We start from the raw sequence: 288,358 nt of genomic DNA, 5'->3' as shown, positions 1-288,358 counted from the left end.
TAACAAAACAGCTATCCAGCTATCAGGACACCAGACTTGCTCTGTTCTGCTTGTAAATTCTAAAGACGTAATTAACATTTTAAGCAGAGGCAACTTGCTGAAAAGGCCAGTCCTTTGCATGTTTACTCATGAACGCCAAGAGTCACCTCCTCCTTCCTGTTGCTGACTTGTGTGCCACCCTGTCATGAAGCAGTCACATGCTCCAATGCCCACCTGGCCCCAGTCTTCCATCGCTCTCTGCATCCACCATCTATCAAACTTATTTCCCTCCCACTTTCCGCAACCTGTCATGATTAATGCCTGCCGTTCTCCCTACCCCAAATGACAGATAGGGAAAGCAGAGGGACCTCATGCCAGTTTCCCCATAGTGGGCCAGTCATAGAAACAAAACACATGCATTTTAGTAACAGCGCTGGGGAGATATTTTAGCCCCAATGTAGACTCTCACGGTATCAACAATACAGTGAGTAGTGTCAGTCCATATAGCTTGTGGACTGAGCAAGCAGAAGGACTTTCCCCAAGGTCAAATCACCCAGGCGCAAGTTAGTCCATCCCTCCCTACTAGTGGTGTGGCAAGGGATATTCAGCAAGCGTTGGAATGGGGGATTGGGTAAATCAGTGCCGGATTTACGTGTAAGCTAAACAAGCCATAGCTTAGGGCCCCACTCTCTTGGGGCCTCCAAATTTTTTTAAAGGAAAACAACGATGTACATTTCCAAAATAAGATAAAAAAACAAATAAAACAAAACCTACATATAGCAACAATGTTTTGTGTTGCGTAGGCTCCTATGATGTAAGTCATGGGGCCCGCCTGCTAGCCTGCTCCCTAAACTATCACTGGTTTGCTCATTTCTATATATAGGGTGCCTACATTCTGCATGGCCATTCTGCACGGCAACATGTGCAAATGGCTTTTGATCCCTATTAGGTCCATAAATTACCATATAGCATATATTCAACACAAGAAACAGCGACAATGTGTTGTTGACCAAGGACAACTGGACATATAAAGCGCCCCATTACCTCCAGTAGCCTTAGGGCCTCATCAAACCTAAATCCGGGCCTGGGGTAAACCCATCCCAATGGATCACCTAATAAAAGACCAAGCCCCTGCAGGCATTCAACCGCTTCAGATTGTCATAGTCCTGTGCTACCAGCCATGGCAGAGCTCAGGGGAGGGAGAAGCCAGCCAACTGGCCGAGTCTCAGGCAGGTACTTACCTGGAGACAGAGTCTGTATACAAGATTCAGTCCAGTCCTATGGTCAGGAATATCTCAATTCACAAAGCCAGACGATCTGGGTGTGTGTGAAGGGCGGTTCCTCCGGTGGGGAAGAGATGGAGGCTAGACGCGGCGCCTCCCAGCTCAGCTGGCCGTTTCGTGCCGCAGTGGCCATGGCAGACGGAGGCTCCGGCCACGGCGCTGCTTCAGTGCGGCATGGCAGAGGCGGGTGAGGGCTGCAAGCTGATGCCAGGAGGCGCCGCGTCCAGCCTTCACCTCTTCCCTGGCGCCCTCCATAACCTGGCACCCCAGCGCCCCACACCACTAGCCTCTATGGGTAAGACGCCCCTTTGTGTGGGTGTCAAGAAAGCTGAGGGTCCAAGGTCCCAAGAAGCAACAAGGTCTGGCCAGGAATGTTGTTTCCAGCAACTGACTGAGGCTGGGAACCCTGCTTAAGAAAGCTGGAGCCAGCTGGTTCTCATCAGGAGCAAGAAGGCTGATCAGCAGCAGGTGGAGTCCCTTCACCTTCTGCTCTTTCAGGCTGCTGCTCAGCAGGTGAAGCCGACTCTTGGCCTATGACACAGATAATGGTCAGGAGTGGTGTTTCAGCTTCCCCTATCCTAAAGGGTCTGGCTCTTAGCCCAGGACTCTCTTTCCCCCTTGCTCTCCCCCTATCACTCTGTTTTTTAAACCTGCCTTTCATCTGTTGCCATACTTCCTCAGAGTCGCTCCTCATACTCTATAATCACTGCAGTAACTAGTTCAAAAAATAATAATAAGGGGTGGGAGGAGACCAGCAGTAGTCTTCTCCTATATGCACCAAGAGATATGTAGATATGGCATGGCGTGGGGTGGGGGCTTGCAAGGGAGGTGGAAGATCTGGCTTCCAAGGAGCTGCCTGCAGATCCTGCTGCCATCACAGCAGAAGGGGATGCATTCCTCAGAGGCTGGATCTGTTGCCTCTGTGGGTGCTGCTGATGCCCGAGGCAGTCACATCCCTTTGCCTAAAGAGTGGGCCACCGCTGGGTTGCCATATGCCCTCTTTTTCCAGGACGCACCCTCCTTTTCATGGGTATGTAAAATGAGAGTCGTCCTACCGATCCATCGTTAAAAGTAGACGTCATCCCACACACCCTCTTTTTTTTTTTTGCTCTTCAAAATATGGCAAAATATGGTTATCACTCACACCCCTGTGCCAAAATTCTGAAGCAAAATTGGCCACGCTTTTAGACAGGGTGTACAATATGTGGGGAAAGTTCCTAACATCAGAGAGCTTTGCCCCCCAGGCAGAGGAGCACAGCACAGGAAATATTCAACGACAGGACGTTGAATACCCAGGAGGTGCAAGAAAGAACCATGATAATAGAAAGCGCCATATTTTATAAAGGCCCTAACCCGGCCTGAACTCAAGAGTGAATTTATTTGTGGAAGAATTGTTAATTTCAAAATAGTTTCAGACCTGTATAAAGCAGAAACTGTTTTACACAGCCCAGACGGTACCCTCCACTGTCTCGGATGCTTTGACATACATGGAAGTGACACAGAGAAGCGGCTTGTGCTCATTGTGTATATGATATGAGGTCATAACCTGAAGTCTCATCATTTAGGGGAGTAGCTGTCAGAATGGGAAGACAGAAAACAGCAGGATGAATGGAAGATGTGTTTGAAGACACAGGATGTTGTTTTAAGACCTGATGCCACGCCATATCATGTACAAACAGACCATACAGTTCCCATTGGGTTGCTCTGGAGCTGTAAAGAGTGGAGGGATGTGGTATAATTTAAGTCAATTGCCAATCCTGCCTTGTGTTCACCAATGGTCACTAGGAAACAAAATGGGAGAATAGGCATCTGTGCAGATTTTTTTTAAAAAAAGCTTAATGAAGCTGTAGTCAGAAATATTTATTTCCGGAATTAGACGACCTTTTCCCAAAAGAGACAAGTGCTAAAGTATTTTCCAAATTAGATGCCTCAAGAAGCTTTTGACAAATGCCCTTGACAAATAGGAGTGCTAAATTGATTGCACTTATCACAACCTTTGGGAGATTTTGTTTTTATGGTTTGCCATGCAGAATCACAAGCGCTCGCAAGTTTTTTCAAAGGGAGGTGACAGAACCCCTTTGAGACAAAAAAGGAGCCATTGGTTCCATGGACAATATGTGGTGCATCAATGGAAGACCATGACAAAACCCTCATATTAATTGGCTCTGTGGATCTGGACTGTGAGCTAAACAATAAGTGTATGTTTTTGCTAGGGAGAAATAGAATCTTTGGGATAGGAAATCACACGACATGGGACAAAACCATTGCCAAATAAGCTAAATGCCACAAGAGAGCTGAAAGCACTGTACCATTATGGAACAGACATGCAATGTTGAACTACCTACATCAGCCATGAGGAACCTCCCATCCACTAACCAAAGGTCCCAATTTGGTACCTGGGGGCTTTTATCATCTGTTGTACCCACCTGTTCTACACCTGACATCATATGATGTTAGATATGGAGTATGTAAAATGCAGCTGCAAAGGAACAATCAAGAGCATGGGTAGGCAAAATAAGGCCCGGGGGCTGGATCTGGCCCAATCATCTTCTAAATCTGGCCCAATCGCCTTCTAAATCCAGCTCGCAGATGGTCTGGGAATCAGCGTGTTTTTACATGAGTAGAATGTGCTCTTTTATTTAAACTGCATCTCTGGGTTACAGTGGAACCTCGAGTTGCGGACGTGATCCATCCCGGAGGCACGCCCGCAACTCGAAGCGATCGCATCCAGAAGTGCTGCGTCTGCGCGCAGCGCGATTTAGCACTTCTGCGCATGCGCGAGCGGCAAAATCCTGACAATGTCAGGAGCAGGCCAGCAATAACTCACACGGTGTCAGTGACATTACCTCTCCTTATTCAAAGAATCAAAGCAGCTCAGGAGGCCAGGTCTAGTGAGCACAGGAACTCTCCCCAGTAGGTCTTGCCCTAGTGAGGCAGTTGCAAGCACTGAATGCCCCCGTCTTCCCACAGCTCCCTACATCGTCTCCTCTCCCGGGTCCTTCCCAAGCAACTTGATATGCATTTGCCTTGTCTGCCTTTGCTCTGCCCTCTTCATACATACCTCTTATGGTTCTGGGAAATCCAGGGGAAGGGAATCTGGTCTCCGCAAGAGGGGGAGACTGCTTGGCTTCTTCAGCAGCCTGCCTCATCTGAGCCTCTGATTCTGGACTGCTCTCTGCCACAGACTCTTTCTGCTCGCTAAACCCTGTTCCCTCTTCAGCTTCTGACACCTCCTCCTCCCAGTCTGCTTCCTCTTCTCCCTCTGACCACTCATCCCACCACCAATCCCCTGGCTCTGAGCCTTCTTCCCTTGGGGGTTCTCCAGCTGGTACCTCGCACCACTCCTCTGCATGCGACCAGCCCACACAATCATTAAACAGATTACTGAAATTTAACACATCCTTGTTTTGGAGGATTACGTATATGGTTCCCTATGCACCATTTTAAAGATTCCAACAAGCCTACAATACGGGAAGATGGTGCCCCCCACCCCTTGGAAGTTATGTGCATGGAAACTGCCCCTTGATTTTCGCTTCAGCACTGGTGACAGGAGAGCATCCTCTATTGCAGGCAGACTTTGGGTTGGGGGTGCAGGGCCCCACAGCTCTGTCCTACAACATTTTTGGGGGGCTCCCCATTGCCCAGCATTTCCTGCCTCCTCAAGAGAGGTGCTGCAATCCCAAGCCAGACAGGGCCTTATAGCTTGAAACATACACTTTGCATTGGGTTTGGAAATGAACCAGAAGAGCTGGTGAAAGCAGAAAGGACCAGGGTTCAAATTATTATTATTATTATTATTATTATTATTATTATTATTATTATTATTGCATAACACTTTGCAGTAACCTTTCCCAACCTGAGACCCTCCAGATTGTGCCGTCTGGAACTGGAAGGTTGGAAGGTTGTGGACTCTCCTTCCTTGGAGGTTTTTAAGCAAAGGTTGGATGGCGATCTGTCATGGATGCTTTAGCTGAGATTCCTGCATTGCAGGGGGTTGGACTAGATGACCCTCGGGGTCCCTTCCAACTCTACAATTCTACGATTCTATGAACGGTTAGTGGTGACGCAAGTAGCTCCAGATCAGATCATGCACTTCTACACCTTTTGTTGTCATCTGGAAGCACGTGGAAGCAACAGAAACAACCATCTACAAGGCTACTTCTCCCTCTTCTCCTTATAACAGGCCGCTTCATGGCATTAAGCCATTGAAAGTTGAAAACAGAATAAAACACACACACACAAAAATTCAAGCTCTGGGGAAAAAAACAAAACGCCATCCATACAAACTCCAAAAAAAGGAGGCGAAATAATTGGAGCTAATCGGCATTTCAGTGAAAGGGGTGGGGGGAGGATTCAGATTGAGAAAATGTCATGGGAAGAAAGAGTTCAACGTCTTCTCCCAAAGCACCACTTTGCTGATCTTCAAAGTAGCCTTGTGTGGAGCTGTTAATTGGTTAAACAAAAACTGTGGGAGAGCCTAATCACATTATCGTCCACATCATATCTAATGGGCAAAGCAAAGAGGGTGGACAGGGAAGGGCATGGCAAGGAGGCGGGAGGGCAACTAATGCTGCAAAATGCAGGAGCCACAGGTGTTGTGCCAGTTCACACCTGAAATATATTGGAAGCATGGGGCACAGGAATGGAGAACAACAGGGAAAACACTGGAAGGCTACCATTTTTTGAGGAACGGTGCCTGGATCCCAATGAATAAATTGATGAACACATTGTGTCAATACCAGAGGAGAAGGCAAGTGTGGCTATCTTTGATCAGTGGCTCTCTCCAAACCCCATTTGCTTAGCTGAACATTGATACTGCCTTTTAATATGCACAGCAGAAGCTTGCCCCATCAGTTGTGGTGAATCTCACCTACACATCCATCCTAAGGATACCAGGACTGGATCTAGACACATCAAAAAAAACGCTTCAGGAAAACGCATTGTAAAGCTCATAATGGGAAATCACGTTGCCAAAGCATCAAACTCTACAGCGCCATCTGGTGTCAGTGTTATAACACATTTTATTTTATTTTTATTTTTTTCAATTTAGCTGAGTCCCAGGTAAACATGGGTTTGCAAATGTGTAGTTCCATCCCTCCCCTCATTTCACCTCCAGAACAACCCTGTGAGGTAGGTTAGACTGAGAGTAAGCGATTAGCCCAAGGTCACCCAATGAGATTCAGGGCTGAGTGGGGAATTGAAGCCTGGTCTTCCAGGTCCTTGTTCAGCACTCTTAACCACTATGCCACACTGTCTTCTGCAAATGTGCTGCTCCTTCTGCATTTTCTGCTGCATCCCAGCACTGCAGAAGTGCATCCTATGCTGTGAAAATGGATCTGGGCCAGAGGCAGGGCACACATGCAGAAGATCCAGGATCCAGGAAAGTCATCGGACAGGACCCAAAAAATGGGGCGATGGCACAGGAACCTTCTGAATTTCAGCAAAAAATGTGAGGAAGAGAAGAAAAAAAACCCGCCAATCAAGATATGCAAACTCCATACCCTCCGACATTTCTCCGATGAAAATAGGGACATCCCATTCCATGATGATAATTTTACAATTTATACCCCACACATCTTACTGGGTTGCCCCAGCCACTCTGGGCAGCTTCCAACATATATAATGACATTAAAAACATTAAACATTTTTATTTATTAAAAAAAAACACTTCCATATACAGGATTGCCTTCAGACAGCTCAGGGGTTGGATAATTCCATACCCTCCAGCATTTCTCCAATGAAAATAGGGACATCCTAAGGAAAAGTGGGGCATTCCGGGATCAAATCAGAAACTGGGATGACTTCTCTATATCAGGGACGTCCCTGGAAAATAGGGGCACTTGGAAGGTCTGAAAGTCCCTGCCAAAGTGCGACGGAGGTTACATAGCCTCAGAATTCCATCATCTCTTGCGTTTATGTGTGCGGTTATAGTTTTGATTTGTACCTCTCAGTGGATTCATGACATCAGCAACCTTGCCATTACCATCAAAGACCAGGGTAGGTGTGGATAGGTTGGGGGGGGGGCGGGGCGGTTAGGCCCGAGGCTTGCAAGCGGAAAGCCTCATGACCACAGCATTGATAAGGCTAAAAGATGAAACAGAGCTTCATTGGCAGAAGAGAGGCCAGGAAATGCCACGGCAAATTAGCCCTCAGCTTCGCTGCTTTCTCCTTCATTATCCAAGCCCCCTCTGGAGAAGAATGGAGGAGGTTATGACCCTCTCCCGGCACATGCACTGCTCTGCTTTTCCGTGTGTTCCTCTCGACAGCGCTGGATGGAAGGGGCGCAGGGCCCTCTGATGCTTTGCGGTCAGGGGTGGAAGCTACACACACGTTAAAAAAGTAAAAATGCTTAATAATAATAATCGTTTTGAAAAATGTGTTGAATTTGCTATAACTCACAGTTGCCACCAAGTGTCAGAATTGCATACTGCACTTCACAACACATTCAAAAGACAATTCTCCCCCATGGGCAATATACAAACAATATTTAGAATCCTTCCTTGATGGATTCTCTGTCCTGTGACCCATGATCCAAGCATTCCACCACACAGTTAAAACTATGGGTTTGTCCATACACCTGCCTTTCCCACACCTAAAAAAGCATGGATCTGAGTGGTTTTCTGCTGCTCCAGGTTGCTTTCTCAGCATTTTGCCTTTGCACCACTGCTTACCCCAAGAAAGCTCTCTCTTTAGCACTAAATCGGAACCAACGGCAATCATGGAAAACCACACTGCCCTTTGTTCCAGTTCAGTGCTAAAGCACAAATTTGCACAGGTGGGAAGCAGCGGGGCAAACAGAATTGTGGGTGAGCCCTGTGGAATTTGCCCCCGCAGGAGGTGGTGGTGGTGGAATTTAACCAAATTTATGGAGGGTGAGGCCAGCGACAATGGCTGTGTTCTGCCTCCATTGGTGGAAACAATACACCTCTGAAGACCAGTTGCTGGAAATCCCCAAGTGGGGATTGCTGCTGTTGCTTGCGGGCTTCACATTGGTACCTGGTTGAGTCCAGTCAGGGGGAAAGGTGGGGGTGCAAATAAAAATATGAAAAGAATAAGAATCTGGTTGGAAACTGCAAGAACTCAGTTCTGACTTAGGTGGGTCTTCGGCTTCATCCAGCATGACTCTTCTGATCTCTTTACCTTGGCTATTATCCATGGATAGTTTTCTTGAATCTAATTTCCCCTTTATATCCATGAAATCCACTGTGTGAAATATTTCCTTTTGTCTGTCCTGAACAGACCAACATTCAACTTGATCGGATGAGCCACAAGGCCTAGTATTATGAGAGAGGGAGAGAAACTCAACAGTGTGCATAATTTTATATACCTGGTTTGCGTCTCCCCTTACTCTTTACTCCCTCCACTAAACTAAATACCATATTTTCCCATGTATAAGAGCATGCTTTTTGCTCAAAGAAATCATGCAAAAATTGGGTGTTGTCATATACACGGATAGTGAATGCAAGGGGGGGCGGACGGATGTATGATTAATGGCAGCAACAAGCAGGGGATTGGCAGCGGCGATTGGGCAGGTGATTGGTGGTTGCGGCAAGGCCTGCTGGCGATTGGCTGCGGCTGCGGCAATTGGGCAGATGATTGGCAGCTGTGGCAAGTGGGGTGGGCTGTTGGTGGCGGTGAGCGGGCAGACAACTGGCGGCTGCGACAAGGTGTGTGATCGGCAGTGGCTGTGGCAAGCGATCAGCAGTGGCGGGCAGGCGGGTGAGAGATTGGCAGAAGTGACCTCCCCGACCCCCCCCCAAAAGCTAAGCAACTTAATTTCTTAATTTTGGGTTAAAAAAAATAGGGGTCATCTTATACATGGGGGAGTCTTATACACGGGAAAAATACGGTAGCTTTTCTTCACAGGGAATCTTCCCAGTTCTTACATCTCACACTAGATCCCAGCCATCATTTAGGATTAAGTCTGGGGTCATTTCCTCTCTGGTTGGTTCCGTGACCAACTGTTCTAATAATAATTTATTTGTACCCCGCCCATCCGGCTGGGTTTCCCCAGCCACTCTGGATGGCTTCCAACAAAGATTCAAATGTCACACATTAAAAACTTCCCTAAACAGGGCTGCCTTCAGATGTTCTAAGGCACAGGAATTAAGGCAACTAGAAGTTTTGCATCTTTGTGCTTACCAGAACATGTGGAGGGGCAACCAATATTGTAATCTAGCGTATGTAAAGGTAATGGAAGCCAACCATTAATACCACACCTGCTGTTTGGGTAGGGTTGCCAAAAGCTGTTGAGCTTTTTGGCAAAATCTCCAAAGAGAGAGAGAGGGGGGGGAGTTTTAAAGGTTTTTTTTTTTTAAAAAAAAAATCGCAAATAAATCAACAACACTTTTGATATGGGCTGTCATACGCCCAGGTTTCCCTTGACATTTTTATGGATGCCATTTTTGATGGGCAAATCCTGGACGCATCTCAGCCCTGCCATTGGTACTCTCAGCATTTAGTTGGTGGGGGTGTAGCAGGAATTGTGTCTGAAGTACTTTTGAATACGTAATAATAATAATAATAATAATAATAATAATAAATTCTTCATATGCCACCCATCTGACTGGGTTGCCCCAGCCACTCTGGACAGCTTCCAACAAATTGAAACACAGTAAGACGTCAACACCATTAAGAACTTCCCTATATAGGCCTGCCTTCAGATGTAGTGATGGGAGGGCGTTTCACAGGGCAGGCGCCACTACCGAGAAGGCCCTCTGCCTGGTTCCCTGTAGCCTCACTTCTTGCAGGGAGAGAACCGCCAGAAGGCCCTTGGAGCTGGACCGCAGTGTCTGGGCTGAACAATGGGGGTGGAGATTCTCTTTCAGGTATGCAGAAGTCTGGTATTGCCACCCACGCAGGTTCTTGGAGGAGTGTGCTCCTCACACGTTTTCTAGTTTAGGTGTTCCTGGGCCAGAGCATCATCAGAAGCGTGTTGATCACTGAAGCGTGTATGTACATCTGTATATACCTGTATAGATATCTCGTGAATACAGAGAGAGGAAAGATTTCTGTCCCCCTTTTAAGAAAGTGGTGCCGAAAGGCCAAGAAGCAGGAGCAACAGACCCTCCGAGGGTCCCTATTTTCCAGGGACAGCCCCAAATTTACAGACGCTGTCCCGGTTTCTGATTCAATCCTGGAATGTCCTGCTTTTCCTTAGGACGTCCCTATTTTCATCGGGGAAATGTTGGAGGTTATGGAGCAACAGCAGTAGGTGTGTGTCGCGTGGAACACAAATGAGACCCAGGCCAATGAAGGCAAGTTTCAACCCCCTCACAACGATATCTCGATTCCCTCACTCCTCCGACTGATTGCTGAGCACATTCGAATCCTGCAATGCCGTTATTTGTTTTGGAAGCTGTTTCCATCGGGTTTTGGGGGATGCAGCAGTCGAACCGTGCTGGCTAGGCTCCACCACAAGAATCTTCTTCTTCTTCTTCTTCTTCTTCTTCTTCTTCTTCTTCTTCTTCTTCTTCTTCTTCTTCTTCTTCTTCTTCTTCTTCTTCTTCTTCTTCTTCTTCTTCCTCCTCCTCCTCCCCTCCTCCTCCTCCCCCCCCTCCTCCTCCTCCTCCTCCTCCTCCTCCTCCTCCTCCTCCTCCTTCTTCTTCTTCTTCTTCTTCTTCTTCTTCTTCTTCTTCTTCTTCTTCTTCTTCTTCTTCTTCTTCTTCTTCTTCTTCTTCTTCTTCTTCTTCTTCTTCTTCTTCTTCTTCCTGTCCCCCAGCCCCACTCCAAAGTGAGTAATTGAATGAAAGAGGCAGTCGGTGCTGGTGCGGGGAGCTGACTTCCAGCCCAACATCATTAGGAGTGCTGCACACAATGGGGGATGACAGGGAGATTCAAGTGTCCAATTTCTCTCTTGAACTCTCTAAACAGGAGGCTCCAGTCAGGGAAGTCCCCTGCCCCCCGCCCCCCCTCCCTTCCCTTCCCTGACAGTTTCTTTATTAATTAACAGAGTTGGCCAGAGGACGGAAACAGAGGACAATAATCAACACAGATGGGGCCACAGACCTATTTTTAATAATGTGCATTGCATCCATCCTAATTGGGAAAGAAACACTGACCTGATTGGAATGGCTGGGCGGGAGCCCCTTGGGCTCTCTTCTTTCTTTCTTTCTTTCTTTCTTTCTTTCTTTCTTTCTTTCTTTCTTTCTTTCTTTCTTTCTTTCTTTCTTTCTTTCTTTCTTTCCTGTACTCCAATTTTTGTTTGGTGTAAAGAAAATCTGACTTGGTGGGGGACAGAGGGGCCAATGCGTACGAAAGACAAAACCCGAGCCTTTAAGGGGCAAACGTTGAGAGCGGAAGGGTGGGCAAACCAGGCAGAGGAGCTCGGGATGGAGTTGAGGTTTTTTTGGGGGGGAGAAATCACCTCATTTAGTGGCAGTATCACAAAAGGAGAGGCGGAAGAGCCCAGCTGCTACCTAGGGAGATGTGTACACGGCCTAGCAGGGAGCCCGGAGGGAGGAGAGGGGGAAAGGCAGAGAGGGGTGTACGTGTTTGAGTGTGTGCAAGAGAGCAGGGAATCTCATCGCAAGGGCCAAGCTGCCCGCTGAGCAATTATTACAACCCATACTACTATAGCACTTGGCAGCCTTCATAGAAAGGCAAGCACTAGGATCTATGTGAGTTAATTTTTTCTTTTTCTTTTTTTAAAAAAGGCATATTAATGGCAGGTCTGGCAGTGCCCAAAATAGCAGAGGTGTGTGTGTCACAGAATGAGAATCAACAGCATACAGTAGCTATGGGGATGGTGGTAGGATATGGTAGGCTTGACTTATCTCGGAGTTCTGTTGTCATCCAGTCTGCCCAAGATTTTCGCCTGTTTTCATCCCCTGCCCATTGGCTCAGTAGAAGCCATGCAGGAGAAATGTTGGAGGGTATGGTAGGACTTGCCGATCAGAAGGTCGGCGGTTCGAATCCCCACGATGGGGTGAACTCCCGTTGCTCGGTCCCAGCTCCTCCCAACCTAGCAGTTTGAAAGCACGTCAAAATGCAAGTAGATAAATAGGTACCGCTCCAGCAGGAAGGTACACGGCGTTTACGTGTGCTGCTTTGGTTCGCCAGAAGCGGCCTTGTCATGCTGGCCACATGACCCGCAAGCTGTACGCCGGCTCCCTCGGCCAATAATGCAAGATGAGCGCTGCAACCCCAGAGTCGGTCACCCCTATTTTCATTGGAGAAATGTTGGAGGGTATGGAGTTATGCGACCCCCGAGTCAAGGAGATAAGTAACTCTACAACCTTCAGAAGACATCTGAAGGCAGTCCTGCATAGGGAAGTGTTTTTAATGCATAATGTTTTATTGTGCTTTTATATATGTTGGAAGCCGCCCCGTCAGATAGGTGTGGTATAAATAATAAAATTATTATTATTATGGAATAGGACGTCCCTATTTTCATCGGAGAAATGTCCTTTTCAACGTGTTTGTGGGAGGTGGGCTATTGGTTTCATTTGTTTTTCTTCTTGTTTTTATTATGTATTTTTTTGTGTGTGTTTTGCATTTTTATGCTGAGATCTTCAGATGAAGGGCAGTATACAAATTTAACAAACAAACAAACAAACATTATTAGAAGTTCTTTGCACAAGTCCCATTCTGAGGCAAGGAAGTTCTCTACTCACTCTGGCTTTGCCATTTCCCATTCTGGGAGGCAAGAGCAAGTGTCTGCGGCCTCAGTTATAACCTCCACCCACAGACGACAAGGATGACAGCAGAATCAGAGGGAATGACGATGGAGCCACGTCATGTCACCTTTACCTCAAGGAACTACTTGCCAGTGCACCATATAAATCAAGGGCAACACGAACTAATTTCCTGGGTCGTTCACGATGAAAACACCACATTTCATGGCTTGTTGCCTATTCATAGAAAGCTCCCATTAAAACTTGGCAGATTATTGATACAATTTAAACAAACGACGATAAAAATTGTGCGATATTCGGCGGCCAACAAAACGAAGCACTGGATATTGAATATGCCGCTGGTATATGTGGTAACGGAAAGAAGGCGAGCCTCTGTGGTTTCCCCCTGCCTTTCCCTCTCCACCCAGGAGTATGCCAGGCGGCCTATAAGCTCTTGCCGGGCTGTGTGTGTGTGTGTGTGCGCACACGACCCTTCAACTGAAATAATTCTAATTCACTTTAATGGAATATCAGCAGAGCACAGTGCTCCTTGCCTTCTTCCCAGAGGCAAACATACTTGGTACACTCTGACCATTAAAACATTGCTGATGAAGAATTGTCGAAACAGGGCCCTGTCCTGGGATTTTTCCACTGGAATTCATCTTTATTTGCCTCAGTATCATGCGGGAATTGATTCCTATTTGAATTCATCTTATCATTACATAAATAAAACCTTTTGAAGACTTACTTGAAATTCATCTTCCTCCTGGCCTGAGTTCTTGCAATTTACTGTTTTTTTCTTCCCAGAACAGCCACCCATGTTTCCATACCCTCCAGCATTTCTCTGATGAAAATAGGGGTGTCCTACCCACACCTTCCATCATTTCTCTAATGAAAATAGGGGATGTCCTAAGGAAAAGCAGGACTTCCCGGGATCATATCAGAGACCGTGACAGCTTCTGTAATTCTGCCCCTGGAAAATAGAGACCTTTGGAGGGCCTGCCGCCTGCCTGCCTCATGTACTGTCTTTGCCTCCCTTGCTCTATCTTGCTTCTCCCTTGTAGAGAACTTGCTTTATACGCAGAGAGTTCCTAGCATTTCCAGGTATGACTGGGAATGTGCCCTGTCTGAACCCCCTGCAGACAATACTGAACTCGATGGACCAATGGCCTGGTACAAAATCAGCCAGCTTCCTATTCCCCAATGTCAATCTTCACCAGTCCCACACAACTGGCATCACCATCCTGTCCCTTCTGCCACGGTCACCCAGCTGAAGTCCTTTTCCTTTGGTCCTTTGGTACCCTGCAACTGGCAAATGGCAGGGACACTTTCGATGTTAAACCAGTGTGGAAGAACTAGTTTTAGCATGCCCTAACGTGGACAACGAGGGACAGTGCTTTTCAGGCAAAGCCTGGACTTTCCGGAGAGGAAGTTTTGGTTGCCAGATAACTTACTGGAAACTCTCCTGCCCTGCTTTTGTCATCAGTTTGATGCGCAGAACATCAGGCGGAGAAGCTGTTTGCAACAGGGGGGTATGCAATATCACCCAATGATGCCTGCACATCAAGCTGCTGTTGGAAGTCAGTCACAAGGATGAGCTGAAAGGCTGGCAAACTTTGCTGAAACATCTCTAACAGGAAACCGGAGCATGGAATAGGAGGGAAATGGAAAGGATGATAGTTCAGATGAACCACTGGATAGTTCAGTTGGTTAGAACGTGGTGCTGATAATACCAAGGTCAAGGCCACAGGTTCGATTCCCCATATGGGACAGTGGCATATTCCTTCATTGCATGGGTTTGGACTAGATCAGGTTTTCCCCTACTTGCATCCTTAGCTGTTCTTGGACTACAACTCCCACCATCCCTAGCTAGCAGGACCAGTGTTCATGGATGATGGAAGTTGTCGTCCCAAAACAACGGGAGCTCTGAGTTTGGGAGACCCTGGACTAGATGATCCTCAGGGTCCCTTCCAACTCCACGATGCTATGACACTACTTCACTTGAACCAGCAAAGATTCAAAATAGGAGCAAAATTGGCGATGCTTTGGAACATCAAGGACTTTAGGCCTGCTTTGTCCTTTTGAAGGACAGCGGTTCACCCTGCTTGCCACCTGCAACATTCAAACAAAGGCTTTTAAGAAGGTGAGGAGGCCAGAAAGCTGGATTGACCACCTGGGTTTGAAAAAGGTAATTGGCCAGCAGGGAGCACCATAACCTTTGTTTTTGCTCAGTGCTTCTCACTTGACTGGGTAAAGGCAAATACGCAGCAGTGTTGTGTGTGCAAACACCCACAGAGTGTGTGCCTGCAAAATAAGTCCAGCTCCTCTCTGCAACCACCGAGCTCTCAAGCACCCAAACGTGTGACCAAAGGAAGACATGAAGCACATTCACTCTCAGAGGAGCTAAAACAGCTCCTTTCAAGAGGAACTCTTGCCTAGCGCAGGATGGGGAAAATACATATGGCACATCTAGGTGACAAGGTCTGCTCTGTTGTCCACTCTAGTTATATCTCACGGCATCAAACAGGTAGCTTTTTTATTATTTCTAAGGTTTCAATAATTGCTGGACAGATATAAGCTGAGCCAGGTCCCTCACTCAATAATGAGCCACAATATAGCGAAGGAAGGCATTCTCATCTGCATAGTAATGATATTTCCTAGGGGGACAGGACTCCCTGGTCCTGAATGGGGTAACAGTGCCCCTGAAACACCAGGTGTGCAGCCTGGGAGTCATTTTGGACTCTCAGCTGTCCGTGGAGACGCAGGTCAATTCTGCGTTCAGGGCAGCTCTCTACCAGCTCCATCTGCTATGCAGGCTGAGACCCTACCTGCCCGTGGACTGTCTTGCCAGAGTGGTGCATGCTTAGTCCCACTTGGACTACTGCAATGCACTCTACATGGGGCTACCTTTGAAGGTACAACTAATCCAAACTACAACTAATCCAGAATGTGGCAGCTAGACTGTTGACTGGGAGTGGCTGCCGGGACCACATAACACTGGTCCTAAAAGATCTACATGGGCTCCCACCCAGTACGTTTCCGAGCACAATTCAAAGTGTTGGTGCTGACCTTTAAAGCCCTAAACAGCCCTGGCCCAGTATACCTGGAGAAGCATCTCCACCTCCATCGTTCTGCCTGGACACTGAAATCCAGCTCCGAGGGTCTTCTGGTGGTTCCCTCAGTGCGAGAAGTAAAATTACAGGGAACCAGGCCTTCTCCGTAGTGGCACCCACCCTGTGAAACGACCCTCCCATCAGATGTCAAGGAGATGAGTAACTATACAACCTTAATAATAATAATAATAATAATAATAATAATAATAATAGGTAATAATAATAATTTTTTATTTATACCCCGTCCTCCCCAGCCAAAGCTGGGTTCAGAGCAGCTAACATCAAATATAAAACAACTGATTAAAATGCAACTCAACAACAAGACTACATACATCAAAATAAAATTAAAAATTAAAAATTAAAAGTTAAAAGTTAAAGGTTAAAAATTAAAATAAAAAAATAAAAAATGCAGCCTCATATAAAAGGGAAAAAGAAAGGGAAAATGGGGGAGGGAATCAGGTTGGCTCCAGGCCAAATGCCAGGTGGAACAACTCTGAAGGTAGGGAAGTTTTTAATGTTTGATGTCCCTACCCCCTCTTTGCTACTTTTACCATGAAAAGCTAAATGAATGAAGCTGTGAACATATAATATTCCTGTAAAGCACATCTGAAACACATTTCCCCCCCTCAAAGAATTCTGGGCACTGCAGTTAAGCCGTCACAGAGTTACTATTTCTAGAATACCTTGACAAACTACAGTACCCAGAATTCATTGATGTGGGAAATGCGTTTTGAATATGCTTTGGAGGTATAGTACATAGAGATCCAAAAATTAATTGAAGCGCTGGTATTCCCCACCTTTGAGCACAGATGCCAGTCTTTCCCCTGTTTTGGCATGTACTTTAATCATAAAGAGATGCTGATCTACTTACACAGAGTAAAATTATAGATAGCAGTCCAATATGACAAGTATTAATTACAAACACCAAGAGGGAATCTCAGTAGTAAAAAGCTTGAAACTGCGTGTTTCTGCAAAAGCTCCAACGGCAGTAGAACTTACATTACCCAAACAACCCCCCCCCCACTTGCGGTAAGTACTTTTTCTGCAAAAGTGCAGGAGGAAACGAAGCCTGTTCAAAACAAAATGTTGTGTGACTACATGACATGTTCAAATTGATCTATATCTCTTGAAGAAGTTATAAAAAGGCATGAGGTGGGGGAAAGCAGGTCTTAAATCAAGGAGGTTGAATCACAAAGTTTCGGAGCAAAGACAAAAATAGCTCAAGAACTCCAAGCCTTAATCATATAATAATAAATTGTACAGTACAAGACATCCAGATATTAAACTCTATATCTAAAGCATTATTTAAAGGTGCCCTCCCAGCCAAAAGGATTTTTTTAAAGTCAAATCTATTTTGGATCACAAATGGAACAATGTAAGAACTATTGACCATAAGCAATTCACACCTAAAAATATTGGTATACGGCTATAGCTCACAATGATGATATAAAATATGGTTATGTTTAATGCTATGCTTAAAACAGGGGTGTCCATGGAAGACAAGATTTGGTTCAGACCTTGCTTCGGTGGTTTGCATAGTGGGGTGATTTAGTGCCAACTGCTTTGGAGACCCACTTTCCATTGAGTCAGAACTTTGCTGAACCTTCATGTCTCCACAGTTCAGATCATGGGGAAAGACAGACCCTCCAAGCACCCCTATTTTTTAGGGACAGTCTTAGATTTACAGAAGCCATCCCGGTTTCTGATTTGATCCTGGAATGTCCGTATTTCCATCCCTAATTTTCTTGGAGAAAAGTTGGAGGGTGTGGAGTTATGCTACCCCCAAGCCAAGGAGATAAGTAACTATGCAACCTTTTAGAAGACATCTGAAGGCAGCTAGCGTAAGGAAGTTGTTTTTTTTTTAAAAAAAGTTTATTGTTTTACTATGTTTTTATTTATGCTGGAAACTGCCCAGAGTGGCTGGGGCAACCCAGTCAGATGGGCGGGGTATAATTATTAAAATCATCATCTTTCTTTATCGTCACCATCATGATGGAATAAGGCATCCTTATTTGCATCAGAGAAATGTTGGAGGGTATGAAAGGGGAGGGGAAGCAGGAATGCAGATCAGCCCTGAGTGTGCGTTTTCCATTTGCACTCTAACGGTGGGTTGGGGCCTGAATTGGGGAAAGTTACATGGCTGTAGCCACAACCATTGCATGCCCTTTTGCTCCTCCAGCCTGTCAATGCCAGATTTAGGAACATATGCACATTTCACAACTTTTACTTGCATCTATCTAATGCCTACTATTCTAGAATTCGGATCTCGTGGGAATTTCAGAGATTAGAAGAGGAACTACATGCCTGCCTGAACTATGGCGAACTTCGTTACTGCGCTGAAAGTTCGTCTGCCATGGGCAGCACTTGGACTTGGCACCATCCATATCACTGCATCTTCTCTTGTCAGCTGAATCGAGTCTGTCTATAATTTTAGTGCCCATGGCCATGAGGTGTACGGGGCCACCCTTACTGCCTCCAAAAGGGCTTGTCCTTTTCTTTTCTAGTTTTGTTTATTAGTTAGTTAAAGTTTAAACAGAATAATATCTAAATACTAAAGGCAATATCCTAGCTTCAGAGTAGATTCACTGAAATCAACAGACTTCGTCTGCTCTGAGCATGTTGCTGTTCTTTTTTCTTTTTTAATGTTGAGGTGGACTCTCATTTTGACTCAAGAAAACCACAACTTTGTAGTTCAAATCACGGGAAATGAATACAGTAAGTGGATAAAAGTACAAAGATTCACAAAATGTTTAGGGGTATGCATACCCCTGCATACCCCCCCCAAGAAAAAAAGCACTGGATATCACTCCCCAAAACTAATCTTGTGTACGACAATCACAAAAGCTATGCAGCTTGCCATTATTGGGGTGGGGAAGTGATAATATATTTTTCAGTATTCATCCTGTTTTGACAATCAAAAAAGAGTACCAAAACTCATTAAAATGTGCTTGCATTAGCTTTGCCTACCCCCAGTTTCCTTCTTTATTTAATTTTATTTATTTTTTGAAATAATAATTTTGGCCATAGCCAGAAATTTTCCTATCAGTTCCTTACATTTTCATTGTTTATAGGCATGAAAGCATCTTAGCAGCACAAACAGAAAAATACCTCCGATTCAACAGTCAATAATGTTTTCAGAAAGTTGTTATTACTACGATCCAATATGGTCTATTTATAGCCATATAAGCTCAAAACTGCTTCTTTAAAGTTTAAAAAAAATTAAAGATTTTGGACTGAGAGATCATAAACAACATTTTTGTTTAAAGGGACTCAATTTCCTCAGATATTATTATTATTATTATTATTATTATTATTATTATTATTAGTAAACTGTTGTATACCCATAGGTCTCAGGGCTGTTCACAACAGAAAGTTACCATATAAAAGCACAAGATACATAAAAATTATAAAAACAACAAACAATACTAATGTATATAAACTAATAAAAAATACCCTCCCCAGCAAAAGCCCGCCAACAAATACAAAAACCCAAATTAACATATAACAAATACAAATACAAGAATCCAAATTAACATATAACATTTAAAAACAATTTAGAGCAACCCCACCTTCAGATAAAACAACACCCGCCTGAGTTAAAACCCCATCTCCCATTAAAACAATATAGCAAAAACAATATATAAAACTTGCCACCTCTTCTTGCTGTAAATGCAATGAATAAATGAGCCCCTGCCCTGTGCATTGACAGGCATCTATTTCAGTCTATAATAATATTATTTTAAAAGGTGTAGGCAATGGGTTCCTAGATGGCATCATCTGTAGGGCTGCCATAAATCCAAACATTAATTGGATTTCCAAGACGGAATTGACGCCCGTTTTGGATCTTAGGCAAAAAAAGAGGGGTTGTCCTAGTTTTTACTTTTTAAAATATGGCAGCCTTAATCATCTGTTGGTTTTGGGAGGCGTCCCAGTGAGATGTAATTGCTTTCTGTCTCAAACCTTTGCAGTGATTGGGAATAAAAAACTCAACTACCGTGTTTCCCTGAAAATAAGACACTGTCTTATATTTATTTTCCCTCAAGAAAACACACCATGGCTTATTTTCAGGGGAGGTCTTAATTTTTTATTACACGCCCAGCCTCGCCTCTTCCTTGGTGCCCTCCAGAACTCGCCTATCACTAGGTCTTATTTTCAGGGTATGGCTTATATTGCGCAAATGCTTAGAAATCCTGCTATGGCGTATTTTATGGGTATGTCTTATTTTCGGGGAAACAGGGTATTACCAGAGCTTCTAATTCCTGGTGTACATTACATTACAGGTGGGGAGTGCAGAGGTGCTTTGTCCTGTTTCCATTGCTTTTGAAAGCAACTGGGAGCGGCCGCCGACACCACATAACACCGGTCTTGAAAGATCTACATTGGCTCCCAGTACGTTTCCGAGCACAATTCAAAGTGTTGGTGCTGACCTTTAAAGCCCTAAATGGCCTCGGTCCAGTATACCTGAAGGAGCGTCTCCACCTCCATCGTTCTGCCCGGACACTGAGGTCCAGCGCCGAGGGCCTTCTGGCGGCTCTCTCGTTGCGAGAAGCCAAGTTGCAGGGAACTAGGCAGAGGGCCTTCTTGGTGGTGGCGCCTACCCTGTGGAAACCCTCCCAACAGATGTCAAAAAGGAAAACAACTACCAGACTTTTAGAAGACATCTGAAGGCAGCCCTGTTCAGGGAGGCTTTTAATGTTTAATAGATTATTGTGTTTTATTCTTTTGTTGGAAGCCGCCCAGAGTGGCTGGGGAGACCCGGCCAGATGGGCGGGGTATAAATAATAAATTATTATTATTATTATTATTATTATTAACAATAGTTTAAGATACAGGAGCAACAACTGAGCGTGACATTCTAGTGTCCATTTTTCCTACCTTACAAAGAACAGTTCTCTGTTTGATGGTCTCTCAGAGGATCATCTTTTATTTGAAGGTGCCATCACTATGAAAGGCTGACTAATCTGTGTCTGGGGAAAAGATAAAAACCCCTAAGAACATACCCTCTAACATTTCTCTGATGAAAATAGGGGTGTTCTCTTCCATGATGATGACCCATTAGCAATGGCAATTAGAGCCTGGGGTCCTTAACACCAATCACAGCAGAGACAGGTTGTGTGTGTGTGTGTGTGTGTGTGTGAAGTAGTTTAGTATTTGGTCCAAACAGTAGAGCAGGGGCTCAGCAGGGCCAGCTTAGGAAACATAGTCCAAATAATGGATTGTGAGGAATTCTTCCCCCAAATTCTATACAGCGGTACCTCGGTTTAAGAACAGTCCTGTTTACAAACGATTCGCTTTACAAACTCCGAAAGTAGTGTCCCGGTTTGCGAACTTTATCTTGGTCTAAGAATGGAAGCCAAACGGTGGAAGGGCAATGATGGCGGGAGGCCTCATTAGGGAAAGCACGCCTCGGTTTAAGTACGGTTTTGGTTTAAGAATAGACTTCCGGAACGGATTAAGTTCGTAAACCGAGGTACCACTGTATACGACTTTGCATTCCAATTCTTGATGGTCTTGCTTTACACAAGCCTGTGTCCTTTGGGTTGAATCGTGGTCCCCAAAAGCCCCTGCCATCCAAACGCAGCATATTCCCTGCATTAAGGAGACCGTTCCTTCTCACTAAATGGCCTTCCTTCCCCTGTGTGCACACCAGCTCCTTTGGCCTTGCTTGCTGGATTTATGCAATGCATCCCCGGGGCTTGCGGGAGTTAGCCCTTCCTCCCCCGAGTGTGCTTCTGTGCTCGTGTGAGAGAGCTGATAATTGTGAGCGCTCCCTAGGAGAATCTGTGGGGCCATGGGACACAATAGGCAAGGTTTGAGGGTCTGAAACTGTAGACTTTAATAAAGCCACTGACAGCAAATAAAGAGTCTGACATGTGACTCAGATTACGGACAACAAGGGCTGCTTTGTAGCTCCATCTGCACCCTGATCGGGTCCCATACAGTAGCTGAAAGAACAGAACAAACTGCTGCTGCCTCCAGTAAATACAAGAGTGACACAAAGGCGGCCAAACAGACCAACTTTGTGCAGCTCTGCTACAGCTGAGCTGCCCTCACCCCCATCCCTAGGCTCAGCCTTCCCTGGATCCTTCCTTCCTATTGGGAATAATCAGGTGCTAACTAAATATAACACACAGGCATATGAATTAAAAGCCTGGTTGCTTGGTCCTTTGGCTGAGAAGCAGCGGCGGGAGAGAGATCTCGGAACAGAGACCTCACAAACAACGCATCTGGAACCCTGCAAGATTGGGAGAAGGGCGGCCACTTTCCGTGGAGGCAGGGGAAGTCTCAGGAGTAGCCATTCCCCTGCCAAGGTGTCTCCTCCCCACACTGATTTGCAGGAAATAATGTTTAGTTGCAGTCATTGATACTTCTCTGGATCAGAGCTGATTTAATAACCTATGTGCGCATGTTGAAAGAGAGAGCATATTGCATGTTGAAGGAGACCGCATATTGCTTAAAAAACCCCCAGTATACTACCTGTTTGCACAGCAAAACAGGACTAGCTCTGAAACTGCCCGCGCCAGTCCATCCTCCACTCAAGCGGCTTTCGATTCTTTCGGAGAGGCACGCAATGCAAACAAGAAATCTTCTCAGTTGGCACTCACCACCCTTGGGGACTGGATGGTTACTTAATCAGTGAAGTACAGGGGGGGACTGGCCCAATGGAGTGAATGGGGACACCCCCCCCCCAACTTCAGTCTGCCCTCAGCCAACCCCCATCTGTTTGCCTTCTTACTTACAACCAGCCCAGGGCGTAGCATTGGCTCTCAGATTCCTCCTCCATAGTCACTACATATATAACTCAATAGGAAGGAGGATGGCGGTTGGGATACAATTAGTCATTTGCACCTATCATAGGCTGTGTCTCCACCTTCTGTTGGCTTCCTTGACTTCTGCCTTATCTTTCCTAATGGGATTCCAGTGCACCTCCAAAGAGGATTCCTCCAGGAGCCAGTGGTGTAGCAAGGGGTGTGTGTGATGGGGCGGGTCGCCCTGGGTGACACCCTGGAGGGGGGTGACACTCGGCGCCCCCCACTGGGGAACTTTTTATTTTTATTTTCTGTTGCATGAGATTTTTCAACTGTTCTTATATGTTCTTTCAATGCTGATTTCATATCTGAAGTCGGTTTTGTTCTGTAAGCTCTAGTTTTTTTTGCAATTCATGTTTTTCACTTTTCACCAGAGCCAGAACCAGAGCTGTGGGGGGTGACAAAAAAAATATCCACACTGGGTACCACCTGGGCTTGCTACGCCTCTGCCAGGAGCAGGAAGCTGTTCCCATGGAAAACAGTGCTAAAAATGGAGGGGTTTTTTGCTCCACTGTAGCTGTGGTTTCAATGGAAATCGCTTCCTGCTCCCATCAGCGGATGAATGGTGAAATTGTGCTGTGCTCCAGCAAACTGGGAGCAACCAGGAGCTCACTTTAAGCTTCCGACTATTCCTTTGAAGCCATACCTGTAGGAAAAATCTGCACCCAAAATGCCAATTTACAGTATGTTTACCGTAAAAGTTTATGAAGAGAGCTGAATGCCTAGAGAGAACACCTCTGTGATATCATTTCCCTTTAATTCTGTGGTGGGAAACTTAGACAAAAGATTTAAATCCTTAGTATTTCCTCCTTGCCTCAGATCATTCTCTTTTTCATTTGCCTGCCGGTGGAGATGGATGTGTAGTTTGCTCTTAGCAGATTTTAAAATGTAGAAAGTAAGAATAAAGTATCACTGCCTGCCTTGTATTCTTCACTGTACCTTGCTGAATCCTGGCAAGACTTAAATGTGAGTAAACATAGCACTTTCTTATACTTACTACAGAGTTTGTTGCCTGATTAATTTTGTAAGAGAGAAAGAGGGGAAACTCAGACTACTAGGGCAGTCTTGACAAACATATTTAAGGCTAAGCAGCCTAGTCTCAAGTTTCCATTTTACTCTGCAAAGGGATGGCAATATTTTAAATCAGTAGAGTTCTAAAACCCACACAACTGAGACTGGGGAGATAAATTAAGTTTTATATATCCTCTCCTGCTTATTGAAATCCATCCAACAACTTTGGTACCTGCTCTATACCTGACATCAAATATGATATCAGGTAGGTAGAAGTTTGGTTCGTCAGGAAAAAACCCCATGGTGGGTCAATTTGGGACCCCTCCTGGGCCAAATTAGGCCTGTAGGTTGGAGGTTCTCCAACGATCCAGGATTGGAGTATCTGAGTAATTGTCTCCTTACATATGAAATTGGCCAAGCTTTAAGATCTCCTAATGGGCTGCTCAGTATCTCTTACCCATCAGTGAAGGTATAGTGAACAGACACCAAGGAGAGAGTCTTTACAGTGGCTGTGCCAGGAAAATGGACTGCCAGATCCAAATATGTTTGTCTGGCCCTGCTCATCTTTTGGCAGGCAGCTAAGATTTCTTCCAGGGATAGCTCTTTTTAGGCACAGTCTTCTGAAATGGGTTTTGCTTTGTATCTCTGTGTTTTTAAAAATTCCAATCTGTTTCTGAGTCACTCTGTGCTCTCTCTGTTTCTATCTGTATTTTGGGTCCTGAGCTGCTTTGTACAAAACAAAGCTCTGTGATCTCTGTTCATTCTAACAAGGAATCTACAAACCCTAACTCTCCCCCCTTGGGGCCAAAGTGGATGAAATTTACAGGCAGAGCCCATGAACCTAGAGAAATATAGAGACATATGAAAACATAAAGCTGTACGATACAGGGACAGCATAGTAGCATCAGGCTTTGTGGGGACCCAACTGGGTTGGGTATGTTACTAACATCACACTTCAACTTGGGGGGGGGATACCCATGAATCACCCAGATCTGTCTCATTATTTGGTTCCCCCAAAGACCTGATGTGCACCCCTAGCTTTTACTGCTGCTTTTATTCCATTGTAAACTGCCTTATACTTTAGTTTTATTGTAGTTTTGCATTATTATTATAACTATCATTATTTAAAATGCTATCATAGGTGGTCACCTTGATTTTATTGTTTTATATAGGAAAAAAACTGGTTTTAAATGTTATAAATAAATAAGTAAGTAAGTAAGTAAGTAAGTAAATGCCCAGCTTGTTTGGGGAAGAGAGCGATCAGGTAAACAATTTTCTGACTCCTGACTACTTTAGATGCCAAAACATACCTCATGGTGTCTCTACACTATGGAAGTGCTCACATGCACTTTTAAAGCAGGAAGATTTTCCCCTACCATGCGGTAATGCCCTGCTCGTTCATAATCTGTGTCTCCCCCCGCCAAACCCCACAATTTTTCCTTCTTTTTATTCAGTTCTTTGCCATATGCTCCCATTTCCTAACATTGTTGTTGTTTAGTCGTTTAGTCGTGTCCTACTCTTCGTGACCCCATGGACCAGAGCACGCCAGGCACTCCTGTCTTCCACTGCCTCCCGCAGTTTGGTCAGAACTCACGTTGGTAGCTTCGAGGACACTGGCCAACCATCTCGTCCTCTGTCATCCTCTTCTCCTTATGCCCTCCATCTTTCCCAACATCAGGGTCTTTTCCAGGAAGTCTTCTCTTCTTATGAGGTGGCCAAAGTATTGGAGCCTCAGCTTCAGGATCTGTCCTTCCAGTGAGCACTCAGAGCTGATTTCCCTAAGAATGGATAGGTTTGATCTTCTTGCAGTCCATGGGACTCTCAAGAGTTTCCTCCAGAACCATAATTCAAAAGCATCAATTCTTCGGCGATCAGCCTTCTTTATGGTCCAGCTCTCACTTCCATACATCACTACTGGAAAAACCATAGCATATACGGACCTTTGTCGCCAAGGTGATGTCTCTGCTTTTTAAGATGCTGTCTAGGTTTGTCATCACTTTTCTCCCAAGAAGCAGGCACCTTTTAATTTCGTGACTGCTGTCACCATCTGCAGTGATCATGGAGCCCAAGAAAGTAAAATCTCTCACTGCCTCCATTTCTTCCCCTTCTATTTGCCAGGAGGTGATGGGACCAGTGGCCATGATCTCAAGAATCTCTAAAAAGCAATTCTATGATTCTGTGATTCTTCCTGGGTGATGGAACATTGCACTATGAGCACCAGCACAGAAACATGACATTCTCTGTAATTTGTGACAAAGCTACAACTGCCTGTTCACATCATTGTTTGTTGGAAGAGTCAATCCCCATTCAACACACTGACAAAAGTGGTGGTCTTGCTACTTACTTTCTCCTCCAGCACCTTATAATTCTCACCTGCTCTAGAGCTGGCAGATAGGACAATAGAAGACCTCTGGAGGTGGACGTTAAAGGGCAGGAGAAGACAGAAACCCTTTGAACTCCTGTTTTCCACAAAACTGCAAGCCTGTCCAGTTATGGACCCAGTAATCTTATGTTGTTATTATTATATACCGGTATTTATTTAACAGAATTTATATATCGCTTGATGGTAAAAACAACAACAAAAAACAAGCCCCACCTCTAAGAGATTTACAAAGATATAAAATAAAACATTAAAAATATCATTACGACATTAAAGAAAAAAGAATGGACAAGTAAAATAATGGGCTATTCTGAACCAACCAAGTTAACAGCTAAAATAAAAGGAATCAATGATGATTGCTTTATGGAAAAAATGGAAGCCTTTTTCAGACTATTTAAAGAAATATTACAGTATGATGAATTTGCTATCAGGATTTGAACTATGAGCAACAGAAGGACTGAGAGATTATTGTATTATTGTTATGATACAAGAGAGGGAAGATCGGGTGCAGCAAGGGAGAGAAATCCAAAAACACTGTGGAAAATGGGATGGGAAGTTGACAAAACAAAACAAATTATTATTTATTGAAATGTTTATGCAAAATTTCTGGAAATTTAATAAAACATATCTTTAAAAATGGGACCCAGGTGGCGCTGTGGTTAAACCACTGAGCCTAGGGCTTGCTGATCAGAAGGTCGGCGGTTCAAATCCCTGTGACGGGGTGAGCTCCCGTTGCTTGGTCCCAGCTCCTGCCAACCTAGCAGTTCGAAAGCACGTCAAAATGCAAGTAGATAAATAGGAACCGCTACAGCGGAAGGTAAACGGCGTTTCCATGTGCTGCTCTGGTTTGCCAGAAGCGGCTTTGTCATGCTGGCCACATGACCTGGAAGCTATACGCCGGCTCCATTGGCCAATAATGTGAGATGAGCGCGCAACCCCAGAGTCGGTCACGACTGGACCTAATGGTCAGGGGTCCCTTTACCTTTACCTTTATCTTTAAAAAACATCAAAAGTTAAATGCAAGTATTTAAATATATTCAGATGATTAAAATCAACAGAAGCTAAAAAGATAAAGCACATGTAACTGATACGTGTCTGGAAAGGTTTGCCTGATTAAAAAGGTTCTTAGAAGGTGTTACCAAAAAAAAAGTACAGCAAAGATGCCTGCTTGATATCAATAGGCAGGGAGTTCCAAAGCTGTAGGTGTTGCCACACTAAAGACTGAACGAGCATTAATTGGCACCTGCATAGCTGCCAAGTTTTCCCTTTTCTCGCGAGGAAGCCTATTCAGCATAAGGGGAAATCCCTGTAAAAAAGGGATAACTTGGCAGCTATGCACCTGCTACAGTGGCATTTCCACAGTTTGAAACGGGATGAGGTGATGGGAGTGGCTGCCGAGACCATATAACACTAGTTCTGAAAGACCTACATTGGCTCCCAGTACATTTCCGAGCACAATTAAAAGTGTTGGTGCTGCCCTTTAAAGCCCTCGATGGGTCTGGGAAAGGGTGGGAATAGGATGATAAATATTTTTAATAGTGATAAATATTTTTAATGGATTGATATGTATGGCATGATCTGGGTATGATAAATGGAATTCATTGAAATGTCTAAGGGATTCGGTTACAGTAGTAGGGGGGATGTGATAAATTGATTAGTGAGAAGGAAAGAGGTCAGATTTTTATAATCTGGAAAATATATTCTTGGTAAAAAATAATAAGTTAAGGGAAGAGTTAAAAGTTTGAAGAATTGAAATAGAGTTGAAATAAGTTTCGAAATTGGGAATATAAAATTGAAAGTATAGATTTATAAATATGAGTACTATGGGTAAAGTAGCAAAGTTAATTTTGATTATTATGAAGGGATGAATTATTATTGTGAAAACTGTCCAATTGATAATTAATAAGGAACTCAGAGTGGGGGTAGTCGGGGAAGTCTAGATGCTTATGAAATGATTTGAATTAAGAAGTTTAATTTTTATTTTTGTGTTTTGTTTTGCTTTCCTTTCTTTTTCGCCCTTTTTCTTATTTTTCTTATCTTTTTTGGCCTTCTTTTTCTTAGGCCTTCTTTTGTCTTTTTTGTTTTTGGTTTTGTCTTTTGGTTCCACGAAGGAAATTGGAATTAGGATGTATTTACAGTGATGTTGTTAATGGAAAATAATAAAAATTATTTGAAAAAAAAGGGATAACTTGGCAGCTATGCACCTGTAACAGTGGCATTTCCACAGTTTGAAACGGGATGAGGTGATGGGAGTGGCTGCCGAGACCATATAACACTAGTTCTGAAAGACCTACATTGGCTCCCAGTACATTTCCGAGCACAATTAAAAGTGTTGGTGCTGCCCTTTAAAGCCCTCGATGGCCTCGACCCAGTATACCTGAAGGAGCGTCTCTGCCCCCACCATTCAGCCCGGACACTGAGGTCCAGTGCTGAGGGCCTTCTGGCAGTTCCCTCCCTGCAAGAAGCGAAGTTACAGGGAACCAAGCAGAGGGCCTTCTTGGTGGTGGCACCCACCCTGTGGAATGCCCTCGCATCAGATGTTGAGGAAGTAAACAACTACCTGACTTTTAGAAGACATCAGAAGGCAGCCCTGTTTAGGGAAGTTTTTCATGTTTGATGGCGTTTTTAATATTCTCTTGGGAGCTGCCCAGAGTGGCTGGGGAGGCCCGGCCAGATGGGTGGGGTATAAGTAATAAATCATCATCATCATCATTATTACTATGATCCTGCAAGTGAATCTTGGACCCCTGAGTGGCCTTGGGATTTTGGACAGCATTTGAAAACGAGTGCGAACGATTTACAGTGAGGGGAGTGGCCTCCCCGCCCTGTGGCCTTGGGGAAGGAGATCGGTGCCCGCAGGAGAGGAAAGGTCCCCCACGAGAAGCTGTTAGCATCTTTCAGGCCTCGAGTGCAGGAAAAGAGAAGCTGCCCTCGATAACACCAATCAAGAGCAATTTCCCCGCTGAAAGGTCGCCTTGCTGGAGGAGGAGTAGCCAGAAGCAGCTGCATGCCACTGCTGTCAGAGTTGGCCAGGTCTGTCAATTAAGAGAACACAGAGCAATCTGTGATCGCTGAAAGAGATCCCTTCAGCCTGCTTGGCGGCTGAGAGACAGGCCTTTTGTCCGCCTGCATGTCTCAAATAGTTTCAGGGTCCTGATAAGAAGGCATCCCATAAAAAAAACCCGGCTTTATGTGGCAGCTCCGGCATACCTCAGCTGGGGCGCAGGAGGTGGGTGGGAGAGGAGGGAACAGTGCACCTTGGTTCACCAGGAGGCAAGTTAGTGACAGATGCCTGGTTTGGTGGTCGCTGCGTAAAAACCTGCTGTCACAAACTCTTGTTGATGGATAGCGTAATTTACCTCTCCCATCTCAATGGAGTTTCATAATGGACGAAAGGGTTATGACAGCGCAGAACGGAGGGGCAGATCATCAACTTTCAACATGTAGCAATGCGGGCGCTGAAAGCCTCTTTGAGTGGGGAGCAGGGAGAGGACCACCAGCGCTCTTTGAACAGTGTATAGGATTTGAACCCAGCGCAGTTGTGGTAGACGAGAGAGAGAGGTCTCAGAATCAAGGGACCCACGGGAACTCTGCTTGTTTGAGATGCTTCCGTTGTCTGCCTTGGACAAAGATGGCGTTACAGCAATCATGGACAATTTTTTTTTTTAAGTGTGCCAGAGGCAAAAATCATACAACTGCTTCTAACTGTTTGACATTTGCAGCCACTATCCGGTGGATGTGTCCAGTTCATAGGGATGCCAGTGTTTTTGGAAATTATATGTGTTAATGGCAACAACCAGGAGAAATGTTGGTCTTTCCCTGTTTTCTAGTCATCTGCGACAGGATGTCTGGCTCAAACTGTTTCCAAACCATAAGGTACCATACAGGAGCATGCAACTACCAGCCTTTGTAAAGTATGAACAATTGTAGAAAACAAAACTTTAGGAGATCCCTAAATTTAGACGTTTGACCTTGAAATCTGAAATGCATGCTTGGTTTGTATGCAGTCTCTTGGTTCTGGTGAGGTGTTTAGGGGATATTTTAAATTTTGTTAATGTGGTTTCCCGTGCCTTGAAAATTCCTAGCTGGATCAGAAATTGTGTGAACAAATGAGGGCTGCTCCAGACTGAAGGGTTTTCCCCCACCTATTGGCCATTTGAGACAGGTTTGATGGAATCTCCCCTGCATCTCTTTCCCCATCAGACAGTTGACTGGTAGAGTCCAACTAAGTTTGCCCTATTTTGCACAGGTGTCTTGCAAATAAAAGCATAGAGGCACTGCTGTTGTTGGTAGCTGTCCATCAGTGCCTCTTCCATTGTTTTTTTTCCCCTCCCTGTTTAACACCTTCCCCTCCCAATGCTTGGTATGTGTGATTTTCATCAGAACTGCCACAGAAGGAAGGGTTAATTTCTCTCTCCCTGATTACTCACCCCCACCTGCTATTTCCAGATTTCCAGTAAAAGAAAACACTGTTTAAAAAAGAAAAAAAGAAGAGACTTGACCTCTGCTAAATGTCTCTTGTGTGATTCTTATAAAGAACTTGCTGAGAGACCACTTCTCATGGGCCTGTTTCATGTTTGAGTGCTTTGCAGAAAAATTGTGTCATTTTATTTAACTGTTGCTTCTACTTAACACCCGCAGTTTCATGCTAATAGATATCCATGTGTCTACCTGGCCCAATCCTTGGAACACTTAACAGATATCTGCAGGATAATTTGATGTTGTTGCTGCAACACTGGGGACAGGATAGCATCCCACCACACCTGAGACAGCGGGCCAGATGAGAAAGCACAGAAGAGGTCATGTGGCAACAAAGGAGAATAGTAGGGGGTCCAGAAGGAGCACTGAGGGGCTGCCGCCGCCCTGTGAGCATTTGCCACCTGTGGTGGCTGTTTCTCTCTGCCTAATGGTAGGGCTGGCCCTAGCTTTAATTCTTTTCTCTTTATTGCACAAGTCTGTGATTGATCTGGCCTGTTCGCTGTTATTTCATTAACTAACCTCCTTTTGCCTTGAAATCTTTTGATTTATGTACATGTGAACAAAGCTGTAGCATCGCTCCTGTGCTGGTCAGTGTCCGGTGCAACAGCATTTTGTGCATCCCTCCCCCCCCCCCCGCTATTGATTTATTGCTTTGGGTGTTTCCAATAATCTACATCATGTCCACTTTCTGGAACAGTGTAATATATGTCACACCTCTGCAGCTGTTTATGGCTGATGTGTGAACACATTGATGCTGAGTCATAGAGTTTGCAAACAGGAGGAGAACATCATTTTCACCAGCCTCTGAAGACGCAGGGGATGCCTGCTTTCTGAACTAACACAGACCAGGTCAGCTCTGTTTTGGGACTCCTAGAACAGAGCACTATTTCAGAGCTCTCCTGAACTTTGATTTCTGATTTGCTGCCACTTTCCCCAGATTTTCCAGGGACAGTCCTGGATTTACAGAAGCTGTCCCGATTTCCAATTTGATCCCAGCTATTCCTTAGGACATCCCTATTTTCATCAGATAAGTGTTGGAGGGTGTGGCAGGACATCCCTATTTTCAATGGAGAAATGCTGGAGGGTATGGAAGCATGGATGTCTGTTTCTGTGAAGAAAGTATGGAGCACTGTACCAGCTGCAGATCCAGGATTCCCATTCTGTTCTCCTCTCCTTTCTGCAACTCATGCGGTTTTTTAAAACCACAATGGTCATAGCGAGGGCTCCAGCCAAAATCCTGTCCCCCCCCCCCCCGCTCTCAGTATGCATACTTTACTTTAAAACATCAAAGGGGGTGCAGGGCTGGGGGGGGGGAATGGCTTCTCCTGCTCCTGCCACCCTCATAGATGACCATGGGGTTTTGTGTGTGTGTGCTTTAAATCTTATTAAGAAAAACCGAAGCTCAGGTTTCCACACACTGGTAGGTCCCAAACTTGAACTGAATGAACCAGTTCAGCTTCCCTCTCCACTTATCGTCCACTCCAGGTGGTAAGGAGTTCGCAGAGAAAATGCCAGTACTGCTCTTGCAGTGGTATAGACTGACTCTCTCTCTCTCTCTCTCTCTCTCTCTCTCTCTCTCTCTCTCTCTCTCTCTCACACACACACACACACACACACACACACACACAGGGGGAGAGCAGGAAGACATCAGTGCCTTTGCTGCTCCATTAAGAAGGAGGAGGAGGCAGGGGTGCAGCAAGTGGAAATAATAATAATAATAATAATAATAATAATAATAATAATAATAATGTGCTTTTTTTCTAGAAAAAGAGGTGCCAGAACTCACTATGAACATCCTTATAATGGCAATGGCACCCACCTGAGAGGTGCCAGAACTGAGTTCTGGCTGGAAAAAAGCCCTGATGATGATGATGATGATGATAATAATAATAATAATAATAATAATAATAATAATAATATACCGCCTTCATGCAAGGATACATATCACAATGCCTGAAATAAGGATGGAGCTATATAGAGGCATTGGCTGGCTTCACAGTGTTTCCCACATTGTGATTTTTGCAGTGGTTTCCCCCCCAAAAAAAAAATGTTTAGGGGGTACTCTCATTTTCCTTACTCATATTGAAATGCTGCCCATCAAGTTTGAGGCCAAACTTAGGTTCACAAAATCTTTAGGGGTATGTGTACCCCTGCGTCCCCCCCAGGAAGAAAGCACTGGATTTTTGCATAGTGCACCCCCCCCCCACACCCACGCACACACCACACACCCATCCACCCCATGACTCACAGTATATTGCCAGGTCAAAAATTATGAAACCAATATCACGATATGGACTTCAAACCGGATTTGGACGATATATCGATACAGTGGAACCTCGGTTTATGAACACCTGGGTTTACGAATTTTCAGTTTACGAACGCCGCGGAGCCATCTGGAACGGATTAATTCACTTTCCATTACTTTCAATGGGAAAGTTTGCTTCACTTTATGAACGCTTCAGTTTATGAACAGACTTCCGGAACCAATTACACCCATGCTTCGGGTTAAGTACGCTTCAGGTTGAGTACTCCGCGGACCCGCCTGGAACAGATTAATCCACTTTCCATTACTTTCAATGGGAAAGTTCGCTTCAGTTTATGAATGTTTCAGTTTATGAACAGACTTCTGGAACCAATTGTGTCCATAAATCGAGGTACCACTGTACATTGCCCGGCTCTAGTGCACACTGGAGTGGATATCATCCACTTGCAGTGGGTTAAAGTGTACTCATTTGAGAGAGGCACTGGTGTAATTATTTCAAGACTTGGTGTCAATCCTGCAAAGAACGGTTCTCTGGGGGTAACTGAGACTGCTCAAAGAGACTGCACCCAGCGACAACAACATGAGATATAATATCATCAACCTACAGATTGGTAGCTCATGGGGGAAAGGTAGTTCAAGTGCATCTAGGATAGGACAGCCATTCTTGGTTAATCTCTTTCTCTCCACCTTTAAGAGATGAACGGCTGAAGAAGGAATTGGGCCTCTTTGGGGCTCTTAATGTCTTCACTGCCGCTAGTTTAGCACCTTTTATCTCTTAATGCCCTTACGCCAGCCAACCAGCCAGCCCAGTGAGGTAACTGAAATCACCACCCAGCCATTTGCGTTTCCTTTATTTTCCCTGGTTGCCTCCCTGTGTGCGAAGAGCCTGATTTCAAGAGAGAGAGAGAGAGAAAAGCGACAGGGAGAAAAAGAGAAAAGAAGGGAGAGAGAGGGAGAGGCGCTAAAAGCTCATTTTCTTGGTAATTTACTCTTCTCTTCAGCTGGGTCCTGCTGCTCAGAAGCCTATTCCTGTTACAATATTAGATATAAACAAGTAAACTGTGTAATGGATCACATTAAGCAGACCCTGCATCTTGAGGCAGGATTTAATTTGCATGGCAGATTATCTTGTCTGCAGTAGGAGAGACGCCCTGGGGCACCAACTGCATTAATAGGATCTACTCTCTTAAAATCCATTAAGTCAATTGAGTGGACCAGTCTATAATCTCATTTCAAATACAGCGTGAAAATGCTTAAACACTGGCCCCTATGACATTGACAGCAGCTGAGAAGGGGCTAAAGGGAAGCTGGAGACCTCACTGTACCATATTGCTCGCCTGCCTGCGGCAAGGGGGAGGGCGAGGGGAGGCGATGCTCTCTTTCAGCAAACTCTGTTCGGAAAGAGCTTGACAGCAGGAAGGAATGGGGACCAGAACAGGAGGCAGGAGGTAGGGGCTGCACAGGGAATGAGCCTGGGATGCGTTCCAAGTCACAGAGAGCTGCTGGAACCAAAGTGCGCTGTTTTCCTACGAGGGTCTTAGGCCTAGGAAAAGACAGAGTAAGGGCAACTTGGCTTTTATGCACTTCCTCACATTCCTCTATTTATCTACACACCTGTGCCGATCCCTGCTTGGGACGTATGTCGTAGTTACTCGCAAAACAGGGCTCCTAAGTTGCCACAGGTTCTCCCCACCAGCCAGAACTGAGAAGATGCTGCGTTCGAGGAGGATGTGCCAAGCATTTAAAAATACAGTGGAGCCCCGGTTCTCGAACGTCTCCATTGACAAACAATTCACAACCCGAATGCCGAAACCCTGGAAGTAATTGCTTCCATTTTCAAACATGCCTTGGAAGTCAAACTCAACAACTTCAATCCTAAGAAAAGGTCAACAACTTTGGTCGGCCCTCACGCATGTTCACTTCATCAAATCTGGCCCCCTTTGAAAAATGTTTGGACACCCCTGCCCTTCTTGACAGATGGCAGCAGAGGTTCCCTTCTGCTTGAAATGATTGGAGTGAAGGATATCGAAATATTATTTCAAACAAATAAGTTGCAGTGAGTTTCCCAAGAACTGATAGTCCTTATTTAAAACAACAACAACTCTGGAAGCACATGGTATGTGTGTTTTAAAGGAGATCTAAGAAAAGCTGCGTCATCCATCATTAAAAAAAGAGCTGACAAAGTGAGGGCTGGAGGTGAGCCTGCAAAACTCACGGCTTTTTACAAAAGGTGTTAAGGGCAATCATGGGAATTACAGGTCTCAATGAGCCTCACATCTGGAGCAGGAAGAATTGCTGAGGAAATCATTAAAGGCAGAGTTATAAATGTTGAGATGTGTAAGGATAATCTAGTCAAGGGAGGCCGCTCAGTTTCTGATTGGTGGCTCTTAATCTTGGCTCTGAGATAATTCATGAAAAACAAAAATAGAAAAGAAGGATATGGACTAGAAGACTACAGAATTGAAAACGGGGCCTTGTCTTGGTATCCTTCACCAACCACCATGGGCGTAGGCAAGATTTTTTTGGGGGGGGAGAACCTAAAAATTGCTGAACCTTTTGGGGGAGATCACAGACATTTTCTTTAAAATGTAACAAATCTGCCCCCCCAAAGACATTACGGGAACAGACTTTTGTTTGGGGGGGGGGAGATTTCTGCGGGGGGGGGGGTGGAGGCAAAATCTCAGTTTCTTAAGTATTTTTTAATGCTTTTTAATACTTTTGGAGGATTTACACCCATGCCAACCAACCAGGAATATCTTGCTCTGATCCTGAACAGTAGTGCTTTGGAAAAGTAGTAAATTGCAGCTATAAAGTTTTGCAGTGCAAAGGAGACACCTTTGCACTGCAAAACACCTTCCACATGCATATTTGGATTATTGGACCTGGTGGCCCAAGTGACAAAGGATAGCTTGGAAGCAGGCCTGTTGTAAGTAGTCATTAACTGGTTAGGTTAATTTCAAAAGAGCCTTCATAGAAGGTAGCCATCTTTTATGGAATCATTCCTCCTGTGACATCTGGTTGCATCATCTAAAACGCATACTTCCCACCCTCCAGAACTTCCATTTTAATTATATGCAAACCGTCCAATTAATAGAACAAAACTTACATGATTAATCTAAACTCCTTGAACATTGCAAGCCTTCTTACACTAGCCCCTGCAAATAGCTCAAGCCCTCCTGAAATCAAGGGAATGATGGTTGAAAAGCTACCCCAAAGAACAATTTCCTGCTGTTGAGCAAAGCCAAAGCAGAACCTTCATCTGTACGAGCTTCTCCTTCAGAGGAGCAGATCATACTCACAGGCCAACAACTGGCATTGTAGCAACCAAACTCTACTCAACGAATCTAATCTACGTTAGCCAGATCCATTCATTTCACAGGTCTCTTCTGAGTAGGACCCACACTGGATACAGTTGTGGGCTCCTGAATAAAACAATTTCCATGGAGTACAACTCCAATCTCTGCAGCAGTTTCAAAAGCAGTGGACATGTTTATCTGGGAGAGGACTCATTTTAACCATGCAGGAAACACTGTGCTTTGCACAGCTTGGGACATGCAACATCTCCCTCACCTATCCCAGTAGGGCAGGAGCGGTAGAGACCGGAGACGAACAGTATAAGCATTTGGAAATCCAGTCTTACATACAATATCTCAGTATCCAACATTTTGGTTCCTGAATCTCACACATTACAATTCAGAATCCAAATATAATTTGAAGAATACATTTATTTATTTTGCCGGGAAGCGGGGGGAGGGGGATATGGTAAATCAGTACCAAATCAGACCTAGCCTACAAGCAGTGAGATCTCATGACATACAAAACAACTTCCTCTTGAGATAAGTTGGCCTTCAACTTCACCAAGGAGTGCACTTCAACATTCCGTTTTCAAAGTCTCAAAACATCCGATTTTCACTGTGAATGCAGTTCGGTTTCATATTTTTCTTAGGCTAATTTGAGGGTTTTGCTGTGTTATAGATTTGGGCGGATTGTCCAATGCACTTCTACAAAGCCCGGAGATTCTCTTAAACAAAGAAATGTTTGGAGTTCAGTACCCAGGATAGCAAGGATGCAGGTGGCGCTGTGGGTTAAACCACAGAGCCTAGGGCTTGCCGATCAGAAGGTCGGCGTTTCGAATCCCCGCGACAGGGTGAGCTCCCGTTGCTTGGTCCCAGCTCCTGCCAACCTAGCAGTTCGAAAGCACGTCAAAGTGCAAGTAGATAAATAGGTACCGCTACAGCGGGAAGGTAAACAGCGTTTCCGTGTGCTGCTCTGGTTCGCCAGAAGCGGCTTTGTCATGCTGGCCACATGACCTGGAAGCCAATAACACAAGATGAGCGCCGCAACCCCAGAGTCGGTTATGACTGGACCTAATGGTCAGGGGTCCCTTTACCTTTACCCCGGATAGCACATTATGTTTTAACTAATTTTAATGTATTTTTACATGACTGTAACTGGCACCTCCCCCCCCCCAATAATGTTTAACATGTGGCATTTATAGTAAGTTTACCACTTCATGGTGAGTACTGGCTCATTTTATTTCATTTTAAAAAGTCCTGGAATCTTAATCTGAGAGTCAGATAACTATTATTATTATTATTATTATTATTATTATTATTACTACTACTACCGGTATTGGTCTGACTTTTAGCTGGTATATAAATACGTCGCCCCGCTGCCCCAATCCACCACAATAAAATTGCATGTGGTGCTGCTTCTCTGCCCCTTGTCCCTGGGAGTCAAGCAGAAGGGAAAAAGCAGAAAGAAGGGCAAAAGGAGAAGCAGAATAGCGAGAGAGATTCAAGAGCTGGCTGGCTGCTGTGCGGCGAGCCTTGTGTGTGGCAGAGATTTGTGTGTGTTTGTGTGGAACAGGCACTGTTTAGATAAACAGATGGCAACAAATGGCATAAAATTATATACCCATAATGTCAGTTCATAACATTTTGTTCGACATACTTGATTTAATCGCCTAGCTGACGATTTTGCTTTTGGGCCCATATGGTGGCAAATGGCAAATGAACACTTTTACACAGTAACTCCAATCTGGTACTTTTTTTTTATCACGGAGACTTGGGGAGGAATCCAGGAAAGGAGATGCAGATGGAGGCTAGATGAGCAAAAGCAGTGTGTTGTGTGTGTGTGTGTGTGTGTGTGTGTGTGTCTCGGGGTGGTGGCACTCCAGTCTGAACTCTGGAGGCGAAGAGAGAGAGAGAGAAGGAAGGAAGGAAGACCAGGACCCCCTTCTGATTAACAAGCGCCAATTAAATGGATGACCTCTAAAGATGGATCTGGCAAGGTTTCCTTGAAAAGGGGGGAGAGCGAGGAGACAGGCAAAGTCAATTGGCAGGGGGAAAATGAAGGAATTTCAGGAGCAAAGAGAGGGCAGAGCATAACTCAGTGAACAAACTGGACAAAGCAAACTCCCAGATGGGAAGGGATGGACGACTGCTAAGGCTCTTTGACAAAAAGAGGAGATAATGTGCAAACTCAGTGCCGGATTTACGTATAAGCTAAACAAACCATAGCTTAGGGCCCCCCAAAAAATGTAAAGGGGGAAAAACTGGATGTACATTTCCAAAATATAAGACAAAAAACAAATAAAATGAAACCTACATGCACAACAGTGTTGTGTGTTGTGTAGGCTCCTATGATGCAAGTAATGGGCCCTGCCTGCTAGCCTGCTCCCTAAAATATCACTGGTTTGCTCATTTCTATATATAGGGTGCCTACATTCTGCATGTGCAAATGGCTTTAGATACCTATTGGGTCCATAAATTGCCATATAGCATATATTCAATACAAAAAAAAAATTGTTGTTGGAAAAGGACAGCTGGATATATAAAGGGCCCCATTACCTCCAGTAGCTTAGGGCCTCATCAAACCTAAATCCAGCCCTGTGCAAACTGGATTCTTCACAGGAGACAGAGGCTGGAGATGGGGCATGGGGACTATCTTCTAATGTCAACCAAGATCAGGCCTGCTATTGGAAATGATGGGCACAGCACCTGCCTGTGCCAGGCGTGATGTTCAGGGGAGGCACCAAGCAAAGGCATACCTAGGCTCCCTTGTGCCCTTCACAAGGAGCTGATAGCACTGCCTGCTGACTGGGGAGGGGCCCCCACAAGGCTGCTGTGACAGAGCCAGAATGGATAGGCACTACTCTTGTGCGTGCACACACACACCAGGGTTGTGCCCTTGGCGGGTGCCAACCTACTAACCCCTAGGTACGGCCCTGGGACCAAGTGCTCTGAACTGACCTCACTCTTAAGGCAGCAAGGTGGACTATGCAGATGAGAAGACCCCCGCCGACCCCATGCCACCTTGCTTAGCAATTAAGGAGGAGGAAGGACTTATGGATTGTCACATTGCCATGGTCTCCTTCCTTTTTAATACGCAACCAGGTTGTCCCCTCTCCAGTACAAATGGCCATTTAAGGTAAAAATGCAGTGAGGATAACTGATTGAGCTAGACTTTAAATCTTAAAATCCCATTCAATAAAAGACTGGGTGACCGGGCGGCATGGGAAACATCAGCCGGGCTTGAATAATTTGTACAGGCCAGCAGGTAATGCAGGCAGTTAAAGGTAAAGGTAAAGGGACCCTGGACTGTTAGGTCCAGTCGTGACTGACTCTGGGGTTGTGGCGCTCATCTCGCGTTATTGGCCAAGTTAGCCAGCATACAGCTTCCAGGTCATGTGGCCAGCATGACAAAGCCGCTTCTGGCGAACCAGAGCAGCACACGGAAACGTCGTTTACCTTCCCGCCGGAGCGGTACCTATTTATCTACTTGCACTTTGACGTGCTTTCGAACTGCTAGGTTGACAGGAGCTGGGACCAAGCAACGGGAGCTCACCCCGTCACGGAGATTCGAACCGCCGACCTTCTGATCGGCAAGCTCAGTGGTTTAACCCACAGCGCCACCCGCGTCCATGAATGCAGGCAGTTACAGACCCTCCAAGTCTCCTTGTTTTCCAAGAACAGTCCCGGATTTACAGAAGCCATCCCAGTTTCTGATTTGATCCAGGAATGTCCCGCTTTTCCTTAGGATGTCCCTATTTTTACTGGAGAAATGTTGGAGGGTATGGAGTTATCCAAGCCCTGAGCCATCTGAAGGCAGCTCTGTATAGGGATTTTTTAAATTTTTAATGTTAATGTTTTATTATGTTTCTATATATGTTGGAAGCCGCCCAGAGTGGCTGGGGCAATCCAGTCAGATGGGCAGGGTATGAATTGTAAAACTGTTGTCACTGTTATTGAATAGGACATCTCTATTTTCATAGAAGAAATGTTGGAGGGTAGGCAGTTTTAGCAACTGCCAACAGGTCCTTCTAATTACTGCAACGCCTCTCAGAAATATTTGCGGGGGGTGGGGGGGTGGATTCTGGCTACTGGTTCAGGTAGCCTCTTCATCCCATGAAGCACTTTCTGGGCACTGACTTCTTGCAATTTAGGTACACACTGGGACTGAAAGGAGGGGGTCACACACAACGTGGTGGCCTAGAAAGAAAGTAGGGGTGTTTGATGCTGTGGATTTTTTGGACCCAGAAAGGAAGCGTGAGGTGTATCCTCTTCAAAACAATGCTAGTCAAGCACTGTGGCTACAGCTGCCACTAAAATCTACCACCAGAGATCACTATATATGAAGCTCTGCTTGTTGGTCTTGCATCTGTTATCCTGAACTCAGGTACAACAGGGATACTGCACAGATCACCGGTACTGAGGAAACGGCAAGCTCCCCCTTCTTTGCAACACAACAGTTTATCCTTCCCTTGCATTTGGGAGAATCTGGTAATGCAAGTACTCAAATAACTCATGTCTGCAGTCGTTTACCCCCTGCCAGCACAAAGCGGCTGTGCATCTCTTTCTCACAGCCACAAATGCCAACAGAACTGCAACAACTCTACTTTCCCCACTAGTGCCAGAAAGGGCCAATGCCATTTTACGGGCTGGCTGCCTTTACCAAATATCCAGACTGGATGTTGGTTTTCAGGCAGAGTTCACCTTGATTACACACAGGAGTCAAACAGGAAGAATCAAGCTTCCTTAAAACACCCTCAGTACTTTGTCATACATCTTCCTTCGCTCTTGCAAAACACCCTGAAGGTATTCCGTCACACCACTGTGCCAAAATGCACATGCCAAACACAAGCCAAGATGGAAGCGTGACATATAGAGAGACATGACACCATGTGGAATCATATAAAGCTAATGTGGTGGCTCTCATCTGTATGTCTGAATCTTGACTATGGAATTCAGGCTACATACAGGTGTCAGTAACTTAACAAGGGAATATATAGCTGGGAGGAATTCCCCTGCATGCGAAGACAGGCTCTGGTGGTCTGGGCAGATGAGACCAAAGGTGGTTTCTGTTACGATATCAAAATGATGAACTTTTCACACAAGAAAGGAGGCCATTCGTGGACCATTAAAAAAAAAAATACTGTGGTCAAATGAAATTGCGGGCAGGATTCGAGATAAACTCAGCGGAAGAAAAATGATAAAATAATTGTAATAGAGAAACTTTGTTAAAGCTATAATGCAATAGAATAGGTTTGGGTAAAAACACCCATCTAGGAAAAAGGAAATGTCTTCAGGAGCAGAACATTTGTTCCCTTCTCTTGTGGCATAATGCAGTTCACTTCGACTGCGGATTCCTGCTTGGTACCCACCCTATTTTCTGTGACTGTATTTTTTTATTGTAAGTTTTAAAAAACTGCCCTTAATGCTGCATTTTAAATTGCTGTAAGTAACCCACCCTGAGATCTTAGGCTGAAGAGTGGATAAAAAATTAATACAATAGGAGCATAGGTTGGTACTTGGAAGATGCTGTCCCTAAGTGAGATGGTTCTGGATCAGGGTTCGCCAACGTGGTACCCTCTAAGATGCTGTTAGTCTGCAACCATTGCCCATGCTGGCTGGGGTTGATGGGATTTGTAGTCCAGCAACACTGGGATGGCACCGAATTGGCTATCCCTGATCTCGATTGTGTCCAATCTCCGTCCCACTCCTGGGCTGGGCTGGGCTATGAAAAAGAACAACCTGCCTCTGGCAGCAGCATTTGATGCGCAGCCAGCCCTAATCTCTGGAACGAATTTCTTCGAGATCCCTCTTTTGTCCGAGCCCCTGCCAGCCAGTTGCAGCCGCCGCCCAGATCCTGCTGAATCAGCTGTCCACTCGGGTGGCAAGCGTGCCTCTCTGCATCGTATCTGATTGCAAATGAAGGACACCCAAACTGGGTCTCTCTGCAGCGAACAGTCTCCGGGAATGCGATCACTCTTTGGCACACACACCTACCTCCTCCAAGATCCCGCCTAGCACCATCCCTACTGTGTAGGGAAGGAAAAGGGCTCGGTTACAAGGCAATGAAGGGGATCTTGCAACAGAGACTTCATCATCTTCCCCTACACCTCCAGCCTCTGGCCCCGGAACTATCCCCCCTTTCCTTCTTTTCTCATTTCGTACCATTCCTGGCAGTTGGCAACAGCGACTGCTGGAGACAAGAGAAGCTCCCTGGTGCCTCCTTTAATTGCCATTTAGTTAAATGAGAACAGAGACCTACAAATAAACGTCCCCCCTCCCTTCCCTACTCCCCACTGCCAGAAGCTCCGCATTTCAGTCAAGTGCTCACTGGAGAATTTGCCCATTTACACTTGTTATTTGCATGATAAAGGCGGCTGTGCCAGCCCTGGCTCTGCCTCTGCTGCACTCAGCTCGAAAACCCACCAAAGTTGTCCCGAGCAGGCAAGGATAAGGGAAGGGAGGGTTTGCGGAGCGCAGCGGAAAGTCCTTTTTAGTTTCGTTTTCAGTCTTGTCAAAAAGCAGCTCCGCTTGTCAGGGTGGAAGGAACTTTTAGAGATCATGATGTGTTCTATAAAATGGATCAGAAGCTCCTCTAAAAGGCTCCCCTTTAAAGGGAATACAGTATCTGGAGCCCATTGCAGTGCTCTCGGCCATAGGAAAAATGGAGACAAGTTTCAATTACTGTATGCTAAAGTTTTGTTAAGCTAAAACTGCAGCAAAACTACAAAAGACAAAGCAACACATGCAAGCTGATTGGTTCCTACACATAATGATCTGTTACAGGCGTGGGGAAGCTCAGGCCTGGGAGCCAAATGTGGCTCTCAAGGCCTCTCTCTGGCCCTCAAAAGTCTCCCCATTTTTTTAGCAGGGGATTCCATGGAAGCCCCTACTAAACTGAAGAAGGGGGAAATCCTTCCTTTTAGCAGCAACTTGCAAGGTGCTTTGAAGTCCCAGCTTTGGGACTTCCACGATACGATTGTGACCTGATGTGATTGGCAGGTGGGTAGCCCTGACCACTCATCTAATTTGGCCTGTGAGCCTGATAAAGATGTGTCCCACGGAGCAAAAAATGTCCCCCACCCCTAGCCGAAGAGACACGAGGGAAGGAGTTGGTGAGGTCTTTGGTGAATGGGAGGGTTGGCAGGGTCTGGGGGAATTGTGAGGTCTAGGGGGAAGAATACTTTCCAACATTTTGGTCCCTCAAATCGGGACGTTAGGAAGGGCGCAGCTTTCAGTCTGGCATTCTGACAACCATCAGCAAGGTCGCGTCAGACTCGCTGACCCTGCTGACTCGCTCCAGAATGAGCGTCTTTTGGTCCAGTGTTTGGGTATGAGGACCCATGCCTCAGCGCCAGACCAAAACACAGGACATTCAAGGATCCAAACAGGAGCCAGGATTGGATTCTGTGATCCAGGATGTCCCACTTAAAATGGGACACTTTGTAGGGCATGGGGGGAGTGGAGAAATGGGTGGGGTTTGTTGAGGGGTATGGGTAGGTGTGGTTGGTGTTCCAAGTGCACCCTCAAAATTTCATCTTGGTTTTTTTCCTGGGATGTGAGAAGGAAGCATGCTACAACTCCCCAAAGCTGGCTTCTAAGAGCTTGTTTGGTGAATCCCTAATGTTGCATTTAGAGGTGCCCTTATCCCCCTCAGTAGTTATATTTCACATGTTCCAAGCAGGGCCGGCCCTACCATGAGGTGGATTGAGGCAGCTGCCTCAGGTGGCGGAATTCTGCGGGGCAAGGAGAAGTGGTGGTGGCAGCTTCCAGCAAGTCCATGAGATCTCACCAGAAGTCATTAGACAACCCCGGTAAGTGAGGCATTGGGTTGGCAGTGGGAGAGGTGGCACCTTCCCATTTCACCTCAGGTGGCAAAATGTGATGGGCTTCCCCAGTTATTGTTCTTGCCTGCTCAGCCTCCAAGCGTTTGTGCATGGCAGGGGGAAGAGAGATATGAGGGAGGGGGAAGCTCTGCACATTGGGCTCCTTCATGTGATCAGCTATAGGGGCTCCAGTTATGTAGAGTAGCTTACATGCTTTCAACTGGGTATGTATAGGTTGTCCCTGCATGTCGTCTTCCACCCAACAGCCAAAGGTCTGGGGGTGGCGCCACTGGGGGCAGGGAAGGTTGAGAGTGGGGCCAGCACCCACAGACCCCCTTCTGCCTGCCTGTGTTCCCGGAATCTCTGAAAGACGCTGTCGTGTCTCTTTGCTGCAATGCCTTAGATCCAACAAATCATTCCCTGCGATTTCCCCCAAACTATCAGATTGGGAAATCCTAACCTGCCCTTTTCTACAGCTTGGCATATTGTATTAAATCACTCCCATACCACCTTACTGTCTTAGCAGCATATAAACATTTATTGATTTCTTTTATAACTGAGGATTTTAACAAGGACCCAGATAGAATTCTAATGATCAGATGAGGAGGCAGAGAGTTGGGTGGGGAAATGAGAAGAGGGGTCGTCTCTAGAAAAAGAACACAGTCCCATTATGCTAGGCCAGTCCAACTGGTCTGAGATCTGGACATCAATTGGTCTTGAGCACAGAAGGAATGACTTCACATCACAAACTTGGGGCTTTTGTGTGTGGCGGTGGTTCTACCGCCCGTCCCCAAGAAGTGCCCCAAGACGTTTTGGTGGCTGAAGCAATACACGGTTATGACACTATTTGGGCAATGTCATTAATGGTGCAATCCTATGTGTTCAGAGCAAGAGAGAGTCAAATGGAAACAGGGTGATCATAACTGGGCTTTCAGATTTCATAACCTCAGTAGGCAGAATTTTACTGGTATGCTGGGCTCCATAACTAATCAAACTCCTGGCTATTTTTCAACATCATTCAGGGCATTTGCTGGTCTGGCTTGACTTTACTCTGACAAGAACTTCCAAATACACACAGTACTCAATCTAGCTCTGACTTGGGGATATGCCCTCACTGTATTGAGGAGGCAATCTTTGATCCATGCTGCGCACTAGGTGACCAGGCTGACAGTTATATCACCTTGAGCTCAGTCACAGGTGGGTAGTTGAAAAATGTTGTGAAGGTTAAATTACATTAGAATCCAGACGCATGGTCAGCCTTTCTCCATTGAACATTGGAAGGAAGGAAGGAAGGAAGGAAGGAAGGAAGGAAGGAAGGAAGGAAGGAAGGAAGGGAGTGCTTTTATCTAATTCATCAAGTGTCTTACTGCAGTTGTGAATCAATTCATGATGCTATCCAAGTACATTTGTGCCCTGCCAAAATTTCTCTGTTCTTTCAAAGGAACTTGGTGTTTCCCTACCAATAGATGGTGGAAATTCCTCCGGTTTACCTGTTTTGCATTTTGGGGAAACAGATTTATCATTTATCAGTGTTGTACGCTGCCTAGGGATAAGCTATGCAATCTGAGGACCTGGTTAGGAGTGTTTCCTTATGTCTGAGTCTAAAGGGGCTAGAGAAGCTGGCTTGTTAACTTCTCCTGTAGATTGGTGGTTCCAGGACGAGCATTTGTGCGATACGATGAGCGGTGCATGGGCCCAGCATCACCATCTCTAGGTCACTGTGGGCCTGAAAGCTGATTTTCAGGTCTGGGTGGAATTTTTGGAGAACTACAATGGGGTATTATTCCGAAGGGATGAGATACTGTTTGAAGTTGAGCTGTAGCCTCCTTCTGATTTAGCTGGCAGGTGGTGTCCTGAGGCCTGCCCTCCAGAATAGGGAAGGGAAGGGCTGATTAGAGACCTGACTCTCCTAGGATCCCCCCCCCGTTTTAGTCACAGTTCACCTGTGTGCTGAGGAATTTTCTAATTGCGCAATGCATTTCTTGTGGAGTAATTAAGTCCCTGCCCTTGTTAATTCCCTTACTTCTAAGTCCTCCAGGGTTGTGCGATTCGTTAGGAATGTATTTTGCAGTGCTTGCAATTCAATATTCTGTTTGTACCATAGTATGTTTCCAGCGTGGATGGTGGCATAGCCAGGGCCCCCTCACATCGCTAGGTGGAGCACTTTCAAACTTTGGCTCTATCAACGGGTTACAGCGAGAGGGACAGGCTAGAGTTGCTTTTGGAGCCTAAGAAGGTGCATTGCTCTGCATCTGTAGCAGCATCTAGCCATATGGCAAGGCTTCTCCAGTGCCCTGTGTCATTTCTGATACTTTCGATTCTGTGAGCAGCTTTGGGGCCTATTCCCATTTATCACTTGTTAGGGTACTTGTAGGTCTTTGTGCTCAAGGACGGGCAGTGCGATTTACATTGGCATTTTATGTCAAGGTGCTAGGGTGAGGTGGCCCTAGTGGTGTTTTTAGGGCCCCTGAGATGTTAGATGGCTGGATTCAGAGAGCTTCGGCTTGCCACCTTTGGTCGGGCAAAATAAAGGACAGGTAGGAGGGAGGGATGGGGGTGGGTAAAAATGACTTAACCTGGTGCAGAAATGACTTCAAAGGCATCCACTGCAGGTTACAGGGGTTTATTCAATGGGGGGGAAACACAAAGCGCTATGATTTGCAACTATAAGGGGAAAAAACCCCTCTCTCTCGCTCTCTGACTCTGGGTCTCTGTCTCCAACCCAACCACTCGTCTTTTCCCCTGCTCTCCACCAGGATTGCTCAAACTCCCTCTCTCGCTCTCGGAGTCTGACACACCCTGACCCTTCTGGGCCATGCAAAACACACACACACACCCCACTGGACCAGACCCCTGCAAATCCCCTCTCTCGCTCTTCAACCCACCTGCTGCCTCCCTGCCGGAGCAAAACCCTCTCTCCCACAATAACCCTCACTCTTGACTCTCCTATTCAGGCTCTTGCTCTCTTCCTCCCACTGGACCCACCCTCTGCCCATGTCATGAGGAGGAGGAGGAGGAGGAGAAGCTTAAATATGTGAAAAAAACATCCCATTTGGACTTCAAACAGGACAAGGGGACACTCCCCCCAAAAAAGCACAATCACATTTTTCTAGGGATGGGTAACAACCCTAGAAGAGCTCTTAGGAGAGCTCGTGCTGTGTCACATTTATCCTGATCTGTTCATGACTAGGCTAAGTGTTTCAAGCAGGTATTGTCTTATTCAGCATTTTGGCGCTTAAAGCAGCTCTACTGATGGCTACCTTTGGGTTCTTCTGGCTCAGTGAGTTGCTAGTCAAATCAAGTTTGAACATAACAGATAGAGAAGGCATAGGCAAACTCAGCCCTCCAGATGTTTTGGGACTACAACTCCCATGATCCCTATCTAACAGGACCAGTGGTCAGGGATGATGGGAATTGTAGTCCCAAAAAATCTGGAGCGCCGAAGGTTGGAGATGCCTGAGATAGAGCCTATATACAGCAGAGAAGATGATAAAACTATTGATTTAAAAGATTCGTCCTAAATGTCCCTATGCATATTACTGTACATGCAAACTGGCACCCTCTTTTTTTGGCAGTGCATAAATGGCAAGGCCAGTGCAGGTTATGGGGTACGATTAAGCTATAGATGTTGGCTAGTACCCCCAGGCATCACTCAGAGGTTTCTCCATAATGGCCTTTAGGGTTACTTGACTCAGGGCACTTGGAACAAGAGTACTCTACCTCATTCACTTGGTGTTGGGGGACTCTAACAGGCCTTCTTTGGCCCATATTAGATGTGGGGCTCCCCATAGGAGTGTGAGGAGGGCAGTGGTTTCTCACTCTGTTTGGTTTAGGTACCTGCCCTGGAGTGTTGATTATTTAAATAGAATTAAAAGTGTTTTTTTTAAGCACTGCACATCCTTAAGTTAACCAATCAGGCTATAGCCTTTTGTTTCCCGTTGTCTTGAACCCTGCCTCTTCACTCCTTGCCTGTGTGTATTGTATTTCTTCCTGAAGTCCTGCAACTTTGGGCATTGTCTCTTTCCCTGTTGCAGCTCTCTGGAAAGTGAGGAAAGAAAAACAGAAAGGGTGGGGTGGGGTGGGGGGGAAGGAGAAGCAGCTGTTTCTCACCGTCTCCTCCACCCACTTGCTTGATGGGGTCAGAGGTCAGGCCGGGCAGCTTGCACCCAGCAGACTCCATGCTGTCCCTTCCAAGAGGAGTTGTGTTTTTATGACTGCCTTGAATTAAGATTGATTTTCCCAGGGATTCGCAGCCGCTTCCCCTGGGTCTACACTCCAAATACCAAGTGACATAGAATGGACTAATTAAAAGCACCATTTATCAGCCTTTCAAAATAGCACTTAGGAGTTTATTTAGGATTTGCTCCCCCCCCTTTACTGCTAAGGAAAACTCTTCTCTTGTGCATAAAGTACTTGTATGTCCATCCGTCCCCAAACAGGGGACATTTCAACTGCCATGGGAAAATAGTTAAATCACCCTCTACCCTGCGCAGCCATTTCAATCTGAATTCAACTCCTCTTCCATTTAATAAAAAATGTGGCAATCCCTCCATCTTGTCTCTATGCTTTAAAACACACAGCTCCTTCTGTGGGGGGCTTTTACAGGCAATGGGGTCACCAAGCAAGAAACATGAGGGAATAATATTGTAGAAGGATCTCTGGAGGCTTTGACCGAGCACCTTTCCTACCTGCTGTTAGTAGAGATGCTCCCAAATTTCATATCCATCATATTCCTCTACAGCCCTCTTCCTAAACCTGGCACCATCCAGATGTTTTGGACCTCAGCTCCACCATTCCTGATAGCTTACGATCAGTGCTGGTGGACACACTGACCAGAGATGGAGTCCCAAACAGCTGAAAGGAACCAGGTCGGGCAAGGGCTGCTGTAGAGAAACTGCTGTTCCAACCCATTTTCCCCTAGCATGGCGAATGGGAACCACATGCACGTAAAAAAGCAGATATCGGGTCAAACATTAAGTTTTATTTGAAGGGAAATGATAGGCAGTTAGCTGGCTACAGGAAGGAGGCGGGTTCCGGGAGAATTTAATCCAATTTAATCCAAATGGTAAGGTAAAGGTAAAGGGACCCCTGACCATTAGGACTGGGATTGCGCGCTCATCTCGCATTATTGGCCGAGGGAGCCGGCGTATAGCTTCCAGGTCATGTGGCCAGCATGACAAAGCCGCTTCTGGCAAACCAGAGCAACACACGGAAACGCTGTTTACCTTCCCGCTGTAGCGGTTCCTATTTATCTACTTGCATTTTGACGTGCTTTCGAACTGCTAGTTTGGCAGGAGCTGGGACCAAGCAACGGGAGCTCACCCCGTCACAGTGATTTGAACCGCCGACCTTCTGATCAGCAAGCCCTAGGCTCAGTGGTTTAACCACAGTGCCACCTGGGTCCCTTCTAATCCAAATGGTAAAGCTGTGCAAAAATTCCCCGGAAAGGAAAATTGGAAAAGGATGGGGAATCTTCTAAATTTGAAATTATATTACTAAATAGGAAAGGAATAAATAGCCGTAATAAGAACAAATGTTTTTTTTAAAAAAACAAAACAAAACAGGGAACAATATGAAAGGATGGTACAGTATATTCCTGCGTATAAGACCACTTTTTAACCCAGGAAAATCTTCTCAAAAGTCAGGGGTCGTTTTATACGCCGGGTCATATTTCTTATACTGCGAGTATATCCCAAACTCTATATTTTAACTGGAAAAGTTGGGAGTCGTCTTATACGCCGGAATATACATAAGTATTTTCTAATAAGTTTAAGTATGCAGTCCTAAACTCACTAACCTGAGAGTTTTTTTCCCCATGGAACTTTATTGAAAAGGATTTACTTCTGAGTAGACATGTATAGGATTGCGCAGTAAAGCTGTAATCCTATGTACACGTACTTGGGGGTAAGCATCACTGAGTTCACAGGCGTACAAGTGGGTTGCTTACTTGGGAAAAGTCTGTGCAATATCCACGAAGCTCATGAAAAGAGAAACAGCTATGATAGCAAAAGTGCCTTATCTGTTTAATGTAGAAAAGGTCCTGGTAGATGATAATAGTGTATAGCTACTGAGAAAAAAAACCACATTTGGGGCTTTCTGTTTTAGAACCACAAAGGGGAGGCCCGATTACAGGTGTCTGAAATTATACACAATGTGATGGAAATTAATAGAACTTTTTCTCCCTCAAACACAGGGTCATCAAATGAAGCTTAGTGGTGGGAAATTTCAAGATACATTAAATAAATTTCTTTATTTAACAGTTAAACTATGGAATCTGCTACCACAAGCTTCAATGATTCCTGCCAACTGTGTCACTGTGCTCTCAATTGAATTACTGTAGATAGATTCATGGAGGATAATAATAATAATAATAATAATAATAATAATAATAATAAATTTTGTACCTTGCCCATCTGGCTCTAATGGTCAAGATTCCAGATACCATCCACCGGGCAGCACAAGCAGGATAATGCTGTTGCCTTTGTCTAAACCACTGAGCCTCTTGGGTTTGCCGATTGGAAGGTCGGTGGTTCGAATCCCCGCGACGGAGTGAGCTCCTGTTGCTCTGTCCCAGCTCCTGCCAACCTAGCAGTTTGAAAGCACCCCAGTGCAAGTAGATAGATAGGTACCGCTGTGGCAGGAAGGTAAATGGCGTTTCCATGCACTCTGGTTTCTGTCACGGTGTTCCGTTGCACCAGAAGAGGTTTAGTCCTGCTGGCCACACTTGACCCGGAAAGCTGTCTGTGGACAAACATTGGCTCCCTTGGCCTGTAAGCAAGATGAGCACCACAACCCCCTTTGACTGGACTTAACTGTCCAGGGGTCCCTTACCTTTACCTACTTCGGGGTTTTCCAGACACATCTGGTAGGGGCACTGTAGGAAGTGGGGCGCTGGATGTGAAAGGCCTTTGGCCTGATCCAGTTGTAATAGTCATGGCACAATATATGGAACAAGAGTTTTCATTGAAAGGACAGCAAGAAAGGGCCCTATTTTTGTAGCGTTCTAAAGGAAGAAGCAACAGACTGGAATTGGGGGTCAAAGAAGAGAAGAAGGAAGCAAGGCCACATGCCTGATGAACTATGCTTGTGGTGGTGCTCATGGAGAAGACGAGGGCTTGGGAGGAATGGTGGGAAAGTTGAGAAAGTTGGTCTCAGACTTGACAAACTATACCGGCCTGCGATACACACGAGGAACCAGTCCCATTGAGCTGGAGAAATGAATAGATCCGGTGTCTTCTAGACCCCAGTGCTTGCAAGACACTTGATCGGATGTTGACTTTGTGGGCTGGTGTTCCCTATGGGCCCCCTGCGGACTGAGCATCGCTTTCAAGGCACGGGTAGGGCATGCTTGTAAGGTGGCCAGGTGCTTCTCAGCTGAATGCATTTGTTCCACAGTATTACAGCCGGCTGTTTCTTTCCCCCTGCTTTCCAAAGCTGCTGCAACAGACGGTTGAGGCAGGCACTTGGGTCGGGTCCAAGATCTCGTGCAGCTCGGTCTCTTCTCTTCTCGGATTCTCACTGTGCACGGAGCTGGCCCCCCTGCCGCTCCGTTTCCAGCTTTTACAGCCACCCTGCCTGTCAGAACAAATGGCACAACTCAGAAAATAAACTTATCTCATTTGTATGAAAACACAACCCCTCCGGTTAGAGTGCTGTGCTGCTGCTTTTAACAAGGCTTTAAGTTCTCTGATTCAGAACATATAACCAGTCTCCAAAAACTGGTCCTGTCCAAAAACTCTCCCCCACTTCCATATTTGCATGCTCACTAATATACCTAGAACATAATTATTGTGCTTAGAACACTGTGCAGCAGTGTTAGAAACTGAGATAGGAAAGCCAGGAGCTAAATGGCATCTTAAACTTAGGTTATGGGCGCCACAATGGTGTGCTTTTTTATAACAAGAATACAAAGCTGAAAATGAATGAAGGCTAAAACATTGTGTTCATTTTTCACATGGCCTAGTCCTTCCCCTGCCTACCCCCCTAATATTCTTCAGAGAGTAGCTGGAAGTTGGGAGGCAGAAAAAGGTCCTCCTTTCCTTCCACTCTGCAGCATTAATCTGAAATCTTAGGCACAGTACGGTGCCCAGACAGGGCCGGCTCATCGTAGACCCCCGGTGGCGCAAGGCACCATGGCGCCGGCCCGCCAGGAGGGCGCCGCGAGCTGCACCCGCCCGCTGGCCGTCCACCGGTCCGCTGCGCAGCTGCGCGCGGCGCCCACCTGCCCACCGCGCTGGGAAACGGGGCAGGAGGGCGCCGGAGAGATCGCGCTGTGTCTGCCCGCCCGCCCGCCGCGCAGCAGCGCTGCGCCCACTGCATTGGGAAACGGGGCGGAAGGGCGCCGGAGAGATCCGGCGCACCATGGCGACAGGGGCGCTTAAGACGGCGCTGCGCCCAGAGCCCAGAAACTGCTCGCACTAATGAAATTCCCTGTCGCAAAAGGCACCTAGAACAATGGGAGTTTCGAACCATGCTCTGCGGCCTGTAGAAAGGCAATCTATAACCTCCAGTTACATTTTACAAACATGGCTGTTTGTATAAAAGCCTGTTTTTTTTAAATCTCAGATTACTATTTTTTATTTATTAAATTTGTATACTGCCCTTCATCTGTAGATGTCGGGGTGGTTCACAACATTAAAAAAAGAGGAGAAACTGGCTCCGTGACGAGATTATGCGTGGCCAGATGTGTGTGCGGCCTTCAGCAGTAGAATTCAGTCCATGCAACAATCTCTTTCTTTCAACACCATCTTCAAGAGCCTATTTCTGTTCTCGCGCATCACTTTGAACCATAGTTAAAAAACAAACAATGGCTTATTGTGAATGTGCAGTGGGTGCTGAAAACTTATCAACCTGCTTCTCCCCCCATGCCTACTGGCACAATGCTGGGAAACATGCCAGAGTCATTCGGTGGGCACTCTGCATATGCTAGGAAATGATGTTGGGGAGAGCTAGAGCAGGGGTGGATGGTATACAGAGCCAGTGCAGGAGTTGGGGAGGGGGAGAACCAAGGGAAGGATAGAATAACTGTATGCTCAGGGTGGTGAGCAGCGATTGCTACTGGTGCCAGAGAGCTGGCTTTGTAGACAGAACTTGGACCAGGGATGCTTGTGTCCAACTGATCACTCAGACATGAAGCTTATGTCACGAGCAGCCTGGGACTAGTCACTGTCTTCCAGTGTGACCTGGGAGGATAACACTCCTTGGAGCAGGGGCGGGATATCGGGATATAAATATCATAAAATAATTAATAATACGGCAATAACAAATAATGCACACTGGTAAATAATACTGCCTTGGAAAAAGAAGCCCAAATCTCCAACTTCAGCTCATGTTAGCTTTTCGACATTTCCTCATTTGCTCCCATGGAATTTGTCTAAGCTCAGAAGTGGTGTTGATGGTGGCAGTGCCGAAAATGTGAATTTGAGCTCTAACATCATAATATTTTCACATTTTTATCTGCTTTTTACTTAATGCAAATGGGATTTTTTGTTCTGTTTACTTTAGTACACCCATCTCTCTGCACAGAAAAATATTAATGCTAGCTAGATCTTCCCAAGAATTGGTAGGATTGTCACTTGCTGGCTTCTGCAATGGGTCCAATTGAAACTATATCAGCTGAGATTTGTCGCTATTTCCCCTGTAAAAGTGTCTGCATTGAATCTGGAATAATGGAACAACATGATGTGGAAAAACATATCTTTCCATAATGGTTAACTGATGGTCTCTGATTTAATTTTTTATGTGTTTCTATTAAATATAGATATCACTTTAAACCACTTTGATATCTTGTTATGATACAGCAGTATATAAATAATTTTATTTTAAAAATACAACGCAAGATCTCTTGACATCTTTTCATTTACATAAAAGTAGACATGGGGCGGGGGGCTGATCTGGAACAAGGCTGTGGCACTCTGATCAGGGCAAGGGGAGCTAACTATTTCCTCCATGCAAGTCCCCTCCCCGCACTTATGGTAGCTGTGAAGGAAGAAACACAGAGATACCGTACAAGAAGAACTTCTGTGATTTCCTGTTTGTAGCTAATAGCCGCTCCACAGAGAGGGAAGAGCGATCCACTAGAGGATCAGCATGTCCTTAAGGTCGGATCCCTCTCTCTTTCAATACTGGGCCTGCAAACCAAGCTGCCCCTCCATAGTAGCTGCTTTTAGGGAAATAGCAGATTGTGCAGAACTGAACTGAAGACTGGCAAACGAGAATCAGAAACTGACATGTTTGCCCCTACATAGTCTGGTAACAGACTAAATCCATTGTTAGCCTTTTGCGCAGGGCTGGATTTAGGTTTGATGAGGCCCTAAGCTACTGAAGGTAACAGGGCTTTTATATGTTCAGCTGTCCTTTGTCAACAACAAATTGTCACTGTTTTTTGTGTTGAATATATGCTATACGGTAATTTATGGACCTAATAGCTATCTAAAGCCATTTGCACATGCAGAAATTGGCACCCTCTATATACAAATATATAGACTCTATAGACTCTATATACAAATATATAGACTCCATGGACTGCAAGAAGATCAAACCTATCCATTCTTAAGGAAATCATTCTTAAGGAAATCAGCCCTGAGTGCTCACTGGAAGGACAGATCGTGAAGCTGAGGCTCCAATACTTTGGCCACCTCATGAGAAGAGAAGAATCCTTGGAAAAGACCCTGATGTTGGGAAAGATTGAGGGCACCAGGAGAAGGGGACGACAGAGGACGAGATGGTTGGACAGTGTTCTTGAAGCTATGAACATGAGTTTGACCAAACTGCGGGAGGCAGTGCAAGACAGGAGTGCCTGGCGTGCTATGGTCCATGGGGTCACGAAGAGTCGGACACGACTAAACGACTAAACAACAACAACAATATACAAATGAGCAAACCAGTGATATTTTAGGGAGCAGGCTATCAGGCGGGGCCCATGACTTGCATCACAACATGCATACACAACACAAAACACTGTTGCTGTATGCTGTATGTAGGTTTTGTTTCATTTGTTTTTTATCTTATATTTAGGAAATCTGCATCCAGTTTTTTTTTCCTTTAATTTTTTTTTGGGGCCCCCAAGAGAGTTGGGCCCTAAGCTATGACTTGCTTAGCTTATACATAAATCCGGCCCTGCTTTTTGTGCCATGTCAGACTGTGAATGATCTTTGCCTGAAGAATTGGGGGGGGGGGGGCAACCTTCACAGATGTCCTTCCAGAAGCAATTCTTGTGAAGAGCAGGCCTACTGGAAGTTGGTTTATTCCTCATTTATTCCTAGACGATAGAGAGCTGAAGACCTTGGATCATCACTTTGGCCTGCCTGGACCATAGCCCAGAAAAGGGTGAAGTGAGGCCTGAGCTGAGTCAGCGTTCGTTCCTCTCCACCTTGCCCATCTCCTTCAGCTGTGGCCTCAGCTGTGCCTCTCAGAGGGCAGAGCGGCTGCCTCAGAGGGAAGGAGGCCAAGCTAAAGCGATTGTTGCTGCCCACAACTCTCATATTTCATGTCATGCGGAGGAAGCCTGACTGCAGTGGCCGAGGCCTAACCTGGCTCAGAGAGTCTGCCTCATCTTCTTTCCCTTTGTAGCTGGTTTTCCCTGGAACCAGGGCCGCATTTACATATAATATATATGCCATATAGCATATATTCAACACACAAAAACAGTGACAATTTGTTGTTGACAAAGGACAGCTGGACATATAAAGGGCCCCATTACCTTCAGTAGCTTAGGGCCTCATAAAACCTAAATCCGGCCTTGCTTGGAACTGCCGATTAAATCTCTCTCCTCTCCTTGACATCAGCTGGAGGTTACCTCATGAGGGTTACCAAATCCAGACACGCACTTGTAACAGCTGCATACAAGCAAGAGCAGGCATGCCCAAACTGCGGCCCTCCAGATGTTTTGGCCTACAACTCCCATGATCCCTAGCTAACAGGACCAGTGGTCAGGTATGATGGGAATTGTAGTCCAAAACATCTGGAGGGCCGAAGTTTGGGGATGCCTGGGCAAGAGATTCATTGGGTGCAGCTTTTCTCACCAGTGGCATAGCACTGGGGGGACGGGGACCCACAGGGGCAGTTGCCCCGGGCGCAAAATTCTTAGGGCCACAACATTTCAACGCCCAGTGCTGCCTCAATACAGTGGTACCTTGGTTCTCAGACTTAAGCCGTTCCAGAAGTCTGTTCCAAAACCAAGACACGCTTTCCCATAGAAAGCAATGCAAAACAGATTAATCCGTTCCAGGCTTTTTAAAACAACCCCTAAAACAGCAATTTAACATGAATTGTACTATCTAATGAGACCATCGATCCATAAAAGGAAAGCAATAATCAATGTGCTGTACTATAAAATAAATGAGACAGTATTGTAGATGATAAAAATTAAAAAATAACATTTTTTTTCTCTTACCTGCCCTGATGATAGTCATTGTTTGGTATACCTGAAGGAGCGTCTCCACCCCCATCGTTCAGCCTTCAGGGCTGCCTTCAGATGTCTTTTAAAAATAGGATAGCTACTTATTTCCTTGACATCTGATGGAAGGGCGTTCCACAGGGCAGGTGCCACTACCAAGAAGGCCTTCTGGCGGTTCCCTCATTGCGAGAAGTGAGGTTACAGGGAACCAGACAGAGGGCCTTCTTGGTAGTGGCACCTGCCCTGTGGAACGCCCTTCCATCAGATGTCAAGGAAATAAGTAGCTATCCTATTTTTAAAAGACATCTGAAGGCAGCCCTGTTTAGGTAAGTTTTTAATATTTAATACTATATTGTTTTTAACACTTGATTGGGAGCCGCCCAGAGTGGCTGGGGAAACTCAGCCAGATAGGCGGGGTATAAATAATAAATTATTTATTATTATTATTATTATTATTATTATTATTATTATTATTATTATTATATTGGATGGGGGGCTTTGATCCAGTTCTACAGTCACACAATTAATCAATCAATCAATCAGTCAGTCAGTAGCTGAACTGGGTTCCACACAGTCACAAAAACAAATTAACCGAAAAAGCCTCAAAAACAGAAACACAAAATAAAAAGCAAAAACAAAAGGGCCAAACCTAATCCGTTGCGGAAGTCCGTTTGACTTCTGAAATGTTCGAAAACCAAGGTGCAGCTTCTGATTGGCCGACAACCACATCAGACGTTCGGCTTCCGAAAAACGTTCGAAAACCAAAACACTTCTGGGTTTTCAGCATTTGAGAACCAAGGTACCATTGTACAGCTGTGTGCTTCCGTTGCTGGGCTCTGTTGAAAATGTGAACCAGGAAGTGACCTCTTCAGACAACAGTAGTAACTCTGCTGCTGTGATCTGCTGGGTGATATGGATGGTGTTAGACAGTTTAATGCACATGCATACTGTGCCCATTTCCATCCCCACTCCCTCCGCAGGGGCTCGGGGCTCGGGCACTGGCAACCCATGGCACACCACTGTTTCTCACCCCAGGAGAGACTGCATCTGTCAGAACTTTCCCCATGAGTTTTTTTCAGCTTTGCACTTCACTTGGTCACCTTGCCCACCCATCTTTCTGGATCCTGTATCTCCCTGCCTAAACAAGATTGCCACCTTTTCGTTTTCCAGCCTGCTTCTGTGCCTTTAACATTGGTGAGGCGCAAAGCAGGTGAGATTTTTACCATTGGTTTGCTTAAAAAGAAAAATGCTTGGCTCCCTGTAAGGAGGCACAGAAAAAATTAACATCACCATTTCCCCCATCTCTCCCTTTCCTCAGCACCATTCTTCCTTGTGTAATTCATCTTTAAGGTTATGGCATACACACAAACATAACATACACACACACACACACACTCCTCTTCAGCTAGGTATTGGGCTGATTACCAGTAATATTCTACAGCCTCTTAAATGTGTCTGTGGGAATGGGGGGGGGAGGGTTATTGTTTTGCTGTTTCGTTTTACATATTTACTTGTTTTTATCCCGTATTTTATTCTGTGAACAACCCTGAGATCTTACGATGAAGGGAGGCATACACACCCTGCAACATTTCTCCGATGAAAATAGAGACGCCCCATTCCATAATTCCACTATTCATACCCCACACATCTTACTGGGTTGCCCCAGCCACTCTGGGCAGCTGCCAACATACATAACAACATAATAAAAACATTAAACGTTAAAAAAAATCCCTATACAGGATTGCCTTCAGATGGCTCAGGGGTTAGATAACTCCACACCCTCCAACATTTCTCCAACGAAAATAAGGACATCCTAAGGAAAACTGGGACATTCCGGGATCAAATCAGAAACTGGGATGGCTTCTGTAAATCCGGGACCATCCCTGGAAAACAAGGACACTTGGAGGGTCAGCGGTATATAAATCTAATAAATAAATAAAATAAACTGGACAATCTAGTCCTGCTCCCTGACCCTAAACCAGGCATTCCCAAACCTCGGCCCTCCAGATGTTTTGGACTACAATTCCCATCATCCTTGACCACTGGTCCTCTTAGCTAGGGATCATGGGAGTTGTAGGCCAAAACATCTGGAGGGCCGCAGTTTGGGGATGCCTGCCCTAAACCATCCCTATCCTTTCCCTCACAAACAGTGAACCACTTTTAGGGAGTTGTCTGCAGTGAAACCTGACAATACTTTCTTGTACTTTACAAACTCCACTGTTCTTGTCTTCAGTGGATGGCTCGCTCTTTACAGATGCTACATTCTTGCATGGTCTGTGCCATTTCTGGGCATGCCAAGGCTATGGACCTGTGGTGGGCAGTAAGGGGAGCAAGCGAGTGGAAGAACAGGATGAGCGACCGGAGGCCACAAGGCCAAGATGGCTACTTTTTAGCTTTGGGCCATGCATGTTCCTTGGCAAACCATGGCACGGGATACGGAATGCCACAAGTAGTCATCTAAGTTGGTGCGTTCCGGCTCTCGCTATATGAGTCACCCCCAACAGCCCACCACCTTCCCCAGGCAATGCAAAGATGCCACCAAAAACGAGGAGAAAAGAAAGCCTAAAAGGGTGAAGAAGGATTTTCATTATGAAGTTAATTAGCTTCTCCGAGTCAAGCTGCACCTTTTCAAGAGGAGGAATTAGAGGGATTTAATTGCTTTATCAGCCTTCTCTTTGATTTTCAGCAATCAGGCCGATTCCATTTAATTTAACTGCCACAGATGAGAAGAAAATTGATGCACTCACCTGCCTTGGAGCAGAAAAGAGAAAGAGAGATGGGGGGGGAGGGGGGAGAGGAAGGAAAGGAAAGTCAAGAAATTGGCAGATTAATGAAAACCAACAGCATTTGCTCCCAATTGGAAACGATGTGCCTTGCCCCGAGGTGTTGGGATCTTTGTGTGTGTGTGTGCTTCTGCAGTGAGGTGCACAGCGATGCGAGACTCATCTTAATGGTAGCAATGGGGAGAAACAGGGGGCTGCTCTGCCTTCGGGAAGCAAGGGAGTGCATTCTCAAGGAGGTCGGGGACCAATTAATGCATATATACATGGATGATGTCGAGGAACGGCATATTATGGCTCAGGAGCTGGTAGCCTACAAAGTCCTGGCTCAGTCTTGGTAAGTCCTTCCTTTGGGTGATCACCCAACACCAACGGACGCCAGTTCCATGCTATGGAAACTGTAGGCCTTGCCTAGCTGAAGAACATTTACCATAGGCTTTCTCCCCATAAAATCTACTTCTTTTTATACCTACTTGGCTGCATAAGCTCACACATTTCCATTCGCAGCATCATTGAGGGACTTTGTTCTTTGCCGTTTCCCAGCATTCTTTGTTTTGAATATTCATAGCATGGGACTGGCGTCCATTGGCATGAGTTGGAGATGAATAGGGGTTCTTATCATCACATGTTTATTAATTCATTGAAATATTTGTATACTATTACTTCATAAAATATATCAAAGCAGTTTAAAACAAAAGTACATAAAGCCATACGGTAAAAAACCACGTCAAAAAGATTAAAAGCCAGCCAGCAATTAACTATTGTGGAAAGATACCTTTTTAATTGCCTGCACGGGCCTGGCAGAATAGAAAAGTTTTCAGTAGGCATTTAAAAGTGGAAACAGAAGACACCTGCTGAAATTCTAATTTACAGAGTCACTCATAATACTGGACCAGTGACACTAAAAGCTCTATTTCTTGTTTTCAAACGAGTCTCACCAACTTGAGGAATGACCAACAGCACTCATACGAAAACCCTATTAGAAGAAGATTACGTCAATTGTTTCTCCCGGTCCAACATACTTTCCCTTGAATTCAAATCGTGATTAATTTTCCAGATTTTGAAAAGTGCCCAAGTATTAAATATAAAAGAAAAACACAGGAACCGAGTGTGTTGTGGCTTGGAAACAATTCTGTCCGTGGTACCTTTGACTGGATTTGTTGTTAGTTGTGTATAAATTGAATCACTTATGATTTGAATCATAGGGCTGGAAGGTCATGTGATCCAGCTCCCCACCTTGTTTGTTTAATTTCTCATCTTTTATTTATTTAATATCCCAACTTTTCCTTCCCCTGCTATCCATCCGGGTTTTCCTTCCACCCCTTTTGTAGCAGTATATTGGGTTGGATTTTGCTTGTATTATGTCTTTATTTTAAAGTTTTTTTAAAAAACAACAACACACGGCTCACTATATAAAAAGCATCAGGGATTTCAGGATCTCCTGAAATGTTTTAGGGTTGTTGTTTTTAAGGTGCCAGGCAAAGTTCATCTTGTTCTCGCAGTGGTTTTTAGGATCTTTTTATTGGCCTTAGGTGCTGTCCTTATCAGGCTGCTTCTTTTGCCGTTTTATCTTCTGTAGTTTTTATGAGTCTTTTTTATGAGATATGTTGTTTATTATGTTTTAATATGGGGTTGTTCTGCAAGTCACTTTGCAGGCACTTGTCAAAAGGCAGGATATAAATCCTATAAGCAAGCAAAGAAGCAAATGAATGGGCAAACAAACAAACAAACTATGGCCTCCAAACCGGAATAGCAAATCCCAGATTCTCGGTTTACACTGTTGGCACTAAACTCCAAAGCCTGAGACTTATCTCAGTTCTTATGGCTGTATAATGTCCGCATTTGATATGCATGTCTGAAATCAAAACTGAAAAAGTGTCCAAGATAGATCAATATTTAGCTAAAGGAACTAGAATTTAGGCGCACAGAGAACCAAAAAGGTAGCTCTTCTCCACGTTCCCCCACGTTGAAAGGGTTAATTGGGAATTATTTCCCCACAGGACTTCCAATTATAAGTCTCCTCCTTGCCAGCCTGCCACCCTCTACTGAGCTCAGGGAATCAAAGGCTGGTTATCGTGAATATTGAGCTGCTATAACCTCTGTCCCCTTTTATTAAAGTGGCACTGCCATGAATTTCTCAGTTAATCACACGTTGGCTTGCAGAGGTCAAGGAACTAAAGCAGAGCAGAGGAAGGTAAAATGGTATTATGCAAATGGACTTGGATGGGAGTCCACCCAGGAAGAAGGGGATAAGGAAGAGGGAGAGGCGTGATTCTCTGGCACAGGTTTGCTCAACTTCTTCCCATTGGGAAGAGCAAAATCAGGGGCGAAACCAGGGCTCTGGGGACTTAGGGGAAGGCAAGAGAAGACATCCAATGGCATCCTGCGTTTTTTGATGGTCAGGCTCTGCTCATCTGCGAGAACAGAATGGCAGGCAGAGAGCTTTGTGGGCTGATCAGCTTCCTGGAGGGTGCAGGATAAAATTCCTGTGCTGTTCAGCTGCTTGCACTCTGCACAGAGGGACTTGAAGGCTATGTCTTCATCAGCTTGAAAACAGTATCCCGTTACACATACCCACTGGAATTGTGGGATGTGTGTATGTCAAGGTTCCAGTTTTCAGCCTCTTGCCTCCCCACCCCTTCATAGTTATGGGTCAGCAAGCCGGCCAGTTTTTGGTTTTTTTTTCAAAAAGCCAGCTCAACGCCATGTACACGAACAGCAAAGTGTGTGAAGAGTAAAGTCCGAGACGTGGGTTTTTGTGACAAATAAATAAAATAAACCACAATAATGAATACATTTCTATAATGCCTCCCCCTCAGATGTCTCCCCCCCCTAAACCTAACTTCAGCTGTTGTAGCCTTTCAACTGCTCTAGCCCCCTGGTCACTTGACTTGTGCCATTTCTGTCATTCTGAAATGCTCCCCCCCCCCCAAGATTGGATGGGCAGAACTCTGCACAATATTCCAAGTGTAGCAACACCATGGATAAAGACATGATGATGGTGTTGGCAGTTTTATTCCATGCCAGCTTATCAGCAGGAATGGAATACTTGTATTGAATCTCATTTGGTTGTACATTCACCCAAGTTTGGAAAGATTCCTTTTCAAGTTCTTCAGTGTCTGCTTGGGCTATCACCATCCGGAATTATTGGGTGCCATCTGCATATTTGACCATTTCACTGCACACCAAACATCGCCAGATCATTGGTCCCAAAGCATTGGTCCCAAAAGATGCTCTGGGGAACACAGCACTTTTGACTTCCCTTCCTTGTGATAAATTCCTTTTTTTACAATGTTCTCTGCTTCTTGTTCTTTAAGGTTTTTATTTATTTAAGCTGTTAGTTGCTTTTATCTGCCAAAGGCAACCCAAAGTGACTTAGAACCAACCCCGGTAAAGGTAAAGGTACCCCTGACCATTAGGTCCAGTCGCGGACAACTCTGGGGTTGCGGCGCTCATCTTGCTCTATAGGCCGAGGGAGCCGGCGTTTGTCCGCAGACAGCTTCCGGGTCATATGGCCAGCATGACTAAGCCACTTCTGGTGAACCAGAGCAGTGCACGGAAACACCGTTTACCTTCCCACTGGAGCGGTACCTATTTATCTATTTGCACTTGACGTGCTTTTGAACTACTAGGTGGGCAGGAGCTAGGACCGAACAACGGGAACTCACCCTGTTGTGGGGATTCAAACCGCTGACCTTCTGATCGGCAAGCCCTAGGCTCTGTGGTTTAGACCACAGCGCCACCAGCGTCCCACAACCAACCCAACCAGTTTCTAAATCCAAAAGAGGACTCACCATGACCTTTGGCCATAGACTTCTTTGGAAGTCCAAATATTTTCCTGCTTCCTCACACTTCCATGACCCAAAGGAGAAATAGTAAATGACATCTTCTTCTATTCCCTGAAGCTCCTGGCATGTGTCCTGCACAGTCTTCTTAGCAGCTTCATAATAATTATTTTTATTCTTTTATAATTTATTGAACATTTTACTGCCCTTCATCTGAAGATCACAGGTGGTATACAATATAAAAACACAAAAATGCATACAAAAAAAATGAAGACAATACCCCCCCCCCCCCCGCCCATAGTTTAAAAGGCAATAGATTGTTTAATTATCCAAAGGCCTGGAAGAAGAGGAACGTTTTTGCTTGCGATACATACCCTCCAACATTTTTCTGATGAAAATAGGGGTGCCCTATTTAATAATAACAATAACAATAACAACAATAATAATAATACCCCTCCCATCTGCATTAAACATTAAGAAACCTTTCTATAACTGCCTTCAGATGTCTTCTAAAGGTTGTATTGTGATAAAGAAAAAACCTGGGGTATGGATTTACTCCGCTGCCCAGCTCATTGGAGTGCCCCCCCCCCACTGGTCTTGCAGGTCAACAAAAGAAGGAGTCTCCAGCCAAGTTAAAGGAGCAAACAGCAGTCAGTAGACCTGATCTTTATTTGTTCAAACACACAAAGAGTAGGAACCCTGAGCATGGGGTTGCGTGAACTTTTAAGACCTCTCCCCATTTCCCATAAAACAGTGGTACCTCGCAAGACGAATGCTTTGCGCAACGAAAAACTCGCTAGACGAAAGCGTCTAGCGATTCTTTGTTGCCTCGCAAGACGAAGCTTTCTATAGCCGCGTCTTGCAAGACCATTTTTTTTTGCCGTCTGCCGTTTGTTTCCGCAAGACGAAAATTTTTGTAAGGCGGCACGACCCGCGGAACGAATTATTTTCGTCTTGCGAAGTACCACTGTACATTCTTCAACAGCATCATCAATGCATCACAAATATGTCACAGAGTAGGAGTGGTTGGCATGCAGAAACATGAGCTCATCACGCATCCCTGTCAATAACCCCAATTCCCAACACCTTTTAACTACTCTCTTCCCCAAAGAACAACAAAAGTATTTACACGTCCCCCTAGCTACTAGGCTTTCCTGCACTTCTGCTTTGAAAGTATCAGGATTCAATCCACCAACCCCATGGATTTCTGCCTGGGGTATATGCTGCCCTTGATTGCCTCCTGCCTCCTATTATGAGGCTAACTTCACACCTTATGGAGGGGCAAGGAGTACATGATTTTATGCTTATGGAGGCCGTGGGAGCCCTGGATTCTGTAAATCTGGGACTTTCCCTGGAAAATAGGAACACCTGGAGGGTCTGGCAAAGCCATAACCTCCTTACCCCAATTCCACCTCCCCATGGTGTCCCCATCTTTCAAAACTAGATACATGTGGTACTGGGAGTGGGAAGTATTGCAATGCCATCACTGGCTCTCCCTAGATCACGCCCCCCCTTCTTGGGTCACACTTCTCACTGGCTCTGTACCCTCCTTAGTGCTTTTGCCTGGCTGGAATTGGTGATAATGCCTCTTGCTTCCTTGAACACAGAGAGGTACATATGGAAAGATTTTGTGCAGCTGGAAAAAGCATGCTGTCCAAAGGTGAGAGTCGTCTCCATTGTGCCACACACATTTGCCTCTGGGCCCACCCACCACTTCTGTGTGGCCCCCGGGAGACTCCCCGTGAGGAAATGTGGCCCTCGGGCTGACAGAGTTTCTCCAGCCCTGCCCTAGACAACTGCTTACCTTTGGTGGCTAATAAGAGATATCGGGGCTATTTAGCATTTATATAGCACTTCTGACTTCCTAGTGCTTTGCCAGCACATCAGGAAAAAGAGTCAAGACAACCAAACATGGATAAATAGGTTATATAGATTACATAGAGAGCAACTTGAGGATCTGCAAAATAAATTGACTAGTCAGCTTCAACCAATGTAACCAAATCAAATTAAGTCTGGGCAGGTGTTTTGAGATGGGGGTAATTTCTATCCCCATCACCTGGGCAAGTTATCAGCTGTGTGCATGCAGCAAAGTTTATTGTGATTCCTCCCTCACCACTGTGTGGACCTTGGGTGTAAGAGGGAAAAGCCAGCCCCCCCCCAGGCCATGCCTGACAACAGGGGTGCCCACCACCCAACACTGCCTCAGGTAAGTGTTCCATTCTTTCTGAAATCTTTTCAAATGCCCAGACTGCATGCCAACTAGCCAAACTGAAAGAACACCACTCAACAGCGTGGAGCAGGCAAAAAAGAGAGAAGGCCTGGAGTCAATTAGGGTCTCCCCCCCACCCCCCAAAAAATCCTACTCAGCCCCTGGAAAACAAACAACTAGCCTGTAGGCCCACATTGCAAAAGTGAGGGGCGGGGGTGCCGAATAAAGAAGAGGGAGCAAAGCAGGCTTAAATAGCCTGTCCCCACCTCTCCCCATTGGGCGAAATTGCCCTCAGGCCATAATGTCACCCCTTAGGGAAATATTATTTTATTATTTATTAAATTTGAATACCACCCTTCACCCAAAGATCACAGGGTGGTTTGCAGCATAAAAATACAAAATGAAAACAGGGCAGGGAAGAGAGCCTGTGCTTTTTGCTTGTGTTAAAACATGATATAGAGATCGCTCTTCTGCATTAGGAAGCCACTGGCAGAACTTCTGGTTAGAAGTGTGGCCTTGCAGGCATATCAAGTTCACTTTTGGTGGTTAATGCATGCTCTTAGGTGGAAAAACTTTTTGTGCAAGCTATGTGAGCAGTGGTCCAGGGCTCTGCAAACTCCACTTTAGGCAGAAAGTTAGCACTAGATACCCATTCATCCAGCTAGGAAAGCCCACCAGAACAAATATCTTCAAGCATTTCTGGTTCTGCATTTCCATTCCGGAGCAATGCAATAAAGCTTCTTACTAAATCAGCAAGTTATTACAGTTGCATGGAGTATAAAACAATTGCTTGGATTTATTTACAATGTTCTTCCAGGAGAGGAAGGGTGTGGCAAATTTGTTCATGGGGTAAATGGCTCCATCAGGTATGCAGGGTGAGACCCTACCTGCACGCAGACTGTCTCGCCAGAGTGGTGCATGCTCTAGTTATTTCCCGCTTGGACTACTGCAATGCGCTCTACGTGGGGCTACCTTTGAAGGTGACTCGGAAACTACAACTAACCCAGAATGCGGCAGCTAGACTGGTGACTGGGAGTGACTGCCAAAACCATATAACACCGGTCCTGAAAGACCTACGTTGGCTCCCAGTACATTTCCGAGCACAATTTGAAGTGTTGGTGCTGACCTTTAAAGCCCTAAATGGCCTCGGCCCAGTATACGTGAAAGAGCGTCTCCACCCCCATTGTTCAGCCCGGACACTGAGGTCCAGCGCCGAGGGCCTTCTTGTGGTTCCCTCACTGCGAGAAGCCAAGTTACAGGGAACCAGGCAGAGGGCCTTCTCAGTAGTGGCGCCCACCCTCAGTAGTGGAACACCCTCCCACCAGAAATAAACAACTAGCTGACTTTTATAAGATATCTGAAGGCAACCCTGTTTAGGGAAGTTTTTAATGTTTGATGTTTTCTCATGTTTTTAATATTCTGTTGGGAGCCGCCCAGAGTGGCTGGGGAAACCCAGCCAGATGGGTGAGGTATAAATAATAAATTATTGGTATTTTTGAGTCTGCCCCTCACAACGGTCTCAATCACTGTTGCTCCTAAGCTTTGGTAGGAAAAGTAAGGTAGAAGGCTTTGCAAAGAGTCTAAAAGTGAAACGAGAAGCCGAATGGGACTCTGCCAGGTGGTATAGTGGTGAGATGTTGAGGAGAGAATAAGCACAGCGGGGCCCTCCAGAACAGGCCATCTAATTAACTGCTTGCTCTCATTTTATTTCCTTCAATCTTTCCACTCCTGCACCATTTGTTCCCTTGTTTAAGTGAAACAGCAAGATACTTCTCAAAATTTTAATTCTGAAGTGCTGCAGTTGAGTCCTGTTGGGCGGGATGTCCTGGGGCTTTGTTCTTGATGGTGTTGAGAGAGCTGGCGTTCTTGGGGTTATCGAAACTCAACAGGTTTCGGGGAAATGGAAGAACTAGGATATCTGCAAGGGACCCGAAAGGGCATTTGCGCCGCTCACAACCATGACGTTATTTGCCCCCACCCCTGGCCCTGTCAGACTTTGAATGATGTTGCCTTTCCATAGCTATGTTGCTGCGATGGTGGTTGCCATTTTTCTTCACTACCGAGGCCTTGTATCGAGGGCAGAAATCCAGCTTTTTCTGATGGGAAGCTGAAATTGTAGGAAAACGAAATCTCTTGGATTTCTGCCTATGCTCACATCTACGCCAAAGACTAAAAGCCCATTGTTCTCTGGCTAGATAGCTCAGCTGGTTAGAGCGTGGAGCTAATAATGCCAAGATTGCAGGTTCGATCTCCGTATGGGACAGCTACATATTCCTGCATTGCAGGGGGCTCGGCTTAGATGATCCTCAGGGTCCCTTCCACCTCTACAATTCTGATTCAAAGAATCCTGGGAGCTGTAGTTTGTTAAAAGTGCTGGGAATCAAAGCTCTGCAAGGGGTACACTATAGTTCCCTGGGTTCTTTAGGGGAAGTTGTGTGTTTTAATGTAGCTCAGGCTTCCTCAAACTCGACCCTCCAGATGTTTTTGGCCTACAACTCCCATGATCCCTAGCTAGCAGGACCAGTGGTCAGGGACGATGGGAATTGTAGCCTCAAAACATCTGGAAGGCTGAGGTTGAGGAAGCCTGATGTAGCGCTTGCATGCGAACTGTCATGCAGCTGTAGAATTTCTGCATGTAAGAAAAATAGTTAACCTTATTGTCAAGGGTATACTTGAGATGACAATAGAGACACGTGTGCATAGAGAGCTACGCAGACAGCTTCCCTCTCTAAAAAGATCTGGTAGCCTATCTTGTCATATTTTGCCAGCTGTCTGACTTGGTTGTCTGAAGTGCTCAGAACTGCTGTTGGATCGGCACTGGACATAACAGTGAGCTGCCTTTACTCCTTTGTCATGACTCCTCATTGGCTCTGCTCTGCTCCTCTTTTGCTTCTCACAATTCGGGGTTGCGAGGTGTCAACCTGGGGATCTCCCAGATGATAGCTTTAAAGAGAGGAAATTGGGAGGAAAAGTATGCGGCTGCTTCATCTCCCACCATGGGACCGTAAGCTCAAGATTTCTCAGAAATCTGATGTAGACGTTTTGTTCGGACCCAGAGTGGCCTAAGCAAATTTCCACACTCACAATGGAGATTTCCTGCACCATCAAGAGAATTAAGGAGGGGTCTGCTGGAACAGTGTTGGATATAGCATAAGGTTTGCATGGGGGTGATATAATGGGAGGGAGTAATTGCTTCTGTTCATTAAAATTGCCAATGTGTGCTCTAAAAATATGGGTAGAAGCCTGTAGCTTAGTGGTAGAACCAGACCCTCTAAGTGCCCCTATTTTCCAGGGACGCCCCTGATTTAGAGAAGCTGTCCCGGTTTCTGATTTGATCCCAGAATGTCCTGCTTTTCCTTAGGACGTCCCTATTTTCATCGGAGAAATGTTGGAGGGTATGGAGTTATCCGACCCTGATCTGTCTGAAGGCAATCCAACATAGGGAAGGTTTTTTTTAATGTTTAATGTTTTATTATGTTTTTGTAGATGTTGGAAGCTGCCCAGAGTGGCTGAGGCAGCCCAGTCAGATGGGCGGGGTATAATTAATAAAATTAATATTATCATAATTATGCAGTAGAATGTCCGTATTTTCATCGGAGAAATATTGGAGGGTATGCACAACTGGTGTGCCCCATACAATTTGAGTGCCATGCGTTTGAGAGAAACCTGTTCCAGGGAAGCCATGTGATATTGTAAATGTCCCTTCAGTATGTTCTATGGGATTGGTACCCAGGTGAAGCTGCTTTTTACAGGTTGTACCTGAAGTGTTGATCAAAAACAGGTGGGAAGCCTATTTTTCTGGGGGGGTTTTCTGGGCTCGGTCATGTGCGAAATTGCCCAGAGTGACTGGGGCAACCTAGTACGGTGTGTGGGGTATAAATAGTAAAATTATCATTATAGAATGGGACGTCCCTATTTTCATCTGAGAAATGTTGGAGGGTATGTAGACCATTTGCCTTGTATGCAGAAGGCAGGAAGAGACTTCCTACTTGAAAACAGAAAATTAACCTAAGGCACTAATAATTTGAGGTGGGGCGATTTTGCTAGGCCAAGATAACCTTTCTCGCATCCTTTACCATAGTGAAATGTTCACTCTGGTTGAAACAGAAACATACATGGGCCACTCCAATGCTGGTTTGGTAGCCGTTTCAAGCCCCCTTTATTTGCAGCTCCTGAAGAGTCTTGAACCCACTGCCCAGCATTCAAAGAACATTCAAAGGGCTCCCCCACATTTCTGTTTGGTCCATGAGCCTGGATAACTGAGTTGGTTAGAGCATGGTGCTGATAGTGCCAAGGTTGCAGGTTTGATCCCTGTTTGGGACAGCTGTGTATTTCTGCATTGTATGAGGTTGGATTAGATCAGGGTAGGCAGCCTAAGGCCTGGGGGCCGGGTGTGGCCCAATCGCCTTCTCAATCCGGCCTGTGGATGGTCTAGGAATCAATGTGTTATTACATGAGTAGAATGTGTCCTTTTATTTAAAATGCATCTCTGGGTTATTTGTGGGGCCTGCCTGGTGTTTTTACATGAGTAGAATGTGTGCTTTTATTTAAAATGCACCTCTGAGTTATTTGTGGGGCATAGGAATTCGTTCATTTTTTTCTTCTTCAAAATATAGTCCGGCCCACCACATGGTCTGAGGCACGGTGGACCGGCCCACGGCTGAAAAAGTTTGCTGACCCCTGGATTAGATGGTCCTCAGGATCCCTTCCAACTCTGCAATTCTATGACTTCTAGTTACAAGTCCAAGAGGTTTCTGTTTGCCCCACTGCAGAAAACTTGATTGACATTCCGATTCATTTTTTAAAAATAAAATTTTATTTTTATTTTTTCAAATTAACAACAACAATAAAATACAACTACATACATAGTTGTTTGAACTCCCCTCCTCTCCTCCCTTGATTCCCTATACACGCATTTGCAAAAGTGCATCTCTTCCTTAACTCCTTTATTACACTTTATACTTCTTCCAAAGTCACTTTTTAACTACTAGCTTTTAAATTAGCCCTGCTAATGTATTTAATTGTTTTCAATAATTTTTAAGAATAAGCCACATATCTCCCCCATTCTTTGCTGAAAGTTTGTTCTTCTTGATTTCTTAATCTTCCCGTGAGATTTGCCATTTCTGCATAGTCCATTAACTTTACTTGCCATTCTGCCTTTGTTGGGACAGTATCTTCTTCCCACCTCTGGGCAAAAAGCATTCTGGAGGCTGTGGCTGCTTACATAAACAATTTTCCCTGGTCTTTCAGTATATCCATTCTGATTCAGCAGCAAACTGCGGGTTTTCCTGCGTTGGTTGAAAGACCCTCTTGAACCCGTGACTAGAACTCACAGGACAAGCGACAGTGTGCATGAGCCTTCAGTGAAGGCAATTCTGAGCTAGTGGCCCAATATTCTGACTTGGTACGATACAGCTTCCTTTGTATGTATTTTCTGTCATGCTTGGTGAATGGTGCATGTCTTAAGCAAACTTTAACAGCTGTTGCATGGCGATGCATCGAGATAGTGAAGATGTAAGGAACGAACTTATGGAACAGGAATGACTTTGTGCATCATGGATATTTTGAAATACCAGATTCAAGATGGAGCATGAATTGGTGGCAGTAGTTTAATTGCAGCGGGGGGGGGGGGCAGGCTGACATTTTTTATTTACTTTTGCTGTTCTCAGGACTTCCAATATTGTGCTACTTCAATGGAACTTTCTCCCTTTCCTCGCCTCCTCTCTTCTCCTCTGCCTTCTACTCTTCTGTCTTGAGTTTGCTGCTTCTTGATTAAAATGTTGACTTTAACTTGGAATTAACCTGATTAATGTAATTGAAAGTAAAAGTCCGCTGCTCAGCACTTTGGGTGATGAGTGGAGATGGATTGAGAAAGAAAGCTTTCAGATTGAATATACTTCTCTCCCCTGGCTGTTAATTGCTCCGTTTACTGGTACCTGCCTCACTGACCGTCACTGTTTAGTCCAGTTAATGATGATACACAGTCCATACTTTCCAGAGATAATTAAAAAACATTTCAGCACATAACGGTACTGCAGGGAGTTTTCCTCTCAGTCACAGGGAAAAAAGACCTCAGAGGGGAGCGGTGCGCTGGGAGGGGAACATGTGCTGTTGCAATCTCTGTAGAGTTTCACCCTCTTGGGGGGGAAAAGAAGCATCAACTTTGAGTGCTATTGCTAATACAGTGATGGGCAACCTTTTGAGCTTGGTGTGTCAAGATTTGCCAAGAAACCGAGCATAACTCGGGTGGTGTGTCACTTCGAGAAAAAAACCATAATTTCACGATATTTATAGTTTAAATAACAAATATGTATAATTGTTTCTCTTTTAAAAAAGGGGAGGGGGAGGAAAAAAATTCTTAGTTTTTTTAAAAAAATTAAAAGGGAAAAAAATAAGGCAAAACCCAGAGGTCTTTCCCAGTGGGACTCTGGGCTCAGGCCTTCCTCCAACGGGTCTGCCACTGGGGAGGTGGGCTTGGGTTGGGCCTGTGCCTCCTCGTGGCCCTCTTCAGCCCACCTCTCCTTTCACTCAGGTATGCTTGCGTGGTGGCAGAGCAACAGGGAAGGGGTTCCAGCTTACTTGGGTGTCTCTTCTCTCTTCCCGGGATAGTGGAGAGATGGCAGCAGTGGCAGCAACGAGGTTGGGGTCGGGGTTATTCTCCCTCCTCCAAGTGTCCCCTCCTCTCCCTTGAGGTCGGGGCGACGGGGATGGCAATAGAGCGAGCGGACCCCTGTTCTCCTTTGCCTTGTTTCCCCTGCTTTTCTCCCTTGTTTTTGCGGCGGCAGCAGGACTGGGGCTTCCTTTGTCGTCCTCCAGCCTCCAGAGTGCCTCGAGGCTGTCCGTCAGGTTCGTGGGGTGGGGGTGGGGTCCGGCAGCTCCCTGGTTGCTGCACTGGTGGCCCCCAGTGTCCAGGTGGCGGTGGTGGTGGTTTCAGTGGCTCAGGAGCCCATCTGGCAGCTCCTGCAGCGCTGGTCACTTTCAGGAGCTCCATGACTCCGTGCCGACTGCCATCTTGCCTCGCCAGAAGTCCACAAGGCCCCCAGAGATGCGTTGCCTGCGGCATTCTGCTGCCGGCTGGAAGTGAGGTCTCAGCATGCAGCCGCGTGTCACCAAAAATGGCTATGCATGTCAGTGCTGACACGCGTGTCATAGGTTCGCCATCACTGTGCTAATATCTGTGCAGGTGTCTGCCTTAGGGAAGAGACAGGTAAGGAATCCGCTCTGGGGAGAAATGAGAGAGAAGTAAAAACAAATTAATGCAAGATGGAGAGCCCCTCTTCATAGCATTGATCCCCTTCCCTGCTTTTTGGGTTAGGGGTGAGAATCTTGCTATAGGGCAGGAGTGGAGAAGCTCCTGTTGGGCTGCAACTCCCATCAGCTCCTTCCAGCATGGGTGAGAGTTGATGTTCAGCAGTATCTGGAGGGCTACAGCCTCCCTACTTCAGCTGTAGGATGTGAGAGTCCTTGGTTAAACTCTTGGAAAGCCCAAATGGGGCAGGGATTGGATGGCTTCTTCCAGTTTCCTAAGAAGAAAGCTTTCCCTCTTCCTCCTTAGCCACCCCAACACAGCACTGCAATGAGGAAGAAACCCGCTCCACCCTTCTGCTGATTGACAAAATGTTTGTGAGACATGTGAGTGCAAGCGATGTGTGTTGCATGCACATGGAGGGAACCCTCAGTGCTAGAAAATATTAGCTTCTTCTGTGCTCTCTCCATCTCATCCCCTATCTGATCACCATTGGGCTATTTGCATGAAATGCCATTTGCGTGAATCTGCACCATTTAAGGAGATGCGGGCATTTAAAACAGGGTCTCCAGCTGTTTTTGGACTACAGTTCCCATCATCCCCGATCACTTGTTCTGCTAGCTATGGATGATGGGACTTGTAGTCCAACAACAGCTGGAGACCTAAGTTTGGGAAACCCTGATCTAAAAAGATTGATACATTAAAGAGCCACAAGTGTTTTCCATAACTGCAGAATGAGGTTCACGGCTAGGAAAAAGTATATAATTGCATCCCTGAGTCCACCTACTTTGTGATCCTGCAAAATAGGCTTCTGTAGGACCCCTTTCACCATATCTTTCTTTTTCTCAGTAGGCCATGCAAACTTTATTGAAAGGTGAGCATGGCTTTTGAATATGAGGCATATGTAACAAGCATAAAAAACTGAATTTAAATTAAAGGCAAGCACCTTTTTGATATGGACACAGCGGCAGAGCTGCAACTTTTAATGGCATCTTTGTGATCTGGTTTGTTCACAGGAACCTGAAAATGAGCAGACGCCAGATAATCTAAAATAGCTCTGCTTCGCGCAGACTAAAGATGGCTGCTTGCAGTATACATCACATCAGCCACAGACAGGAAAACTTGTTGGGAGCAAAATGAGAGTCTTAGAATTGCTTAGGAAAGCACTCCCAGGCAAGGAGAACAAGCCCAGGGTTCGAGTTGGCAAAGTTAGCTCAGTGGGCCGCAGAGGCTGTCGCACTGAGCAAACAGTCTCAGCTGCTGTCACATAAAACTACATCAAGCTGAGGGGCTGGCCCATTGACTTTTAATGGATCCACAGTACAGAATTGCAAGCTGAATTTTGGTTCTGCCTCATACATTCTTAGCAAATGCATGAGTTAAGTTCCAGCAGTAAAGCCTTCATTGCTGATGATAATGGACAAAGTGTAAAGAAGCCAGCTGGAGCTACTCGTTTCAGGTGCACTGTTTTGTGACACTGCAACCCTGTGGGAGGCAAGGAGGGAATTATCTTTTTGGCTGGTGACAGGGTAGCACCACTGGAAGATTTCCTGAATGTCCCGGAAGGAAATCGAGCCCGAACCTGTCTTTTACCATCCCTGGGGCTCACAGGGACCAACCATATTGGCACCTGCAGGAAATTGGTCTCTTCATGGTGTCCCACAACTCTTGAAAACATAAAAGGACCCTAGTGGCCACCAAGAATGGCAAGGTTGGCCAATGAAACTATACTCAATAATGATTATAGTTTCAGCTAGAGGTGTACATTGACCCTGAGTGGGGGCTGAATAAGGTAAATTGAGATCCCAAATCAAAGTACAATGTCAACAACCCCCTCCCTGAGTCGAAGCAGGGACAAAGTTGCTCTGTTTCTGTACTTTTCTGTGTTGAACAGCTCTATATTTTCCTGTATCTCTATATTTCTCTAGGTTTATGGGCTTTGCAAAATTCAGCTTTGCAAGAAGTGGAGCATTGAAAATGTCTATTATAATTTTTTTAATTAAAGCACAGCCGCGGGTGTTTTTTTTTTTTAAAGTAGAAGCTTAATTTAAGTTTATTTAAAAATTCTAGGATACTCTGCTTTAACAACAACAACAAAATCAAACACAAAACACAAAGAAGTAGTGGAGAGGGAAGACTGGTGTAAAGCTGCAAACTTTAAAATAAATACGGGGAAGAATCAATTATCTCTTCATTATTGTAAAGCAGGGAAGGGCAAAGGACAGCACCCCCATACACAAAACATTAGGAAAGTGAACCTCTTTTACTTTACTTTCCCCACAAAAATCAGCTGGACCTATTTGTCTGCAATTTGGCAGGCTTAATCCACTCTGACGGCAGCTCCTATGCCTGTAAATTTCATCCACTTTGGCCACAATGGGGAAAATTATAGCCAACGTTAGCTTCCCTATTGTAGTAAATGGGGACCAGAGAGAATTGTTTTCCACAGAGTAGCTTGGAACTCAAATTACAGATCAAAGCAAAGTGAGCATAAAGTGATCTGGGAACAGACTGGAATGTTTAAAAATGCACAGATACAAGGTGAATATTGGGACCTGTACACCACCCTAGTTTCATCTCTCACATCTGCTGTCCATTTGTCAAGTAGTGACAAGTTTTCCAAGTCGTGAATTTACTGGAAATAGGATCACAATCAGCTCCACCAGGGGCGGAGAGCAGGCGTGCTGCCCCTAGGGACGTGGCACGCGTTCTGGGAGTGGGGCGCATGTTTTGGGGGTGGGACGCGCCATGCGTAGGGGTGGGATGTGCGTTTTGGGGGCGGGACGCACCATGCGCAGGGGCGGGGCATGTGTTTTGGGGCGGGCAGATGCAATGGCGCCCCTAGGATCACGCCGCTCGGGGCGCCCCACCGCCCCTATCTTCCTACACCCCTGTACACAACTTTTTGCTACTATCAGCTCTACTAACAGTGTGCAAAGTAGTGAAAGCTGAAGTGGAGGCTTTTATAGAAGGTGGTTGACCTCCAATTTTTTAATATTTTCTAGTTCATTGACACTAAATTACTTATTAGATAAGCATGGACAACAAGAAAAATGTTGAAATATGAACAACAAACCACAATATACAAAATCTGATTAGGATAAAGCATACTTTTTACAACATAGGCAACTGGAACTAAAGCCAACCTGTTTCAAGAACAAAAAATTGGAAAAAAAGTTCTAAATTTACAAACTTAGGAGCAAGAAGGGCCATGGATATTCAGTAATTTACCATCTAGTTTAATGTATATAAACCTAAAGGAGAGATTCAATTAAATGAAACATATCAGAACATTCCAGACTCTAAAGGCTAACTCAAAATCAACTTTACTCTGTTATGTAAAATAATAAATACAAGAAGTGGACCCTCAGCTTATCATAAATCTTCCAGTTGCAGCAAGGATGTGTACTGCTCACAGAGGTGTAGCAAGCCCAGGTGGTACCCGGTGCGATTTTTTTTTGTCACACCCCCCCCCCCCCCGGATCTGGCTCTGGTGAAAAGTGAAAAACATGAATTGCAAAAAAAACCTAGAGCTTACAGAACAAAAACCGACTTCAGATATGAAATCAGCATCGAAAGAACATATAAGAACAGTAGAAAAATCTCAAGCAACAGAAAATAAAATAAAAAAGTTCCCCAGTGGGGGGGGCGCCAAGTGTTGCCCCCCGCCCCCTTGCTACGCCACTGACTGCTCATTGTTCAAAACCAACAGAAATACTTTGTAGATCATGGGTAGACAAACTAAGGCCTGGGGGTCGGATCCGGCCCAGTCGCCTTCTCAATTTGGCCCGCGGACGGTCCGGGAATCAGCGTGTCCTTTTATTTAAAATGCATCTCTGGGTTATTTGTGGGGCCTGCCTGGTGTTTTTACATGAGTAGAATGTGTGCTTTTATTTAAATGCATCTCTGGGTTATTTGTGGGGCATAGGAATTCGTTCATTCCCCCCCCCCCCCCAAATATAGCCTGGCTCCCCACAAGGTCTGAGGGACAGTGGACTGGCCCCCTGCTTAAAAAGTTTGCCGACTCCTGGTATAGATGGTATACGGTTACATTTTATTGCAATAGGTTTTTTTATTGGTTTGAGCTGGTAAGATAGCTTTGATTCTTAGCAAATGCAGTTTTCCAAGCCATGCAGTCATGCTTATCCATTGACAACCTGTAAGTCGCATAACATCTTGCAGGCCTGATAGGGTCATGAAATCCATTTCCTCAGAAAGTCCAGACTTAGTAGATCTGAATTTCATCTTTGTCATTTTTTTAAAGTTGAGATCTGAGATATGAGTCTGGAAATTCGGAACTTGCCACTGCAGTATGAATATTGCTGCTTTCATCGCTGCTCCACTATTAAATACTGAAATCTCAGTGATTCCCCCCCTCCTCAGATTCAAAATGTGATAATTGAAAAGGAAATGTTGCATTTGAAGTGAACAGAGGGAAAAATGAACACGTGAGAGTGCTGGCTGCCATTTCTTCTGGGAGAGCCTAAAGGTTGCTGGTTCACCCACTTACTAGACCAACTAGGGCTTTGATATTTGTAAGTGTCTTTCCTGGGATCTCATACCAGCTGTTTCTGGCAGTGTTTGTTACCTGCCTGGGCTCCTAATTCTGCTTCAGCTACAATTGCCAGACAGAAAGGAGATTCAGGCATCAATTGTATTCCAGAAATACAGCAGACTCGGAAGCAATTGTTATTACAATTGGGGTGGTAGTGTTGGCATTGTTGTTGTTTGTTACTATGGTACGTGTTTTTGTGTTTTTGTGTTGCAAACTGCCCTGTGATCCTTAGATGAAGAGCAGTATTGAAATTTAAATAATTAGTAATACAAATAATTGCAACAACATTTGTGAATGAATGGCGAACAACCATTGTTTTCTCAGGTTGCATGACTCCACCACTGCCACCAGTTCAAGACCATAAAGAATTAATATTACTATTACTCCTGCCCCACCCTTCCTCCCAAAGGAGTCCAGAGTGGCAAACAACAAAGCAGGAAAACAATACAATAAAATGTGAAATAGATTTTTTTAAAAAAAAACTTTGAAAATTTATGCAGCGTATCTTGGACTCCAGTAGGATTCCAGGCTGCACAACCTAATTAACAAGGAGGGCTCTGTGTCTGAGCACTGCTGCTTGGGATGAGCATGTTTATGCACCTGTGAAATAGTGCGGCTGATAGCTGGGAATTACCTGGGGTGGGTTGAAAAGTTGGCTTGGACCAGCCTTCTGCAACATGAGCTTTAGACTACAACTCCCATCATCCCCAACCATTGGCCATGTTGGCTGGGGCTGATGGAACTTGTAGTCCAGCAACATTTTGGAAGGCACCAGGTTGGGGGAAGCTGGTTTAGAAGACACTCTTCGCCTACTCCTGCCTATCTGTAAGTAACCCACAATGGCAGGGGAGGGCAGGGAGAACTTCTGTAGATCAGCCCCGGTCTCAACGCTCAACCCTTCAGCTTCCATTTAATTCTGCAGACTTCCGCCTGCATTCCCTTTGCCTGCATGCTGTGGGACAATGAGCAGTAAAGGTGATGAGTCCACACTGAGACAGTGACGTGTCCCCCTTGCTGTTACATATAATTAATAAATAAAGCACAGGGGGAGTTCTTACCATGTTGGCTGCTATGACAGGGGCTGTCTACAGTGCACTTAAGCATTAAATGACCAATTTCTGTCAGACTAACTTCCCAAGCCTTCTCTCTCTCTCTCTCTCTCTTTTCCTCCTCCTCCTCTCCCTGCTTGCTTTCTCACTCGCTCTCTGCACTTGGAGTTTTTCAGCAACTGATGGTTCCTGGTTCATTTCTGTGGAATTAATTGGTCCCTGAATGAATTGTTTTGACAGGGCAATTTATCATGTGTTTGGGTTGACAGTGCTGTATACCGGAGGGGTTGCTGGAGGGGAGGAGGGGAGATGGGCAGGGCAGTGGATGCATGTTCCAGGAGTTTGCAAAGAAAGGAAGGCATGGGAGGAGGAAGAGGAGGAGAAGAGAAAGGAGAAAAGGCGACGACCGGGAGGCAGTTAAAAATATAAAGAGCCACATTCCGTTCACCATCTCTTCCCCCCACCCCATTCCATCATGTTGAACAGAGGAGAGTGTCCTGGTTATTCTCTCACCCTCTTGGCAAATGCAGACACTTCTCTTTGCCAAGTTCCAGATTCAAACATGGACAGGACCCACAAGAGCCGGCAAAAGTTTTCATGGCTGCCCGGGGTATATGTAGTTCTTTCTGGGCCCAATGTTCGAGTGGGCTCTTAGCATTCAAGTCACCCAAAGCAATCATGAAGCCCTAAACCCTACAGAGGCAGCCTTGGATTAGCATGGCACTGAGTTACTTTTCATTTTAGAAGAATGTGACAAATTTGACAGCTGTTATTTGAGTTTGTTTGGCATGATAATCAGGGGCTTAGCAATGCCAAGAGCATAAACAGTCAGATGTACAATTTTTAGCATGCAAAACTTGTGATTTGCCCAGATTTGGCTTTTTCTATTACCTAATGTTTGGATTCTCAATATTCTAAAATCTGTGGACATACTGATCATCCAGCCTTATTGCCAATTGACAGACAGACATACTGACGCAAGGAATACTTGTCATTGACTGCAACTTCCCCCCATCTGGATGAGTGCATGTTTTGCTGACTAATGTACAGAGTTTATTTTATCTTCCTTCGTTTGTCTGCATTGATATTCAGTAGCAAGCATTGCATGATGCTGTCAGATTTCATCCTCGTTCCCGTGGTGGAAAACAAGACTAAGAATAAAGCAGTATGACTAATGATACTGATTACAGGATAACAATCAAGAGCCCATTGCAATGTACTTTGCATCTTTCTTCCTCCTCTTTTGGAAAAACAAAATATAGGTACAGGGGATTGAGAAAATTATCAAATCTCAAACCTTTACCTTTTTAGGATGTACGTTTAGCCCTATGAGGTTGCTTTTGTTTTCACTGTGATCAGATGGAATCACAGTGGATCTCGCTTGCTGGATTTCATTGTATTGTTGTGAGGTGGGGTTTTTGGGGGGTGGTGGTGGTTTTGTATGTCTGAGTCCCTTCTAATTCCTGGATCCAGCAAGGGTTAAAATCTAATGGAAGACTCGACTGTTGGAATAGCCAGACCAGCTTCTTGGAAATGGCCCCCAAGTACGGGTCATAAATATAAGAAAGAAAGCTGCCCTGTGCCAGAGGGGAAAGCCAAAGTTGAGTGTTTGAGAGCTGGGCTAGAAGCAGGAAGAAACCTGAGGGCGAGAGCCACGCCTGATTTCTGCTTGAATCCAAGGCTGTGGCTTTGGGAGAAGCAAGGCCTTCTGGGATGTTAATGCTGTGAGTCCCTCCATCGTAGGCTCAGGTTCTGATTTGTGTAAATAAACACATCGTAAAGACATCAATGTCTCTGCTGTGCTGTCCCTCTTTCCAAGGAAACGGGATAAGTGCTTGTAACCCCTGGAATCGTTCATCTCTCGGAGATTGGGGTGGCGTGCAACAGTATTTTATGATATTTCAAGTTTCCTGTTTTTAACACAGACACACACACCCTTGCCCAAATAATATCTGTTTTAGGGTGACTCATAAATATACCGTAGTTAAGAAATCCCACGATTCTGGTCAGGACTGATGGTTTTGAACATGTTATGTCTGAGGAGCAAATCTCAAGGGCTGTCACGTGGAAGAGGGAACAAGCTTGTTTTCTCCTGCTCTGGGGGGTGGGACTCGAACCAATGGCTTCAAGTTGCAAGAAAAGAGATTCCGACGAAGAACTTTCTGACAGTAAGAGCTGTTCGACAGTAGAACGGTCTCCCTCAGAAGGTAGTGGAATCTCTCCTTCGCTGAAGGTTTTTAAGGAGAGGTTGGGTGGCCATTTGTCATGCATAATTTGAGTTGAGATTCCTGCATTGCAGGGGGTTGGACTAGATGACCCTCTGGGTCCCTTCCAACTCTACTAATCCATGATTCTACGATGTGTTCAAAAATGGAGGCAGCTTCCAAATGATGACAAAAGCTCTGCTTCCCCCTCTGGTGACTTTGTCTCCTGCCGTGAGAGGGGAAGGGCAGCTCCACTGCCCCTCCAAGGGTGGCAGAGCTTTTTAAGGTAAGGTAAGGTAACTGGAATGGGACCCAGGTGGCGCTGTGGGCTAAACCACAGAGCCTAGGGCTTGCTGATCAGAAGGTCGGCGGTTCGAATCCCTGCAACGGGGTGAGCTCCCGTTGTTCGGTCCCAGCTCCTGCCCACCTAGCAGTTCGAAAGCACGTCAAAGTGCAAGTAGATAAATAGGTACCACTACAGCGGGAAGGTAAATGGCATTTCCGTGTGCTGCTCTGGTTCGCCAGAAGCAGCTTTGTCATGCTGGCCACATGACCTGGAAGCTATACGCCGGCTCCCTCGGCCAATAAAGCGAGATGAGCGCTGCAACCCCAGAGTCGGTCACGACTGGACCTAATGGTCAGGGGTCCCTTTACCTTAAGGTAACTGGAACCTCTGCCACTTCATAGGAAAGGAGGAATCTGTCAGTTTCAGTATCTTAAGTTTCTCATTTTTTGCCATGTTAAGTTCAGTTAACATTAAATAATCATGTACCTATAAAGCAGCTTGGTCGGTATAATACTGACTGCACAAGTGAAGAACCTCACTTTATATTCTTGGTCAGAGAAGAGCTTTAGGGGGAAATGGCACTCGTTTAATATTCTATCTGAGCATTGTGAGCTTGTCAAATTCACCTCCTGAGCTTTGGCAGCCTCTCCAGGTAGAAGCAAGAGGAGTTTCCCCGAGTGCAGGGTGCATATTATAGCTTTGGGATTTCTGCACAAATTCTCCCCGTACCCAAAAGCAGGAGAGGTTTCCTTATTAGATGGAAGGATGGACTCATTTGCCTAAGAGGGAAATTCAAGAGTGGCTGTGGGATCAGTCAAACAGGGAGTATTCTCTCTCCCCCCCCCCCCGCGCTGCAAATCTGAGGTGACCCGCTGGACTGATACCTTCAGGTTGCTTTGCGCTTGATGTGTTCCCAACACGGAGAGAGAAAATTATAGTTGTGAAGCATCACTGTGAAGAACGGTTGCACTTGGTCTTCACAGGAACATACTGCTAAAGCACAGTGATGGCCACCTTTAAGTCCTTAAGTGCCCCTGGGTCTATGCTCCTCTGGCTTTGGCTGCTACCCACTTTTTCTGGAGCTGTGTTGTCTCGTGGCACCAGGGGGAGGTGTTCAGGGTGAGTCCCAGCACTACTTTTTCTATAAAAATAGCACTGTCTTATATAAAGCATTTTCCACATTATTTTCTGTAAATAGGTGTGTGCATGTGCACTATTTGGCTGAAGAACTGCACTGCACAATTTGGAGAAGGACGAATTTCGCAGGGTAGCTGCGTTTTGGTTTGTGTATTGATTTGGGCAGTGCAGATGAGCCAGGTTCATGTTAAACTGTGGAGTGTACTTTTTTTTTTTTAACCCGTCCATGTGGTAACATCATTGCTGCTCTCCAGTACAGTGGTACCTCGGTTTACAAACACAATTAGTTCCGGAAGTCTGTACTTAACCTGAAGCGAACTTTCCCATTGAAAGTAATGGAAAGTGGATTAATCCATTCCAGACGGTCCGTGGAGTACTTAAACTGAAGCATACTTAACCTGAAGCGAACTTTCCCCTTGAAAGTAATGGAAAGTGGATTAATCTGTTCCAGACGGGTCCGCGGAGTAGTCAACCTGAAGCGTACTTAACCCGAGGTATGAGTGTAATTGGTTCCGGAAGTCCGGACTTAACCTGAAGCGTACTTAACCTGAAGCGAACTTTCCCATTGAAAGTAATGGAAAGTGGATTAATCCATTCCAGACAGGTCCGCGGAGTACTTAAACTGAAAATACTCAAACCGAGGCGTACTTAAACCGTGGTATGACTGTACTGTGAAAAGTACTGTGCTCCTCTTCCTCAGCTGTGTTGTGGCCAATGAGTTGGCGTTGAAAGGGATGCTGTGATGCAGAAGGTTCTGTTTCCTTGTTGCTCAGAAATGCCCAGCAGAAGAGGATCAGGCTACCTACTGCATACAAACTGCACTGCGATCTCCTGCAACACCTCTATCCTCCCACCCTTCCTTGCACGAGGAGGACAGATTCTGTTAAGGGAGTCCCCGGGACTAGAGGGCTGCACTGCGTGACTGGCAAGCATCTTCTGATATGCCTAAACGAGGCCAGCCAATGGGAGGAGCCCATTCCGCTGCTCTTGTCATCTGGCTTTGCTTGCAAAATATGCATTTGATTGGCAGGTGCATCAAAGTTCACAGTTTACTGGGTTTTGCGGAAGAGCCGGATCTGCCAATTTAGACAGGGGAGTGACACAAAACTTTCCATCTAAACGGACTAATTTCACCATAGGGAATTTCCCAGCAGAGCGTGCCAAGGCGGGTGCAACCCAGCCTTATTTTTTAACAAGGAGTGAATGACAAATGCAAACGACAGTCTGGGCCTGATGGAACATCAGCATTTGACACTTTACACAGGGAGCGTGAAATAAACAATAGGCAGAGAAATTGAATTAGAATCGGCTGAGCATCCGTGGTACTGGGGGAGAGGTTGGTGGGGGTAGGGGGGAAAGAAGGAAGACATTAAGGGGAGAGCAGGAATGGGCAATGGTGGGAGAAGCTGCCACTATTTTGATCTCTACTGCTGGGACTTTGTGATTCCACCTTGAATTTCCGCTCTAACACAGGTTTGGACTGCCCAATCATCCTTTGTTTTATTAACCGGGAAAAAGGGGTGAAGTAAAGAAAGGATACTTCTGGCCCTTAAAGTTGTAAGGGTGCTTGAAAAAGGAAGACAATTTGTCCCTTTCCCCTTTGTTTGTCCTGTTGTTACATCTAAACTTGAATGCACACATACCACACTCTGATAGGCCCTCAGGAAGGCTTGTAACACTATACAGACCCTCCAAGTGTCCCTATTTTCCAGGAACAGTCCCAGATTTACAAAAGCCGTCCCTGTTTCTGGTTTGATTCCAAAATGTCCCGCTTTTCCTCAGGACATCCCTATTTACATCAGAGAAGTGTTAGAGGGTATGCACCCCCCCACCCCCAGTCAAGGAGATAAGTAACTATACAATCCTTAGAAGACATCCAAAGGCATCTGTGTATAGGGAAGTTTTGTAATTGTTTATAGGGAAGTTTTGTTTTGTTTTATATGGCTTCAGCCCAGTATACCTGAAGGAGCGTCTCCACCTGCATCGTTCAGCCCGGACACTGAGGTCCAGCTCTGAGGGTCTTCCGTTTTTAGTGTTCTGTTGGGAGCCACCTAGAGTGGCTGGGGAAACCCAGTCAGATGGGCAGGGAATAATAATAATAATAATAATAATAATAATAATAATAATAATAATAATAAATTTACTAGGAAGTTCCTATTTTCATCAGAGAAATGTTCGAGGGTATGAAGTCATAGAACTATACTCTGTGATCCACTTCTCAGGCAAAAGGTGAATTGGGCCTCCCTGGATGGACTAAGCACAGTGACAGAAAATGTATTCCCTGGTGCAAGGATGGGGAACTTGTGGCCTTTTGGACGACACTGAACTACAACTCCCATCATCCTTAAACATTGGCTGTGCTGGCAGGTGCTGATGGGAGCTGGAGTCCAACAACGTCGGGAAGGTCACAGGCTCCCCATCCTTGCTCCGCTGCATATCACATCTCTGCCCCATGCCGCCTACAACTAGGCCAAGAGGTCTAGGTGACAATTCCACATGTCTCTCAGGCCAACACTGAAAAGACAAGCAGCGGTAAGTGGGAAGGTTTTCTGCCTCTGTGCATTCCCAATAGCAGCACCACTTCTTTGGAGTACTGTGCTAAGGCTGGCTTTTACTTAGCACCCTGAAAACATTATAATGGCTTAACTACCTGGAGCGAGATGAAAGCCAGCATGGGCTGCCAAGTATACTGATGTCATTGGGAGATAACTGAGTTAAAGTCAACAAACAAACGCACCCATCAAATCAGCCCAACAAACAGCTGCTCCTCATACTGAGCCATGGCTGAAGCGCTGGAATTTTACGCCTATTAAGCTGCTCATACCAAGCAAATTTGGGTTGGCTGAGTACAACCAAAGCCCTGATTAGCCAATCTATTAATTTAGGGGTTAACCGTACAACAAGCCACCAGCTGCTTTTACTGTGTTGATTTTTCATGCACTCCCAAACTTTGATTTCTGATTTGCTGCCACGTTTCCCGGATTCAAGCAGCCACCCTTCTTCCTTCCTTCCAGGTAAGGACCCTGGCATTCCTTCCTATTGCCATGAAACTTCCATGATTGCCTTGGGTCTGTTGGCTTAGCTTCCAGTCCTGCCTGGATCCTCAGTTATAGTTCTGGACCCTCCAAATGTCCCTATTTTCCAGGGACAGTCCCAGTTTTACAGAAGCTGTCCCGGTTTCTGATTTGATCCCAGAATGTCCCGCTTTTCCTTAGGGCATCCCTATTTTCATCAGAGAAATGTTGGACGGTACGGTAGGACACCCCAATTTTTACAGGAGAAATGCTAGAGGGTATGGAGTTATGCAACCCACAAGCCACGGAGACCTTTAGAAGACATCTGAAGGCAGCCCTATATAGGGAAGTTTTTTACTGTTTAATGTTTTGTTAAGTTTTTATATATGTAGGAAGCTGCCCAGAGTGGTTGAGGCAACCTAGACAGATGGGCAGGGTATAAATTATTATTATTATTTATTAATTTATTATTTATTTATACCCCACCCATCTGGCTGGGTTTCTCCGCCACTCTGGGTGGCTTCCAACAAATACAAAAATACATTAAAATATCGCAGATTAAAAACTTCCCTAAACAGGGCTGCCTTTAGGTGTTTTCTAAATGTCAGGTAGTTGTTCATTTCCCTGACCTCCGATTGAAGGGCGTTCCACAGGGCGGGCGCCACTACCGAGAAGGCCCTCTGCCTGGTTCCCTGTAGCTTTGCTTCTCATAGCGAGGGAACCACCAGAAGGCCCTCGGCGCTGGACCTCAGTGTCCGGGCTGAACGGTGGGAGTGGAGACGCTCCTTCAGGTATACAAGACCGAGGCCATTTAGGGTCAACACCAACACTTTGAATTGTGCTTGGAAACGTACTGGGAGCCAGTGTAGATCTCTCAGGACCGGTGTTATGTGGTCTCGGCAGGTGCTCCCAGTCACCAGTCCAGCTGCCGCATTCTGGATTAATTGCAGTTTCCGGGTCACCTTCAAAGGTAGTCCCATGTAGAGCGCATTGCAGTAGTCCAAGTACATTTAAATAATAAAATGATGATGGTGATTATTGTTGTTATGGAATAGGACATCCCTATTTTCATTGGAGAAATGTTGGAGAGTCTGCAGTTCTGTTTATGTCCTGATGCCTTACTGACTTGCGATCTTGAGTGATGGGCATTCATTCTCATCCAGCATCAATTCAAGGAAGGCCTTAGGATATGCAGCTACTCTTTTTTTTTTTGCTGTATTTTTGTCCTCCCACGTGACACTCGGGAAGCATGCAGTGTGAGGACATGGTCTTTTGTACCCATGCCTCTGTGTGAGATTTTAGTGTTTGGCTAGGGATATACATCCTCTGGACCGCTGACAGGCGGCCCTGAAAATGCCCTGTAAGTATACAAGACAATCTAGAGAATTCAGGACTTTCTCCCCAGCCGGTTTGGAACATCAGGCTAACAACTTGTGCCAAAAGGTGGCTGATGGAAGCCAATATTTAACAATGTTGCCACAGTTTTAGTTAATCAGAGAAGGGATGGAAATCCTCATAAAGGAGAATGGAAATTAGAGCTGAATGCTTTAATCAATGCATCCATGTAATTACTGGCAAAATTCATCTGGAACTTATCTTGTGATTCAGCAAATGGGGGTTATGCCAACTTTTGCAAAGTAGATTCCTGGTAGCTCTTCATGCCCAGTGCATTTTAAACTATTTAATTTCCCAAATAAGAGAGGATTTGTTGATACTGTATAGTGAAGCGAAAGCATTGCCTTAACTAAATTGGTTAATAAGGAAGGTTGAACTTCAGTACTTATATATATTTATTTTCCTTGGTTCATGAATTCATTAGTAAGGTGGTTAATCAACGAAAAAGAAAACAAAGCCCTTGACAGCTCTTGTTTCAATATTTACTGCTTGTGTGAACACTTTCCCCCCTCTAAGTGTTAAAGGTTAAGATCAGGTTCTCGTCAAGATTGAATTTTAATGAATGCAGAATCTTGCTTCCAATCTACTGTTCAGTGGAACAATTGGATTCTCGACAACTGCAATTCGTACTACTTTAAAATAATGGTTGCAACATCATGCTGTTAGTTCGTGAGGGAAGGAAAGCAAAAAATAATTTTATCTGCATCTAGTACTTCACATGGAGAGCTTTAGATGTGGTGGTAACATCTTTGATAGCTATGGTGGAGTGCCATTACTGTCTAAATTTCTTAATTACCTTTTTGCACCACAATTTCTGAAATGAATGCAGAGTAGCATGCTCTCTTGCCTCTGTTTTTCCTCACTACACTCTAATTGCATTAGACAGTCATTCGCCAGGTGAATTTAGTGGCTACCAAGGGATCAGGGTTTTTTTTGCCTCCAGAGGGGCGCATTGAGGCTCCCTGCCTGTGTGTATGCAAATGTGTGTAGGGTGTGTGCGCGAAACTGGGTCTTTGACCCGGGTGAAATAAAGCCTAGTTTTCTCCCCTGCCAGGGATTTGCATCTGGGTGTCCCTATATCACACTGGTTCTTTACAGATGTGGCTCGTTGTAGCTTATAGCCTCCATGGGGGCTGGGAGGCTAATGTGATCGTGAAGAATCTTAGACCCAACAATTTTCAAGACTTGGCCATTGGTATGGTGGCTTTGGAGAGTTTCCTGGTGGCTTTGGAGAGTTTGAAGCCAATGTGGACCCTCTAGACGTTGTTGGGCTACAATGCCCATCCCTTGCCCCCTGGCCATGGTGGTGGAGGCTGCTGGCCATTGCACACCAACAACATTTGCAGAGCACCACATTGCAGAGCATCCCCCCCCCCCAGCCTAGGTGATCTCTAGAATGAGATACTGATTAGCAAGTTTGCCTCTATAGATGAACTTTCCCACTTCCTTTTAGAGGCTTTCTTCCTGGTTAAGGGTGGCTAGGGTTTTGTGCCAAGAAGAGTGCAAAGCAAGAGGCAGAAACTCTGGGCTTACAGTAATTTTCCTAAACACAGCATGGAGCTCATTTCCAGGTCTGTACTGTGGCAGGAATAGTGGCAACAAAGGCCTTTTTGTTGCATTTGCACAACAGAGCTGTAGACCCTCCTAGTGTCCCTATTTTCCAGGGACAGTCCAAGATTTACAGAAGCCACCCCAGTTTGTGATTTGATCCTGGAATGTCCCGCTTTTTCTTAGGATGTCCCTATTTTCACCAGATACCTGTTGGAGGGTGTGGAGTTGTGCGACCTCCAAGCCAAGGAGATAAGTAACTATACAAACTTTAGACTCCCTCCTTTCCTTCCCAGCCCTACTATTGGTCCACCAATATTCCAGTCCTCTTGCCTTTGAAACTTTCATGAAGCATCTAAAATAGCACAAATAGCACTGCCTTACATATATATATATATTACCTCTTAGACCAGGCACCCCCAAACTTCGGTCCTCCAGATGATTTGGACTACAATTCCCATCTTCCCTGACCACTGGTCCTGTTAGCTAGGGATCATGGGAGTTGGAGGCCAAAACATCTGGAGGGCCGCAGTTTGGGGATGCCTGCCTTAGACCTTCTAGAGTTGGCCTGCCCATCCACTTAAATTTGTGGTTAAAACTATGGTTTGTTTTCAACTCAGAATAGACTCTTTAAAATTAATAAACCCAAGCTACTCATGTCCATTAACTTCAGTGGGTCTACTCAGAGTAAGGGCTTCCCCCCCCCCGCTGTAACTCAGTTCCGGCACCTCTCAGGTATGCGCCATTGCCAGAACAAGAGAGGCGTTCGTGGTGAGTTCCAGCACCTCCTTTTCTGGAAAAATAGCGCTGCTCAGAAAAGACTAGCATTGATTATGGTAATTTACAGTTCAGGTAGGGCTCAAATCAGCCTACCCTGACCAAGTGCTGGCTGGTCCTTGTGGTTATTGTAGAGTCCAAAACATACAGAGGACACCAAGTTGGGGATATCCCTTAACATGGATATTTCAGAGGTGACTCAATTTAAAAATAAAGGGCCAGGTTGGGGGGGGGATGGGAAGTGAGCAAACAGAGATAAGCAAGCGGTGAGTCTCTTTATGTCACAGGTTGACATAAAAAAGAAATTGTTTTTATTTCTTATCTGCCAAAAACCAACCAAAGAAATGAAGAATGGCCAGGTGGAGATGCAACAGCTTGGAGGGTTATATGGACAGAAGGTCCTTGGAGTCGTGGCTCCTTCTTCCTTAGTTTCATCACCCTGCGCCCTAAAGTGTGTGGAAACAAAATGGGCAGAAACTTGTGTGGGTAGGATCCAAGTTAGGTTAGTTCCAAGCAGGCCTTTTTCCCCCAGCAGGAGCTCACTGGAGCTCCGGCATCTTTCAGGTGGACACCATTGCCATTCTGAGATAACAACGGAGGGTTCACGGTGAGCTCTGGCACCTTTTTTTTCTAGAAATATAGCACTGGTTCCAAGCTGCTATGTAACTCACATTTGTCTTTCCTTCTTGCTCCCCAGGGACACGGGTGGCGCTGGGGGTTAAACCCCAGAGCCTGGGGCTTGCCGATCAGAAGGTCGGCGGTTCAAATCCCCGCGACGGGGTGAGCTCCCGTTGCTCTGTTCCTGCTCTTGCCAATCTAGCAGTTCGAAAGCACGTCAAAGTGCAAGTAGATAAATAGGGGGAAGGCAAACTATGTTTCCATGTGCTGCTCTGGTTCGCCAGAAGTGGCTTTGTCATGCTGGCCACATAACCTGGAAGCTGTACGCCGGCTCCCTCGACCAATAATGTGAGATGAGCGCCGCAACCCCAGAGGAGGTCATGACTGGACCAAGTGGTCAGGGGTCCCTTTACCTTTATGTATGATTATATATATTAAAGAAGTGAGATGAGCGCTGCAACCCCAGAGTCATCCACGACTGGACCTAACGGTCAGGGGTCCCTTTACCTTTACCTTGTTCCCCAAGATAAACCAAGCCACCACATGTGAGTGCTCTTACCACGAAGGTTATTATTGATTTTAGACAGTTCAGTGAGAGAAAATACTTCCAATTTTCTTTAAAGGAAGACTCCAGAAGAGATAAGAGTGTCATTTGTTTTTTGTTCGTTTGACAGTTTAATAGCTTCACATTGGTCTATGATTAGTTCAGAATCTTTTCCTCTGTATTTTATTTGTCACTATCCATGGGTGAGAAAACATGCAACAGCCCTGTCTCTGGATGAGGGCTCATCACCACTAAAGACACTATTCTTTTAAACAGGCATCCCCAAACTTCGCCCTCCAGATGTTTTGGACTACAATTCCCATCTTCCCCGACCACTGGTCCTGTTAGTTAGGGATCATGGGAGTTGTAGCAAAAACATCTGGAGGGCCAAAGTTTGGGGATGCCTGCCGTTTTAAAGAACACTTACAGATCACAAAAAGTGTCTGTTGCAAGAGAAATTGTCTTGCTCCTCTCATCTCTACCATTCTATAAACTCCCCCGCCCCACCCACCCGCTTTTCCCTTTCTGTGGCTGAGCCATTCCTGGCTGACGTAAAGACGACTGTGGTTCACATTCCCTGTGGACTATTGTCAGTGGCAAGAGCTTGTGGTGTCCTTTCCCCCAACACAGAAAAGTGCATACAGCCAAGGTTGTTCTTTTTTCCCCTGGGATGAATTTAGGGAGGAGATGCAGCCAGTAGATGAGAGGAAGGAACAACATGACAAGACGGACGAGAGGAAGATAACAAGAGAGCAATATTGGTTGCCACCCCGAAACATCCCCCGAGATTTCTCTCCAAAGGTGTCCAAATACTCAGGCGATACTAGCAAGCAAAGAATCACAACACCCCACCAGGTAAGGGTGTTTTCTTTTTATTCCTATTGTACAGCTGGGGAAACAGAAATCACGAGGTGGCACAGCATGCCCAAATAAGGTCCCAAGTGTGTGTGTGGGGAAACCCTCCAAAGTCTTCAGTTCGCCTATTTGTGTTGGCCATCAGGCAGCCCTCTGTGGAAGGTGAGCAAAACCATAGGGAGAGCAATGGAGAAATATATCATGGCAGCAAAAGTAGAGGAATCAGGACACATGGGCAGAAATGCAAAAGATGCTTACATTTTTTCATTTTTTTCCTTTTGCATAGAGGTTTTTTTCCCCCATTCGATTTTTTTTGTGTGTGTGTGTTTTTCTTTCCCTGCCTTTTCAATTTTTTTGTTTAGGTTTTTTTATATATATAAAAAAGGAGTAGTGGTAAAGTAAACCACTTTTTTTGGGGGGGGGGCTGCTGGAGGTTGCCAGGGAAAAGGCCTTGTCAGGCTTATTTGTTCCCACAGATTCCAAGTTTGTGCTGTGCTTTATTGAACACAGAGCTTTGTTTTCAGTGAGCACAATGCGATTCAAACAGTACAGATGGCGCGTTCTTTTATCTACACGATGAGGTGAGCCTGTTTCAATCATTAGCATGATGAAGATGGAGAATGGGCTTATATACAAGAGGAATTGCCTTCACATTACAAACATCATCTTCCTACAAAGCAGCAAATCCCCCCTCCCCCGCAAATAACAAAATATTAAATAATTTTTGCATTTCCCGCATAGTCCGGTCCACTCGGATCTATATGAATATTGATGGTTGTCTTCCGTATAATATCGTCACGTAAATCCCCCCCTTGTCAGTTACTAAACTTAGCTCTAATACTGCTTTACAATGCAATCCACCAACTGTAACTCAAAACAGCAGGGGCCAACACAAGAAATTCTTTGGCAAATGTAATACACATTTGCAGGTGGCTCTTAGAAGGCAAGGTGGAAAGACTAAGACTGAGCCTAGGTAGTCCTTTGCATAGGATGTTCCAAATAGAATTGCTTGCTCTCTTTATGATCATGCCAGGCCAAATCGAAAATCAATGTAACATTATGTCAGCAGGCCCCAAATCAAACCAGTGGTTATGGACAGACACATATTCCCCTTCTTTTCTACCAGTGTAAGTAAAAGACCATGAATGAAAGGTCAGACTATTCTCAGTTGCATCTTCCTTTATTTGTGTTTTCCTGAACCAGAAAATTTTAAGTAGGTGAGATGTGTCAAGTGTTCTTACACTCTCTCTTTTCTGGGATAGCCAAAGTTGGGGCTTCAAGGACCTAACAAGTTTTCCGTTGACCCAGTTAGCTATTTTCCTTCCCAGACATTCTGGGGGGTACATTTAACATTAGTCAAATGGGCACTCTTACACGTGCCATTCCCCAAACAGGCATGAGCAATTGGTGTGCGTATATGTTTAAACTGTTGAGTGATGTAGCTGGATTTGGGATGAGGTTTGAGGAAGCACTGAAACTGTCTGTTTGCCCAATGTTTCTTTGTGTGCACGGGATGAGATAAAAGAGCAGGTATATTTACAGAATGATTTCCTGCTACAGCCTTATAATTTGGGGGTGTTAATGGCATACAGTATACAGCACAGATGTGTATATAGGTAACTTCCATAGGCCTAGAACATAAAAAAGCTTGTTCTTGTGAGCATCTGTGACAAGCAAACAATTGTTTGAATCGTCTCAGACAAATATTGGTGAATTACGGTAAAATAGACTTGGTCAATTCACCTGGGGCAAGCCATACCTGCCAAGTCTCCCGTTTTTCGTGGGAAACCCCTGTTTTTAAAAGCCGTTTCCCACTGTTATCCCTTATGGCAAAATATCCCATAATTCCCCCAGATTTTCAAAAATTGGGCAGAGCGGCACTGGATGTCACTGCTATGCATGTCCAGAAGTGACTTCTGGTGCCGCTCTGCCCATGTGTGGGCACCGGGAATCGGGCAGCGCCCGCACCAGAAGTCGCTTCTATGCATGTCTGGACATGCGTAGAAGCGACTTCTGGTGCCGCGTCGCTGCTGATCCCGGATTTTTCAGTCCGGGAGTTGACGGGTATGGGGGGCAAGCAGGTTACAGAGAAAAATGGAAAGTTCCTGGCAATCAACATGCTTTGTTGACCCCTATAGAAGGGGTTTATAAAGCAAAAGTATTGCCCCAAATACAGAGTTCTCTTATTTCCCCTTGGATATGGCAATTTGTAAAAAGAAAAAGGGAAAGAAAAGAACAAGGCTAAAAACCTTCTGCTTTACACTAGTTTGAAATTTGGTCCGCACTCTGCCTTCTGGGTGAGACAAGATGAAAACTGGAGGAGGATGTTGTGTTTGCCCCATGAATGCTTTCCCTTTCCCCTGTTGATAACTGCTCACCACACACCAGATTTATGAAATATAAAATGTGAGCAAATTTTGTTCTGCCATCTTCTGCTTAAATGTCACCCTTCAATGCAACATCCAACATCCTGCTGCAAATTCCACATGCAAAAACAATGTCTGTAAACCATCAGTTAATGCAGATGTGCCTTTCTGCATGTTCATTTTGATCCTGGCATTTTGAGAGTTTGCATAATTTGGGATTTTTTTAACCATAGGATATTTCATGGTGTGGTCGCAAGAGGAGACGAGCGCTGCTTACGGAACTTAAAGCGGATGCCAAGATAAGAGGATGGAGAGTGATGCCGGATCCCACCTCTCTGCTGCAACAACCTTTTATAGAACGGTAACTGTGTTTTCTCATCTATGGGTCCACAAAGACAGGAAATGAGCCTTTTTTTTAAAAAAAAGGTGAACTTCTTAGAAATCCAAATTCTGCTCAGTTTTTAGGCATGCAGAAACAAGGAAATGAACAGCCCCAAGAACAGGGAAGTTTGCTGTGCTGACTGATGTAAGTCTCAGCTAAAACAAGCTTGAGGTTCAAGGATAAGACACCTGCTTTTTACTGTGTGCCACTATTTCAGAGTACCACAGCTCCACGGAGAGAAGAAACACACCCCTCCACCTAGTCCATATTGGTACAGCAGAAATAGAAGGACAGAGAACCAGAAAACATTCCCAGTTAGTCTGGAATTGTTTTTGTTCAGTGTCACATGCCCAAAATGTTTCTACCCCTTCAGCAGTGATTAATGAAAAGTGGCACACCAGTCGCTGGGGGATTTAAGCTTTTTTCCTTCATAAATCTTGCTGGAGTTGTGTATTAGGTGAACAAGTTCCCCATGGAATACACTTGCACTCCTCTCCGCCATGCATGTAACAACTCCGGCGCGTAACAGAAAAAGAATGAAACCTAGGAATGAAAGGGGAGAACTATTCTTCATGTCTGCCATTCAGGTTGGGGAGATATTTCAGCTTGTTTTTGCCAGGACTTTTTTGATTTTTAGAAAACGGGGAATTTGTTCATTTCCCTCCCCTCCTTTTTTTTTTTTACAGACCTTCAGGACAAAGCATTAAAAACAGTTATATATCTATTTATATAGTTCTTCATTTTGCCAGTGGGTTGACATCGCTCCATCTTCCTGTCTGACTTGACTCTGTAGGTGTGTGTGCATGTGTGAGAGAGACTTGCCGTCCCAACTCCAGCCCGTAAGGTTATGACATCGGACGCAGTCGTTCTTTGGATGGAACGGTAAGGAAAGCAAGCCCTTATTCAACCAACCTATGGAGGAAATGGGAGGGAAATGGGTCACACAAAACAACCCTTGCCGGACACACAGAGAGGATGACACAGGTCTTTCCCCCCTTTGCAAGACCGAGCCAGTTGGTTCCCTCTGGCTTCCGGAAACCGTCGCTTATCATGCGGAGGTGTTTTTCACAGATGATCTCTTGAGGGAGAACAATGAATTGTACGCAGCATTCTCTCCTTTGTTACCTTCTGTCCATACCACTCCCAAAAGACGACAGTGCAGGCTATATATTGCTCAGATTCCCCTCACGCTTAAGAGGAAGCCTCGCATGGAAGGCTAGAGAACCGAGGAACAATTTGTGTGGGGTGGTCTGTGAAGTCCTGCAGTGGCATTAGCAACAGGAGCAGGAGCGCTGGCCGCAGGCCTGCTTTTGCCATCAATCCAGTGAAGTTGCTTGGTTGGGTTACAAAGGGGCATGAGCTTCTCAAATGTGTGGTATTCCAGTACGTTCTGCAGTCTGAAAGAGGGCGGAGGGGGGCAGAAGGGGCAGGCGAGGGACACGGAGAAAGTTTTCTTCATCCTTTTCCGAGTGGCGCAGAATGTTCATCAGACAGGTACAATATGGAGGCCTAGGCTGTCGCCCTGCAGTTTCATGTGGTTTCCATGGTAACTAGTGGCGGTCATAGGCAGCGGCAGCAGTGGGAGGTGCGGAGCCCCGGGATGTGGCACTATAATAATAAGGGGAACCTGAAAGTTAACACAGGAGAAGAATGGACTGATTGAAAGGACATACAGTAAAATAAAATAAGAAAAGAAAGGAAGGAAGAGAGAGAGAGAGAGAGAGGCATATTAAAAGGAACTAGAGACAGAAACCTGAGGATGGGGACTCATTAGTGGCCAATATAAAGAACAGGGAACCTGCATTTGCTAAATTACATAGTGCTAGTCACACAGAATGAGTTCTGGTGCGGCAGCTGCATTCCAGTTAGATCCTGTTCAGGAGGATAACCTAGATTCACAGGAGCCAACGCCTAGAGGCCAAGGTCCCTTTGGCCTCCCAGTAAAATATTTGAGGGGGTCGGGGGCTCCCCAAAGTTGATGGACATTGCCATTCAAATGGTATGTGTCTTGTGATCGATTAGGCGGGGCTTACCTGCGCCCCACAATATTTTATTTAAGTTGGCACCCCTGCCAAGATTCCTCGTGTAGCAATTGTCCCTTGCCTGCATTCATAGGAATATTTCCCAAAAAGCACCTCATGGATGCTAAATGTCAGATTTGGAAGCCTCTCTGCTGATCCACCACAATTACAATTCAATTTTTTATATATATAAGGAATGGTATGGTGCTGAATACTCTGCTCACGTTGGGAGCCTATTGATGATACATAAGAGCTTCATGCTTCCAAAATACCTGGGTTGCCTGGTCCAGGGAGGGGAAGTCCTGATCTGGTTTTATTTAATTAAAAAAGTGGTACATAGCCTTCTTTGTAACGGGTTAAATATTCAGCCCTGCTAAATATTCAAGGGTGTTGAAAATCAGCGGAGGAAAAGGAGTGAGGCTTTAAATCAAAGCTGCAAAGCAGACAGTGATTAAACTGATGGGCAAGGGGGAGTTTGTAAAAAAAAAGTGTGACATGTTTTACAAAAGGGCTGTTGCCGCCGCTAAGGGCAAGGCCGATTTTTGCAACAACAAAACCAGAAGAGCACAGACTTGAAGCATGTGGCGCAATGGATCAGTGTGTCTGGCTGTTAGACAGACTGATAGTTTGAGCCCACCCAGGGATGGCTGTGGGGAGAAGTCCTACATTGCAGGGGGCTGGGCTAGATGACCCCCTGGGGTCCCACCCAACTCTAGAATTCTATGCTTCTGTGTATAGGACATGTCTGCACCTGACAGTTTTGTATTACAAGTACTGAGAAGTGGAGCGCAGCACATGAGAGTCTTTGCTTAAGCAATCAATTTTAGGGGTAGGAAGCTGGACTAGATATGTCTTTGCTCTAATACAGCAGAACTGTTCTTATGCTGTGTGCAGAGGAACTGGTCAGATTCTTAGGGTGGCGAGTGTATGACCAGAGAAAGGAAAGGGTGCTCAGTAACAGCCACATCAACTAGGTAAGACACCCGTGGCTTTTTGGAGAAAATACCCTTGCAGGTGGAAGATACCCTTCTCTTTGAGTTTCTTCACACAGTCAGTAAACAACTGCTTTTAACGTACTTCAATTTCTGATGTGTTTACATGATCAAAGGGCTAATCAGATGCAGAAAAGAGATGGGAGCTAATGAAAAGAGCCCCGTGAGAATTAAAGACCCTTGTCTCAAATCTGTTTCATATTAGGATAAATGGCTCTGTAAATAGCTGTGAGGCCTTCATCCCAGGCATGCAGAGATGGGGATACTTTGGAATTTGCTGCGAGTACACAGGGGAGCTCATGTGGGAAAGTGGGTGGGATAAAACCCTCTGGGGTTCTGTGCTTACACAGGAGGGGCTCAATAATATTTATTTTGCCTGTGCATGAATGCTCCCCTAAAATGCCCAGAGTGCATGATGTAGTGAGAGGGAATGCTGCAGGTCGTCTTGGGTCTAGGGCTAACTAATCATCTGGTCGTCATGACTCCTGAGCCTTCCAGTAGCAGTCTGTGGGAGGGCTAGACTGGGGCCCATGGAGCCACCACCCTGATCCGCCTAAGTAAATTGCAGCGATGCTGGAGTCTGGAGCTACTCATCCTATATTCTATTATAACAGACCCTCCAAGTGCCCCTATTTTCCAGGGACAGCCCCAGATTTACAGAAGCCATCCCAGTTTCTGATTTGATCCCGGAATGTCCCGCTTTTCCTTAGGATGTCCCTATTTTCATCCGAGAAATGTTGGAGGGTATGGAATAGGATGTCCCTATTTTCAATGAAGAAGTGTTTCTGATTTGATCTCAGATTGTCCCATTTTCCCTTAGGATGCCCCTATTTTCATCGGAGACACGTTGGAGGGGATGGAGTTATGCAACCCCCAAGCCAAGAAAACAAGTAAGTGTACAGCCTTGGACATTTTAAAATGTTTAATGTTTTAGTCTGTTTTAATACAGTGGTGCCTCGCTAGACGAATGCCCTGTAAGACAAATTTTCTGCTATACGAATAGGTTTTGTGATTGGAGGTTGCCTCGCAAGACGATGAGGTTTTTTATGGCTGCTGCTTCGTCTTGCAAAGCGTGGCCATAAAAAGCTCACATCGCAAAACCTAGCGAAAGGGGCATTCGTCTAGCAAAAGGGGAACCAGCTGTAGCAAGGAAAGAAGGCAAAGGAAGATCAACTGAGAGGCACCTCTCAGCTGATCTTCCTTTGCCTTCTTCCTGCACTGCAGCTGGTTCCCCTTTGTGTTCCGCTGGTCTCTGCTGGTGAGAGGCAACCGGCAGAGACCAGCGGAACACAAAGGGCTGTAGCGCGGGAAGAAGGGGGGGAGAAGTGGAGGAACGGATCCGTTCCCCCACTTCTCCCCCCACCACCACGCCATGGACACCTGGGAGCACAGGACGGGGCTTTGGAGAAGCGCTGCGCCTTTCTGAAGCCCCGTCCGATGTCGGCTTTGTGCTGGGCGGCGGTGGGAGAAGCAGAGGAACCGCTTCTCCCGCCGCCGCCCGGCACAAAGCGGCGGCTGCTGCCGAGGGAAGCCGGCTTTGGCTTGGCGGGGGCGGGAAGAAGGGGAGGAATTCCTCCCCTTCTTCCCACCACCGCCAAGCCAGTCCCTAGCGGGGGCTTTTCGCCATTTGTGTTCCCCCAAGGGGGAGGCAAACGGTGAAAAGCCCCCTCCCGCACTGCACTTCGGCTTAGGGACAGGCGGGATGTGGGGAAAACGCAGGAAAGATCCTGCGCTTCCCGCCCGACACAGCGGGGGATCGTAGGGGGCTTCTCAAGCCCCCTACGATCCCCACTGTGTGACAGGCGGGATGTGGGGGAAGTGCAGGATCTTTCCTGCGTTTTCCCCCCATCCCGCCTGACACAGCAGGGGGTCGTCCCGCCTGTCCCTCCCCCCCCCCGCCTGACAGATCCGGCATTTAGCTCTGTTGGGCGGGGGAAGGGAGAAGCGGAGCATCGGACCGGTCCTCCGCTTGTGCCTCCCCCCGCCCGACAGATCCGACAACCCCAGGATCTGTGCTTTCTGTCGGGCGGTGGGGGGGAGAGGAACGAACGGGGAGAAAGGGCTGCTTTCTCCTTCATTCCTCTCCCCCTGCCACCGACAGCAAGGAGAGCTGCGGGGCTGTTGCCGCCTGCCTTCCAGGGAGCCAAGCGCCGCCACTGCCGCCAGTCCCCCGGAGCCCATAGGAACGCATTAATTAACTTTTAATGCGTTCCTATGGGAAACGGTGCCTCGCAAGACGAATTTTTCGTTGGACGAATTGACCGTCGGAACGAATTAAATTCGTCTAGCGAGGCACCACTGTAGATGTTTGAAGCTGCCCAGTGTGGCTGGGGAAATCCAGTCAGATGGGTGATGTATTATTATTTGAGCAGGACATCCCTATTTTCATTGGAGAAATGTTGGACACGACTAAACAACAAATGTTATAATGGTGGTCCAGAAGGCCACACCCTGTCCTGTCAAATTGGCCAACTTTTGCAACAGGAGTTTCCATAGCCTCTTTTTTCACATGCCTTTCATAAAACGTGCACATGGGGGGGGGAAACAGCTGGAGACATAGCTGTTAGGAAAACTGAAAGTTGCATGAGTCCTGCACACATTCTTTTCTGTTGTTTTCTCTGTTGTTTTCTGGTCAGGAAGGTTTTGCAGGTTTTCGAAATGCTACAAAACCCTACAGAACCAGTTTACCAGAAACAGTTCTGGTACAGAATTTGTACACTTTACGGGACTACAATCTGTTTCTAGCCAGTTTGGCATAGCTGTCAAATTCTCCCTTTTTTAAAGGGAAATTCCCTTATGCTGAATAGGTTTCCTCACGAGAAAAGGGAAAACTTGACAGCTATGCAGTTTGGTCCTGTAAAATCTGAACACCACTACCTGCCATTTTCAAGTTTTGAAAAGCTTTAGTAACTTAGTAATAGTGAGATATTAATGATCCTGGAATAAACTATGACTATTACAGTGGTGCTTCGCTAGACGAAATTAATCCGTTCCACGGGTCAATTCGTGTAACGAATTTTTCGTCTAGCGAGTCCAGGTTTCCCATAGGAATGCATTGAAACTTAATCAATGCATTCCAATGGGCTCCGGGGGACTGGCGGCGGGGAAGGCAGGCAGGCAGGCACTTGCTCTCTTGCCTGCCTGCCTTCCCCACCGCCTGTCACACGAAGATTGGAGGGCGCTGCTTGCCGGGGCTTGTCAACCCCGGCAAACAGCGCCCACCGATCTTCGGATCTGTGCTGTGTGACAGGTGGGCGTGGGGGGAAAGCCGGAGGATCGTTCCTCTGCCTTTCCCCCACCCTGCCTGTCACACAAAGATAAGCCCCGCAAGCAGCGCCCGCTGGTCAACCCCCGCAAACAGCACCCGCCAATCTTCGGCTCTGTCCCCCGATGCGCTACGGCTTCCCCGAGCCAAAGCGCCCGAGGGACGGAGCTGAATTGCGGTGCTGTGAGGGGGAGGCAAACGGCGAAAAGCCCCCGCCACGCTGCAATTTGGCTCGGGGACTGGCTTGGCGGGAAAAAGGGGAGGAATTCCTTCTTCCCGCTGCCGCCAAGCCAGTCCCTGAGCCGAAGTGCGGCGCGGGAGGGGGCTTTTCGCCTCCCCTTAGCTCAGGGAAGGTAAACGGCAAAAGCCCCCCCCCCCCGCACCGCAATCCGTCTCCGTCCCCCGGGCGCTTCAGCACGGGAAAGCAGGCAGGGAGATGGCAACAGCCCCGGAGCTTCCACGGGCTGTTGCCACCTGCCCGCCTGCCTTCCCCAAGCAGCGCCCGCCGATCCTCCGCTTCCCCCCCATCCTGCCTGTCACACAGCGGGGATCGTAGGGAGCTTCTCAAGCCCCCTACGATCCCCGCTGTGTGACAGGCGGAAGAAAGATCCTTCGGCGGATGGGGGAGAGGAACGAAGGAGGAGAAAGGACTGCTTTCTCCTCCTTCGTTCCTGTCCCCCTGCCACCGACAGCAAGGACAGGTCCCGGGGTTTGGAGAAGTGCTGGGCAAGCACTTCTCCGAACCCCGGGATGTCTCCTTTCTGTCTGCGGTGAGGGGAGAGGAACAAACAGAGAGAAAGCAGTCCTCTCCCCCCCACCACCGACAGAAAGCACAGGGTTGCCGGCTCTGTCGGGCAGGGGGAGTGAGAACCAATCCGATCCTCTGCTTCTCCATCCCCCCCCCGCCTGACGGAGCCAAAGTGCGGCGATGCAGCAGCGTTTCGCCGCCTGCCTTCCCCAAGCCAAGGGGAAGGCAGGCGGCAAAAAGCCCGCGGCTGTGCGGGGGCTTTCGCACTGCCGCGCTTCGGTTCCGTCCCCTGGAGCCGAAGCCTGGCGGTGTGAAAGCGAAAAGCCCCCGCACCGCTACACTTCGGCTGTGGGGGACGGAGCCTAAGTGCAGCAGTGCGGGGGCTGTTTTCCCCCCCGCCTGGCACACAGCTGCTTGCCTTCGCAGCACTTGGGCTCCGTCCCCTGGAGCCGAAGTGCGGCGGTGTGGGGGTGTTTTGCCGCCTGCCTTCCCCAAGCTTGGGGAAGGCAGGTGGCAAAAAGCCCTGGCAATTTTTCGCTGCACGCTGGACTTTGCAGTCGGAGGACTGCAAGACGAAGCCGCGGCCATAGAAAACCTCGTCGTCTTACGAGGCAACCTCCGATCGCAAAATCCATTCGTCTAGCGAAAAATTCGTCTTACAGGGCATTCGTTAAGTGAGGCACCAGTGTACTAAGTTACTAAAGCTTTCTAAGCCATTGTGTCCCATTTCTTTTCCATACCATCAAACAATGCCCATTGTCATAGGGTTTTCTGTTTATTGATTTTGCCGTATGTTCTTTATACCAGTATACCTAAAGGAGCATCTCCACCCCCATCGTTCTGCCCGGACACTGAGGTCCAGCTCCGAGGGCCTTCTTGCGGTTCCCTCATTGTGAGAAGCCAAGTTGCAGGGAACCAGGCAGGGGGCCTTCTTGGTGGTGGCGCCTGCCCTGTGGAACGCCCTCCCATCAGATGTCAAAAAGGAAAACAGCTACCAGATTTTTAGAAGACATCTGAAGGCAGCCCTGCTTAGGGAGGCTTTTAATGTTTAAGAAATTAGTGTATTTTAATATTTCTGTTGTAAGCCGCCCAGAGTGGCTGGGGAAACTCAGCCAGATGGGTGGGGTATAAATAATAAATTATTATTATTATTATTTATAACCTTACCCTTCGTTGCTTAGAAACTCTGGTGTTAAGCAATGTATACCTTGTTCAAATAAATAAATAAATAGCCTTGCAAAATAGAAAATGGGCAGGGGTGTGGAAGTGGGCGAAAATAACTAAAGGTACCTCATTTGTATAAACGATCAAGTCATCCTCAAATTATTAACTGCCAGGAACAATGAACTGAGCTGATGGCTAAATGATGAAGTCATTTGGAGGTGGGAATGTTCTCCCCCCCCCCCCGCCCCCTGGTGAAATAGAAACAAATAAGGAAAAGAAAACAAGGAGACAAACAGGAGAGAGCAAGAGATGGAAGGGGATGCAGGAAAGATACTCACTTAGTAACGCAGGGTTGCTGAACCTCCAGGCCTCGTTGTAGGTTGTGTACTGAGGGTGGCTGTAAGGATTTCCTGAGAATTCACTCCCTAGAAAAGAGCAAAGGAGGGGTGAGTCATTCACTAAGTATGTTGCACACTGAAGGTGGGGGAGCAGAATTGTGACAATGCCTAACAAGGGAGAGGGGGAGCATGAAGCCACACTCGTGAATTTTCTCCTTGTTACCCTTGTTTCCTTGTGGCTTTCTCCATCTCCCCACTTTCACCATGATTTCAGCTTTGCCTGTGTGGACTAACGCAATGCAGGCGTTAAACGTCTTCTATTTCTGACGTGCTGTTTTCTAGGATTTGGTCAGTCTGTCCTACGGACTGTCCTCTTCCCCTCCAGCCACCGGCACACCCTCAAAATCTGCCTCAAGCGGTTGGGAGAACCCTCTGGAGCAAAATTTGGGGGGGTGCGTGGAGAGAGAAGAAGGGGCAGCCCTTCTGTGCAAGTGGAATGCTGCCCACGCAGTGTTAGATACTGTACAATCTCAATGTATTCTTAATATATAAAGTATGTTGTATTTTTCTAGGAAAGCTCAATCTCACCTAGGGATGGATGAATTTGTTAGTTTTGATTTCTCTCATTTTTCCAATCCTAAGTGCTGTTCACCACATTTCTGAATTAGTTTGTGGAGTGTTGTCATTTCAAAACCAGCATTTCAGACACATTTATGCAAACTGTTCCCCCTAAAATTATCCATTTTGTATATTGTGTTCACTAATACAGTGGCACCTTGGGTTACAAACGCTTCAGGCTACAGACTCTGCTAACCCAGAAGTAGTACCTCGGGTTAAGAACTTTACTTCAGGATGAGAACAGAAATTGTGAGGAGGAGGCACAGCAGCAGCAGGAGGCCCCATTAGATAAAGTGGTACCTCAGGCGTACGTGCATTTTTTCCTCCGGGGGTTGGATTACATGACCCTCAGGGTCCAGTCCAACTTTATGTTTCTGTGATTCTTATATACACTTTTTCCTGTTGGATAATTGCATCACAAAATTCGTAGAAGTGCGAATTTTGAAGGCTAGCTGTGTTTCGGCTTAGGCATTGTTTCAGGAAGCGCAAATTGGGTGGCTTTGCAAAAGAATGAAAATTGTGCTGAATTTCTTCCCCCACCCCTGTAAGGAGAGCACGTGCAGGGACTTGGAGAAGCCAGAGAGGAGTTTCTTCACAAAGCCCTATCTGTGTCTGTAAAAAGAAGTCTCAGCTGCTCTCCCTCTCCCATCTGTATTGTCACCCTAAACTGTTTACAGTGAATCTGAAGTGCAGGTTAAGTAGAGGAGAAAGAGCCTCTCTCTCTCTCTCTTTCTCTCTCTCCAGAGCAGTCAAGGGGATCCAGGGAGGGAGACGCAGAGAGTGTGAAAGGTGTTTATTGACGAGGAGTGAAAGGAAACGTGCTGCAGGATAATGAGCTTTTGAGCTCAACTGTGACCAAGAGGAACTGAGCTATCTCCTTCCCCGATCACTAATGAAACACATGTAATTTCCTCATCAGCACTGGATTCTGTTTAACTGCTCCCTTTACAGCAGACCCTGGCTGTGACCTGCTCTCTCTGCTGGTCCCAAAGCTTTTTCTGCCAAAGCCTAGGATGTTCTGTAAACGTTGCCCAGGAGTCAAAAGGCAAGCGGAGGCCAGGCTTTTGAGGAATAACAAAGTCCATGGAGGAAAAGGGTCCCTGGACATTACAGGCCTGCCCTGAGGAACCCCCCCCCCAGCTTGCCAGAAAGGGCTGTAATTCAAGTGGCAGAGAGCATCTGTTTTGCATGCCAAAGATCACTGCTTAAAAACTCAGCATCTCCAGCTAAGCAGGGGAGGGAACTGTGTCTGAAATCCTGGAGAGCTGCTGCCAAACAGTGTAAAAAATGATGAGCTAGATCAGGCATCCCCAAACTGCAGCCCTCCAGATGTTTTGGCCTACAACTCCCATGATCCCTAGCTAACAGGACCAGTGATCAGGGAAGATGGGAATTGTAGTCCAAAACATCTGGAGGGCCGAAGTTTGGGGATGCCTGAGCTAGATTGTTCAATGGTTTGATTAGATCAGGCATGTCCAACAGGTAGATCATGATCTACTGGTAGATCACTGGACGTCTGTGGTAGATCACTGGCTCCCCCCAAAGCAGCTCAACATTTTTGCCCTGCACCCCCCAAAAATGTGGCTTTCCTCCTCCCTAAAAGAAGGTCAACAACTTTGACCTAACCCCCCCAAAAAACAGGGCTTTCCTCCTCCCTAAAAAGCTCAACAACTTCAACCTGAACCCAAAAAAACAGGGCTTTCCTTCATAGAAAAAGTTCAACAACCTTGACCTGAACCCCCCAAAAGGGGGTAGATCACTGCCAGTTTTTAACTCTGTGAGTAGATCGCAGTCTCTTGGGAGTTGGCCACCCCTGTATTAGATGATCCTCGGGGTCCCTTCCAACTGTACAATATCATGAGTCTATGAGACTCAGTCTAAAGCAGGCATCCCCAAACTGCAGCCCTCCAGATGTTTTGGCCTACAACTCCCATGATCCCTAGCTAACAGGACCAGTGGTCGGGAAAATGGGAATTGTAGTCCGAAACATCTGGAGGGGCGAAGTTTGGGGATGCCTGGTCTAAAGCATCTTCCTATGTTCCTACTCCATTTTCAAGCAGCAGGGGATTTCCCTTCCAGACTCTAGCCTCATAGAACTTTGCTGGTCAATGTGGTTCACCAGTGGTGTCCCCGTTCCTCAGGGTTGAACTGGGGAGCCAGGCTTCTCCCAGCTCCAGAAACTGAGGCTTAAATAATATCTCTAGGACAGCGATAGCAACTGAGGGTAAATGTCAGAAATAGACATTTATCTTCGGAGACGGGGAGTGCCATCCACATTCCAATCATTCAGAAGGAAGGACTTTCCCTCTGTATCTCCTCAAAATTTAATACCCCTAATGTCTTGCCAGAATGGTGCATGCTCTAGTTATCTCCCGCTTGACTACTGCAATGCGCTCTATGTGGGGCTACCTTTGAAGGTGACTTGGAAACTACAACTAACCCAGAATGCGGCAGCTGGACTGGTGACTGGGAGTGGCCGCCGAGACCACATAACACCGGTCCTGAAAGGCCTACATTGGCTCCCAGTACGTTTCCGAGCACAATTCAAAGTGTTGGTGCTGACCTTTAAAGCCCTAAATGACCTCAGTCCTGTATACCTGAAGGAGCATCTACACCCCCACCATCCAGCCCAGACACTGAGGTCCAGCGCTGAGTGTCTTCTGGCAGTTCCCTCCCTGTGAGAAGTGATGTTACAGGGAACCAGGCAGAGGGCCTTCTCGGTAGGGCGCCCACCCATCAGATGTCATGGAAATAAACAACTATCTGACTTTTGGAAGCCACCTGAAGGCAGCCCTGTTTAGGGAAGTTTTTAATGTTTGATGTTTTCTCGTGTTTTTAATATTCTGTTGGGAGCCGCCCAGAGTGGCTGGGGAAACCCAGCCAGATGGGTGGGGTATAAATAATAAATTGTTGTTATTTATTATTATTTAAAAGGCTTCTTTTCTTCACATGTATCTTAAGAATGTCTTTCCATAATGAGCATCAGCATCTAGACAGTGGCTGATAATTAGTTCCTGGCCCAATTCAAGTGCTGGTTTTGACCTATAAGGCTGATGCAGCCCAGGACCCCAATACTTCAAGGACCACCACTCCTGAAAACAAAATAGTCAAAAATCACTAAGAGACAGATCTAACTTGGCTGCCCACCAGAATATAATTGATAGGGCCAAGCAGACCTCTCTTGGAAGGCTGTTCCAAATTTTGGGTACCATCACTGAAAAGGCCCAAACTCTTGTGCCCATCTGTTATACATCCAAGAGCAGAGAGAGAAGTATCTTAGTGTAGCAGACTCATTCAGGGCAGGATGTGGTTCCTGAGATATGGTATTCTGGTCTCAGGCCATTTAGAGGCCAAAAATGCTGAATGGAGCCTTGAAAGATACCTGCCAAGTCTCCCGCTGAAAAATGCGGGATCAGCAGCGGCGCGGCACTGGAAGTTGCATAGAAGCAATTTCCGGGGCCGCTCTGCCCATGTGTGGGCACTGGAAATAGGGCAGAGCGGCACCGGAAGTTGCTTCTATGCATGCCCGCCGGCCATCTTGGTGCTGGCCGCATGGCGGCTACTATTTTGGTGACGGTCGCCGCCAGGCGGCCACCACCAAGATGGCCTCCGGGCATGCGTAGAAGCAACTTCCGGTGCCGCTCTGCCCGATTTCCGGTGCCCACACATGGGCAGAGCAGCACCCAAAATGGAGGCTCCCTGGCAGGTAGGAAATCCGGGGGATTTCCGGGATTTTTCTCCATTTGGGAGAACAGCGGGAAACAGATTAAAATCTGGGGGTTTCCCGCGAAAAATGGGATACTTGGCAGCTAAGCCTTGAAAAGGTTGGAGAAATAATGATTTGACTTGCTAGCTCCACTCAGAACATTTCCAGCAGCTGCCATATCTTCTACCAATCGAATTTCCCCAACTGTTTTCAGAATCATCCAAGAAAACGACCACACCCTCAAGCACCTTGCCCAAATATGACAAATTTGACAATAAAAGCAGACTGTTCTTCTGTCTAATCAAAACTGAAACCGTCACAAATGTGTCAAGGAAGAAGAACTTACCAGGCACCATTCCTGCAAGAGTTGAGGTTGGGTAGCTGCCCTGTCCGGTTGGTGGAACATGGGGTGGGTAGCCAGGCAAGGTTGTGCTTGCCATGTCACGACCTAGCGAGGAGAAAAAGGAGGGAGAGCCGATTTCAGTACAGTAGCTCAGGGTGTGAACTGTAAGGAAGGAAGCTCCTAGTTCACAGATTGCACCTCGGCTGCAAGCTCACTAGGTGGCATTTGGGTGTAGCAAGTTGTTTAGCAGATAAACATTCTTCTTACATCTACAAAGGCATCTCTACCTCCCTTAACATAAGTTACAACGGCGCCTGTTGTGTTCATAACAGACAAACAAAACCCTATGCACTTTATTCAGTGATACAGCTAGAATTGTATGCATGCTAACCCAGAGGTAAATCTGATCCAGTTCAATAGGGACAGGAGCAGAATTGGGCAACCATGCAGCCCTATCCTACGCAAGTAAGTTGCACTGAATTCAAAGGGATTTTGTGCCAGGTAAACATACCTAGTATTAACAAAATAAAAGAATTCCTTCTATCAGCACCTTAAAGACCAACTAAGTTTTTATTTTGGTATGAGCTTTCGTGTGCATGCACACTTCTTCAGATACACTGAAGCAGAAGTCCTCAGGCGCTTATGTAGGGAAAGGGTGGGGGGGTATCACTCAGAAGGGTGGTGGAAATGGTCTCTAAGGTGCTGCTGGAAGGAATTTTTTTTATTTTGTTTCGACTACGTCAGACCAACACGGCTACCTACCTGTAACTATACCTAGTATTGCAACCTTAGTCACAATTCCACAGCTTTACAAAAGGATTAATGGGTATGGATTGTACAAGTCTTTAATTATATAGGTCAGCTCAGTTGGTCGAGTATGAGACTCTTAATCTCAGGGTCATGGGTTTGAGCCCCATGTTGTGCTAAAGATTCCTGCATTGTGGGGGGTTGGACTAGATGACCGCTGTGCTCCCTTTCCAACCCTACAGTTCTATGATTCTATGATATGCAGCCCAATCATGGGAATTCAGCCCCGTATAATCCAGCTTCCTTTATTTGCAGGTTTGCTTTCGTACGATTGCACCCATAACAACACAAACACTAATAGCCATACCTCTGGTTACGTTCGCTGCGGGCTGTGTACATCAAGGGATACAAATGCACCGAACCCGGAAGTACCAGAACAGGTTACTTCTGGGTTTGGCGATTTGCGCATGTGCAGAAGCGCCGAATGACGTCGTGCGCATGTGCAGAAGTGCCAAATTGTGCGGTGAGCATGCGCATGATTTGGCGCTTCAGGTTGTGCACTGCTCAGGTTGCAAACGGGGCTCCGGAACGGATCCCGTTTGCATCCAGAGGTACCACTGTAATGAAATACACAACAAACAACAATAACAGCAAGTGTTCGTGACAGAGCTGGGTGAGGTTTCAAAAGATTAATTTGGAAACTATCAGGAATAGGACTCTCTGAGGATTGAAGCCTTTTTATCTGCCCCTGTACAAACTAAAATAAATAATAAATAAGTTTAAAATATGTTGGGTGAGACTTCTCTCCTAAAGATGAAATATCCATTCATTTGTTTTTCTCACTGACACACAAGGCCCATCTTCAGAAACAGCTGCAGGCAAGCTTTTGTTTATTTCCAGAAGGAATTGTCCCATTAGAAGCGGAATTAAGTCCAGAATTAAAGTACAGTATTGGTGCTGCTTCTCCTTGCTGGCTTTACTGCAATACCACCAGACCACATGTTGTGTCTACTCTGGGCAGGAGGAAGCCTTTCCAGCTGCATGTTTTCAGAGCATACAGCTGGGATTCTGGGTGAAAGAAATAGCAATAGGCCGCCTGAACTTTTTTATGGGAAACATCCAGTAGAGACCAGCTCTTTCCTCCAACCAAAGCTTGGACATGACTTTCTTTCAGTGGTACATCTTCAAGGATAAGAGAACCCACAAATCACAGCCTTCATTTAAAAAGATCATCTCAAAGATAAGAGATGCTAAAAGGACACAAAACAAAGAACTGAGTTAAAACTACTGTGACTTAATCATAGGGTACAGAGGGCCTTTAAAAAGCTCTGATAAACATCTGCTCTTTTTCTTAGCAAAAGGGACCCTTGGTGAGGGTGGTTTTTCTTTTTTTGAAAACCATTATTCCCACCCTAATCTTTTAGCACACAGTCTTCAGCCTTTCTTTGTCGCATGCTTCCCAAACACTTTTGTTATCTTGTTCACTTCAGTATCCAGTTTGTGCCTTGCTTTATTAAACAAACAACTAACTGAAGGGATGTCTCTAGCAACACACCCCAGACCCTCCAAATCTCCCTATTTTCCAAGGACAGTCCAGAATTTACAGAAGCAATCCCAGTTTCTGATTTGATCCCAGAATGTCCCACCTTCCCTTAGGCTGTCCCAACATTGGATAAATGTTGGAGGGCATGGAGTTATGTGACCCCTGAACCAATGAGATAAGCAACTGTACATCTTTTAGAAGATATCTAAAGGCAGCCCTGGTTAGAGAAGGTGTTTTTTTTAGTATTTAATGTTTTGTTATGTTTTTATATATGCTGGAAGCTGCCCAGAGTGGCTGGGGCAACCCAGACACATGGGCGGGGTATTATTATTATTATTATTATTGAGGAATAAAAGGTAAAGGGACCCCTGACCATTGGGTCCAGTCGTGACCGACTCTGGGGTTGTGGCGCTCATCTCGCATTACTGGCCGAGGGAGCCGGCATACAGCTTCCAGGTCATGTGGCCAGCATGACAAAGCCACTTCTGGTGAACCAGAGCAGCGCAGGAAACGCCGTTTACCTTCCCACCAGAGCAGTACCTATTTATCTACTTGCACTGTGTGCTTTCGAACTCCTAGGTTGGCAGGAGCTGGGACCAAGCAACAGGAGCTCATGCCGTCGCGGGGATCCGAACCGCCCACCTTCTGATCGGCAAGCCCTAGGCTCTGTGGTTTAACCCACAGCGCCACCCGCGTCCTTATGGAGGAATAAGACATCCCTATTTTTATCAGAGAAATGCTGGAAGGTATGGCACCCCAGTCCACTGGGATTCAACCAGTTGCATTGGGCAGAGCTTTGAGTTCAGGTGGGAAAGAGTAAGGAGCAATCAAGAGCAGGAAGCAACTTGCGTTGAACTTAAAAAAACAACACATGCTTAGGTTTGGGCTCCCCAATGCACCTTTGCTCAGTTTTAGACAGGGCTGCATTTGGACCATACCATGCTGGCTGAAAGGCAAGAAGACGACTTTGGGGAGGGGGACCACTGGGATATGGCAGCAACATGAGTGTGAAAGAGGAATGCCTTGTGCTGTGTACAAAGGCTCACCTTGTTTGCACAGCCCTCGGGCACACCAGTTTCCACAGCTCCTTCCTTCCTTGCTTTATTTCTTTTTTAAAAAGCATTGAATCCCCCCCCCCCTCTGCTCTAATCCCTTCTAAACCACAGCATTTTTCAGGTGCTCTGTGTAAGTGAAACTATAATCTCTGGTAAAACAGACTGCTTAAACTGCTGTAGCATTAGGCCAATCGAGTCCAGAGGCCCTGGATTTCCCATCTGCCCAGCCATCAGCGAGAGGATTTCAGTCTGAAAGGCTGGCTAAAGCCCCAGCAATGGGAAAGAACGGGACCAAGTCTTACCTTGCAAAGCTGTGGAGGGTTAAGAGACCAAAAGCTATTTGTCCTAGCATTTTGAAGCTATTCAAGACTGATCTTCCTTGTCAGGTTTCCAGGAAAAGATCAACCCATCCCATCCTTCCCCCCCTTCTAGTATTTATCAAGGTTTGCAAGGGAAGATATTTCACACCTCTCAAAGGCTTAAAGAGTGAAGGAACTTGGAAGAGGAGTAGAGAGCAATAACAAACTGGGGGGGGGGGGGAGAGAAGAGTATCGCTGGCTCTTGGAATCAGCACATTCCTGTTTATCAGGCAAATGTTGGAGCATTTGCCCTTTCTTGGCACTCGACTAGCACTCGACCACTGAAAATGCCAGGTGGGCAATTAACATGCCAAAAGTTTGCAGGAATACCGATCGGTCATCCCAGGGAAATCTTGGGTTTCTCTGAAATTTCCAAAAAGAAATTTCTAGCCTAGAGAAATCTAGAAATTTCTAGATTTAAATGTTAAGAAGATGATGGAGGAAGAAGAAGGAAATCTGCTCCCATTTCCTAGTACATTAGCCATCGAGATTTCTGCCAGTACCATCATGGTGTCACAGCAGACTTGGAATTCTGTGTACGATTCTGGTTACCTCGCCTCAAAAAGGACATTGTGGTGCTGGAAAAGTTCAAGAAAAGGGCAGCCAGAACGAACAAGGAGATGGAGCAACTCTTCTGTGAAGGAAAGTTTAAGGTAAAGGTAAAGGGACCCCTGACCATTAGGTCCAGTCGTGTCTGACTCTGGGGTTGCGGCACTCATCTCGCGTTATTGGACGAGGGAGCCGGCGTTTGTCCGCAAACAGCTTCCGGGTCATGTGGCCAGCATGACAAAGCTGCTTTCTGGCGAACCAGAGCAGCGCACGGAAACGCCGTTTACCTTCCCGCCGGAGCAGTCCCTATTTATCTACTTGCACTTTGATGTGCTTTCGAACTGCTAGGTTGGCAGGAGCTAGGACCAAGCAACGGGAGCTCACCCCATTGCAGGGATTCGAACCGCCGACCTTCTGATCAGCAAGCCCTAGACTCTGTAGTTTAACCCACAGTGCCACCTGGAAGGAAAGTTTCATTTCCCTCAAAAAGCCCTTCAGTGTTTCGCCCAAACATAAAAAATGGCCTCGAATGTTCCTCGATGCCGAGGAACAATGAATGAGCACTATTTGAGTTTGCTCAGTCAACTAACAACAAATCCACCTAACAGTTACCTTATCCAGCCTACAATTTACCAGCTTTTACACAAGAATAACATGGGGGACTTTGTCAAAAGCCTTACTGAAATCAAGATGCACTATATCCACAGCATTCCCCTGATCCACCAAGCTTGTAACTCCATCAAAAAAAACAAATGAGATTCACCAATGGCAAATATAATAAAGTTTTGGTTCATGGTGGCAGAGCTGCTTGAGGAATTTGTTCTATGCCAATTCCAGTATGAACTAACATGATCCACACACCCCAGAGTAACAGATAGCTTGGGGTGCTGTTCTGCCTCGAAAAATGTAGCGAAATGCCCATAAAAATTCATATTTATATTCATATTGGTTTCACCTTTTCTTCCCTCCCTTTTGTTCTTGATATTCATTCTACTGCCATTGTGTCGGTTCGCTTTGTGCAGCATGGCAGACGTCCCTCCCTCCCTCCCTCTAAATCCCCCTTGACCAAAACTATTCTCCATGTTGTGGTCGTCTACCACCTTTGAAACCACAATCTTCTCCTCTTTGCGTTGCCATCATCACAGCTCAATCCCAGCACCCCTTTGCAAAACTCTGCTGTCAAAACCATTCACTGCCCTTGTCATTCAAACCATATATTCAAACCCTGTGCCAGATTCTGGTTCCTTTCCACACACAGCACAAACTTTTACCCTTTTAAAATAAGGGTAGCCCAGTGGTGTCCAAACCTTTTTCAAAGAAGGCCAGATTTGATGAAGTGGAGGGCCATGGGGGGGGGAGTTGTTGAGGTTTCTTTTTAGGATTTTGCCCCAGGAAATAAACTGCCACAGGAGTTGGATTAAACCAACCGGTGGGCCAGATTAGACCCCCAAAACAGACTTTGGACATGCCTGGGGGTAGCCAATGTGCTGCTTTCCCCCTTTAAAATGCATGCAAGCTTCAACCAGTAAAGGATTAGGCCCATTTTGGTGACAAGTGGCCGCTTTTAAATTTTTTTACAGTTGTTTGTCCTTTCCATCAAATGGTGTACAAGCACACTAGCCTGTATTTTTGTGCTGTACTCAAGCACAAAACCCAACAGATTGGTGGATCTCTCAAATCCACATAAGGGATGCACACATTTTTCTTATGTGCACAAGGAATTCAACATAGGGTGGATCACATAGTACGGAAGATAAAGAAGTTGAGCCATGCTTGTTTACTGAGCTGCCAGGAGGCTGGCAGAATCTTCCCTAATGCCCACCCCTTCAAGAAACCTTGAATGATTCCGCTTCATTTTTTTAAAGCTCTTGGCCTTGGTAGGTCTGGATATCACACTGTCTCTTGCCTTGTCACCCCCCTCCCCCCGAAAACTTTGCCTATCTCTATCATAAACACACCATGAATCATTCATCTTTAACAGATTATGCAAATTGGGGGGACATAAAATCAATAATAATCAATAACTGCAGCCACTTAATTGCCAGCAAAGACATTTTTAAGAATGAGCATTATCTGCAGCCTTTTCTTGGGTAATGGCACCATTAATCCAAATGTTGGATCCTGGCCTAAATGTAGCAACATCTCCCTCCTCCATCGTTCCCCTCCCTGTCCTTCCCCACACCTCTGAGTGTGCGTTCTTAATTTCCAGGCTTTGCATTTCCTCTCATTACTGCTGGCAAGCAACTCCGAATGTTAATGGTTCTTGCTTTTTTTTGTGACTCTGTGCCTGATTGAAAAGTCGCATACAGATTGAGATGTTAGTGTTAAACTGCCACCTGGGAACATCAAGCTGGGTCTGAAATGAACTTTTCTCCCTCGTAGAACCAGATGGATCAGCCAGGAGTGTTCCCGAGTGGGTCTGAGACTGTTCCAGGGCAGTGGAGTGGGGGGAGGAAGAGGAACACTTCTACTCCGGCTTAGGGGATTCTTTGGCAAGAAACGACATCCTCTGCTTTTCTCAATCCCAAACCATGGCTGCTCCTCAATATCCTTGAAAGTGCTCCGTCTATCATTCTATCAATGAATCAACACCGCTTCCATGACACATATTAATAAAAAGGGATGGGAAGAGGGCCTGCAAGTACCGTATTTTTCCGTGTATAACACGCCCCCATGTATAAGACGACCCCTATTTTTGGGACCCCCAAATTAAGCAAATGGGGATTGCCCAGAGTTGTTGAGCTTTTGGGGGGGGGGTGCCCACAATCGCTCACCCGCCTGATCGCCACTGCCAATTGCACGCCTCTCCGAAGCCACCAATCACCTGCCCGCTCACCACCAGCAGCTGCCAATTGCCCGCCCAATTGCTGCAGCAGAAGCCAATCGCCAGCAGGCCTTGCCGCAGCCACCAATCACCTGCCCAGTTGCCACAGCCACCAATCACCCGCCCAATTGCCACAGCAGCAGCCAATCACCAGCAGCTTCACTTCCCACACCGAGGGAACCACCAGAAGGCCTTTGGTGCTGGATCTCAGTGTCTGGGCTGAACGATGGGGGTGGAGATGCTCCTTCAGGTGAACTGGGCCAAAACTCTTCTAGATATACAGAAATCTAGAACTCTGTCATGACCGTGGAGTCAGGCTCCTCTTCTCTGGGGACTTAGGCTAGAGATTCAGAGTGGGAGAAGGAATCGCCTTAAGTCCTGATACACATACAGCAACAGAAGCAAATGGAAGTCCATTGAACCAGAACCTCTCTAGCCCTAGGAGGTTCGGTTGCCCACCTCTGACTTAAGGATTCCAGCTCAGGTGCTCTACCAAAATCATAGCTTCCCCTTCTCTGTCAGAATCAATGGCTGCCAAAGCAGGCTGGGGTGTTAAAATGAAGAGGCTTCCATTACAGAAGGCAGAGCTAAATACTGGGAAAGAGTTGTAATTCCCATTTAAGCCTCTCTCTCAGGGCAACTACTGCTGAAACAATATCTGAGCTCTGCTCTGAGCCCTGGAAAAGCGCTGTCCAGGGTACCATTAAAGCCTTGCCTCCCTACTGCTGAGGCTATTGCTATCTCATCTAGATTAGGAATATATTCTCCATTTATCCTGCTTTTGGGGCTGCTGGGAGGCCTCTTGAGGGAGAAGCCAGATGGATGCCTCTTTTCTGAAGCAGCCAGGGAGACATCTGATGACACAGCATTGGAGTCATCTGGCCTAATCAATGTTGCTGAGAGGTCCCCTTCCTTCCAGTCAACTTCTTTAGCATTTCCAAAGGCAAAGAGTGGATGTGCTTTTCTAGCAGCTTCAATGCACAAAATATGGAATACTCAGGAGCGCAATACCTCAAATCTCTCATTGCATGCGGGAATGTAAAGGTATGGCATCAATCTCTGGACTGCAGCCTGGCCACCCTGATCTTTATCACTAGAGTCTTCTCCCTCTCCCTGGTACTTTTAATGCCATGCTCGTCTAGGGTCTCTATAAAACCAGAGGCTTCTTGGGAGAACATTGGAAATCCTTCTGAATCAGGACACATTTTGATTTTGATTTTTTTTTTTTACATTTGTCCTGATAACCACAAGGCCTAAAAGCACTGCTCTTCCGGGGGGGGGGGGGGGGGGAGAGAAGCCAAACTAAGCTTCTTGCGGTTCTGGATAAATTGTTGCTATGAGAATAGCCATGTTCTGAGTTCTGCGGCCAAATCAAACATTGGGATTTTGACCATAAAATGCTCGTGATGCGCACAGGCTGATTTTCATTTTTGAAATATTGCAGTCCTTCTTTACTGAATCTTTCAGTAAATTTCATTTTCTAGATGCTTAAGAAGCAAGACCTTAACACAAAACAACAGGTGTCAAACCGCTTTTTTTTGTGTGTGTGGAAAAAACCAAACAAATTAATCTTTCAAATAAAAAGTTATTTCATAACAACTGTGCATGAGGGTAAAGGGGAAGCTGCTGGAACAAAAAATAATCCAAACCTGCATAGTACGTGACCATATCGGCGCAACCCCTCAAGGTCTATAATGGTTGTTTTCAGTGACCTATCCATTTGTTCTGAGGTCTCAGCAGCCATTTCTCAGAAGTCAAATGGTTTGTTATCTCACTTTATCAGTCCTTGACGGTCCCTCCTCTCCCACATCACGTGCCTTAGTTTACAAGAACATCAACATCTTCCCCTACCCAGCTACTTCACAGATTCCGGTGAAATCCGAGGGTGAAATGGCATTACCGGATCTGACCATTTCCCCCATCAATGAGACAAATGTTGCCATGAGTGTTCATATGCAGCTTGCAAAGGGGTTCAACTATAGGCTAGCTTCTGAGTAAAACAAAAGCAACAATCTTTAATCCTTGGAGTCTTTTCAAGCGCTAGGCCAGCTCCTTGCAAGCGTTTCCACACAGGACAATCCTCAACTACGTGTGTGTGTGTGGGGGGGGGGGACCAGCCCAATCAGCCCCATATAACAGTGGTACCTTGGTTTATGAACTTAATCCATTCCAGAAGTCCGTTCTTAAACCAAAGTGTTCTTAAACCAAGGCGTGCTTTCCCATAGCAACAGGGGACTCAATTTACAAATGAAACACACTCGACAGGAAGTGAAACATGTTCTGCTTCCAAGGCAAAATTCACAAGCCAGAACACCTACTTCCGGGTTTGCAGCGTTCTTAATCCAATTTGTTCATAAACTAAGCTGTTCTTAAACCAAGGTACCACTGTATACACTTATTAACACTTGCAGAAGCTTACCATAGATATAAATGCCAGAGCTACCCCAAGCCTGCCCAATGATGGACTCCCAGGGAGTGGGTGACGCTGTGGTCTAAACCACTGAACCACTTGGGCTTGCTTATCAGAAGGTTGGCAGTTCGAATGGGAGGTGAGCTCCCATTGCTCTGTCCCAGTTCCTGCCAACCTAGCAGTTTGAAAGCACGCCAGTGCAAGCAGATAAATAGGTACTGCTGTGGCGGGAAGGTAAACGGCATTTCCGTGTGCTCTGGTTTCTGTCGCGGTGTTCCGTTGCGCCAGAAGCGGTTTAGTTATGCTGGCCACATGACCCGGAAAAGCTGTCTGTGGACAAACACCGGCTCCCTCAGCCAGAAAGCGAGATGAGCGCTGCAACGCCATAGTCACCTTTGACTGGACTTAACCTTCCAGGGGTCCTTTACCTTTATACCTCTACTTCCATATTACAGCCAATTTAGTTACTGTGGAGATTCTCGTAAGAGCTCTAAACAAAGCAGCTGAGGAAAACCTGGGATAGTTACAAGCAGGTTACGAGATAAAGAGTTAAATCTTTCCATATCGGAACGCCTCCCCTCATTTTAAAGTAACTTTAACAGAATATTGCACAACTCTAGATCTATTCACTCATTCGGTTATGTGCAAATGAAGAGATGGGGCAAGTTAGAGGAATTGTGTTCTTTGACCCCTGCCCTATACACATTCACCTGAATGTGTGAACAGAGTCTGTGCACCAACAAACTATGTACCTAGGCTCAGGCTGTGGATTGTGGAGCCAGCAAAACACAAAGAGAAATGGCGCCGCATCTATTCTACGCACACATATGGTTTCCATTTGTTGTGTACAAACAGTCCACACATCCATCCATGTACAAATGAATGAGTAGACAACACTATCTCTGTGTTACATAATAATCAATGTTATATTTTCATTCTGCTTTTCAAACAAGTACTCTCTCCCAAGGTGGCTCGCAAGGGTTAAAAATTCCCATCCTGCTTCCCAGAGGCACCTGGTGGGTCACTGTGGAAAACAGGATGCTGAACTCAAAAGGCCTTTTATCCAGCAGGATTCTTCTTGCATTTAGCCCAGTGCTGGTGGCAGGCACTGAACATAATATTAAAACAGGCCCTGCTTCCAGACTTACAAACTATAAATATAAGGCACGCAAGGGAAAGCGAGGGTAAAGAAAAGAAAAGAAGGGAAAGGAGGAAGATCAGTTTGGCAATGCCGGGATGAAGTGTTGAGTTGTAAAGAGACAGAATGAAGACAATATGTGAGTGAATCCAGCACAACGTGACACCACTCTCTACCTAAGCATCTCCAAAATGTAAAGCAGGGGAGTTTTGTGGAAGTGAGGACCATCCGTGGTAGAGCATCTGCTCTGCATACAGAATATATTAATATAACAACAAACAACAACAAAAACAACAACAACTTATTTATACACCCCCCCCCCCATCTGGTTGGGTTTTCCCAGCCACCCTGGACGGCTTCCAACAGAATATTAAAAAAACGAGAAACATCAAACATAAAAACTTCCCTAAACAGGGCTGCCTTCAGATGTCTTCTAAAAGTCAGGTAGTTGTTTATTTCCTTGACATCTGGTGGGAGGGCATTCCACAGGGCAGGCACCACCACCAAGAAGGCCCTCTGCCTGGTTCCTGTCACCTCACTCCTCTCAGTGAAGGAACCGCCAAAAGGCCCTCGGCGCTGGACCTCAGTGTCTGGGCTGAATGATGGGGGTGGAGATGCTCCTTCAGGGATACTGGACCAAGGCCGTTTAAGGCTTTCAAGGTCAGCACCAACACTATTAATTGTGCTCGGAGACGTACTGGACGCCAATGTAGTCCTTTCAGGACTGGTGTTATGTGGTCTCGGCGGCCACTCCCAGTCACCAGCCTAGTTGCCACATTCTGGATTAATTGTACTTTCTGGGTCACCTTCAAAGGTGTAGAGCACATTGCAGTGGTCCAAGAGGGAGATAACTAGAGCATGCACCAGTCTGACAAGATAGTCTTCGGGCAGGTAGGGTCTCAGCCTGTGGACCAGATGGAGCTGGTAGATAGTTGCCCAGGATACAGAGTTGACCTGCACCTCCATGGACAGTTGTGAGTCTATGGGCACACACTGGATTCAAAACCTGGTATCTCCAGTTAGGGGTGGGAATTGTGCCCTGCCTAAAATCTTGGCCAGGGTAGACAATGCTAAGCTAGATGAACCAATGGTCTGACTTGGTTCAAGTTTAGGAAGCAAACTTAAAACAAGGATCCAATGAGATTATAGAAATCAATCAAGTATCTTTAAAAGCCCGAAAAGGCAGGCATAAGCCAGCCCCTAAAAGAGAGTAATGACGGTGCCAGGTAAACTTTTCAATTTCATGGCAATATGAACTACTGCTGGTGGTTTGTTTGTTTGATTTTAAGTGAGGGACATCCCTAGTTCACTTTACACATTAAAAAATAATCAAGATTAACCATAGACACACACACACACACACACACACAGCACCCTCATTGCAAGGCACGACAGCTAACATGTCTTTGGAGAAACAAGAGTACAGGTTGTTGGTAAAGAAAAATCCCCGCCCCCAAACCCACTGAAACACACTTAAAATGTAAGTGGATTGAGGGGGGGGGACCATAAATGACAAGTATTTAACTCATTCAACGTATAAAAACACTTGGTATTGTGAAATCTAAAAAAATACGAAGGGAAAACAGGAACGGCGGGCCATTTCTTAAACGACTCTAGTCGTTAAATTCTGTCCCTCCTCCACCCAAGATCACGTGGGGGTGCTCTTTGCTAACATCACTAACCTCTACTACACCATTAGAATGCAGGGCAGCCCATCAAACAAAATCAAACAATGTTTGCAGGAATACATATGTTCAGCCCATCACATGGTAGAAAATACGATCATGTTGCAATTAAGCTGGTCATCTATACAGTATTCACCCTTTCTCAGACAACGACAAGTTCATGAGAGTCTGCCCTTTACACTGCAACATGGGAAACGATCTTCATAAACCAAAACAGGCCCTCTTTTTTCCAAGTTTACAAAACAAGCGGTGTTGCTCGTTTACTCATTAGGACCTGCTAGAAATAGGGATATTAGAGTTAGGAGGTTACCTGAGGTTCGGGGTCCGCTATAGGTGAAATATTGTTTCTGCCTCCCACAGTGATTATCTCCCCCCCCCCCCCCGGATTTATAACAGGAGGTATCAAGCCATGCAATTATTTGCCTAAAAGAGCAGGATTTCGGCTGTAAGTGATAAGTGGTTTGAGACGATGCGAGTCAAGTTCAGCTCAGCATCCACAAGGTTAAAGGTCTGGGCTGTCATGCATTACGTAAACTTTTGGTTCTTTCCTCCCCACACAAGGTGCAAAAGTCCACTCCTATGTACAGCTAGTCAACATGAAAGGAGAAATTGTGGGTGGGATTGTAATGAGCCGCTCTCGGCTTCCTGATGACACCTGACTACAATGCAGGTGATGGGGTAGCTTCTTTGAATTGCAATCTGGATCAGCAAGTCCACTCACCCTCCCTGGTGAGGCAGAATTATGGGTCAGCAGTGGCATCACACAGGCCTCACAAGGGAGCTCAGCTCGCTGGGATCCTGCCCGAACAGGTGAGGGGGCGGAAAGCGCCCCCGCACCTATCAGGAGCTGGATTCAAGCCTGTCTGCACGATTGGCCAATGGTAGGCAGGCTTGGACGCAGGGCTGGCCTCGGGGGCAGATCTGATGAAGCAGCCACTTGGTTTTCCTTGTCAGATTGACCCAGCAGGCGGACCGGAACTTAACGGTCACCCAGTGCCTATGCCAAACCTCTTTCATTTGTATTCAATAAAGCTGTGGCCTTATTTGATCCAAAGTCAAGTGTGTGCTGTCCTTATTCTATATGCAGTTGGTTGGGGTGATGGGAGGCACAAAGCCTTGGGCACGCAATTGTCTAGGTCAGGGTTGGCCAACTCCCAAGAGACTGCGATCTGCTTACAGAATTAAAAACTGGCAATGATCTACCCCCATTCTTTTGGGTTCAGGTCCAAGTTGTTGAGAGTTTTTTAAGGAGGAGGGAAGCCCCATTTTATAGGGGTGCAGGGCAAAGTTGTTAAGCTTTTTTAGGAAGGAGGAGAGCCCAATTTTAAAGGGTTTTGGGGGAGAGAGAAGAGCACCCTCTCACCAACAAATCACCGGAGAAACAAACAGCCTCACTGAGTAAACTCTGTCTTCCGTTCTGCGGATCGTGCAACAATGGAGGGCGGGGCGAGGGGGGTAGGACCAAATCCGATTTTACCAAAGATTTGGGAAAAGACCCAGCGATTAACTGCGATCTAAACGACACCAATGTGCCCTGTGTAGGGCTACTCTGGAAAACCACGCAGAACATGTATCCAGCCCAGATCATTAACTGCCAGTAGGCATCAACAGCACCCAACGCCCAGGTGTGTGATTTGAGGGATTTTTGTCCCCAAGTGGCCTGGATCGTTGTGTCAAAATTTCAGGACGATCGGTCAAGTGGTTACGGAGAAAAGTGGAAAACGCAGTTTCACGATTTTTACGTTTTTATATATATAGATTCTGTGTGTCTGGGAAATCACTGCTGCCCCCCATCAGAGCCCTGCCTTCCTTCTTCCCATCTCTTTCAAGGTCCCTTTCCTTGGCTCTCTGTTTTGGGAACACATTGCGCGGTTTCGGGAGAAAGCCGAAGCGGGGTAATGACAATAGGAGAGGAAAAGCTTTTGACTCCGGCCTCTGAGCTCGTAACTTACCAGTCACTACAGGGTATGTCTGGGGTCCTGACACGTTGTTGCCCAGGTCTGGGTTAGCAGAGCTGGATAGACTTGACTTGACTTCATCAAGACCAGGGGTCAGAGCTGGGAGGGAGTACTCATTACCCTAGGGAAGAGAGAAAAGAAAGCTCTCTATTGATGGGCTGGAAGGAAGGGAGCAGTGGGCAGATGGGAGGAGAGGGTGACAGTTAGGAAGAGGTGCAATGCGGTCCCTGCACAGATGGAAGCAAAAAAAAGAGGGGCACAAAGCAGAGGAAGGGCAAGCTCTGGCCAGCACACACACACACACCCCAGTCCGCCTCCTCTTGCCTATGAATTTCCTTTTCCCTTATTGGCCGGATTCTATTGGGTTTCCCCAGCAGATGCTACAAGATGGAGGTTTGGCTGGGAGAGCCCCCTTCTTCATTCTTTGAAAGGCAGATTCAGAAAAGTTAACTGCTCTCTCCGCAGAGTGTGGAAAGGCGACTGCAGAGTGTGGGGAAAGGTTCTGCTAGGGGCAGAAAATGCCCTCTGGGGTGTTTGCATTGTGAGAAGGGTGGGATTTGCTTGCTGATCAGCTTGTCCCCACAGCCGTTCTTGGGCTCTCTCTCTCTCTCTCTTATTTTTTATTTTTTTATTTATTTTAAAAGAGCTTCCTTTCTTGCTTCCCCCAACCCTTGTGCATTGGGGTATGAAATTGGGGTGGGGGCAGGCCACATGGCTAACAGAAGGGTGGGAGGGGGAAAACTCATTGCATTTGAAAAGGGTGTCCTGTCCAAAAGGCATTGGTAATTGCCTTTTTATTGTGGCAGCCTCCAAACCAGACACGGGAACCGGAGAGACTACAGAAAAAAAAGCAGGAAAAGTTGTTCTGATTAATATTACGTTAAATTAAAACTGATTTTCTGCTCTTTTTGCTTTGTTTTTTTCCCCTGTCCCCGCTTTCCATGCCAGCTCCCAGCGAGCTGCCCTCCTCCTGCCGCCCTCCCTGGCCAGCCGCGATTGCCTAGTCATTTCCAATTCCTTCTTGTATTGATCTTCCTGTAGAAATCAGTTTTGTAATTAGCTGCAAATTAGGCTTTCTGCTGGGGGTGAGGCTGCCCCCTGATTTATCACTGGAGTAATTCGCTGTGATCGGAGAGAAATTAAAATGAACTCAATTAGGCTTTGGATTTGCTTTATGGGCCCCATTCAGAGTTTCTGGGGGAAGAATGACTGTGCTGGTGTTTAATAGTCTAATGAAAGTAAATAAAGGTTATTCATTGTAATAAACTCAGGGACTCGGGGATAGCGGGAGCCTAAAGCCAACCTCTCCTTCACTTTCTATTGTTGGTTTACCGCTTGGGGTGATTTAAAAAAGACTTTTGATCTTTGTGTTAAAGACAAACCGCTTGGGGGATAAAAGGCAACCCTGCGGGAGGCAGGTAAGGATGAAGGAGGGACATAGCTTTCCAAAGCAGAGCTTGGGCTTGGCGTCAAGCAAAGGGGAAAATGCTTCATTCATTCTGGATAAGTCCTTAGCTTCTGCTGGCTGGGCTGAACTGAAAGAGGAGGAGTTCCAGCTGAACAGTATCAGATCTGCCTCCTCCCAGGTTGTGTCCTGTCTCCGACAAGAGCACAACCACCACTATCATCAGTTGGAAGATGTCACAAGCAAACTCAAAAGAAGAAATCTCTGTAAACTGAAGGGTCTGTTAAACCAAAGGTGAGCATTTTAGTCAGTGACTCCCTTCTCGCCTAAAGTCTGACATTTTTTAAATAACAACAACAACACACCCCTCGTTTTTGCAGCCTAACAGTCCTGTGTTACTATGCACAAGAACAGAATGAGAATTTACAGGTCCTCCAATAACTGTTCTATACTGTAATATTAAAATAGAATCAGGGAGCCCATTTTTTTTCTTTTCTCAGAGGATAAACATAAAATAAATAATGCTACAAATTGTGTCATGATTTTACAATAAATGTTTCCTCTAATCATTTATTTATTTATTTATTTATTTGTGTGTGTGTGTGTGTGTGTGTGAGAGAGAGAGAGAGAGAGAGAGAGAGGGAGAGAGAGAGAGAACTACCCAGGGAAAACTTATTGAAGGGTAGTATATAAATCAATTAAATATTTTTTTTAAAAAAACAACCCATTCGAAGGACTAGCCTTTAGACAATATCTATCTAAAGCTCTGTGCAAGTGATACTGTTTTTACACTCAACTGTGACATCTCCTATTGTAGTTCCTACTTGGGGAAGGGAATTAACTGTCTGTGACCTTAATGAGAACAAAAATTACACTGATGTCTTATAGGTAATGTGCGCAGAATCTGGTCAACTGAATCTTCCAATATAGCCTTCATTTGTGTATCCCAGGTGGAAAAAATACGGACTACTGCCGTCTTAAGGACACAACTGTTGAGCACAAACAAGAGTGCATGTGTACATATTTTAGGTGGGTGTGTCCTTACACCATCAAATAACCAAAGGGAAGGCGTGTGTGTTCACACAAATGCCTAAATGGTGTGTTTGAGTGGCTGTGATCGTCTGAAGACTGTTGCAAGAAGTGTGTAGTTCCCAAAGTGATGCAAGCGTGGATGTGAGTTATAGACTGCCTTGAACTTTATCTTCCAAGGTGCCTCAAGGTGTACAAACAATACTATCGGAAAGCAGCATGTTTCCAAAAGGAGGCATGAAAAGAGCCGATCTATTTTTTTGGGGGGGGGGGAGCTACAGAAGACACAAGACTTCTCTAGAAAATGTGCCTCCATGCCATAGCTGCCAAGTTATCCCTTTTTTAAAGGGATTTTCCCTTATGCTGAATAGGCTTCCTCGCGAGAAAAGGGAAAACTTGGCAGCTATGCTCCATGCTAATATTTCTTCATCACATTTCTGTGCACCTTAAAGCACAAAGTGGGCATACCAGCACCTTTCAGAAGTAAGTTGGAGATGTGCTTTCTGTGCGCTTGGGTGTGTGAGCATGCAGGCAGATTTTGTACAAGTGTGCGGTGACAACTGGGGAAGCAAATGATGCGTGCATGCCATGGACTCAAATGAGTTTTTTGTCTGCCCGTTGTGCTTTCGAGACAGATGCAGATATGACACACTTCAAAAGAGTGTGGGGACTCACAAAGAAAAGTATGCCAAATGGGAGGGTGGGCATGTGAAAATGGGCACATCATTTGCACATGCCTTACACCACAAATTCATATTGGTTTCACGCCAATTTAACTGCCATGGCTTCCCCCACAGAATTCTGGGAATTGTAGTGTGGGGAGGGCATGAGAGTTGTTGAAAGGCTGTCCTCCCTCACGCAACTACGGTTCCCTGGGGGGGGGAGGGGTGATTAGGAAACCAATTTGAAGTCTTTAAATGCAGAGTAAGGCAAGTACAAGATGGAAGGAGGAGTGAAACAGCTTCTGCAGCTGCATGTACCCCAAATGCTTCTCCTCCCCACCCCCACCCCAAGCTGGGTCCACACCTGCTCAGATTTGATGTGCTCTGATGCCTGAAAGACATCAGGGTAAGAAGGACGCTCGAAGACTCGATCTAAAGCTTCCAGCTGCTGCTGCGTGAAAGTGTCGGCGCGAAGGTGCTTCCGCAAACTATCCACACTGCTCTGGGAATCGCCGTTGGGGACCGAGCCCTCGGATACTTCTGCGAGACACAGGAAGAGATAACAGGGCATTAGTGAGGGTCGTCTCTCTTGCTAAAAGCACCCAATGTCTCCTTCTCAATTCTCTGGGCAAGAGGGTCTGGGAACCTGGCGACGTGCGCTCCAGATCCCAGGCCCATCTCCCAAGTGTCTTTGTGCGAGCTGTTCACCCCTTTTAAAGGACAACATCATCAAGGCTTCAGAACCAAGCCCAGCCTGCACAAACTTTGTACTCTGTGCTAGAGATGGCATTTCACTTGGTGTTTGGGGCTGTTTGCATCAGCCTGATGCAAGCTGGGTTGTGGAGAATTAGGGCTTGGTTTCTTAATCTGATTATTCCTACTCTTTAATATATATAATCATACATAAAGGTAAAGGGACCCCTGACCACTTGGTCCAGTCATGACCTCCTCTGGGGTTGCGGCGCTCATCTCGCATTATTGGTCGAGGGAGCCGGCGTACAGCTTCCAGGTTATGTGGCCAGCATGACAAAGCCACTTCTGGCGAACCAGAGCAGCACATGGAAACACAGTTTACCTTCCCCCTATTTATCTACTTGCACTTTGACGTGCTTTCGAACTGCTAGATTGGCAAGAGCAGGAACAGAGCAACGGGAGCTCAAACTGTCGCGGGGATTTGAACTGCCGACCTTCTGATTGGGAAGCCCTAGGCTCTGTGGTTTAACCCACAGCGCCACCTGCACCCTCCCAATCTACATACTATGTAGCAAAAAGGAAAAGGAAAAAGGAAAAAAAGAAGGGGGGGAGATGAGGGGAGAGTATAGGACACCTGCTCATACAGTATACAATTTGTACCTCTTTACAGAAAGGGGTGGCCTTTCAGAGCAATCCTCTCGAGTGTTCTGCATAAGGGCAGCTTTTGTACAATACTGTAGTTCCAAATGCACATAATCACTTAATGAGCCACATTCTGAAAGCAACAAAAAGCCATGCACTCAAGGCTGCTGGTGCGATTCCCCCACCTCAACCCACATCCGCAGTCCTGTTAGTCTGCACATCTTTCTCTCTCTGTCTGTGACACAAATAGAGACACACACATACACTTTGCGTCAGATCAAATTCTCTGGGCAGTGCACACCAAGCTGAGACACCCCCCACTACCTCCTGAACACAAAAGCTCCACCGTACTATGCCCCGGGGCAGAAATTCTCTGTTTCTTAATCCTACTTGTATGTGCACTCTGTCAGGCTAAGGTCTCGAGTTGTTCATATACCACCTTCGACCTACTCTAGACAAATTTGATAGAAAGCAGCTTCGTACTACGTCTATATATATATGCAACCTTTTTTTTTAGTAGATTTGCATTGTCCATTGCATAACGAGATCTTAACTGTCACGAGGTAAACAGACCACTAAATAATTACATTTGATTCGTTATTGAGGACTCGCCCATCCTCTTCCCACGGCAGGCTCTGTCTATTGCAATCTTCACCAACTTCTGCATTCGGTTATCAGGCATGGAAGGGTGCAATTTTGTGCGTGCCTCCCTAGGCAGGGAATACAGTAATCTGGAACCTCAGACACCATCCCCCCTCCATTCCAAGCTGGCTTGCGCTTGCAGAGATACATCAAAAGCCTAGCGATGAATCACCATTCAGATTTCAAGTTGTTGTTAACGACAGCTTTGTTGGATAGATATGGCGGGTCTGTGAGGGTCTTGTGGACTTTGCACTGTTCTCTAGAGAGACTATAGTTTTGTCTCTTGGCTTCCTACCTCAAGGATCCTGCAGTCCAAAGCTTGCATCTCCATTGTGGCCTACGGTAGTGCCACTTCCCTCCTGACTGTTATACATGTCAGTTTATATGTGATTATACAATATGATATAATCAATACTGCATTATATACAGTAACCTAATACAATATCACTTGTAAGACCATGGACAATATTACATATTGATTAGTGCAAGCTTGCAGCCTCTTGCTTCCCCCCCCCCCGACATTCTCATTCAGGGTGGGGGCGGGGAAGAAGCTGGAGCTAAACTACCTTTCCTCATCTCATTTCCATAGAGCGGGCTTTGGGGGTCATTGACCCCCCTTCAAAAAAAAAACCCTGCTCAAAATCCATGGGTTCCACTCATGCCTGTATTCAGATGTAGACTTCACCGCAGGAGGGTCGGCGGAAGGAATAATAGGCACAAACCAGTCAAAAGCAAGCACTTCTAAGCCCCAGCGATTGAAATGGGAGACATGCAAGCACATGTTTAATGCTGCCATCCTTAACCTTTTTCTAGAATTGCGCCTAAGATCAGAGTTCGTACCTTGGGATGGCTCAGCAACACCATCAAGAAGCTAGGGAAACCTAGGTCCTCAGAAAAGTTTCAAAGGAAGGTGGGTTGTTGTTGTTTTTTACCTTTTATGCAGCTCAGTGGGCAATGAAACAGTATATGAAAAAGTCTGAAATGTATCTGTAGGTAGGGACAGGTAGGTGAGGATGTTGGGATGGGACCCTGGTCCACAAGGGCTGTTCTTATGTTAATGCTTTAAAAAACCTAGACTGGCACATGGTGACTACTAGACAACTACAGGCATAAATCCCTTAGTCATTTCTGGGTAAATGTAATAAACCTTTTTTTTTGTCTAGCTTAAGGAAAATGGCTGATTCTAGGCTGTTGCATGACTTCTGGTGAAAGGTGCAGCGGTGGACAAGTGAAAGGAGAAAGGAGCATGAAAACAAAGAGTCTCTGGGATACAGATACACAGGGCTTTCCACACTTCCTCTTCTCCTGCTGACACCCACCCCCCAACCAGCGGGGGAAGCTGCTCTTTAGTGCTCAGTCGGAGCAAAGGGCAATTCAGGTTTTCCCTGGACTGCCAGTTGTTCCGATCTATCACTAAAGAGTGGGTTTTCCCTTGCAAGCGCAGAGGCACCATCTTGTGTCTAGGATTGGGGGTGGGGGCAGCACATGCCGTGCATGTGTGACGTCATACGTGTGGCACCAAATTGTCAGGAGGAGGCCAAGCACTGAGCGCAGAAAGAGCCAACCATTGAACCGTGCTGCCCGTGGCCTCCTCCTCCGCCACCCTCTCAATACCACAGGGGCCTTTCCAGAAAACACCGAGGGGCCTGAAGACCCCTCTGCCCCTAGGAGTTGGTGCACTTAGGCAAGCAGAAAACCGACCAGACCTGTGCTTTCAAGGCATGCCACAAGGAGAAATGTAGACAACCCCCACAGTGTCAGAGGCAACTGGGAGCCAGCCGGGTCCCCGTCCGGGGTGCCTCAATGTCCAAGCCGCTTCTAACCCAAAGGAAAAGCAAGGGGAGGAATGCGGATGATGCTCTAAAAATGAATTAGGCGGGAGCTGAGGAGGAGGAGTGGGAGGGTGGCAATGACAGTTATTGGACAAGCATGAATTTCGCTCCACCTAATCTATACGACGGGTAGAAATAATCTATATAACATTTCAGGTTCAAAAGTCTGCTTGACATTCTGCCTTCTCTCCCCATACATCACACTGCTTTGCCAGAACGAACTGTCTGAAAGCCGTGTTTGGGGGGTTTCCCCTCCCCCCCCCACATGCAGGCCTGAAAAAGCCCGAATGACTGCCATGTGAAAGTCACCAGCTTTGGTCCAAATCTTCAAGCCCCCTTCCTCTCTCTCCAGAGGACTAAATACAAACGGACAAATCAATGGATTCAAATGAGTACCTCACCGCCACCCTGTGAGCCCGGAATAGCTTACATTTATTGAACGACCTCCACTGTGCGATTGTGGGAGACAGGAGGAGATAAAAAGGCAGGAGGGTTATCAGGGCCCGGGGAGCCGAGAGATGGGCACATCCAAGCACCTCTTCAGGCAAGAGCAACATGGGTAGCTACGGAGGACAGCAGGCGTGAAAGAGCAAAGGCTACCTTGGGATAGGGAGGAAGCAGTGCCGGATTTACATATAAGCTTAGGGCCCCGCTCTCTTGGGCCCCCAAAAAAATGTAAAGGAAAAAAACCACCTGGATATACATTTCCAAAATATAAGATTAAAAAAACAAATAAAATTAAACCTTTATACACCAACAGTATTTTGTGTTGTGTAGGCTCCTATGATGTAAGTCATGGGCCCCACCTGTGATCCTGCTCCCGGAAATATCACTGGTTTGCTCATTTCTATATATAGGGTGCCTACATTCTGCACGTGCAAATGGCTTTAGATACCTATTAGGTCCATAAATTACCATATAGCATATATTCAACACAAAAAAACAGCGACAGTTTGTTGTTGGCAAAGGACAGCTGGACATATAAAGGGCCCACACCATTACCTTCAGTAGCTTAGGGCCTCATCAAACCTAAATCCGGCCCTGGGAGGAAGCCGGCAACTTGAGCATTGTTGTCCAAAGGCATCAGGTAGCAATAAACTAGGGGTGGGAATCAAGCCATCCTCTGCATGCAGGGATTCTCTCCACCCGGGAGATATGGTCAATCCATGTTCCAATTACCGGTAAGTAGGAGACATTAGTGCTGGTACCATTAGACATCATGTGCAATACAGTTATTTACATGTGCGCAAGCGAGTCCCCATCCGACTGGCTACAAAGCTATTGCACCATAAATGAACAAACGCTTGTCTCTCTCTGGAGGCTTCAGAATAATGCCAGTGCAAAATGGAAAATGCCTAAGAAGCCTAATTCTAGGGCCCCCTACACTCCTATAGAGCCAGGTATTTCAGGTAGCACTAATCACATCATTCACATCACCCCTAGTCTTGGGGTTTGATTTGTGCCTGTATTTTTAAATGCTCCATCAATCTGTACCCCATGATCCTCCCCCTAAGCCAGGGGTCAGCAACCTTTTTCAGCCGTGGGCCGGTCCACCGTCCCTCAGACCATGTGGTGGGCCAGACTATATTTTTTGGGGGGGGGAAATGAACAAATCCCTATGCCCCACAAATAACCCAGCGATGCATTTTAAATAAAAGCACACATTCTACTCATGTAAAAACACGCTGATTCCCGGACCATCTGCGGGCCGGATTGAGAAGGCGATTGGGCCGCATCCGGCCTACAGGCCTTAGGTTGCCTACCCCTGCCCTAGGCTATGGATTTGAACGTAGCAGATTTGGATGAGTCTCACCCACCCATTTAGCTGCAGGCCCAGCTGATTACGATGACTTTGCGCTGAAAGGGGGTGAATTTGCCACCCAGACAGCACCCACACATGGGTGACAATCACACATGCTCCAGGAATGCGCAGTCGCAGTCACCATACATGAAGGTCTACAAATCGTTTACATGCTTTCCCCTAAACAACCCATATATGAAATTCAAAACATGAAGTGGGCATTTATCAGTGACTTGGGGCAAGGCTAACAGCAATGATAAAATGGTTTTCTTTCTGTGGAATCTATTTTGGTTGTCGTCTCATTCCTTCCTGTCTACTAAAGGTTCCGGGTAACTCAAATGGCACCAGGGATAGAGAAATAATGAACACACAAATACCTACCTGTTGTTGTTGTTGTTGTTGTTGTTGTTGTTGTTGTTGTTGTTGTTGTATTGCTCCTAAAAGCTCTGAAACCTGAGTGCTAAATCATCTCCATTCTGGGCAGCACAAACTGCGCTGTAATCTAATTAATGCAATCTGCTGCAGCCACCTTTGTATCTACAATTCCACATACCGTAGTGCATTCATGCCTGTGTATGGAATGTGCATGTGTACACTGTGACTTTGTTTGCTGGAGCTGAAACCTGAGCTTTCTCAAGCCACTGTAAGCTTCTCTTTCCCTTCATTTATTCAGGGCCCTTCAGATCTTGACAAATCTGTCACTCTAAATTTGCGAGAGATTATGGTGCTCTCCCTCGTATGGGGAGAGGTGATATATGATATCTGCTGCCCCTATTGATTGCCTGATCTGGTGGCAGAGGGCCGGCAAAATGAACTTGAAATGAACATCATGCCTCAACTCATTGTGCGTATAATACACTACTTAATCCCACATTTTTCAGCCGCTATGGAATTCAATTGATCAATCATGTCCCACTGATAGTTCTGTTCTGGGGGTTATTCCCGCTCTGCACACAAACTTAGGGCATCATATGCGACAGGCCCCGTACAAAGAGAGGAGGAGGAGAGAGGAGGCAAGAGAGATGGAGGGAGAGGCAGCCCTACAGACAATTATTTGGCTGGAAGCAAGTCTGGGAATCCAGTAGGGGGGCTGCTGCTGAGTACAGGATTGCAGCCCCAAAGATCCAACAGACACGGGTGAGGGGTCTCATCCACTGATGCGGTTCATATTCCACGAGAAAGGAAATTCAGGTTCTACACCCAATAAATTTCCCTGCATCAGAATACTAAAATTTATATTCTGCACTGAAAATAAATGATGCTGACCGAGGGAAGCCAGTGCAACACCCTGCGACTCCCACCCTCTGTTAATGGTTAAAGTGCTGGAGGCAGATCTATGAGGCATGGATTCAAATGCTTGGTTGGCCATGGTTTGAAGGCAAGCTTCCTATCTGTTCATTGGAGCTGGGAGCATGGGAAAGCGAAGCTGAAAATTATGAATATGGCGAACCGTCAGATTCTGAATATGAATAAGCAGCCTTCTGTGGGACAAATCCATCTAGTTTATATCCCGCCTGACAACTGTGACAATTGAGATTCTGTAGTGTCTCAGCTGAAGGGGATCCATCTGATCTCACAGAATAAGAGATCTCCCCAATTACTTGTTTTAAAGTTGCCAGATTTCAAACCTTACACATTTTCCCCTTTCTTCAGTGTTTAGAGCTTCTCTAAGGGCTTGAGGCCCAGTTTTGCATTTCCAGCTGGCTTGGCTCGCTGTCTGAAACAGCAGAAAAGACCCCTGGCATATCAACGTTCTACAACTGGCCCCAGTTCTGTTCCAGGCCTACCAGATGGTAACCAGACATATTCTGTGGCCGAAATCTTCACTATGTTGCACTTCTCGGAACGTGTGAAGGTAAAGCAGCAGCGATCCTGGCAAGTGGCAAACCAGCATGGCACTACTCAATTCCGAACTTAAAAATGGAAAGCGTAATGCTGGTGGTCAACAAAAGAGCTTTAAAGACACTCTCAAGGCAAATCTAAAAGAATGTAGTATAAACACTGACAACTGGGAAACACTGGCCTGCTAGCGCTCCAGTTGGAGAGCAGTCTTTACTAAAGGTGTCATAGGTTTTGAAGATGCTCAAACTCGGAACGAAAGAGAGAAACATGCTAAGAGGAAGGCACGCTTGGCAAACCCTCACCATGACCAATTACCACCCAGAAACCTATGTCCCCACTGTGGAAGGACGTGCGGATCCAGAACTGGCCTCCACAGTCACTTATGGACTTGTGTTTATGGAAGACAATCTTACTTGGCTATGAGTGATCGCCAAAGAAGAAGAAGAAGACCCGCCAACATTTCTCCAGTGAAAATAGGAACGTCCTAGGGAAAAGCGGGACATTCTGGGATCAAATCAGAAACTGGGATGGCTTCTGTAAATCCAGAACTGTCCCTGGAAAATAGGGACACTTGGAGGGTCTGCAATCAGCATGGTTCTACATTTAAAGACTCTCCCCTGGGACTAGAGCAGCGCTTCAAAGGGAGAGATTTGTGAGTGGAAGTGGCCTGAGGGAGATATTCAACCAAGACAAGCAGATATCACTGCTCCAAAGCACTCCTCATTTTTTGAAATTATCTGGCTAATATAAGCCCCCGCTGTCCCAAACTTTCCCTCTCCCTCTAGCCCATTCTCTGTTGCTTCCCACCCCCACCGCCAAAGCTCTTTCCCCCTCAGCTGTGCTCCTGTGTCCCAAAGCAGCCTAGGCCAGTCAGCGTCTTTCCGAGATATCCCCCTTGGGGGGGCTTTCACATCACTGCCAGTTGTTGCCGTTTCAAACTCAATTGTTCTCCTTGGTACTGAGGCAAATGGAGTCATTAATTACCTTCTATCGGCTGGGACGAGTTTAGAAAACGATCAATACACAGCGCTTGTCATTCACAGCAGCTAGCCCCAGTCTGCGCAGAAAGGCCCGGTCCCCCCGCCCCCCACAGCACGCTTTGGGCCCAACAAGAGGCTGAACAACACCAGCGATTCAAATTCTAGGGACCCTTCCTCAAGTAAACTGTCCAAGGAGCAAGGGGCGAAAGGGATCCTCGTCCCAAATTCCTACGTGACTGGCCCCAGAAAACCCCCAGAAAAATAGGCTTCCCACCTATTTTTGATCAACACACAAGAAGAAGCTTCACCTGGGTACCAACCCCACAGAATGTGCTGAAGGGGCATTTACAATTGCACACAGTTCCCCTGTCACAGGTTCCTCTCAAATGCATGGCTCTCAAAGTGAGCGGTCCTGCGCCAAGCGAGCGAGGGCGCATGCACCGCTCCCGCCAAGCGCCGGCTCAGTTTTTTTCCCTTTTAGCTTTCTGGTGCCCCACAGAACTTGGCGCCTGAAGGCTAAAAGGGAAAAAACCGAGACGACGCTTGGCGGAAGCGGCGCACGCACCCGCACTCATTTGGTGTTCCCCGGACTCTCGCCTGGCACCCTCCAGAACATGGCCCCCTGGCACCCCGCACCACTAACCTCTATGAGTAAGACGGGCCTGGATCCTGTGTTGGAATTATCCAACTTTTCACAAGCTTTTAAAAATTGTTTTTGAAGGCACGAGTCACAATGTAGACTAGACATATGTACAGCTCCACGCCCAGGATCGAGGGTGTCATTCGCGAAGAATATAAACGTCAAATATTCCGCAAATTGGAACGCATGCCCTGCACCCCCTGATAAGGATTTGACCAGCAGCTGGCAGTGCAAACCTAGGCATGTCTACTCAAAAGTAAGCCCCATGGTCTTCAATGAGGCTTTTATTCCCTAGTAAGTGTTTTTAGGCTTTCTTTTGGGGCACTGGCGCATTTTCCATGGTCCGTGGATAAATAAATGCGTACTTAATGAAGCACATGAAATAATGCAAATATGAGCTTGACAAAAGGAGAGCAGCGCCATGTAATGAAGTGTATAAGCATCTCAATGAAGATCGTTTGTAAATAATACGCAGACTGCCTTATATGTTAAAGACTGCAGAATGAATCTGCAAACTCAGTGCAAGGAGTATTATTTTTAAAAATGCCTGAGGTATGGCTGGCTGGCACAAGGCAATAAGTTGCTCAGGGGAACCGGGCCAGAGAAGGAAGTTACAGAATACTAAATGGGAGCCTACTGGCTCCCAAGATCACCTTGTCCTGATCTCAGCTGAGCTGAAACGCTTCACTTTTTGGCCTGCCATAGCACTACAGAAATCTGACCAGCAGTTCTCTCTGGAGAGGGAAAGGTGATATCACCCCACTGCAGTCGAATAAGAGATAAATTTGAATTGAGTTCAACTTTTATTTCATTTTTAATCGGATTGCAACTTTTTGAATTCGGAATGCCAAGTTTCGACCCAAAACCCATTAAGGCAGGTGAATTCCAATTTAGACGGAGAGGTTTATGAATCTGCTGCTCGAGCCTTGCTCGGAGTCACCACAGCAGGGCCCAATTCTGCCATTGCCCTACAGCTGTGGAATGATCTCCCTGACAATTCACTGCCCTGGAAGAGTTCAGTCAGCAATGTAAAATATTCTTTAAAAGGGTTTAGGGACTAAGATGAAGCGTTCTTATTGAAATGGATGCTTGGTTTTGTTTTTAACTTGCTAGAGGATGGCTGTTTTGTTCTGTTTATGAATTTTGTAAGCCCCTTCTGCTGGTAGAATCACAGAATCATAGAATGGTAGAGACCCTGAGCATCATCTCGTCCAACCCTCTGCAATGCTGAAATATGCAGCTGCCCCGTGCAGGGATTGAACTTGCAAACTTTAGCCGAGATTGGGGACCCTTACGATTCTAAGATACTATGAAACTTGGCATCATCAGCACCACACTTGAAACAACTGAGCTATCCTGATTCCTGACTGAAACTAATGAAACAAACAAACGAATGAATAATAAATTCAAAACTATGTTTAGCTTGTAACATATTGGGCCATGCGAAAGACCGATAACTCTGGCTTGGTGCGTATGGGGAGGTGGAGGGGGGGGTATATTCAGTAAAGTAAGATACTGAGCAGAATACTAAGCTGTCAAGCCCCTCCACCCCAAAAGTGAGCCAACTTATTTCAGGGTTGCTCCTCTGCACGTATGCATGCATTTTGTCCCGAAGTAGTAGAACAGGCCTTGTTGCCTTTCATGAATTCGGGGCACAATTCCACCTGAGAGTTCTCCCACACCAGCCTTTTTTTGTGTAATACAGTCAAACCTTGGTTGTCAAACGCAATCCATTCCGGAAGCCCGTTCAGCTTCCAAAATGTTTGACAACCGAGGCGCAGCTTCCAACTGGTTGCAGGAGCTTCCTACACTCAAGTGGAAACCCCATCAAACGTTCCACTTCCAAAAAACATTTGGAAACCGGCAGCATTTACTTCCGCGTTTTCGGCGTTCGGGACCCGGAACATTCCAAAATGGAGGTGTTCGGGAGCCAAGGTTTGACTGTAATGATAATAGTTTCATTTTTTTGTACCCCGCCCATCTGACTGGGTTGCCCCAGCCACTCTGAGCAGCTTCCAACCTCTATAAAAACATAATTAAAACATTAAGAGCTGGTGTGCTTCCTTTCATTCCCATAAGATACACAGTGGTATATTGCCGGCCCACGAACGAGGTAAGAGAAATACTCCTTTGGCCAACTCCCCATAAAGCTTTCTTTCCCAGTAAATAGCAGCAGCAGCAGTAGGAGGAGGAGGAGGAGAATCAGCAAAGCTGTTTGTCTTTGCCACCTGCAGTAAAATAGGCTCACCCCCTAGGCGTCCATCAAGGTGGAGCTCTGTTGAGAGGAACAGGCATCCCCTGGGGTCAATACCCCCGCAGGCTTTAGGGTGGAATCCTGTCTGGCTTCCCGGCCCCATTTGTGGCGGTAGGGCCAGCCTCCTGCAGCATCCATCCTCTACCAAAACAGAAGATTTTGTTAGCTTAAAGGACACAAGCGTGGCAAAAGAGAGAAAAAAAGAAGGGTGGGTGGGGAAAGGGAAAAAAAGAGATTACCTTGCATGCAGTTCCTAACTATGCTTGTTTAGAGAAACTGCTTGCATTTATGAAGGCTTTGGTGCGGAAAGCTGGGTTGCAAATGACTGCATCGGAACGACAGTAAAAGCCATTAATTTCCTGTTATGTTATCCGGTGTTGGGGGCTTTATTAATTTAATTTTACACTGTCGAACAACAGCGAGAGCTGACACCACCACACTCAGAGGGCTCCCCCCCCCTTTCATAGCTGCGCTGGCCTGACATGCAAATCAACGCTATTATGGGAACCAATGAAGTCTAAGGGGGCTGGCAAAACTCAGCCGTCCCTCCTCCCATGAAACTCACCACTTGTTTACACACACAGCCAGAAGCAGCCATAACGCAAACAGGCAGCCTTGCTATTGTCACACCCTCACTGCCTCCTTTCCGGGTTTACTGGCTTGGCCTCCTCTTATCCCAAATTTGCTCTGTTCTGCACAACGTCAATTTTTGAAAAGCTCTCTTCTCTCCCACCTAACCTTCCGCTCCAAATCTCTCCACCACCACCTCGCCACATCTTTCAATTTACTGCACAACTTCATCTCTTCCGGACTACCGATTCATTTCAAAATGCTTTTCTGAATCATCCACATCCCAGCAGCAAGATGTGACACATGCTTACCTTACAGAGTCACCACCTGTGAGATGTATGCAAAATAATTTGAACACCTATGGCAGGCATCCCCGAACTGCGGCCCTCCAGATGTTTTGGCCTACAACTCCCATGATACCTAGGTAACAGGACCAGTGGTCAGGGAAGATGGGAATTGTTGTCCAAAACATCTAGATGGCTGAAGTTTGGGGATGCCTGACCTATGGGAATTGCTAAAAATGTGCTCTTCGTTTTTTGGCACTATCAATGTTACGTGGCGCTTTGCAGAAAGGCCGATTCATTTGTGCACTGGTGTTTAGGAGATGTCCTCTTAGTGTAAATATTGCTTAAGGTCGACGAGGCAGGAAGGCAAACCCAGCATAGGACAAAATGCAGTCGTATCATTTGCTGTCATTATGCAACCTAGGATGTTTCTTGGGAAATTTCCATGATTGGCCCATATATGCAACTGTTTGAAGTCAGCCATTCAAGTTTCCCCGAGTATCCCATGAACTGGAATTTCACTAGCTCAGATAACAACAATACTTTGCATAGGATGTGTAACCTGTTCCAAAAAGGGCAAATATGTGTGTTCACATGAACTAGGGAGCAATCCTCTTTCTGGAAAGCATTTTGGCAGAACAAGCACTTGAGAAAGCACTCTGCTCATTCATTGGGAGTTTGGTCATTAAATGACATGGTTGCATTCTGTCCTGCGTTTGTTGCCTTCTTCCTGGCCTCTGAGTCCCCCCTCTCTGCCCTTGGAACTTGGACTGCATTTTATATTGGGGACTTCTCTTCTACAACATATTGTACACAAGTTCACATCCCTATTCTTCCCATTATAGAACCAAAACTGCTACCAGCCCCAAGCTCCAAGTTTTGCACATCAATATTGCAGGTCAGAACGCCTCTTTGCATATAGCGTACGCTCAAGTCCATTGATAGTGGCTTCCCCCACAGTTGCAACCCATTGACCTCACTCTTTCATTCTCTGTCATCAAACCCCTTCTCCTTGTGTTAATTTCCATTGCATTGGGAGGCATCTTTTTGAGATGCTCAGGGCTTCAGCATATATATGGTCAGTGGCAATCTCCCCCCCTCAACACACACAACACCTGGGACTCAGCTACATTAGTTTAAAAAAATAGCATTTTGTATGCGTTATAAACATGCAACACCAGATGGTGCTGGGGGGAAATTATTATTTTTTTGCAATTTTCAATAGCGTTTGTTTTTTTTGTTATAACGATTTACCGTAAATTCTAATTTATTTACAGCATGTTTGTTCCTGGGTGTAGATCCACCCCTGGACTATTCATCCCTCCTCCCCCAGAAGAGAATCCTGCACATCTGAACTTAGACAGAACAAGAGTGTTGTGGAAGGCAAGTATTCTCTGGGCTTATACTTTCCCAAACCCATTGATGTGGGACCTACATCAATACACGCACATATTACTCTCTCTCTCTCTTTCATACATACATACACCTATGCATGAGTGTTATCTGGTTCTCCTACACCCAGTACATATTTCATCTGCACATTTCATCCAGTCATTAAACAGATATATTTTAAAACAAAATGCCTGTTGAATACACTTTGTTGGGAGTTTGGGTGTGGGGGTGCACAGAACCACAGACCCACTAGCTGCACCAGTAGAAATTCCTTCTTACAGGTACCAGCTGAGATATCCCACCAAATTATTAATTATTGTTGTTGTTGTTGATACCCTGCCCATCTGGCTGGGTTTCCCCAGCCACTCTGGGAGGCTCCCAACAGAATATTAAAAATATGATAGAACATCAAACATTAAAAACTTCCCTAAACAGGATTGCCTTCATATGTCTTCTAAAAGTCAGATAGTTGTTTGTTTCCTTGACATTTGCTGGGAGGGCGTTCCACAGGGCTGGCGCCACTACCAAGAAGGCCGTCTGCCTGCTTCCCTGCAACCTCACTTCTCACAATGAGGGAACTACCAGAAGACCCTCAGAGCTGGATCTCAGTGTCCAGGCTGAATGATGGGGATGGAGACACTCCTTCAGGTATACTGGGCCGAGGCCGTTTAGGGCAGGCATCCCCAAACTTCGGCCCTCCAGATGTTTTGGACTACAATTCCCATATTCCCCGATCACTGGTCCTGTTAGCTAGGGATCACGGGAGTTGTAAGCCAAAATATCTGGAGGGCCACAGTTTGGGGATGCCTGGTTTAGGGCTTTAAAGGTCAGCGCCAACACTTTGAATTGTGCTTGGAAACATACTGGGATGCTGTACATTTGCAGGAGGACGATGGAAGAAGCACCTCGAGTAGGGATGCTACTGCAACCCACTTATCTGGGGCTCATGTATGAAATTGCAGTCTCAGAATGCTCACCTCAAGGAAACAGTGAGCATTATAATCTCCCAATCTTCTATGGCTTGAACTAAAAACTGACCCAGATAGAACCCACACTTTTATCTGTATTTACCCAGTCAACCCCCCAACGCCCCTCTTCCTTTCCAACTTCAGCCTCACCTGTCCGATGGACTGGTGTCAGCAGCAGCAATGGGATTGCTTAAGCCCCTGGCAGTAGCAACATCCCATAGACCAGAAGGGGCTCTCACTTTCTCCTTTTGCATGGGCTGAGCAGTATCACTATAGTGGTACCTCTGGTTAAGAACTTAATTCGTTCCGGAGATCCGTTCTTAACCTGAAACTGTTCTTAACCTGAAGCACCACTTTAGCTAATGGGGCCTCCTGCTGCTGCCGTGCCACCGGATCACGATTTCTGTTCTCATCCTGAAGCAAAGTTCTTAACCTGAGGTACTATTTTGGGGTTAGTGGAGTTTGTAACCTGAAGCGTTTGTAACCTGAGGTACCACTGTACTGTCACAGGCAGGCTAACAAGTCAATGTGATTTAAAGAGAAGGCTGTAAGAGTTTAGGGGATCAGAAGGCTCAATGGGTTGGGGGAAAGAGGATATTATTACAGTGGTATGAGCCTAGAGCCTGCCGATCAGAAGGTCGGTGATTCGAATCCCTGTGACGAGGTGAGCTCCCGTTACTTGGTCCCTTCTCCTGCCAACCTAGCAGTTTGAAAGCACGTCAAAGTGCAAGTAGATAAATAGGGACTGCTCCGGCAGGAAGGTAAACAGCGTTTCCGTGTGCTGCTCTGGTTCGCCAGAAGCGGCTTAGTCATGCTGGCCACATGACCCAGAAGCTGTACGCTGGCTCCCTTGGCCAGTAAAGCGAGATGAGCGCCGCAACCCCAGAACCGGTCACAACTGGACCTAATGGTCAGGGATCCCTTTACCTTTACCTTGGTTCTCAAACGCCTTGGTACTCAAACACCTTGGTTCCCAAATGCCAAAAAACCCAGAAGTAAAGGTTCTGGTTTTCAAACTTTTGGAAGCCGAATGTCCGGTGCAGCTGTTGGTTATTGTTTCCGGAGCACCTGCACCAATCAGAAGCTGCGCCTTGGTTTTGGAACAAGTCAGAAGTCAAACGGACTTCCCGAATGGATAAAGTTTGGTGCTGGGAAAGTCTATGGGAAAGTGTGTCTTGGTTTTGGGACACATTGGTTTTGGAATGGACTTCCGGAATGGATTAAGTTTGAGAACCAAGGTACCCACTGTATTATTATTATTATTATTAATAATAATAATCATTATTATTTAATTTATTGCCCACCCTTCACCCTAAGGTCCCAGGGTGGGTTACAACATTAAAACACAACATTACTTTCAGCTGCTTCAAACAACTTAGAAATCCAGAATTTCTATATATGGGGCTTCATAGGGTGTGAGAGTGGAAATAAGGCAGGCTACTTTTCAGTTTCTACATCTCTAATCTCAGGCAAAAGCTTCTCTATGGCCAGGTTTATTTTAGAAATCAGAAGGGAGGCTTGTTGGCTTTTATTTACGACTGAGGAATGTTTGCCACAGCCTCCAGAATAGGAGGAAAGCCTTTGAATGCAGCGCAAATAGTTTCGCACTGGAACTCAAATCCCACACCCTCAATCTTCGCCAAAGGGCCGAATCAGGGCCAGTTTTACATAACCCCTTTTTGAGTTTATTTTCCCTAAAAGAAAAGTCGTCTTTTGTCTGCTTGGACAGAACATGGCTGTATTTTGGATCACTTGCATGCATAGGTCCTTGACCATTCGTCATAAAAGAAGCTTCTAGCAGTCACACCACGAGCAACGAGTTTTCACACATTCTACCTAGGCAAGTAAAATGTTTGGCCAACTGGAACAAGTGCAGCCAAAATGGATTTGCACCCCAAAAAGCATCCTCCAAGTCCCCGTGCGCACATTGGGGGTGCTGTGCATTCTGCCCTACGAAAGCTCACGCGCGCTGGCTATCTTAATGTGGCAAATGCTAAAAATTTATTTCGGTAATTTATAGCGCACAGCTGGTGTTTTGAAGTGTTTGATCAGCGGCGAACAGCTGTATTTAATAATGGCAACCAGCCCGCAATGGGCATATCACAGCGGTTTTGACATTTCAACCTTTAGGCAGCGTTTTCAGACATTTGCTAAAGAACCTCTTCATGCCTGCCAGAGGATTTGCAAGCATGCTCGAGGTGGGTGCACAGCCAGTTCGCACAAGCCAATGTTAGGCTTCATCATCTCCCATTATTCCCTACGTGCATGTCCTAAAACAAATCCATCCCTCCTCTGAAGCTGCTCATTGCAGATGGAGATCTTAAGCAGTAGGCAAGCTGCCTTTCAACTCTTCTCACCAAGAAACCCTGACAAATCTCCAAAGGACTCACGGGTAAATTATGCACGATTGTTATTTGATGGTTCATTTGCAACACTATTTGACATTAGGTAGTGTCACGCAGGACCAAAACTGACATGCCTGCCGTGGAAAAACCTCCTAGGCTAAGATCTCCATTCTAGGCTTGCCTAGTGACATGTCCCCGGCCCCCATAATACCCTAGTCGTGTTTTAAAACATTTTATGGTATTTGATAGGTAACATTCAGTGGCAATTAGTATTTTACAGCTGGCATCTTGTGAGATTTCACATTTGGAGCTTTCCGGGGGGGGGGGAAGAGAGCCAATTTAACCCTTAATTTTTTTTAAAAAATAGTTAAGCACTCTGAATAAGCGAGCTGATCCTCTAGAAATCATTGTTCAGGTGGGATAAAGGATGCAAACCTGTATCAATTGTCCTGATCCCCCAATCCTATCCTTGTTCATCAGGGATGGGATGCGCAGGGGGTTTAAATAACAGCAGGAGTTCAAACAGCCCATGGCAGGAAGTAACTGGACAGGAAGTATACGGAGAAATACGGGGAAGCACCCTCACCTGCTTTTGAAGAAAATGACTAATACTTCAACACAGAATGTAAACTTAAGCTTAATATTGTGATAAGTTTCCCTTGACATGTTAGGGTGTCTGATTTGTTTAGCATTTATGATTATTGAATTCAGCATCTGTGCCTCTTTTACAGCTCTAAGTACAGTTTTCCAAATATTTCCTTTGGTTTGTTTAATTTGCTTTATTCAAAGATTTTTTTCTTATCATACGTTTGTTTTTAATACAGTTATTGCTTGCTTGTTAATATACTGTAACTCTATATTTTCGTATATTTGTAACTCTGCAATGGGCAAACTGCAGCGCTCAAAATGTTATTCATAGCAGCTGCATCAAGAGTTCACTAAACGAAACACTTTTTTTTTTTGCTACTTTATAACTTCTATTTAGAGTTCAGCCTAGTTAAATGAAACAAAAAGCTGTGTGCGCGCATGTGTATGAGTGCATGCATGCTTCAAGGGTTGTGTGGAAGGAGTAAGGGGATTTCTTTATCAAAAGTTAGTTCCCACTAAAGCTGAAACTAACTGGGCATCACATAAGAACCTCTGTGAATTTTGAAGCTGAATATTCCCCCGATATTTTCTGAACACTTAAATATTTGCTGAACAGTAATTGAATATTTGATATCTATATTTGACACCCAGCCCTCTCTTATTTCATTACAGTGGTACCTCGGGTTACGAACGTGATCCGTTCCGGGTCGCAGTTCGTAACCCGAAAAGTTCGTAACCCGAAAAAGGCCCGAACCGCCGTTTTGCGCATGCGCAAAGCGCTATTTTCGCTATTTTCACGCTTTGCGCATGCACAAAGCATGCACACCGCTTCTGCGCACGCGGCGAAAACACTTCCGGGTTTGCACAGTTTGTAACCCGAGTTGTTCGCAACCCGAGGTACGACTGTATTTGACAGTATTTGAGGGCTGGCACAGAATAGTGTTTCATGTCTGACAGTATTTAAAAATTGGGACATGGTTGTATATTTGACAGCTCACAGCTTAGGAGATTGTCCTGCCAAAAACCACAACGATCACGCGATGACAAGAAGATTAAAGCACTCCCATTTTCAATTTTGGAGGCGTACCTCTGCGCTCACGACCCAAACCCGAGTTTGGAATTTTAAACCCCGCATTCCAAAACCGAAGAAGGCTGAAAGCATCACTTGTGCATTTGTGAATATTCAGCCCAGCTCCACTTCCTCATCTTTCTAGTCGCTGTGAGCAAGTCGTTCTTCCTCTCCATCACCACGTGCCCCCCCATGTTCTCTCCAACTCAATGCTGGGTGATGTCACCTTGTCTTCTCGGTGAGTTGGAGGAGAATCAAACGCTATGGAAACCTGGTGGAGGAGCTTTGATGCCTGCCTGCCGCAGAGCTGGTTTGCTCTTCAGTCACCAAGTTAGATTAAAATGCCACCTCGGTTTGTTTTTTTTGTGGTGGGCTGGAGGAGCAGAGCGCCAGTTCTCAGGGTATATACACGGGGAGATTATCTCTGGACCTGAGACAACCGCTGAGCAGCTCCGGCAAAGGAAGCCCACACGGAAGCCCCTGCTGCTGCTGCCTTTTGCAAAGGTTGGGATTTCTGAGCCTGCCGTTGTGGAGTGCTGTCAAGGTCAGCAGGTTTGGGTTCACTGAACGGTCAGGATGGTTTGAATTACTGGTGCTGTCTGCCGATTCCGCCACTGATTGCTCCCTGCTCTGGAGCACCGGCGGTGACAAGATGCCGCCCATGTCGTGCGCCGAGACGGCAGCATGACCCTTGGGGACACAGGCTTTCCGCGGGAGGGAGGCTGGGTGCTATGAAAAACGAGGGCGGGGGCAAGGGTGGAAAATGGCACCCTGTGCTTTGACTTGGCCTGGGGGAGGGTGGCTTTGAACTGGGACCTGAAACGACACTTGGCTGCTTCCAAATCTCTGCCCCACACCCTTAAAAGAGCCCCTTATTTCATCTTGATCTTATGAGGACAGGAACAACATCTCGGGCTAGAAAGGACGGAGATTACCCATCATTCCTGGAGATAACCAAATCCGAAAGCTACTTTGATGGCTCAGGCTACCTCGCACTCTGCCAACTTATCTGTCTATCCCTGGATCCTGTCCTGGTCACAGCCCCAAACTATGTGCAACATTGCAGTGACTAGCAATTCACCCTGAAGCAAGATGACGAGCACATCTAAGAAGAGAGTCATTGTGGCCAAGACAGATACACTTTCTACGACTGTGGATTTCAACCTTTCCAGACCAGGGATGTACTTCTAACTCCAGCCTTCCTTTTAAATTATTTTTTTTACCATTAATTCTTTAATTCTTACTCACCCACTCATACGTACATACTTACACCCTCCCTCCCAACACCCTTCAGACATTCTGCTTTTTGGTATGGCTTCTTGCCCTCTGGATGAGGCCTGGGTGGCAGGTACAAGGACTTCCGACTATGGTATGGGACTAGTCAACATGAGAAGCCTTGTGATGACTCGAGAGGGCAGCTCACCAGCTCACGAGGGCATCAACGCCTAAGTCCACCCCATTGAGCATCTTCCCTTGAGGTTTTTCCCTCACTTTGCCACACCGTGGCTGCTAGGCTGCTCCTCTGGGGATTGAGGGAAGGAGGAGAGATCCAGGTGGCTCTAATAATGCTAGAAATTAGTTCACATGCGCCATCTTGTGAGCATCAGACCCAAATCGTCTAGGTGTGCAGGCCACAGCAGCAAATATCCACAGGTGGGAGTAAATGCTTTCACAACCAGGGCTCCCTACTACCCATCCTAGTGCCATCTGCCAATCCGATCGAAATTTGTTTATTTTACAGGATCAAGTTTGCTCACTGCTCTGTCAGCTCCCTGCCTGCTCATAATGCACCAGCCGTTTTAGATACAGATAGCCAGATCCACAGAGCCTACATGACATACCCTCCAACATTTCTCCAATGAAAAATAGAGGCAACCTATTTAATAAAATCATCATAATCATCATCAATAATATTTATACCCTGCCCATTTTGTGGGATGGAACACATTCCCACACATTTGACAGCCACTCTGGGCTGCTTCCAACAGATAGAAAGAAATTACAAAACATTAAACATTTCAAAAAATCCCCTATACAGTACAGGGCTGCCTTCAGATGTCTTCTAAAGGTGGGTATTGTTACTTATCTCCTCGGCTCGCATGACTCCATACCTTCCAACATTTCTCCAATCAAAATAGGGATGTGTCCCATACTCTCCAACATTTCTCTGATGAAAATAGGGAAAGCAGATGAAATCAGAAACCGGGGCGGCTTCTGTAAATCCAGGAATGTCCCTGGAAAGCAGGGACGCTTGGAGGGTCTAACAACACACCCACCTGCCCTGTGGTCAAGGTCTTAAGAGAAGACAAGAAGCCCAGCAAAACAACACAGGGCCGTTTCCTCCGCCCCAGTTCTTCACAGCCCCCTCCCCTCCTTGACTTTCTGCCACAACGTACTGGATGGAGGAGAACTGCCTGGCTCCTAGAGTCTTGCTGGTTTACATTAATGAGATACATAAAGCTTAATCCAGCGGTGGCCTGAGCAGCTCTACAAAAGGAAGTAATAGCAGCCTGCCATGAGCAGTGTCGCTCAGGTAATTGGTTTATCTATCTGGAAGCAGGGGTAGCAATCTCCACCCAGACAGACTAGTAGTAAAGTCTCTTCCTTAAGGCTATTTCCTTTGTCTTTTCAATTGCTTTGCACATCCATGTGAGAGAGGGAGAGGGAGAGAGAAAAGAGAGGGGGGGAATGTTAATTTGTGAATTAATGGCTTTTCTCAGCGGAATTGTAAATTCAAATGTCATCTCACATGGTGATACTGCGCCTGGGCTTCTGAGGAAGAAATGATAAACGCCCCCCCTCTCCCATCCTCCCCCCTCCCCAACATACACACACAGACACACATTTGGCTCCTCTCCTCAAGAGAGAATCATGTAGGGCAAAACATGCTACTTTTAATTTGCAGTAACAGCACAACAGAGAATGCCAAGGTGGCTGTTTCCCAGCCCTCCTCCTCCTCCTCCCTCGCATAACCTGGACGGCTCCCCGATTGTGTCTCCCCTCTTGCCCATTTCAAACATGTCTGAGAGCACAAATTGTTTCCACTCTACCCTGTCCCCTTCCTTCCTTCCTTCCTTCCTTCCTTCCTTCCTTCCTTCCTTCCTTCCTTCCTTCCTTCCTTCCTTCCTTCCTTCCTTCTTCTCCACCCCCGCCAACCACTACCCGAGAGCATCACTGGGGAGTGGGGGAAGAGGGTCCCCTTTCCAAAGGGTACCGTGCTCCCTTCTCCTTCAGTAGTCAGGTGAATTAATGACCCTGAATTTAAAGTGAGCGCTGATATTCCGGCCTTCTTTGCCTGCCTTGCAAAAAAGGGGAGGAAGGCTTCATTGTTCCTGAGCAGGAGGCGGGCAGTGGTGAGGGAGATTCATGGATGGAGATTGAATATGCAATTTTCTTTCACCTTGCCAAGAGCTGCCCCTGGGCTGTGCCTGGCCTAAATTCCTCCCCCCCCCCCGCTTCTCTTTTCCCCATCTCTGGCCCTCCTACCTCCCTTTCATTCTTTCCAGAAAATTACCTTCAAAATTGATTTCCACTTTTACAAACAAATATAATGGGAACATGAAAGGGGGGAAAAGGCAAGTCCGTGCTATGATGAATTAAGGCTGTCAGAGGCTCTTCAAGTCATCTCTGCTTTGTTTTACGGGCCAATCAGGATTTTCTTTTGTCAATGGTAGGTACTGCCAACCACTTCCTGTCCCCACAACTTAACTCAGCGTCTTGGCACTGGGAGGGGCTCCCTAGAAATTATCTACTCTGCCCTCTGCCGGAGGGAGGTGACCCCGTCACCAGGGCTAGATGAGCGCTGCAACCCCATAGTCGCCTTTGACTGGACTTAACCATCCAGGGGTCCCTTTACCTTTCACCTTTACCTAACAGATGGTAGGTCTATAAAGAGTTGTCATTCCCAGGTTGCAAACAGCAGAAAGAAACAGAAGGAAGGAGGCACTCCTTCAAATATTCAGGGCCCAACTCGTTAAAAGCTTTAAAGGTAAGCACCGTCAGTCAAAAGGTTAAAAGGTAAAGGGACCCCTGACCGTTAGGTCCAGTCACAGATGACTCTGGGGTTGCAGCGCTCATCTCGCTTTACTGGCCAAGGGAGCCAGCGTACAGCTTCTGGGTCATGTGGCCAGCATGACTAAGCCACTTTTGGCAAAACCAGAGCAGTGCATGGAAACACCGTTTACCTTCCCGCCGGAGCAGTACCTATTTATCTACTTGCACTTTGAAGTGCTTTCGAACTGCTAGGTTGGCAAGAGCAGAGGCCGAGCAACGGGAGCTCACCCCATGGCGGGGATTCGAACCGCCAACCTTCTGATCAGCAAGCCCTAGGCTCAGTGGTTTAGACCACAGCGCCACCCAGTCAAAAGGTTAGTAGGACATATATTGCAGATGGATGGCTGTGAGAAGCAGCCAGCGTTTTTCCTGCTCCCATACACCTCTCTGAATTCGAATTCAGAGAGAGCCTGAGAACTGTGCCTTCCACTTGCAACAAAACAATTCTGATGACTCATTTGTCCTGACCTGGGATCCACACGCAAACGTGGAACTTTGGCGTTACAAAATTGGCCTGTGCATCTTCTGAGTCATCCTTCTTTCTCTCCTCCCTCCCTCCTCCTCCAGCTTGCTTGGAGAAGTTCATGGTGGGGCATTGACTGACAGGCATCTCTCATTCCTACATCCTAATCTACTTGCTGGAGTGAGAACTTGACCTCTGGGAGCAAAGCTGGGAATAAACTGCCTCTTCAAAGCACAGCTTCATCTGGAGGCTGAAGGAAGCTGTTAAACACACCAGTCTGCCCTAACTTTTTTTGTCACGGTAGAGATTAGCGCAGCCTAGCTATCTGCCGCAGCAGAAGACAGGCAGCAGTAAGGAGGGCGCAGCTGCATAACTAGAAGGTCACACGGGGTGCCACAACCACATCACAAAACTGCTCTTGTGGAAAAGGCCAGGGGTCATTGCTTTGCTGCAAGGCCACAGTCCTCCTGCTGATGGCAAAACGTGGGTTTCCTCAGTACACAAACTTCTGCTGTTCCTCATCAAGAATACATGCTCAGCTGTGCCAGAAAACCCCAGAGTTTGGGGGTTCCCAAACCTTCAGAGCTTAGGGCCGCTGCTCCTTGCCTCTTTCAGCAACACAGGCCCCACCATTAGGCAGACTGAGACAACCACCTCAAGCAGCAGATGCTTTGGGGGGTGGGGAGCAGCACCAGCTCCCAGTTCTCCCTCCTGAGCCCCCAAACCATTTCCTTTTATTGTCACATTGCCTGTTCTGCCCCACCACAACCCCAGTTTGGCCTACTGCCTCAGGTACAATGGAGGGTGCTACCTTATTTAAGTGCCTCTCCTGTCAGCTAAGTAGGCACCATCTTCTCCTTTCCTTTGTATAGCAAAATGTCTTGGGCCAGCCCTCACCTCCTCTGTCGTTTTGTCAGGCCAGAGAATTGCTGCTGTGGGAGAGTGTGGCTGCCTTGGCCGCAAACTCAATGCACACACCCCAATAATCCTGGGGTCTGCACTTTACCCCTCATAGAGCTACAGTCCGCAGCACCCTTAGCAAACTACATTCCCCAGGATCCTTTGAAGGGCATAGATGTGCTTTCAATGTATCACATGTACACAGCCTGTATCTAGCCTAGCCAAGCATTTCATTTACCCTCCCTGAGGGCTATAAACAGCCTCTGGCGCTTCTTCAGATTTCTCCTCTAACTCCTCCCCATTTTTCTTGAGTTTCAGGGCTTCGGGAGCCAACAGTTACATAAGAGCATACGGGGAAGAATGCACTCTCTAGGGATTCGTACTAGACTGCAATAAATATTAAATGATAATGATAATTTGTACCGCCTCCATCTGACGGGGTTTCCCCAGCCACTCTGGGCGGCTTCCAGCAAATACATAAACATAATCAAACACCAAACATTAAAAACTTCCCTATACATGGTTGCCTTCAGATGTCTTCTAAAGGTGCATGCTAGTCACTTTGCCAGAGTCAGATACAAGGGCGTTAATTTAAGGGTCAAGCAGTTGTCTGGTCCCATGTTGCCCAATTGGATCACCTCTTGGGACTATTTCTAGTCTCCTTTTTGGTCCTTTATCAACAAGGGGAAGGTGCTGCCATCAAAGGAGTTGCCACCCTAGTTTCGAGAACTCTTTTTCCGGTTCACATGGGAGTCAGACTTCTTCCGCCCTTCCTTCTCTGCATCTCTTAACTCTGCTCTTACTTCAACAGCTTTGCAAGCAGGCCAAAGTACTCATGGTTGACACTTGCAAATAAATAAGACATCTGTCTCTTTTACAGATCCTTTAGCTTGCGTGCATGGAAGCTATAACTAACACCATCGGCTGAAATGTCTAAAAGCCAAAGAACCTTTGCATAATATGCGTTCTGTGGTCTATATTCTAATGACAGGGAACTCTTCCTTTTTCAGCTTGTACTAAAGCTGGAGACTGGAAATGCCATCCCAACACAATACAACCCACATTACCACCAGCAGCAACAGGAAGCACGGAATAAAGAAAACCAAATTCCTTTCTGCCTTAGGTGAATAACAAAAACAAAGCAACCTGGATTGAAATATCCACATGGCATGAAAAAGGCTAGTTTGGGTCATGCTATCAAAGCGTATCATCCGCCTACCAATGCAAGCACACTGCCTGAAAAAAAATCAACATCACATGGCATAGCTATAACCTTGTGACAGCAGCACTGCAGGGCATGAGACAATGGTAATGTGGAAGTATTATACATGAAAAAGAACATAATATTAGCCCTGCTGGATCAGACTAAAGGCTCGTCCAACGCCAGCATCCTCTTTTGACAGTGGCCAAACATGCGTGTGAGGAGCCCGTAAGCAAGGCCAAAGGACAACAGTATTCTGCCCACAAAATCCTCAGACCTACCAGCTCAGAATCAACACCAGGAGCCAGTAGCAATCAAAACAATATGCTCTGATATAGGGCCCCTTGTCAGCACTCTGGCAAAAGCATTCTGCATCAGCTGCAATTTCCAAGCAGTTTTCAAAATAATAATGATAATAAATTTATAACCCCGCCCATCTGGCTGGGTTTCCCCAGCCACTCAGGGCGGCTCCCAACAGAATATTAAAAACACAATAAAACAACAAACATTAAAAAATTTCCCTAAACAGGGCTGCCTCCAGATGTCTTCTAAAAGTCAGGTAGTTGTTTGTTTCCTTGACATCTGACAGGAGGGCATTCCACAGGGTGGGCGCCAACACCGAGAAGGCCCTCTACCTGGTTCCCTGTAACCTCACTTCTCACAGTGAGGGAACCAGCAGAAGACCATCAGAGCTGGACCTGGACAATGGGGGTGGAGTCGCTCCTTCAGGTATTCTGGGCCGAGGCTGTTTAGGGCTTTAAAGGTCAGCACCAACACTTTGAATTGTGCTTGGAAACGTACTGGGAGATCTAGTAGAGTATGCTACAATAGTTTAATCCAGGGCTCACCCACCTCTCCCTTTGTGCTGCATTTCGGGACATACGTCTACATACTTTCCAATATTTATCTGATGAAAATAGGGACGTCCTATTCAACAATTTATTATTATTATTTCCCACCCATCTGACTGGGTTGCCGCAGCCACTCTGGGCAGCTTCCAGCATATATAAAAACATAATAAAACATTGAACATTAACAAAACTTCCCTATACAGGGCTGCCTTCAGATGTCTTCTAAAGGCTATATAGTTACTTAGCCTTGGTGTTGTTTTTTTGGGGGGGAGGTCACAACTTTATACCTTTCAACATTTCTTCATTGAAAATAGGGACATCCTCTTCCATACCCTCCAACATTTATCCGATGGAAATAGGGACATCCTAAGGAAAAGCGGGACATTCCGGGATCAAATCAGAAACTGGGATGGCTTCTGTAAATTCTGGACTGTCCTTGGAAAACTCTATACCTTTCAACATTTCTTCATTGAAAATAGGGACATCCTATTCCATACCCTCCAACATTTATCCGATGGAAATAGGGACGTCCTAAGGAAAAGCGGGACATTCCGGGATAAAATCAGAATCTGGGATGGCTTCTGTAAATTCTGGACTGTCCTTGGAAAATAGGGACACTTGGAGGGTCTGGGGTCTGTTTCTAGAGATATCCTTTCAGTTTTGTTGTTTCATAAAGCAAGGCACACACTGGATAACTGAAGTGAGCAAGGTAACAAAAGTGTTTGGAAAGCATGCTATGATGAAAGGCTGAAGACTGTGTGCTAGAAGATTACAGTGGGAATAATGGTTTTCACACAAAAAAGAAAAGAAAAAAAGACCACCCTCACCAAGGGTCCCTTTTGCTAAGAAAAAGAGCAGATGTTTATCAGAGCTTTTTTAAAAAAGGCCCCTTGTACCCTATGATTAAGTCACACTACCCTGTTTCTCCGAAAATAAGCCGTAGCCATAAAATAAGCCGTAGCAGGATTTTTAAGCATTCAAGGAATATAAGCCATACCCCGAAAATAAGACATAGTGATAGGCGCAGCAGCAATGCCGGCCGCAGCAGGAGGAGGAGGAGGGGAAAAAAAAAGACATCCCTTGAAAATAAGCCATAGTGTGTTTCTTTGAGGGAAAAATAGATATAAGACGGTGTCTTATTTTCGGAGAAACACGATAGTCGTTACTCCCTTAACTCCATACCCTCCAACATTTTTCTGATAGAAATACTATGTAGGGACGTCCTAAGGAAAAGCAAGACATTCCAGGATGAAATCAGAAACCGAGGTAGCTTCTGTAAATCTGGGAGTTTCCCTGAAAAATAGGGACACTTGGAGGGTCTGGGCTTTCTGAGTGTTTGTTTGTCTTCCCCCCAAGGAAACTCATGTTTTACCACTGAACTGGAACAAATGGCAACCAGGTTTTCTATGGTGCCTAGAAAGCTTGGAGCAAAGGTGAGTGTCGATGAGCCCTATCCAAAGCATGCATAGCAGTGTCTGGATCTCTCTGCTCCAGAACAGGGTGCAGCTGGTTCGCTAACCAAAGCCATACTCCCAGTCTGTGCAAACATGGCAGGTTGTGTTCTTCCCAAGTGCTTGTTCATTGGAAATACCAAAGATAGCAGAACGTTCACCCACTTTCAGCCAGGGTCTCGCTTCCCTCGGGAACTTGACACAGGGTGTTCCCTCGCTTAATCCTTTCCCCACTGAATTGCTCAACTTAATCAAGAGTAAGCTTTGTAAACATTTCTTTTCCCCTTCACTTTGTCTCAATTACATTTGGCTCGGGGCCAGAAATGGAGAGAAAGCTCAAACCACTTATTTCTTGATTTGGGAAGGCAGCAATTATGACATTTGAGATAGCAGGCCACTCTAGCATCACGCCTCTCTAAGTCTTAAGTGGGCTTCCGCAAGCTGATGTCTCTGTCGCTCCTGTGTGGGACCCTAATCTAGAGATCTCTTCAATCTATAAATTACAGCCTTTCTTGTTCCTACAGTTACATAGGCACAGGCAAGCAAGCACTCTGCCTCAACATATTTTGCCCATCCTAAAATGGACAACAAGTGTGATTCCTTATTCCTTATTGGTCCATTGCAGCAAAACCAATTGCAAGTGTGCGGCACCCTCAAGATTGATACATTTACTTGGGGCATCAGTTTTTGTGGGTTGGAGCCGAGCTGGTCAGATGTGATTGCCTAAATTCAAGGCCAGATCAAGGTAGTTGGGAGTCCTGGTGCTATTCTTAACATTGGGGTCCCTTTCCCTAAATAGGAATGCATAAAATAACTTGCATTATCTTAAAAACTACAAAACAACAACAACAACAACTGTGGACTACTGTTTCACAAACAACAAAATATTATGCAGACCTTGGTAAACAAAAAGAAAATACTTTGAGCATGTGCATTTTCTCATTTCAAGCTCACTTAACTCTTAATCTTTTTGCTCACTTTTGGGTCACCCACCAACTCTGAGCCTAGCCCACCTCGCATGGCTGTTGCAAAGGAGGAGGCATAAAATGACTGCAAGTGAAGACTTTGTGCTTGTATCAGAGGCATCCAATTGCGGTGCCTTTAACCAGAGTGATGCATCTCTGCAGTATAAACAGCCATGCCCCTCTGCCCCCTACAGATTAAAACAGCCCTAAAGCTTCAACCAATCTTAACCTGGCCTGATTACTACACACTAGCCCTCTCTCTTGTAAAAGAGAGAGGCACCGTAGTTCTAAACTACAGGGAGGGCAGGGTACAAATAAAAATTTGATGATGATGCGTAAGTCCCATTCAGCTGAGCTTACTTCCAGGCCTGTAGTCACTGGGGTTGTGGAAAGCCAAGTGATCCACTTTCATTCTTAAAATGAAAGTGGTGACTCCCCGCTTGTGGAACGCCCCCCCCCCCCCCCAGGAAGGCTTGCCTGGTTCCTTCATTACATATCTTTAGGTGCCAGGGAAAAACATTCTCCTCCTCCCAGGCCTTTGGCTAATTGAACAATCCATGACCTATTAAACTGGGGTGGGGGTGGGGATGGGGGTAATTGTTTTTGTTTGTTATTGTGGTATGTATTTTTGTGTTTCTATATTGTAAACTGCCTTGTAATCTTCGGATGAATGGTGCTGTGGAAATGTAACAAATAAAAAAAATGATAAAACAATGGGATTTTTTAAAATAAAAAAATACAGGTAAAATAGTAAGGAAAAGCATACAGGCTAAATTCATAAAAGCACTGTACTGTATTAGGTTAAGTTTAACAACCTTGTGAGCATATAAGGGGCGTTTTTTGTCTTTTTTTTACATGGGTGTATCTTAACCATTGTTTTTCTTTTCACATCTTATTTTACCTTGCACACTTATGCTTTTATACTGGGTACAAAAATCATTTTTAATTTTTTAATAAATGCAGCTCGTACCTTCCCTAATTTTCCCAGCAATAGCACTGCCCTGCCCCAACTGCAAAGCCAGTGAGAAAACAATATTGTTTATTTTATTAATAATAATTTAATTGTGTTTACGCTTATCAGATTTTTTTAATATCTGTCTATATTTAAGTAGTGCCCGTTTGGCACCGATATGTACCTGGGAGTAAGACCCATTAAAAACAAAGAGATTTACTTCTGAGTAGACATGTACATCATTGTACTGTACATTGACTATACCATGAATTCTTCAGTTCCCGCAGAGCAGGAGATATGCCTCAGTCCCTTTGCAATTTTTTTGTAGTTTCCTTTTGCCATTAGGGCAGGCATCCCCAAACTTCGGCCCTCCAGGTGTTTTGGACTACAATTCCCATCTTCCCCAACCACTGGTCCTGTTAGCTAGGGGATCATGGGAGTTGTAGGCCAAAACATCTGGAGGTCCGCAGTTTGGGGGTGCCTGCATTAGGGGGGTGTTCTTTAACACCTACCCAGCCTAATACCTACTAGGCTGTAGCATTTGCAGAGAATAGCTTCTAGGAAGAACCTGAGCTTAGATTATCCCCCCCCCCACAGGAAATATGTATTGCAGTTGCTAGGAAGGAAGGAAGGAAGGAAGGGCAAACAATGGAGGTTCCAAGGACTAGAAAATGAGGTAGAAGCAGAAAAGAAAAGTACGTTAAAGGAGAGGGGTAAATATGAGTTGTTTAAGACCCCAGGGATTTAGCCTGGCATCAAAGCACAACTCTGACTTCACTCATAGGCTAAAAATACTGAAAAGTGGAAGCAGCAAGAGGCAGGCTCATTTCACAGAAAACGCTTAGATGATTGCCTGCACATTTTGTGTCACAACTTTCTTTCCAGGAGGGCTAGACACTTCCAAAAGAAATGAAAACTCAGCATCTTGCTGGCAGGCAGTGTGGAGAGTCAAGTGTGGTGTAGTGGGAGACTATGATTCAAATCCCTCCTCGGTCAAGAAACTAACTATGTGACCTTGGCCCAGTTGATGCCTCTCGGCCTAACCTACAGGGTTGCCTCCTTGGAGAAAAAGGTGGGATATAAACATGATAAGTAAATAAAATAAAAGTGTATGTCACCATAAATGTTTTACAATCCTCTATATGTCTCAATGAGTTTGATGTGGTTTGAGGTAAATAAACATTGAATTGTAGCCTGGCAGCATAAACCTCTGCAGAGTGCCTGGGGCAACCCAGTCAGATGGACAGGGTATAAATATTATTATTATTATCATCATTATTATTAAGAAGTAAGTCCCATTAAGCTCAATGGAGCTTACTTTCAGGTGTTTTCTCTTACCTGGCAACAAATTCCATTGAATTCTATGGGACTTAGTAGACATACAATTGTGCTATTAATCTCTCAGGAGTCCATGCAGCCCTTCAGAATTGATTAGAACAATAACAACAAAACAGTGTTCGTTTATATTGTGCTTTTTGAATGTTTGAAGCACATTGTATGCTCATTCATTTATCTTTACAACCACCACGTAAGTGTTTTTGTTCTGCATTGCAGAAGGGGAACCAACGATTGCTGAGCATTGATCACAAATCACACCCTCAGCCTCACCACCAGCTCCTATGATAACAGTCCTGCCACCAGCAATTGCTTTGCCCACATCCATTTTTTCTTCTCATTTTTTTATAGTTAAAATTTTCATCTGGACGGTATCATTTCACACATGAATATCAAGCTTAAGTCAAGGGTTTTCACTGTGTTTATAAGCACAGAGTTCTCTCCATATCATTGATGCACATGAGTGCGCATGTCAGTTTATGCCAACAAACACTGAGCATATACCAGCTGGAAACAAACAGGGACCATCTACATTTTCAGGAAGCGTTATTGGTACCTGGCAACATGGACTGGCATGTGGGGGATCAGCGTTTGATGGAACATTATAGGCAAAAGTCACCATTGCCTAGTGAAAGACTATGAATTAGTTGTGGTGTTGCACATAAAAACATATCCTTCCAGAAAGAAAGGAAATTAAATATCTACCCTTTTCTGATAGCTTCCCCAAAATCACATTCGTCAGTGTGCAAAGCCTAAAGGTAAAGGGACCTCTGACCGTTAGGTCCAGTCACGGACGACTTAAGGGCAGAGACGCCAGAGAAGCTAAACTGTAGAAGATCACATAGATCAATTACATTGTGCAACTTAATTCTTTCATTTTGCAAACCATGAGCTAAAGAGACTGGCAAAAAGTGGAGTGATTTTTTTCCCCCATTTTCCAATTCTGAATGCATGTTTTATTTGTTGGGTGCCAAAAAACAACAGCTGTCTCTCTTTCCCCTTAAAAATAATGCTCACATTCCTAAACCTTCTCTTACCTGGCCCTGAAAGCCAGATTTTGTTTCTTGTCTTCAATATTGCTAGGGGGTTGGGGGTTAGGTATACAAAGCGGATCTTTCCAGAATCACCTTTTTGTTGCCTTTGATTGGGAATTCAGGACGAGCCACCTTGGTGTGAGTCCAAGGCTCAATCTAGAAACCGGGAGGGGAGTTTGTGCCTTGGCTTCGGGAAAGAATTAGGCTGGCTTTGCCTCCTAACGAGAATTCAGCTGGTCATGAAAGACTTTCTGGGCCAGTAGAGTTGTGGTGGTGTGGGTGATGGGGAACCATCCCTGAGCTATAACTAATCCAATATGCAAAGCACCTGCGAATCCCCGTCCAAAACTGGAGCTTAGGGGTGGTAAGAGGAAGGGCAAAGAGAATGGGAATGAGAGGGGGCAGAGCAAAGGGGGGAGAAAGAAAAAGGAAATAAAAAAGGGAGGATGAACCCCTCCCTCCCCCTACCTTCGTCACGTTTCCTCTTCTCTCCATTCGACCGAGGAATCCCCAGAATCCCATTAATGGAGTAGGAGCCCACCGGATCATTGGAGGCACTGGAGACGGGAGGGGAGGCCGTACTGGGAACTGGACAAAATGAAAAGGGAGAGAGGCCCATGAGGAGAGCAGACGATAGAAAACTACAGGAGCACACCCTAGCCTCTCTGGAGGTGGCCCTGCCTGCCCCGCTAAGGGAGACCCCCACCCCTTCGCAAAAAAATGCCTTTCAGTAGTCAACATACTTGTAAATCCCTTGCAAAACACTTATTTCTGTCACACAACCTATCTCAGTATGTTCAAGGCTGGCTAGAATTCTCCTGGTTGCGCTGAAAACCCCAACTCTGCCCTCGGATTCGCCTACATTTATTTTGGTTTGTGTTTTACAAGACTGTGTTGTTGTGCGTAGGATTTATTTACTTATTTTCAGAACGGAAATGTGTATAATGCATTTTTTAAATAACAATAAAAATCAAAGCACACTGTCTAACTGTAAAAAGAGTATTTCTCTCTTTCTCTCTTTAATTGTCTGCAGATTAGAAACGTTTTCAGGAAATGTATAAAAATGGAAGGTGCCTCCTGAATCTCTGTTGGAAGAGCATTCCACAAGACTAGACATGGTGGGTTGGCGGGTGAAAGAACGAGAGTGAATATTCGGATCTGATAGGGAAGATTAGAATTTTGCAACACGAGGAGGACAGTAACTTTTAAAGTTAAACCTGCAGCTCACACAAGAGAAGATATTATTTACAACCAGTTCTTGAGTTACAGAAGGTACACTTAAGGCTTGGGCAGCCCTCTTAACTTTGGTGATGGTGCCTTTGGCAACCGTTTCTAACAGGTATATATGATTTAGTTAAATTTAGGGACTTGGGGACTTGGTTTGTGGATTTTGTTAAAGGACTCTCCGGCTTCCTGACACACTGATTACAGGCAACTCTTCATTTAGGGTTACGTTCCAAGGCATTGTGTGTTTAAGTGAAACCGTGTATGTTTGAAACACCATTGAAACATTGACATTGGGGGTTGCCCTGTTATTCAAGGTCTGTTTTAATTTAAAAGGGGGAGCCCAAGGGGGAGGGAAGTGTGTGGTTTGAGGAAGAAAGGAAGGGGGAAAGGGGCCCACTGACATCCTTTGCCCAAGGGCCCCCAGAAACCTCCAGCCTGCCCTGATGGCAATGCTGAAAATTGATGCTGATGGAAGGCAAAGGACACAGAAACTACTGTACTGCCATATTAGTTGAATCACAGAGGTTGGAGGCATCATTAGGGTAGTTTCATCTGTCCCCCAGCTAATGTAGGAAGTTCAGTGCTACAGCATCCCTGACAGGTGACCACCAGGCCCATTGTTAAGCAGTTTGTACCATCAGAAAGTTCTTATAATTTGAACCCATTAATTTGAATCCTACTCTCTGCAGCTCCATCCTACTTTCCATAGCTCCATCATCTATGAGACATTATCAAAATATTTTCAGGTGACTATCATATTGCCTCTTAGCTGCCCCTTCCAGACTAAACAAAGGCAGTTCCTTCAACCTTTTCCCATGGGATGCTGTCCAGGCTCTTCACAATCTTTGTAGCTCTCCTCCGGGTACATTACATGTCAGAGACCGTGCTGAGGAGGGCTGCACAGATGAGGAATGGTGGGAGCCTCCCCTCCCCCTCCCCCTCCCCCTCTCCCTGCTCTTGCTCCTGGACCAGGATCCTGAAGCTGCCCAGGAGCAGTGGAGCAATATAGAATTGGAACAGTGGTTTGCAGAGGGGAACAGTTCTGAAGACAAAAGTTGGGAAGAACTAGGTCAGGCATGTCAAACCTGCGGCCCTCCAGATGTTTTGGACTACAACTCCCATGATCCCTAGCTAGCAGGACCAGTGGTTGGGGAAGATGGGAATTGTAGTCCAAAACATCTGGAGGGCCGCAGGTTTGACATGCCTGAACTAGGTGGTGAACAGCTAGGAGAAGAACCAGGGGGGAGAGAGAGAGTTAACGGACTCTGGTTTGCTGGAAAGTGTCCCGCCGATCAGTCCAAAGTCACGTAGATTAGATAAGGTAGCTGCACAGAAGGCGCAGTGGTTGCAAGATCAGGTTGCAAGACGAGGAAGTGACTCAGGGGGAAGTGGGTGGTAACCTTAATTGGGAGCACCTTTACTCCGAGAATGGACTACCTGTATTTGTTCTTTCGCTGCGATAATTTAAATCTCTTTAAATGGTAAGAGACTATTTTTGCTTTGTTCTGCTTATCCACGGCTAAAGGGAGGAAGGAAGCCGCTTCCCTGATGCCTGATATTACACTTGGTTGATGTCCTCCTTAAACTGCAGTGCCCAGAACTGGACATTCTGCTTCAGCACCAAAGAGTGGTGCCATTGCTTCTCGTGATCTGAACACTATACTTTAGCTGATGTAGCATGCAATTGCTTGAGTCTTTTTAGCTTCAGCCCCCCCATTTTCCTTCAACTTTATCCTTTCTTATGCACCTCCTCCTTCTGCACCACTTTCCCTAGGCCCAGTTGCTCTTTTGGGTAGAGTGCCTCAGGCAATAATAACCTTAGCCTATTCTGCCTGCCTTTCCCCTCAGTGACATCAGGGCACCACAGCCAATCACTGCCGGGCGTCTCATCACCATTGCCACCGCCACCACCACCATAAAATCCCTCGCTGCTGTAGTTTTTAAATTTCCTGCCCCTGGGTAACCCCTCCTTCCTCAGTTTATCTGCCAAGGAAACCCTAAGCAAGCTACAGAATCTCTGCACATTTTAGGGGTTCTGGGACATAGAGTAATCTTGGTCTGCAAGGGGTACCCAAGAAGGGGTACTGTTCAATGCAGTACACCTCTAATTTCTTAAACAGGAATTAGAAAGTCATTCCTGCAGCACTCCCCACATCAAGAGAATGTACTGGACACACATTGCTCAGGAATATCTTAATGTGCAACCAACAAAATACACAATATCCTCTAGCTGTGCATTGCGGTGGCAGCAGGTTTTCAGCAACTAACCTCCCCTTACTAAATTTCTGATCAAGGAATTCCTGATAAGCTTCCTAATAAGTGCCTTTAATTGACAGGCTGGCTTTCTGCTTGTTATTCTATCTGTTAATAAATTATAATTAAACAAATTCACAAGTTGCATTTCGGTCACCTGCCACCTTTGCAAAGGCAACTGTTTCCCATACTTTAACCATAGAAAATTTAACAATCTAGTGAGCAAAACGACTATTGGAAATATAGCTTTAAGGCGCTTTTAGAAATCAATTTGGGGAAAATATGAGCTATTCCCTGTTACATCAACAGAACAGTTTAAAACGACTACAAAACCATCAGTATCAGGATCCAAATATATAAATTAGGGTTGCAATAATTAACCAATTCATTTGCTAGACTAATTGATACTCTCTCACACACTATTTTTAACATCAGTATATACAAAGACTGCAGGTGGAGAGAGCTTGGGAAAGAAGTATAGAAGTAGCAGGAACCTAACTTCAGAAGAACCAGAAATTCAGCAGGTGCAGGGAACAAGCGTATTCATCCAAGAGGTATAAATCCCAACCTCTTTTTGAACAATTAGCTCTTCATCAGGGGCCTGACAGAAAAAGAAATAGGCTACATCTATTACAGTTTCTTAGATGACTAGCTCCAAAATGAGCCACTGACATACGGACTCCCTCCGTGGCAGCTGAGCTTGCAATAGATTTGAGCTCATCCTGATTCTGACAGTCCCCTAGAGAAGAGCTAATTGCTTTGAAAGGAGCGTTGGAATCTATACCACTTACTTGGACTAATAAAGGTGTCTCCTTGCACCTGTTGGGTTCCTGCTTGTTTCGCGCTGCCCTTTGGTGTGAGCTAGAGGTGTAGATAGCACATGCACAGTGCCGGATTGACATACAAGCTAAACAAGCTATAGCTTAGGGCCCCACTCTCTTGGGGGCCCCCAAAAAAATTTAAAGGGAAAGAAACTGGATGTACATTTCCAAAATATAATATTAAAAAACAAATAGAATAAAACCTACATAATAATAATAATAATAATAATAATAATAATAATAATAATAATAATTTATTATTTATACCCCGCCCATCTGGCCGGGTTCCCCCAGCCACTCTGGGCGGCTTCCAACAAAACAGAAATTCTAAAATACAGAAATCCATCAAACATTAAAATACAGAAATCCGTCAAACATTAAAAGCTTCCCTAAACAGGGCTGCCTTGAGATGCCTTCTAAAGGTCTGGTAGCTGTTGTTCTCTTTGACCTCTGGTGGGAGGGTGTGTGCCACTACCGAGAAGGCCCTCTGCCTGGTTCCCTGTAACTTGGCTTCTCGTAGTGAGGGAACCGCCAGAAGGCCCTCGGCGCTGGACCTCAGTGTCCAGGCAGAACGATGGGGGTGGAGACGCTCCTTCAGGTATACCGGACCGAGGCCGTTTAGGGCTTTAAAGGTCAACACCAACACTTTGAATTGTGCTCGGAAACGTACTGCAACAGTGTAAGTCATGGGCCCCACCTGCTAGCCTGCTCCCTAAAATATCACTGGTTTGCTCATTCCTATATATAGGGTACCATATAGTACATATTCAACACGAAAAACAGGGACGATTTGTTGTTGATAGCTGGACATATAAATGGCCCCATTACCTTCAGTAGCTTAGGGCCTCATCAAACCTAAATCTGCCCCTGCACATGTGCAGAAGTTCCAAGTTGCCCCTGAGATTGAGCGGGCCTGGCGTGCATGACATGACATCAGCTGCGTCCCACATGGCGTGCAACATTGCATCATCTAAAGGAGGCCAAGCACCCTGGAGGAGCCAGCCAATGAGGCAGCGCCATGTTTGGCTCCGCACTTGGTCTCCTCCACCCCCTCAACACTGAGAGGGCCCAGCCTACTTCCAACAAATATTACAGAATCATAGAATTGTAGAGTTGGAAGGGACCCTGTGGAACATCTAGTCCAGGCACCCCCAAACTGCGGCCCTCCAGATGTTTTGGCCTACAACTCCCATGATCCCTAGCTAACAGGAGCAGTGGTCGGGGAAGATGGGAATTGTAGTCCAAAACATCTGGAGGGCCGAAGTTTGGGGATGCCTGATCTAGCCCAAACCTAATATGCAGCTGTCCCATACAGGGACCAAACCTGCAATCTTGGTGATATTTAACTCTGAGTAGACTTGCTAAAATGTATAATTCCGAATCAGATGAGTGCTGGAGATGTAATGAGGTTGAGGGTACGTTTATCATATGTGGTGGACTTGTAAAAGGGTAAAAGAGTATTGGGAAATGATCTACAATAGGCACGTCCAACAGGTAGATCGTGATCTACTGGTAGATCACTGGACGTCTGCAGTAGATCACTGGTGGGTCATTGGCTCCCCCCGAAGCTGAACAACTGTGGCTCCCCTAAAAAAAAGCTCGACACTTTACCTCCTGAAAAAAACTCAACAACTTTGACCTGAACCCCCCAAAAGGGGGTAGATCACTGCCAGTTTTTAACTCTGTGAGTAGATCGCAGTCTCTTGGGAGTTGGCCACCCCTGAATCTACAATGAATTGAAAAAAATGTTTAAAAGGACCTTTCCAACCCCCCCAAAAAACAGATTCCTTTTTGTTGGGGATCATTCAGAGGGAAATTCCCAGGTGTCAAAAAAGACTATTTATGTATGCTGCTACTGTGGCCCATGTTTTGTTAACCCCAAAATGGAAAACGAGCGAGGTCCCAACCAAAGAAGAATGGCAACTTAAACTGATGGAATATGCGCAACTTGCAGATTTAACATAGAGAGAGAGAGAGCAAGAAGAATGTACATTTAAAGAAGACTGGAAAAAGTTTACGGAATATATGGGTGAAAATTGTGTTCATTTCAAAACGCTGGTAGTATTAAGATAAATTCAACAGTGTAAATAATTTTTTAAAGATGTAACGGTGGTTTACTGAATGGTTTAGTTCATGTAAATATGCAGGGGTGTATAGTATGCAAAATGAACCATGGAAAGAGAAGAAGGGAAGTGATTGATTTAAGGTTGTTTAAATGAGTAAAGTGGTACCTCAACAACCGAACGATTCGACTTCTGAAGGTTTCGACTTCCGAAGTCGACAACCCCGGAAACACTCTAACTGAGCTATCAGTGCCAAGCTGTTGAGGGGGCCGGTGGCACCTTGTGCCCCCCCACCGAGTTGAAGCACCTGAACATGCTTGCTTTATTTATTTATTTAAAAGAAGTAGTAGTATTTTTACGCAGAACTGTCTTTTTCATTTGTGCAGGTTAATTTAGGGAAATGTCATTGCTTAAAAGTGATGGAATAAGTAGAATACGTCGAGTCTCTGTGGTGGTGTGAAAAAAATCACAGCATAGCAGAGCACATGTGTTCTGACCCAAAGTTGAAATGTTGATCTTACTCGGGGTTTTAAGCACTCCTTATTCTTCTTCACTGTTTCCCATGCTTCAGAAACTGATTCTCCCTACCTTCTTTTTAGAGGCCAAATAATGGGGAACTCCACCTCAAAACACCTGGCGTGGAAGTAACCCGAGATCTAACAGATTAATGCGCTGGATTAATCAACTGACGCTGATTAATATAAACTTGATAGACTTGTGAGGCGGGAAAGAAGCAGTGACTTTGAGATGGCAAGGATACTCAGATGCACCTTTTCTCTCCTCTTGCCCCAAGTACGGTTCAAACAACAACAACTCCCCCCCCCCCGGCCCAAATGGTCACATTGCAATAGATCGCAGCTTGAAATTGCTCCCCGCACCCCCAGCAAAGTGGGCTGCCGAGAAAGTAGCATTGGCACCATGGAAGCGCTGAACAGCCACGTTTGTCCTTGGTAGCTAATGCCAAAGAAGGAGAGCACGCATGGTGCTATCACCACCTCGTGAGCCAGAAGGCTCCTTCAGACAGAAGCTGGGGCCACCACTTGTTTATGAGGAAGGACCTGCTTCAATCTCATGAGCATGGAGGTGGAGGAGGAAATGGCTGCAGCTTGGAAAGTCACCTATAATAGATTAAAGAAGGGGAAAACCAAGGAACGCTGCAGTTTCTTTTGGAATCTAGGAGCCCTGATAAGAACACCCATCCTGAGGCCTTGGACAACAAGTAGGGATGGTCATGAAGTATTTATTATTTGATTGATTGATTGATTGATTGACTGACTGACTGATTGTACTCTGGGCTGCTTCCCACAAAGTATAAAGGAACACACCAAAACATCAAACATTAAAAGCTTCCCCAAACAGGGCTGCCTTCAGATGTCTGTGAAAAGTCATAGGATTGTTTCTCTCTTTGGCATCTGATGGAAGGGAGTTCCACAGGGCAGGGGCCACTACCGAGAAGGCCCTCTGCCTGGTTCCCTGCAACCTCACTTCTCACAATGAGGGAACTGCCAGAAGACCCTCAGAGCTGGACCTCAGTGTTCAGGCTGAACGATGGGGGTGGAGACGCTCCTTCAGCTATACAGGGCCAAGGCCATTTAAGGTTTTAAAGCTCAATACCAAATTGTGTTCTGAAACATACTGGGAAGGAGAGTCCTATTTATACTACGGGGTGCGTGAGAAATGCATCTTTCTCCATGCTGCAGAATTATTGTATGTGAGAGTTGCTCCTCCCTCAGTGCCCCTCAAAATCAAGGGTTCCTGTGGAACAAACAAAAATGTCTGCATATCTATGTCCAAAGTCCATTTCGGGAGCCTGATCCAGCCCCTGTGGCAGTTTAGCTCAATAACTTCAAACCTTAAAAAAAAGGTTGACAACTTTGGTCGGCCCTCAGGACCCTTCACCTCATCAAATCTGGCCCTCCTTTGAAGAAAGTTTGGTCACCACTGTCTGTGAGGATACCCTTCTCCTCACTGCAGTGACTATAATTTCATTTGTAAAAATTATCTTCCCGCTCTCATTTTTAACAACTCTTTGGAGGGCTGCACACAGGACCAGCCAAATTTATTATGTTGCCAGAAGGATGGGAAAGATGTTGCCTCTTCCAATTCCACATACAAAAACTGGCTGAACGCTGTTGATGGGATACTGTCTACCACACGCAAGGTAGCAGGCCAAGTTGGGGAAGACTCAGGAGGGCCAGGGGCTCAGGAAGAAAAGCCACGGGTAACTACTGCTGCCTGTTGTCTGGCAATTGCCTCACCTTGCCTAATGGTAGGACCAGTCATGGCTGCACATCCCCCCTTTTTTTACTGTGGGTGTCCACACCACCCCCTTTTGAGTAAATAATGCAACAGAAAGGCTATTTGTCCCCTCACCCACCCAAAATATGCCATCCTACAGGAATTAGATTGGAGTTAGTGCTACTATATTACTAGTAATAAAACTGGAGAGGAGCGTTTATTTATACTTCTGGGAATGCTTGCACAACTCTTTTAATGCATACACAGTCGTACTTTGGAAGTCGAAAGGAATCCGTTCCGGAAGTCCGTTCAACTTCCAAAACCAAAGTGTGGCTTCTGATTGACTGCAGGAAGCTCCTGCAGCCAATCAGAAGCCGCAGAAGGCCCGCTGGACGTTCAGCTTCCAAAAATAGTTCACAAACTGGAACAGTCATTTCTGGGTTTCAATCGTTTGGGAGCCAAAACGTTCAAGAACTAAGCTGTTCAAAAACCAAGTTACAACTGTACATTACTCAGGGGGTAATTTACCATGGACAGACCAGGGAAACAGTCCGGTGGCACAGCTGGTTAGACCAGGCACCCCCAAACTTCGGCCCTCCAGATGTTTTGGACTACAATTCCCATCATCCCTGACCACTGGTCCTGTTAGCTAGGGATCAAGGGAGTTGTGGGCCAAAACATCTGGAGGGCCGCAGTTTGGGGATGCCTGGGTTAGACCTTCAAGGAGGCTGGATTGAGCTGTACCACCCCTCTATGTGCACAGACTCTGGTATCTTTTCCCCCAGCTTCAAGACCTTATACAGGAAGATTTGGCTGCTCGGCACAGTGCAGAATCGAGGGCTTTGGAGATAGAATCTGCATGCCCATTTCTTCAAACGCTGTTCCTTCCCTGCACTGCAGTCTAGTGGCACTGGAAAACAGGACAGCCCCTACATTTGTCCCTGCGCTTCTTTGGCAAACTTGCATTATTTGGCAGGTGATCTCATTTAAGTACCTTTCACTTCCATGAGACAAAAGTCATATCCCTGGGGGAAAAGGCTATTCAATTAATTCTAGCCTCTGTTCAGTCTTTTATCGCTCCCTTGGTGTGCACACACTTATAAAACCTGCGTAGAGCAACACCATTTTTTGAAATGTATACATGGATATGGGGCACACTGCATTTTTGATCCTGCAGGAAATGGGCTCCCGTCGCTAACTGTGGTTACAAGGGATTTTTTTCACACAGCTACAAGGCAGGTTTCTGAGACGGCGGCAGCCACTTGCTCCTCCGAAAAGGAAGATTTGTTTGCTGCATAGATGTGCCCCAAGCAATGGGACAGCAAAGCATTTGCACAAACATGAGGACGACTTTGGAAGAGCAACTGCAGGCTGCCACTCAAACATACAACTTCTGTGCCCAAGATCTAAGCCTAGCTAGAGGACAAGCTTGATACTCCTTTGGCCTTGGGGAGACATTCATGAAAGCTTTGCCTCACTTAACCTTGTCCTTTTGTTTAACTGTGTGCTGGACCTGTGTATGAGACCACTCAAATCCTGACATTACTTTCTCTCCCCCCCCCCCGCCATCCCCACCTCTCTGGTTTCATCTTACCTATAGTATGTCCAGCTGCAGTGACTCCCGTCGCACTCCCATCTGGTGTTGGGTGGAATGGCTGCTGCACTTTGGTTCGGATGATCCTGCCATAACGAAAAACACACAAGCATACAAGCTATTAAATCCGTCTCTTTCGGTTTCTAATCCCCCCCCCAATCTTAAATTCATTTGCCACGTTTCCATGTCAGTTTTCAAATTCTGATTAAAAGTCCTCACGAACATTTGAAAAACGTATTTGAACGAGCGCTTCTCTTAGCATTCATATTTTTGAATGCAAATTTGCAAAATATGCATATTCTTTTGAAAACAGTTTCTCCTGGCATATGCCTTTTTGTGCATGGTTGGTTTTTTTTGGCAGTAGAACTGTACGGGATAATTCAGAGAAGTGCAGATTTCAAAAGGTGGCTGTGTTTCAGTTTGCTTATTGCTTCTGAAAGTTCAGATTAGCTAAATTCAAATTAAAATATGCACCTTTTCTTCCCCACCCCCAGTCTGAACCTGAATGATGAAGACTGCAAGTCTCCATCTCAAGCATGTAGAATGTATGTTGTGAATTTAGAATTTATTATTCATTCATTCATTCATTCATGTATTATTATGAAAATACAATTTGTGTGCCAGCGACCAAGAGCCACTCAGCTCAATGTATTATGGCAGTTGGTTTACATCTCACTTCTTAATGAAATAACTGTTTAGGGCTATAATTTGATTCTTACAAGAGAAAGAAGCGGGTTGGAGTAAACTGCCCTTAAAGATGGTGTAGGAAGTTTAGCAACATGTAAATAATTTTTTTAAGGACATACAGTCGTTGCCATTTTCTATGAGGATCCCTTTTATTGGTTACAGGGAGGTAGCCGTGTTGGTCTGAGTCGAAGCAAAATAAAAAAATTCCTTCAGTAGCACCTTAAAGACCAACTAAGTTTATATTTTGGTATGAGCTTTCGTGTGCATGCACACTTCTTTATTGGTGAAAGGAGTCTCAACATTGGGTGATACGCAATTAACTTATACTCATTAATGACATTAATGAGCCTAAGTTAGCGCCATTAACTTCAACATACCTAATCTTGAGTAAAATTTAGTTGAATACCACCCATTGTTCTTAACATCTTCCTTTATATACAGAACCATGCAGAGTAATTTTAAGCCAAAAGTAAGTCTTGCACCAAGTCTTACAAGATAAATATTGAGATTAGGGATGGGACAAGAGGGCAGGCACAGAGGGAAAGAAAAGAAGAGACAAATGTCGTAATCTGTGTATGTGTTCAGATGTAGTTATGCTTACATAGGCTCAGCCCTACCATTAGATAATACCCACCTCTGGTGGCAGATGCTGATCAACATTAATGGTGTCCCCCATCACTGTTACTCCAGAGTCTCCCACATGGCCTATTCTGCACTCACATGTGGCCCTTTGTGGTAGAGGACACTATCCCCTTCACCACAGTATTGAAATAATATTCAACTAGTAGTTCAGCTGGCTTCTGTATATGACATGGGCGTGGAGGCGCCATCTTGTATTTTGCTTCAGGCAACAAAATGCCTTGAGAGATGGCTCTGCTTAGACTTCATTTTGGTTGGGAAGGTTGAGGAAGGCTGCAATCGTAGGAGTATTTACCAGGACTCCCTACCAAATTCCATTGAACTCGGAAGGGCTTCCTTATGAGTAAACATGCTTAGGGACTGGATGAAGAACAGGCCATGGGCTTTAACAAAGCTTTCAGAATCAAGAGAGTCAAGAGTGTTTGTAGCTGGCCAGAAAGGACGAAAGTAGACATGAGGCTGGAAAATCCACAGTTTCTAAAAACGCAAAAGCTATTGTGGGGAGGGTGGGTTATGTAATTGGGACTGTGGTGCTGGTAAAAAGGTAAAGGGACCCCTGACCATTAGGTCCAGTCGTGACCGACTCTGGGGTTGTGGCGCTCATCTCGCGTTATTGGCCGAGGGAGCCGGCGTACAGCTTCCAGGTCATGTGGCCAGCATGACAAAGCTGCTTCTGGCAAACCAGAGCAGCACACGGAAACACCGTTTACCTTCCCGCTGTAGCAATACCTATTTACATGCTTTCGAACTGCTAGGTTGGCAGGAGCTGGGACCAAACAATGGGAGCTCACCCCATCGCGTGGATTTTAACCGCTGACCTTCTGATCGGCAACCCTAGGCTCTGTGGTTTAACCCACAGTGCCACCCATGTCCCATGGTGCTGGTAGAATGTGGTTAACTCTCTCTCTCTCTCTCTCTCTCTCTCTCTCTCTCTCTCTCGATATTTCCTAACAAAAAATCACACGCTCTCCAAAGCAGCAAGGGGAAAACCACAGGTCTCATATTTATTATATATTCTTGCCCGAGGGGGAAATAGGAACTTCAGGGCATGATTTTAATTAGGAAAATAGCATAAAGGAAAACAGTTCCCTCCTTCAGAGTCGCATCCAATCTGATTCAGAGAGCCAGACAGACACCCTGGTAGTTATTTTTTTTAAAAAAAAAACCACACACACACAGGAGATCTGATCACAAATCTCCCAACAAAGTAAACGTGGCAGCCCACAGAAGCGCGGGTTATCTTACAGCTCTTTCTCCCAAAGGACTTTGCTATGCTCTGCCATGGGGGCTTGTATCCCAGGGACTGCACAGTTCTTCAGTCTTGAGAACCAGTCTCTGACACCCCTTGCATAGTTGTGAATCTGAGTAGTGTCTTCAAGACATAAACAAAACAAAGTGTATGATTTGCCTATCTGCTCATGTAAGACTTCCCATCTCTTGACAATTCAATACTCATGAGAATTCAACTCTAGGGCTCCTTTTCAGGAGAGGGAAAAGGAAAGTCTCTTCCTCCCTCCACATTTGCAAGGTTAATATTTTCTCATTAGCTGCCACCGGAATACATAATTCTGATCGGATCAGGAAAGAGTGCGACTTTGGTGCGAGAAGTGAAACTTGCAGCTTTGTGCCACCATGAAGGAAGTGGACAAAAAAATGATCCAAGTTGTGCTGCCTGACAAGGTCAACAGAGCTCCCTGACCCAGTAATACAGAGATGGTTTAACCTCTTTGTTGAACATAGATCTTGTAGACATTGTACATTTTCTCAACATAAGAGTTCTGCTGTGTGGGATTAGGCTTCACAGGAAGCAAAAGAGAGAGAGAAAAGCAGGCTTTAGGGGAAATGTGAAACAGATAGTATAGTATCGTGCTGGGGCTCTGGCAGACACCGACCCTCAAAGTGTGCCTATTTTCCAGGGATAGTCCCAGATTTACAGAAGCCATCCTGGTTTCTGATTTGATCTCTGAATATCACACTTAGGATGTCCCTATTTTCACTGGAGAAATGTTGGAGGGTATAGAGTTATGAGACCACCCTTGTCAAGGAGATAAGTAACTGTACAACCTTTAGAAGACATCCTCTATACTAGAGAAGGTTTTTTTGGTTCAATATTCTATTTTGTTTTTATATATGTTGGAAGCTGCCAAAAGGGCAACCCAGTCAGATGGGTGGGGTATAAATAAATAAATACGGCATCCCTATTTTCATCAGAGAAATGTTGGAGGGTGTGGGACTGTAGAAAGGCTCATCCCTTAAGAACAATGCTTTCTATGTTCTAGATCCTTAAACTACACAGTAGAAAAGTTGACAATGAGCACACAGAACAACAAAAGACATTTAGAAGACTAAAGGGGGAAAGACAGCATATGCAAGAGCCTTTACATAATAAGAGACACAATATATAGGCTTCAATATATACGTTGACCCTAGAAATCTCCTACCCGAGCTGCGTGAATTTAGAGTATTTTGTATGATAGCAGGAAACAGACTCAGCAAGCTTATCAGAAAATAGGTAGAACACTGATAATCATAGCAGGATATAATTAATAATAATAATAATAATAATAATAATAATAATAATAATAATAATTTATACCCCGCCCATCTGGCTGGGTTTCCCCAGCCACTCTGGGCGGCTTCCAACAGAAATATTAGAATACACTAAATTCTTAAAGATTAAAAGCTTCCCTAAACAGGGCTGCCTTTAGGTGTCCTCTAAAAGTCTGGTAGTTATTTTTCTTTTTGACATCTGGTGGGAGGGCGTTCCACAGGGCGGGTGCCACTACCGAGAAGGCCCTCTGCCAGGTTCCCTGTAACTTGGCTTCTCGCACTGGACCTCAGTGTCCGGGCAGAGCGATGGAGGTGGAGATGCTCCTTCAGGTATACTGGACCGAGGCCATTTAGGGCTTTAAAGGTCAGCACCAACACTTTGAATTGTGCTCGGAAACGTACTGGGAGCCAATGCAGGTCTTTCAAGACCGGTGTTATAGAATCTAAAGAAAGGATAGGGTAGGTTGTATTGTATTGTGTTGCAGACCCTCCAAGTGTCCCTATTTTCCAGGGTCAGTCCCAGATTTACAGAAGCCACCCCAGTTTCTGATTTGATCCCAAAACATCCCACTTTTTCTTAGGAGATCCCTATTTTCATCATAGAAATGTTGGGGTGTGTTGATTTATGCGACCCCCCAGCCAAGGAGATAAGTAACTATACAGCCTTTAGAAGACATCTGAAGGCAGCCCTGTACAGTGGTACCTCGGGTTACAAACGCTTCAGGTTACAGACTCTGCTAACCCAGAAATAGTACCTCGGGTTAAGAACCTTGCTTCAGGATGAGAACAGAAATCGTGCTCCCGCGGTGTGGCAACAGCGAGAGGCCCCATTAGCTAAAGTGGTACCTCAAATTAAGAACGGTTTCAGGTTAAGAACGGACCTCCAGAACGAATTAAGTTCTTAACCAGAAGTAAGGGATCCAGGTGGCACTGTGGGTTAAACCACAGAGTCTAGGGCTTGCTGATCAGAAGGTCGGCGGTTCGAATCCCTGCAACGGGGTGAGCTCCCGTTGTTCGGTCCCTGCTCCTGCCCACCTAGCAATTCGAAAGCACATCAAAGTGCAAGTACAGTAGATAAATAGGGACCGCTCCGGCGGGAAGGTAAACGGCGTTTCCGTGCACTGCTCTGGTTTGCCAGAAGCAGCTTTGTCATGCTGGCCACATGACCCGGAAGCTGTCTGTGGACAAATGCCAGCTCCCTCGGCCTATAGAGCGAGATGAGCACCGCAACCCCAGAGTCAGACACGACTGGACCTGATGGTCAGGGGGCCCTTTACCTTTACCACTGTATAGGGAAGCTTTTAAAAAAAAGGTTTATATCATCATCATCATCATCATCATCATGGAATAGGACAGACCTATTTTTATTGGAGAAATGTTGGAAGGTATGGTGCTGTTCTACAGTAAACCAACCAGCAAAGTGCCCTTGTGAGTTTTCCAAAGTCACCTGGTTGATAGCTATTGGACACAGGCAGCTAGACTAGCTGAGCCTTTGCCTGGCAGGGGTGGGGGGTGGGGGTGGGGCAGCAGTACAGCTGCCATGACCTTTATGTTGTTGGTTTTGAAGTACCAAGAAGCATGCGCTGAAGGAGATAAGTTCTAGAGCTGCCTGGCACTTGAAGACAGAAAGGGGCAGATATTACAACTGCTCCTTCCTTGCTCCCACAAAGCACCCTGAAGTGATGCTCGCGTGAGCATATTGATCCCACCTCTGCGCTCGCACCCCCCTCCCCTGCAGCAGCCCCAGGAAGCAGTGATGGGGTACAGGCAAAGGGATGGAAATAGAAAGCTATAAATTATTTGTGACAGGAAAGCAATAGTGCCGGAGAGCTACGCACAAGTCCTGTGTCACTATTAGATTCCTTTTAGCCTGATGACACTCTAAGAGAGGTTAAGTGTCTCGTGGAATCCTATACATGGGGAACCGGGGGCAGCCTGGGAGCAGAACGCTCTGCAGAGAGGGGTTATATCAATTCTGCAGGCCAATAATATTCCTTTCATTGATCACAGCCCAAAGTTCAAAAATCTCATTACAGCTTGGCAGACCTGGAACTTTTCAAAAATCAATAGAGTGATATAATGTATGTATACTTAGTAGAAATGTATCTATTCATCAGTCCGTCCGTCCAAAATCCGCCCGAGGGGTTCCGAATGAAGCCTACACATTGTATCATGTTCGGCTACGTAGCCGTGTATTCGTTGTAATAAATGAGACCCGAAGTCTCCCTGGCAACCTCGGGTGACACACAGTGAAGGGAATTTCCTGCTGTTGGTGTCAATCATGGCAGGTTCTATTCATACTGTGGTCCCTCCGCCGTTCGGCAGAGGTGCCCTCGCTCGATTTAGGGATTTGTACAACTCATTTGCTCCCCATAACTCAACTGCAAGCTTCTCTGAACTGTGTCCCGGACTAACTCAGGAAGCACAGAAGTCCTAAGGCCCCCTTTGAAGCTTTGTGAGCTGTGATTCACATCTAGGACTTTGCAATTTGCGTAGTTGTTAAAAGGTTCCTGAAAATTTGATTCAGGGCAGATACCTACTCCGCTGTAACCCTTTGCCAACATCTTTTTTTCCCAGATCGACTTAGTAGATGTGTGTTTGGGGCACACATCCCCAAAACTGTTGTAAGGAAAAAGATATCCAACTAAAGATTCTTAAAAGATATTGCTCTGGGGCCTGTCATTTCCCCATTTAGAAAAATATGGGCAGGTGACTGCTATGGGGGAGGGCTCTCTCCACTTCACAAGTTTTACAACAAATCAGCACAGTGTTGTTGTATTTAAACCCTAAGAAAAATGTTTGATATATTAGTGTAATAAATAATAATAATAATAATAATAATAATAATAATAATAATAATTTTATTATATATACCCCACCCATCTGTCTGGGTTTCCCCAGCCACTCTGGGCGGCTCCCAATCGAGTGTTAAAAACAATACAGCATTAAATATTTTTTTAAAAAACTTCCCTAAACAGGGCTGCCTTCAGATGTCTTTTTAAAATAGGATAGCTACTTATGTCCTTGACATCTGATGGGAGGGTGTTCCACCGGGCGGGCGCCACTACCGAGAAGGCCCTCTGTCTGGTTCCCTATAACCTCACTTCTTGCAGTGAGGGAACCACCAGAAGGCCCTCGGCCCTGGATCTCAGTGTCCAAGCACTGAAGAGGAAGGAACTGTATCGCTTACTCAATGTTGATGTTACGTATAGCTGGATTCAGAATTTCCAGTTTTGCCGTGAACATCCGCCACACAGGGTAGGATGAGAAGGTGAGCAAAAAGATCAAGGGATATATATACAGTACTGATACAATCCCCCATGGATTATAACTAGATCATGGAAGCAAGTAATTCAACAAAAACCCATTGCAGATTAAAATACACCCTTACTTGTTTGGTGAGGACAGTAGTTTGCTGATTTCCCCCACCAAAAGTAAAAATAAAAAAATAGACGTTTTAAAGTCAGGTAATATGAGGCCTTTTCTTTTCAAATATAAATGTCATTTCATGTGCCCAAATCAAATACTTCATGCATAGCCATGGATAACGTAATCACTACTAAAATCTATGTATACTACATCATAAATGACAAAACCAAATATTAGTTTGCACAGATAAGATGCAGTTCAAGATCCAGTGACAGACTAGAAGTGGAACCTGCCTATCAATAAAATATCTGCCAAAAAAACTTAAATTATAGCATTTATTCACACTGAATAAAATAACTTAATTATCAGTATACTTTTCTCAACACCACCACTCTGTATCCTACTAGTTAAGTAAGTCTTATCGTATATTCCATCTGCCACATACATTGGAGCCAATCCCCTATACAAGGGTTGTCTGTTATTTTCCATTTATTGGCTATCTCAATCTGAGCACCTATTAGCAGACTGCACCAATTGCTGCCTATAATCGTCCCCCAAAAGGAGACATTGTGAGGCAAGTGAGAGTACGAAGGACTAATTCAAATGAAGTCTTTCCAGAGATCCTGAATTGCCCAGCACATAAACCACATGTGGAAGTCATTCTCGTGAACAGCATGCCACTATGTATAAGGGTTATTACATCTACTTAGCCTTTTCTTGAACCAAATTATCTGGCTGAGGAAAATAGCAAACTCTCCAGTCCCACAAAACTCCTTGTAATAATAATAATAATAATAATTTATTATTTATACCCCGCCCATCTGGCCGGGTTCCCCCAGCCACTCTGGGCGGCTTCCAACAAAACAGAAATTCTAAAACACAGAAATCCATCAAACATTAAAATACAGAGATCCATCAAACATTAAAAGCTTCCCTAAACAGGGCTGCCTTGAGATGCCTTCTAAAGGTCTGGTAGTTGTTGTTCTCTTTGACCTCTAGTGGGAGGGCATTCCACAGGGTGGGAGCCACTACCGAGAAGGCCCTCTGCCTGGTTCCCTGTAACTTGGCTTCTCGTAGTGAGGGAACCGCCAGAAGGCCCCCGGAGCTGGACCTCAGTGTCCGGGCAGAACGATGGGGGTGGAGACGCTCTTTCAGGTATACCGGACCGAGGCCGTTTAGGGCTTTAAAGGTCAACACCAACACTTTGAATTGTGCTCGGAAACGTACTGGGAGCCAATGTAGGTCTTTCAGGACCGGTGTTATGTGGTCTCGGCGGCCGCTCCCAGTCACCAGTCTAGCTGCCGCATTCTGGATTAGTTGTAGTTTCCGGGTCACCTTCAAAGGTAGCCCCACGTAGAGCGCATTGCAGTAGTCCAAGCGGGAGATAACTAGAGCATGCACCACTCTGGAGAGACAGTCAGTGGGCAGGTAGGGACTCAGCCTGCGTACCAGATGGAGCTGATAAACAGCTGTCTTGGACACCGAGTTGACCTGTGCCTCCATGGACAGCTGTGAGTCTAAAATGACTCCCAGGCTGCGCACCTGGTCTTTCAGGGGCACAGTTACCCCATTCAGGACCAGGGAGTCCTCCACACCCGTCCGCCTCCTGTCCCCCACAAACAGTACTTCTGTCTTGTCAGGATTCAATCTCAATCTGTTAGCCGCCATCCATCCTCCAACCGCCTCCAAGCACTCACACAGGACCTTCACCGCCTTCACTGGTTCTGATTTAAAAGAGAGGTAGAGCTGGGTATCATCAGCATACTGATGGACACCCAGCCCAAACCTCCTGATGATCTCTCCCAGCGGCTGCATATAGATGTTAAAAAGCATGGGGGAGAGGACAGAACCCTGAGGCACCCCACAAGTGAGAGCCCAGGGGTCTGAACACTCATCCCCCACCACCACTTTCTGAACACGGCCCAGGAGGAAGGCGCGGAACCACTGCATGACAGTGCCCCCAGCTCCCAAGCCCTCTAGACGGTCCAGAAGGATGTTATGGTCGATGGTGTCAAAAGCCGCTGAGAGATCCAGCAGAACAAGGAAACAGCTCTTACCTTTGTCCCTAGCCCGCCGGAGATCATCAACCAGTGCGACCAAGGCAGTTTCAGTCCCATGATGAGGCCTGAATCCTGACTGGAAGGGATCCAAATGGTCCGCTTCTTCCAGGCGTGCCTGAAGTTGTTCAGCAACCACTCGCTCAATCACCTTGCCCAAGAATGGAAGATTTGAGACTGGGCGATAGTTGGCCATATTGGCCGGATCTAAGGATGGTTTTTTTAGAAGCGGTTTAATAACCGCCTCTTTCAGCGGGTCTGGGAAGGCTCCCTCATGGAGAGAAGCATTTACCAACCCACGAAGCCCATCGCCCAGCCCTTCCCGGCTAGCTTTTATAAGCCAGGATGGGCAAGGATCAAGGAGACAGGTGGTTGGTTTCACTCGTCCAAGCAGCCTGTCCACATCCTCGGAGGTAACAGATTGAAATTGATCCCACAAAACTTGACTAGACAGGACTCTAGCACTCCCCCGCCCCGGCCCTGCTCCCACGGTGGAGTCTACCTCTTCCCGAATCTGAGCGACTTTATCTGCAAAAAACTTTGCAAAATCGTTGCAGGAGATCATGTGGCCCATACTGGGCCCGGATGGAGCAGGTGGTTCCGCTAAATTGCGAACCACCTGGAAGAGTCTCCTGCTGCTGTTTTCTGCAGATGCGATGGAGACGGTGAAGAAGGTCCTCTTCGCCGTCGCCATTGCCACTTGGTAGGCTCGAAGTTGAGCTCTAGCCCGTGTCCGGTCTGATTCAAAATGAGTTTTCCGCCACCGGCGCTCTAGCCGTCTCAATGACTGTTTCATCACCCTCAGCGCCGGGGAAAACCACGGGGCTGTCCGGGCTCCATGCAATCTGAGAGGGCGCTTCGGAGCCAGACAGTCAATAGCGCTGGTTAACTCTGCATTCCAGCGGGCCACCAGGGAATCAGCTGAAAGGCCATCGACATGGGATAAAACATCCCCTACCACTCTCTGGAAGCCAATTGGATCCATTAAGTAGCGGGGGCGGACCATCCGAATCGGTCCCACCTCCCTGCAGAGGGGAAGGGTTGCGGAGAAGTCCAGTTGCACCAGAAAGTGATCTGACCATGGCACTTCTTTTGTTTCGCTTTTACTTAATGTCAGATCACCACCATCCATAGAGGTAAACACCAAGTCCAAGGCATGTCCGCGGCTATGAGTTGGGCCAGACTTATTCAGGGACAGCCCCATGGTGGCCATGCTTTCCACAAAGTCCCGAGCGGCTCCTTGTAAGGTCGTGTCGGCATGGATGTTAAAATCCCCTAAGACAACCAAGCTAGGTGTCTCCAGGAGCACATCCGACACGACCTGAAGCAGCTCGGGCAGGGAATCCTTGGTGCAGCGGGGAGGTCGGTACACCAAAAGGAATCCTGTACTGCCCCTATTGCCCAACTTCCAGAACATGCACTCAGAAAACTCAGTCTTACCAATAGGACGCCTGGTGCAAACTAATGACTTCCTAAAAATCACTGCAACCCCCCCTCCCCGCCCAGATGGCCTGGGTTGCTGTGCATAAGAGAAACCTGGTGGGCAAGCAGCGCCAAGAACGGGCCCATCGGCTTCATCCAACCAGGTCTCTGTCACACATGCCAGGTCAAATCCTCCATCCACAATCAGGTCGTGAATGGCAGTGGTCTTATTCATCATCGACCTGGCATTGCACAGCAGCACCTTCAGGTCATGTGGGTATCCCTTGCTGATTCCAATATCCGTCCGGTCAGGACCAGACCCGGAGGCAGGGATAGTCCTCAGACAACGACTAAGTCTGCCTCCTCGGTAATGACATGGTCTGGTCTTAGCGTAACTCCTCCTCCTACCCGTGACCACTGAGATCGGTTGTCCCAGTGCATCCCCCCCTGTGGAATCTGCCCCAGCCATTTTGCTTGCTGGGACCCCCTCCCGGGCAGCCCTGACCCCTCCCCTTAAAAACAAAATAAAACCTCTGTAAAAAACAGCAAGAACGGAACAAAAGGAAAACACAAAAAACACAATAAAACAATGAAACCAAAAACAATAAAAATTACAATACACCAAAATTTAACAGATTCCCACACCCAACTAAAAATCCCTCCCACCTACCACCCCAAAGAAAATACCCTCCCACCTACCACCCCAAGAAAATAAAAACATAAAATTCTTTAAAAAGCATTTTAAAAAGAACTCTGTGTCTGGTAGAATGATCCATATGAGTGAACCTAGGACTTTCTACACACAAGCAGCACCTCCACTGAGCTACAGGCACTCCCCAATTTCTCTTCCACAAGAATGCCTTGCATTAGTACATGTGAGCAAAGTTACAATGAAATGAATCTTTACCCTTCTGGATTTCAGCAGCGGCAGTGTGTTTGAGGACCGGGACATTTGCAGGGAAACCAAAATGCTTGTTTTACTACCAACCTTACTGTATGCTTGTTAAACATGGACCACTTATAAACGCCATCTCCAACTCCTAGAAAGATTCCATCAACAGTGTCTCCCCCCCCCCAAAATGCACATCATTTGGGAAGACAGGCAAACTAATATCAGTGTATTGGAAGAAGCAAAGATCACCAGTGTTGAAGCAATGATTCTTCAACATCAACTTCGTTGGACTGGTCATGTTGTTCATGCCTGAATATCATCTTCCAAAGCAACTACTCTATTTCCAACTCAAATGGAAAGCGTAATGCTGGTGGTCAACAAAAGAAGTTTAAAGACTCTCTCAAGGCAAATCTAAATAAATGTAGTATAAACACCGACAACTGGGAAACACGGGCCTGCGACAGCTCCAGTTGGAGAACAGCATTTACCAAAGGGGGCATGGACTTTGAAGATGCTTGAACTCAGGACGAAAGGGAGAAACATGCTAAGAGGGAGGCACGCTTGGCAAATCCACATCGTGATCAACTCCTGCCTGGAAACCTATGTCCCCACTGTGGAAGGGTGTGTGGATCCTGTTACTACCTGTCCAAATATGGTGTGCTTTGCAGACAATGAAATATTTCTGCTTACAGATTTAACACACACAAATATATAACACACACACACCCCTCGGGCAAATTGTGAGTACACAAGCCTTTATTTTTAATTTTTGCCTTTCAGATTATCCTCAAGAGTTACATCACACCTAAGACTATGCTGTATTTGTGTATATGCAGCTAGGAGAACATATCCTCGGAAAAATATATCTCCTTATTTCTGTGTACGTGCAGGACATTGTGTGTGTAAGAAAGAATTATGAAATACTAAGTGAATGTGCCGTATATCCCATTGATTTTCCAGACTCCAACTTGTCTTTCATCTCTTTCCTTTTGTTATCCTGGGGGCATGGCAGCAAGCCCCTATTTTAAATACCTTTGCTTCCTCCCATCTCCTCCCCCCCCTCTCCTCCAAAAAAGTGTCAATATTTTATTTGGATTTTTAACTTCACTCCATAACAGTTGCTTGACCTCCTGACTCGTACGAGTCACATAAATTCTGAGACTTTATTCAGGAGCCATGTTCCTGCTATTGAATAAGCAATTTGGGAGGATGAATTAATGACTTGTGCTGTTGCTGGAAAGTCCCTGAAGAAATATTAAAATTGCTTGCAGACTGAATCAATACTCACTGAACACTGAGCATGAGGACTTGGGCTGTTTTTATGGCACAACAAACAGAAGCATTTGGGAAAGGAAAGGGGGTCCCTGAATATCCCACAAGCACATCCACTTCTTCCCTCAACCTTCTTCAATATCAGCTGATTCACACTAAGACCAAAGGTCCTGTGTCCTGGATTTGAAACCCAGGGCAAGAATCCCTTCCTCTTTCCACAGCTTGTAGTTGAAGGTCCATCTTCTTAATGGAGGTGGGGAGCTATACAGGATCTCCCTGACACTGATGCTCCTCAACCCCTGGAGCCCTTCCAGAGTTTGCTCTTAGGAAATGGGAATATTTTAACTGCCTATATGTGACAGGTGCAGGAGGGGGGAAGAAGAAGAGGAAGAAGAAGAAGAAGAAGAAGAAGAAGAAGAAGAAGAAGAAGAAGAAGAAGAAGAAGAAGAAGAAGAAGAAGAAGAAGAAGAAGAAGAAGAAGAAGAAGAAGAAGAAGAGTAGTAGTTTGGATTTGATATCCCACTTTATCACTACCCTAAGGAGTCTCAAAGTGGCTAACATTCTCCTTTTCCTTCCTCCCCCACAACAAACACTCTGTGAGGTGAGTGGGGCTGAGAGACTTCAATGAAGTGTGACTAGCCCAAGGTCACCCAGCAGCTGCATGTGGAGGAGCGGAGAAGCGAACCCGGTTCCCCAGATTACAAGTCTACCGCTCTTAACCACTACACCACACTGGCTAGAAGCAGTAAAGCTGGATCCCATTCTGAAGATTGAGGAGGGCTGCCTTGGGCCTGTTGGAAGTGACAGCAGAGCAGGATGGGAGGTGGGGAGGAAGCACCTCTGGGAATGTCTACTGATCTGTAGCATTCTACAAGGCTGGAAAAGGATGTGGGCAAGGCATAAAAGCATAGGAACTTGCCCTACACAGAGTCAAACTATTGGTCCAGGCTGGGATGTGATTAGCTGCTGGGAGAAGCTATATTTATTAGATATTGTTCTTCCTTCCTCATGTTTGTGAATTCTGCAGAATGCCATCCCTTTGCAGCTTAAAAGGGAACCTTAGATATGCTACTTTCAGCCTTCCAGTTTAAGTAATCCAGAATGAGAAAACAACGCCACCCTCTGCTCAGGCTAACAGTGACCTTTGGGACAGTCAGTTACAGCTGCCCGAGTCTGTTAGCAAGACATACTTGAGCCTAGCTTAAAAATGGAGTCTGACTTGAAGATGTTCTCGCATAGTATGCATGGTGGAGAAGAGCAGGCAAGGAGAAAAATCGATAGCTTCACCCTATTCCTGTTGGGGTACAAAGGGAAATCACCTCACAGAGTCCTCTCTAGCAAGTTGAAACCCAAAAGCAGCTTGGCACACCCACAGCTCTGTCCTCCAAACCTTGCCAACATTTCCTACTCACTGCCCCCCCTCCACATTATGCTGCCCGAGAGACCTGTCTCCTTCTGTCTAAAAGTAGGACCGGCCCAATGGACAGGATCTTACCCACACCTTGGGATTTAGGCTAGTATATTACCACCTCTAATACAAAGATTTGCTTTCCTATGGGCATATTAAACTGGCATAGCTTTGGCACGATCTCCCCAGCAAAACAGAGTTAACAGGCGCCAAGAATAAATGCTGCCATAAGCATGCAGTACACATAGCCCACTAAAATCCCCTTGATTCCTCTAGGGGTCGCACAGAACTAATAGAGAGAGCTGGACTGCCTTGAACAACCATCATCTCCAAGTTAGTTCTCCAGTAAAATGGAAATATAAGAGTGGCCTACTTTCCAGGGTTGTTGTGAGGATGGTGGAAACTGTAGCAGACCCTCCAAGCGTCCCTATTTTTCAGGGACATCCCAGATTTAGAGAATCCATCCCAGTTTCTGACTTGATCCCAGAATGTCCCACTTTCCCTTAGGATGTCCCTATTTTCATTGGGGAAATGTTGGAGGGTATGGAATTATCCAACCCCAGAGCCGTCTGAAGGCAACCCGGTCGTTATAGGGAAGTTTTTATTTAATGTTTAATGTTTTGATATGTTTTTATATATGTTGGAAGCTGCCCGGAGTGACTGGGGCAACCCAGTAAGATGTGTGGGGTGCTGTCAGGGGGTTGTTGCGGCTACTCTCGAGTAAAGACGCTCCAGTCTGCTCTGTCTTTAAGAGTTTTATTGTGCATACTATTTACAGTGCAGAGATAGCAGAAAACATGGCCGCCTAGTCGCTTTCAGAACCCGGCAATGGCTTCCGTCTGCTTCGGGGCCAGCATAAAAGCCTGGGCACCCCGAAACGCCGCCCCTTAGCCCTACGTGTGGGTGCGTGCCTCAATTCGGGCGCTGGAAGGAGAGGTCTCCCCTCTTGCTGACTGGGCTCCGACGTCTCAACACGTCTCTGAGCCCTCCCTCCATTCCGCTCCATTCCTCATTCCCTCCTCCTGACTCGCTGCTCGTGCTATCGCTGGGCAAAGTGCTGTAGGGAGTCCCCCTGACAGGTATAAATAGTGAAATTATCATTATGGAATGGGACGTCCCAGTTTTCATCAGAGAAACATTGGAGGGTATGCTGCAGCACATTGGAGCACATTGCACATGTAAAAGTTCTATGTAAATGTCATTAAGTCTAACCAATGTCCTGGCCAGGGGCTCCAGCCATCTCAATGCAGCATTTGATTCTGTATCCTGACTTCCTTGTGTGTCGAGGTCACTTTCCAATCAGTTAGTGAATAAAGGCACACTTTCCCTAGTCCCAATGCATGCTGTTTGTGACTGTTGCCCTGGAATTCCTTGGCACATTTGTGCTATTACTGTGTGCTCAAGGAGAGGTGCCCCCCACCGTTTTTTCTTAGGCAGCCGTTACTGTATGTTAATACCTATGGTTGCAGTTCTGCATGCCTATGTGCCAGTTTCATTGATCCTATCAATATTATTTTGTAATTCCCTCTTCAACATTGACTTAGCAAGCAGTCCCAGAGCTCCTGTGTATTGAATAATGATGTCAGGGTTTTGTAATAGCCTCTTGTCAGCACAGGGAGTGCATTTGCTTTTCCTGTGTCTACAGCTGCGATAATTTTATTTTGCGATGCTCACTGTGTTCCAGAAATGGTACTACAATGGCTTTGTATCGCAACCCACGCTCCCTTCTCTGCCGGGGTGGGAGACCATGCTGGAAAATGCATGCTCGCATTTATAAACAGCACAGCGTCGAGAGATGTAGGCATCTTTTTCTGTAATCTGTATTCATATTTTAACCCCTGTTCCCCCCCCCACATGTGTTCCCCCTCACATAAATGAGACACTTTGGCCTAGCCAAACACTGCACTGCTAACTAACTGTGTACATTTTTATCACTTAGTCTTGTGTACCTATGTTATCATGCTTCCTGTGTGAAAATGTATACGTCCATGTTGACACTGAGAGCCTCTAAAAACTGACGCTAGCAAATGACTTAGTAATAAACCAAGCACTGCCCTGGTAACCTGTAGCCTCTGTGATATACTAAGTTTGCAACCAGATAACTACACTTCAGTAAGGCTGAACTAAGCACCATAAGGCGCATGTGGGTGAGGGGAGTTAGAATCATAGAAGTTGGAAGGGTATATCTAGGGTCATCTAGTCCACCCCCCAAAAAACATCCAAACAGCCAAACTTAACATTTGCTTAAAAGACTACTGTACAAGTAGTGCCAGATGAAAGTGAAAATGCATATACAGCTGAATGAATGAATGTTGACCCTCCGAGCCAAGGAGATAAGTAACTATGCAACCTTTAGAAGACATCTGAAGGCAACTTTGCATAGAAAAGTTGTTTTAAAAATGTTTATTGTTTTATTATGTTTTTATATATGTTGAAAGCCGCCCAGAGTGGCTGGGGCAATCCAGTCAATTGGGTGAGGTATAAACAATAAAATTTATTATTATTATTATTATTATTATTATTATTATTATTATTATTATTATTTGAAGGTAAAGGTACCCCTGACCATTAGGTCCAGTCGCTCTAGGGTTGCAGCGCTCATCTCGCTTTATTGGCCGAGGGAGATGGCGTTTGTACACAGACAGCTTCTGGGTCATGTGGCCAGCATGACAAAGCTGCTTCTGGCAAACTAGAGCAGCGTACGGAAACGCCTGTTACCTTCCCGCCAGAGCGGTACCTATTTATCTACTTGCACTTTGACGTGCTTTTGAACTGCTAGGTGGGCAGGAGCTGGGACCGAGCAACGGGAGCTCACCCCGTCGCGGGGATTCGAACTGCTGACCTTCCGATCAGCAAGCCCTAGGCTCTGTGGTTTAGACCACAGCGCCACCCGCGTCCCTATTTTCCATCAGAGATGTTGGAGGGTATGGACTAAATTAGCTGGGATGGCGGCAGCCCCATTTGTTTGCTTCTGTGATTGCCCTAATCACATGTCAAGTGAGAGGCACAAAGGGGCTAATAATAGGAGCACCATAAGGCGCATGTGGGTGAGGGGAGTTAGAATCATAGAAGTTGGAAGGGTATATCTAGGGTCATCTAGTCCACCCCCCAAAAAATACAGGAATCAGCTAAAGAATCCCTGAGAGAGCCAGCCTCTGCTTAGAATGAATGCACAATGAGTTGAATCCTCTCCTCCTTACCTCCCTGTGGTCTGTTGTTGCAGACACTTTTCTCCGAGCCCAGCTTGTTTTTTGGGAACAGAACTTGACTGGGGAAGGGGTGGAGAGGTTGGGCAATAGGCTGTAGGAAGGTAAAGTGGGAGAGGGGGTGTTGTTCATCTCCTCTCACCTACACAAACCTTTTGGTGTTTTAGAACTCGATCCCCACCTGGCCACACAAAGCAGACACAGGAGAAACAAACAGCTGCTGTTCTACCTGAACATGTTTGAAGCTCAATTCTTCCGTTGTCACCAGCTGTTTCACTTCTAAAGAGAATCTTCCAACCTGCGCAATCCTCAATAACAAAGGTCAGCGCATATACCTGGTACCCAACTGTAATGCCGGAAAGATGCCTTTATCCCAGAAGAAATTGAGTTTTCATAACAGAGCTCTCAACAGCACCTCCTGGTTATCTTTGCTGCCCCTCTGTTCTTTCCCCACTCATCTTTCCCTGACCGCTGCATTTGCCTTCCTAAATCCTGTGTGTGACCTTGAACACACATAATGCTACCAAGAAGTCTTCTCTCTCTCTCTCTCTCCCCCCCCTTGCCCATCATCCTCGCCTCCTCATTCTCCTCCCTCACCTTCCACTTAGAGGTGGCAACTTCTAAGGGAAAACTGGGAAGGGGGAGAGGAGGAGGGCGACTTTAAAATAATTGGAGGCTGTTAAATGGAGGAGCCCAGCATATCACTCTGGTAATGGAAATAAATTCTGTTGTATTTGCATTTTAATTTTCCACATAAACAAAGGCTCAGAGTGCGCCTTCTTCAGCAGAATTGGCGGCCGGGATTTAATTAGAAATGAAAAGTTTATAGGGTCCTCTTTAATGCGATTAATGCAGAGTTAACATTTATCACATGCATATGCTGGAGTTGCCTTTTCTGAGCAGCCATAGGCCATGAAATGAGTTTCTTTCCACTATTTTGAGAACTTGGGGGTGAGGACGCCCACCCTGCTCCGGGGCACACCAAGCCAAGGCGCACCCTCCTGCCAGAGACTCTAGAGAGTTTATCTTTGAGGGTGGGGAGATAGATGGCCAGGAATGGTCCAGCATTTCAAGCTAGCAGGCAGTATCAGCCTGTAACTCAAAGGGCCTTTGAGGAAAACAACCATTAAATCAGCTTGATCCTTCTCTCTCTCCTCGGCCTTCCTTTAGAACCAGACAGTTCACTTTCTAAAATGTACACAGGTCTAAATGAATTTTGCTGTGCAAACAGTGGCCTGGCTACAAAGCAGTGGACATTTGACAACAATAGAATGAAGGCTGTGTATTCCCATCCCTGCCCTGTGATCACCAGGTGGCTCTGCAAGGCTGGATCTAGACACAGGAGGGGAAACGTTTCAGGAAAACGCACTGTAAACGTCATAATGGGAAATCACAGTTGCCGAAAGACGAAACTCCTCAGCGCCATCTGGTGTCACGGTGTTATAATGCATTTAAAACGCGCTTTTTTTTTAAAAAAAAAAAGTACTGTAGCTGAGTCGCAAGGCCCAAATCAGAAACAGGAACTAAAATGAATTTGCTTCCCACAAGACTCCTGATGGCTCCCCTTTGCAGAATTTTATAGGGTTACTCTGGATATTTGAGTACTTGCCAAACAGTTGGTGTTTGTTACGCAGTTATATTTGATGCAAACAGCTGATATATTTGATATGCATTTGATAGCATATTGATATTTAGCTGATGTGCAATGATTTAGAGCCATGGAGACCTCAAAAGCCATGTGGTTTAGCTCCCTTCTGGTACTACAAGAAATCTGTTGCTACAGTTTCACTAATAAGAAGCAGCCATTCACCCTCTGTATGGAAACCTCCAATGAAGGAGATTTGACCAACTACTGAAGCTGCCTGTTGCATTGTCAAACAGCTCATAACCATCAGGAAGCTCCCCTTTTCTTGCAATTTGAAGTCATTTTCTTGGTTTCTATCCTCTGGAGTAATAGGGGGGAAACCCCGCTGTGTCAATTATGCGACAGCTCTTAAAGTATTTGAAAATAGCTAGCATAGTGCCTCTTAGTAGTCTATTCTTCACAGAAAACATCCCTTGCTAGGCCAAGAGGCAGGAGGGCCAGCTTGGCCCCGCAACCATGGGTTTCTGGGGCTGTGGGCGCCATGCAGTGTGCATGACCCTGGCACTGACATTTGTGGGTGCCCAGCCCATTCATAGGGAATTTTGTGGGTGCTCGAGCACCCAGTGTCCCAGGGGGTTGGCACCCATGCCACAAGGGGAGTCTTATCTATGCAGCTCAGGAGCTCCATACCCATTGCCCAGATTTGCGCCCCGGAGAAGTCACTTCAGTGCTGCTGGCGCAGAGATTTGACTTCACCCCAGAAGCACACCCCATTGGAGGCAAACAGATCCTAACAGTTGTTATCACACGCTTGAGGGACACTGTAGAATCCCTGCACACTGCATTGGCATTTTGGGACATGTTCTGGCTTCACAATCAGTTTAAATAGGAGCACTACTGAGTGTCAACATCATCTGTTATGAACTGAAAGTGTGAAACCAAAGACACTCAATATTCCCTTGTTGCAGGGAAACATCAGGTCTGCTACTTTACCATCATACATACTTCATCCATCTGATCAAGTGGGGTCTAGTTCACAAAAGCTGTCGCAGCCAATTTGTCAGGTGCCACAAGATTCTTTGCTGATTTTGCCGCTACAGACACACAGCTATGTCCCTAATATTTCACGACCAACGGTTTAGGAGATTTCATACCCGGAAGCCGCCAAAATCAAAACAAGAAAGCGATACCAACAAGTCAAAATCATTCAGGTGCACACGGTGAGGCAAAAGATTCACATTCTAAACACAAGTCTGAATTGGGCAAAATGGACAGCTGGGCCGGATGCTGCTAGCCCAGGGATGGAAAGAAGGTAAAGTCCCTACCAGAGACGAATGGCAAATTTAGTTGATGGACTATGCCGAAATGGCAAAACTGACCAAAAGGCTTGGGAACCAGGAAGACCAAAACTTTAATAAGGAAAATTTATAATTTACCTTGAAGACCACTGTAAGCAGCTGAAAACGTTAGCAGATTGCAATACCACTTGTAATGTAACAAGAACTACGGACACAATGGAGTGATAAAAAATTTGGATTATTAAAAAAAAGATGCCGTAGAAAAGGTTTAACAACAGAAGTCCAGAGGTTCGTGGGAATCTCATAATTTTGGATGTGTTGTGGTATGATTATAAATTTAAATATGTAAAACCGAATTTTTTAAAAAAAAAACTGAATCGGGCAAAATTGGAAATGTTGGGGGATGTCGAATACTTGAATCTTTGCAGGATCTAACTTCCCACTTGCTTTCCCCTCCACTTCAAAGTTCCAAACTCTCAGCCCGAGCCTCTCTCGGCATGTGCAGGTGGTTTAAAGAACAAACCACACATTAGATGACAACCTGGGTAATGAAGTCCCATGGCTCCTTCTCATTTTCAAAGCACCTGCCTCTGCGTGGTTGTGTGTGCACTGAAGTGAAGAATGGAGGGGAAGAAAGAGCAGAAGCATTTCCTCTGAAACTCAACCTTAACCAAGCTCCCTTCCTTTCCAGCAGGATTCCAGACCCATGTTTGCAAGGTAAACACTGGGTATGTGTGTGTGGGGGGGGGGGGTGGTAAGCTATGGCCAGCCCTGCACCCCCTAATAATCTGCTTCCCTCTGGTGCTATGGATGATTCTGCCCCATTGCTGGTGTCAAAGTAAGATTCAACTATCATCCTGCTCAGATTCTGCACATGGAAAGGGAATGTCTGTGTGCTGTCTTGCTCTCTGTCTCAAGCAGCAAACTGCCTTGCAACTGTGCTAGTGTGAACCAAGTTTTGGCACTCTGATCAGCGTTAGTAATTTGGGGCTGAATTATTTGGTGAAAACAATAATGTAGCCAATATACGCTTATTATTCCCACTATCTGCCGTTTTATAGCTGAAGGAAAGAAGCAACGGCTTATCTAAACGATTCCAATGGCTCTGAAGAACATCTGCCGAGACTGAAGGAGTCTAGCGTTCATCGGCTACATTCGTTGTCGTCCCTCAGAAGTTCTCCGATATATATTCACTAGTAAATCAATTAATTGTGGGATTAGCCAACAGTCCATGCAAGTTATGGGCTTCATTTTCCTCTTTCGGAAAGGTGCCTTGTACAGTTGGTACAAAAGCTGATCCGACATAACCTTCCCAACCTTGCAAGCTTTTAAAAATAATTTGTGTCCTCAGGTGGCCCCTTTCTCATGCAAGTCTATCATCATCAGGCCAGTCTGCCTGTTCTTGCATCCTTCTCTCTATGCAGCCACATGTTCCTCAGCAGATGTTTCAAAAATGTGTACGAGTTTTAATTTGTTTTAGTCTATTCTACTGCAGCTTTAGCTTCCTGCTTGTTCTAAATCATGGCTGTAAGTTTTTAGTGATAAGTGTATTGTTTTATCTTTTCTGTAAACCACTTTAAGTTTGTTTTTTCCTACAATCAGGTGATGTATGGTATGTTTTGTGAAATAAATAAATATCCCACATCCCCTTTCCAATGCCATAAGCACTTCCAGTGGCAAGGTTTCAATTTTTTTACAAAAAAGCCCCTTTGAAATTATATGTTGGACATTATCTGCCTCCTTGCAGTATTGTTTTATATCAGCCACAAGAAAGGAGGGAGCAAGAGGCTGGATCCAGTTATTTTTTCTCTCTCTCTCTACCTCTGTTTTCAAGGTAAGCAGGGACAACCTTTGTTCTTTGAGAAAGAGAGGTAAGGAAGGTAATGGACACTGATGGACCAGTTGATTACCAGTTCATCAGCCATGCCATGGAGCCTTCAAGACATGAACTGGAGCTAAAACAAGATGATCCTTCCCCACTGATCCTCTCCAGAATTATAAAATAAAAATACCCCGCCTATCTTGCTGGGTTTCCCTAGCCAACTCTGGGCAGCTACCAGCACATAGGTAAAGGTAAAGGTAAAGGGGCCCCTGACCATCAGGTCCAGTCGTGTCCGACTCTGGGGTTGTGGCACTCATCTCGCTCTATAGGCCGAGGGAGCCAGCGTTTGTCCGCAGACAGCATCCGGGTCATGTGGCCAGCATGACAAAGCCGCTTCTGGCAAACCAGAGCAGCGCACGGAAACGCCGTTTTCCTTCCCGCTGTAGCGGTCCCTATTTATCTACTTGCACTTTGACGTGCTTTCGAACTGCTAGGTGGGCAGGAGCTGGGACCGAGCAACAGGAGCTCACCCCGTTGCAGGGAGTCGAACCGCCGACCTTCTGATCAGCAAGCCCTAGACTCTGTGGTTTAACCCACAGTGCCACCTGGGTCCCTCAGCACATATAGAAACATAATAAAACATCAAGCATTAAAAACTTCCTGATACAGGGCTGCTTTCAGATGTCTTCTAAAAGTGTCCCATTAAGGGATCCAGGGGTGTGAATTCTGTCCGATGCCTGGACGTGGGCTAGGGCCATGCCACAGCCCCAGTGGGGACCCCTTGGGGTGCCCCTATTTGATGCAAGCCCCTATTGGTGATCTACCCTTACTTGGACTCCCTGAAGATGGGCGGGAGTCGAGATATAGTCAGGCTTCACCCAACGCCTAAGCCAAACTGCTCACATCTTATGCACTCTATGCACTTATGTTGCTACTCACTTAGAGCTCCTTCTCATGTGCACTGAATACATGGCCAGTGAGGGGTGGGAATGGCAATCACAATCGTTCGTGGTCGGTGTGTGACTGCCAGGTTCTGCATGTGAGTGTGTGAACAGCAAGGCTGGCATGAGACAGTTTGACGCACGAGACGAACCACAAAAGGGTGTCCCCCTAGCCGCCAAGGAAGACAGGATGAATGAAGATCTACATCAGGAACAAGGGGAGGATAAAGATTCACATAGGGATCTGCTGCCCTGTGAATCCTGCCGCCTGAGGCAGTTGCTTCCTCTTGCCTCATGCGTGGGCCAGCCCTGGGGAACATACCTACATTCAATAGCCAGTGAAAACATTTGGATCGTAGGCTAACTGAGGAGTCATTGGACTCTTTCATGAGAAGTATTTGACCACCTGGATTAGAGGGGGGAAAGAGAATTCACTGGGAAACGGAATGTCTTTTAGATAGGCAAGTGTGTCGCAAAATGTTGAAAACTCTCACGTTGGGCCAAACCTGATGTGAATAGCAATTTGCGAACTAAAGGCTCGAGTTCAGTCTGCAGGTAAATGATGGAGGGTTTTTTTTCCTGATGAAACTAGCAGTTTTAGGCCTGCCAGCTTCCTTAGAATCTCACGTGAGCCCCTTGAAGGAAGAGTTGGGGTATCAGTATGCTAAATAATAAAGTCTGTACATAAAACCAACCACTTTTAAAACATAAATCAAATTCAGACATTTGTCATCTCAACAGTTTCAGCCTTTGAAAGTCAGCACCTCTAAATATGCCTCAGTGCTGTTATTTGTTCTACAACTTTTGACATGCTTTGTTTCACCAGGCGTGGCAGATGCTCTTTTTGCCATCAGCTGACCACAAGTCATGCAACATTACCCAATTTCAAGGAAGTGCAAAAAAGCAAAAAAAGGAGAGCAAACTGAGAAGTTTCGAGCAAGGAAACTACAACTGACCGACACAAATGAATGAACATATCCGGCGAGAAGCTTCCAACGACAGAGGCAGGTTAAAGTCAGAGAAGAACGAACCACTGACTTTTCATTTACATTTTGGTTAAAAGGCAGAAGCAAATCCGGTCACCTAAGCAGCAGCCTTGAGCTTCACGCAGGCAAAATGCACACGCTTATCCCAACATCCTGAAACAATCTTCTGAATCAACAACACATTCCAAGATTGTCACCAAAACAAAAATCATCCTCATCTGTTGTTTCTCCTGCATAATTGACATTTGCCCAGGTGTTTTTAGCTCAAAATGACAACCCAGGACACCTGTAAGTAAGTAAGTAAGTAAGTAAGTAAGTAAGTAAGTAAGTAAGTAAGTAAGTAAGTGAATGAAGTGTGTGGCAAAAGCTTTCATATTTTTATTAACAGGCTCTGCATCAAAATATGGCAAACCAAATGCCATATTTATTGTGGCACAAGCTACAATAAATGGGTTAGCCTTCACATATGACTATTGGCTATTTTTGCTAACACAGTAGGGCATTTTGAATTTTTCAACTTCCAAATTCCCAAAAGTGAGGGGTGTTAAAAAAAATTGTAACATGATTTGGGAATTCAAAAGATATTTGGGCTAAGTGAATATAATTTTGTTTTGCTTGGTAAGTAAAATGCGTTTTAAATTGCATAGAAACCATTAAAAGTGATTACCAAGTATTTGAGTTATTATTCTTATTAGGCATTACCTGACATTTTCAGAAGGTAAAATTAAAATCCTTTAGTTTTCCAAAAGCAGTTTATGTGCTTCTTCATAAAATGTACTTAGCAAGCTAAATGTAGTCTAGCCACAAAAATAATATCAGATTTAGAATTCATAGAATTGGAAGGGACCCTGAGGATCATCTAGTCCAACCCCTTGCAATGCAAGAATATGCAGTTGTCCCATACAGGGATCGAACTTGCAACCTTGGCATTATCAGCACCATGCTCTAACCAACTGAGCTATTTTATTTTTTAAGACTTCTCAACTGAAGAAATTTGCAAAAATTAAGTTTCACCCCCTAAAATGGCATACCCTACTCGCACAGCCTTCAACAAACTGGTTCCCTGCAGATATTTTGGGCTAACTCAGATGCCCCTCTGGACTGTGGAACGACAGAGACAGTAGCTCAACAGATGATTTCTTTGCTGGCGCCGTATAAAGGAATAGATATGTTTGCAACCTGATATGAATTGCTGGGCCGCTGTATTTTTCTTGCAGGTGTATTTGAATTCTACCATCAGGTACAATGGAAAGAGATCTAATTCTCAGCTGCTTTTCTCCCAGCTCCTTCCCTCCCCACACAGAGCATGTTAAACATGAAGTATAACATGAACATTCTCAGATCTGAACAGCTATTCTCAATCACCGAATCAACAGTGGGGTCAGAAGGGAGCTCTGGAGCCAGGGAATATTAGGTAACAGTGCTGAGGCCCCAATCAGCCACCGTTTCTTCTGTTGCCACCCAAGGCAGAGAGCTACAATCGCTAAGGGCAAAGAGGGTGGGTTAGTATTTCCAAAGGGAAACGGCCCAAGAGGCGGGCAAAATGGGAGGATTTGAAGAAAGGTCTCATTAATAAACCAGGGCAGCAGGCAGCCAAAAGAGAACAGATGAAATATAATGCGGAGAAATGCGCACAGGGTGACTTTGCAAAACCCTCGCTACTTTGCCTACATGCAAATATCTGCAGAGAGTCACATTTTATGCCAAAAAGCAAGGACACGTGGAGAAACCTTTTGCTCCTCTGCAACATTCCAGTTACACCGCAAGGTGATGCCCCCCTCTAGACACAAGCCCTGCTCTGTGCTTGCCAGATGTCGTTTCTGATTGTTGCTGCCGTATCAAGGCATTCCCCTCTTGCTGGGAAGGTGGGGAGAAACTAAGACCAGGCCACTTACAGAACATTCACTACTTTACTAATACAAGGAAATGAAGCAGGCAAAAACCAGAGTATACTGTGTGCTCTAAATGTTCTGTTCTCATCTGCAGCTTGCTGACTTCTACACCCAAGTGCCAACATCGTATTGTCCAATATTTCACAAATGACAATGTGGTAGGGGTTTTGTTTTCCTTTCTTTCAAAATTTAACTTCCTTTCTTTTTTCCTGCCTCTGAAGCCAAGTGTCAACCTTTCTTAAAGGCTGAAGCAAGCACATCCCCTTCTCCCAGCTAAATAGTTCACTTACTTCTGGTTCTGAATCTGTTCTGCTATGGCACCAGATCCAGATCTCAGTTGCATCCCATACGAATTTTATTTATTTTTTAATGGTCTCCTCCCACTCCCTCTTTCAACCTTTTATTTGGGGCAGAAGGGCAGATGGAGGAGACAACAAATGAACCTTTGCTGAGAGTAAAATGTATTCTCTTGTACTGCAACACACACTTGTGAATGACACATACAGGCTACAAATAAGCAGTTAATAGCAACTTTGTAGCGAGAAAAATTCTCAAGGTCTCCCGTAAATGGGGGAAGAAGATCTGGGCCTTTTTAACAAGAGGCCCATGTTGGGGGCCAACCCGCAGAAACACCCCTGAGGAAAAGGATAATAAATAACAGAGAAGTATCCTAAAGCTTCAACAGAACCCAACAGAACTTTGGTTGCTCCCACAACTCTTTCACCCTCATTGTATAAGCTTGGAGATAGGAACACATGCCTTCGAAACCTTCCTCAGAAGAACCCACCTTGTCTGTGAAGCCTTACTGCAGCTCAGTCCAAGTGGTGGGATAACCAGCCAACACACTTAGGTCTAATTAATGCACGAAAAAGGTAATACCATAGATTAAGCTGTCCTACCAGGCTTAGCTAAATCACTTCTCATCACCTGGGAGGAACTAGGTAATCAAGACTTTGTTCTCCTCCACTCTACTTGAGAAGCTCCACGTGTGAAGAGGTTTGAGCTAATTGCCCCCCAGCTCACTCTCCAGGGCTCTCACCTGTGCTCCTATAGCAATAATTTAGGAACTTTCACCGCTTTAGAAATAAGCCAAGTATTAATTCATGTGCGTTCTAATTGATGTAGGGGAAAGCACACGAATCTGACCTTTGGAGCCTGTAAATAAGCCATTTTTAAACTTACCAAATATGTAGACTTTTTTCCTATGTTGCAGGAGGAGGGAAGCTTTGGAAATAAACTTTTTAAGGGAACATTTTGGAACTCACTTTAAAAGGCAGTTTTTAAGGCTTTACAGCCTGTATTTCCATGCTTTGCTTTGCTGCATGTTTTGTGAGTCTAAATCTCTCTTGGGGGTCTCTCACCAAAGAGCACTTGTCCGAAACACTTTAGCTTTGGGCACCCAGGAATTCTCCTTTTTACACCTGTTTTTTCCTTCAACAAGGGAGTTGAAGTTCTTCCCCTGCACTACACTACATAAATAATAGCTAATAATGATAGCAAATAATCAATTGGTCCAATGAAAGATATATTTTGTGAATCTTTGTCCATTTACTGTATTTATTTTCCCCGATTTGAACTATAAAATTGTGATTTTCTTGAGTCAAAATTAGAGTACACCTAAACATTTTTAAAGGAAAAAAGCACCGCCTTTGAGCCTAAATAATAAATACATTAACTAAATACATTAACAATCCTGCATGTTCATCCATTTCTATGGCAGCTCAGACGCTGCAGAAATTCTGCTACCCATCTCTTGGCAAGAGCAGGTTTTGGGAAAAACATTAAACCCTTCCTCAATTGCATTGACTACCAATGAGCTTCTATCTAGGCCTAATTCAAAGTTCTAGTAATTACCTATGAAACTTGGGGGGAAGTCCTCTGTCACTTCAGAAGCATCTTCTCCCAAGTTATCTTCCTGTGCCCTGGTATCAGCCAGGGAGAATCTTTGACCCTCTAGAGCAGGCACCCCCAAACTGCGGCCCTCCAGATGTTTTGGCCTACAACTCCCATGATCCCTAGCTAACAGGACCAGTGGTCGGGGAAGATGGGAATTGTAGTCCAAAACATCTGGAGGGCCAAAGTTGGGGGGTGCCTACTCTAGAGCAGGGGTCAGCAAACCTTTTCAGCAGGGAGCTGGCCCACTGTCCCTCAGATCTTGTGGGGTGGCCGGACTATATTTGGGGGGGGGGGAATGAATGAATTCCTGTCCCCCACAAATTACCCAGAGATGCATTTTAAATAAAAGCACACATTCTACTCATATAAAAACATGCTGATTCCCAGACTGTCCGCAGGCCAGATTTAGAAGGCGATTGGGCTGGATCCGGCCCCTGGGCCTTAGTTTGCTTACCCATGCTCTAGAGCAGGGGTCAGTAAACTTTTTCAGCAGGGGGCCGGTCCACTGTCCCTCGGACCTTGTGGGAGGGCGGGCTATACACACACACACACACACACACACACACACACACACACACACACACATATATATATATATATTGGAGGGGATGAACGAATTCCTATGCCCCACAAATAAGCCAGAGATGCATTTTAAATAAAAGGACACATTCTACTCATGTAAAAACACCAGGCAGGCCCCACAAATAACACAGAGATGCAGTTTAAATAAAAGGACACATTCTACTCATGTAATAACACCAGGCAGGCCCCACAAATAACACAGAGATGCATTTTAAATAAAAGGACACATTCTACTCATGTAATAACATTCTGATTCCCAGATCATCCGCGGGCCGGATTTAGAAGGCGATTGGGCCGCATCCGGCCCCCGGGCCTTAGTTTGGGGACCCTGCTCTAGAGGATGCTGAACTACAATTCCCATCATCCCTGGCCATGGGCCATGTTTTCTGAGGCTGATGGGAGTTGTGGTTTAGCAACATCTGGAGGGGCAAAGTTTCCCTGTAAGTAAGATCCGTGGAACTTCACACTACGGCTGTGACGCAGGCTTCTCTGTTGCCAGAGAACTGCCTTCGCGACATCTTTGCACCACCTCTGGAGCCACTCTAAGGCCTGCCTTGCTTCTCAAGCTTTAAAAACTTGAAAGAAAGACAATCAGGTTAGCTAGATGTAAGTCAGGTGTGCACATTGGAACGAAGGCGCTGTGCTGTGCTAGGTTTCATGCACTGTGTACTTTGATGTGCATCTGAGCACATTCCAAGAAAGGAGTGCTCTGGATCTCAGAACTGTAATCATGGGGAGCGGGTATTGGGGACCTTGTCCCTTCAGAGATTCCAAGTTCTTTTACTGAGTTTTCAGCTTTAAAAAGCAAGCGCACACATTGGGTGTAACCATGCGCTTGGAGTCTGTGTGGCACTGATTTTGGGGGAAAAGCAAAGAGCATTAGCGGACACTTTAAAAAAAAAACAGCACAAGGATGCTGAGTGCCCTTTGTCCGAATGGAAAAATGCTGACCCTTTGTATAGTTCCGCTAGAAAATCAAGCAAACTTGATACTGGGATTGCCTTGGATGTGAAGTCCAGACCTTCACAAAGCGATTCTCTTTGGGATTGCCATTGCAGCATTCACTTTTTCATCCCACACGCCTTCCACTGTTCCTCCTGCTTCCACGTAAGAGGACAAATGCAGGTACTGTTCTCCTGTTCCCATGCCTTCCTTCCCCTCCTGCCATGCCTCCCAGCAGTGAATCCGCCCCCCAGCCTCCTCCGTTGGTCCACCAGCATCAAACTATCCCTGTTGTCCATTTCCCAGCAACAAGAGCTCTTGTTACAAAGTTATTGATTGGTTTTCCTACAGACGGATGGGCTTGTCAAGGTCCTCCCCCCTCCCTTTCCCTACCCTCCTCGCAGAATCCACCTCTGTATGGGCTTATTGTTGCCTCTCGGGGGGATAGGATTGCATAGGGGGACCACCCTCTGCGCAACGTCCCTCACACACACAGACCACAGACTGTAATAAATAGAGCCGGGCTGAGCGATAATAAAAGCAATTGAGTGGGCATAAGATTTATATCTCCTCATATTTGAAGTGATTGTTTTATTGAGTTCTCGGTACGGTTAGGATGCTATTTATATATTTATATGTTTACGGGTTTTTTACAGCGCAGCCAAGCGCCCTTCCCCATTTTCTTGGGTGGGTGGGTGGACCCAAACCCGGGGGAAAGCTGCGGAAGAAAAGTGCGACAGGCCTTTTGGAAAATGAGCCTTTTAAGGAGAGTGGTTCTCAAGCACCGATCATCCTCTCGCTTTCTCTCTGCTACCGTGGCTCTAGCTGTGATTCTCACAGGGACAGCGGGATGGTTAAAGAAGCATAAAGTCTGTGCTAAGGAGAGGGGGGGGGCTTGCTGCATAGAGAAATCTAGCTTAATAGTAATAGTAATGATAATAAATAATAATGATACATTCTAGCATTGGGTGTGTATTTCCTTGGAAAAGAACGCAATGTTTACAAAAGAGGATATTATTGAATTGGCAGGACATTTCTGGAGCGGAAGGGGTAGCTATCCCCCCACCTTGTAAAGACCACATGGGCACCTATATGAAAAGGCAATTTCACACACACACACACACACACAAAACACCTGATGTGCACCTATGGAATGATGTAAATATTAGGGGTGCGCACCAGCCACAAGATTCAACTTGCATCTGTATCTGTCGCTTTGGAAAGCAATCAGATCAGTTTTAGAATCACTCTCTTTGCCATTCCAATGGTTATTTGGGACAAAATTGCATGTGTTTTAAAAAAGGAAGGTCTGTTTTCTCCAGATTTGCTATAATAGGGAGTCTAAAAATGGCTATAACCTTTCTTCCCCCTTCCCGCAAAAGTGGATAAAATTTACAGGCGCAGCACTCCCTCTAGAGTAGATTAAGCCTGTCAAAATGTAGATAGATAGATAGATCCAGGTGGTTTTTGATGCAGGGCACCTTTGGGAGTTTATTTTTAAAAACAAAGGAAAAGTCTCTCTCTCCCCCCCCCCCCCATTTCCTGCAAAAATTGGATGCCGTTTGCAGGCACGGTTACCCTTTCTGGGGGTTGAAGCCTGCCAAATTTCAGAATGACGGCCTTGGTGGTTCTCCCACAAGGGCAGATTTTACTGTTTTGACATAGGTACATTAGGACTCATAGTGTTAGTGGTGGAAAAAAATATTGTGGATCCCCAAGAAATACTGGGGCAGGGGACATATTGCCATCCCAGCAAGGACCCTGTTACCCCAACGATCACTGGTAGAGGAGTTTAGGGAATATAACCTCTTCTCCCTCAGAGAGACATCTCTCTCCGTTGACTTGCAGGGGGTGGGGGAGTGTGAAAATAGTATAAATCCCAGGAAAGATTGGGGTAGGAGAAATATATCACACACACACACACACACACACACACACACCAAGGACTCTGTTACTCCAAGCTCATTGGTGGTCACTGCCTTGTGGTCAGTGGACTAGAGGGACTAGGCTAGTCTCCTAAATGTTTCCCTTGTATCTCCTTCCCAAAGCCTGGGAAGCTTCTACCCAGTTTTGGGAGGAAGACACGATGTTCAGGCGCATGACATCGCAACATTGGGACGTCACACACGTCAGCGTCCTGTCCCGTCCCCCCGCCCTTGCAAGCTGACACCTCTGGCCTTAATCTTCCTTACAAAAAATTACCACTTGTCACTGTTGGTGGAGGTAGTCTTAATAATAAATAAGAATAAGAATTTATTTATACCCTGCCCATCTGTCTGGGTTCCCCCAGCCACTCTGGGCAGCTGCCAACAGATTAAAAACAGAATAAAACATCAAACATTAAAAACTTCCCTAACCAGGGCTGCCCTCAGATGTCTTCTAAAAGTCAGAGAGAGATGTTTATTTCCTCAACATCTGATGGGAGGGCATTCCACAGGGCGGGCGCCACCACCGAGAAGGCCCTCTGCCTGGTTCTCCCTCCAACACCACCCTCAATGATTATTGGGGTTACAACAAAGATCTCTCCACTGACTCGCATGGGGAAAGACTTATATCTACATGAAAAACAAAGAGTTTTTAATCCCTCCCCCCAAATCAGTGTGATTAGAATGTCCTGGAAAAATAAATCACTCTGGTTTAAAGCTGGACCTGTATGTCAAAATGAAAGATTTGGCGCTCTGGGTGTTTCCCCAGTCAGCTTGGTCTCATTTCTCAGGTGGGGGCCACAGGGGAGTGCGTGTGTGTTTGTTTGGGGACATCTGAGGCCACGAGGAAACTTAGGGGGTCCCTGATCCACTTTACAGTGTACCTTTTAACCACGTGATCACCTGACAAGGAAATGGGAGAACCTTCCCCAAATCATTCCGAGTCACCATATTCTGCGAGGCGGGCACAGTGCTGATGAACAACCCCAGTCAACATCCCGGATGCCACAAATAGTATATTGGGGGGAAACAACCATTGATCTTTGTACAGTACTTGCTTCAGAAAGTATGACACAGTGATCACAACAGCCGCTGCCACCCCCTTTTAAATCCTGAGACGCCGGCAGCAACACCAAACTACCATATCATACAGTGACAACATTTTGTTGCCCACATAATATCTATCACATGGCAGAGGTTGCCTTTCTCGGAGCACTGTGGGATGGAGAGGATTCTGAGAGCCATTTCCTTCATTCTCACTGCCTGTTTTAAAAAAACGTAGCATCTTTGTCATCAATGAAATCAGAAACTAACTAAGCCATTTAGCATGCTCACAAACAAATGCAGTGAAATATTGCAATGTGGATTTTTTTTTGTTCAGGATTTCCATCTCCTCCTTCCAATCATATAGCATTCTGTTCCCACAGCCATCACTAAGCTGTTTTCTTTTTGGGGAGAGGGTGCCCCCAATTCCCTCCCTCTGCTGTGTTTAATAAATTTTCAGGTTCCCCAAGCATACTGATACCTCATTCTTGTGCATGCATGACATTTCTGGTACCTAAGGTTCAGCACTTAGACTGTTTAGATTACTACTAATATGCTTGTGCGCATGTGTTTCAAACTGACATGCAATGGTGAATAGACAGCATAGGATTCTGATCCATGATGTCACAGACACTGTCCAGTAGGTAGGAACTTTAGAATTGCCATGCTATATCTGACCAAGTTCCATGGGTGTAGCAAGGGAGGGGCAGGGGGTGGGCTGCCCCTAGCTCCAGTCTGGTGGGGGCTGCGCACAGGGGCAGCGCACGGGGGCAGCGCCACCGGCCCCTGGCCCGCCCCTTTCCTCCTCCGGCCGAGCGTGCCGCTGCCCTCGCCGCCGCCGGCCCAGTGCACCAGCCGCCGGCCTCGCCGCACCGCCAGCCCCTGGGCCTGCCATTCGCCTCCTCCAGCTAAGCGTGCCGCCCGTTGCCCCCGCCGGCCCCTGGCCCCCCCCCGGCCCACCCCTCACCTCCTCCGGCCCAGCGCGCCGCCGCCCTCGCCCTCGCACACCAGCCACCACGGACGGACTGTGCATGTGCCGCCCTGGGCAGCCAAGCAGCACCGTTCGCCACTGCCAAGTTCTGCCTAGACAGCACTCCTGTTTCCAAATGTGGCCATCAAGATGCCTCTGGAAGTTCACAAGTTCACACAGGAGATGGCTATTCCATACCTGGTAGCTGGAGATAAACTGTCTGTGTTCATAGGGGTTATACTGAGCAAATAACTGCTGGCTTTTCTGCATGAATTTTTCTAATCCCTTTTTATTAAAGCCCTCTCTAATCTATCAACAGATCTTGTGGCAATGAATTGCATAAGTTAATTATGCATTGCATGGAGAAGTCTCTCCTCTTGACAGTCCTGAACTACAACCAGTTAAGTGGCCTTCAGGGGTAGTGTTATGAGAGGGGGGGGCGGATGGATGGGTAGGTAGGTAGGTAGGTAGATAGATAGATAGATAGATAGATAGATAGATAGATAGATAGATAGATAGATAGATAGATAGATAGATACCCCTGTCCCTTCTGATAATAATAATAATAATAATAATAATAATAATAATAATAATAATTTATTTATATCCCACCCATTTGGCTGGGTTTCCCCAGCCACTCTTGGCAGCTCCCAACAGAATATTAAAAACACGATAAAACATCAAGCATTAAAAACTTCCCTAAACAGGGCTGCCTTCAGATGTCTTCTAAAAGTCAAATAGTTGTTTATTACCTTGACATCTGGTGGGAGGGCGTTCCACAGGGCGGGTGCCACTACCAAGAAGGCCCTCTGCCTGGTTCCCTGCAACCTCACTTCTCGCAGGGAGGGAACCGTCAGAAGGCCCTTGGCACTGGACCTCAGTGTCTGGGCTGAACGATGGGGTTGAAGATGCTCCTTCAGGTATACTGGGTCGAGGCCATTCTTGGGGTTCCCTGCCATTTCCCTGCTAAATATTTTTTATTTCCTCCTCCTTCCACTTCTGCAAACTTTGGGTCTCCCCTGAGCCTGCTGGTACCTCCCTCCTTCCCGTTCATGGATGGTGGCTTTTCACTGCATAAGCAACAGCACTCATTGCCCTGAGCGCTGGAAATAGTGGGGGAGATATAACTTTTGGTTCAATTAGACGTTTGGCACCTCTTCTGTGAATCCCTTGAGAAGGATAGGGAGGGAGTGGAGCAGGACCATGGGGGGGGGCATTTGAAAGTGAGTAGAAGGAGCTTAAAGTGAAGAGGGGGAAATCAGTGATGAGAATGAGCAGCAGCAGCTGCATTTAGAACAGACTAGCGGGGCTGAAAAACAGGAGCAGGAAGACCAACAAGAATGATTTTCCAACAGAGCCATGAAGGACACAACTGTTCTTTTCCTCTGTGCTTTTAACTGCATGTGCATTTTTAAAGAGATTGAGTGGGATGTTGTTACAAGGAGTGAGGTGGGTCATGTCCAGGGATAACTGCTTGGGGTGACTCCTAGCTGTGTTAAAGGACCTTATTTCAAGACCCCTGGTGGCAGCAGACTGACTGCTGGTCACCTGCTTCATTTTCCTCATTTTTCAGTTTCCTGTCTTTCAGTGCTAGTGCACAGGTGCTCAGCTGAGAATACCATCTAGGTGCGTCTTTAATTTCTCTCGTTAAACATCCAAAGCTGAATTGGCACACTTTTGTATACTTTGATTTCATCCCCATCCCGTTTAGTCCATGTGGAAAATCCCCAGTTACACATTTTCCTGGAATCTTGCATCTTTGCATTTGAGAGTTACAGTAAGAAGTTCTAGAGCAGGCATCCCCAAACTGCGGCCCTCCAGATGTTTTGGCCTACAACTCTCATGATCCCTAGCTAGCAGGACCAATGGTCAGGGAAGATGGGAATTGTAGTCCAAAACATCTGGAGGGCCGAAGTTTGGGGGTGCCTGGTCTAGAGAATACAATATGTCAGCAAGTTATAGTTTGGCATCTGCTTGCATCCTATCATCCCCTTACAATTTATACACATTACAAGATTATTATTATTATCTATTATATTATTATTATTATTATTATTATTATTATTATTGGGACCCAGGTGGCACTGTGGTTAAACCACTGAGCCTAGGGCTTGCTGATCAGAAGGTCGGCGGTTCGAATCCCTGTGACGGGGTGAGCTCCCGTTGCTTGGTCCCAGCTCCTGCCAACCTAGCAGTTCGAAAGCACATCAAAATGCAAGTAGATAAATGGGAACCGCTACTGTGGGAAGGTAAACGGCATTTCCATGTGCTGCTCTGGTTTGCCAGAAGCGGCTTTGTCATGCTGGCCACATGACCTGGAAGCTATACGCCGGCTCCCTCGGCCAATAATGCGAGATGAGCGCGCAACCCCAGAGTCGGTCATGACTGGACCTAATGGTCAGGGGTCCCTTTACCTTTACCTATTATTATTATTATTATTATTATTATTATTATTATTATTATCATCATCATCATTATTACTGCTACTTATTATTATTACTACTACTGCAACAAAATATTGCAGCGTGGAATGTTTGGTGTTCCAGCCAATTAGCCATGCCACCTTCCAGAATACTCTCTTCCAGTTCCCTTCTCGCTTGTTCTTCTGAGTCTCCCCCAGCCAGACAGCATTCAGTGTCTGCTGAACATGCTCAGTACTCATTGGGCTGTTTTGGGGTTTTTGCTCAGAGATTTTAAAGCTAAGGTTAGTATTGTTTTGGATCTTCATCCAGTATTAAGGGATACCGTTTCAGCTGATCATGGGAAGAAGCTGAAGGAAATCACCAAGATGCACCAGCTCAGAATTTCCTCATGTCTTTCATCCTGTCTGTGAACACGGCGATTCTCCCTTTCCTGATCCTCAAATCTTAAATCCAGGAAATGAAACCTACAGAGCCCTGAGAACAAGCCCCCTGCTGGGTAAAGCAGAGTAAAGCACTTGACCCTGAAATTCTGGTACTTCAAATTAACTGATGTAAAGCTTAATTCAGGTGCTGCTTAATGCACTTTCCGCAGTTAGGAAGCTCTGCCCATATATATAGCGCAGCCTGTAGCTTGCAAATCCGCATTAGGGTTTGCTGGGGAAATGACACAGGGGTTTAGAAGTTTGCCTGTCTGGGGGGGAAATCGCTTGGCTTTATTTCTTGACCCTGAACCTCTGCTACTCACTCCTTTCCTTGGCAATCACATTATGCCCCAAATTCTAGAGTCCCTCCACATTTGTACCCTGTAGTCTTGAAAACGGAAGAATCCCAGTCTTGTTACAGCCTGATCCTATGCACCTTTACTGAACCGTAAATCTTGTATGTGCTCAGTGGAACTAAGTCACAAGCAAATGCAAATACTGTAGTAAACAGGGGCGGTTTTAGGGTGGCACAACAGGTGTGAAGCTCATTGGGTGCCGCACTGCAGGGGGCGCCAAAACAATGCTGTAGAACATGGCGCGAGAGGCAGGGGGGTGTCGGATTTTGGCAGCGCACAGGGCGCCGCTGAAATTTGAGAGCCCCAAGTCCACCACTGATATTAAATTTGCATAGTACACAACAGGGAGCAAGCCCTACTGATCAGTGGGATCAATGGGAATCCTGCAATCCTATGCATGGCAGGCGCTCCACAGCACTATCTCCCATTGTTCCTGTTTCTCCCTGAGCATGTTAACGCCACTCTTCTCTTGATGGAGAACCGCGCAAGCCGAAAACTCAGGATTACGCATTATATATAACCAAATGACGCAGAAAAGCTGCTCAATTTCCCAGACTTCATGTGCTTTTCTCTTTGCTCGTTATGCACATCCTGCGCCTCTTGTATCAGATGCTAACACTGATTTCTGGGAGCATCAGCTCACCTTCAACATAGACTTTGCAGGAACAGAAAGAAAAATGTGCCTCATGAACCAGGCTCTCCGTTTACAAATGACTGCATTCCGTAGTAAACAGACAACTGAAGCCGTCTCAGATACACTGGCCTGTGTATCATATGACAATCTGCCAATGACCGTACGTGGAGGAAAAAAGAAAGGCCGGTATTGATTTATCGATTGGGAATATTTGTACCCCGCCTTCGAACTGTGGTCTTCAAAGGCAGCTTACATCATCCACACATGAAACGAAATTTTAAAAGGCAAAAAAAAACAAAAACCAGTAATTAATATACAATAGAACATAAAAGCAGTGGACGGCGAGAACAAGACTAAAGCCCGCAGCCGATGGCAGGCTAAGACACAGCAGCCTCTGTTCAGGCGCTAAAGGGAAAATAAAAATGCCTTTGCCTGGCACTTTGAGCTTGTTTAACCAAGTTGTGGTGCCACACCAGAGAAGGCCCAATTGCAGTCACCACCCACCATTCGTCCCACAGCAGCAACACTCACAAAGGGGCTCCCCAGATCATCAGTTTACGCAGGGCAGGGCGATGTGAGAGCAGCAGACCCTTTACCTATCCCAAAAAATACACCCTGGAGCTCGAATAATTCACACTTTAAACCAGAAAAGAAGAATGCCTCTTCCCATATCCTCCAACATTTCTCCAATGAAAATAGGGACATATGAAATAAATAAAATAAAATAAATAAATAATTTTACTATTTTTACTCTGCCCATCTGATTGGGCAGCTTCCAACATACAGTCGTACCTTGGAAGTCGAACGGAATCTGTTCCGAAAGTCTGTTCTACTTCCAAAGCATGGCTTCGGATTGGCTGCAGGAAGCTCCTGCAGCCAATTGGAAGCCGCGGAAGCCCCGTCGGACATTCTGGTTCCAAAGAACATTCGCAAACCGGAACATTCACTTCTGGGTTTGCGGCGTTTGGGAGCCAAAACGCCCGAGTACCAAGGCGTTCAGGATCCAAGGTACGACTGTATATTAAAACACAATGAAACATTAAACATTAAAAAATACTTCCCCGTACAGAGCTACCTTCAGATGTCTTCTAAAGGTTGCATAGTTACTTTTTTCCTTGGCTTGGTGGGGTCGCATAACTCCATGCCCTCCAATGAAAATAGGGACGTCTTATATACTCTCTCAACCCATTGCTCTGCTTCTAGCTAGTCTACCTGCAATCACAACACCCAGAGCTCCCTAGCAACCTTCCAGGAATGTTAGGGTCATGGGATTTCTAGCCGTTTCACTCACGCACCCAGCACACCTTGGCCAAAATGGGATCTGAGCCACTAATGCAGGCATCCTCAATCTCAGCCCTCCAGATGTTTTGAGACTACAATTCCCATCATCCCTGACCACTGGCCCTGCTAGCTAGGGATCATGGGAGTTGTAGGCCAGAAACATCTGGAGGGTCAAGTTTGAGGAAGCCTGCACTAATGGACTATTCTCTCCTCTGCCTCAACCACTCCCATCTGATATATACATGGATGTCAGGCCTATGGCAACCAAATTTCCTTGACTGCCTAGAGTCGCTCACGGGGGTCAGCACCATTGGCTTCCACCCAAACAGGGTCCCTGGACTCACCCCTCTGCTTTCTCCCAAGCAACAGCCTCTCCCCTCTCTCCCCCCTCCCAACACCAATATCACGGCGATATGATATATTGACAACAAAAAATAAAAGCAGGCAGCCATGTTGACCCACCCCACCTCTCGTTTTCTGTCAAACGCTTGAGGAAGTGCTCTGCAGTTCCTGAAAGCTAGCTCCCTGCTCTGTGGTTTTCAGTTGCTCCTAAAAAATGTCACTGGTGCTATTTAGATGTGTGTTTCATAAAAGCTACATTACCAAGGGAACTTCTGCAAACATTGTGACCGACTAAGACTGCCGCCCGAGACCTATTTACCCAGAAATAAGTCCCAGTGAATCTACTACTGAAATTGAATCCAGGGAGACTCTACTTCTGAGTAGGCACACGTAGGATTGCGCTGTAAGGCTGCAATCCTGTTCTAGCCTTTACCCAAGAGAAAGCCCCGTTGGCTTACTTTCGAGTAGACATGAAGAGAATTCCACTGTAAGACTCTATCCAGAAATGCAATAGAAAAACAGTATTGAAAGCCAATAACATAATTTCCCATACTGTGTGATGCACCTATCTGAGAGTTGAAAACAACGCATCTGTAATCTATCACAACAAGTAAACAGCGCAGCCTGTGTGCTCAGACTTATGTGCCACAATCTAAAGAGCCCTTTCCTTCTCTGGTAGTGCTGCAGAGAGAGGGGGAAAGTTGCTCTTTCTGTCTGGCACCAGGCCAAGCAAGCTGTGGCATAACCTCCCCTTGGGTGACATGCAACTGTAGCACAAAGCTGAAGTGCACACCTCAGAAACATGGTCCTCTAAAGAGGGACAACAGTCAGGCTTAAAAACCAGCAGCCCGCACTCCCTTGGCTATGGCAAAACAGCAAGTTCGAGTGGGGGACACAATCTGTTTGCCACTAGCAAGGAGGTACAGATTCCACAAAGGAACAAGACATTGCCAGTTGTTGCTGGCTCGGCCTGCTCTCGTGGTTACAGAGGGGATCTCAACAGAGGAAAGCAGCCGGTGAGGTTTTTCCACGGCATGACGCTCAACGCTACCCCCTGCTACTTGCTGCGGGTAAAACTGCTGGTCAAGTCACCAGGGTGGGGTTCAAAAGTCAGCCACTCTCCTTACTGGAATACTTTGGAAATTGCCCGACAGTTTCGAATCAGAGCACAAGAGGGACAAGAGGAGACAGTTGTGTGGGTGTTGCGGAATTCGTTTTAAGGAAAGGCAGTAAAACCATGTGAAATGAAGTAAGCCCCAGTCAAACGAAATCCAGGAGGAAAACAAGCCAGCTATGCATATTTCCTGTGCAGAACCAATGGCGGAATTGGGAAAGTTTCTCCCATTTGAAATGTAGAACAGAACTGCGTGTTTCATTCACGTTGCTGCTTTCAATCTACACAACTGAAGTCCAGTTACACTTCTCTCTCTTGCACAAGATTATGCCCCATTGAACGTAAGTTTATTTTTACCAATTAATTAATATATAGACTTGTTCAGAGACAGCTGCCCATTTCAGGCAACTGATCCACCCACTCCATGTATCTTAAAAGACCACCTGATCGCTACAGCCTCTGTCATAGGTTTAAGTCATCAGAGTGCTTCCCCTAAGTCCATTTCTTTTCTTTTTAAACTGGCTTGAGAAAGGTTTCATACCAGTTACTACTTTCAAAGCTGAGGTATCTGTGTTTTCCAAGCTCCCCTTTTCTTATACTAGGGTCAACGATACCCGGGCCGCTTGCTCCTCATCAAAGCAGCGAATTGAGACCTGAAGTAACAAACCTTCCATGGGTTCTCATCTATCTATCTCTTGATTTATGGCCCACCTCATCTCAAAAGTAACAAAAGCTGAAGAAGACACAGGCACACACATAACAAAACAGAAATAAATTCCCGGTTGTTTTTCAGCACTGATCGGCAGTAAATTTATAATGCAGGTATACAATCATATTGTGGGGAAAGCAGAGGAGGAGGAGGAGGAAGAAGACAACGTTTTTATTCTTTGGTATACTGTATAGGTGAGCAGAAAGAAGGATAGGATATTTTGGTTGCAAATTTTAAAGTTGTGGCTGCTCTTCTATTTTGCCGTACCACGGTATACCCCTTATATTCCTTATATTCCAACATATAAAAAGGGATATTAAAATTATATTATGATTATTCAAGGATCTATGTATCCGAAATTTGACTGTGCCATTTCTGAAAAGAGAAAAAATAGACTCCAGCTGAATCAGCTCTAAAGGCTTCTTACAAAGAATCTTCAGTTTTGCACATGAAAAAGAAACTAAAATATTCTGACTTTATGCCTGTCATTATGCACCCAGCACTTGCTCTTTTATCACAGAAGTGATAAAATGAGGCAAAGTAAAATAAACAAACTCTGCACAAAACGGTATGGTTCTTATAGTTTCAAGGTGCCAGAACTGAAACCTGTTACTGAGGCGTCACCTCCGAATATTTGCGTTTGCAAACGTAAACACTCCTTTCCCATATGAGAGTTAAGAAATTTAGTAGGAGCGACAGAGGGCAGTTCCGTCGCAAACGATTGTGCAAATATGAATTTGCAGGCCACCTCGGCAAGACGTTGGCAAACCATTAGCAAAATAATGACATGGTTTTGCGTCATCGTTTTCTAACATGCATGTGAACTAGAAATTGCCTGCTTATCTGCCCACCCAATATTTGTGAATATTGGACAAGTGTTTGCATTTGGATTTTTTTTACTAAACCTTCCTTTCTTCTGCACTCTTGTAAAGATCAGAGATTTCCCCACAGAAGCTGGCGGGAGGAAATAGTGCTCAGTGGAAGAAATATCAGGCTTTGGGGGGGGGGGCATCTAATTACTCCCTCCCATATTTATCAACTCCAGGGTTCCTCACTTCTTTCTGCCATTGCTCATGGCCTTAAATTGAGTCATTTTTTGCGTGCCTCAAATTCCAAGAACAAATCCCCCCTGACTAATGAGTGAAAGGAAGAAGGGGTGGGGAGGGCATGAAAGGCTGGTGTGTTGTTTTTTAAAAAAAATCTGCACCAAGATAACTTTTAATTATTAGGGGAACAAAAAGGGCAGCTTCTTCAAAACTGAATTTCAGAAGGTTGAGAGAGATCTTTCCGGACCCAATGGGTGCACAATAATATTTACAATGTTTCTGGGGAATATTTGCCAAGAGTATGATCAGACCTTACGATAACAAATGTTGCATGTGTTGACACATTTAACTTCATTTCTGGGGCAGTCCGAGCAACGGGCAGGCAAATTAAGGTCTCCCAGTTAAATTGATACCAACTGGATCTAAGAAGTGCCTGAGTCTCAAGGCGATGCCCTGGGCTTGCGCATACATAACCATTTGTGGAATTTGCTCATGCTATTCCCACATGCCTAACATCCGCTGCTGCCCCTGGAAAGCTCTGGCTACTCTGGTAAGTTGCCATCTAGTCAATATTTAAAGGTAAACTCAGAGCTACCTAAACTCGGAACTGACCTCTTCATTCAGCAACCAGGGGGTGAAATCTAATAGTCCTGATCCAGAAAAGTAGCCAAAGCAGAAGACCGTGTGCATATCGTACACAGAGATAAGCAGTGCACAAGTGTGGGGCTTGGGATGGGGGATTGCTACGGCTAAGAAACCAGAATCTGTGTGTTCTACGGGGTGTGGTCTTTAAACACCACCGCCCATCACTTTTTGCACATCACATCCTCATGCAAAAAACACTTGACTCCCTAAAGACAATTCCTACCACCACCCAACTAGGACGGTTGCCTGCTAATTACATGTGTCAGAGCTGCTAACAGCAGATTTTCTGCGCTAGCCAAAAAAAAGTGTGCTGCTCTCAGGAGTGAACAAACCCCAAATAAAATGGAAGTCTCTCCCTGCAATTTTGAGGTGCTGAGTTATTCTCTCTCCCGACTGCCCTTCTGCAGCTGCTTCCAAAAAAGGTGCCTGAATGTCAAAGCATTATTATTTCAGTCCTGAACAGAGACAGTAGGATCTGGGATTTTTCAAAAGGAGGGTGTATAATTAGCCAATCAGTATTATGTTACTCTGTTCATAACTTAATAACCATTTTAATACAGATGGCACACACAGGGATAATTTCCTGGGATAGCCTTGCAGTATATTACAGAGAGACAGTGTGTTTGGGGGGGGTAGTTTTTAGCCAAGGTACACTCTCCCAAGTTAATTTTACCTGCTGTTTTGAGATGATTTGGGATAATTCCATATCATTTTCAAAAATATTAAAAGCACATTGATCGAAGATGCCAACTTGGGGAAAAAATGCCTCCTGGCCATTAGAACTTTGACAAATCTTCTATGGAAACCACATAAATTAACAAAGCATTTTTTTTTCCTATTCCTGTTGGTGAGAATGACTTCTTTTTAAAAAAATGTAATTGGCTACATTTTCTATGTATTTCATGATTAACTATTTAGCCAAACAGCTGTAGAGATGGATGCTATAGACTGTTGTGTCCATCTGGATACAAGTGTCTCTGTGGGGCGACTTTCTATATTACTTTTTCCTACATGGAGATTCATATCTCTGGTATTTGCAGCAGCTGCCCCATTCTGCAGTTTAGGGCAGAAAATACTCTTGCATCTCAATCTGTATGTTTCGAAGCACATCCATTTAGAGTTTTGCTTTTGTTTTTGTTTTTGTTTTGCCTTTACACGCATTCTTAACATGCTGGGTATAAGGAAGCCACAAATACAGGTAAGTCTAAAAATATGCTCAGATATGTAGCCGGCATTAATTCCTTTGTAACTAAGGAATTAATGCAGACATGACAGCAGAACATTGAAGTCCTTCAATCCCACTTTCCCTTTTCAAGCACAACCAATAGTGTGTGTGCCTATCTAAATCACAGTCTCCAGATCCCCTCGCACGGGATCTTTGTCTTCCCAGCGTCAGCACATGCAATAGTGGAGTGTCTCTCTTTGAAGGAGGGTATTTACGGTTCTCAGTGTGTGTTCTGCCTGTTGCAGGTGTGCAAATTGTCCCTCTGCATTGTGTTTGAAAGCACAGGGGATGTATTGCTCTCTAGTTGATTCTGTTACATTGTCCTCTCAACACCAGCCCTGGATCTTATCACAGGTCTTCTATTTATTTAGTTATCTATAGGTAGAAAGACAAGCAGGCAACCTGCTTTGGAAGGCAGAGTGAAATGTACAAGGCTGGCATTGCTCTGACCACTTTTGTACGGCACACACACTCACATAAATGGGGAGCCACCCCCTATGATATATCCAGAAACTTGGGAAGAAAAGAACGAAAGGCACACGTCAGCAAGGAACACGAAATAAGATGTTTAGAAAGCTGCCATACTAAAACCGAGATAGCGAAAAATACGCATGAGACGCACACAGAGCGCGGGCAGAGGGGCCTGCGCGCAGGCAGGCACACACACAACTGTTTGTAACCCTTGACCTAAGCGAATCTTCCTTTCAGAAGTTTCTCCAACTCCCGAGGGGCTCAAAAAGGTGCGAGGGCTCTTTCTTCCTCCAAAAGGAAGCGTTATTGCCCGGGGGGGGGGGAGAAAGGCCTCTTATTTGGGGAGAGGAAAAGAAGAAGCAGTAGAAGTTAAGACTGTTTGTTTAAGACAAATAACCATTTGATATTTTAACGGCTCGGCAATCGTCTCCACATATAGGAGCTTTTCATGTTTTTAGAGGTTTAACAGGAGAGAAAATGCCCGTCTTTCCCTGGGAGGTAAAGATACTATGAGCGCGTCCATCTCCTCCTTCCCCCAACGACCCGGACGCCAATTGCGCGCCGAAACAACTGTTGGGGAGAGGTGCCGTGGGCCTCCCCCGCCGCCACCCCACGTTTCGTTAGCCCCATGACCATCTCCTTTCGAAGGTCTGCCCCGGCGAACCAAGACAAGCAGTCAGAGCCCCACGGGCAGGCCCTAAGGCAGATCCAGAAGCGGTCCAGAAGCTCGCGCGCGCGCCCGTAAACTGAAGTGGCTCCAAGAGTTAGGATGGAGGCCTCCTTTTTTGTCCTTTCAGACGAAGTGTGAGCGAGGAAGAGACAGGCACACACAGAGAGAGGACTCAGAGAATAAGAGAGGAAGCGTCTGTTGGGGTGGGCAGAGGTCTTCAGGGCCTCTAGGGACAAGGGGGGGGGAGGAGAAGGCGGGCTGGGTGTCCCGCGAGGAAAGCAACCCGGTGGCGCTCAGAGGCTGGGGGACGCAGGAGGCTCTCGTGTGTGCGACTCACCGGTTGATGGAGGACACGCTGGGGACGGTGTCGTTGTCGCAGATGCCCTCGGCCAGTAGCCGGTCCCGGATCTCCCAAGCGAACATGGTGGGGTTTTGCCTCTTGTACTCGGCGATTTTATCCACTACTTTGGGGGTCGCCACTTTTGGCTTAGAGCCTCCGATCACGCCAGGCTTGATGCTCCCCGTCTCGTAGTACCTGCAAGCGCAGAGTGAGGTTCAAAGCTGAGCCCCCGAGCCTGCAGGGAAGCCTTCATCCACGCACCCCGCGCCCACCGCCGCTCCCGAACACGTGCACACAAACCAACGGGGTTGGGGAGGTGATTTTGGACCCCGCATTCCCGCCCCGCCCCCCCCCTGCGCGGATCTGCAAGGGAAACCCCACTCTCGCATCCCGTCCTGGGGCTGCAGGGTTCACCTTGCCTGGAGTCAGCTCCCGGAAACAACCCCTCCCATTGTCAACAGGCCCCTGGCGCGCGTAACGCCTGGTTCGGCGGGGCAGGACGATCCAGAGGCCGGGGGCACCCTGGCCAGTGGCCACAACACTCCCCCCTCCCGCCTGCCCAAGCCAACCTACAGCCAGGAGAAGTTAGCTAGACACACTTAACCGTGGGGGAGGGAGAAACTGAGGTGTTTTTTTAAAAAAGGGGGGGGATTTCCTCGACTTCGATTTCCTCCCCAGCGCTTGGTCCCGGGTCTCTCCCACCCCCTAAAAAACCCAGACGCATCTCTCTCTCTCTCTCTCTCTCTCTCTCTCTCTCTCTCTCTCTCTCTCTCTCTCCTCTCTCTCTCTCTCTCTCTCTCTCTGCCCTTCGCCGGGCAATTGCTAATCCCTTTGCAAATCCTTTGCAAAGAAAGCGGGGTGATAGTGGAAAATCTACATTTTTGGACCCCCTCCCTGGCATGCACTCGGCTCAGATGCCCCCCCTGCCTTCTCCCCACTCCCCCTCTGAGCTGAGCTCTGCTGTAGGGCGGTGACATCTACTTGGTGGAGGGGGGGAGAGAGAAGGAAGAAAAGAGAGAGAGAGAGAGAGAGAGAGAGAGAGGAGGAGGAGGAGGAGGAGGAGGAGGAGGAGGAGGAGGAGGAGGAGGAGGAGGAGGAGAGAGAGAGAGAGAGAGAGAGAGAGAGAGAGAGAGAGAGAGAGAGAGAGAGAGAGAGAGAGAGAGAGAGAGGCAGCCTGCCGGCCTGCTGGTTCCTGCTGACCTGGGGGTGGAGAGAAAGTAGGGCCCGGCCTGTCTTAGCTGGGAGGAGGAGGAGGCGGGGAGGGGAGACTTGCAAGTTGGTCTCACAGCAAATTGGGTTGCAATCGCTTTGTTTCTTTGCTTGGTGGGCTTTTCCCCCTCTTTCCGAACCCACAGCAGGTCCCTGTTTTAAGATAGTGCCAGACAAAAGAAAGCAAGAGAGGAGCGTGGGTGCTGGGTGGCTGGTGCGCAGCGCCTCCCTTCGCCCCCGGGGTCAGGGCTCCGCTTCCAGGTCCACACCAAAGACTCTGCCAAGGGGGCAGCCGAGGCGCCTCTCTCTCCCCCCCTCCCCGCCCCTTGCGGCGCTTGCCCCCCCCCCCGCGCGCCCGGGCCTTACCTGCCCAGGATCTTGCTGACGCAGCCGTGGCTGACCCGCAGCTGCCGGGAGATGTCGCAGGGTCGCACCCCCTGGTGAGCCAGCTCCACGATCCTTTGCCTCACCACGTCTGGCAGGGGCCTGCCGTTCACAAACACCCCCCCGAGCTGGTTGACACCCCCGTGCCCTGCTGGGGAGAGAGAAGAAACACGCACACACCAGCGAAGACCCACGCACACCGGGGGTGGGGAAGGGAGGGCAGGAGAGGGGAGGGAAAGGAGGGGAAAGGGAGAAAAACATTAGTCGGGGCAGTTAAGCCGGACAAGTCGCCAATGACAGGGGAAGGGGTGGGGTGGGAAGGCAGGCAGGCAGGATTCGACCCCCACGGGGAAGGGAGCCTTCTCCTGGAGCCCAACGGGGCTGGGTGCTCCCCTGTGGGTTTTTTTTAAGGGTCTTTCCTACCCTTGGGAGGGTGGCAGGTGATTGACTTGGCCGCTCCCACCGAAAACCAAAGTCTCTTGCTCAGGAGGAAGCTCTCCTCAAATTCTCCCCACCTTTTCTCTCTCTCTTCTTCCCTCAGTTTATATTTCCATTCTGCTCTGCCCAAGTTTCCAAACAGGCCGGGCTCGATCCTCTGACACGGGCGAAATCCTACTTATTTCTGAGGGGCCGCTCAATTGTTTCATAGCAAAATTATTGCTAAATTTGTTTCATAGATGCTGGTATAAAAATAGAACGAAGGAGTCCGTCTCTTCTCCCCCCTCACTAACATTTTATATTTTTCCCTTTTTTTTCTTTTTTTTTCTTTCTCTTTCTTTCTTTCTTTCTTTCTTTCTTTCTTTCTTTCTTTCTTTCTTTCTTTCTTTCTTTCTTTGCTTTTCAGCATAATTTCTCCCATTATACGGAATTGTTTTTCAGAGGAATAATAATTTATACCAGTTTCGGGTGTGCTTTGTTTTCTTTATTATTATTTAAGTCATATATCTTTTTATATATTCCTCTTTATCCTCCCCACCTCAGACAATCTCCCAGACCTGAGCTGCTTTTGCAGCAGTCTAATAATTTATAATTTAGCTAAATCCAAAGGGGCAGGGGTCTATCCCTGCTGTTTTCGAAAGGAGAAGCAGAAATTTCACGGAGCGGATTTTAATCCAGCGTTTGCCACAATAATCTGTGTGGGTTCGGATGTTTTGGACAGCGCCAAAAGGCTCTAAGAGAAGCCTCCCCCCCCTGTTGTTGTTTATTAGCCTTTACCCGCTGTCCCTTCTCCCTTGCGCCTTGATCCGCAACTCACTTAAGCCGAAATATTTCCCTTTCGGACGCTCCAGCCCACGCGGAACCTGTCGTGGACTGGGGGACTGCTTGAAGCCCCCTCTCCGGTGTTTAACTGGAATATGTACCGGAGCGATGTTAAGTGTCAAAAGGTCCCTGGAGTGATTACACCCACAAGGTGAATAGAGAGACGGCGCGTTCCTCTCTCGCGGCATTTAACTCGCACACAACGGACCTAACCTTTGCTGCTGCCTCGGCGAGGTAGGAAGGGGAAAAGAGAGAGATCTTAAGTGTTTGGTTTTTTTCCCCCTCCCCAAGCTTACTGAAAAATGATCTGTTTGTATCTTTGCCCGAGCTCCCACCCTCCTCAGTACGCGTGACACTGACTTATTGGCTCTGAACTTAGTGGAAACTCTCATTGCCCCTGCGATCGATCCCAGTCCTTTCTCGCAAATAGAGTTTTTTCACCTCTTCGCCCAGCACCTTCCAGGATGCTCAGCGAGGAGCAGCTTCTAAAGCCCGCTTACATCCTATTTATTGGCGGGGAGGTTGCGCAGAAATACACTCCACGCCGCCGCTCCCCAACCACTGCCACGGCTTTGTTTTCGTGAAATTAAGAGGGGATTTCTGGTCGTCTTCCTGCAACAACACCCCCCCAAAACTCCAGAGCATCCACCGCACACTTTTCACTGTTTCTTTTTATTTTTGCAGGTGGAATGGCGTTGACCGGCCTCTCTTTCTCCCTCTGTATCTGTTTGTTTCCTTCATTTGTCTGGGTCACCTTCTGCAGATGTTGCCTCTAAAGTTACCGAGCAGGCAATTTCTGCAGCACCTCATTCCTGAATAATTCAGAGCACCTTTGATAACTCGCATTACAGAGTATTAAAAGGCAACAGATGCAAAAAAGATTAAGGGATTAATAATTCAGATTATTGCACCTGCGTCTCCCCAGCCACACACCAGCCCAAGTTCTGAATTCACTTCCTTCGGGGTTACAGCCTGTCTTTTTTTTCCCCCCCCTTCCTACGGCTGTCCCTCGCTTTTCCTGCTCCAGCCGTTCCTTTGTAACGCAGGGCGCGCGTTGAATGGCACACGCTTCTACCCGGAGCAAGTCAGAAGAGGTTGTGGGGGTACGAAATTCACCCCGTTTCCAAGAAGCAAAAATAAAAATAAAAAAATTGCAGGAGGGAATTAAACCTTCCGATGAGCCACGTTGTTTAATTTTAAATGGCTCTAGATATACCTAATGTGGGATTCGGCCTGTTAAAACATTCCCAAATCAAACTGCAGCTGGAATCATTTCAGTTCTGCTTTTTTTTAAAAAAAGCAGGTGATTGGCACGAAATGTCAAAAAATGCGAAAAATATAGACAACGGTCGGTTTTGGTTTTGTTTTTTTTTAAAGATATTTATTGCTTGGAACATCGGTCCTTTTCGCCCGATTTCCCAGTCCAAAAATACGTTTTAACTCCTAACACATTATTTCCCCCTCCTTTGTGTCTTTTTAAGCGTGATTTTTGTGTAGGGCATATGCTTGAAAGTTAAGGATGTCAAAAGTTAGGGATTGCTGTTAATTATTCATTTACTGACTCTTTCAGTCTCTCCTCTCGGGTTTCAACTCAATGTTGTTGTTTTTTTTGTTTTGTTTTAAACAGAATTGTTTCTCCGCAATTTCCTTTTAAATAAAAAGTGTCAGCAAGGCGATAGTGAGCCGCGACAATAAGAATAAAGAGCCAGGTTGATTTCTGGGTTTTCGTCCTTGTGAAACGGATTGAGAGAGAAACAATTCCGGGATCCTCAGCCCCTCCGAGTCAGAAATGGATGCAATTAAAAGGCAGGCCGAGGATTTGGGGCGACCGGGGGGGGGGGCGGTGGCAAACGGAAAGCTCAACGCACAAAACTTCAGAGAAGGCAAAGCGAATCGAACGCAAAGGCCTTTAAAATCCTTATTTTAAAGGAAACTCTATCAGCTTATGCTAAGGCTGGCATTTCCGCTCCTGACCCCCGTTTGATAATTACAAATCAGATAATGTAAAATCTAAGGGGAAAGGCAGTATATAGATTTATACCGACGTCTTATAAGCATACTATATTATGTTCCTATCCAATTATAATTTCATTATACAGTATTCTAGGGGCTTTCCCCCTGCCTAAATGAACCCCTAGGTTGCATTTTTAAAGTCCAGAACTCCTCCGAACTACTTCAAAGATTTGGCTCTATGGAAAGGGAGCTAAGCAGAGTCGCCAGGAGTGTGGGGTGAGGGGGTCCCTTCTGAAACCTCCCCCCCCCCGCAGTCCACTAGAAAATGAAAGGACTGCCACGGTTGCCCGGCGTTTTCCTGCTTCACCTTCCAGCCGACGGAGACGGCAGGCGGGGAAGGGGCTCTCAGGTGCGGAGGGAGAGGAGAGGAGGAGGAGGAGGCGGCGGCGGCGCCGAGGGCTGCTGCCGGTACTCACGGTGCATCGCTGAGAAGGGGTCTGCCTTGCAGTGCATATCCATGGGGAGGCAGAGGAAGGGGAAGAAGTCGGCTGACGCCGCCGTGTCGCCGCACAGAGTCAACTTCGGCACTTGGGGGAGAATCGGGCCGGAGGCGCGGCGGAGCGGACGGGGAGCCGGCTCGGCGCGCCGACAGGGAGCCGGGCAACGGCCTGGACGAGGAGCAGAAGATGGAGAAGCAGAAGCGGCGGCGGCTGTGGTGGTGGTGGCGCCGCCCCCCGGGTCGCCCTTCTTCCCTCGCTGCCGGTCCTGGGCCGGCGGAGGGCCAAGGGAACTTTCCTTCCTCTGCGGCGCTCCTCACGATCCCCGCCCGGAGCAAGGACAGGTGCACGGCATGGCGGGGGCCCCGTCGGGCCGGCGCAGCGCAGCAGCGTCGCGCTCGGCTCTCCAAGTCGCCGGCGCCGCTGAGTTCGCTTCTGCCAAGTTCGTTCGACGGCACGGCGGCAAATCCGGGAGCGATGGGGCGGTCGGTCACCCAGGCAGGCGCTTCTTCTCTCCGCCGTCGAGGATCTGCTTCTGACTCCGCTGCTCCGGGTTCCCTAGGCGGAGGGCGAAGGAGGAAACCCGGCTCCTCCTGGTCCTTCCAGACTTTTTCCCCCCTGGCTCGCTCGCTCGCTCCCTCCTTCCTTGTCGCCTCCCTCCCTCTCCTCTCTCCTCCCCCCTGTCTCTTTTTTTTTTCCCTTTTTTGCACAAGGTGGGATGTGCTTGCCACGAGCTTTGCCTGGAGAATGGAGCTGCTGTCGCCGGTGTGCGCCTCTCTAAAAGCGGCAAACCCCCCTCCAGATCGCACCCCGGACTCCCCCCTCTCCTTACACACACACACACACTCTCTCTCACTCTCTCTCTATCCCTCTCCCCCCCACACACACACCTCCGCCCCCTCCCCTCTCGCTCTCGCCCTCCCTTTTTCGCCGGGCACACACACACACACGGAGAGAGAGAGATGGATGGCTTGTCAGACAAAGGCAATAGATTCCAACACTCTCGGATTCGCCAACACGCAGCGCCGGAGCGCCGGAGACCCGGCGAGGAAGGTCCGGCATTCTGCCACCGCCAAAGCGAAAAACGCACCCCCTCAAAAAATAAATACGTACCAACAAATAAAAATATCTGTGTGAGGGTGCCGGCGCGGGGGATGGGGAGCAGATCCAGGAGACCAGGGAAAGGGGAGAGGACCAAAACCGCCGAGGTATAGGGAAGGCTTAGAGTGGTTGATTGGTTGGTTGGGGGATCGAGGAATCCGGGAAGGGCCACGAAACTCGCAGGGGGCATCAACTGTTGGGGAGCACCTTGGCAAGTCCGCGGGCGCAGAGAGACCTCGCGGCTTTGTTTTCTTCCCTCTCCCACGCCTTGGGATGATGAAGGGATCTACTTTCGTATTTAATGCGCGTTGGAAGCCTGTCGATGTAGATGTAAATGTGCCCCCCTCCCGAAAACACTTTCCCCGCCGCCATTATTTGTTTTAATGTGGGAGAGGCCTTTCGCCTCCAGAAATCTCAGCTGCTGGAGCCGAATCGAAGGCGAGGATCGACTTTTGCGCGCGCTCCCACGCGCGCGCCCTCCCTCCTGGTTTGCCCCTCAGTCAAACGCAGGCGAAAGGGTCGGATCTGGAGACGCGGCGGCCGCCCCGGCAGCGAAGCGGCCTCGCCTTAAGTCGCTGGAACTCGGCGCCCTCCCCCTCGAGTCGCCTGGAGGTCGGGGCTACGGCCAGCAAAGCCAGCAGGCACTTGCCCACCCCAAGCCCCCACCCGCAGACCTGCGCGATTGGGGACGAGGCCCTCGAGGTCCGAGGATTAATCTGGGCATCGGGAGGGTCGTGTGAACCGGCTGTGTGAAGGGCCTGCGGGGAATTCAGTTTAAAAATGCCTCGAACTCTGGCATAAGAGAAATCTGGCCTAGGGAGGAGAAGGAAACACTTTTTTGCCGTAGCTGTCAGTCATTTTCCAGTCCCAGCCACGTTTACTGGAAGGCAAGCCCCACTGATTTCAATGGGGCTTACCTCCAAGTACAGTAAATATGTTGGGCATTTCCGCCTTCGTGGGGCTTGTTTCAAACGTCCCATATTTTCGTACCTCTGCCCGCATTTTCATTTCGTTCCTTTAGAAACAGAATTTCAAAACCGCGCGCGCGTGTGTGTTATGACTTAATGTGCCTGTCTCCAATTTTTCCTCTCCCGTTTTCATTTTAAACTTTTGGTTTTTCTTTATTATTATTTTTTGTACGATATGTATTAGTATATGGATTTCAAAAACTGAAAGAAAACACGTGCAGGAAACTGAAGAAAGAGAGTCGGGAACCAACCTGAGATTAATAAACAGACAGGTGTGAATATTAGCTGAGGTTTTTGTTGCCTTCCTCGGCTTGTATCATTAGGCGAAGCGCCGTTCCGTCTTCCTCTGCCTTCTTTGATCCATCCTTCCCACCTCTCCGCTTATCTGTCACAAACTAACCTCTTTGTTTAATAACCAGTTAAGCCAAGGATCTCCTTGATGAAATATTTTCCTCCATCTCATAAATCAAATTGGCACTTAAGCTGATGTTCTCTCCCTTTTCTCTTCGTCTCCTTTCCCGCTCTGTGTTTACAAAAGCGCCCCTCTCTTTATTTTTCTGGACATTTTCGGCCCGCTTGTGTGTTCTGCGGCTTAAATTATTACTATTATTATTTTCAAAAACAAAATCGCTGGACGGGTTTTCTGAGGACTGTCCTCGAGTGAAACGCCGCCCGCGTCACACAGCAGAGAAAGTGCCAGCGCCAAATTCTCGTCCTTCTTCTCGTCCATCAGAGATCGGTTTGCCACGGGCCTATTCTAGGAAATGGTTCGAGGGGAGTTCTTATATGTGCCCAACGTTCTTGCGATCGATGGGAAGAAGTAGGCTTAAAATTCGAAAAAGTGGACCGTGGGAGTCGTTGTTAATTATGGCCATATCCAATATAATATTTTGGAGTTCACCTGTAATTTTTGTACCGGTAATGCAATATATTATTTTATTACGCACGCTGTCTCTCCTCGCCACCCCACGGCCGGGTCTCTTTGTTGCACCCCCCCCCCCCCGCAGCCGCCGTTGGATATTGTGCTGTTCGCCGCTCCCCACTCCACCTCTATGCCAGACTGAATTTCCTCCCCCCCACCTCAGACTTTTTCCAACTCCTTTGAGGAGAGCAGCCGAAGCTGTAGATCAAAGAAGGAATGCCTTCCTCCCCGCTCCCGATCAGGGTGGAGTTGGAGCCTGGGTGATGGCAGAGGTAGGCTGTGCTAGTGTGCCTGGGACCCTGCTCAGAATACAGGTGGAAAACATGATTTGCTCTGAAGCAAATGCGGAACGAAAGGGGAAGGCGGCGAAATCCCCTTTCCCACTTGCGCCTGTAGATGGCGCTCCGCGGTTTGCTTTCTGCGCAGCTTCCATCGCCAGACCTCGGAAAAAGTTTCAAAGTAACCGGATTTTAACTTAATCTCTCTCCTCCCCCACCCCAGGAGTTGCTGCACACACACCCACACACACACGCCCGCCTGTATTGGGGAGGGACCCACAAAAGGCGCAGAGAAATTTATTTAAATTATACCGAATCCACAAACACCTTTTTTAGTGGAAATAAAATAAGGTAGTTCCTGGTGTTTCATGCTATTTCTTCCAGACATACGGAAAACTTGTTTCATCTGCAAGAAGCAGGCCCAGAGTCCACAACCCATGAAGTATAAACCCCACTTCGGACGTCAACTAACAGCGGTGATTTAGGCCCAGCCGATCCATTTTGTAACCCCTCCCCATGCTCTTTCCTTCGCAGCACCCCCCCCCGGGGGTGCATCTGTTCCTAGGAGGCTATTGTTTGCCTCTCCCCGCAAGCCCCTCGGTACCCTCCCCGCGTCGTCATTAGCGCACAGGGGAGTTCATTCTGTCTTCGAGCAGGTTTATAGGCTGACCCTATATTTTAGGAGACAATAGTTCTGATTGTGGGAACGAGGGAGTGGAAGCGGGGGAGGGCCTGTTTCTTATCGAGGTTATACAGGAGGAGGAGGAGGAGGAGGAGGAGGAGGAGGAGGAGGAGGAGGAGGAGGAGGAGGAGGAGGATGAAGAAAAGCCTCTCCCACCAGAGCCCATGCTTGGATGGAAAGTGGGCAGGTGCAAAAATGCAAAGCTAGAGAAAAGGCGTCCACACGTTGCCTTCTCCAGGGAGTGATGGGCTCCCCAACAAGAGAGAAGCGAAGCTACTGCAGAAGGTCGTGCAGAGCCGCAGATGCAATCAAATCCCACTGAAGTATCGGATATAGAATGTTGTTTAATTGCAACCGTAGGTCTTATAAAATATCCCAACGCGAGAACCATATTATATATGTAGCCTATATATCTACGGCCCTGAAAACAAACAGATCGCTACGGATGCCATCTTTATCTGTGAATAGGTGTATCAGTTGTGCTCTCTGGACATCCAAAGAGTTAGAGAGAGCCTCTAATCTCACGGCACATCCGAAGTGTCACCTCCTGCCCCGCTCCGAGCAAGACTTCCTGGAGGAATTGCTTTGTCAACAATCAAATCCACACAACAATTCCTATCAGCCTGAGGGGTGGGGGTGGGGTTGTTCCTCAAGCAGGATCCCTGAAACCGTTTCCCCTTCTTCCTTCCCCAAACAGATGGAATGACTGGATTTCAATAACTATAAAGAACCCCCCCTCCCTTCCACCACCCCCTCTTCTCCCCACCTCTGTTATCTTTGGGAAAACTCCCCAAGTCCCGCTCGCGGCCTGTCAAGCTTGGCTGCTTCTCCCCATTTTTACTTTAAATGAATCTTCTTTCTCCTTTTTCAAAGAGGGTCTCCTGTCCCCGCTATTCATCGCTCACCTCCCAACTCGGGACATTTACACTTCAAAAGAGGCGACCGCTCCTCTGCGGAAATTTGGAAGGGGGGGAACCCACAAACTTTTGGAGGAGTAGCGGAGGAGATAGTGATCTTTTGCATTTACTTCATTAGCTCCTCTCCTCCCCCAGCTCCTTAGCTGATCAAGTCAAACCTATTGATCGCATCTGAGCCCCTGCAACACACCGAGGCTCCCCGAAGGTCACCTCAGAGACCTCACCCACTCCCTGGGAGTCTGCACACAATGAAGTTTATCTTAACAACCTAGGGAGCCCTAGATAGTATTTTTGCACCTCGACCCTCATTGCCTTCTTGACGCTAGAGAGGATACAAAACCACGCCGCCACCACTAACAAGTAACTGCTACCAATTTTCCTCCTCGTTTCTTTGGGGCGGAAATATTTTCCTGCCAAACCAGATTGGACTCCGTCTGCTCCCTCTACCACGGCGAAGTCCTGGTGGCCTCCAAACAGGCCTTACTGACAGGCAGAGAGACCTCGTTGCCCTTTCGAGACGGGATTTAGTCTACAAAATGCGCACACCGCGCGTTTTCCCTTTCCCGGTTTGATTCAACAAACCAAAACTCTTGCGCATTTCTCCTTGCTAAAAGGAGACCGCGTTGGGCAGTCATCTAAGGGGAGAAAGCCTCGATTATCTTATATGCATGAGATAAGACTATCCTTTATGGGAGAGGGCTGTACACAAGCGGGCACACACGCGCCCCAAATGCACGGCGCGCCAGGTAGGGGTAAGCAGAGGTTTTTTTTTTGTTTGTTTTTTAAAACAGCAGCAGCAGCGACACAGGGCTATACCGGGAGGCGGGAGCCGTTGCGGATTTAAAGCGGGCTCCGTTTCCGCACGTTTAATATGTCCCGCATGTCGAGCTATTTATTTTTTTTAAAAAAAAGCTCACGTGCCGCTTGTAGAAACACTGGAGCAAATACACAGAGAAGCCCTGGATGAGCTGAATGTTGAGAAGTTGCTCTGCATTGCTCGAGGCGCCCACTCCACAACTCCGGGGTGCTTGGTGGTGGATCGGGCCCTCCGCGGAGACTTGGCACTGTCCTCCGCTTCCTGGTCCGTCCCTCTCCCCACCACCCCTCCCGGTGCCCGGATCCTCCGTCTCTTCTCCCCCCCCCTGCCCCTGTGGTCACGTTGGAGGATGAGGAGGGGTTGGCGTGGCTTTTTTTTTTTTTTGGAGAGCTTCTGGTACAATATGGAGCACCATGGGCTGCAATTTCACACTCCACGGCACATTTCCCCTAAAGCTACTTTCTTCTTTCCCAGCCAAGACCCCCTCATTTCCCTCCTCTCTCCCCCCCCACCCCTTTCTCTTTTGTGACTCCTGGGTGGGTTCCATGTCTGGGGGGACTTGACGGATACAGTCAGGCTAGGCTTAGCGTGGGCACCTTGGCACCGGGCAGAGGGGGAAATGAATGGACAGGGTGGAGGGAGAGGCAGGCGCGGGAAGGGGGGGTCGAGTCTTGCGGGCCTCCTGCTGCTCCGGCTGTTGTGGGCTCTCCCCCCCCTCCAGCCTTTCTTTCTTTCCCCCTTTGCTACATTTGTTTGCCCTCAAAGCTAAGAAGCCCACGTGCGCCGCTCTTTATTCGGCAACCGACACTTTAACCTCTCCTCTTTACAACGGAGCGTTGGCCACAAAACCCAGACAAGCCGGAGACCTTTTTACAGCCTCGGCTGGAAAGAAGGGGGAGGCCAGCTCGTGTGTGTGTGTGGTTTTTTTTCTGCAGCGGGGCTGGCCAGCTCAGGGTTTAAACTCAAGGGTTAAACCCAGCAACTAATGCCCACCCCCTCCAAACAAGGCGGAAAAGGTGCAACCATGCGCGAGTGCTTGCTTGCTTGCCTGCCTGCTGCAAGCAACGTCCTTTGCAGTTGCATGCATCAGGAAAGCAGGTGGGGGTCCGGAGAGGAGCTGCAAATATGGGGAAGCTAGCGAGCCCCTTGTGCGGGGAACTGGGGTGGGGAGAGAGGAGGCTTTGGTTTTAGTAAACAACCGCTTGGCGGGGCTTTTGGCGCAGGCGGAGAAGCTCCCCCGCCCCCGCAGCCCGCAAATGCAAGGCGGCTGTAATTTAGTGGCCTCGCCCCTCTCGCCTAGAAAATGCCCATCTCCTTTCCTTTATTTGGTGATGGCGAAAACGGCTGGAAATGCAGCGGGCAAGCTTGGCAGGAGACATTACCTGGTTCTCCTAGACTGCCTTAGATCTTAAGGCGCTTGAGGGGGGTCTGGTTCTGTCCTGGCTTCCCTCTCAGAAACAGGCTTTCTCGGGGATTCCCGCCCCCACCCCCGCCAGAGATATTTTTGTCTTCTCTAATTTCTCCATAAAACTCCCGATGAGTGAATTAGGCGCTTATTAAAGTCTCCTTTTAATCAGCAGTAATGGGAGATTTCCTCCCCACCCCCACCCCCGGTTCTCTCTCTCTCTCCCTCCCTCCCTCCCTCCGTCCAAGGTTGGCTTGCCTTGGGGCCTTTTGCAAATGTTAGGATTTACAGTGATCACAGACAAAAACATTTATATAACCCCCTAACTATAATGCACCCATAAAAACGGGGACATAGGTGGAAAGTGCTGCGGCTCAGCGAAAACCCTGGCGCTTGCCCATTAAGTCCCTGGAAAGGGTAATTCCAGTAGAGGCAGGGCCAAAGTGAAATGATGAGAGCCTGCAATTCACAAAGCCCTACAGGAGAGGATTAGAAGGGGGAGCACTATATTCCCATCACCTCAAATCCATGAAAAAGGGGGAGCACTTCTCCCTCCCTCCCTCCCTCCCTCCCACCAAACAAACAACAATTCAGTTCCTAGAAGGCCAAGAGGGCAAGGAGTTTATCTGCAGACTCCCTAGCTAATGAGAAAGTACCCTGTTTCTCCAAAAATGAGACGTAGCTATAAAATAAGCCGTGGCAGGATTTTTAAGTATTCAAGGAATATAACCCATACCCTGAAAATAAGACATAGTGATAGGTGCAGCAGCAATGCCGGCTGCCGCAGAAGGAGGGAAAAAATAAGACATCCCCTGAAAATAAGCCATAGTGTGGTTTTTTTGAGGAAAAATAAATATAAGACGGTGTCTTATTTTTGGAGAAACACGGGTAGAATATTCCCTTTCTTTCTTTCTTTTTCTTTCTCTCTCTCTCTCTCTATCTTTCTATATTATAAATATTATATTGTATATATTTCCATGTTACGGCCATTGTTTCCATGTTACTGGCCAGCTCCCGCATGAAATTATTTCTGTCGATAGAATAAAGGCACCTGCGATGTTGTTATTAATTTTCTGGTGTTCTTTCCATGACTGTGACATTATTTTTTAAGTGTTATTGCCGATGTATATTATCTGAATAACTTACGAATACTTCAAACGGCGCATCGTTACTTTTAGCAATTTCTGTTTGCTGAATAAAGGCGTTTTCTCTCCCGAGAAACAAAATGATGGTGAGAGTTAACCTCCACACGACAATATATGTGTGGACACCACTATGCCACCCAGAATTTGGAAATGTGGCCGTCTCCTCATTCCTTGGTAACCAGGAGGATAGTAGCGATTTAATGCTGAGTTTGTCTGGACTCTGAAGGGAGAAGGGAGATTTTTTTAAAAAGCCAAAAGGGGCACCGGCTCTCCCCCCCTCTCTGACCCTAATCCTTCCGCTTTCAGGTGGGGAGTCAGCTTCAGCCAGGGGCTTGGGAGGGCGAATACCAAGGAAAGTTTCCTCGTTTGCAAGAGAACAGTTTCCATCTTTTTCCTAGGGGGGGGGAGGTGGTGTTGCTGTTCCCTTCTTTCCCTCACCGTTTAATACTTCTTTGTAAAATCTGAAAGCAGGTAATCCTCAAATCTGAAGTCTAATTAAAAAGTGTGTTGGTCCAAGTCACTCGACTTTGGCAGGAATTGCTAATGGTGTGTGCGTGTGCGTGCGTGCGTGTGAACGCAGGGATCGGAAGGAATCGGGAGGCGGAGGGGTGAGGGGAATTATTGAACAAGAGTCCCTGAAAGGGACAAATTAAGGGGAGGGGGAGGGGAAAAGGGAGAGGAGAACGAGGCGAATGAACGAACGAACAAACAAACAGGGGGGAAACCACACACACGCCCAAAGACCCCTCTGTGCAATTAAACAAATGCAGGATTTTAAAGTTATCTGAGACCATATTCCAATAAAAGTATAGCCGCTTCGGGAACCTTTTGGCTGGCGGAGCAGATCTAAATCCAAGATCAAAATGAATAATAACAATAATTGAAATGATGTAAAAAGAAAGGGGGGGAGAGGAGAAACTGAACATTTAAGGGCAACATTAAATAGGGCATATGAGAATTGTGAACGGCTCCAAAAGCTGAGCAGCCAGACCTTCTTAGAGAGAAAGAAGCGCCTTTCGTTGTATTCCTGTTCCGAACAAACACTCCCCAAAGTCCCCAGCCCAGCCCAAAGCTATGCGAAGGGAGCCCCAGGTGAGTAGCAGGGAGGAAAGGGAGCCTTGCGGGACGCAGGGAAGGGAGGAGGCACTCGGGTTCCTCCGCTCCCGGGTGGGAGATGGATGGGCTCACGAGGGAGGTCCATGCTGCAAAAGAAGGGGCAGGAGAGGCAGGAGCGAAAGGGGCTCCCCAGTCTTTGAACTGCGGCCTGGCCGGGGCTCTCCAGCATCGTCTCTCCTCCCGGCCCACCCAAGCTGCCTCCCCGGTTTCTCCGACCCCGAGGTTTGCAAGACGCCTCTCCCTAACCCACCCCTCACCGCTGGCCATTCTTTCCTCTGCCTGTGATCCTGACCTAATGGATTTCGCTGCAGCCCTTTCCACGCGGCGGCGAAGTTCAGGATTGCCTCTCTGCAAACTTTTCTCAATATAGCCGCCCTTGGATGCTGCTGAGGTGGTTAGTTTATTTTGGACACACACTTTTCCCTTAGAGAGAGAGAGAATAAACCTCCAACGATTTCTCTCTGCCCATCACCCCAAACTTCGACGTAGATCCCCAACTTTTCAGAAGATCGTGCGTCTTCTTCTGCTCAGAAGCAGCTCGTGTCACCTGCGCTAATCCTTCGCGTACATTTTCAGGTAAGACGGCGGTAGTTCGTGGGGAGGAAGCGGAGAAAAGTCCCGAATTGGATTAATTTCTGGAGTCCTGGTGCTGCTCTAACATTCAGTGCACAATCCAGTCAAAATGTGCGTGTATTTCACAGGGGGAGGGATGGGGGGGGGCGACCGAGGGGCCCACGACAGCTCAACTTTTGCCCGACCAGGCAAAAGCCCCAACCGACAAGAAGAGCTGCGACAGCCTTTCGCGGTAGGCCAATCCATCCTTTTGAATATATTAGTTAATAAAACGGATTAGCAGAGCTCCGGGGCGCTTGCCTGCCCTCTTCGCGCGCGTGTGTCTCTGTGTGGGGTTCAGAAAAGGACAAAGGAGAGGTATTTTAATATATACATAGATATATAATATATATATAGCAGTCCATGTAGGAGTTTTCTTTTGGGCCTAGGTGATAATGGTAACACTAACACTGCGCTAAAGCTCGAGGGGAACTAGTAAAGCAATCACGGCTTTGAAGGTTGGAAATCTCGTTTCTCCCACTTCTAGAATGGGCAGGATTTTTAAAAGGAGAGACGAAAGAGGCTCCAATCCAAGAGCTGCAGTCTTCCACACCGTGGAGTCAGGTTCCTTCTTGCCTTTGCTGTCTCCGCACAGGGGACCTCTCTCTCTCCCCCCCTCTCTCCCTCCCCCCCTCTCTCTCTCACACACACACCGCCACGCACACACCGCCACGCACACACCGCAGGACCGGGACGGGCCCCGCAAACCCACCAGGCTTACGCGGCACTTCTGCTTGTCCCCAAACCCGGGGGAAGAAGCTGCGTTTCTGTTCTGTTAATTTCACTGCGCTCCGGAGGCTTCCCCCCCCATACAAAAATATCTTCCATTTTTCATCCCTAAAGGAGCCTGGGTGTGTGTGTGTGTGTGTGTTCCCCAGACGTCAGTCTTGCCTCGGCTTCCTTTACTCCTTGCCATGCTTTCTAGGGCAAATTGCGGGGAGTTTGGAGAGGTAGGGAGCGGCGCGGTGGGTTGGGTTGGGGGTTAAAGAGAGGAAGAAGAAGAGAACTAGCAAGCTGCAAAGGTTGCTGTTGCGATTTGCTTTTTTTTGGTTCTGATTTAGCAAATCTACCCAAGCCAGCGTCCTCCTCGCCCGGCTGCTTTCTAAAAGAGACCAGCGGGGCGACAGGAGGTATTTCTCTCTCTCTCTCTTCCTAGCTCTCAGTCCTGGTTCGTGAGAAACAAAGCAAAGCCTAGGAAAACGGATGGTGCTCTAGCTGCTGCAGGAAGGGAGAGGAGGAAGGACGTCGAAAAGGCCTAAGAGTAAGAGGGACCTACCGGGCCGGCTCGGTTGGTGGAGGAAGCCTCTCCCCGGAAGAAGGGTAGGTGTTAGGGGTGGGTGGGGGTGAGAGGGGGATCCGGAGGGCGGGCAGTCGATGACCACCTGACCGACCCTTACTCTAAAGTCTGCGACCCCTCTTGGGAGAAGGTCTCACTAAAATCCGTGGGGCGGGTGTCGGCCTTGGGAAGGACGGAATCCCTGGCTTCGGGTGGAATAGAGAATGCCATTTCCAAAGGGTGTGTGTGTGTGTGTAAGGGGAATACACGTGTTTGCACGCGCGCGCACCTCGAGATTGCCTAGATGTGCACCATAGACGCCATTGTTTTAGGCCAATTTGTTAGGGTTCCTCCGCCACCTCCCCTCCCTGTGTGGTACTTGGCCCATTAATTAAGCCGATATTCGGATTTAGGCAAATTTTGTGTGTGTGCAACCAGTACGGAATTCAATGGCTTCGCAGCCTGATCCCGAACGGAAGTTCCCATCCCCTTCCGTAGGCTTTACTTCCGAGCAAGTGTACAAATTCATTACTGTGATTAATTCTGCCTCTCTTATTAAAAGGCAGCTCCGCTGTGTAGTGTGGAAGGGGCTGTCGAGGCCTCACAACCCACCCACCCGCTACATGCTGGTTCAAACCCCCATCGATTACCCTGAAAGTGGCATAGGAAACAGCCGGCTTAGGATCCAGTGGAACATTAGAACCAACGTGGTTGTTTAGGAATTTAGGATGAGGGAGTTGTGGCCAATAACAGGATACAAAGTGGCCTATCTGCCACAGAACTGCCTCATATTGTGTTTAATTTTGCAACTGTCTGGCGGAGAAGTTGTGGCAGACTCTGATTCTGCAAGTTTGAACTTCAGGAAGGAGTAAGAACGGGGGCGGGGGTGGGGGAGAGAGAGAGAGAGAGATAGGAGATTTCGAGCAGCCTGATCCCATTAGCTCCGTCCTTGGGTTGCAAATTTATACGGTCTAGGAGGTGAACAGATGGACTATCAATTTAATTCCATCTTCAACACCATCAGAGATTGATTTTCTACTCGCTTTTAATTTTGCTATAATTAATTAGATCATTACAACTGTTTTCTATTGATCTTCCTATTTAAACCTCAGATGCAAAGGGACTTGGGCAGATCTTTTAGAGACACAGAAGGGAAATGGAACAGAGGGGACTTCCAACGGGGGGAGGGAAGGGAGAAGAGGGAGGCTGCGTGCCATTTTCTACCGAGAATCATTGCGTGGGAGACTGGAAAATTGGCTGGGCCTTCTCTCCTATGTGGCAGGTGTGAAACACACGATTAATACACAGCAGTACACTTAACGCGTATTAAGTGTTTGATGTGCTCCTGACTGTATTTGATCAGTGATCATGCATCCTAAGGCCCGCATCGAACCAGAAAAGTTCATTCATTTTGAGGTTCCCCTACAAATCCCCTCCTTCGCAAACTCACATGCCATCGGTTATAGATTCCCTAACGCATATTGCATGTTTTAATTGGATGCATTTCATCTTCCTTATACTGCCGAATATGTTCACAGAATCTCTCTATAGAAGTGCTTCCTAGATTTAGAGAAACTTCGTTAGAATAACTAGCGAAAATATTTTTCTTTTAAAGGACTCCTGGTTTGTTTTCTTAAAATCCCGACTCAGTTGATTTGGTTCTGTTGAGTCCAGCAAGGACTTCAATGGCCCAGCACCAGCGACTCATGCCCCCCCACCTCACTCATAATTAGTCAATAAGTCCTTGAAGCCCCTCTGTGCCAGCTATTGCGAGACCAGAAACCCAGATTGTGAGCCCAGGCAGGGATCAGACTGAAGCAGTATTTGGAGATCGGTTTGTGAACCCTCAATCCATCTCCAAGGCACACTTTGAAGGGGCTCTTCAAGGATTTAATCCGGGTGTACACGAGGCAGCTATAGGGTGAGCTCCTCAGTTGCCAAAGCTCTTCTCACTTAGCCCCCCCCCACCGCCCCCCGACTCTTGCCCCATAAGGGCACGCCCTGCGCTCCCCCTGACAACTAGATCCACAACTGAGGGAGCGAAAGCACCTGCGCGGGACATTAACAGGAGGAGAGCGCCATGAATTAGCTTGTAGTTTTATTTTTGGCGGGCCCCACCACAGCAAGAGCGATGCCGGCTTAACCCAGGTTGGTCCCAAATCCAACACCTTCGACAATGGCTTAAATTTCCCCATTTGACACCAAAACTTTATTCCTTCCGTTCTAACGGACTTGTAGTCTGGAGCGCACGCCAATTTCAGCTGGGAGGGAAGTCGTGAGACGCACCAGGGGGATTTGAGTGGGGGCAAGCGAGGCAAAGCAGCCACTGGGGAGCAAAAAAGAAAAAAAAAGGTTAATTGGAGAAGAGCGGCGCCATAGGGAACCAACCAGGAAAGCGGAAGTTTCCAAAGGACAATTTCATTGGGTAAAAGTCCTGATTGCACTCGGGGGCCGCCGAAGGGAAGGCTCCGCAGTACCAGATTTCAGACGCGGCTCGCCGCACACCTGTGGGCTCCCTGGAGCCAAGCAAGTCTCTCTATATCTGATGGGGATGTTTCCTTCACCTGCTGCTGACACCGAGGTGCTGGTGGGGTGGGGAAAGAGCTCTGCCTGCCTGCCTGCCTTGTGAATATTCAGCGGGGCCCAGGGGCCCTAGCCAACCGCCTCTTTCCCCCCACCCCCTCCTGCCTTTACCTGCTCTCCCGCCGGAGCTGTGAGCCATGCCTGCCTTGCCTAATGGTGCGTCTCCTTGCCTGGGCCGCTTGGCTCAGCCCAGCAGATCGGCCGCGGCCTTTTCGCGTTCGCTGCTCCTCTGCCAAGCGCTTCACTGGGCCGTCCTGCCGGCTACCCCCACCCCACCCCACCGCCCCACTTTGGAGATCTGGGAGCAACCACCCAAAGCTAAACGGTTTAGATAACGAGAGAACGAGAAAGGGAGGGAAGGAGGAGAGGAAGAACGAAAGAGAGGGGAGGGAGAGAGGGGCTCCTCTATCCACCACCCCCCTTCCCGGGGAATTAAATAAATAAATAAATAAATAAATAAACCCTGGAAGAAGGAGACGCCTCGCCACAGATCCTCAACTAGCTTTAAAAAGGAGGGGAGAAAACTTGCCAGCACAAGCACACTTCGTCTCGCGTTCTTAAGATGACAAGAGGCGCTCCTCTGCGCTAGCCCTCGGGGCCCGGTCGCAAGTGGAGAGGGGCGAGGGCATGTACAGAGTGCCTGGGACCCCAAGAGGGTCGTTGCTGAGGCTTGGCGATGGGAACCTCATTTCCCTACCCTGCCTACTACTACTACTACTACTACTACTACTACTACTACTATTATTATTATTATTATTACCTCGCCCACATGGCTGGGTTTCCCCAGCCACTCTGGGCGGCCTCCAGCACATATAAAAACATATAAAAACACTACGGTACAAACTTCCCGATACAGGGCTACCTTCAAAGACGGTCTGGCTAACAGGCAACACCTTTGGATCGCTTCACCAGATATCCCTTAGGATAGTGGGGGATGGGGACCCTGTGGGTCATCTAGCCCAACCCTCCTGCTCCTTTTCAGGAAATCCAGAGTTGGAGAACCACCCTTCGTGTTTTCCCCACCCCCTCTCCCCGCGCGCAAAGAAACCCTAGATGGTTATCCAGCTTCTGCTTGGAAAACCTCCAAGGAGGGAGAGCCCAACACCAACCAAGCTTGGGTAATCAAGGCCTCCCCCTCCGTGGTCCAGCAGCTATCTGCAGGATGGCGGCGGGAGAGGGCGCTTCTCGCCGAGGATCGCTGCCAAAAATGCCTCGCAAGTCGAAGGGTTTTGGTGGGCATCATCAGTCCGCTATGCCGCCGCGGGTGGTGAGGCCCAGCTCCAGAGAGTAAGATGTCAAGCCACTTTGTCCCCAACGGAGAGTTAGGGGGGGGGGCGCTGCCATTGTTTAAAGATCTCAAGAACCACTTTAAGGGAGGGGGGGCACGGCAGCTAGAACCTTGCCCTGACTCGCCTCTAGACCCATTGCTCCCAATGATCAATCTGAAGAGCTGGCAACCACAGTCAGCCATCTAAGCTCTCCTCCCTCATCCGAAATGCCAAGATAAAACTAGGTCGGATTCAGACAAGATCTTGAACTCGGGTTCCCCACCCCCGTCGGCAGGGGTGCCAACTTGAATAAAATATTGGGGGGGGGCAGGTAAGCCCCGCTCCGCATAATCGATCACATGACGCGGTGCACGCACACCATTTGAATGGCAATGCGCATCAGCTCAAAGATTTTATCGGGGGGGCGGGGCGGCGTAAGACCCCTCGGCCCCAGGGAGTTGGCTCCTATGTACTTCGGAATCTCGCTAAGGAGAGAGTGTGGCCCATGGGCGTAGCCAAGGGGGGGAGGGGCTGCTGCCCCCCCCGCAAAATCAATAAAGATCCATAAATATACACAGCTAGCTGAGGTTCTCCCCACCCCAAAAGGCCTGCCCAGCCTAACAAAAAGCCTGGTTACGCCCATGGCGTGGCCCCCTTCGAGCCCCTGAGATTCTCCCTCCTTGCGGTCTCATGGCCGGCGCTCCGAAGCTTGTTTGTTCGACAAATCCTGTCTCCTCCTTCCCCAGTTCAGGATTGCGAGAGCAGGCGCGGCGCGGCGGCAGCAGATGCGCCCGGGAGCCCATTCTCCCTCGCCTTTCCCCCACTCCGCCTCCCCGCCCCCATTGATTGAAAGTCTCTCAACTCCAACAAGGTACCCTAGGAAAAATGAACCATTCGCTCATCGATTCTTCATTAAAATTACATTTCTGCATTTGCTAAATTGGTTTTAAAATGCTTCCCCTGTTATTATGGTCTTGTCAAAACCGACGCTGGGCTGGACAAACAGTGTTTTAAAAGCCGGGCGGGGGGTTCTTCCCGGAACTACGCGAGGAGCTCCTGGGAAAGAGGGGTGGGGGTGGAGGCCAGGTGGCCAACTTTGGGGGCGCGCGAGGAGGTGGAGGGACACCGAAGGGAAAGAGGTCGAGAGACACCTCCACTGCCACCATCCACCAACAAGCCAAATGGGGGGGGGGGCATTTGCTTCGAGTGGGCAGACGGGACGAAAACGTGGAATATATCCCAACCGCTTTGTTAATAATTGTAGGAATGTCCGTTTGTTGAGTGACCCATCGCCAACGGAACTTTTAAGCAAGCGCAGGCATGAGCTGCCCTCCTGACAATAGTGATATTCTCCCCTGGTTCTCTCCCCCCCCCTCCGAGTTTGTGGGCACATCTCTGCTAGGGAGAGGATTGGCAATATAAACACCCCCCTCCTCCCCAAGAGAGGTCCTTGGAGTCCGCAGCTAAGCGCCCAAGCCCACCTCGGAGCACACAAACCCCACCACTGCAGCGTGTCCCCCTCCCCATCTGGCACTCTCACTGGCGTGTATATGTGGGGAGAAAGAACCATGGCAGGGACAATTGGGTGGGTGGGTTCTTGGGGGGAGCGCTGCCTCTCGAAGCTGCTGTCTCTCTGGCGAAGAGCAGAGGAGCAGAAACGTCTTCCTGATGTGTTTATCCCCTAATCAGTTCATTAGTTATAAACAACATGACATTAGAAGTTAGGAAGCATTTGATATTAATTTTTATTTAACTAGTTGATGTTTAATCCGTCACGCCAGGCTGCCTAGGAGTTAGAGAGAGAGGGGGAGAGAGGGAGAGAGAAAAAAAACCCTGCCTGACACCAGCCAGTTAGACTTAGAACTTCATATGCCACCTTCGTGGTCTTGTGGTGGAGGGGGGGGCAAAGAGGGAGTGGGTCGAAGGAAAGAGGAAGGGGGAGGAGAAAGGGGGCAGAGGGAAACAGAAAGAAAGAGGCAAGGGGGGGGGAGAAGGAAGGCTAGAAACTGAAATGGAGGACACCCCCCCCCAAAAAAAAGTCTGAAAGAGGAGGAGGAGGAGGAGGAGGAGGAGGAGGAGGAGGAGGAGGAGGAGGAGGAGAAACAGAGAACGTGTAGGGCACGACCTCGATGGGATTCGTGGAAAGAGGTTGGGGAGACATTGCGTCCCATCCTGAGAAGACAGTCTCTCCAACTTCTGCGCCACCCTACAGCCTATGCAGGCTTACTCTGAAGTGGCGAGGAAATACGCCCGCAACCCAGTTAAACCAAGCGGGGCTCGCTTAGGATCGACCTGCGCGGTTCTGAACCCGATCCACAACTCAATTAACCCCGAGATTCATTTCAGCAGTCTTGGTTTTCAGCAGGATTTCTCCAGCTCCGACCTCGGTCTGCATAACTCTGTTGTGGATTGGTCCCTTTGGAGAACTTGGATTCTCCCAGAAAGCCAAGGTCGGGGGGCGGGAGGGGGGAGGAGCCCTGCGCGGCTTGGGTGGCTGGTTTGGCAAGCTCACTGAGCAGCGCAAACGCAGCGCCATCCCTCGTTCAGAGTCGCCGCTTGGAATTAATCCTGCGCGGGCTGCAGGAGCAAAGCACCTCGAAAGAGGTGGGTTATTTTGGTGGCTCACACCCCGCTCCTTCTGCGCTTCAGGCACTGCCTGTTCCTGATCCTATAAGCACCAGGTAGTGCGCACCCCTGACCAAAAAATTGCCCGGGATCAGCCGGAGATATAAAGCCAAGCAGGCAGAGGAGCGCCCCTGCTTCTGGAGATGGAATAAAAAGCGCCCGGCATCGGGTGTGAGCGCAAGAGAAAGCATCCAACTTCCTGGAAACTTTCAGGGGAGATAATACTCTTTATTATACAAATAGGAACTATTTCCTCCCAGCCCTCACACACGGGGCACTCCTGTAATTTCAACTGCAACGACGACGTAGAAAATTACTCCTCTTAATTGAAATGTTGAAACTTTAAAAAATATATAGATGAGATAGATATAGGCACAGAATGTCATTTTGGGTTGGTTTCCTGCGCGTTTTTGCACAGACGCATCTCTCCGGGGACCTCTTGCGATGCATCTCTCCCCGCCCCCTCTGCTCAACATAAAACATCGGCGATCTCTTTGAAATATATATCTGCTATTAATCACTCGCCCCATCTATCTGCAGTGTAAAGGAAATAGCTCACATTCCCAAGAAAATTGCCCGTTGTGCCTCGGTTAATAGTTAACTCCGGAGGAGAAAAGTTCCCAGGGAAATGAGGAACGCGAGAGAAGAGGGCGGGGGGCGGGGAATGAAAAGGTGAGCAGGCAGCGGCACTCCTTTAAAAAATGGGGTTTGATCCGCCATAGACAGCCCCGTCTTTTTTCTTCTTTCTGGGAGGAATCCGGGTCGATTTCCAACTTGTAACCCACAAGTTCCGAAAAGGGGACTATTGCGCGGGGTGTGGTTGGACGGGGGTACTGCCCTATAGGCTAAAGTCGGGAGGTAAACTTGGAGAGGGGGCCCGGAGGAGGCGAACTGAAGTCGGAGCAACAAGCCTGCTAGCCCGATCCGCAAACCATTAGGCCGGAGTGCCTAATCGCTGCGCTGGAAAGGAGGCGCCTCCAGCCTCAGGCAGACAACCCAATAACGGGCAAGGACCGGGAGTGCTTGGGCTTCTAGCCCCCTTTGTTGGCGGGAAGCCTCGAGCGCTCCATCGAGGCGGATTAGAGAACCTCCTGGAGGAGTCTGGATTAGTTTAGAACCGCTTTTATCGCCAACTCGGTGAAAAACCGGATCATCAAGGGTGGGGCTTACAGCCGGAGTGGCCACATTCAGGCTCGCTCTCTAGCGTGGTTAGAGTAGCACTCGGAGAGGGTGATGTAGAGTAGCACTTGGAGAGGGTGATGTAGATATACTTAAATTGTCTCACATGCCTGCGCACCGGGGCGTCTGCCCGCGCTTTGCACCCCCAGAGGCTCTCCGCCTGGAGCCCGCCTTCTCGCTTCAGGGGGGAGGCACTGGGCGAGAGGGTCTTTTCCGCAGTGGCGCCCTCTCTCCCCAAATCTCCCTTTTCGCGCTTTTGATTTTCCCGTGCTTATGAATTCGGGTTTGAGTGAGCTGTCTGAGTGCTTTTTAGCCCTGCTTTATAATTATCTTATTCTTATCCTGTCGCATTTGCCGCTTTCAAAATTTTGGTCGGTTTTTGAGAGCGTTCTGGTGAAATGAAAACTTTGAACAAGAGCGAGCGCAGAGCGAATAAAGTTTAGCATAAAAGCAAGTATGAGGATGCATCCCACCCGCTAGTCAAGATCCGGTCTCGGGACCAGGCGGGGAAGGAAAAGCTCAAGGATCCTGCACTGCTAGGGGTTGGACTAGATGATCCTCAGGATCCCTTCCAACTTAACAATTCTATGATGATGATCTGGTCCCCGCACATTTGAGAACTGCGTCAATTTCCAGCGCTCCCTGGTCTTCCTTCTTCCCTTCCTGACCGCCCGTGATCTAAACGTGTGTTCAGAAGTGTCGCTCATTGTTTATTGTTTATATTTCACTAATGTGGCGAAGCAAGCAAGAAAGGGCGAGAGTTGAATCCTGAGCAACTTGAATTCAAAGCCCGCCTTTTAAGGGTGCCAGAGTCGGAGAGAGCCGCGGGATGGGAGATGGTCCAGTTAACCAGAAAGGAAACGGAGGGCAGAGAGAGAGAGAGAGAGAGAGAGAGAGAGAGAGAGAGAGAGAGAGAGAGAGAGAGAGAGAGAGAGAAGGAAGGGGCTTGCTCGACAGCAAGCAGGAAGATGAGGACGGCAACTTAATAAACATTAACCAAACTTTTTAAAAGCGCAAATCTGTACCACGAATGAGAAAATCAGAGGGCTCGTGTGGGTTGCCAAAAGGGAGAGAGACAAAGGCTTCGGTTCCATTTTCCGTTCTTTTTTCTTTCTTCGCGTCGCCACCAGGAATTGAAAATCACAATTATTCTTGTTCTTCCACAGAATTTATAGTGTGAAGAAGACAAGAGCGCTTCACGGTCCTTACGAGAACCTTGCGCGACAGGTCACTGGTAACAGCAGATTTTAAGAGGGGTCGGTGGGCTGAAAACCAGCTGACCCTTTAAGGGAGACTTGGCCAGGAAGGCTCTGGAGGGGCAGAATTGTGGTGGGTGATAAATCGGAGCTGCCCCCCTCTCCCCGGGAAAGGGGCTCCCGTTCTGGCAGCCGCCTTTCTTACTGCCTTCCTGCACAACGCAGGCGGTTTCCCCCAAATAAATTATCTCTACTGGAGAGAAATGGTCAGTCAAATTAAAAGACCATCCCAGGCAATGAGCATTGAAAAGGATTTATGCGCCTTGCAATCCTGAACATGTCTCCTCCTTAATGGTAAATCCCAACGAGTCCAAGGGGACTTAACTTACTTGGGACTGCAGTCTTAATCTGCCAATGATTCATTATCAGCACATTTACTTTGGAGTAAATCTAACCGAGCCTTATTGGAACTCAGAAAACCTGTGGCGTTGTCAAGTTGTTTATTATTATTATTATTATTATTATTATTATTATTATTATTATTATGCCACCCCAGAGGGCGGTTACAACATAAAAACACAATATAAAAATACAAAACACATAATAAAGAAAAAACACCCCCCCAACAATACTCTTCTGAGATTAACATATCCAATCAAACATGTTTTTTGTGTTCATATCTTTATTGATATGCTACCTCTTTTGAGGCATGGTTCACTCAAGGTGCCTCACAATATCATGAAAGCACCACAAGTGTGTGTGTGTGTGTGTGTGTGTGTGTGTGTGTGTGTGTCTGTGTGTCTGTGCCCGCGCGTGCGCACAAAATCAAATCTGAAAAAGGCAGCAAAAGTAGCAGTCATTTAAAAGACCAATTGGACAAGAAAAAGCTGTAGTTAGGAAAAGGCGCGTTTTAATTTAATATTTTAAAAGGTGGTGTGCTTTTAAAAAAACTACATTCGAAAATCTGCAACATAGCGGTCATCTGCGCCCCTGAAAGCAGAGCTCTCCATAGTCTAGGGCCCACCACAAAAAGGGACCTGACTCTTGCCAGTTGCAGTCTCAATGCTTGGGCAGGTTGTAAACGTGGAATCATTGAATTCAAGTTAAAACTCATTCGTCTCAGTTTTAGATTTAATATTTAACTCAAATCCCACTTTTCTCTGGGTTTTCAACTTTCTGAACTTCTAAAAAAAAAAGGACAGAGCACCTCAGGATGGCAGCAAAGCTGTGTAAAAGTGAAAGCGGCTTAGAACAGTTCTGGGTGTGTATTGGAACTGAAATTGAGTTAACACCACTGTAACTAACTTAAATATGTCTATGTGGACTTATGGCCCATAGTATTCAGCAGGAGCAAGAGAACTGAGAATCGTTGGCCTCTATCCGTTTATTCGATTGGAATCGAGCTGCTTCTGTCATAGACCTGCTGCGCTCACAAGCGTTTACACCAGGCATCCCCAAACTTCGGTCCTCCTGATGTTTTGGACTACAATTCCCATCTTCCCCGACCACTGGTCCTGTTAGCTAGGGATCATGGGAGTTGTAGGCCAAAACATCTGGAGGGCTGTAGTTTGGGGATGCCTGGTTTACACCGTTCCCTCTTGAAAATAACTCTAATATCAATTCCAACAAGAACCGCACTATCTGCCCCTGTTCCCTGCTCCCATTTCAGAGTCCGCAGTGCGGAATAGACTCCTTCCCTCACCTACAAGCAGACCCTCAATATGTGGGGAATAAATATTAGCCTATGAAAGACCTTGAGGTGTGCTCAGGGGTAGCAGGACAGCGCTGAGAAGTCTTCAGGAGAAACTCTAAAGAACTTTCAACTCGACTATTCCGAGTGAATTGGGTTTGCTGATTCAAAACCTCAGCCTCCAGATAGAAATTATCCTGGGTGGATCTGTGGCCAAGCAATTCCCTCACCCTCGCGTGGTGACACTGGCTCTGGGTGCTTCCACAAAAGGTGGGCGCCCATCACCCGGACAGGTGCCAGAGCTTCTCCCACGATCTGCTTGCGTGGTCCCCGAGATGCCGCAGGATGCGTGCGTGATTTTTCCACACACCACCACGGTCTCACAGAGACTATCAGTTCCGACTTCTTCCGCTTTCCCCTTCCGCTACTTCTGCGGGACTGAGGTGGTTCTCCTCTCGCATAGGGAGGGGGTCTTCCTAGAAGTGGGCAGGGCTCGTATTACTACTTCCACCACTGCCATCATAGGAGCCTCCTCCTAGAGGCCGAGGTCCCTGTGGCCCACACCTATGGACTTAGCCAGTATTTGGGGGGGCAGGCTTTATGTTAGGGGGCAGAACTGAGTTATCTGAGACGCAATTGGTCAGTTAGTTAAGTATTTTTATTTTTTTTAGTTGATTTTTTTTGAGGGGGCAGCTGCCCTCTGCACCTCCTGGCTACGTCCATGCCCCCACCCACTAAAATGTTTTTTTGGGGGGGTGCTTCCTCCAAGTTCATTCAAATGGTGTACGTGGGCCGTGTCCTGTGAACAATTACGCGGGGCGTAATTTACCTGTCCTCCCCCAATATTTTATTCAAGTTGGCACCTTTGACTACCGTATATGTTACATGGGCAGAGCTCTCTTATTATTACTGTTATTCTTTTCCCATCACCACTACGTAGGCTGTGTTTAGATATCGCCCAGCCCTTTCAGAAGTCCTGCTTAGGCTCAAAAAGGGCACTGCCTTCTTCCTTCGTGGTTCTGACCCGCGGAGGTTGCGGGGACAGAAGCGACCTCCCTCGCTCTTCTCTCTCCAGCTTCTATTTCCCTGCTGGGCTTCTGCATCTCACTCTCTTCTCCCATAGGGCCCCTTCAGCCTGAAAACAGATCTCGCAGAGACGAAGCGCCGTCGGGTTGTTGTCCTAGACTCGAGCCAGTGATGAGGCGGCAGGCGAACCCCCATGATCCCTCCCTCCAGTTCTCTTTCACTTTCTGTCTGGATGTGAGAACAGGAAACGGACCTGGGATTTCGCCCCCCCCCCCAGCCCAGCCGAGATCTGCCCCCGGGCCACGATTCAGAATGCCCGTGTTCACTCTGCGCCCCAAATCCCTCTTCCAAGGAGATAGCGCCTCCCCTTTCTCTCCCTCCTCCTCCTGGGCACGAAAGAAACTTAGTTTAGTTTCCCTTCCTTCCTTTTCTAAACGGAGAATTGCTGGGGTTCATTTGCTCTTATTTATCCTCGCAAATCCTTTCAATCTTAGATCCCTGTATTGGATGGGGACGCGGACGCGGCCGGCATTACGCACCAGCGAGTGGAAATTATTTTGTACACACTCAATGACATGATCTTCCTTCTTGCTTTTTTTTTATATAGTTCAGGGCCTGGCCTAAATTAAAGGGTTGATCTGCTTTTCGACTGGTTCCTAACCCAGCATAAAGGGACAGGAATCAGGATGGCTCTCCCTGAAAGTCTCTGTCTGTCTGTCTGTCTGTCTGTCTGTCTGTCTGTCTGTCTGTCTGTCTGTCTGTCTGTCTGTCTTCTTGTGGCTTTCCTAGGTAGATCAGGCCGAAATCCATCTGAAAGTCCAGCGACTCCTGCCCTTCAAATCCGTGAGGGATCAGAAGTGTTGCTGCTTCCGCCAGGATTATAAAAGACCCTTCCGATTCCTGGCAAAGGCAGGAGAAGCCCGCTGCAGTTTTAGTGCAATTTGAAAATCTTCAAGATGTTATTTGAAGCAGGTGCCCACCTTGGGAGAACTGCTAAAGTTTGACAGAAAAAAGAAATATTGAGTGACCTCACTGGGAGTACCCTCGCTGAAATTAATGTACCCAAATTAGCAAAGTTCATTAATTTCAATGGGTCTACTTTGAGTAAAATTTAGGTGACTGCCACCCATTGAGTGCATCAACATTGATTCTGCTTCCCCGCCGCTCTCTTCGCTGCTGTTGTCGTGAGATTATTTTGGTCTGGTCAAAATCCGCTTCCTCACCCCCCACCCCAGCCCCACAGGACGATGACTCCGGGGTTGACAACAGGATGTATTGGCAACCGAGCTCCCCCGCCCCTCTTAACAATTTCTTGCGGGAGTCTGTCTCTCACGAAGTTCAACAGGACTTTCCCCCTAATAAGTGCGCAGACTTTGTGCGCAAAGGCGCAGCGGATCCGTTCGGTCGATTTGCAAGCGAGGAAACTGAGTCCTCAGGGACAGGAGCCTCGCATCCCTCCTCCGAGAGAGAGGAGAGCTGGAAGGAGCTGTCTGGCCGGCTGGCGGCTCGCCAAAGTCCGGCTCAAACCTTTGCGGGCAAGAGGATCAGTTGTGGAATCCAGGCCGGGGAGCAGGAGAGGAGGAGGAGGAGGAGGTGGAGGAAGCCTAAACGGCTTCCGGATCCTTTTAAACTCTCCGAGCCAGTTGAAAAGCGCCAGGCGCGCCCAGGGAACCTAACCATGAGCCCCTCCCGGAATTGAAAAGTGAATGTTCCAGGGCTGTGGGAGAAGAATTATTGGAGGCTAAGGTTCGCCCTATTTCTTTGAAGAATCGGAGCAGGGCGGCGGGCTCCTCTTCTTCAACTCTCCAGTCCCGAAAAACGCCCGCACTCATTTTTTATTTTATTTTTGGCAAAGGGGCCAAGTGGTGGCTGCTCCATCACGCCGGTACGTTTATGTAAGAGATGGGTTACCCATTCCTCCTTACAACCCATTCTGAAAACGCTAGGAACCTCTCTCTCGCAGAAAATGCAAGGAAAGGGCCAGGAAAAACCCCTCGGTTCCAGCCCCCGTTTCCTTCCTTTTTGCGTGTGCAACAAATGGGGGTGGTCCGACTTCGTTTCTGTGGCCAAAACTGCCTGCACGCCCAGTAAAGCCTTGTGACAATCCTGTAATCTCAGCGACCGACTCTATAGCAGAAAAGGGGATTAAAAACAATCCGTGCCAAAGTCCCCCTTCTTATTTCAACGCCGGGACGTGCTGCAAACGCCTGTCAACCTGCAAACGGCGATATCCCCCGTACATTTAGGCCTCTGGCTGAACATAGGAAGCAAAGGTGTTAAGAGAGTCAAGATCAGGTCCGATTTTAGGCTTGTGTACTCGGAAGGGCGTCCCCAACGGGTAGGTGTGGATCAGCTGTTAGCCCCAATGCCTTTAAGATCAGGCGGTTGCGATTCCACACCACATACCTTCATTCAGGTTTGGCACCTGTCTAAAAAGCAGAGACACACACAAACATCACACGATCGCCTGTTTGCATACCGGTACTAGTCAGGCTCTGTGGCTATTTAGCAGCTTTTCTGGGCAGGCGTGCAATGCTCCCTCCATCCACCCTAATATGCCCTCTGGTGAGCAGAGGTGAGCCATTCACTCTCGCTTGCATTTTTTGCGTGGAAACCGCCTTGCGCCGTCGTTTCTTGCTCGGCTTTTGCCCTTAAGGAAGTTGCACCTCGGCTCACCTTCTTTTCAGGCTCTCCAGGGAACCTTTCACCGACCAAAACTGACTCTAGTTCCCAAGCGGCCGAGCCACAACCATCCCTAAAAGACTCTTTGCTGTCCGACAGACTGAAGCAGTTCGGGCAGGTTCCTTCAGACTCCTTGGGGCGGGCCTGTCTTCCCACTCTGTCTGTACCTTCCCGATCGACCCTCTTTCCCGTCTAATTCCCATCGCTTCCCTCTCTGACCTGCCTTGTCATTTCAGACGTTTGCACAGCGCCTAGTGGTTTGGCGCACAAGAACCCAGAGTCAACGACCCCCAGCCCCGGCCGCTTCGCCTAAAGTTGGTTGCAAATCCAGAACGGCTTTCTCATCGCAGCCCCAGAGCCCCCCCTGCCCCAGTTTCCTTTTGAGGACTGTTTTCTTCACAGCCAAGTATTAATTTGGCAGGCGCCACGTCGATTCTCCAAAGGCTCCGAGCCTGAGGGCCACTTGCGAGGAAGTTAAGTCTTACAGCACCCAGGAAACACTTCGCTTCCGAGTCGGCGCGTTTAGGGCGCGGTTGCAAAAAGGAGGAAGGCCGGGCGAGGTTTCGCTTGACACCCTGTGCCTGCGCGCGCACTTGTGCGCGTGGATTTGTGTTGGCCTCGTTCAGACGTGGTGCGGGCGAGGAAAATAAAAATAAAAAGCGATTGAGTCCCCACTCCTCCCACCCCATCGCTTTGTGAACCTGGATGCAAACCGATTTATGCTTCGGATGAGAGATGGCCCTAACCCGAGGTGAATTCACAGCCAAGCTTGAAGCGCTACTAGTCGGTCGGTTTGGCTTCGCCCGCCGTGCGGTCAGTGGTGGTCTGAAAGGCACAGCGGCGAGCCCCCCCCCCACCCCCAATCAGGGGTGTTAAACAGGCAGCGGAAGGCAGTCTAGAGAGAAGTCCCAGTTCGCTTTCCGCGGGACAGATTTGTGTTGCTGAAAGGGTCCCCACCCAACTGAAGTCGCCTCCCCCCCCCACTCCCGCGTCAGATAGGTATTTTAAGAATTTGGAGGCGTGTAAACGTTTCCTCCCCATCCTACGGCGGCACCTTCTAAAACCCGTGGCTTTTAAATAAGTTCAAGGGAGGGGGAAATGTTACGGGTTAATCTGCGCCCCCCCTTTCCTTTTTGTTTCAAATGTCCAAACTGAAGCTCCAGAGGCGATTCCGATCCAATAACAGTCTTAGCGCTCGGGATTTACTTCCAGGGGTAAGATGTGCGAGCTCTATTAATAATCATAAAAATCCTGCTAACCCTCTTTTTAAAATTAATAACTCTGTAATTATAATAATTTTATGTGCTTTTTTTATAAGAAGAGGTTAATGTTGTCACAGTGTGGGGACAGGAAGGGGGAAGTCAAGCGCGATACCGCTGCTTAAACTGACACCTTCCTATTTTATTAGGAGACATTATTATTATTAGACATCTGCAGGTAGAGAATTAAAATTAAAATCGCTTTCAACAATTCAATACACTTTTTATCAGCCATCTATCTGAAAATCAGGAACATTCATCATCGGAGGCATTTTCCCTGAAAACAAGAACCCATTCAAATTTTATACAAATTATCATATTTATCATAGTCTGAAAATCTGGAGTAACGTCTCCACAAACTGTCTGCCAACTCCCTGGGGAACTGAATCGCACTTCGGAGCAGCTAAAAGAGATTCTCTCTCTCTCTCTCTCTCGCTCTTCCGCCCTCCTCCTCTCTCCCTTAACCCCTTTTCTGATTCCCGATACAGAAACGGGAGATGAAGATGAAGAGGAGGAGGACACGGAAATAATAGTATGGAAAAAATAGATTTCTCTTTCCCCGTCACACATATACACAAAGAGGCAGCCACACTTCGCCAGATAAGTAGGTTTCCTCTGACGCAAAGGTTATAGTCGGTCAGGCTGGTACGCTGCATGCTTGAATTCGAGGCACTAAGTCCCAGCTTATTGTTTTCGGAACCATTTCCCAGGTGCCAACGTAGCTTACTTTCAAGTAACCGTTTAGTGCTGGCCAATATGCTCCCCCTCTAAGCTCATGCGCAGTAGTAAACCCTGAGAACTGAAGGCAAAGTCCTCTCCCATCTCCCGTCTCCAATTACCTTCTTATTTGGGCGACTTGAAATGGGAAGGTAGATCTGAAACAAATTATACAGTTTTCACATCCCAGCATGTTCTGCGAGGAATCGGGGGATAAAGGAAGGCTTCCTGCCACAAATTTGCAGGCTAGGACTAAGCAAGGTCTCTCTCTCCACGGCCCCCACTCCCCCTGCAACAATGGGATCATTCATTGAAAGTGAAGCTGGACAATGGATGGGGTTGCTAAGTTTTTATCCCCCGAGTGTGTGTGTGAATAACAGTTGAGCAGACTGAATTTTTGGAGAGAGTTTAAGAATAGCATACACCGACCAGGCAAGTCTCTCTCTCGAAGGAAGGGAGGGACGGTAGAATTGCACTGCACACCACATAATTGCCTTGGTTTTCCACTTTGGAATGAATTGAGTGTCAATCCAAAATACACACATCTCCTTTCCCATCCCATGGCTCGTATGTAGATCGACACACATGTAGCTAGATCGTGCTCATCTGCGCTGGAAGAGTTCTCTGTAGCTATCCCGGGACCTCAGTTTGCTACTCCAACTTTGACTGGCAGTGCTTGGGAAAGCGCCAAGTGCGCTACTTTGAATTCACCCACTTAGCCATCCGCAAAGGGGCACCAAAGGCAGTGAATCTTAGAGGCAGCGACATCGACACGCGTCAATGGCAGGAAAACTGGAGTCCACCCGCTGCAGGCTCCTTCAAGAGGTCCCCTGATGAGCCTCGCAGCCAACCAACGCGTGTGAGTCCAGAAAGGAAACTCCACGGTTCCATCACCCAGGGTATGGAAAATGTGAACGTGTGAACGGGACTATGTACCCGTGCAAACGCGAGCTCATTAAGATGCTTGCAAATCGCGTCTGCTTTCTTCTTGGGCAGGCCCTGGAGAGCAGAAGTCCACATGTCAGCATCGGACTTCTGCTCACCCCACCCATTTTTCAGGATCACACTTCCAAGAGGCTGACGGAGGAAGAAGGCTCGCTGGCTTCTCTGACTTGCTTCGTACAATGCACAAAACACACACTATTCTCTAGTCTTGCCAGCGTTCGGCTGGAACCCAATTTTGGCCTCTCATGAAGGAGGATTCTGCGCAGGTTCAAAGCCTGCATCTGTTACTAAAGCAACAGAAGGTGATAGATAGTGAGCGATCTGACTTTATGGCCTTTTCCACCCTCTCTTCACAACATGACCAGCTCCCTGTTGGAACCAGGGTTCTCCTCCCGTCCAGGCCCGTCTCATTTATCCCAGCAAGTCATCCCAGGCCGGGAAACTGGACTTTTTAAAAAAATGCAAGTGAACGAGGAGAACAACAGAAAACAGCAGTGTGTGGGGGGTTGTCTCTTGTAACTTATGCATCCTCTCTAGGCCAAGTGAAAAGGAAATGAGTGGGGCTGGTGATGGAAACTTTCCAGAAGCTTCCCAGTCACCTTTTTATCTCCCACCGTAGGAGCCAACTCCTGTGTGCTGAGGTCCCTTCGTCCCCCTATAAAATATTTGAGGGGACCTGCCGCCCCAAAATTGACGGGCATTTTCATTCAAATAGCGTGTGCCTTGTGATCGATTATGAGGGGCTGGGCTCACCTGCCGCCCCAATATTTTATTCAAGTTGACACGCCCCTGATCCCCACAATTTCACGCTACATTGGGGGCACCTGCTGCGGGTTGTGCGCTTTTCCTCCACGTCACTGTGATGAGAGGCGCGCGTCCTTCTCTATGATGGGAGAAGTTGGGGATTCTTCTTCTTCTTCTTCTTCTTCTTCTTCTTCTTCTTCTTCTTCTTCTTCTTCTTCTTCTTCTTCTTCTTCTTCTTCTTCTTCTTCTTCTTCTTCTTCTTTTAAAAAAAACATATTTTCTTTCCTTTTCTCTTTTAACAAAGAGTCTCTGGACCTGTCCAGTAGGAATCCCCATTTGGGGCCTTTTTACACTGGGAAGGCCAGAGAGATCTGCGGAACTCCCTGCCCATTGATGTACTACTTTCACCTCGCTTTGAAAAGCAATTTTGCTCTCCTCCAGAGCCGTTCTCAGCCTCCCGTTTTGTTTTTATCCCCAGAATTGCCGGACTTTATGGTGCTGCTGCTAAGGAAATCTGTCTGATCTTCGGCGAGAGGGAGGTGTTCGGCCGCAGGGGGACCCTCAGAGCACTCCCGATTTTTCTGGATTCCGAATGTCCTCGCGACCCTACGCTCCACAACTCCGCGCCGCCTTCCTTTGATCTGGAACCCTCCCGGCGCCTCCCTGGTCAAAGTTAGAGACCTGCGTTCCATCCTCAGGCGCCGCACCGCGGAGGGAGCCCCACAGCCGAGCGTCTCTCCCGGCCTCCTCCCCACGTGCCGGGTGGCCCTCGGACTTCACACCCTTCAGGCAGGAGCAGCGGCCGCTTCGTCCCCGCAAAAAAGTAGTTCCAGCACAATGTTTGTTAACTAGGTTATCTAGGCCGTAGAAGATTTTAATGTTGAATTTTATAGCTTTACCACGCTCTACCGTCCTTGTGAATATTGTAATATTGCATTTTTTACAAGTTACTCTTCTGTTAATGTTCCAGCTAGTAACTTTTATAATCCTCCTCAATGAAATTTTTTTGTATTCTTCCGCACCGTTAACCTCAATGGCGGCACCTCAGCCCCTGGCAGGAGGCAGAGAGATGAAATGAATTCCTCTTTAATCAGAAATAATAATAATAATAAAAACACACACAAGGCTCCCTCTGCCTCTTTTATTTCAGCTTCGCTTGGAAACGGGGTGGGGTGGGGGAGGGGATGAGGAATCCCCCCAGTTCCCCCCCTTCAGGGATGGGGGAGAGAGAAAGAAAGAAAGTGGGTGGATGTCTCTCCGTCAATTTCTATGCCCGTATTTCTTATGCAGTCTATCAGCAATGCCTCCGTTGACTGTGAATGGGAGAGAGAGAGAGAGAGATTCCCTCCACCCCTTGAGCACCTTGCTTTGTATCTGCTGGGTGCATGATGAGTCTGCAGGCCCCAATCCCCCCCTCCCCATCGAGGTGCCTCTCATTATCCCTTCTGTGAACCACTGGAGGCAGCCTCTGAATGCCTACCTTGAGGACTGAACTGGCCACTATATGCTGCAGGCTTTAGACCTCATGTGAAAGATTCAGGGGCGGGTTCTGTAGGGATGTGTATATGCACAGCCCAACAAGACAACAAGAATCCGCCAGCAGCATACAAATCAATCTGGCTAACCTGATTAAAAAATACACACTCCCCGCTCACACACAAATAACTCTCACTGCAGCCAACCAAGGAAAACCAACCACACCCTAAGCCAGGGGTCAGCAAACTTTTTCAGCAGGGGGACGGTCCACTGTCCCTCAGACCTCATGGGGGGCCGGACTATATTTTTTGGGGGGAAAAATGAATGAATTCCTATGCCCCACAAATAACCCAAAAATGCATTTTAAATTAAAGGACACATTCTACTCATGTAAAAGCACCAGGCAGGCCCCACAAATAACCCAGAGATGCATTTTAAATAAAAGAACACATTCCACTCATGTAAAAACATGCTGATTCCTGGACCGTACGCGGGCCGGATTTAGAAGGCGATTGGGCCACATCCGGCCCCCGGGTCTTAGTTTGGGGACCCCTGCCCTAAGCCACCCCAACCTCTCTCACCACCCAGGAAATACAACAAGTGAATAGTAAGAGAACCCATACCCCCCCAAATAGAAAAATAGAAGCATAACCACCTGACCACACCCCACTCACCATTCCCCCTCCCCTCCCTCCCTCCCTCCCTCCCTCCCTCCCTCCCTCCCTCCCTCTTTCTTTCTTTCTGAACCAAGAACCTGTACATTGACCACTAATAATGAAACATAACTTGTAGATATTTTTTTCCACATTTAGTATGCTATTTCTGTGATATACAAATGACATGAGAAAACTTGGTATACTTGTTTGTACAACATTATTCTTGTTTATAAAACCCAATTAAAAGAAAGAAACCAGGATATATTTCATAGATGTTATCCTTCCTTGCGTTTGTGAGTTCAGCAGAGTACAACCCTTCACCAGCAAATATAAGGGAGCTGTTGATAAGTAAGCTTTAGCCCTTTAATGTAAGTAATCCAGGATGCTTTACTGCAGACTGGATTCCCTGGTATTTTCCCCTTACCTCCCCTCTAAAACAATAAACACGCAAAACAGTCTTCGTATGAGTAAAGATAGATTTACTCACTCAGTTTCACAGTAGCGGTCGAGACCAGCTGAAAATGTATTTCATAGAACGATCATAGAATTGTAGAGTTGGAAAGGACCCTGAAGATAAAAGGTAAAGGTGAAGGACCCCTGGGTGGTTAAGTCCAGTCAAAGGCGACTGTGGGGTTGCGGCGCTCATCTCACTTTCAGGCTGAGGGAGCCGGCATTTGTCCACAGACAGCTTTCCGGGTCATGTGGCCAGCATGACTAAACCGCTTATGGCGCAACGGGACACTGTGACGGAAACCTGAGCACATGGAAACGCCGTTTACCTTCCTGCCGCAGCGGTACCTATTTATCTACTTGCACTGGTGTGCTTTCGAATTGCTAGGCCTTCCGATCAGCAAGCCCAAAAGGCTCAGTGGTTTAGACCACAGTGCCACCTGTGTCCCTGATTATACCTGAGTATACCTGAGTATAATCTAAGTCCAACCCTCTGCAAGGCAGGAATATGCAGCTGTCCCATACGGGGATCGAACCTGCAACCTTGGCATTATCTGCAGCATGCAGATATATATTATAGTTTAGGGTTGGAGTTCGAGCTGTGACTAGGCACATGTCCTACATCTCTAGTCAATGATGAAGCATCAATGAGAAGAAATCAGATAGCAGGGAGCAGAGAAAGAAAACAGGCTAAGGATGTGACCAGCTTATTATATAGGTTGTGAGCAGTAGAAAGCTGTGAAAGCTCTCATCCCTAGCTAACAGGACCAGTGGTCAGGGATCATGGGAATTGTAGTCCCAAACATCTGGAGGGCCAGAGTTTGCCTATGCCTGTGCTAGACTGATACTCTTAGGATTGCTGATGTCATTTCCTTCTCCTCTTGCATCATTACGTTGGGAATTATTTTCTATATTATTTATTAAATTTCTTGGTCGCTTTATCTTCCCCAAGGCAACCCAAAACAACATACAACCAAATAAACTAACTAACTAACCCCCGCTAGATATATTAAAAACTAAGGGCAGGGAAAAGAAATAAATTAGAAACATCTCATCTTGTGTGTGCCTTTTATGCTGAGAACAAAGAGCAAGCATGGATCTTTGCAGTGCTTTTTGGGGGGGGGTTACGCAGGGGTACGCATACCCCTAAACATTTTGTGAATCTAAGTTTGGCCTCATTGAAGGGCAGTATTTCAATTTGAGTAGGAAAATGAGAGTACCCCTAAACATTTTTAAAGAAAAAAAGCACTGATCATCATCATCATCAAAATAAAAAACAACCTGACCCTTGTAGAACTAGAATCTTTCTTATCAAGCAAGCAAGCAAAGTGTTGGTGCTGCTGACCTTTAAAGACCTAAATGGCCTCGACCCACTATACCTAAAGGAGCATCTCCACCCCCATTGTTTAGCCTGGACACTGAGGTCCAGCTACGCAGGACTTCTGGTGGTTCCCTCACTATGAGAAGCAAAGTTACAGGGAACCAGGCAGAGGGCCTTCTTGGTAGTGGTGCCCGCCCTGTGGAACGCCCTCCCATCAGTTGTCAAGGAAATAAACAACTATCTGACTTTTAGAAGACATCTGAAGGCAGCCCTCTTTAAGGAAGCTTTTAAAGTTTGATGTTTTATCATGTTTTACTATTTTGCTGGAAGCTGCCCAGAGTGGCTGGGGAAGCCCAGCCAGGTGGGCGGGGTACAAACAAACAATTTCGTTTAACAACTTAGTTTTCTTTTTTTCCAGTCTCAGAGACTCTGTGTCATTACATCGAAGAGTCAAGTGTTCTCTAGCAATAATTCAGTGTTCAGTTTAAGCTTCTGCTGATGCATTTGAACTCCAAATGTTGTCTATATCCACACACTGATTATGGTATATCTCTAAACCTCCCTCTTCCCTCTTCCACACTATCTTTTGAACCATTGTTTTGTAAGGCTGCAACCCTATGCGTTGTTTCCTGGGAGTAAACCATGCTGAAACTTGCTTTCAAGTTAAAAGGTGCAGGAGAATGCAATTAGTTTTGTTTCATACTCCCCAGTTCTGTGAGTGGTAGGAATTAACCAAGGCAATGGTACATGGCCAAGTCCTTCCTGAGCACAGTGAATGGCGTGGTCTTCTGTAATATCTGTTTCATTGCAGGGCTACTTACTAGAGCACCCTCTCAGCTTTAGGGCAGCCTTGCAGCCATCACACCAAAGCTGTTTCCAAAAACAGACATTGTCTTTTCTCTCTGCCAGAATCGAAACTGCTTCTCCATTTCCCTGTGTTTTGGAACACAGATATTTCCAGACGAAATCCTGGTCTCAGACCCTGGCAAGTAGGTGCGACCAGCAACAAGATGAATTTTAACAAGGAGAAATGTAAGATACTACACTAGGGCAAAAAAAATGAAAGGCACAAATACAGGATGGGTGACACCTGGCTTGAGAGCAGTACATGCGAAAAGGATCTAGGAGTCTTGGTAGACCACAAACTTGACATGAGTCAGCAGTGTGATGCAGCAGCTAAAAAAGCCAATGCAATTATGGGCTGCATCAATAGGAGTATAGCATCTAGATCTAGGGAAGTAATAGTACCACTGTATTCTGCTTTGGTCAGACCTCACCTGAAGTACTGTGTCCAGTTCTGGGCACCACAGTTCAAGAAGGATACTGACAAGCTGGAACGTGTCCAGAAGAGGGCAACCAAAATGGTCAAAGGCCTGGAAACGATGCCTTATGAGGAACGGCTTAGGGAGCTGGGTATGTTTAGCCTGGAGAAGAGAAAGTTAAGGGGTGATATGATAGCCATGTTCAAATATATGAAAGGATGTCATATGGAGGAGGGAGAAATATTGTTTTCTGCTGCTCCAGAGAAGCGGACACGGAGCAATGGATTCAAACTTCAAGAAAGAAGATTCCACCTAAACATTAGGAAGAACTTCCTGACAGTAAGAGCTGTTTGGCAGTGGAATTTGCTACCAAGGAGTGTGGTGGAGTCTCCTTCTTTGGAGGTCTTTAAGCAGAGGCTTGACAGCCATCTGTCATGAATGCTTTGATGGTGTTTCCTGCTTGGCGGGGGGTTGGACTGGATGACCCTTGTGGTCTCTTCCAACTCTATGATTCTATGATTCTAACTCCACACACTTGGAGGGAACTGATGTTTAACTTAATGAGCCATCAGTAGTGTTTGTGGACGATCAAACTACATCAAGCCTACTGGGAGAGCTCCATTGCATTAAACAGTATGTCTGTTCAGGCTTTTTTTTATTATTTTCCATGGGGGGGGGGAGGTGATCTCACACTCTGCTATGCTGGGGTATACATCAAACCAGACTTTGTCAAAAGGGAGGGAGGAAGCCATTCTTCCTCTCTGTACCCATCTACCATGCCTGGAAGTTCTCGGGTTTTTGCACAATTGACAACAGGGGGGGGGGAACTTCTGAGATTCTGGGCAGAACGAGGTTGGGGCACCTGTGGAAAGGTGACATGGATTTGAATCTTCATGTCATCTAAACAGGGAAAACTCACCCTGTTGCCACTATATTTACTGCTGGCTGTAAGCACAATACTACGTTTTATTAGGGTATTATTTTTAGGGCTGTCAACCACTTCCATAACTTCTCCTGCCTTTAAACCAATTTATTGACCGATTAATTAATTACATGTAAATTTTGTTCCACATGACCAAGAGCTGTACAGTCATACCTCGGTTTAAGTACGCCTCGGTTTGAGTCTTTTCAGTTTAAGTACTCCGCGGACTCCTCCGTGGGGGAGGAGGGGAAAGGAGATTGTTAGCCGCTTTGAGACTCCTTCGGGTAGTGATAAAGCAGGATATCAAATCCAAACTCTTCTTCTCCCTCTCCCTCTCCCTCTCCCTCTCCCTCTCCCTCTCCCTCTCCCTCTCCCTCTCCCTCTCCCCCCCCCCTCCTCCTCCTCCTCCTCCTCCTCCTCCTCCTCCTCCTCCTCCTCTCCTCCTCCTCCTCCTCCTCCTCCTCCTCCTCCTTCTTCTTCTTCTTCTTCTTCTTCTTCTTCTTCTTCTTCTTCTTCTTCTTCTTCTTCTTCTTCTTCTTCTTCTTCTTCTTCTCAAATCACATGACTTTCACCGCTACATATATGCTGGACAGCTCGCTCCCCACCTCCATCCAAGGCAATCTCTCTAATTGTATTTCTGCATTGGATTGAGTTTAAGGAACATTTTAAAAATCCTTCTCATGAAGTACAGTACTACCCCACTCAAAAGTTATAAATGGTGTTCATGGGGGACTTCTGGATCTGCCCCACCCCCAGTGTAGATCAGCACTTAGGACTTTAAAAATATTTCTATGCACAGGGGAGCACGGCAGCATTTTTTTGAAAGGGCATTTGAAATTGTTAGCACATGGTTGTTTTGAAAAGAAGTGTTCATGTGCATCAGTGCACAGCAAGGTTTCTCACCCTCAAAATGTGCACAAAAATACTGCAGAAAGGTGTGCACAGAAAACTGTGCACAGAAGTGTGGGGTGTTTAATGCATGCAAACCAACAACTCATGTTTCGCCAGATAGACACATGAAGGGTCTGAGGCTCATAGAGTTTTCCTGTCAACTTGCTAGAGAGAACTCTGTGAGATCATTTCCCTTTGTACCCCCGACAGGAATAGGGTTCTCTCTGCCTGGAAACACACTTTTTACACTCTTTCCCACCACGCCTGCAACGTGACAACAGCTGCAAATCTCAGCTTCCACTCAGGCTCCATTTTTAATCTAGGCGTAATACATCTTAGTAACATAAAAAAATTCCTTCAGTAGCACCTTAAAGACCAACTAAGTTTTTATTTTGGTATGAGCTTTCGTGTGCATGCACACTTCTTCAGATACCTGAAGGTATCTGAAGAAGTGTGCATGCACACGAAAGCTCATACCAAAATAAAAACTTAGTTGGTCTTTAAGGTGCTACTGAAGGAATTTTTTTATTTTACTTCGACCCAGACCAACACGGCTACCTACCTGTAACCACATCTTAGTAACTTAATTGCCATTTTAAGCCCGCCTGCATCAAGCTACTGTATCTGTTATTCTTTTAAGATGCTTTTGGAATGATTAAATGGCATTTTTGCTTTTTCTCAAAACTGTTTGTGTGTGCGATTATTATTTTAATAAATAAAAAGGGAAAAGAGGGGTAAAACAGGAAAATCCAGTCTGCCTTAAAGGATCGTGTGTTACAAATACTAAAAGGCTAACACTAGCCTATTTAAGCTTCTCTTTTAAGCATGCTGCCCAACTCACAAATGTGAAGAAGGGAAGGATAATATCTAATAAATATATCCTCTCCTAGCATCTAATTGAATCCTGACAAGAACTGTGTATATTAGGTGAAAGTAACAAGCAAATATTTGCTATATTAGGGGAATGGCTTTCAAAAATGGATGTATTATGCAAAATGAAAAAGAACAAATGTTGTCATGCAGGTTTTTGAAATTAAGATTTGCAAACTGATGCGGAAATGGGTTGAATTGAACGTAAGGCTGAAAACACGATAAACAGAGGTATACGAAGGATGAATTGACAAAAGATGTGATGATAAAATGGGCAAAAGATTTTGGGTATACTATTGAATACGATGCGTGGTTGAAATTGTGGAATCAAACATTGAAATTTACTGCATGTACTGCCCTGAAAGAGAATGTCTTGAAGATGATGTACAGATGGTATTTAACACCAGTAAAATTAGCTAAGATGTATAGGATGAGTAGTAAAACATGCTGGAAATGTAAAGAGAAGGATGGTGAATTTTACCATATGTGGTGGACATGCGGAAAAGTTAAAAGATTTTGGGAAATGATATATAATGAATTGAAAAAGATTTTTAAATATACTTCCCCCCAAAAAAACTGGAGGCTTTTTTACTGGGTCATATAGGACAAGAAATTGTAAAAGGAGATCAAGTATTATTTATGTATGCGACAACCGCGGCAAGGACTTTGTTAGCCCAAAAATGGAAAACTCAGGAGTTACCGACGATCGAAGACCGGCAGACAAAAATGATAGACTATGCGGAATTAGCAAGACTGACTAGCAGGATCCGAAACCAGGGAGAGGCAAAGTTCCAAAAAGACTGGAGTAAATTTGTGGACTATATGGAGAGGAACTGTAGAAGTTTAAAAGACACTTGCAGGATTGAAATAAATCCTACGAAATGACTTTAAATAGAAGGAGTAAAGGAGCTGCAAGATAAGAGTTGATAAGAAAACCAAATGAGGGGAGGGAAGTCAAAGCTCGGCAGAGCATTGGGAATTCGAGATAGGGGAATAGATATTAAAAAGAGAAAATTTGTGTGTGTTGTGTTTGTTGTTGAATGTTTTGTTTTGTTTATTGTGTTTAATGTGTTTATTTGGAAAAATTAATAAATTTCTTTAAAAAAAAGAAAAAAAAAGAAAACACGATAAACAGCAATGTGAAAGCCTAGTTCTTATGTATGAGGCTAACCAGGGACAAGTAGCAGGTTGAGCTACTGTTCAGGCTCAACTTTCTTCAAAAAGAAGAGGAAAAGTGCAATGTTGACATTCACCCCTATGGAGAAATGAAAGTGTAAAATTTGTTCTCCCCCACCAATACTAGGTGTCCTGGCAACCGCTGGAATTTGGGTTGTTTGGTTGCTTAAGGCTTTGCATCTCATACTCTGCTCAAATGGTTCTGTTGACCCTTTCATTACAGCACAAGGCAAGGGAAAAAAACGCCACCTGTCAGGCTGTTAGCCACAGTTTCATGTGCATTGAGATTTGCAGAGTTGAAAGAGCTCCCTCCTCCTTTGCAAACACAAACAAGCCGTTTCCTCAGCTCGCCTGATAAAGATCTGGTACCTCATTTAAGACCATGTTAGCTGATGGTCATGGATAATTTGTTTGAGTCTCACAGCTCAAAAGGTTAATTTAATAAAAGGATCAGCTCACATTCTGAGTCATGATTGAAAAGATTCACTGTTTTGAAGCCTATCAGCCAATGAAGTCCACAGGTCTTCCTTTTAGTGCATCCTTTTATCTATTACGTAAATAAATATGCCATTGTCTCAAATGCTATAAATATTGTGGTGATGCAAACCAACTTAATTGACACAGCCAGTTGTTTTTTTTTAAAACTAACCTACATAGGCATATCATCAACATCATTATTAATTTCCTAAATCAAGAGATCCGCACAGAGTATTTGCAATGTCTTCAGCCAAGAATATCCTTTCACAGGGAAGCTGTAGTCCAAATGCAAATTTTAACAGACTTAAAAAAGTGTGCTTTGGCTGGCCACTTTTATTTTACAGGAAAAGCAGCCATGCAGTGCCCCAATCCGTATCATTTGACATCTGATGGTATTTTATTTCAATATTGGATATCTGACAGTATTTAATAGTTGCCAGGCCACAGCATTTCATTTTTTGAGTGTATCTAACATTTGACATCTCATGAGATTTCATATCTGATGCTAGCCAAAATCAAATCAAGAAATGGCGACAAAACCAAAATACTCAAAGTATAACATTTAAAGCTAAGCGCCATTTCAAAATGTTAAATTTCACATTCAAAATGTGAACGATGAAACTGGGAGCTGGGTATTTGTGGGCGTTTGTGTCCAACTCAAGTCTCGAGATCGCTTCTTTGCATTAAGGCCATGCGGAAAGTCCAGCTCATGGCAACTTACAGCAGGTTCCGGTCCATGGAGGAGATGTTATTGTTATTGCTGCATATTATATATTAATTTATACCCTGCCTTTTCCCCTGACAGGGACTCAAGGTGAAATGTTCATGTGCTTGCCACAACACAAGCCGAATTTAGCCCGAATCAGCTTTTAAGATCTTTTAAAAATGTTTTAATTCATTTATGAAGGGTAGAATATGAATTTAATAAATAACTAAATGAAAGCGATGGTTGTAAGAGAGAGGAGCTGTGGATGCCACTGGTCTGCTTGCTCATTGACTCTCTTGCCTGGCAAGCCAACCTAATAATAATAATAATAATAATAATAATAATAATAATAATAATATTTCCATACCCCACCCATCTGGCTGGGTTTCCCCAGCCACTCTGGGAGGCTCCCAACAGAACATTAAAAGCACGATAAAACATCAAACATTAAAAACTTCCCTAAACAGGGCTGCCTTCAGATGTCTTCTAAAAGTCAGATAGTTGTCTATTTCCTTGACATCTGATGGGAGGGGGTTCCACAGGGCGGGCGGCACTACCGAGAAGGCCCTCTGCCTGGTTCCCTGTAACCTCACTTCTGCCAGAAGGCCATCGGAGCTGGACCTCAGTGTCCAATGAAAAGGAGAGCTGGGTCTGATGATAATAGCAGTGAGGAAGTGGACTCACTGCTGGATGAGGGCCCATTTCTGCTGAAGCTTTTGGTAGCTTCATGGATTACAACTAGAGTCCAGTGTCAGTATAGTTTGGATGTGCTATGATATACATGTTTCCTGGGGTTGTGAAACCCACAGCAAGAGCATACACCAGCATGAAGCTCTCTCCATCCTTAACGAAGGAAGTGCCGGTTTATCATATTTCTTTCTCTAAAGGCAGTGGCGTAGCGTGGGTTGCCAGTGCCCAGGGCCATGAAGAGGGGTGGGTGGGAGGAAAACAGATGGAGTACACATGTGCATCCGACTGCCTAATGGGCATCACCCAGGAGACTGCAGCTGCAGAGATAAGAATAGAAGAGTCATTCTGTCGTTTAGAGAGGTCACTTACTGGTTCGCATGGAGAAGCTGTTTTCAATGGAGCCCAGTGATGGCAGCACACAGCTGCATTGAGGCAGCACTGGATATTGAAATTTTGCACTTGGGATGACCACCTCTGTGGCCCTCCCATGCTACCCCGCTGTCTAAAGGCACCCCATTTTTAAACGTGACATTTTCATCCAAAGTATGTTTTCCCCCGTGCAAAAGGCAAGATTCTCCTGCTGCATACAAGATGATAAATAAGGAAATGAGATGAAAATAACAAGAAGTAAAAGGGGCATGTTACACTTAACGTAATGAATAAGATTTTAAAATCCTAATGGGAGTGAGTTGATGGAACTAGGTGGGAGGCTTACAGAAGTGGGACCGTTGCATCTTGGATGGCTTGGGGAAATGCTTCGTATTCCTATGAATTCCAGCCACACTGGCAGGCTATATCCTTGGCAGGCAAATGGTTTGTTAATGACGCAGAATGTTCTGAGAACGGTTCCCTGGTTCAGAGTCCAAGGAATGTGAATCTCTGGAATGTGAAAATCATTAATGGGGTGTCCTGCCCCTCCCTGAAGGATGATGCAAGCTACGTTTCTCTCTCCCCCTCCCCACCCCTTCCTCTCCCTTGTATTAAAACTCTAGAGAGAGAGATAGTGGAGCGGGGCGGGGGGGGGGGGGAATGCTGAGCAGAGCTCCAGGATATTCCCCTCCCCAGAGCAGGAGCGATGATGTCATCTGCCAGAGCTCCAGGATAACTAACGGGACTCTCTTTGCTCTGGCAAGTGATGGAGGTGGTGATAATGAGATTGTGGGCACTTCTAATTAAAAGCTAAAGGTTGCATTTCAGCTGGCTGGAGATCTTTTGATAACGCTCAGTGTGTTTTACAAGCCGAACTTACTTTAGAAACATCTATTCTATGACTACCTGGTGACCCTAATAAAACGGACACCAAGCTACCTATTGAAGCCCCTTGGCAAGGTACACTTATACATATGGATCAATCAATGCAGATACCTGCAGTTTTGGGTTGGGCTTGAGGATATGTGATTATGGGGATGCGTTCCTGTACTTCCAAAAGCTAGAGTAGTAGTAGTAGTAGTAGTAGTAGTAGTAGTAATAATAATAATACTAATAATATTTTATTATTTATACCCCGCCCATCTGGCTGGGTTTCCCCAGCCACTCTGGGCGGCTCCCAACAGAACACTAAAAACAGAATAAAACGTCAAACATTTAAAACTTCCCAATACAGGGCTGCCTTCAGATGTCTTCTAAAAGTCATATAGTTGTTTATTCCCTTGACATCTGGTGGGAGGGCGTTCCACAGGGTGGGCACCACCACTGAGAAGGCCCTCTGCTTGGTTCCCTGTAACCTCACTTCTCGCAGTGAGGGAACTGCCAGAAGGCCCTCGGTGCTGGACCTCAGTGTCCGGGCTGAATGATGGGGGTGGAGACGCTCCTTCAGGTACACTGAAGTGTACTATTTTGCTCTGAATTGGAAGACAAGTGGGTTCCCCCCTCCCTTTGGTGCTTTAGTAATTTTAATTTTTGGCTCCTCTCCGGAAATAAGATGTGGAGATGGAGGATTTGTTGCTTGGAGAAGTTCTGTGTTGGGCGGGAGGCCAGGCTGTGTGCCCGAGTCCTCTTAATTCTTGGATGCAGCGTGGATGGATTTCTGGAATAGCCAGACCAGCCTGATGATGGCTTTCTAAGTATAGGTCCTTAAGAGAACAAAGAGAGTGGGCTCTGTGCCAGAGGACAAATAGGTGGGCCTCCCTTGCTCAACTGTCTGTTAGTTATAAAGACATAAGGCCAGTGTGGAGAGTTTAGTTACGTGAGGTAGAAGCTGGAAGCAAAGCAGCGGCCTGGGAAGGCAGAGAGAGCCATGCCTGATTCCTGCTGGAATCTAAGGCTGTGGCGATGGGAGAAGCAAGACCGTCTTGGGGGTGTTAATGCTGTGAGCCCCTCCCTCGCAGGCTCAGGTTGTATATATGTGTAAATAAGCAATATATCCTAAAGACACCACAGTCTCCCCTGTGCCTCATTTTCCAAAAGGAAACACAAACTCTGGATCCCCCGGGAATTTTGCACTGCTCAGAGATTTGGGTAATAATAATAATAATAATTTATTATTTATACCCCGCCCATCTGGCCGGGTTCCCCCAGCCACTCTGGGCGGCTTCCAGCAAAATATTAAAATACAGAAATCCATCAGACATTAAAAGCTTCCTTGAGATGCCTTCTAAAGGTCTGGTAGTTGTTGTTCTCTTTGACCTCTAGTGGAGGGCATTCCACAGGGTGGGTGCCATTACCGAGAAGGCCCTCTGCCTGGTTCCCTGTAACTTGGCTTCTCGTAGCGAGGGAACCACCAGAAGACCCTCGGCGCTGGACCTCAGTGTCCGGGCAGAACGGTGGGGGTGGAGACGCTCCTTCAGGTATACTGGACCGAGGCCGTTTAGGGCTTTAAAGGTCAACACCAACACTTTGAATTGTGCTCGGAAATGTACTGGGAGCGTGGGTATTGGGTAGCGTGCAACCATATTTATTTCTGCAGAGATGTTTCCTGAACAGTATAATTAGCCGTTAAAAGAAACAGGCTTAACAAAGAGACTGATGGATGGATAGACCAGCCGACCAAAATATAGAGCTTTGTTAATCTACAAGTTTGTTCAGCTTGCAAGTGACACCTTGGAAGATTTCAGCTGCTAGCTAATTAAACCTGGAGTTTACAAACAAGGCAGCAGGGTGTGTGGGTGTGTGTGTGTGTGTGTGCGCGCGTGCACAAATGTATTCTGCCTTAATTCGTGGTGTTACACTGCATCTTCGTGGTTTTTGTTTTAGCGTTATCTGAATGAAGTTAAAAGCAAAATAGCGGGTCCATGTCTTTAGGTCTTTGAGGATTTGGGGGGGACAAAGATGATGTGTATTATAATAAACAGTAATTGCTTGTTCTAAGATGGGCACATCAAGGCCAAGAGGAGGAACCTCTGATCTGTTTCATGATTTTCCATTATCATTGCCTCACACATGAGAATGAGCCACCACATGATGTATAGATGGTACCTTACGCCAGTGAAACTGGCAAAGATTTATCATAAAAAGGATAATAAGTGTTGGAAATGCAAAGAATCGGAAGGGACCTTTTACCATATGTGGTGGACATGCCCCCGAGTAAAAAACTTCTGGGATAAGATTTATAATGAGCTGAAGAAGGTGTTTAAAAACACATTTGTTAAAAAACCAGAGGCTATTTTACTTGGTATTACAGGGAAAGAGTTGCCAAAGAAAGACATTACATTTTTCTTGTATGCCACAACGGCAGCCAGAATTGTATTAGCAAGGACTTGGAAAACAGAAGATCTACCGACGATTGACAAATGGCAGATGAAGTTGATGGAATATATGGAACTGTCTGAACTGACTGGGAGAATCCGCGACAGGGGAAAGAGGATGGTGGAAGTAGACTGGAAGAAATTTAAGATTTATTTAGAAAAGAACTTTAAGTTAAAAAATGGACAATATAGGTAGTGGAAGTACAAAGAGGCTATAGAAGCAGAAGTTTAAAGGAGCAAGGAGTAAGATTCATGATTTTTAGAGTATAAGATTTAATGTATAAATGCATAGATTTATAATAAGAATTGGGTTGATAATAGGTATAAGAAGTCTGGTATTAGAAAAAGTGAAGAGTGTTGAAAACGTTAGCGCTGTGTTAGTTACTAATAGAAACGTGGATGGGGGGAAGGAGGAAGTCACAGATACAAGAATTATTTTAGTAAATGATGTATGAAACTTTTTTTCTTCTTATTTCTGTATTTTTATTTTGTATTTCTTTTTGAAAAATTAATAAAAATAATAAAAGAAAAAGAAAAAGAGAATGAGCCACCACTGATGGATCTACGCCGGCTGATACTCATTGTCAACTCACTCACACACAGTATTTTTCAAGGGCAAAAATTCACGGAAAGTGTGGAGAACCACCAAGGGTTCAGTACTGAAGTGAACCTTTCCTGCATAGGCCATCCTGGGGCACAATTTGTCAGGGAGTTCTGCCTTGCCTTTGCACAGCTCCTGTTCATTTTGATACGGCTCGCTGAGAAGAGCATCTTGCAGGATTATGCCCATGGGCTAATCTGAACTGCGCTATGCTATCTCGCAATCTGGACCTGGGCAAGTTCCCAACAAACTGAAAGGACCCATCAGGTTATCTTGTTCTTCCCCTGCTAGTATCCTGTTCTTTACATTCTGTGCTTGACTGCTTTGTCCAGTTGAGTTTGAAATGGCTTAACTAATGATGCTTCCAATTGCAACTCCTTGTACTCCAATAGTTGCTTATCTCTGATATATGGCTTGCGTATTCCACCCTTCCTTGGAGCAACTGAAAGTGCCACATGGGCCTCTCACATATAGCTATTGGCTGGGCCAGATCCACTTACCTCCACAAATGGAGCTATGCTTTCGGGTGATTTCAGGCTACTTTCCGGGCCCTAAAGCTCAAGGCTCCCATTGTTTTACTTTGTCTAAGCCAGGGTTGGCCAACTTCCAAGAGACAGTGATCTACTCACAGAGTTGAAAACTGGCAGTGATCTACCCCCTTTTGGGGGGTTCAGGTCAAAGTTGAGCTTTTTTAGGAAGGAAAGCCCTGTTTTGGGGGTTCATGTAAAAGTTGTTGAGCTTCTTTAGGAAGGAGGAAAGCGACATTGAGGTGTTTTTTTTAGGAAGGAAAGCCCTGTTTTTGGTGGTTCGGGTCATTTTAGGGGTGCAGGGCAAAGGTGTTGAGTTTTTTTTAGGGGAGCCAAAGTTTTTTAGCTTCTTTGGGGGGGAGGAGCCACTGATCTACCGGTGATCTACCACAGACCTCCAGTGATCTACCGGTAGATCACGATCTACCTGTTGGACATGCCTGGTCTAAGCAATCTTGGCTCTATCGCGGGTAGGTAGCCGTGTTGGTCTGAGTCGAAGCAAAATAAAAAAAATAAACAAACAAAATAAAAAATAAACAAATAAAAAAATTCCTTCAGTAGCACCTTAAAGACCAACTAAGTTTTTATTTTGGTATAAGCTTTCGTGTGCATGCTATTAAGGTGCTACTGAAGGATTTTTTTATTATTATTTTGGCTCTATCACATGAGCCTCCACTGGCCATAATAAACTAGTATCTTGCAGACACTCATAATTTCTGCTTTCCTCCTTCCAATACAGCCATGTGGGGCTTCTGTTCAAGTCTATCCTACTTCTGCTCCAAGACAAGAAGTCTTGGTCTCCAGTGCTTCTGTGTGTATGTGACATTCTGTACAGGAACTGGCATATTGTAAAAAAAAAAAAATAGAAAGAAAAACCCAGCTTTTTTGTTTATATATATTGCATTTATATGCCACTTTTCCTCCAACGAGCTCAAGCGTTCTCCTGCTCACCTCCATTGGCTGGGCCAACGTCACACAGCGAGTTTCATGGCTGAGTGAGAATTCAAACCCATGACCTAGTCCAGCACTCTAACCATTACACCACTTTGGTTTTTCTCTTGTCCTTTTTGGGTGTGGAGATTCATTTGAAAACAAAGAGGGTAGCACTTCTTTCCTCTCCTCACTTACACAACAGAGATTACAGGATTGGGGCCCGTGCCGAATTTGACGATACCACCATGTGGTAAGATGCTGCCCTAGCTTCTTAAAAAGATTAATAATAATAATAATAATAATAATAATAATTTTATTTATACCCCGCCCTTCCCAGTCAAGACCGGGCTCTCAGGGCGGCTAACAACCAGAATATCAAATCAAGCATAAAAGAAACAATTCAATTAAAATGCAGATTAAATACAATGTTAAAATTTAAGTTTAAAATTAGCAATCTACAAGTGCAGCCTCATTTAAATATCTGTAGGATAAAGCCTTAGGGGAGGGTAACACCAGGGTCAAACTGAGTCCAAAGGCCAAGCAGAACAGCTCCGTCTTGCAGGCTCTACGAAAAGATGACAACTCCCGCTGGGCCCTAGTCTCCTAAGAAAGAGCGTTCCACCAGGTCGGGGCTAGTACTGAGAAGGCCCTGTTCCTGGTCGAGGCCAGTCTAACCACCTTGTGACTTGGGAACTCCAGTATGTTATTATTTGTGGACCTTAATGTCCTCTGCGGGGCATACCGGGAGAGGCGGTCCCGTAGGTACAAGGGTCCTAAGCCGCATATATATACATATATAACCTAACATTGAAAGGAGAGCATGTATTGACCTAAAGGTAAAGGATCCCTGACCGTTAAGTCCAGTCGCAGACGGCTCTGGGGTTGCGGCGCTCATCACGCTTTATAGGCCAAGGGAGCTGGTGTTTGTCTGCAGACAGTTTTTCTGGGTCATGTGGCCAGCATGACTAAGCTGCTTCTGGCGCAACGGAACACCGAAACCAGAGCGGCGCACGGAAACACCGTTTACCTTCCCGCTGGAGTGGTACCTATTTATCTACTTGCACATTTTGGAGTGCTTTCGAACTGCTAGGTTGGCAGGAGCTGGGACCAAACAACGGGAGATCACCCCGTCGCAGGGATTTGAACCGCTGACCTTCTGATCGGCAAGCCCAAGAGGCTCACCACAGCGCCACCCGCGTCTGCCATTGACCTAAGAGCAGGCAAATCCCGGTGAGTGAGCCCTCTGCTAGCCTGAATTGGTGTGCAACGAAGCTGTCATGGTTTCTGACATTTGGCAACTATCTTTAAAGGGGAGAACCCTGCTGCTAGACATGGGTCTGGAAAGAGAAGGCGCCAAAGCTTTCACTCTGAAAGTCTTCAGTGAACTGAAAGTCTGGAGATCCACAAGCCACCAAGAAGAGCATTTTTGCAAAGACAATATCTACATTTTTGACTGTGAGTGCACACAGGTGAAGCCACTCAGATGGAAACGATGATAACTTAAATGTTCAGTTTTCAGAGTTGCATGTCGAAATATACATCTCTTCTCCATTCATCCCGATCATTTGTCTTGCCTTAATACTCCCTTGCAACGAGGCTATGGCTTCCCGTAAACATGTGCCTTGACCATGGCCGCATCCTGGTGGCTCTTCTTGGATCTGTTCTGCCCCATGAGCACCTGTAGCCAGGCAGTGGAAGCCACCATCTACCAGGCTGGCTTCCACCTCCCTATGGAAGCAGGTTATCAAGTCAAGCCACCCATGCTATCTTCCCTAGCATGTGAGAATGTACAAATATCACAAGCATGAAGAATTTGTGTGTTTATAGTGCACTTTGCTTTTGGCACTGCCTGTGGCTTTAACTAAGATTAGATAAAGTTTAGGACTGATTCATTGATTGGTTAGAGGGAATGATAGATGCCCTTCCTAGAATCCTAATTGAATATATATTTGTTGTTGTTTAGTCATGTCCTAGGGACCCAGGTGGCGCTGTGGTTAAACCACTGAGCCTAGGGCTTGCTGATCAGAAGGTCGGCGGTTCGAATCCCTGTGACGGGGTGAGCTCCCGTTGCTTGGTCCCAGCTCCTGCCAACCTAGCAGTTCAAAAGCACGTCAAAATGCAAGTGGATAAATAGGAACCGCTACAGCGGGAAGGTAAACGGCGTTTCCATGTGCTGCTCTGGTTTGCTAGAAGCGGCTTTGTCATGCTGGCCACATGACCTGGAAGCTGTACGCCGGCTCCCTCGGCCAATAATGCGAGATGAGCGCGCAACCCCAGAGTCGGTCACGACTGGACCTAATGGTCAGGGGTCCCTTTACCCTTCACTTTTTTTTAGTCATGTCCTACTCTTCATGACCCCATGGACGCCAGGCACTTCTGTCTTCCACTGCCTCCCGCAGTTTGGTCAGACTCATGTTGATGGCTTTGAGAACACTGTCCAACCATCTTGTCCTCTGACGTCCCCTTCTCCTTGTGCCCTCAATCTTTCCCAGCATCAGGGTCTTTTCCAGGGAGTCTTCTCTTCTCATGAGGTGGGTGCAGGGCACGCACGCCGCTCCAGGCGCCCGATCGGCTTGCTCCGCCGCTGAGGAAGAGACAGCAGCTGACCCATAGGCAGAGCATCAAGGCCACCCTCCAAAACTCTGGCCTCCAATACTTGAGGTTGAGGTTGAATCCCGACAAGACAGAAGTACTGTTTGTGGGGGACAGGAGGCGGGCAGGTGTGGAGGACTCCCTGGTCCTGAATGGGGTAACTGTGCCCTTGAAGGACCAGGTGCGCAGCCTGGGAGTCATTTTGGACTCACAGCTGTCCATGGAGGCGCAGGTCAATTCTGTGTCCAGGGCAGCTGTCTATCAGCTCCATCTGGTACGCAGGCTGAGACCCTACCTGCCTGCAGACTGTCTCACCAGAGTGGTGCATGCTCTAGTTATCTCTCGCTTGGACTACTGCAATGCGCTCTACGTGGGGCTACCTTTGAAGGTGACCCGGAAACTACAACTAACCCAGAATGCGGCAGCTAGACTGGTGACTGGGAGCGGCCGCCGAGACCACATAACACCGGTCCTGAAAGACCTACATTGGCTCCCAGTATGTTTCCGAGCACAATTCAAAGTGTTGGTGCTGACCTTTAAAGCCCTAAACGGCCTCGGTCCCGTATACCTGAAGGAGCGTCTCCTCCCCCATTGTTCTGCCCGGACACTGAGGTCCACTGCCAAGGGCCTTCTGGCGGTTCCCTCACTGTGAGAAGCCAAGTTACAGGGAACCAGGCAGAGGGCCTTCTCGGTAGTGGCACCCACCCTGTGGAATGCCCTCCCCCTAGAGGTCAAAGAGAACAACAATTACCAGACCTTTAGAAGGCATCTCAAGGCAGCCCTGTTCAAGGAAGCTTTTTAATGTCTGATGGATTTCTGTATTTTAATATTTTGTTGGAAGCCGCCCAGAGTGGCTGGGGGAACCCGGCCAGATGGGCGGGGTATAAATATTATTATTATTATTATTATTATTATTATTATTATTATTATTATTATTGCCAATTTACCATGGGTGTTCATCTGAAAAAGTTGCATTGCTTTTCTTGGGCTCCTCCTTTGCTATGGTACCACTAGGTTCTTCATAGGCAGGAACACTGCATGATCCTCCTGCCTGGCCTTGGATGTAGTGCGGCCTGCCAACTTTGCAGGCGAATGTTATGAGAGCCCAAGAAGGAAGGCCACTGGAAGGTGGACCACTGGAAGGTGGCACCTGCCCCTTGGCTCCCCCCCCCCCGCCTGCCCTGCAATCCCATCCCAGATTCCACATATCAATACGCAGCGCATGAGGAAAGAGTTAAATGCTTCTTCATAGCTGCCTCCCCAGCCAGCTTTGTGTATTTAAAGTGAATAAAGGTTTAATTACTAAATGATGACAGTGTCATATGGTTTTGGTGATGGTGCGTAGCATCCGCTGCATGCAGAAGAGGGGAGGCTGCTAGTGGCAGTGGAGAAAGCTTAAAATGCCAAAGACAGTAAAACATCTGTAATTTGCAATTCACTGGTGTTCACTGATTGCTCATGGATTAAAGATTAAAAATCTATTCTCTGGCAGATGGGTGCAAGAGAGGAGGTTCTTACGAGCACATTTTGCATCTGCATTTCATTCTGCTCCCTTTGCGAGAATTGTGGATGGCGAGGAAACGAAGGCAGAGCAGGGGGCTGGCTTGCAGGCATCGGGGGGAAAGTCGCAGGGTGGGCAAGCTCCCCTGCACGACAGAGCAATGAGAAAATCAGGCCCAAGAAGAAAAGCTGAGTCTGGCTCAGGGAGATTTGGGGGTAAAGGGATGGGACTGGTTGACCAGGAGAAGAACAGTCCTGCAGAATAAGTGCCACAACCTGTGTGACCAGATGCAAAAGAATATAAGGGTCCCCTAATCTGAATGGTTGTGCCAAAGGGAGAAGTTCAAACAGATGCTGCTTTCCTCTCTCCTCTGTGGGATCAGCTGCACCTGGCAAAAATGACTCCTTGCACAACTGTTAAATGAACAGCTAGCCCTTACAGATGGCTCCTGTACATAGGCTTTTCTTTTAGGAAAGGCTGTTGCATTACAGAGCACACAGGGCCGTCTTAAGCACCTCTGGCGCCCTGGTGCGACGGATCCCTCCAGCGCCCCCCCGCCCCATTTCCCAGCATGACAGGCGGGCAGGCTCAGTGCGCAGTGCTACTGCCGAGGGCGCTGCTGCGCGGAAGAGCAGTCGGCGGGTGGGCGGGCACAGCTGTGATGCGCCCCCCTGGCGGGCCGGCGCCGTGGTGCCCTGCGCCACCCAGCTTGGCCATAGGGGCGGCCCTGAGAGCACAATAGTCATAGGGCCATAGAACCAAGAAAGGAACCACATGACATGCTGTGGACATATGTGGGCTGTGCTGTAGAGCATGTGGCAGGAATACTGATTTGTCCCAATGGGAGGAGAAGGAGAAGGCCCTGAGAGTTGATTGCCACCTGGGAGGTCATTTTTGGAAGAATAGACACATGGTATATACATGTTTATATGAATGAATGAATGAATGAATGAATGAGTGAATGAATGAATGAATGAATCTTTGTTTAGCAGGCCCTGAGTTGGACCTGTAAACCAATCTCACTGACTCATCCGTTGGGGCAAATCATGGCCAACTCCCTTCAGTTCTACGGTGGAAAGCAGTTATATGGTGAACCCCTCACCCCAGGAAGTGGGGTTGGTTAGGTGAGTGGCGTAGCATGGTGGGGGGGCCACAGGGGTGGTTGACCTGGGCACAAAATTCTTAGGGGGTGCAAAATGTCAACACCTGGCTGCCTCAGTACAGCTGCACACTTCTGTTGCTGGGCTCCATTGAAAGCGGCTCCTCCATGCAAACCAGGAAGTGACCTCTCCAGACAATAGAACAACTCTTCTTATCTCTGTGGCTGTGACTTCCTGGCTGACCATTAGGAAATTGAATGCACATGCATACTCCATCTGTTTCCTTCCCTCCCACTCCCCTCCTTGTGACCCCGGGCACTGGCAATTCACGCTACACTACTGGGTCAGGTTGTCCTTATCCCATGTTGGCCATAGGTGGGAGCTATTATTCTGAAGGAACCTGGGAGGACTGAAATCCTGGGAGGACTTCCAAAATTCCAATCAAGTTTCTGAGAGATTAAAAAGCATACAGCATTTGATCAACTTAATCATTGCCCCTCTGTTTTCCTTAACATTTATCCTTCATATTTTAAAATGGCAGCTGGGGTCATTAGAAGTCTAGTACCAGGTCCCTGTGGGCTAATATATATATATATATATATATATATATATATATATATATATATATATATATGTATGTGTGTTTGTGTTTGTGTTTGTGTCAGTCAATAAACAGCAGAGAAGCTAGGAATAAAACAGAGCACATAGAACACAATATAATACGTTAAGTATACTATTAAACGTAGAATTAAAAACAATGAAAAATATATGAAAAAAATGGGAAATATAAAATAATTACATGGTAAAAATCAAGGCAAGGTGTTAATAATTTTAAAGTTAGGACAAGATTTTGTGCCAACAAGCTATTGCTGCTTCCCCATACTAGCTACTTTGGCTAGTAATCTTAGGAAACTGGTCAACCCAAAATCTTAGGAAACTGGTCAACCAAAAGTCAAGTTAAAAGAGTTCAGATCTTCCTGATATACTTTGTGAAACTGGATTAACAAAATGGCGGCAGATATCACAGTGGAAGAAACAATACAGTAAAGCATGCATTCGCAATATGGTACCTTGTTGTATTTACCTGTCAGGGCTGCAGCTAGGTGCACATTAAACTTAGCCTGGGGAAATGCTTTCCTAAATTTTGGGATACCGTAGTCAGCAGGAAGAAGAGCCAGGTGTCTGTGGACTGCACCTCCAGCAACCTGTGTGTGCTGCTAATCTTTGTGCTTTCTGCACCCCTGGCTATCAATAAGCTCTGCCTCTCCATACTAAAAGCCCTACAACCTGTTGAGGCAGGTGTGTCCAATTTAGGGTTGACTTGTGTGCCTTTAATTGCCCTGCTCTCTTTTGAGTCTGGAAACCTTAAAGAGAAACCAGCAGACCCTTTGCTTGCTTGGAAATTAAACAAAGGGTCTGCTGGTTTCTCTTTAAGGCTTCCAGACTCAAAAGAGAGCAGGGCAATTAAGGCACAGAAGTCCTGTCCTCTATTGAGTCTGGCAACCCAAGTCCCATTGTTCTACAGCAGGAGTGGCTAACCCTGTGGTTCTCTGAATGCTGCTGGACTCCAGCTCCCATTAACCCCAGCCAGCATGGTCAGCAGCCAGGAATGATGGGAGTTGGAGTCCAGCAATGTTTGGAGGTTCCCTCATTCCTGTACTATTTTGCTTTTAGGATGTGGGTTCTTTTTTATTTTAAAGTTGGTAAACTTGTTTACTTATTCTACCACCGCAGCAAGAATTCTGTACGCACAGAATTGGAAAGAAGAAGAAGTTCCAACGAAAGAGGAGTGGACTTTGAAATTATTGGACGATGTGGAGATGGCGAAACGGATGGCAAAAGTAAGAGACCCGGAAAGAGGAAAACGCTTGCAAAAGAACGAAGACCCTTTTTGGATTATTTGAGAGAATGTTACAGTCAAATAAAATCGCAGGCAGGACTTGAAATATAAGCAAAGGAATGAGAATGCTAAAGGTAACTAATGTAAGATATAGGTTTTAGAGAAATATTACATATATGGCAGTAGATTAATGATTAAGAAGTCAAAATCGTAAGGGAATATTAAAGGTAAAGGTAAAGGGACCCCTGACTATTAGGTCCAGTCGTGACCGACTCTAGGGTTGCGCGCTTATCTCGCATTATTGGCCGAGGGAGCCGGCGTATAGCTTCCAGGTCATGTGGCCAGCATGACAAAGCCACTTCTGGCGAACCAGAGCAGCACATGGAAACGCCGCTTACCTTCCCGCTGTAGCGGTTCCTATTTATCTACTTGCATTTTGATGTGCTTTCAAACTGCTAGGTTGGCAGGAGCTGGGACCGAGCAATGGGAGCTCACCCCATCACAGGGATTCGAACCGCTGACCTTCTGATCAGCAAGCCCTAGGCTCAGTGGTTTAACCCACAGCGCCACCTGGGTCCCCAAGGGAATATTCTACTGAAATTGAATTTGTTAAATTCTTTGAAAACTATTTTTTTTTAAAACAACAACAACAACAACAACAAAACAAGCTTATTTCCTCCTACTGTTAACCCTAAATCCATCTTGTAATTTAAATGGTTGCTTTTGTCCTAAGCATAATACATACGATGAATTATTGTTCCCCTTTCCTACCCCAACAGACATTTAAATATCCGAAACTACTCTTTTCTCTTAGCTGAACCTATCTAGTGGCTCTATGAGATGACGTAAGCCTCACAGGCAAACAATACAAGTAGAAATAATGTTTGCAGACATCAATCATTTTTATAACTTCGGCTAATCAGACTCCATCCCTTTAATGCCCGCAATGAGCTCTCTCTTCCCCCCCCTCTCTCCTCTCTCATTCTGTTGCTCTCAATGAGGGTTTCTCAAGTGTGTAAAACATTAAAAGAAAAATGGATAATAAAACTGCAGATGGACAAGCCTGATCCCAAGCAGGGGCTGAGCGACTGCGGTTCCTGCTGACTCGGTCTCTCTCTGTGTCTAATGTGTTTCGGAGCAGCTTCAATGGTATAAAAGAAATAATGTCAGTCTCAGAGGCCTTACCAGTCACTGGGTTGACCGTGTCATTGCCCAGATTTTCGTGCTGCTGACCTGGTGGCAGGAATGAAGAGGGGCACATGGCCATGGGTTGGGTTCAGCTACCAGGTATCTCCGTGAAAGGGACGCAGGTGGCGCTGTGGCCTAAACCATTGAGCCTCTTGGGCTTGCCGATCGGAAGACCTAGCAGTTTGAAAGCACACCAGTGCAAGTAGATAAATAGGTACCGCTGCGGCGGGAAGATAAACAGCGTTTCTGTGCACTCTGGTTTCCGTCATGGTGTACCATTGCGCCAGAAGTGGTTTAGTCCTGCTGGCCACATGACCCGGAAAGCTGTCTGTGGACAAACGCCAGCTCCCTCGGCCTGAAAGCAAGTTGAGTACCGCAACACCATAGTTGCCTGTGACTGGACTTAACCGTCCAGGGGTCCTTTACCTTTTTACAAAAATCTCCATGGAGCAGGTAGCGTTCTAATGCAGCTAACATATCTCTGACACCCTAGAAGTCTGCCATGTCCAGGCAGTGGTGTAGTGTGGGAGGGGGGGGGGGAGAGTGCACAGCGGTGGTTGCCCCCAAGCGCAAAATTTTTAGGGGTGAAAATTTCAACACCCAGTGCTGGCTCAATACAGCTGCCAATACAGCTTCCATCACTGGGCTCCATTGAAAATGGCTTGTCCATGCAAACCAGGAAGTGACCTCTCCAGGCAATGGAACCACTCAAGTCTTCTGTGGCCCAGCCAATGGGGAGACGAGATTCAGTCAGATGTACAGTCATACCTCAGGTTACAGATGCTTCAGGTGGTGCGTTTTCGGGTTGTGCACTGCGCCGAACCTGGAAATACCAGAACAGGTTACTTCCGGGTTTTGGCCCTTGTGCATGCGCAGAAGTGCTAAATCGTGCTTTGCGCATGCACAGAAGCACCAAACCGTGACCTGCACGTGCGCAGATGTGGTGCTGTGGGTTGCGAACGCTGTGGGTTGCGAACGTGCCTCCTGCACGGATCACGTTCGCAACCTGAGCATCCACGGTATTGGGCTAGAAGCCCGCATCAAGCAGTTCCGACTCAGCGAGGCTGCTGTGGAGCTGTGGGGAGGTGGTGGCATTTGGATAGCTGGTTGCAGTGGAGGTGTTTTAGAACAAGATCTAATAAATGTTGGAAATGTAAAGAAACAGAGGGTACATTCTATCATATGTGGTGGGAATGTAGGAAGGATTTTAAAAAATTGGGAAATGATTTATAATGAAATGAAAAAAAAATGTTTAGAGTAACCTTTGTTAAAAAACCAGAAGCCTTTTTATTAGGTATTGTAGGAGATTCCAAAAGAGCAGAAAAAAACTATGTATGTATGCTATGACGGCTGCCCAGATACTGGTATCCCAAAGATGGAAAGAGGAAGCAGTCCCGACCAAAGAAGACTGGCAAACCAAGCTAATGGACTATGCTGAAATGGCGAAACTAACTGGGAAGCTCGGAAATCGAGATGACAATAAATTTTAAAAAGAATGGGAAATATTTGTTATGTATTTGCAAAAGCATTGGAAACAGGTTAATACATTGCCAGGATTTTAAAAACACTTGTAATGTTAGAAATAGTACAGGAAATCTGAGGTAAAAATAATTATAATTTGGAGAACATGAACATCATGGGGAACATGAAACCGGGTTATCTTAGAAGCAGATACCTCCTGAAGAAACACGCCCGATAAAGCAAATCTGAGTATGTTGATACCTTAAAAATATTTTTTCAAATTTCTATTTATACTTGTTTTCTTTACACATAAAAAGGTCATTAAATGTTTTTGTAATATTTTGTGTATATTGCTTTTAAAATGAATTTTTTTTAAAAAAGCAAAGGTGCTCCCTTTAATTTTTTGGGGGGCCCCCAAGATAGTGGGGCCTAAGCCCAGGGGTCAGCAAACTTTTTCAGCAGGGGGCCGGTCCACTGTCCCTCAGACCTTGTGGGGAGCCGGACTATATTTTGAAAAAAATAATAATGAACGAATTCCTATGCCCCCCCCCCAATAACCCAGAGATGCATTTTATAATACAAGGACACATTCTATTCATGTAAAAACACCAGGCAGGCCCCACAAATTACCCTGAGATGCATTTTAAACAAAAGGAAACATTCTACTCATGTAAAAACATGCTGATTCCTGGACCCTCCGGGGGCCGGATTTAGAAGGCGATTGTGCCGCATCCGGCCCCCGGGCCTTAGTTTGGGAACCCCTGCCCTAAGCTATAGCTTGTTTAGCTTATACGTAAACCTGGCACTATTCCAGAGTCGGAGAAACTGTTTGAGATGATAATCAATAATTGTGCTTGATTCAGCCCACTCTTATGATGGATGGATTCGAATTCTGCGATACCTTCATGGAAACCAGGAGGAGATTTCAAGAGACCGGGTGTGGGGTGGCGGCGGGAGGAGACAGAGCTATTGGAAGAAGGGAGCAGGACACAGAGAGACCCTGGCAGATTAAGACAAGCGAGGTGTCCCCCGTCTACGGTGCTTTCTTCAGAGCCAAGAGAAAACAAGTCTATCCCGGTATATGTTACTCCGAGCAAAAAAGGATGAGACAGAACAGGAGAAAGATCAATGAGAAGAAGGGGACAGTGTGGCAGATTTAATTAATTACTGTATATTAAAATGTTTGTTTACAGAAATGAACAGCTACAAGAGGTCTGATGTTAATTAATTTACAACATTTTTCTCCTGGTCCCTGTGCTGTGCCAGCAATCGTGGAGGTAGCACAGGAGCAGGTAAGCATTTCCAGCAGCCTCTTCGGGAAGAATGGGGAAGCTGACCAAGTGCCGACTCAGTCACCTCCAAGGACCACACAGCAGTGCAGTGGACTCTGGAGGGAACAGGGGGAAAGTCACCTCACTTAAGAGGCCAGCAATGTGCTCTTGTTACATCTTATGCATAAGGGGTGACACCTTCCACTTCAAAGCTTCATCTCCTCCATCTACAGCCAGGCCCTTCGGGTGGGGCAATGAAAGCAATTGCCCCAGGCCTCAGAAATGGATTGTCAACATAGACAGCAGTATGTTTTAGAGCAGGCATAGGCAAACTCAGTCCTCCAGATGTTTTGGGACTACAACACCCCACCAACCCTAGCTAACAGGACCAGTGGTCAGGGATGATGGGAGTTGTAGTCCCAAAACATCTGGATGGCTGAGTTTGCCTCTGCCTGTTTTAGAGTTTAAAATAACCAGATCCTTGTCTATCTAAGGATAGATGTGGGTGATGCTGTGGTCTAAAGCATTGAGCCTCTTGGGCTTGCTGATCAGAAGGTTGGCGGTTCGAATCCCCACGACGGGGTGAGCTCTGTCCCAGCTCCTGCCAACCTAGCAGTTTGAAAGCACGCCAGTGCAAGTAGATAGATAGGTACCGTTGCGGTGGGAAGGTAAATGGCGTTTCTATGCACTCCGGTTTCTGTCACGGTGTTCCGTTGCGCCAGAAGTCATGCTGGCCACATGACCCTGGAAAGCTTTCTGCAGACAAACGCCGGCTTCCTCGGCCTGAAAGCGAGATGAGCACCGCAACCCCATAGTTGCCTTTGACTGGACTTAACCATCCAGGGGTCCTTTATCTTTACCTATCTAAGACACGAGTGGGAAATGTTCCAGTTGTTGCAGGCCCTTGGCCCTTGGGACGCTAACTCCCATCAGCCCCAGTCAGCATAGCCAATGATCAGGGCTGTTGGGAGTTGTACAGCAGCAGTATCTTGAGAATTACAGGTTCCTCACCCCATGTTCTGAGGCAAAAACAACAGTGGTTTTTTTAAATAAAAAATCTTAAACCCATGGGACACAGCAATGCTGACCTATTCCATCTTACTTCTAAATGGATCAATTAATTTAAGTTTCCTTCAATTTCTTATTTTCCCAATCTTAAATTGCACTGGCCACATTTCCACCTCAGTCTTCAACTTTTTTTTTTATAAAAAAAGTTATCACAAAATGTCATCAGTATTTTAGTATAGAGTTCTCCTAGTATACACATTTTTGCCTGCAATTTCACATAATCTGCACATCCCCCCCCAAAAAAGTCGTTCCCCCCAATACAATGCATTTAGTTTCACGAATCTATACATTTTAGGTTTGCTTTCTCGTAATGTAGGCATTTTGTTCACTGTTTTCAGTTGGATAATTCCATCACAAATTTCTGATAAGGTCCGATTTCAAAGAATAGACATCCTTTGGTTTGCGTATTGTTTTTGGGAAGTGCAGATTCGTAGACTCACACCAAAAAATGCGAACCAAACCAAATTTCTCCTTTGTCCTTGCTTCTTCCCATCTGTTGATTCAGCTTCAGATGAAATTATTTGCTATGAAGTTTTAATGTTGGTCAGTTTAAATGAGATTTTGTCACTTTTGCCATTTGGCCGTTTGCAATTTAGCCTAGCTACTGCCTTAGATACAAGTGGCATTTAACAGCTGTAATGTTCTCTGATGCTGACCTCTTTAATCTGTAGCTGTGACCGCAGATCATAACAGTAATTGAATTATAATCTGGATAAGAGAATGAAAGGCCTTCAGATCTATGACACAACAGAACAGAAAGGACAGCTAAGGACCAAAGGAAAGCCCCACGCTACTCTTAACCTATAAATGACATTTCATCAGTCGAGGATTTGCTGAAGATTTTATTCTCTAGTACCAGCCTGCTGCCTGTTCACAGCCTAAGCAGACTGAATTCCCGTTTGTTGCTTGTCAGGATTTGGAGAAGGCTTTCGTTGTGTTGCTTTGGAGTTGTGTAGTTTCACGGATGTCCTCACAAATAGCAAGTCTCAATAAAGCTGATTTATCTTCAGGATCACGCTGGTCACATTGTTAGTTGATGTCTCTTAGGGGTTAGGGTGCACATATGAGGTGTGTGGGGGCGCAGGTGGCATTGTGATCTGAACCACTGAGCCTCTTGGGCTTGCCGATCGGAAGGTCGGCGGTTCGAATCCCCACGACGGGGTGAGCTCCCGTTGCTCTGTCCCAGCTCCTGTCAACCTAGCAGTTCAAAAGCACACCAGTGCAAGTAGATAGATAAGTACCTGTGGCAGGAAGGTAACCGGCATTTCCATGCGGTCCAGTTTCCGTCACAGTGTTCCGTTGTGCCAGAAGTAGTTTAGTCATGCTGGCCGCATGACCCAGAAAGCTGTCTGTGGACAAATGCCGGCTCCCTCGGCCTGAAAGCGAGATGAGTGCCACACCCCAAAGTCACCTTTGACTGGACGTAACCGTCCAGGGGTCATTTACCTTTTACCTTATGAGGTGTGCACACCTGTAACAGTATGTAACTTAAACATTTGCATTAATTTATACCCAGCCTTTCTTCCAAGATGGAGCTCAAGGCAACATGTACATGGGGCACCCCAGTGGCCTGCCACCTGGGCACTGACTCAAGCCTGCTTAGTTTCAGAGGGGGCTGCATCATCTACCCCAGGGGCGTGGGGGGCGGCTGCCTTGGCAATTGCCCCAGGCACATTTTTTTCTGGGGTGCACGTTGCTCATGTTGCCCTCCCTGAGCCAGCTCTGCACTGCTTTGCAAGGTGGATCAGTTTGCAGCCTTGCAAAGTGGCTCAGGGAGGGTGGCGTGAGAAGGACGTCATGTGTTGTTCGATCCCAGCCTCACCCCTGAGGACTTGGAATCGAAGGGTACACAACTGTTGTGCCTTTTCACATCTCCCTCCCTGGACCCCCAAAATATGCCCAAAGTATGAAAACCTATGAATTAGGGTCATGGTTAATTACACTAGGAATTCCTTGGAAGTATCAAATTCTCTTTTTGTAGCAATCAGGTGGTTTTTTTTAAAATGGTATACTGATTAGTGGTGACAATTCACATGTATAACTGGACAGCATGAAAACTGCTTGGGTGGGATTTTTCAGGTCCCACAAAATAAATGCAGGGAGTCATAAGTCTGTGTGACTAGTTGGGATTTGACTGTATTGGGAACTGAAGACAGGAACCAGGGAGGAGCTACATAAAGCATAAAGTGCAAATGCTAGCATACAAATACCAAATGCTTCATTCTTCACCATTTTGGACATCATGCACAAGGAAGTCTAAAGTGATAAGAATGTGTAACAGAAAGCTTCAGGTCTGCATGTTTTCCCCTCCCCTCTTGCCCACAGTGAGGAATTTAGAAGCTTTCACTTCTTATTCCAATTAACCACAGTTTAGCATGTCACCTGATCCCTAAACTGTGGCTCATGTTAACTAGGATTTGTTTAAGCGAGTCAGCTTGATAACCCATGGTCTGAAGTTGACTTGTTTTAATGAAATCATTAAGATTAACACATTTTGTCAGGTTTGGATGGCACAACAAGCTGTAATTAATTTAAAACTGAATTCCTCCTTGTCAAAGGGAGAGGGGGCAGAGGCCCATATGAGTTGGAGGCTTGAAGCAGCTTGTTTTCATCATGCTAAACCATGGTTTAGTGTGCTGTCCAAACGAGGCCTTTGTCTCCTTGCCACTGTGTGCTGACACCAATGTAAAAAAAAAAAGCTGCATGCATGCCATAGTTAATGTAAAAAGAATATTTTGGAATATAATACATAAATTAATTGAATAACAGCAGCAGCAGCAACAACAACAACATTGAATAATCTTGCTTACTTATCAGTCTAGTGCTCTATATCTATATACTGCTCACTTCGTTACCCAAATTTAGGTTTGTAAATATGTCCAGAACTATCCCATGCCAACAGACACACGGCAATACATCCATGCAAGGCACAGCAGAACAACATCCATAGCAACTGACTAATTCTCCAATAGACTTGCTACTGAAATTTCAGAGACACTCCCCACCCCCGGCCAGAAATTAGTTTTAATGTTGAAATCCCAGCACTTAAAGATCCTACTCTGAAAATTTTGGTGCCCATACAGGAATCTGCTATGTCTTCAGTTCAGCTTGTAGTTCAATGAATTTGTTGTTCAATGAATCATAATTGTTCTGCACCATGCAGTTTCCAATATTCTTGCACACTGTTTATGTATTTTTGTGACATCTGCATTATGTAATTGTTCCATACTATCTTTTCAAACCAGCCGAATCCTGTAGGGTTTTAGCCAGTTTTTACCAAGCCCTCCTGTATAATTTCACCAGGTCTGGACCTTTTTTTCCTGATATAGCTGCATGTAACAGAAATCTACTGTAATCTCTGTAATTGCCACCCAGTAAACTCATTTATGAAAATGTTCTTGGGTAACATCTGATAAATGCAATTCATAACCTTCGGTGACCTTTTCTTCTCTTGGCTGAATGTTTCCTACCCGGTGTGCCCTGAGCATACAAGGAAATCTTTAAATTTTGGGCATATTGTTTCTTTAATACACATTTGGATGGTTAATGTCTGATAGAAGCACTGATGACTTTGGGTAACCTTGGAGAGAATGGTCACATTATCATTTCAGAGCCAAGTTAATTTTTCTCATTATCATGGAAAAACGTCAAATTTCAGAGCACTTGCTCAACAGGAAACCTGGACATAATAGAGACATTTTCCAAATCGAGTGCTTAAAAATGTTTCTTGGGTAAAACCCTGACTCGTTGCCCAAGCCTCTGTTAATTTGGTTCTACACTGCCACATTCATTTTTTCCCAGTTAATTTTCTCATCCGGCCCATAAGAATTAGGCAGGTTGATATGCACCGTGTTGGATTTCTGTTTTAATACAAGGCTGCTGTGGCTATGGGAGCAGCAAGAACCTCATGGGGTTTCAATGCCTCCCGGCTCAGGCTGTATATGCCTTCCTTTCCATGGAGGCTCAGGTTGCAACCACAGCCAAGGTGGCATTTTTCCATCTCCGCCGCATTAAGCAGTTGCTCCCCTACCTTTCTCAGCCTGACCTGGCCACAGTGATGAGTGATCCATGCGATGGTCACCTCTAGGCTTGATTATTGTAAATCGCTTTACGCGGGGCTGCCCTTGAAACTGACCCAGAAACTCCAGCGGGTGCAGAATGCCGCGGCGAGACTCCTTACGGGGTCCTCGCCGCGGGATCACATTCATCCAGTGCTTTACCAGCTGCACTGGCTCCCGGTGGAGTAGAGGGTCAGGTTTAAGGTGCTGGTTTTGACCTTTAAAGCCTTATGCGGCTTAGGACCCTCGTACCTGCGGGACCGCCTCTCCCGGTATGCCCCGCAGAGGACATTAAGGTCTACAAATAATAACATACTGGAGATCCCAAGCCACAAGGTGGTTAGACTGGCCTCGACCAGGACCAGGGCCTTCTCAGTACTAGCCCCGACCTGGTGGAACACTCTTTCTTAGGAGACTAGGGCCCAGCGGGAGTTGTCATCTTTTCGTAGGGCCTGCAAGACAGAGCTGTTCTGCTTGGCCTTTGGACTGACTCAGTCTGACCCCGGTGTTACCCTCCCCTAAGGTTTTATCCTACAGATATTTAAATGAGGTTCCACTTGTGGATTCCCATTTTAAAATTGAATTTTAACATTGTATTTAATCTGTATTTTAATTGAATTGTTTCTTTTATGCTTGTTTTGATATTTTCGTTGTTAGCCGCCCTGAGCCTGGTCTTGACTGGGAAGGGTGGGGTATAAATAAAATTATTATTATTATTATTATTATTATTATTATTATTATTATTATTATTAGTGCAAATAAACCACATATCATAAAGACACCACAGTCTCCCCTGTGCTTCATTTCCAAAGGAAACATGAACGCCTACAATCTTGCACTGCTTGGAAATTGGGGTGGTTTGTAAGAATACACTGCCACATTTCAGCCGCTTAAGAAAACACAATGGGTCTCAAAAATGCCAGGACACAAATCACAAAAACACTATGATGAGTGTATGGCTTGGTACTGTGTGATCTGTGAGCGACCGATACATTACAATTCAAAAACAAATGTCTAGTGTGGACGGACCCAATGGGTGCTATCCCCCGCTGTTCCCAGCTTGCCCCCTGTTTTTAATTCTGAATGTTTAAATTGCTGTCATCTGCCCTGGGACCTTCTGGTGTAGGGTGGGAATATTATTAGTACTACTACTAAATTTCTTTAATCTCCCCATGGAAACCCCATAATCACTTCTTGAGTGAGATTGGCATCAGCTTTGGCTATCTTTCGACAGTAATTGAAGCATTTTTATTTTTTAGTGGCGAGGAATGGGATATATATATATATTTTGTTTTGGTACTAGCTGCTGGATTTTGTTGAGGTAGGATCTGAGTGTTGTTGCCGGTTGCTGTTTCATACTGTGTTTTATTTTAAGTTGCGTTTAACTGTGTTATAGTTTTATAGTTCCATTATTGTTACTCACTCTGGGATCGCTAACATGGTGAGGGGTGGGACATTCATCTAATACAGGCTTCCTCAACCTCGGCCCCCCAGGTGTTTTTGGCCTACAACTCCCATGATCCCTAGCTAGCAGGACCAGTGGTCAGGGATGATGGGAATTGTAGTCTCAAAACATCTGGAGGGCCGAGGTTGAGGAAGCCTGATCTAATACATACACACCCACACATACATGTACTTTTTCATATTTTTGTTCTCCACAAATATTGCTTACTGGTGGCATTTCGTACCACTTCAGTAAGGATGACTCAGTGCTGTTTGAAAATCTGACAACACAGATAGGGTCGTAATATTTTGCTGCACCAAGGCATATACAGTAATCTGCAACAGCACCAAAGGCAGTGAAGGTATTAGACAGGAATGGAAAGTCAGACCTTCTGAAGCCTTTGTTACATCCTTATCCTTGCTCAGGGGAGCCTCAAAATTATAGATCTCTGGAGGCAAAGTAGTTCCTCTCTAGATTCGGGACATCTCAGTTTGTGTTAGGAGATGTGTACATTTTCAGATTTTGTGAATTTGAAAACTGGTATTCAAGTTTTGTGCAACTTTCCTCAGTTGTTGTGTTTAGGTATGTGCTTACTACATCTCAAGGGACGCGGGTGGCACTGTGGTCTAAACCCCAGAGCCTAGGGCTTGCCGATCAGAAGGTCAGCGGTTTGAATCTCCGCGACGGGGTGAGCTCCCGTTGCTCGGTCCCAGCTCCTGCCAACCTAGCAGTTCGAAAGCACGTCAAAATGCAAGTAGATAAATAGGTACTGCTCTGGCAGGAAGGTAAACAGCGTTTCCATGTGCTGCTCTGGTTCACCAGAAGCGGCTTAGCCACACTAGCCACATGACCCGGAAGCTGTCTGCAGACAAACACCGGCTCCCTCGGCCAGTAAAGCGAGATGAACACTGCAACCCCAGAGTTATCCGCGACTGGACTTAATGGTCAGGGGTCCCTTTACCTTTACTATATCTCATCTTTCCTCTAAAGGAACTCGGAGTGACATTCATGGCTCTCCACCCCCCAATTTTATTCTCTTTTGGGGTATGGTAGGTTGAAAAAATAATGATGAGCCCAAAGCAGAGATGGAACATTTTTGTGAACTGACTTAAATCAGAACATATCCTTCAGATTTCACTTCTCCAGATTTTACAGTACCGCTCAAAAAGCTACGAACATGCGTATTTTAAAAATAAAAAGAGTACTGCACTTTAGAATGAAATACACTTTGAAATACTGAGATTGAGATAATAATATATGTGATAAAATGTGTATTTAAATATGTATTTAAATACATTGGGCAGCATTCCCAAAAGCATCACCATCAGTGGATGAGGAGGACTTCTGCTTGAGTGATGGGGCTGCCCTATTTCCTCCTACTATCCCCCCCCCTGAAATTGGGAGGGGGAGGGATATGGGAGAATCCCTCAAACAGTGCATTCGGGAAGGAGAGAGGTGATTGTTCCATCTGGCAAGCTTACCTACTTGTATAGACAGAATATTTGTCCTAGGGTGATATTGCTTTTCGCCCAATGTGTTGACATAAACTGGCCATAGATTGATCCATTCCTAGCCCAGAATCATCCAGAAAGCTTCATGGCTGATTTAATATTTGTCTCAAGGTCTCTTTCAAGTCCCGGTCCAATACTGCAGCCACTCCACCACACTGTCTGTTGATGGGTATACTCAGTGCTTTTTTTTCCCCTTAAGAAAATGTTTAGGGGTACTCTCATTCAGGGCCATCTCAATTCGGTCGGGGGCCCTGGCGCCCCCGCCCCGCGCCACCGAGACTACCCCTCGAGCCAGGCCTGCTCTCATTTTGACTCAAGGAAACCACAATTTTATAGTTCAAATCAGGAAAAATAAATACAGTAAATGGACGAATTAAATTAGTCTTGCGAGGCACCACTGTACATTTAAATTAAAGTTTCTGGTAGGGGTGAAAATGGGTAGCAACAGAACGGACAATTCACCGTGCTAGAGAAGAAACCAATTTTTAATTTTTTTTTAGTTTCTTCTACCATTAGATTCACAAAATGTTTAGGGGTGCGCGTCCCCCTACGTCCCCCTAGGTCAGGCATAGGCAACCTTGGCTCTCCAAATGTTTTGGAACTACAACTCCCATGATCCCTGACCACTGGCCTGTTAGCTAGGGATCATGGGAGTTGTAGTTCCAAAACATCTGGAGAGCCAAGGTTGCCTATGCCTGCCCTAGGTCCTAGGAAAAAGCACTGGGTATACTATATATGTCTGTCATTCCCACAATTTAGTCATAGTATGATGCCAGAACTTAAGCTTCAGACACAAGTGTGGATGTTTAAAACTCAGAGTTAAACTTTTAAAATTTCACCATTCAAATGCAGGATAGTCATCCAATTTCTAATTGTCACACTTTCATTTTATTGCCCACTTTGCATTCTTAACCTCTCGCTCTAATCTGGAATTAACCAGGTAACGTAAAATATAAACAAGAGCCAAATTGATATTATGCAACAATAATGGCATTTCATGACTTAATAGCATTCAGTTGGCATTTGCAAAAATCAGATATCAGAATGTCAAATATAGGGATTATGGCCTTGTTCTCATAAACTTGGATAAGTGTTCTGCAGGGTCCTCCTTTTGCAGGACATGTCCTCTTTTTCATGGGTGTGTAAAATGAGAGTCGTCATAGTGATCCATAGCTAATAGTAGAAGTTGGCAAATGTGTCCTCTTTTTCTGTTCTTCAAAATATGGCAACCCTACGCAAGCTACCTTTCAAAGCAAATACAGTGGTACCTCGCAAGACGAATGCCCTGCAAGACGAATGCGTCTTGCGATCTGATGGTGACTCGCAAGACGAATTCGTTTTGTGAAATATTCATCTTGCGAATCGCGGTTTCCCATAGTAATGCATTGAAATTTAATTATTGCGTTCCTATGGGCAAAAAAAGAAATTTCGATGCATTCCTATGGGAAACCGCGATTCGCAAGACGATTTTTTTGCAAAACGAATTGACTCGTGGAACGAATTAAATTAGTCTTGCGAGGCACCACTGTACATTTAAATTAAAGTTTCTGGTAGGGGTGAAAAGTGGGCTGGCAATTTTACGCAAACATGTTTACTTTGGAATAAGTGCCATCTTGTTATTTATACCAATATCTCAATATCACCTGTAAACAAGTATATGCATGGTGACCACTGTCAGCCCTGGTGGGTCTCAGTACATCTTACTAGCCTAGGTACTGTTGCTTTCCGAGTGTCCCTTGGAGTGGGGCAAGAGGCTTGGATTGTAGGGCACTGGAATTTCATCGCAAGCTCCAACCCTACTTGCACCATTGCCAACACAGATCCTTCTCCCCCTACCCCACCCCCACCAAAACAGGATTGTTGTGCTGTCTCATGATCTTCCATTTGAGCTTTGGATTCCAGCTCTAGATCTACCGTAGAATGGAGCCACATTGCTACTTCCCAACTGGTGGTTGTTTATTCGTTTAGTCGTTTCCGACTCTTCGTGACCCCATGGACCATAGCACGCCAGGCACTCCTGTCTTCCACTGCCTCCCGCAGTTTGGTCAAACTCATGTTCGTAGCTTCGAGAACACTGTCCAACCATCTCGTCCTCTGTCGTCCCCTTCTCCTAGTGCCCTCAATCTTTCCCAACATCAGGGTCTTTCCCAAGGATTCTTCTCTTCTCATGAGGTGGCCAAAGTATTGGAGCCTCAGCTTCACGACCTGTCCTTCCAGTGATTGGTTCCTTCCCAACCGGTGGAGTGACCCCAAATGCGAACATCGATCTGCGTGTCACATTGTGATGCATGCAAGGGCAAAAACATGCAAGGGAGATGTGTGTGTGTGTGGGGGGGCTTCCATTTCCTTTCTCCCGCCGTTCAACACCCGCTTTGCTCCCCCCCCCGCAAACCCCACAAAGCAGATCATTGTGGACATGTGTCTCTTTTCCTGCGCACCGAGTTTGATATTGCGGTGAAATGAGCAGTGGCAAAGCTGCTGCGTCGAAATGTGTTTTGAAGAATCAGCGAATGCATCTGAACAGCCCCCGTCCCCACCCCACACTAACAAATGAAGCTCCCTCTGCCATCAAAGTAAGATTGATCGCTCCTCTGGCATTTCATATTCAGTGTTCTGAATATGGAGGGAGGGAGGGGTGTCTGTTCCCTAGGGATGCCAACCTTGCTACTTTGCCGCTCGCCTCCAGAGAGCCGCTGAAGGCATGGCAGTAGAGGCTCAGTGGAGAACTCTTCCTCTTCTGACTTCATCAACATTTAGTCTCTCATTTCAGATCTTGGCAGATGGAATTCTGTCTGCCAGCCAGGATGGATGACCCAGCCGCACCTCCTTCTTGGCTCCTCATCAGAGGCACTGAAATTGTTTTCAAAATTAAAATAAAAACAGTCCAATTTTTATGGACACTGGAACCTGTGATATATTTTACTTAAGAATTTTGCAGAGGGAAGAAGAAGAAGAAAAAGAGAGACAACCCTCAGAAATAAACAAAAATCCCAAAGCTGATTTTTTTCAATTTGGTCTGAAGAGGAGCTGTCTGGCCTGCCAAGAACTGGGGTCTGCTTAACAAATGAGAGGCAGGACCAGACAATTTCCTTTTCTGTTTCACTCCTGCTCTCCTTTTCTTCTCCTCCTTCTTCTAAATAAAATAAAATAAATTATAATATTAAGGCTATGGGAATGAAGAAGTGGATGAGGAACAGCTTGCTAGGAGAACAGGCCAAGCTTATACTGGTGCTTTGGTCTGATCTGCAAATGATGCAACATGTGCTTTGTAATGCAGGAAAAATGCCCCCACTTCTTCAGCAAGTCTTCTGATCTCTTCCTGTACACCTGCCCCATCACATTTAATCAAAATACCACTAGGGCCGTGTGCCCTCATGCATCAAGGACCTCCAAGGTTTTGTATGCAGACTAGAGCTTTTGCCCAGAGAGGATCACAAGCCAATTCTACAAGATTCCACTGGAGGGGATGCATACCCAGGGCTTTTGGACTTCGATGGGCAGCACTGTTGAGCCACAAGGAGAGAGAGAGTGGATAACCCATAAACCATTCTGGTCACAATGAATGGGGATCAGTGGAGAACCTACATTTTGTGGCCCCTGAAGCTTGAACTGTTATGGGGACCCCTTTGCAACCAACAACAAAGTCTGGGTAGCCACTGTTATCTTCTTCAATGCATACCGTCCAACATTTATCCGATGAAAATAGGGATGTCCTCCTATTCCATAACCGTTGTTCGGTCCCAGCTCCTGCCGACCTAGCATGGATGAAACCTCTGATACAATTAAGCAATTAAGCAATCAAGCAATATATAATTTTTCTTAAATTACTAAAAGAAATACCCCCCCAGTTTTCCACCCCTGCTTATAAAATACAGCTTGCTTGAAGTTGTACGATCAACATTGTTCAGATTGCATGAATACAAATCTTGCGTCTTTTCAATCGCTGCCATTTCCAAGTCTAGATTTCTCTGCATTTTTTAAAATAAAAAGCGAACTGTTACATTTGAACTACCTGCACCATTTCAGTTGTACCCTTGCTTTGATACGTGGTATTTCTGCTTCTTTCTACTACTTTCTACTAGCCTTTATTGGCATAAGGTATGTGACATTTTATTTGTGATGCTGGCATTTGAGAGTATTTTATTTAATTGGGTCTCTATTCCAAGGAGCTCACATCGAAAGTTTCTGAGAGGCCTGTGCCCAGCTTTGCTTGGCTTCACCAGTGAGAATGCACTGCAAGTGGTCTCTCTGTCCTCTGACTCTGTATAAAATTGTATAGATGTTCGCCTGCATCTAAACACCCCAGGCCACCTCTGTATGGGGATGCTTTTTCAACACATCGCTGGGCAATCTAAGTTCCTTTTACTTGAGGTCATGAACATTTACAGGTCCATGCGTGCCTCCCCATCTTCCATTATGTTTCATTTGCCCTAATACAGGGGTTCCCAACAAAATTTTCTCGAGGACCCCTCATCGAGCCGCTATTGTGACAAGGACCCCCATTAATTCCTAATCCTAAAATTAAAAAGTGAGAGCCAAATTAAGAGTCTTTTTATATTTTATATTTATACGCTTTTTACAGTTCTTCCTCTTCATCTGTAGGCCTTTGTCGTTTTAACGAACCACTTTTTAACCAACGGTCCATTTTTAACTACACGAACTGTAGCTTCCCGCGAAAAACAACGCTTTGTTTACAAACACTACTGTTTTGCAAAGAGGCAGCGCGCGCCAGGGAGGAGGGAGGGGAATGGAGAAGACAGGGCACCTGCGCAGTAGCGCACAAATGAAGCTGACGCGCGCAAAGCATCTTGGGGAAGTGAGCGTTAGTAGAATGCGCGCGCTGCCTCTTTGCAAAACAGTAGTGTCTGTAAAGCGCCACCTAACGGCATACAGCAGAACTACTGCCTCTATCTAATTCTAGTTTTGCGCTAGACTCTGCTCATGCAGGAAGCGGCCAAAACAAAAAATCTGTTATCATACGAAATATATTTAATATATTTTTTATTCTAATAGCATCTTGCGGACCCCTCTGGCATAGCTCACGGACCCCTGGGGGTCTGCGGACCACCTGTTGGGAACCACTGCCTAATATAAAGATTTCTGAGCATTTTTACAGATCACATAACAAATGGAAAGCATTATGGGTGCTTGACTGTAAAATAGCGCCCCCCCCCCCCCGCTGAACTACAGCAGGTTCCAGGCAGAAACTGGACACCCAGAACCCATATATTGGGTGCAATTGAGCTAGGCTTCAGCCCTTTTAGGTTTCATTGATCTCACTGGGGAAGTTAACTACTTGTTTAACTTGAAGGAAACCTATAGATGATGATGATAAATAACCAATCATTTATTATTATTATTATTATTATTATTATTATTATTATTATTATTAATATTAGTTTTATGTTTATTTATACCCCACCTTTTTCCTTGATGGGACTCAAGGCAGCTTACAGATAAAAATAAGAACTGCTAAAAATATAGAAAAAATCATTAAAAGAACAATGAAACATGGATAAAATTAAAACTATATCTATTTCTATATATCGTGGAACCTCGGTTCTCAAATGTCTCCATTGATGAACGTTTCGGAACCCGAACACTAAAAACCCGGAAGTAAATCCTTCCGTTTTCGAACGCGCCTAGGAAGTTGAACGGCTTCCACTGTGCGTTTTTTTAATTTTCTCAATTGAATTTGCTGACAGCTCTTTGTGCCTCAGTTGTTGAACATTTTGGAAGTCGAATGGTCTTCCGGAATGGATTACAGTGGTACCTCTGGTTACGTACTTAATTCTTTCCGGAGGTCCGTTCTTAACCTGAAACCATTCTTAACCTCAAGTATCACTTTAGCTAATGGGGCCTCCTGCTGCCGCCGTGCTGCCGGCGCACAATTTCTGTTCTCATCCTGAGGTAAAGTTATTAACCCGAGGTACTACTTCTGGGTTAGCAGAGTATGTAACCCGAAGTGTTTGTAACCCGAGGTACCACTGTACATTCGACAAACAAGGTTCCACTGTACAGTGGTACCTCGGTTTAAGAACAGTCCTGTTTAAGAACGATTCGGTTTACGAACTCTGCAAAACCGGAAATAGTGTCCCGGTTTGAGAAATTTACCTCGGTCTGTGAACAGAATCCAAACGGTGGAAGGGCACTGGCGACAGGAGGCCTCATTAGGGAAAGCGTGCCTCAGTTTAAGAACTGTTTTGTTTTAAGAACGGACTTGCGGAACAGATTAAGTTTGTAAACCGAGGTACCACTGTATATGTAATATCTATTAAAACCATATGAGGAGGACAGCGAAGGAGCCAGGCTAGCTTCTCTAGGGAGGGAGCTGCACTATAGTACAGTAGTAACAGTAACAATAATAATTTCATTGATGCATTTCTTCCTGTGAGGTATCTCAAAACAATTTACAGTTCGATGCAAAGCTATATAAAAACAGTTAAAACAATTGCGTACCCAGGGAAACTGGATCCTACACAGTGGGCGAGGAGGAAGAGAGGCTGCGACCCCTGAGGCTCAGCCCTGTGTGACCCACCAGTTCTGAGGGGCAGGCAGAGGGCAGGGCTGCCCTGGGTGGGAAGAAAGAGGGAGCACAAGGACTCTTGATTTTTTAAAAAGAATATATACTTTGTGCGTCTGCGTCTAATCTTGCGCCTCTCTAAAATTTATTTATTGGGGTTTGTGTGTAGGTTGTTGTTGTTGTTGTTGTTGTTGTTGTTGTTGTTGTTGTTGTTGTTGTTGTTGTAAATCTACCAAAGAATAAAATAAAATCAGAATTATGGGGGTTTCTTAAGATGGTGGAGGGCATGCTTGCTGTGTTCCATAGGTGTAGTGGTGGCGGCAGTTGCCCTTCTGATAGGAAATGTTCTGCCCCCACCCCACAAAAATGTTGTTGTTTTTTTGCGGAGGGTCAGTTGGTGGGGGGGGGAGTGAGAAGTGTCCCTATTTTCACCTGAGAAATGTTGGAGTGTATGTGATTCTCCTCTCTGAAGGCTCCCTCTTTTCCTTTTTTCCTTCCTTCCTTCCTTCCTTCCTTCCTTCCTTCCTTCCTTCCTTCCTTCCTTCCTCCCTCCCTCCCTCCCTCCCTCCCTCCCTCCCTCCCTCCCTCCCTCCCTTTTCAGGGCCCTCTCCCCCACATTGTTAGTGTCTCACAGTACACATATCAGTGGCGCCAGGGCTATGTATATTCCTCGGATGATGGGCAAGGTTGAGGAGAAATTCTGAGCTCCAGAGGAGGGATCTACACTTGTTTGATGGGTTTAAAGGAGGAGGTAGTTTCTGTGTAACAAAACAGCCAGGACAATCCAAGAGGCTGGTAGGGGCAGGGTGGAGGGCGGCGAGGAGAGCCCGAGAAGCGTGTGCATATGTGTGTTTTTCTATCAAAGCTGGTGGAAATTGTAACAGACAGATCAAGTGTCTTCCAGTTTCTGTGTCAGGGAGTTTTGCTGATTCCTTGAACCA

General features: G+C 46.3%; 1 protein-coding gene and 2 long non-coding RNA genes across 20 annotated transcripts; 1 reads left to right on the top strand and 2 right to left on the bottom strand.

Annotated features, from left to right (window-relative positions):
- Positions 1 to 90,426: 90,426 nt before the first annotated feature.
- Positions 90,427 to 216,852, bottom strand: PAX2 (paired box 2). Of its 15 annotated transcripts, none has more exons than XM_088670060.1 (12): positions 216,046 to 216,805; positions 212,339 to 212,507; positions 211,964 to 212,125; positions 210,761 to 210,958; positions 165,701 to 165,786; positions 155,973 to 156,092; positions 135,078 to 135,224; positions 124,122 to 124,297; positions 120,656 to 120,782; positions 106,397 to 106,498; positions 101,727 to 101,813; positions 90,427 to 94,825 (listed from the first exon to the last, which is right to left on the bottom strand). In XM_088670060.1, exons 1-12 carry the CDS (start codon positions 216,086 to 216,088, stop codon positions 94,749 to 94,751), a joined length of 1,494 nt encoding a protein of 497 aa, XP_088526186.1. In that variant the 5' UTR covers positions 216,089 to 216,805; the 3' UTR covers positions 90,427 to 94,748. The 15 variants fall into 15 exon arrangements, with proteins under 15 accessions (XP_088526186.1, XP_088526184.1, XP_088526185.1 ...); XM_088670058.1 differs by having other exon boundaries at positions 90,427 to 94,806; XM_088670059.1 differs by having other exon boundaries at positions 90,427 to 94,806; positions 212,339 to 212,504.
- A 6,548-nt stretch (positions 216,853 to 223,400) lies between these two features.
- Positions 223,401 to 246,348, top strand: LOC132592183 (uncharacterized). Of its 4 annotated transcripts, none has more exons than XR_015950128.1 (5): positions 223,401 to 225,393; positions 225,846 to 225,993; positions 227,186 to 227,349; positions 243,302 to 243,417; positions 245,698 to 246,348. It is a non-coding gene; the product is annotated as an uncharacterized LOC132592183 (long non-coding RNA). The 4 variants fall into 4 exon arrangements; XR_015950129.1 differs by lacking the exon at positions 223,401 to 225,393 and adding an exon at positions 244,106 to 244,429 and having other exon boundaries at positions 225,400 to 225,993; XR_015950130.1 differs by lacking the exon at positions 223,401 to 225,393 and having other exon boundaries at positions 225,400 to 225,993; positions 243,302 to 243,345.
- LOC148685565 (uncharacterized) lies at positions 229,391 to 230,610 on the bottom strand. Its single transcript, XR_015950131.1, has 2 exons — positions 230,000 to 230,610; positions 229,391 to 229,631 (listed from the first exon to the last, which is right to left on the bottom strand). It is a non-coding gene; the product is annotated as an uncharacterized LOC148685565 (long non-coding RNA).
- Positions 246,349 to 288,358: the final 42,010 nt, after the last annotated feature.

Source organism: Zootoca vivipara, chromosome 5, assembly GCF_965207765.1.
Source record: "Zootoca vivipara chromosome 5, rZooViv2.hap1.1, whole genome shotgun sequence".
In the NCBI taxonomy this organism is placed as follows: domain Eukaryota; kingdom Metazoa; phylum Chordata; class Lepidosauria; order Squamata; family Lacertidae; genus Zootoca; species Zootoca vivipara.
The sequence above is the reverse complement of the archived record's forward strand: the minus strand, read 5'-3'. Positions and strand labels throughout refer to the sequence as shown.

What these genes read in the sequence shown, in the direction of transcription:
- PAX2 (XM_088670058.1), bottom strand. Translation starts at nt 216,088, where the DNA reads ATGGATATGCACTGCAAGGCAGACCCCTTCTCAGCGATGCACC. An exon ending in TGCAGCTGGACATACTATAG is followed by an intron (nt 156,093 to 165,700) that starts GTAAGATGAAAC and finishes CATTTTGTCCAG; the next exon opens with TTCCCAGTACGGCCTCCCCT. An exon ending in AGCACATCAAATCTGAGCAG is followed by an intron (nt 120,783 to 124,121) that starts GTGTGGACCCAG and finishes TCTCTTCCCTAG; the next exon opens with GGTAATGAGTACTCCCTCCC.